Source organism: Callithrix jacchus, chromosome Y (assembly GCF_049354715.1).
Source record: "Callithrix jacchus isolate 240 chromosome Y, calJac240_pri, whole genome shotgun sequence".
Lineage (NCBI taxonomy): Eukaryota > Metazoa > Chordata > Mammalia > Primates > Cebidae > Callithrix > Callithrix jacchus.
This window is the reverse complement of record NC_133525.1, coordinates 3,315,001-3,553,860: the sequence shown is the minus strand read 5'-3', so window position 1 is coordinate 3,553,860 and position 238,860 is coordinate 3,315,001. Positions and strand designations below refer to the sequence as shown.

At 50.9% G+C, this 238,860-nt stretch overlaps 5 protein-coding genes, 3 long non-coding RNA genes and 1 pseudogene across 21 annotated transcripts; 3 read left to right on the top strand and 6 right to left on the bottom strand.

Annotated features, from left to right (window-relative positions):
• Positions 1 to 1,494: 1,494 nt before the first annotated feature.
• Positions 1,495 to 2,656, bottom strand: LOC128930728 (uncharacterized). Its single transcript, XR_008479037.2, has 3 exons — positions 2,412 to 2,656; positions 1,988 to 2,066; positions 1,495 to 1,772 (listed from the first exon to the last, which is right to left on the bottom strand). It is a non-coding gene; the product is annotated as an uncharacterized LOC128930728 (long non-coding RNA).
• Positions 2,657 to 3,950: 1,294 nt separating this feature from the next.
• IL3RA (interleukin 3 receptor subunit alpha) lies at positions 3,951 to 33,176 on the top strand. 2 transcript variants are annotated; one of them, XM_078364459.1, is made up of 12 exons: positions 3,951 to 4,111; positions 13,010 to 13,104; positions 17,084 to 17,202; positions 18,398 to 18,512; positions 19,531 to 19,663; positions 20,941 to 21,125; positions 23,558 to 23,673; positions 25,627 to 25,653; positions 25,731 to 25,845; positions 28,865 to 28,970; positions 31,526 to 31,607; positions 32,906 to 33,176. In XM_078364459.1, exons 1-12 carry the CDS (start codon positions 4,035 to 4,037, stop codon positions 32,978 to 32,980), a joined length of 1,245 nt encoding a protein of 414 aa, XP_078220585.1. In that variant the 5' UTR covers positions 3,951 to 4,034; the 3' UTR covers positions 32,981 to 33,176. The 2 variants fall into 2 exon arrangements, with proteins under 2 accessions (XP_078220585.1, XP_078220586.1); XM_078364460.1 differs by having other exon boundaries at positions 23,558 to 23,710.
• LOC128930733 (uncharacterized) lies at positions 9,485 to 22,109 on the bottom strand. 2 transcript variants are annotated; one of them, XR_008479040.2, is made up of 4 exons: positions 22,041 to 22,109; positions 20,996 to 21,090; positions 13,014 to 13,088; positions 9,485 to 10,438 (listed from the first exon to the last, which is right to left on the bottom strand). It is a non-coding gene; the product is annotated as an uncharacterized LOC128930733 (long non-coding RNA). The 2 variants fall into 2 exon arrangements; XR_008479039.2 differs by lacking the exon at positions 22,041 to 22,109 and adding an exon at positions 21,200 to 21,661.
• Positions 33,177 to 37,903: 4,727 nt separating the features above from the next.
• Positions 37,904 to 43,335, bottom strand: SLC25A6 (solute carrier family 25 member 6). Its single transcript, XM_078364461.1, has 4 exons — positions 43,121 to 43,335; positions 39,887 to 40,373; positions 38,906 to 39,046; positions 37,904 to 38,415 (listed from the first exon to the last, which is right to left on the bottom strand). Exons 1-4 carry the CDS (start codon positions 43,229 to 43,231, stop codon positions 38,258 to 38,260), a joined length of 897 nt encoding a protein of 298 aa, XP_078220587.1. The 5' UTR covers positions 43,232 to 43,335; the 3' UTR covers positions 37,904 to 38,257.
• Positions 43,336 to 49,077: 5,742 nt separating this feature from the next.
• Positions 49,078 to 75,604, bottom strand: LOC128930732 (putative bifunctional dTTP/UTP pyrophosphatase/methyltransferase protein). Of its 2 annotated transcripts, none has more exons than XR_008479038.2 (2): positions 75,433 to 75,604; positions 49,078 to 49,425 (listed from the first exon to the last, which is right to left on the bottom strand). XR_008479038.2 is itself a non-coding variant. In XM_054251641.2 (2 exons), exons 1-2 carry the CDS (start codon positions 74,020 to 74,022, stop codon positions 49,205 to 49,207), a joined length of 567 nt encoding a protein of 188 aa, XP_054107616.1. In that variant the 5' UTR covers positions 74,023 to 75,405; the 3' UTR covers positions 49,078 to 49,204. The 2 variants fall into 2 exon arrangements, 1 of the variants encoding a protein (XP_054107616.1); XM_054251641.2 differs by lacking the exon at positions 75,433 to 75,604 and adding an exon at positions 73,677 to 75,405.
• Positions 75,605 to 75,979: 375 nt separating this feature from the next.
• Positions 75,980 to 89,407, top strand: LOC144581274 (uncharacterized). Of its 2 annotated transcripts, none has more exons than XR_013531885.1 (4): positions 75,980 to 76,085; positions 77,246 to 77,351; positions 82,889 to 84,288; positions 88,362 to 89,407. It is a non-coding gene; the product is annotated as an uncharacterized LOC144581274 (long non-coding RNA). The 2 variants fall into 2 exon arrangements; XR_013531884.1 differs by having other exon boundaries at positions 75,980 to 76,308.
• LOC100387365 (acetylserotonin O-methyltransferase like) lies at positions 83,904 to 128,902 on the bottom strand. Of its 10 annotated transcripts, none has more exons than XM_078364449.1 (13): positions 128,763 to 128,902; positions 121,251 to 121,382; positions 117,075 to 117,122; positions 115,276 to 115,439; positions 112,279 to 112,340; positions 108,018 to 108,126; positions 106,523 to 106,889; positions 104,297 to 104,459; positions 99,168 to 99,352; positions 96,803 to 96,935; positions 95,898 to 96,041; positions 90,756 to 90,878; positions 83,904 to 84,249 (listed from the first exon to the last, which is right to left on the bottom strand). In XM_078364449.1, exons 1-13 carry the CDS (start codon positions 128,853 to 128,855, stop codon positions 84,029 to 84,031), a joined length of 1,944 nt encoding a protein of 647 aa, XP_078220575.1. In that variant the 5' UTR covers positions 128,856 to 128,902; the 3' UTR covers positions 83,904 to 84,028. The 10 variants fall into 10 exon arrangements, with proteins under 10 accessions (XP_078220575.1, XP_078220579.1, XP_078220580.1 ...); XM_078364453.1 differs by having other exon boundaries at positions 115,276 to 115,340; XM_078364454.1 differs by lacking the exon at positions 90,756 to 90,878.
• A 4,611-nt stretch (positions 128,903 to 133,513) lies between these two features.
• LOC144581342 (small nucleolar RNA U3) lies at positions 133,514 to 133,593 on the bottom strand (annotated as a pseudogene).
• A 34,838-nt stretch (positions 133,594 to 168,431) lies between these two features.
• LOC144581271 (cytokine receptor-like factor 2) lies at positions 168,432 to 199,103 on the top strand. Its single transcript, XM_078364422.1, has 8 exons — positions 168,432 to 168,532; positions 171,455 to 171,557; positions 176,567 to 176,733; positions 181,212 to 181,345; positions 191,239 to 191,401; positions 193,357 to 193,477; positions 195,669 to 195,753; positions 198,752 to 199,103. Exons 1-8 carry the CDS (start codon positions 168,454 to 168,456, stop codon positions 199,013 to 199,015), a joined length of 1,116 nt encoding a protein of 371 aa, XP_078220548.1. The 5' UTR covers positions 168,432 to 168,453; the 3' UTR covers positions 199,016 to 199,103.
• The last annotated feature ends 39,757 nt before the right edge of the window (positions 199,104 to 238,860 follow it).

The window sequence follows — 238,860 nt, the reverse complement described above, 5'->3', positions numbered from 1 at the left end:
GAGTTCAAGACCAGCCTGAGCAACATGGAGAAACCCCGTCTGTACTGAAAATACAAAAATTAGCCGGGCGTGGTGGCAGGCACCTGTAATCCCAGCTACTCAGAAACCTGAGGCAGGAGAATCACTTGAACCCAGGAGGTGGAGGTTGCAGTGAGCCAAGATCATGCCACTGCACTCCAGCCTGGGTGACAAGTAGAGGAACAATATCTTTTAAAAAAAAAAAAAAAAAAAAGGAAGGCAGGCTGATTACGTGAGGTCAGGAGTTCAAGACCAGCCTGGCCAACATGGTGAAACCCCTTCTCTACTAAAAACACAAAAATTAGCCGGGTGTGGTGGGGTGCGCCTGTAATCCCAGCTACTCGGGAGCCCTCCACCCTAATGACTCAGGTTTCCATGAGAGAAGAGAGGGCGCCCAGCCGGGGTCTCAGAGCTGTCTTCTGATTGCTGAAAATCACTGGAGTCGGGCGTGGGGGAGCCCTTGACTCTGGGATTCACTGAATGAGGCAGGAGGGATGCCAGGGGTGGGGAGTGGGTGTGCTGGGCAGCTCCCGCGATGGCGTGGACTGAGCAGACTATCCAGGACAGAAGAAAAGCTTTGAAAGCTGTCTGGCCCCACGGGGACTTTGGGAGCTGGGTCTCACTTCCTGCTTTTTCTCCGGAGGAAAACTGTCACAGTGAAATATTACAGAGTCCCCCCACCTCCCCCACCGCCCGCTCCCCCCGCTCCTTGAGGCCACCGTTGCCCCCCAGAGCCTCCGAAGCTCCAAGCCAGGGGGGTGGCCCTGGTTTAACACACAGGCCCCTGAAGTGGGGCCTCACACCCCCTCTGGATGGGGTACAGCCTCCCCTGCACCCCCTCACGGGCTCACAGGGGCCACAGCAGGTGCAGGAAGTTAAACTTGGCATAGAGGGGACCCTGGAAGGGCCCCCAAGGCCGGGTTCTCTCTCTTTGCCACCTGGGAAACTCTCGCCACAAAACAGCCCCCGGTGGGCTGACAGTTTCAACATCGAGACCAATGGAAAAGCAGCAGTTCAGGCGGCCTGATGGGAGGTTTTAGGCAAGTTTCTTCCCTCCCTCCCTCCGTCTCTTCCTCCCTCCTTCCTTCCTTTCTTTCTCTCTGCTTTCCTCTCTCTTCTGCCCTCTCTCCCTCTCTCCTTCCCTCCTCCCTCCATTCCCTTCTTCTTTTCTTTTGTTCTGTTTTAAGACAAGTCTCACTCTGTCCCCCAGGCTGGAGTGCAATGGCGTGATCTCGGCTCACTGCAACCTCCGCCTCCCAGGTTCAAGTGATTCTCCTGCCTCAGACTCCTGAGTAGCTGTGACTGCAGGTGCTGCCACCACAGCTGGCTAATTTTTGTAATTTTAGTAGAGATGGGGTTTCACCATGTTGGCCAGGCTGGTCTCGAACTCCTGACTTCAAGTGATCCACCCGCCTCGGCCTCCCAAAGTGCCGGGATGACAGACCTGAGCCACCGCGTCTGGCCACCATCCTCCCCTTCTAGATACAGTGAAACTGCAGGATGTAGGCCCAGCTGCATCCGGCCTCCTCATCGCCCCCATCCCAGACACAGCCCGTTACTTACCCACAAAGCTCAATACGGGCGCCGGGGCCCGGGGCATCTGCGCTTGATCCTTTCCGAATCCAGAACGCCCTGCGTTTCCCAGACACCGTGGGTCACGCGTGTCATCCCATCACTTTGGGAGGCTGAGGCAGGTGGATCACCTGAGGTCAGGCGTTCGAGACCAGCCTGGGCAACATAGCAAGACCCCATCTCTGCAAAATAATAATAATAATTTTAAAACTAGAATACAGTCCTCAGATTGTCAGGGCTCCTGTGCCCACTCCTGGCACATCTGACATCTTCGTGAAATGGAACGCGTGTCCCTGCCCTCCCCAAAGCGTTGTGTCTAGAAGGGGAAGTTGGGGCCGGGTGCGGTGGCTCAGGCCTGTCACCCCCGCAGCCAGTGTCCAACTTACACCCGCCATACCTGGGGTGGTGCTTTCATTCGCTTGGATCTTGCGTGTCTCCAAGGAGGATTGTGATGGGGGCTGTGGCGACTGCTAATCCTGAGACGGAGAAAGAAGGAAGGAAGGAAGGGAGGAAGGGAGGGAGGGAGGGAGGGAGGGAGGGAGGGAGGGAGGGAGGGAAGAGAAAGGAAAGTGAGAGAGAGAGAAAGAAAGAAAGAAAGAAAGGAAGGAAGGAAGGAAGGAAGGGAGGGAGGGAGGGAGGGAGGGAGGGAGGGAGGGAAGACCAAGGAAAGTGAGAGAGAAAGAAAGAAAGAAAGAAAGAAAGAAAGAAAGAAAGAAAGAAAGAAAGAGAAAGAAAGAAAGGAAGGAAGGAAGGAAGGAAGAAAGAAAGGGAGGGAGGGAGGAAAGAAATAGAGAAAAGGCCGGGCCCAGTGGCTCACACACCTGTAATTCCAGCACTCTGGCAGGCGGAGGCAAGTGGATCTCTTGAAGTCAGGAGTTCGACACCAGCCTGGCCAACATGGTGAAACCCCGTCTCTACAAAAATTACAAAAATTAGCCAGCTGTGGTGGCAGCACCTGTAGTTCCAGCTACTCAGGAGGCTGAGGCAGGAGAATCACTTGAACCCGGGAGGCAGAGGTTGCCGTGAGCCAAGATCGTGCCACTGCAGTCCAGACTGAACTCCATCTGAAAAAAAAAAAAAAAAGGAGGGGGCCTCTCTGCAAGGCGGAGGCTGCAAGGGCTGAGGTTAGGCTGGAATCCGGAACTGTGCCAAGGAGAGAAGAGTTGATAAATTCAGAGGGAGGGGGAGGGGTGTCTGGGAGAGCGTTTACCAAGTAAACAGAAATAGCAGATTGCAGCGCTGGAAACAGAAGTTGGGGACAGGTTGGAGGGGGCCCCATTGAGGGCTGGACTTTCCTAACGGATTTTCATTTCTTAGACAGAGGTTTGTTCTTGTCACCCAGGCTGGAGTGCAGTGGTGTGATCTTGGCTCACTGCAAACTCCGCCTCCTGGGTTCAAGCGATTCTCCTCCCTCAGCCTCCCAAGTAGCTGGGATTACGGTGCCCACCACCATGCCCAGCTAATTTTTGTATTTTCTTTTTTTAAGTAGAGACGAGGTTTCACCCTGTTGACCAGGCTGGTCTCGAACTCCTGACCTCAAGTGATCCACCTGCGTCAGCCTCCCAAAGTGCTGGGAAGACAGGCGTAAGCCACAGCGCACGGCCACTAAGATACCTTTTTTCTGTTTGTTTTGTTTTTTGAGGCAGAGTGTCACTATGTCACCCAGGCTGGACTGCAGTGACAGAATCTCAGCTCACTGCAAACTCCACCTTCTGGGTTCAAGAAATTCTCCTGCCTCAGCCTCCTGTGTAGCTGGGAGTAGAGGCACCCGCCACCACGCCTGGCTAACTTTTCTATTTTTGGTAGAGACAGGGTTTCACCATGTTGGCCAGGCTGGTCTTGAACTCCTGACCTCAGGTGATCCACCTGCCTCAGCCTCCAAAAGTGCTGGGATGACAGGCGTAAGCCACCCCGCCTGGCCTCGATAACTGTATAAGATACATCATGTGAGACTGGGGGTCACCTCCCCATCTCAAGGGGTGTCTTTCCCATTGGATGGGGAGGAAACGCAGCCACGAACCCCAGGGCACGGGCACTCACCCCTCCAGGGCTGCCTTTACTTAGTCAGGAAGCCTCCCCATCCTGTCTGAATGCCAGGCACCAAGTATAATTGTAACGAAGGGGAACACGCGCTGGAAAATGAGAACGTGGTTGGGGGCGGGAGGCATGACCATTTTCAAAGAGAGTTTCTCTTTCAAGGAAATCCGGCCGCAGTTACCAAAAGCCACTGACCCCGGAATGCTGGCCCCAGGGAGAGAGGGTGTCAGGAAGGCCCCCTCCCTGCCAGATGGGCCTTGGGTCTGACTCCCAGGGGTGGGGCTGCGCTGGAGGTTATAAAACGGCTGCAGGGGGGACTAGAAGCTTCGCTTTCTCTTTGGAGAAGCTTCCTTCAGCACAAACAGGAAAATAACAGAAACGTCCAGAGCTGGGGACGCAGTCCTGGGATGGGGACACTTCAGGTCTCCTGCACTGGAGCTAGGAAGGCCGCTTCTCCCACAGGGAACTTCAATCTGCATTTAAGGTAAAGTCCTCTCTCTCCGGGGGCATGAGGGCAAGAGGGCAGCCGGGGTGGCCGTGGCGAGTGTGCTCCTAAATCCATGCTGGCAGAGACAGGCGGCAGGTACGGGTGTTGGCATGTAACGGGTTTCTGCTCATGCCTCCTGTCTGTGAACAACGCTCACCCCACTGAACAACCTGACAACCCACCGAACAACCTGACACACACCCCACTGAGCAACCTGACACACACCCCACTGGACAACCTGACACACACCCCACTGGACAACCTGACACACACCCCACTGGACAACCTGACACACACCCCACTGGACAACCTGACAACCCACCGAACAACCTGACACACACCCCACTGAGCAACCTGACACACACCCCACTGGACAACCTGACACACACCCCACTGGACAACCTGACACACACCCCACTGGACAACCTGACACACACCCCACTGGACAACCTGACACACACCCCACTGGACAACCTGACACACACCCCACTGGACAACCTGACAACCCACCGAACAACCTGACACACACCCCACTGAGCAACCTGACACACACCCCACTGGACAACCTGACACACACCCCACTGGACAACCTGACACACACCCCACTGGACAACCTGACACACACCCCACTGGACAACCTGACAACCCACCGAACAACCTGACACACACCCCACTGAGCAACCTGACACACACCCCACTGGACAACCTGACACACACCCCACTGGACAACCTGACACACACCCCACTGGACAACCTGACACACACCCCACTGGACAACCTGACACACACCCCACTGGACAACCTGACACACACCCCACTGGACAACCTGACACACACCCCACTGGACAACCTGACACACACCCCACTGGACAACCTGATACACACCCCACTGAGCAACCTGACACACACCCCACCGGACAACCTGATACACACCCCACCGGACAACCTGACACACACCCCACCGGACAACCTGACACACACCCCACCGGACAACCTGACACACACCCCACCGAGCAACCTGACAACCCACCGAACAACCTGACACACACCCCACTGAACAACCTGACACACACCCCACTGAACAACCTGACAACCCACCGAACAACCTGACACACACCCCACTGAGCAACCTGACACACACCCCACTGAGCAACCTGACACACACCCCACTGGACAACCTGACACACACCCCACTGAGCAGCCTGACACACACCCCACTGGACAACCTGACACACACCTTACCGGACAACCTGACACACACCCCACTGGACAACCTGACACACACCCCACTGGACAACCTGACACACACCTTACCGGACAACCTGACACACACCCCACTGGACAACCTGACACACACCCCACTGGACAACCTGACACACACCTTACCGGACAACCTGACACAAACCCCACTGGACAACCTGACACACACCCCACTGGACAACCTGACACACACCCCACTGGACAACCTGACAACCCACCGAACAACCTGACACACACCCCACTGAACAACCTGACACACACCCCACTGAACAACCTGACACACACCCCACTGAACAACCTGACAACCCACCGAACAACCTGACACACACCCCACTGAACAACCTGACACACACCCCACTGAGCAACCTGACACACACCCCACTGGACAACCTGACACACACCCCACTGAGCAGCCTGACACACACCCCACTGGACAACCTGACACACACCCCACTGGACAACCTGACACACACCCCACTGGACAACCTGACACACACCTTACCAGACAACCTGACACACACCCCACTGGACAACCTGACACACACCCCACTGGACAACCTGACACACACCTTACCGGACAACCTGACACACACCCCACTGGACAACCTGACACACACCCCACTGGACAACCTGACACACACCTTACCGGACAACCTGACACACACCCCACTGGACAACCTGACACACACCCCACTGGACAACCTGACACACACCCCACTGGACAACCTGACACACACCCCACTGGACAACCTGACACACACCTTACCGGACAACCTGATACACACCCCACTGGACAACCTGACACACACCCCACTGGACAACCTGACACACACCTTACCGGACAACCTGATACACACCCCACTGGACAACCTGACACACACCCCACTGAGCAACCCGACACACACCCTTCTGAACAACCTGCTACCAAGAAGGACGTTTTCCATCTCATTAATGATTTGTATGTGGCTCACACACTTGAGCTGTAGTATCATCTCAGACGCCTTGAGTGCATAAAGGTGAGAGCAGTGGAGGTAATTTTACACTGTTTTCTGATCCTCCAATGTGCTTGCTAGAAAATGGAAACACGGGCCCGTGGGTAGAGTTGCACGTCTGTCAGATGGCTAGTCCGGCTGGTCAAAGAGCTGTGCCCACAGCTGACGGCCGGGCATAGAGATGCTTTAGGGATGGGTACCCCCAGCCTGCTCTTAGTGTTTCTCCCTGGTTTTCAAAGTCTGGTGAGAGTCAGAATACCCCAGACTGCTGGGGAAAGCTCAGGTCCCGGCCGGGCATGGGTGTCACATACCTGTCATCCCAGCGCTTTCATCCCTGCATCGGGAGGCCGATGCAAGAGATCATGCAGTCAGGAGTTCAAGACCAGCCCAACCAACTCAGTGAAACCCCCATCTCTACTAAAAATACAAAAAATTAGCCAGGTGTGGTGGCTTGCACCTATAATCCCAGCTACTAAGGAGGCTGACGCACGAGAATCACTTGAACCCGGGAAATGGAGCTTGTAGTGAGCCAGGATCATGCCACGGCACTCCAGCCTGGGTAACAGAGTGAGACTTTGTGTCAAAAATAAATACATAAATACATAAATAAAGCTCAACTCCCAGCAGATTCATTCACAGTAGCCAAGAGGTGACGACACCCCTAAAACCCATCTCTAGACAAATGGAGAAATAGAGCGTGTTCTACCCACACAGTGGAATATTACGCAGCCATGAAAAGGAACAAGTCTCTGCCATAGGCTGCAATGTGGATGAACCATGAGCACGCCACGCTTCCCAACACAAACCACACACACAAATCATATGTACATACATCGTACACATAGGAGTCCATTTATTTGCTGTGCTCAGATACAGGCAAATCCACAGACAGGACGTGGGTGCCTGGTTGCCAGGGGCTGTGGAGGGGGACCGAGGGGTCTTTAATGAGTCTGGGGTGTCTTTTTTGGGTAACCACATGTTCTGGAAGATGGAAGTGGTGGTTTTATAACGTGGTGTATGCCTCTGAATTGCACATTTCACATTGGTAAATTGTGTAGAAGGTGAATCTCATATCGATGAAAAAACCTTTTTTTTTTTTTTTTAAGATAGGGTCTTGCTCTGTTGTTCAGGCTGGAGTGTAGTGATGCGGTCATAGCTGACTGCAGCCTTGAACTCCCAGACTCAGGTGACCCTCCTGCCTCAGCCTCCCGTGTAGCTAGGGCCACAGGCACACACCACCACACCCAGGTAACTTTTTGTATTTTTAGTGGAGATGGGGTCTTGATTTGTTGTCCAGGCTGGTCTCAAACTCCTGGGCTCAAGCTATCCACCCCCTTCCGCCTCCCAAAGTGCTGGGATGACATGGGTGAGCCACCGTGCCTGGCCAATAAATTTTTTTTTTTGGCCTCCTACCCTTTGTTTTTTTGAGATGGAGTCTCCCACTGTTGCCCAGGCTGGAGTGCAGTGATAGGATCTCAGCTCACTGCAACCACCGCCTCCCAGGTTCAAGCGATTCTCCTGCCTCAATTTCCTGAGTAGCTGGGACCACAGGCGCCCACCACCACACCCAGGTAACTTTTTGTATTTTTAGTGGAGATGGGGTTTCACCATGTTGGTCAGGCTTGTCTTGAACTCCTGACCTCAAGCAATCCACCTGCTTCGCCTCCAAAAGTGCTGGAATGACAGGCGTGAGCCACCTCAACCAGCCAATTGAAAATATTAGCCAGTCAGGCACAGTGGCTCAAGCCTGTAATCCCAGCACTGAGGAGGGTGAATCACCTGAGGTCGGGAGTTCGAGACCAGCCTGACCAACATGGAGAAATGCCGACTCTACTGAAAAATAGAAAATTAGCTGCCTGTGGTGGGGCGTGTCTGTAGTCCCAGCTACTCGGGAGGCTGAGGCAGGAGAATCACTTGAACCCGGAAGGCAGAGCTTGCTGTGAGCTGAGATTGTGACACTGCACTCCAGCCAGGGCGACAAGAGTGAAACTCCATCTCAAAAAATAAAATAAAATAAAATAATATATATATCCCAATAAATTTTAATAGCTGGGCACAGTAGCTCATGCCTGTCATCCCAGCACTTTGGGAGGCCAAGACAGGCAGATCACCTGAGGTCAAGAGATCGAGACCAGCCTGGCCAACATGGAGAAACCCCATCTCTACTAAAAATAGAAAAATTAGCCGGGCATGTTGGTGCCCGCCTGTAGTCCCAGCTACTCAGGAGAATCACTTGAACCCCGAAGGCGGAGGTTGCGGTGAGCCCAGATTGCGTCACTGCGCTCCAGCCTGGGTGATAAGACTGAACTCTGTCTCAAGCAAAAACACACAAAAAACACAGTATTCATGGTGATGATGGGTTTGAGGACAGCCCATTAAATTTGTCGCTTGAAGGGCAGGCACCGTGACTCATGTGTATGGTGCCAGCACTGTGGGGAGTTTGAGACCAGCCTGGACCTCATTGTGAGACCTTGCCTCTACCACAGGATAAAAAAGTTAGCTGGGCATGGTGGGGCGTCACTAAAGCCCCAGCTCCTCAGGAGGCTGAGCTGGGAGGATCATTTCTGGACAGTAGTTTGAGGTTGTAACGAGCTGTGATTGGACCTCTGCACTCCAGCCTGAGCAACAGACCAAGACCCCCATGTCTAGAAATAAAAGAAAAAGGCCGGGTGTGATGGCTCATGCCTGTAGTCCCAGCACTTTGGGAGGCTGAGCTGGATAGATATGAGGTCACGAGTTCAAGACCAGCCTGGCCAACATGGTGAAACCCCGTCTTTACTAAAAACACAAGAATTAGCAGGGCGAGCTAGTGCGCGCCTGTAATCCTCACTGCTCGGAAGGCAGAGGAGAAAGAGTTGTTGGGCCCGGGAGGTGGAGGTTGCAGTGAGCTGGGATTGTGCCATGTACTTCAGCCTGGGTAACAGAGCAAGACTCCATCTCAGAAAAAAAAAAAGAGAGAGAGAGAAGAAAAAAAAGAAAAGAAAAAAATGCATCTAAGTGCCTCCCTGCCTCGCCGCAGTTCCCACCTGATTCCCAAACTTCAGCCAAGTGGGTGCCTGCAGCTGATAAGCAACACGGGACCCTCCCCAAACCCCTCTCCCTCCTACCCCTTCTGCAGTTAGAGCCACTTTGTTTTTGTTTATTTTTATTTTTACTTTATTTATTTCTTTTTTGAGATGGAGTCTTGCTGTGTCGCCCAGGCTGGAATGCAGTGATGTGACCTCGGCTCACTGCAACCTCTGCCCCCTGGGTTCAAGCGATTCTCCTGCCTCAGCCTCATGAGTATCTGGGACTACAGGCACCTGCCACCATGCCCGGCTAATTTTTGTGTTTTTAGCAGAGACAGGATTTCACCACGTTGGCCAGGCTGGTCTCTAACTCCTGACCTCAGGTGATCTGTCCATGTCAGCCTCCCAAAGTGCTGGGATGACAGACATCACTGTGTCCGACTTTTTTTTTTTTTTTTGAGATGGAATCTTGCTCTGTAGCCCAGGCTGGAGTGCAGTGGTGCCATCTGGGCTCACTGCAACCTCCGCACCGCCCCCTCGGCCGGGTTCAAGCAATTGTCGTGCCTCCACCTCCCGAGTAGCTGAGACAACAGGTGCTGTCCAACATGCCTGGATAATTTTTGCATTTTTAGTAGCGAGGGAGTTTCACTATGTTGCTTATGCTGGTCTCTAACTCCTGACCTCACACTGTCCGCCCGCTTCGGCCTCCCAAAGTGCTGGGATGAGAGGCCGGAGCCACCTCGAAGCACTTTCACTGCTGGTGTGTCACATTGTGTTTGCATAAAAGTTGCTACTTTCGGACCTTGGAACTTCCATTGTGGAGATGCTGAGGTTTCCGGGAGCCCCGAGGCTCTTGGCAATGGCTGGGGACACTCAGCACCCGTGGCGGAGACCCTGGAACGACAGGCTGGAAACACGACTCAACCGGTAGATTCGAAGCCTTGATCCCAGCATTTTAGCCAAGATGCTCCAGGTGACACCTCCTGAGGGGCACAGGGAGAGTTTGCCTTTGGGGAAGGGGTGGTCTCCGAGGCAGGTGAGGCTCTCAGGCACCCTGTGCCAAGCTGGAGAAGAGGAAGAGTCTGCATTGTTTTTTTTTTTTTGAGGAGTCTCACTCTGTCACCCAAGCTGTAGTGCAGTGGCACAGTCTCAGTCTCATCTCACCGCAACCTCCACCTCCCGGGTTCAAGCAACTCTCCTGCCTCAGCCTCATGAATATCTGGGACTACAGGCACCCGCCACCAGGCCCGGCTAATTTTTGGGTTTTTAGTAGAGGCTGGGTTTCACCATGTCGGCCAGGATGGTCTCAAACTCCCGACCTCATGATCCACCAGCCTCGGCTCCCAAAGTGCTGGCATTATGGATGCCAGCCACCGCACCCAGTTTCTGGATTCTTTTTACTGTGGCTAACAGAGGTGTTAAGGGTTTTTGACAAGCCAGGAACAGTGGCTCACATCTGTCATCGCAGCACTTTGGGAGGCCAAGGCAGGTGGATCACGTGAGGTCAGGAGTTTGAGACCAGCCTGACCAACGTGAAGAAACCCCATGTCTACTAAAATAAATAAATAAACACAAAAATTAGAAACACCATCTCTACTAAAAAAAAAATAGGCAAATTAGCTGGGCATGGTAGTCGGCACCTGTAGTCCCAGCTACTCCAGAGGCTGAGGCAGGGAGAATTGCTTGAACCCGGGAGGCGGAGGTTGCTGTGAGCCGAGATCATGCCACTGCACTCCAACCTGGGCAACAAGAATGAAACTCTGTGACAAAAAATAAAATAAAATAAAAGGGTGCTTGAGAAAGATGAATGGGGGCCTGGGGAGAGTTCGCAGCTGCCTTCCCGAGGGGGCAATAACAGCCACCTCCCAGAGCCGGGTCCTGGAGAGCCCGCCTGAAGACAGGATTTACAGGGACATGGGGGAAAGCTCCACCCCAGGAGGCTGAGCTCCACTCACTTAGGAATTTCTGTCTGCGCTGATTTTGTAATTGCGATTACACTTCCTTCCTCTGGAGCATTTCCTGGAGTTCCACAGGGAATGTGCTTTCCTGCTTTCTGGAGAGAGGTGCAGCCGCGAATGGGCTAAACCTTTAGGGCGGGAGCTGTTTCAAAACGGAAAGGCTGCCGCACGCACAGACAGAGACACACACCATGCACACGTACACACTCGTGCAAACATGGTTCTCTATGTGCATTCACACATGCATGCATACACTTTTATGCACACACAGACACATACTCACACCATGCACACACACATGCACATGTACAAACTCGCGCAAACATGCTTCTATATGTGCATTCCTACATGTATGCATACACTTTTATGCACACACAGGCGCGCACACACCCAGACTGTTGTGAACGTATATTTACATATTCACATGTGTGCATGCATGGAATGGACACACAGATAGAAATGTATCATGCAAACACACCTCTGTGTGCATCTGCCTGCAGAAAACACAAACACGTGGCCAGGTATGGAGGCTCACACCTGTCATCCCAGCACTTTGGGAGGCCGAGGCACGTGGATCACCTGAGGTCGGGAGTTTGAGACCAGCCTGGCCAACATGGCAAAACCTCGTCTCTAGTAAAAATAGAAAAATTAGCTGGGTGTGGTGGCGGGCATCTGTAACCCCAGCTACTCAGGAGGCTCAGGCAGGAGCATTGCTTGAACCCGGGAAGCAGAGGTTGCAGTGAGCCGAGATCATGCCGCTGCACTCCAGCCTAGGCCACAGAGTGAGACTCCATTCCCCCCCCAAAAAAAGAAAACACACAAACTCATATGTATGCACACAGCTAAGCACAGGCACACAAATGTACACACCACAGGTACAAGCACGTATGCACCTGCTGATAGACACATGTGCACCGTGCACGTGTGTGCACATACACGCAGTCAGGTGCAAACATGCAAACATGCATTTCTACACACAGGTATGCACACATATAGTACACATACACGGATATTCGTGCACACGCATGCACACACATTCACACACACTGAACACCCACACACATTCACTCAGACACATAGTCACACACACTCACACCCAACACACACACACTCAAGAAACACATTCACAGTCATACACACACATTCACACATGCACACACTCAACAAACACACATTCACACAGACACAGTCACACACACACACTGAACACAAGAAATACACACATTCACACACAGACACACACACTCACACGCACACACTCAACACACTCTCAACAAATACATTCACAGACACATGCTCACATTCACACACACACACTCCCACACTAAACACACATTCACACACACAGACACACACAACACACACTGAACACACACACATTCACACACACTCATACACACTGACACACACACGCAGATGCTCACACACTCCAACACACTCACTGTCACACACACATTCAACACACAGACACAGGGTCCCAGACTCACAGACACTGACACACACACACCCTGCACACACACACGCATACACACACTCACACTCACAGCAGCCCTCTCTCCAGAAGCAGCATCTTGTGCTGTGAGCACCAGGCTCCGGAGGGGTCCAGCGCCCTTCACCACCCGCAGCCCCGTCCCACAGCCACTCCCCGCTGCCTGACTCCGCCTTGTCCCCCGGCAGGCACCTGTGTCCTGAGAGAGCCGCGTTCCACATGGTCCTCCTACGGCTCACGCTGCTGCTGATGCCCGTGCCCTGCCTCCTGCAAACGAACCAAAGTAAGAGCTGGAGAAAAAAAACACACACACATTCTGGACAGGCGCGGTGGCTCACCTCTGTCATCCCAGCACTTTGGGAGGCTGAGGCGGGTGGATCACGAGGTCAAGAGATCGAGACCATCCTGGTCTACATGGTGAAACCCCCTCTCTACTAAAAATAGAAAAATAGGCCGGGCGCGGTGGCTCAAGCCTGTAATCCCAGCACTTTGGGAGGCCGAGGCGGGTGGATCACGAGGTCAAGAGATCGAGACCATCCTGGTCTACATGGTGAAACCACGTCGCTACTAAAAAAAAATACAAAAAATTAGCTGGGCATGGTGGCGCGTGCCTGTAATCCCAGCTACTCAGGAGGCTGAGGCAGGAGAATTGCCTGAACCCAGGAGGCGGAGGTTGTGGTGAGCCCAGATCGCGCCATTGCACTCCAGCCTGGGTAACGAGAGTGAAACTGCTTCTCAAAATAAATAAATAAATAAATAATTTTTAAAAATTTTTAAAAAAATTTAAAAAAAATAGAAAAATAAGCCGGGCATGGTGGCATATGCCTGTAGTCCCAGCTACTTGGGAGGCTGTCAGGAGAATTGCTTGAACCCGGGAGGCGGAGGTTGCAGTGAGCTGAGATCTAACCACTGCACTGCAGCCTGGGCGACAGAGCAAGACTCCTTCTTTAAGAAAAGCAGCAAGAAAGAAAAGAAAAGAAAAGAAAGAAAGAGAGAGAGAGAGAAAGAAAGAAAGAAAGAAAGAAAGAAAGAAAGAAAGAAAGAAAGGAAGGAAGGAAGGAAGGAAGGAAGACAAAGAAAGAAAGAAAGAAATGGCTGGGCGTGCTGGTTCCCACCCGTCACCCCAGCACTTTGGGAGGCCGAGGTGGGCAGATCACAAGGTCAGGAGTTCAAGACCAGCCTAACCAACATGGTGAAACCCCATCTCTACTAAAAATACCAAAATTAGCTGGTCGCGGTGGTGGCCTCCTGTAATCCCAGCTGCTCAGGAGACTGAGGCATAATTGCTTGAACCCGGGGAGATGGGACGGACGTTGCAGTGATGTGAGATCGTGCCACTGCACTCCAGCCTGGGTGACAGAGGAAGACTCCATCTCAAGAAAAAAAAAAGCCAGGCACGGTGCCTCACGCGTGTAATTCCAGCCCTTTGGGAGGCCGAGGTGGGCAGATCACGAGGTCAAGACACCGAGACCAGCCTGGCCAAAGTGGTGAAACCCTGTCTCTATGAAAAAAAAAAAAAGAAAAAAGTCACAGGCAGGGTCTGATCATGACACAGACGCCATGTGAGGTGTGTGGATGAAACCAGGAGCTGGGGTCAATAGCACTGATTACTGTTTCCCATTTCCTGCATTGTATGTCTTCTTTCTTTCTCTCTTTCTTTCTCTTTCCTTCTTTCTTTCCTTCCTTTCTCCCTCCCTCTCTCCTTCCCATATTTATTTCTTTATTTCCTTCCTTCCTTCTTTCTTTTTCTTCCTTTCTTCCTCTCTCCCACTCCCTTCTTTATTTATTTATCTATCTATTTATTTATTTATTTATTTTTAAGGCGGGGTTTCACCATGTTGGTCAGGCTGGTTTGAATACCCGACCTCGGGGGTCAAGCCACCTTGGCCTCCAAAGTGCTTGGATTACAGGTGTGACCCACCATGCCCGGACTCTTTCTTCTTTCTTTCTTTCCTTCTTTCTTTCTTTCTTTCTTTCTTTCTTTCTTTCTTTCTTTCTTTCTTTCTTTCTCTCTCTCTCTCTTTCTTTCTTTTCCTTCCTTCCTTCCTTCCTTCCTTCCTTCCTTCCTTCCTTCCTTTCTTTCGTTCTTTCTCTTTCCCTCCTTCCCTCTTTCCCTGTTTCTTTCTCTCTTGAGATCTTGAGATGAAGTCTCACTCTGTCACCCAGGCTGGAGTGCAGTGGCGCAATCTCAGCTCACCATAACCTCCACCTCCCGGGTTCAAGTGATTCTCCTGCCTCAGCCTCCCGAGTAGCTGGGATTACAGGCACCTGCCACCACACCCAGTTAATTTTTGTATTTTTAGTAGAGACGGGGTTTCACCATCTTGGTCAGGCTGCTCTTGAACTCGTGACCTCATGATCCACCCGCCTTGGCTTCCCAAAGTGCTGGGATTGCAGGCATGAGCCGCTGTGCGGTGCTGAGAGTGTGTTTTAAGGAATCAATTATCCTTCTAAGTTAGAAGATCATGATAGAAATGTAGATGTTTTTATGCTTTAATCTTGCTTATCAAACGAAGGTTGTTGACCTTGATAACTACTCATGATTCTTAGAGTTTATAAACAGTCATTTCCTCCGAGTTGTCTAAGTGGTCGATGAGAGATAAACCCTTGAGAAGTATCTGATGTTTCTAGCTTTGGGTGACTAGACAAGTGTAAAAGAATATTGCCTTTTCCATCTTTCTATGAGTCATTTATGAAATATAATGAGCACTGTGATGGCTGAAAGAGACCTCCTTCGGCCAGGCGTGGTGGCTCATGCCTGTAATCCCAGCACTTTGGGAGGCCGAGGTGGACGGATCATGAGGTCAGGCGTTCGAGACTGGCCTGGACAACATGGTGAAACCCCATCGCTACTAAAAATACAAAAATTGGCCAGGTGTGGTGGCAGGTGCCTGTAGTCTCAGGCACTCAGGCGGCTGAGGCAGGAGAATCACTTGAACCCGGGAGGCGGAGGTTGCAGTGAGCTGAGATCGCGGCACTGCACTCCAGCCTGGGGTACAGAGCAAGACTCCGTCTCAGAAAGAAAAATGAGGCTGGGCGCGGTGGCTGAGGCCTGTAATCCCAGCACTTTGGGAGGCTGAGGCGGGTGGATCACGAGGTCAAGAGATCAAAACCATCCTGGTCAACATGGTGAAGCCCCGTCTCTACTAAAAATACAAAAAAATCCGCTGGGCACGGTGGCGCGTGCCTGTAATCCCAGCTACTCGGGAGGCTGAGGCAGGAGAATTGCCTGAACCCAGGGGGCGGAGGTTGCGGTGAGCTGAGATCGCGCCATTGCACTCCAGCCTGGGTAACAAGAGCAAAACTCCGTCTCAAAAAAAAAAAAAAATGAAAAATGAGAGAGAGAAAAACCTCCTTCTCCTGTGACACTGTGGCGTTAATAAGTTCATATTTCATTACACTGCACTGTGTATTTGAATGTACGTTTGCTGATTTTCCAGCAATACCAGAATTGCTCAGTCTGTGAGCTCCGTAAGGAAATGAATGCCACAGAAGGATAGTCGTGCCTCTTACTGAAAACTACATTCTCTGGCCGGGCACACTGGCTCATCAGGTACTGGGTAACTGCACGGGCAAAAAGAAAGTACCCATTACAATGCTTTTTTGTTGTGTTTTGTTTTGTTTTTTGAGATGGAGTTTCGCTCTTGTTACCCAGGCTGGAGTGCAATGGCGCGATCTCGGCTCACCGCAACCTCCGCCTCCTGGGTTCAGACAATTCTCCTGCCTCAGTCTCCCGAGTAGCTGGGATTACAGGCACGCGCCACCATGCCCAGCTAATTTTTATATTTTTAGTAGAGATGGGATTTCACCATATTGACCGGGATGGTCTCGATCTCTTGACCTCGTGATCCACCAGCCTTGGCCTCCCAAAGTGCTGGGATTACAGGCTTGAGCCACCGCGCCTGGCTATTTTGTTTTGTTTTTGAGAAGGAGTCTTATTCTGTCGCCCAGGCTGAGGTGCAGTGGCACAGTCTGAGCTCACTGCAACTTCCACCACCCGGGTTCAAGGGATTCTCCTGCCTCAGCATCTCTAGTAGCTGAGATTACAGGTACCTGCTACCACGCCCGGCTAATTTTTGTATTTTTAGTAGACACTGGGTCTCACCGTGTTGGCCAGGCTGGTCTTGAACTCCTGACGTGGTGATCTGCCCATTTCGGCCTCCCAAAGTTCTGGGATTCCAGGCCTGAGCCACCGCCCTGCATACAGTGCTGCTTTCATATTCCTGTGGATTGTGTATCTCTTGTAACTGAAAACCTTTTAGTTTCAAATCCACCCATCAAGAACTTAAGGATGGAACCCAAGACTCAGATGTTGACCTGGGACGTCGATGGGAATGTTACCGGTATCCAGTGCGTGAAAGGTGCAGACTATGAAATAGAGGTGAATTGTATTCTTTTAAGTTTTCTACCAACTTTATTTTTGGGTTTTTTACTACACTTAGCAATTTCATTTAGTGCAATGTCTGACGTTTGAGAGACAGGTATTTCTTGTTTTTTCTTTTCTTTTTTTTTTTTTTTTTTTTTGGAGATGGAGTTTCGCTCTTGTTACCCAGGCTGGAGTGCAATGGCGCGATCTCGGCTCACCGCAACCTCCGCCTCCTGGGTTCAGGCAATTCTCCTGCCTCAGCCTCCCGAGTAGCTGGGATTACAGGCACGTGCCACCATGCCCAGCTAGTTTTTTTGTATATTTAGTAGAGACGAGGTTTCACCATGTAGACCAGGATGGTCTCGATCTGTTGACCTCGTGACCCACCCGCCTCGGCCTCCCAAAGTACTGGGATTACAGGCGTGAGCCACCGCACCCAGCCTGAGGTGAATTGTATTCTCTCTCTCTCTTTTTTTTTTTTTTTTTTTTTTGAGATGGGGGTCTCGCTATGTTGTCCCGGCTGGAGTGCAGTGGCTATTAACAGACATGATCCCAGTACTGCTCAGCACGGGAGTTTTGACCTGCTCCGTTTCCTCCCTCCCTTCCTTCTTTCCTTCCTCCCTCCCTCCCTCCCTCCCTCCCTCCCTCCCTCCCTCCTTCCTTCCTTCCTTCCTTCCTTCCTTCCTTCCTTCCTGACCCAGCACAGTGAGACCCCATCTCACCCAAAAACAAAGAATCAGGCCATGCACCGTGGCTCACGCCTGTAACCCCAGCACTTCAGCAGCTGGATCACGAGGCCAGGAGTTCAAGACTCGGCCCGGCCGAGATGGTGAAACCGCGTCTCCACTAAAAATACAGAAATTAGTCTGGTGTGCTGGCTCACGCCTATCATCCCAGCACTTTGTGAGGCGGAGGCAGGTGGATCACCTGAGGCCAGGAGTTCGAGACAAGCCTGGCAAATGTGATAAAACCCAGCCTCTACCAAAAACTATTTTAAAGATTAGCCAGGCGTGGCGGCAGGTGCCTGTAATATCAGTTATTCCGGAGAATCGCTTGAACCTGGGAGGCGGAGGTTGCGGTGAACGGACATCGCACCGCCGCACTCCAGCCTGGGCAACAAGAGCGAGACTGCCTAAAAAACAAACTAAAGACCTTAGCATCCAATTAAGCCTCGTCTGTCAGCAACCGTCTAATCCTATGTGGTTTTCAGGCAATGAATAATCGCTACTGCCAGTTTGCAGCCATTTCCCTATGTGAGGTGACCAACTACACCGTCGTGGTGGCCAGCCCGCCGTTCTCAGCCTCGATCCTGTTCCCGGAGGACGGTGAGGGAAAATGCACAGGGTTTATTTCTTCTTTCTCCTTCCTTCTGTCCCTCTTTCCTTCCTCCCTCCCCTTTTCCCTCCTCCCTGCCCTCCATCCCTTCCCTCCTTCTCTCCCTTCCCTTCCTTCCTTCCTGCCTCTCTCCCCGCCTCCTTGCCTCCCTTCCTTCCTCCTTTCTTTCCTTTCTCTCTCTGTCTCTCTCTCTCTCTCTCTTTTTTCCCTCTTTCTCTGTTTCTTTGTTTAAAGACAAGGTCTCCGTCTGTCGCCCAGGCTGGACTGCAGCCGCACAATCACAGCTCAGTGCCGGCTTGACCCCTTGGGGTTAAACGATCCTTTTGCATCAGCTTCCCATGAAGGTGGGACCACAGGCACGTGCCACCATGCCCACTTAATTATTATTATTATTATTATTAAGACAGAGTTGTGCTCTTGTTTCCCAGGCTGGAGTGCAATGGTGCGATCTCGGCTCACTGCAACCTCCGCCTCCTGGGTTCAAGCGATTCTCCTGCCTCAGCCTCCCGAGTAGCTGGGATTACAGGCACGCGCCACCATGCCCAGCTAATTTTTGTATTTTTAGTAGAGACGGGGTTTTACCATGTTGGCCAGGCTGGTCTTGAACTCCTAACCTCGTGATCCACCTGCCTCGGCCTCCCAAAGTGCTAGGATTACAGGCGGGAGCCACGGAGCCCAGTCTGTTTTGTTTTGAGACCAAGTCTCACGGTCACCCAGGCTGGAGTGCAGTGGTGTGACCTCAGCTCACAGCAGCCTCTGCCTCCCGGGTTCAAGTGATTCTCCCGCCTCAGCCTCCCGAGTAGCTGGGACTACAGGCGCCCGCCATCAACGCTGGCTAATATTTTATGTTTTTGGTCGAGACGGGCTTTCTCCATGCTGGCCAGGCTGGTCTCGAACTCCCGACCTCAGGTGATCCGCCCGCCTCGGCCTCCTGATGCGCTGGGATTACAGGCAGGAGCCACCTCGGGCGGCCACGACTCCTGTTTTCTTTCTGGTTTGCGAACGCAGGTGGGAATTCGCAGGCAGCCGCGCAAAACCTGACCTGCTGGGTTCACGAGGTGGACCTCATGAGCTGCAGCTGGGCCGTGGGTCCGGAGGCCCCCGGCGACACCCAGTACCACCTGTCGGTCAACCATCCCGAGTAGGTTTGGCCTTGGGCTTCCGAGGAGGAGACGGGGAGAAGGCAGAGGAGGATGGGTGGGGAGGATGGAAGGGAGGATGAGAGGAAGAACCTGAGCAGAGGGGGCAGGAGGGGGACATGGGGGAGAAGGGGAGGGAACGAGGGGAAGAAGAAAATGGAGAAAAAGCGCTGGCTCACGCCTCTAATCACAGCACTTTGGGAGGTCGAGGTGGGAGGATCACCTGAGGTCAGGAGTTCAAGACCAGCCTGGCCATCCTGATGAAATCCCATCTTAGTTTTTTTATTAAAAAAAAAAAAGAAAGAAAATGGAGAAAAAGAAGGAGAGGAGGTGAAGATGGGGAGGGGAGGAGAAACAGAAGGAAGAAGAGGAAGGAAGGAGGAGGAGGAGGAGGAGGACAGGCTGAAGGAGAAAGGAGAAGGAGAGAGGGAAGAGAAGAAAGGAGAGGAGGAAGGAGGAAGGGAATGGGGAGGAGGAATGAGGAGGAGGGGGAGGAGGAGGGGGAGGAGGAGGAGAAAGGAGAGGAGGAGGAAGGAGGAAGAGAAAGGGGAGGAGGACAGGGAGGAGGAGGAGAGAGAGGATGGACGAGCGAGAAGAGGGAAGACAGAAGAAGGGAGGAGGGCGGATGGAGGAGCGGTGTGGGAGGGGGAGGAAGGAGGAGGGGCAGGAAGAGAAGGAGGGGGAGGAGGACAGGGAGGAGGAGGAGAGGGAGGATGGACGAGCCAGAAAAGGGAGGACAGGACAAGGGAAGAGGGTGGATGGAGGAGGGCTGTGGGAGGGGGAGGAAGGAGGAGGAGGAGAAAGGAGAGGAGGAGGAGGGAGAAGAAGAGAAGGAGGGGGAGGAGGATGGGGAGGAGGAGGAGAGGGTGGATGGATGAGCCGGAAGAGGGAACACAGAAGAAGGGAGGAGGGGAGTATGGAGGAGGGGGGAGGAGGAGGAGAAAGGAGAGGAGGAGGAGGGGCAGGAAGAGAAGGAGGGGGGAGGAGGACGGGGAGGAGGAGGAGAGGGAGGATGGATGAGTTGGAAGAGGGAGGATAGGACAAGGGAGGAGGGGAGGATGGAGGACGAGGGGGAGAAGAAAATGGAGAAAAAGACGGGGAGGAGGTAAAGATGGGGAACGGAGGAGGAAGAGGAGGAAGACAAGGAAGAAAGAAGGAGGAGGAGAGGGTGAAGGAGAAAGGAGGAGGAGGAGGAGGAAGAGCTGGGCAGGCCAAGGTGTACCCGGCGCAGGGGGTCGTCAGCCCTGGCTCGTCCCCCAACTTGGTGTGTTTCCCGCAGGAGCCAGGAGCAGCACCCCTGTGTCCACTACAACACGAATGAGCGAGGAACTCACATTGGCTGCGTCTTCAGTGACGTCTCTGCCATCTCCAGCGGGTCTCCAACAGCCTTCATCCTGGTGAGGGGCTCGAGCGAAGCCTTCCGTGTCCCCTGCGTAGACCAGCATGTCGTGTTTTCAGAGATCGGTGAGTGGCCCAGGCCCCCCAGGCTGCTCACAGCCTCACGCCAGCTCCCACGGTCCAGCTGGCCCCCAACATACATGCTGGTCACTCCCATTTCCAGAGGCTGGGCGTTGGAGGGCAGGGGCTGGGCGGGCCGGCCCCTGGGGAGGTCTCTTCCTGGCTGGTACAGGGTTGTCTTCTCATGGTGTTTTCCATGTGGAGACAGAGACATACAGGAAGTTCTGGTGTCTCCTTACAAGGGCACTGATGCCAACATGGGACACCCCCCATCATGGGTTCCATTATGGGTCATGGGACACCCCCCATCATGGGTTCCATTATGGGTCATGGGACACCCCCCATCATGAGTTCCATTATGGGTCATGAGACCCCCATCATGGGTTCCCCCTGCGTCACTGAGGATGGGCCCCCTGAGACTCCCACTCTCCGACCTGCACCCAGCCTGCTGGAGCTTCCACCTCCCGCCTCTGCCTGGCTTCTCACCTTCCCCTAAGCCCCTCAGGATGGCCTGTCGCTCCCTGCGGCCCAGGGCAGCCTCCACCTCCCGGGGATCGTGGGCTGTTACTTCCACATTCTCAGATCTGACCCGACCACCCAGTCCTGAGTTTCCAGCCGTCTGTCTGCAGGTCCCCTGGGCCCCAGAAAGGAAGTCCAGACCTGGTCCCCCTCCACCTTCCCCCTCCTCCTTCCCCTGTCCTGCTTCTCCCTCCTCCTTCCCCATCCTTCTTCCCCCTCCTCCTTCTCCCCCTCCTCCTTCCCCATCCTCCTCCCCCCTCCTTCTTCCCCTCTACTCCTTCTCCCCCTCCTCTTTCCCCACTGCCTTCTCCCCCTCCCCTTCTCCCCGTCTTCCGCCCTAATCCTCCCTCTCCTCCGTGTCCCCCTCCTCCCTCTCAACCACCCTTTTGTTCCCTCAGGTACCATTGACCCAGCTTTCCAAGTCTCTCTCCCTGCCCCGTCCGTTTCTCTGCTCAGCCCCCTGGGCAGCCTGGACTTCCTTTCTGGGGCCCAGGGGACCTGCAGACAGACGGCCGGAAACTCAGGACTGGGCTGCTGGTCGGGTCAGATCTGAGAATGTGGAAGTAACAGCACACGGTCCCCGGGAGGTGGAGGCCACCGTGGGCCGTAGGGAGAGACAGGCCATCCTGAGGGGGTTAGGGGAGGGTGAGAAGCCAGGCAGAGGGGGGAGGTGGAAGCTCCAGCAGGCTGGGTGCAGGTCGGAGAGTGGGAGTCTTAGGGGGCCCATCTTCAGTGATGCAGAGGGAACCCCAAGTCACCAGTGGGCTGTGGGTGTGGGGCAGGCCCTGGGCACAGGTGGGCAGTGAGCCAGGCCGCCCAGAGGGCTCAGCAGACAGACGGAGGGGGCAGGGAGAGAGACTTGTAGCTGCCCGGGAAAGCTGGGTCAATGGTACCTCAGGGAACAAAAGGGTGGTTGTAAAGGCGGCTGCCGGGACAGCCAGGCTGCAAACAGCCAGCCCCAAGGCTCACTTCTCCCTGGGCCCCAACACATCTCAGCCCTGAGTCTCAGCCTCAGAGATTCTTTCTTTACTCTTCCTCCCTGGAAGGGCAGTTTTTCTCTGTCCCTTGGCAAATGCCTACGAGATCTACACTGAAGTATCTACAGAAAAGAAAAGAAAAAGCAGGGGGCCCCGGATGTGGTGGCTCACCCCTGTAATCCCAGCACTTTGGGAAGCCAAGGCGGGCGGATCATGAGGTCAGGAGTTCGAGACCAGCCTGGCCAATGTGATGAAACCCCGTCTCTACTAAAAATACAAAAAATAATAACCAGCATTCTCAGCAAACTGACACAAGAACAGAAAACCAAACACCGCATGTTCTCACTCATAAGTGGGTGTTGAACAATGAGAACACACGGACACAGGGAGGGGAGCATCACACACTGGGGCCTGTTGGGGGCTGGGGAGGGAGAGCAGGCGATGGGGGGGTTAGGGGAGGGATAGCAGGGGGTGGGGGCCAGGGGAGGGAGAGCAGGGGGTAGGGGACTAGGGGAGGGATAGCAGGGGGTGGGGGGCTGGGGGAGGGATAGCAGGGAGTGGGGGGATTGGGGGAGGGAAAACATTAAGTGACATATCTAATGCAGATGACGGGGTGATGGATGCCGCAAACCACCACACGGCATGTGTCTACCTGTGTAACAAACCTGCATGCTCTGCACATGGACCCCAGAACTTAAAGTATAATAAAAATAAATAAATAAAAAGATACAAAAAAAATGGTCTGGGCATGGTGGTGGGCACCTGTAATCCCAGCTACTCGGGAGGCTGAGGCAGGAGAATCGCTTGAACCCCGGAGGCGGAGGTTGCAGTGAGCTGAGATAGTGCCATTGCACTCCAGCCTGGGCAACAGGGCGAGATTCTGTCTCAAAAAAAAAAAAATTTATTTCTTTTACTCATAAAAGTGTCTTTTCCCATTGCCAGAGATACTAACTCCACCCAACTTGACTGCAAAGTGTAATAAAACACATTCTTTCATGGACTGGGAAATGAGAAGTCATTTTAATCCCAATTTTCACTATGAGCTTCAGATACAAAAGGTAAACTCTCACCCCGCGTGGACCTCCCTTATTTCTGGTAAGTCACACTCTGGGGCGTGGGAATGGGCGAAAAGCTCCTCGGAGAGTGCCACAGAGGTATACATCATTTAAAAAAGAAAGTGTGAGGCCGGGCGTGGTGGTCAGGCCTGTAACCCCAGCACTTTGGGCGGCCGAGGTAGCTGGATCACCTGAGGGCAGGAGTTCAAGACCAGCCTGACCAATATGGTGAAACCTGTCTCTAAAAAATAAATAAATAAATAAATAAAACACTACAAATAAAAATGCAGGCCAGATACAGTGGTCCATGCCTGCTTGTCATGCCAGCACTTTGGGAGACCAGGGCGGGCGGATCACGAGGTCAGGAGTTCAAGTCCAGCCTGACCAACATAATGAAACCCTGTCTCAACTAAAAATACAAAATTAGCTGGGCATGGTGGCAGGCGCCTGAAATCCCAGCTACTCAGGGGACTAAGGCACGAGAATCGATTAAACCTGGGAGGTAGAGGTTTCAGTGAGTCGAGATTGTGCACTCCAGTCTGGTGACAGAGTGAGACTCCATCTCAAACAAACAAACAAAAATTAAAAATTAAGGTGGGTGCAGTGGCTCACACCTGTAATTCCAGCACTTTGGGAGGCCAAGGTGGGTGGATCACAAGGTCAGGAGTTCAAGACCAGCCTGACCAACATAATGAAACCCTGTCTCAACTAAAAATACAAAAAATTAGCCGGGCGTGGTGGTATGCGCCTGTAATCCCTACTACTCGGGAGGCTGAGGCAGGACAATTGCGTAAACCTGGGAGATGGAGGTTGCAGTGAGCCGAGATTGAACCATTGCACACCAGCCTGGGCAACAGTGTGAGACTCTGTCTCAAAAAAAAACAAAATGTTTTTTTAATTCAAAAATTAGCCAAGCATGGTGGTGGGTGCCTGTAGTCTTAGCTGCTCAGGAGGCTGAGATGGGAGGATCGTTTGATCCCAGGGGTTCAAGGCTGAAGTGAGCTGAGCTTGCACCACAGCCCTCCAGTTTGGTCAACAGAGCAAGACCCTGTCTCAAAAACTAAAATAAACATAATAGGTATTTTTTTTTTTTTTTTTTTGAGACAGAGTCTGACTCTGTCACCCAAGCTGGAGTGCAATGCTGTGGTCTCAGCTTACTGCAACCTACACTTTCCGAGTTCAAGAAATTCTCCTGTCTCAGTCTTCCAAGTAGCTGGGAATTCAGGTGTGTGCCACCAGGCCCTTCTAATATTTGTATTTTTAGTAGAGACAGGGTTTCAATCTCTACTAAAAATACAAACTCTTGACCTTGTGATCCACCTGCCTCAGCCTCCCAAAGGGCTGGGATTACAGGCGTGAGCCACCAGGCCTGGCCTATGTGTTATATTTGTTATTTATCCTCAAATACTAATTATTTCATATGCATTTTATCTGTAAATCTAAATCTGCTCAAAAAAGTTAGGTCCATTAATTTCTTTTATGTTACTAAGTATTTTTGAGCCAATGTGTTTGGGTTTTTTTAAAAATAAGTTAGTACAGCACACCAGCTTCTTTCTTTTGCTGATTTGAGGGAGTAGGCATAGCTGCAGTCAGAGGTGGAGTCATAGCCTGGCTTTACATCTGGTGCTGCACCCACCTAGTTTGCTGGCCTGATATAGGCTGCGTGTGGCTCCCCCTGGATGTATGTGGAAGGAATCTGGGAGGACACTGGGTCTTGTTTGTCCACAGGCCCCACAAAGCCCCCTCCCACCAAGTTCTTGCCACAGCGGCCCATAGGAAAACTTCTGGTCACATGCTATTTATGCCTAAGCTCATTGTTTTGCCCCAACTGCTCACCCAAGGCCTTCCCAGAGCCCCCCTGTTTTGCTGGTTTTCCTGGAGGGAGAAATATGAGTTTGCGGGGAGGAGGGTGTCAGGGAGGGTCCAGACACTGAAATGTTTGCTTTTGTCTTGCAGAGCAAGCAGCCTGTAATCACAGAACAGGTGAGGGTTCCTGACCCCCCCATCCCTTGTACTTGACATTGCAAAGGGCGAGTTGTTTACTTTCTTTTAAACCACAGGTCAAAGGCATGACCTCATTCCAGCTGCTCAATCCTGGAACATACACAGTGAAAATAAGAGCCCAGGAGATCTACGATCAATTCTGGACTGCCTGGAGCAGCCCCCAGCGCTTCGGTGAGTGGAGTGAGTGGGGTTTGTGGGGCGCCTCTCCCGTCTCCCTCACAGGTGAGTGGAAGCTGCATGCGCCCACCTGGGTCACCTGCCCCAGCGCCCCCACCGTCTGGGGGTCGCCAGGTTTTCATTGTTTCTTGGACCCTGAACCTGACCCTAATAATAGTTATTATATAATAATATACATTATAACATATAATGTATATGATATAATAATAGATATTATAATATTTAATGTATATTATATAATATACAATTATGGCATAATTATATATAATGTTATATATCATATATTATATATATATTATGACATATTGTCTATTATGTGATATATTATTATATATTATACATTATAAGATATAGTGTTATTATAGATATATAATTATTTAATTATTTAATTTAATAATTATATATATATTTTTAGTCTTGATCTCACTGAGTCTTAATCCAGCCCAGGTGACAGAGTAAGACTCTGCCTCAAAAAAAAATTTAATATATAATGATATTTAATATATAATAAATCATATATTATTATACAATACATTATTATATATTCTTATTTTTTGTATATATGTGAAAAGTTTATTAAAGATATAAATCAACATAATATAATATTATATTCTATATCATTATAACACTTTATTATATTATATAATCATTAAAATTGTATGTTATTAATCTATAATTTAATAATATATATTATTAAAATAATAATTATTATTATATCATATATAATAATCATTATTTTTTGAGTCTTGCTGTCACTCAGGAGAGGAGACATGCAGGGGAAACCAGGGGAAGTTTACAGACAGCACGTGGGCCTTGTGATGCAAGCGCTATCGGAGGGCAAGGGGGTGCTACCTTCTATTCAGACCGGCCGTGCCTAAGGGCTCTGCACCCAGATTCAGAGGAGGATTGCCTCCAGAGTAAGAGCGGCTGCCTGGGCGCGGTGGTTCATGACTGTCATTGCAGCACTTTGTGAGGCCGAGGCGGGTGGATCACCTGAGGTCAGAAGTTCAAGACCAGCCTGACCAACATGGTGAAACCCCGTCTCTACTAAAAATACAGAAATTAGCCAGGTATAGTGGTGGATGCCTGTGATCCCAGCCACTTGGGAGGCTGAGGCAGGAGAATTGCTTAAACCCGGGAGGCAGAGGTTGCAGTGAGCCGAGATCGCGCCATTGCACTCCAGCCTAGGTGATAGAGTGAGACTCCATCTCAAAAAAAAAAAAAAAGCTTAATGCACACACACGGACATATTATTTATTACATAATAATGCATATAATATATTAAACAGCAATTATTTATCTTACCTTATATGATAAGATATATAATTATATATGATATATGTATAATTATTAATATATCTAATATAATAAAATATGTGATTTATTAGACAATATATTATATTATGTTAAATATTAATGTATTAATATAATAATATATTCTGTTATAACATTGTTATATATAATTTTAAATTTTTTGTTATTAAATATATAATGTAGTACTATATTATTAAAAATAATAATTATTTTTAATTATTATTTAATTATGAGCAATGGCGTGGTCCATGATAAAGACTAAATCAAATTGAAAGCCCTCATCCCTCTGTGGGCAGCAGCGGTTCCTCGCCAACGCGGCCTCTGCTTCTCGCCCTCCATGCCCCCTGCACCCAAAACCCCTGCCAGTCTGCCAAGCGTAGTGGAAGTCCCCAGCACTCCCCCGTACCGAGCACCTGTGAGATAGGGAGGCAGAGTCCTGGTGGCCTTTCAGCTCCGTCTGGCCTCCAGGCTGGGGCTGGGAGGTCCGGGTGTCACTCGGGTGCTGGTCCGCAGGTGCCTGCAGGTGATCAGGGTCCCCGTGTAGCTGTCGGTGGTTACAGACCGCTGCCCAGGTGCCCAGGACACTGAAGGCAGTAGGTGTCTCAGTATAATAAATAGCTGATTACTCAGTGTTGGCAGTGATACCAAATATATTTAGAAACCCTCACATGGCCGGGCGCGGTGGCTCACTCCTATAATCCCAGCACTTTGGGAGGCCGAGGTGGGTGGATCACAAGGTCAAGAGATCGAGACCATCCTGGTCAACATGGTGACAGCCCATCTCTACTAAAAATACAAAAAAACTAGCTGGGCATGGTGGCGCGCACCTGTAGTCCCAGCTACTCGGGATGCTGAGGCAGGAGAATTGCCTGAACCCAGGAGGCGGAGGTTGCGGTGAGCCGAGATCGCGCCATTACACTCCAGCCTGGATAACAAGAGTGAAAGTTCATCTCAAAAAAAAAAAAAAAAAAAGCAAAAATTAGCCAGGCTTGGTGGCAGGCGCCTGTAGTCCCAGCTACTCAGGAGACTGAGGCAGGAGAATCGCTTGAACCTGGGAGGTGGAGGTTGCAGTGAGCCAAGATCGCGCCACTGCACTCCAGCCTGGGCGTCAGAGCGAGACTCCGTGTCAAAAAAATATATAAAAATAAAAAACAGACGAATCCTAAAGGCCTTTGATGTTTGTGCTAAGTACGTAGAAGGATGCTGACGTGGGCCTGTAGTGGAATCACGTGATTTGCTGGACCCCGTGAATCAGGTCAGAGGTTCACTCTGCTGACCCTGCGCCCCTCGCTGTATCCAGTAAATATCAGAACACCCAGGCATTCGGGGCCACTACTGGACTGTGCACCTTGGTAGTACTGGTCCCCAGGGCCCAGCTGGACTGTTGTCTTATCTCTGTGTCTTCTGTCTGTCTTTCCTTCCATCTATGTCTCCATGCAAAATGACACCCGTAGACCCTGAGGGGCTGTACCCTGCGGCTGTCACTTCCGGGGTGTAAGTGCTCAGTCTAGGTCCCTGGAACCAGTGGACAGTCATCTGTGTGGTGAAGAGAAACGCACGTGTCAGGAGGAGGTTCCCGCTGGATGCCACCCCGTCTGGCCGCCGCGTCTCTGCTTCCCAGTGCCCAGGGGAGAGCATACGGCACCTGGTCCCCCCAGGGCGGCCCCTGGTCCCTGACCCTGTCATGGTTTTCCCCTAGAGTGCGATCAGGAGGAGGGCCCGCACACCCGAGCCTGGCGGACGTCACTGCTCATCGCGCTGGGGACGCTGCTGGCCTTGATCTGTGTTGTCCTGCTCTGCAAAAGGTGAGCCCTTATGGGGAACAGGTTGATAATGTCGTGAAAATCCACATCAAGGCCAGGTGCAGTGGCTCACGCCTGTAATCCCAGCGCTTTGCGAGGCTGCGATGCTTGGATCACCTGAGGTCAGGAGTTCAAGACCAGCCTGGTCATCTTGGTGAAACCCTATCTTTAAAAAAGAAAAAAGCCACACGGAGACAGTGGATCGCTCAGCAAGCGTGCACCTTGCGGGCAGTCTTGGCAGAAGAGCACCCCTGAACAAAGGACACAGGGACATTTATAACTTTGTTGTTTTTTTGAGATGGAGTCTCACTTTGTAGCCCAGGCTGCAGTGCAGTGGCGCAATCTTGGCTCACCACAACCTCCGCCTCCCAGGTTCAAGTGATTCTCCTGCCTCAGCCTCCCAAGTATCTGGGACTACGGTGTCTGCCAACACGCCCGGCTAATTTTTGTATTTTTAGTAGAGACGGGGTTTCACCATGTTGGCCGGGCTGGTCTTGATCTCCTGGATGGAGGTGATCCACCAGCCTCAGCCTCCCAACATGCTGGGATTACAGGCGTGAGACACCACGCCTGGCCACTATTATTACTTTATTCACTTATATATTTATTTTTTGAGTCTCTCTGTCACTAGGCTGGAGTGAAGTGGCGCAATCTCAGCTCACGGCAACCTCCGCCTCCCGGGTTCAAGTGATTCTCCTGCCTCAGCCTCCCAAGTATCTGGGACTACAGGTGTCTGCCAACACGCCCAGCTAATTTTCATATTTTTAGTAGAGATGGGGTTTCGCCACATTGGCCAGGCTGGTCTCCAACTCCTCACCTCAAGTAATCCGCCAACCTCTGCCTCCCAGAGTGCTGGGGTGACAGTCGTGAGCCACCATTTATACGTTTTATAACCTCATGCAGTCGTCCACCTGAGTCCCTGCGTGAGCCACACCTAGACAGTGTTATTATTATTTTATTCATTTATATATTTATTTTTTGAGTCTCTCTGTCGCCCGGGCTGGAGTGCAGCGGCGCGACCTCGGCTCACCACAACCTCTGCCTCCCAGGTTCAAGCGATTCTCCTGCCTCAGCCTCCCAGGTAGCTGGAAGTACAGGCACCCACCACCACAACTGGCTAATTTTTATATTTTTAGTAGAGACGGGGTTTCACTATTTTGGTGAGGATGGTCTCGAACCCCTGGTCTCAACTGATCCTCCTGCCTCGGCCTCCCACACTGCTGGGATTACAGGCCTGAGCCGGCAGGCCTGGACACTTGAGAATTATTCACAGAAGATCCCCGGCCAGTTTTCGTCCCCTAGCCGTCCGCTGCCAGGACGTCTGCCGAGCTGAAGCGGAGGGCTCTGGTAGGACTGGGGTGCCCCCAGGGTGGAGGAGGCAGGGCTGGTCCTCCCCGGCCCTGCCCTGTGAGCCTGACATAGTGAAGCAGAGGGCTCTGGTGGGCCCAGGTAAGGTCAACACTATCCATTTGGATGGGGAATAGCATCCCTCTTGCAGGCCAACTCCAGGTTTTCGATCACCAGCTGGGTCCCCCCAGGTCCTGTGTCCTCCTTGCTGGCTGTCAAATGGGGGCCGGGCGCAGAGGCTCACGCCTGTAATCCCAGCACTTTGGGAGGCCGAGGCAGGCGGATCACCTGAGGTGGGGAGTTCGAGACCAGCCTGGCCAACATGGAGAAACCTTGTCTTTATTAAAAATACAGAAAAAAAAAAAAATTAGCTGGTCGTGGTGTGGGCGCCTGTAATCCCAGCTACTTGGGAGGCTGAGGCAGGAGAATGGCTCGAACCCGGGAGGCGGAGGTCGCAGTGAGCCAAGATCAGGCCACCGCACTCCAGCCTTGGTGACAGAATGAGACTTTATCTCCAAAAAGAAGAAAAATCCGTAAGGCCGGACGTAGTGGCTGAAGCCTGTGATCCCAGCACTTTGGGAGGCCGAGGCGGGAGGATCACCTGAGGTCGGGAGTTTGAGACCAGCCTGGCCAATACCGTGAAACCCTGTCTCTACTAAAAATACAGAAATTAGCCGGGGATGGTAGCAGGTGCCTGTAATCCCAGCTACTCAGGAGGCTGAGGCAGAAGAATTGCTTGAACCCGCGAGGCGGAGGTTGCTGTGAGCTGAGGTCACACCACCGCACTCCAGCCCGGACGACAGAGCGAGACTCTGTCTCTAAAAAAAAAAAAAAAAAAAATCTGTGAAATGGGTTTCAGGTGACTTCTGTCTCCCAGAGGGTGGAGGAGGAGGAGAGGGAGGCACTTGCTGCCAGCTGCGGGCTAAGGTCACAACCTCAGTGATCTGAGGGAGGGGGCTGTTGTGAGAGCTGCCTTAGTGGGAGGGGGGGTACCAGCACCCTATTCCTTACACTCCAGTACCTGCCTGTGATGGTGGCTGGGGGTGTCTTGGCCTCGGGGCCGGGGAACATACAGGCCCCCTGAGCAGGTGACTTGAGTCTTTTGCTTGAACTTGGTGCCCCTACAGCCTGTTCTGGACAGGCTGAGTCCCCCCGGCTGTTGAGGTGTTCGGTGCTGGATTCAGAGCTGGGCGGTTTCTCTTCCCTCCCAGGTACCTTGTGATGGAGAGACTGTTTCCCCGCATCCCTCACATGAAAGACCCCATGGGTGACGGCTTCCGAAACGACAAGCTGGTATGATGTGTTTTGTGCCAAGGGAGGGAGCTGGGGGTGTGGCGGGCACTTTGGGAGGCCGAGGCAGGCGGATGGCTTCAGGCCAGGGAGTTGAGACCAGCCTGGCCAACGTGGTGAATAAAACCCCATCTCTACTAAAAATAGAAAAATTGCCAGGCATGGTGGCGGGCACCTGTCACCCCAGCTACTCAGGAGGCTGAGACAGGAGAATCACTTGAACCTAAGAGGTGGAGGCTGCAGTGAGCCGAGATCGCACCACTGCAATCCAGTCTGGGCAAAAGAGCAAGACTCTGTCTCAAAAACCAAAACAAAATTGCTGGGCGCGGTGGCTCAGGCCTGTAATCCCAGCACTTTGGAAGGCTGAGGTGGGCGGATCACGGGGTCAGGAGTTCGAGACCAGCCTGGCCAACATGGTGAAACCTCGTCTCTACTAAAAATACAGAAATTAGCCGGGCGTGGTGTCAGGCACCTGTAATCCCAGCTACTCAGGAGGCTGAGGCAGGAGGACTGCTTGAACCCGGGAGGCGGAGGCTGCAGTGAGCTGAGATCACACCACTGCACTCCAGCCTGGGCCACAGAGCAAGACTCTGTCTCAAAAAACAAAACAAAATTGCTGGGCGTGGTGGCTCAGGCCTGTGATCCCAGCTACTTGGGAGGCTGAGGCAGGAGGACTGCTTGAACCCAGGAGGTGGAGGCTGCAGTGAATGAAGACCACTCCGCTGGACAAGGAGTGAGAAGAGCTGGTACGGGAGGCGGGATGCTTATCCAGCGGCATAGGTGGGCGGCTGGGAGAAGCTGCAGAATGAAGGGAGCGGGGGACGCTGGCCTCCCAGCCCACCATGATCACGGGCAGTCACAGCACCCTGCACCCCAGGGCAGAGCAGGTTTGAGACTACACAGTCCCCGAGAATTGGGACATTGCTTGTCTTGTGTGGGTGTGCGACTCACCCGGCCTTACCGTTTATTTTATTTTATTTTTTTGAGACAGCACCTCCTCTGTTGCCCAGGCTGGAGTGCGATGGCGCGATCTCAGCTCACTGTAACCTCCGCCTCCCAGGTTCAAGCCATACTCCTGCCTTAGCCCCGAGTGGCTGGGATTACAAGCATGTGCCACCACACCCGGCTAATTTCCGTATTTTTAGTAGAGGTGGGGTTAAGCCATGTAGGCCAGGCTGGTCTTGAACTCCTGACCTCAGGCGGTCAGCTGCCTTGGCCTCCCAAAGTGCTGGGATGACAGGCTTGAGCCACCATGCCCGCCTGGCCAACATGGCTTAACCCCACCTCTCCCATCTCTGCAGGTGGTCTGGGAGGTGGGCAGAGCCGGCCTGGAGGAGTGCCCAGTGACGGAGATACAGGTCGTGGAGAAAACCTGAGACCCGGCTCAGGGCCCGTCAGTGCTGCCTGCTTCTCCCTGGCCGGTCCAGGTGCCCGCACAGACTGGGTGCTGGACGCACGTTCCTGACCTTGGTGGACACAGGAGAGGCCCCTGCTGTTCAGTCCCAAGCTGCTGGGAAGAGGAAAGAACAGAACTGTGTGTGTTTATTTCACAATAAACTGGTTTTTTACCCACTCACTGGTCCCTGTCTCGGATTCAGCCACATCCCTCCAACACCAGAGAGCCTGTTTCAAGTGCTTGGTTTTTGATTCAGAGTGTGGCTGTGGTCCAGGCTGGAGTGCACTGGTGCGATCTCGGCTCACTGCAGTCTCTGCCTCTCGGGTTCAAGCATCTCCTGCCTCAGCCTCCCAAGTAGCTGGGATTACAGGAATGCACCGACACACTTGCCTAAATTTTGTTTTTCGGAGACGAAGTCTCCCTCTGTCGCCCAGGCTGGAGTGCAGTGGTGTGGTCTTGGCTCACTGCAACCTCTGCCTCCTGGGTTCAAGTGATTGTTCTGCCTCAGCCTCCCAAGTAGCTGGGATTACAGGTGCCCACCACTAGTTCCGGCTATTTTTTTTTTTTTTGTATTTTTAGTAGAGACGGGTTTTCACTATGTTGGCCAGGCTGGTTTCGAACACCTAACCTCGTGATCCACCCGCCTCGGCCTCCCGAAGTGCTGGGTTTACAGGCATGAGCCACTGCTCCCAGCTAAGTTTTGTATTTTTGGATACAGACGGGGTTTTGCCATGTTGGCCAGGCTGGTCTCGAACTCCCGGCCTCAGGTGATTTGCCCCCCTCGGCCTGTCCAAGTGCTGGGATTACTGATGTGAGCCACCGTGCCCGGCCTCCAGCATTTTATAACAAGGTCTTCCAGTCCTTCTGTATTTTTTTTTTTTTTAAAGACGGGGTTTCACCGTGTTGGTCAGGGCTGGTCTTGAACTCACAACCTCGGGTGATCTGACCGCCTTGGTCTCCAAAGTGCTTGGATTACAGGCGTGAGCCACCGCGACCAGCCACTTCTGAGAGGCATATTTGTTTTGCTGCTTTCTGAGTGTGTGAGACGCCAGGCCCGGCCTTTCAGTCCTCTCCAGCCCTGGGTTGTACACAGGACCCTGGATGCTGGCATCGCCCTCTGTTGCCCAGGCTGGGGTGCAATGGCAATCTTGGCTCACTGCAATCTCCGTCTCCCCAGTCCAATTTTCTTGCCTCAGTCTCCTGAGTAGCCGGGATTACAGGCGTGCGTCACTGTGCCCAGCTAATTTTTTTTTTTTTAGTAGAGACAGGATCTCACCATGTTGGTCAGCCTGGTCTTGAACTTCTGACCTCAGGCGATCTGCCTGCCTCGGCCTCTCAAGTGCTGGGCTGACAGGCGTGAGTCACTGCGCCTGGCTGCGCTGGTGGTGTCTTTCAAAGCCACCTTACAGCCCTAAACAAGCTGCGTACGCGCACCTTTCTACCCGCAGGTGACAGGAGCTGCCCGTATCCGGTGGGGGTTGTGCCCTGGCAGGTTGTCATGCTGACAGCCTGAGGCCACCCTGGGCTCTTCTGTGCCCAGACCTGTGTCCCTGCCCTTGTGCCCCAGAGCTGGACGCTGGCTTCACTTCCCATCCCCTCCCCAGGCCCCGTCTCCCAGATATGGGGTCTTCCTGACTTGGCCTCTGCTGAGTGTGAGGCCTTGGGCTGCACCCAGTACCCCAGTGAGGGTCAAACTGAAAACGGGCGCATGGAGCCACAGGACATGTCAGGGGAGGTCAGACGGCCAGGCTGGGGCATCCTGGTAAAGGGAGAGAGAATCCAGACACCGTGATGCTGGCAAGGAGGGTGCCTGGCAGCCCCCTGCAGCCCCGGGGGATGATCCCAATCAATGCCTGCAGATCTAACACCAAAAACAGGGAACCCACCCAGGGAGCCAGTGGAAGGAAGGAACCATGACTTTTTCTCAGACCTTTTTTTCTTTTTGAGACAGAGTTTCTCTCATTACCCAGGCTGGAGTGCAATGGCGCGATCTCGGCTCACCGGAACCTCCACCTCCTGAGTTCAGACAATTCTCCTGCCTCAGCCTCCCAAGTAGTTGGGACTACAGGCACACGCCACCGTGCCCAGCTAATTTTTCTATTTTTAGTAGACACGGGGTTTCACCATGTTACCAGGATGGTCTCCATCTCAACCTCATTATCCACCCGCCTCGGCCTCAGAAAGTGCTGGGATTACAGGCTTCAGCCACCATGCCTGGCCTCTGAGATTTTTTTTAAAGGAGGGGTTTCACTCTTGTTGCCCAGGCTGGAGTACAATGGCATGACCTTGGCTCAATGTAACCTCCACTTCTGAGGTTCAAGTGATTCTCCTGCCTCAGCCTCCCAGTAGCTGGGATTACAGGCATGGGCCACCATGCCCAGCTAGTTTTGTGTTTTTAGTAGAGGCGGGGGTCTCACCATCTTGGCCAGGCTGGTCTTGAACTCCCGACCCCAGGTGATCTAGCTGCTTCAGGCTCCCAAAGTGCTGGGATGACAGGCTGAGCCACTGCTCCTAAGAACTGTGACTTGCGTAGTTCTCGACTCACTCCCCGAGCTGTGCCATCATGTGCTATTTCCTACGAAGTTACCTCCACCACGCGGCTTGCTGAGAGACAGCATTTCCAGACTGTGCAGGACTGGCCGTTTGAATCACTTGAGGTCGGGAGTTCAACACCAGCCTGAACAACACGGAGAAACCCCATGTCTACTAAAAACACCGAATTAGCCGGGCATGGTGGGGGGGGGCGGGGGTGCCTCTAATCCCACCTACTCGGGAGGCTGGGGTTGCAGTGAGCTGAGACTGCACCATTGCGCTGCAGCCTGACCAAGAGTAAAACTCAGAAAACAAACCCGACACCCCCTGAGGAGCCAGTGGAAGCTGCCCCGTTAATTCCACAGGAAGGAACTGTGAACTTTTTTTTTTTTTGAGACGGAGTTTCGCTTGTCACCCAGGCTGGAGTGCAATGGCACAATCTCGGCTCACCGCAACCTCTGCCTCCTGGGTTCAGGCAATTCTCCCGCCTCAGCCTCCCGAGTAGCTGGGATTACAGGCACGCGCCACCATGCCCAGCTAATTTTTTTGTATTTTTAGTAGAGACGGGGTTTCACCACGCTGACCAGGATGGTCTCGATGTCTTGACCTCGTGATCCACCCACCTCGGCCTCCCAAAGCGCTGGGATTACAGGCATGAGCCACTGTGCCCAGCCCCATGGATTTTTTTTGTCAGTCTCGCTTTTCCCCCCAGGCTGCAGTGCAGTGGTGGGGGGTCTCAGCTCACAGCAACCTCCACCTACCTCCCAGGTTCAAGCGATTCTCCTGCCTCGGCCTCCCAATTAGCTGGGATTACTGGCAGGTGCCACCATGCGAGCTAGTTTTGTGTTCTTAATAGGGATGGGGCTGCACCATGTCGGCCAGGCTGGGAGTCATTACAGCACTCTGGGAGTCTGACGAGGTCAGGAGGTTGAGAACATCTTGGCCGACACAGTGAAATGTTGCCTCTACCAAAAATACAGAATTAGCCGGGTATGACGTCAGGCGCTTGTAATCCCAGCCACTTGGGAGGCCGAGGCCGCAGTGATACGGGATCGCACCACTGCTCTCCAGGAAGGGTGAGAGTGACTTGCCCACACCTTTTGCAACCCAGCTTTCCGGACAGCCCACTGCTCTCCTGGAACACCGTGGCTGCAGTCTGTCCCAGCCATGGGCTGACACCATGAAGGTCCCATGTTGAGGCTGATGGAGACTCAACACGGGCATTTCTTCCCCTGCAATGACTGTTTAGTGCAAGAGCTGGGACGCAGCTGCCGCGCTTGGTGGTTAGTACCCTTCCTGGTGCACAGGGAAGGCAGCTTCCACGGTGGGGACCCTCACTCCACTCAAGGCTGGAATGGAGGCTCCATGGTCCTGAGATGGCAGCAGATGGACAGGGAATTCGGGGGGAGGGGGGGCAGGCCTGCCTCAGTTTACCCAGATTCAGGTTGGAAACTTCTGTCCAAAGCGATGATGTTGGAAGTGGGGGGGTCTCTGGGAAGAGATGAGGCAGGGACCCCTCATGGATGATTAGTACCCTTGTAAAAGGGACTCCAGGACAGGAGTGGTGGCTCACGCCTGAAATCCCATCAGTTTGACAGGACAAGGTGGGCGGGCCACTTGAAGTGAGTTCAGAGCAGCCTAATGTGAAACCCCATCCCAACTAACAATACGAACATGACACCAGGCGCTGTGGCTCACGCCTGTAATCCCTGCACTTTGAGAGGCTGAAGCGGGTGGACCACTGAGGTCAGTTCAAGATCGGCCTAATACGGTGAAACCGCATCTCTACTAAAAACGCAAAAATTAGGTGGCCGTAGTCCCAGCTACCGAGGAGACGGAGGCAGGAGAATGGTTTGAACCTGGGAGGTGGAGGCTGTGGTGAGCCGAGATCATGCCACTGCACTCCCAGCCTGGGTGACAGAATGAGACTGCCTCCAGAAAAAAAAAAAAAAAAAAAAAAAAGTAGGGAGAGGGCACCTCTATTCCTGGACTTCAGCCTCCGGAGCTGTGAGGCGTGCAATTTGTAAGCAACCCAAGGTGTTAGGGCCGTACAAACGGTTTCACAAAAGGCAGTCAGGACAGCCGTCGTGGGGGTCTCGCCATCTACTGGGGAGCCCGCCTCCTCAGCCTTGTTTCAACACCACCCCTTCCCAGCTGGGACACCGGCCTCTGTCCCCGGCGTGCTGGGAGGCAGCACCCAGGCCAGGGAAATGGGGGGAGAGTGCACGGCCCCGCCGTGTCCCTGGACCCAGTGCCCAGTTCTGGAGCCCAGGCGGGTGCCCTGCTCTGCGCTGTACTGTTTTGCAGTGAAACTGCCACACGTGGAAGCTATGTACAAGTACCCTGCTGTGCAAAGGAGGGGCAACGCTTACGTACAAACAGAAGACATGGTTCTCTTGTTTTAAATAAATAGTTAAACACGACTTGGGTCCTACAAGCATCTGGACTGCAGGTCTGAGCACTGGAGTGTCTCACCCGGGGCCCGAGAGGAAGCCATGGTTCCCTCCCCCCGTGATCAAGACATGGAATCGGGCATGGATGGCTGGATCACAGTGTGCCCCCTTTTCTAGAACCTTCCCTGGCTGTCTGCACGCAGGATCCGGCTGGGAAAGAGACTGGAATTTCTGGAAGGTTGATGGTCCGCTCGGTTGAGGATTCTACGTGGTTGTGTTGGGGTGTGTGTATGTGTGTGTGCGTGTGTATGTGTGCGTGTGACGCCGCACCCTTAGATGACCTTCTTCAGCTCGTCGTACAGGACCAGCACGAAGGCGCCCCCCATGCCGCGGAGGACGTTGGACCAGGCACCCTTGAAGAAGGCCTTGCCCCCCTCGTCTCTGAAGATCTTCCGCCAACAGTCGACGGTGCCCGTGTACATGATGTCAGCTGCAACGAGAGGCAGAGTCAGGGCATCGCCGCACGTCCCTCGGGACGCGGACGCCACCTGGACCCCCGCAGATGCTTCATAGAAGGGACATCCCAGACGCCTGAACTACAGTTCTGATTATGGGGCGGAAACTGAGGCCCTGGTCACCGAGTGCCCCCAGCTCAAGCCGTCCTCCTAAGCCACTGTCTCCTCGATGACTTGACAGTGGACTTGAGGCCCCACCCGGGGAGCCCCCAGCTCCCCCTGCATCCAGGCAGAGAGGGCAGGATCAAGGGTGCGTATGTAACCAGTGGTCCTGGGAGGTGGGATTTTGAGATTACTGCCTGGACCATGAAATCTCAAAAAGATCCGAAGCTGATCATGCAGGAAAACGCTTCCACATCGCAGGGTTACTGTGTGACACGCCACTGCTAACAGGCCCCGGCCTCCCACGGGCCCATGCCCAGGAGCCCCTGGCTCCCCTTACGGCCACCTCAGCCCGCGCGGTACCTCCTTTGCGGCCTGACTGCATCATCATGCGCCGGCGCACCGTGTCGAAGGGGTAGGAGACCACGCCGGCCACAGCCGTCACCGTCTGCGCGATCATCCAGCTCACCACGATGTGTGTGTTCTTGGGGTCGGGCAGCATGCCTGTGGGGAAACGGCATGTCACCTGACGGCGCCTGCAGTGCCACCCGAGCTCTGCCAGGACCCCCAGAGCTGGAGCAGGGCCAGGAGGGGGAAATGCCACCTGCCGCCTGCCGGAGTCCGGTAAGACAGCCCCAGAGGCCGGGTGAGGCCTGTGTGAGGAAGAGCACAGGGCCACGTGCAGGTGTTTCTGCCATGTCAGGGCAGGTGACCTACCCGAGGTGTTTCTGCCACATTGTGGGAGCCTTTATTTCCGCAGGCCTGGGCCTGACCTTCTGAACGGTCACGGTTACTATGAGACTTACACCGTGTCCTTGAAATCCACAAACTGAAGTCCCAGCCCCCACCCCCAGACCTCAGAATGCAGCTGTCCTTGCATATAAGATCTTTAAGTCTAAAGGAGGTCAGTAGGGCAGGCCGCGATCCTATGGGCCTAGTTCTCTTCTAAAGAGAGATGAGGACAGACACACACACAGAGGGACGACCCTGTGAGGACACGGGGAGAAGACAGCGTCTCCAAGCCCAGGAGAGAGGCCTCAGGAGGAGCCGGCCCTGCCCGCACCTGGATCTCAGACCTCCCGCCTCCAGGACTGTCGGAGAATCAACGTCTGCTGTTTCTAAGCCACCCAGTCTATGGTGTTCTGTGACAGCAGCCTGAAATGGACTCGGAGATATCAACAGAAGAGGTGAGGGCACAGACACAGAGGGACGACCGCTTGAGGACACGGGGAGAAGACGGCCTCTGCAGGCCCAGGAGCGAGGCCTCAGGAGGAGCCGGCCCTGCAGCAATGTGCGTGTGAAGCCCCAGCCTCAGGCCGCCGCGCGGCAGCCTCAGTCACGTACCCTTGGCCGTGTCGTAGACGCCGAAGTAGGCGGCGCGGTAGATGATGATGCCCTGCACGGAGACGCTGAAGCCCTGGTACAGGCCGCGGACGCCGTCGGACTTGGTGATCTTCACCAGGCAGTCTCCCAGGCCGCGGAACTCGCGCTCCGTGCCCGACTTGCCCACGTCGGCGGCCAGGCGGGTTCTGGCGAAATCCAGGGGGTACACGAAGCAGAGGGAGGTGGCGCCGGCCGCCCCGCCAGAGGCCAGGTTGCCCGCAAAGTACCGCCAGAACTGCGTGTGCTTGTCCACGCCCCCCAGGAAGATCTGCTTGTACTTATCCTTGAAGGCGAAGTTGAGGGCTTGCGTGGGGAAGTAGCGGATGACGTTGGCCAGGTTGCCCCTCCAGAAGGACAGCACGCCCTGCTCCTTGGGGATGCGGACGATGCAGTCCACGATGCCCTTGTACTGCTTGTCCGCGGCGATCTGCTTGCTGGCGTGCTGGACCTGGGGGCGCACAGGGCGTTCGTGCATTCAGACCACTCCTGTGCCCAACCACCCAGAAACAGCCCCACTAGACACGGCACTCCCCTTTTGTTTTTGAGACAAATTTTTGCTCTCGTTGCCCAGGCTGCAGTGCAATGGTGCAATGTCGGCTCACTGCGTCCTCCACCTCCCGGGTTCAAGCAATTCTCCTGCCTCAGCCTCCCCAGTAGCTGGGATTAAAGGCACTCACCACCACACTCGACTAATTTTGTATTTTAGTAGAGACAGGGTTTCTCCATGTTGGCAAGGCTGGTCTGGAACCCCTGACCTCAGGTGATCCGACCACCTCGGCCTCTCAAAATGCTGGGATTACAGGCGTAAACCACCATGCCCGCCTTTTTGAGACAGTTTCACTCTTGCTGCCCAAGCAAAAGTGCAATGGCACGTTCTTGACTCACTGCAACCTCCACCTCCCGGGTTCAAGCGATTTTCCTGCCTCAGCCTCCTGAGTAGCTGGGGAAGTGCAGGGATTACAGGTGTGAGCCAGGCACCGAGCCAGGGTGCATCCTGTTTAGAAAATTACCTTGTGTTACCTGGAATACTCTCAGGGAAAAAAACAAAACAAATCAAAAAATTAGCCTGGGTCACTGAGTGTGGTGCCTCACGCCTGTACTCACAGCACTCCGGGAGGCCGAGGCGGCCGCATCACCCGAGGTTGGGAGACAGAACTCCCATGCGGGCATTAATGGTAAGTTGTCCTTGTGCCTTTCACCTGGACAAGCCCCTTTCTTTCTCTCCTTTTTTTTTTGAGACAGAGTCTCACTCAGTTGCCAGGCTGGAGTGCAGTGACGTGATCTCGGCTCACTGCAATCTCTGCCTCTCAGTTCAACAAGAGATTCTCCTGCCTCGCCTCCCCAGTAGCTGGGACTACAGGTGCCCACCACCATTCCCAGCTAATTTTTGGTATTTTTAGTAGAGACGGGGTTCACCATGTTGGTCAGGCTGGCCTCAGTCTCCTGACCGCAGGTGTTCCTCAGCCTCCTAAAGTGTTGGGATTACAGTTGTGAGTCACTGAACCGTTTTCTGTTTGTTTTTTAAAGAGACATGGTCTCACGTACTTCACTGCCACAGCCTCCAAATGCTGCATTCTGTCATCCTCCTACCTCAGTCTCCTGAGTACCTGGGCCTACAGGGGCGCAGCCATGAAACCTCACTAACTCAAAAAATTATTTCTAGAGATGGAGTGTTGCTATATTGCCCAAGCTAGTCTCAAGCTACCGAGGCTCAGATGATCCTCCCTGGGCCTCTCAAAGGGCTGGGACACCCCACGCTGCTACGCTTAAAAAATTTTCCTGGCTGGCTGCAGTGGCTCCCACCTGTAATCCCAGCACTTTAGGAGGCTGAGGTGGGCGGATCACCTGGAGGTCAGGAGTTAAGAGACCAGCCTGGCCAGACCCCGTCTCTACTAAAAATACAAAAATTAGCTGGGTATAGTGGTGTAGGCCTGTAATCCCAGCCTCTCGGGAGGCTGAGCCAGGAGAATCGCTTGAACCTGGGCTACAAACCCAAGAAACTCCCATCTCAAAAAAAAGTAATTCGTTTTTAGAAGTGGGGGTCTTGCTATGTTGTCCTGGCTATTTGCAAACTCCTGGGCTCAAGCGATCCTCCCCCCAGGGCCTCTCTGCTTTGTTAAATGACAAAAAAACTTTTTTTTGAGGTGGGGTCTTTCTCTGTCGCCGTGGCTGGCCTCAAGCCATCTTCTGCAGGCCTCTCAAAGCGCTGAGATGGCAGGCGGGAGCCACCAGGCTCAGACCACACCTGTCCCTAGAACCAAGCCTGTTAGTCCGATTCCCAGTATCACCGGGAGTGCAGCTACCAATGACATCCTCATCAGCAATGTCCCTAACCATGATGCCAGTTTATTGTTTTTTTGAGACGTGGCCTGACCCTGTTGCCAGGCTGGAGTGCAGTGGCGTGACCTCTGCCCACGGCAACCCCCCCCCCCGCGTCCCGGGTTCAAGTCATTCTCCTGCCTCAGCCTCCCGAGTAGCTGGGACTACAGGCAACGGCCACCACACCCGGCTAATATTTTTAAAATCCGTGATAGATACGCGCTTTCACCATGTTGGCCAGGGTGGCCTTGAACTCCTGACCTCGTGATCCACCTGCCTTGGCCTCCCAAAGTGCTGGGATTACAGGTGTGAGCCACCACGCCCGGCCCCATCATGCCACTTTTAATAACACTTCAAAGTGTTATTGACACTTGGATGCAAGAGATAAAAACAAGCATTGCTCTGCATGAAAATGGCGCAAATGGGCTACGAAGGGGTTAAGAACCAGCAGAACCACACGCTGGCTATTCCAGGACACCTGCCGGCAGGCTCGCCGCCCCGTTGGCCTTAGAGTCGCCATTCTCGGAGGAGGGTGCAGAGCAGACACTGGCCAGCAGGGGTGGTCTGAGTCCCGCGAATCTGCAGGATGACGAGTTCAAGGTCAAGACCCGCTCGCCGCAGGTTCACGTTCATGCGCCGTGCGGCCCGCACCTCATTTCCCCCTCCCGCCGGGCCCAGTGCGCACGCGTGAGGTCCCCACCCCTGCGGCAACAATCACGTGACGCAGGCCCCGGAAGCCGGCGGCGCGTGGACAAAGCGCCCGCGGCCTTCCACTTCCGGTGCCTGCCTGCAGGGCCGGCTGACCTCGACCCGCCCGGCCAGGCCACCCGGTTCCCATCCCCTCGCCGCGGGGCGGCCGCGCCCGCGTCTCCCCACCTGCAGCAGCAGTTTGACCCGCTCAATCGGGGCCACGGCCGTCTTGGAGATGGCGGCGGCGATGCCTCCGGCGAGGAAGTCCTTGGCGAAGGAGATGGCCTGTTCCGTCATGGTGGCGGGGCGGGCAGCGGGGCGGGTGGACAGCCGGAGAGCGGGCGAGGAGAGTCAAGGGAAGGTGTCTCTGGATCAGCCCTGCCGCCGCCGGGACCGAAAGGATGGGGCTACCAGCACGCAGCCGCTAAGACGCCGACGCCACACCCACTCCCCGCCCCGCGCCCCCGCGCGCTGCGTTCATTGGCTGCGTCGCCCGGCCACGCCCCTCCCTCAGCCTGCGTACCTCGCCCTCGAGGGCTGCCGGGTACCGCGCCGCGGCCCGCCCGGCGCACCAGCGTACGGCGCCCATTGGCTGCGCTCCCGGGCGACGCCGCGCCCCGCACCGTGAGGTATGCCGGGAGCCCGACCCCGCCCATGCGCAGTAGGGGCTGGGGGGGGATGTGTAGAGGCGTCCGCAGCAAACTTGACCTTGTGAAGGTCACGGCGTTGCCGGTGCTCGAGTGGGCGGCCGGGCGTCTGCGGAGTCAGGAGTCCATCCCGTTGGAGGTGACTTCCGAGAGCGCCGTCCGCTTTCTCCCGGAGGCCGCGGCGATCTCGCCGGGACGCACTACACGTGGTTCCCCTATCCCCGACCTTTGACCCTTGACCTTCAAGCTGGTGGGACTCCCCCCTCCCCCAACTCCTCCGTCTCCAGGGTGGCGCGTCGGGAGACCCTGGCCCCTGCCCGCGTGAGGCCTGCGGCGGTTCGGTCCCGCCTCGGAACTGGGACCCCGCGCCCGGCCTGTGCGAGGCGCGGGGGTGGGTCCCTGGGCCTCTGACCTTTGACCCCGCGGTGCCTTCCGCGGCCTGCCTGGGGGGTCCCTGGCCGCGCCCACCTGCCCGGGGCACCCGCCGTCTCCCTGTGTCTGCCCGGCTGGGGCTCGCCGTCCATCCTCCTCTCTCTTCCCGGCCTCCTCCCTCCCTCCTTCCTCCCGCCTTTTCAGCCTCCTCCTACTGCGTTTTCTCCTTTCTGGCTCCCTCCTTCCCTCCCTGCCTTTGCTCTTTTCCTCTTTTCCCCTTCCTCCTTTTTCTGCCTCTTTCCGTGTCTCGCTCCCTGCTTTCCCTCCCTCCCCCCTTTCCCTCCCTTTCCTTCCTTCCCTCCCTCTTCCTTTCTTTCATTTCCCATCTCCCTTCCTCTTCTCTTTCTCCCCTTTTTCTCTATTCTGCTCCCTCTTTTTATTTCCTTCCTCCGTCCTTTCCTTTTTTTTTCCTTATTTTCTTCCTCCGTCTTTCCTTTTTTTTTCTTTCTTTTTTTTAAAAAATATGTTTTTATTCTTAAAGACGGGGTTTCACCATATTGGTCAGGCTGGTCTGGAACTTCTGACCTCAGGTGATCCGCCCGCCTCAGCCTCCCAAAGCGCTGGGATTACAGGCGTGAGCCAGCACGGCTGGCTGTTTCCTGTATTTTTTTCCTCCCTCCCTCCTTTTTCTCCCTCTGTCTCTCTCTCTCTCTCTCTCTCTTTTTCCTCCCTCCCTCTTACTCTTTCCTTCCTTCCCTCCCTTTTCCTTTCATTTCCCATCTCCCTCCCTCCTTTCTCTGTCTCCCCTTTTTCTCTTCTCCCTCGTTCTCCTTTCCTCCCTCCTTCCTCTCTCCCTCTTTCCATCTTTCTGTCCCTGCTTTTCCTCTCTTTTCTTCCTTCCGTCTCCTTTTCTTCTTTCATTTCCCATCTCCTCTTCCTTTGTCTTTCTCTCGCCTTTTTTTTTTTGTTTTTAGGAGAAGGGATTTCACCATCTTGGTCAGGCTGGTCTCGATCTCCTGACCTCTTGATCTGCCGGCCTTGGCCTCCGAAAGTGCAGCGATGACAAGTGTGAGCCACCGCGTAGAGCCTTTCCTCCATCTGTCCTGCCCTGTTTTTCTTTCCTGTCTCCCTCCATCCCTCCTTACTTTCTTTTCTCCCCTCCTTTCTGTTTTTTTCTTCCTCTCTCCCTCCTTTGTTTTTCTCCTTCCCCTTTCCTCTTTATTTCCATTTCCCTGTTCCCTTTCTCTCTGATTTTCCCCGTCTCCCCCATTTTTCTTTTCTTTTTTATTCTCCCTTTTTTAATTTATTTATTTGGAGACAGAGTTTCGCTCTTGTCACCCAGGCTGGAGTGCAATGACGCGATCTCGGCTCACGGCAGCCTCCGCCTCCTGGGTTCAGGCAATTCTCCTGCCTCAGCCTCCCGAGGAGCTGGGACTACAGGCACGCGCCACCATCCCCAGCTAATTTTTGTATTTTTAGTAAAGACGGGGTTTCACCTTGACCAGGATGGTCTCGATCTCTTGACCTTGTGATCCACCCGCCTCGGCCTCCCAAAGTGCTGGGATTACAGGCTTGAGTCACCGCGGGATTTTTTAAGAAGGAGTCTGGGTCCGTGGCCCAGGCTGGAGTGCAGTGGCTCAATCTCGGCTCACTGCAACCTCCACCTCCCGGGGTCAAGCGACTGTCCTGTCTCAGCCGCCTGAGTAGCTGAGATTACAGTTGTGTGTCACCACGCCCGGCTAATTTTTGTCATTTTTAGTAGAGACGGGGCTTCACCATGTTGGCCAGGCTGGTCTGTAACTTCTGACCTCAGGGGATGCGCCCTCCTCAGCCTCCCAAAGTGCTGGATAACAGGCTGAGCCCCCGCGCCCGGCCTTCCTTCCCTTTTCCTTTAGTCCCTCCCGCCCTGCCTCCGTCTTTCGTCCCTCCTCCTCCTTTTTTCTTTTTTTTCTTCTCTCCCTCCGTCCTTTCTCCACTTTTCCCTCTTGCCCCTTTTTTTCTCCCTTCTCTCTTTTTCTTCCTTTCCCCGTTTCTCCCTCCATCCCCTTTTTTTCTCTTTCCTATCTCCCTGCCTCCTCCTCTTCTCTCTTCCTCCGTTTCTCCCGCCCCTCCCTTCCTTCTTCCCTCCCCTTCCTTTCATTTGCTGCCTTTCCCCGTCTCTCCCTCTTTCCCTTTTTCCTCCCCGTCTCCTTCCTTCTTCCATTTTCGTCCCTCCCTCCTCTTCTTTCCCTGTGTCTTTTTTCTTTCCTTCTGCTTCCTTGTCCCCTCCTTTCTTTTCTCTCCATGTCTGTCTTTCTCGCTCTTGCTTTTCCTGTCCCTTGTGTACTGGGAAGGCGGTGGTCCCTGACTTGGGTGAACCCTTAGTGCAGTGTCGCTGTGAGCCCTGCCTGAGGCCATTCCTGACCTCTGGGGAGGGCGGTTGGAACGGGCTCTGGGTGCTGGGGTGGCTGCTGGATGGGGAGACGGTGGCTCAGAAGTCACTGAGCCGTGGAAAGGTCTGACCTCGGGAGATTGCTGTGGGGAGGGCTGTGGAGACCAAGCGCATTCCTGACGCTCTCCCGCTAGGACCCAGACTGAGCCAGGTTCCCTGCATGGGCCCTGGAGTAGGGGACAGAGGCTGGGCGGGGGTGGGGAGTTTGCTGAGGCCCAAGTTCATTTCCCAGCATCAGCCGGTTCTCAGCGCCCAGGGAGCCGGAGCTGCTGTTTCCAGATGAGGTTGGTTTGCAGGTGCTCCGGCCGGGGCTGCAGGCCTGGTGTTCCAAGTCCGCAAATCCTGTCTTACAGGAGAAGAAGGTCCCTTCCATGCGGGCGGGGACTGCTAACAGTGTCCAGACGCTGAGACGGCCCTCTGTGTGCTGAGCCCTCAGCTGACCCGGGCTTGCTGACTGTGACAGGCAGGGCAGTGCTGTCTGCCGGCTTTGAACGATGCCTGGGTGCCTGGGTCTCGCACCCAGGATGCGCTCAGCAAATGCTTCTGGAATGTATGAATGAATTGCTGAGTAGGGTGAGTGAATGCATGAATTGCTCCCTGGGATGAAAATGAATCACTAACTGGGATGAATGAATGAATGCCTAAATGGGGTGAATGAATGAATTGCTAACTGGGGTGACTGAATGAATGCCTAAATGGGGTGAATGAATGAATTGCTAACTGGGGTGACTGAATGAATGCCTAAATGGGGTGAATGAATGAATTGCTAACTGGGATGGATGAATGAATGAATTGCTAACTGGGATTGGGATGAATGAATGAATTAGTCGCTAATCAGGGCTGCACGTGGACTTAGCCTTGGACACTCATGCGTTTTCCTTTCCTATCTGGGAGGTAACAACACACTCCCTGGGCCTGAATAGCACCTGACCTGGGAGGTCTCGGGGGCCACCTGCTCCCGAACGCGGAGACACGGCCTTCCTAGAAGAGGAGGGTCCAGGTGGGCCTCGCACCCGGGAACTGGGAATGGGAGACACAACATCTGCTGTGGAGTGGGGGCAGAGCTGTGTGTCTCACCACCCGCCCCCTCCAAGAACCGAGGACAGAGGAATGAGGCACTCCCCTGCCACCTGCCAGTCACCCTTCTCTGCCAGCCTCTTATGAAATGACCAGTGGGCATTAGAGATCACAGCTGCCTGATAAGCAGATGCCCTCGTGGAATCTGCATCCTGAAAGGCCCTGGCGGGGCAGAGCTGCTTTGTATTTTTTTTAAAATTTTTTTGAGATGGAGTCTCACCCTGTTGCCCAGGCTGGAGTGCAGTGGCGTGATCTCGGCTCGCTGCAACCTCTGCTTCTGGGTTCAAGCCTCCCCTGAAGAACTGAAATTACAGGTTTCTGCCACCACGCCTGGCTGATTTTTGTATTTTTAGGAGAGATGGGTTTTGCCATGTTGGCCAGAGTGGTCTCAAACTCCTGACCTCAGAACATCTGACGACCTCAGGCTCCCAGATTGCTGGGATTACAGGCGTGAGCCACCGTTCCCGGCCAGAATTTCTCTGTGCTTATGTATTTGATAAGTTACGTGGGTGTCTAAACCCCTGCGGCTGTTTTCTACAGGAACGCGAAGCCTGCGGGAAATGTGTAAGCGCAGGGAGCCTGTTTGAAAGTGCTAGATGGACAGGTGGGTGTGGTTTTCTTCAGAGGTCACACACGTCTCAGTAACCCCCAAATCAAGCCGCTCCAACCTTCCAATTGCCTGACATCAGGAAAGAATCTCTAGGTGGTTTGGTGCTTGTTTTTTTTATAAAGACGGGGTTTCACCATGTTGGTCAGGCTGGTCTTGAACTCCTGACGTCAGGTGATCCACCTGCGTTGGCCTCCGAAGTGCTTGGATTACAGGCGTGAGCCACCACACCCGGCCGTTTTGTGCTTAAGAAAACAGATAAACTAGGCCTGGCGAGGTGGCTCCCAGCACTTTGGGAGGCTGGGGCGGGTGAATCAGCTGAGGTCAGGAGTTTGAGACCCGCGTGGCCAACGCGGTGAAACCTAGTTTGTACTAAAAATACAAAAAATAGCGGGTGTGTTAGCAGACGCCTGTAATCGCAGCTACTCGGGAGGCTGAGGCAGGAGAATCGCTTAAACCCGGGAGGCAGAGGTTGTGGTGAGCCGAGATTGCGCCATTGCTCTCTGGCCTTGGCAATGAGAGCAAAACAGTCTGAAAAAACACATCAGGCTGGAGTTCAGTGTGTGGTAATTTTTCCTCCCCAGATGCACCCTCCTTCCCTTCCTCCCCAGATGCACCCTCCTTCCCTTCCTCCCCAGATGCACCCTCCTTCCCTTCCTCCCCAGATGCACCCACCTTCCCTTCCTCCCCAGATGCACCCTCCTTCCCTTCCTCCCCAGATGCAGCCTCCTTCCGTTACTCCCCAAATGCAGCCTCCTTCACCTCCTCCCCAGATGCACCCACCTTCCCTTCCTCCCCAGATGCACCCTCCTTCCCTTCCTCCCCAGATGCACCCTCCTTCCCTTCCTCCCCAAATGCAGCTTCCTTCCCTTCCTCCCCAAATGCAGCCTCCTTCACCTCCTCCCCAAATGCACTGTCCTTTCCCTCCTTCCCCTCCTCCGCAGATGCAGCCTCCGTCCCAGATGCAGCCTCTTCCCTCATCAAACCCCCCACAGAGGAGCCAGACACAGGCTTTCGCTTTCTTTATTCACCCACGACTGCATGTTCCTGTGTGACTGTCCTGTGGCAGCTGGGGATGGGGCGGCCCCCTGCAGCCTGCGGGAGGGTGTCCCTATCATGAGCACGCTGCCTGGGTTTCAGGGACCCACTCTGGTGGCCAGCATGGCATCCAGGATACCCCCCAAGTGTGCCACCTGCACCTGGCAGAAGCCGTGTTGCTCTAGCAAGCGCTGGTACTCGCCCGGGCTCCGCTCCCTGCCCCCCACCTGCACCAGCATGTTCAGCGACTGCAGCAGGGCGACCCGGGCCTCCCTCTTCTCTTCGTCCAGCAGTGTCTCCACCAGCAGCAGGCCGGCCCCTGAGGGGAGAGCAGAGCTGGAGTCTTGGCCAGCCAGGCAGGGATCCTTCAGGGGCCAGCAGAGCACACAGCGGGCAACTGGAGCTCAGAACAGTGAACAGAGGCTGCCGAGAAGCCCTGCCCAGGAGACCCACGCAAGTAGGGGAGGGGAGAGAGACAGGGAGATTAGATTGAGAGATGGCTGGCTGGCTGGCTGCATGGCCTGGGCCTGTTCCCGTTCTCCTGGATGGATGGATGAACAGATGGTAGAAAGATGCATGGATGATGGATGGCAGATGGATGGATGGATGCATGCATGGACGAGAAGGATGGATGGATAAATGGGACATGATGGGTGGGTAGGTAGACAGATGGACGGATGGATACATGGATGCAAGGATGAGAAGGATGGATGGATGAATAGATGCTGGGTGATACATAGGCGGATGGATGGATAGATTGATGGATGGATGAATAGATAGATAATGCACACCGAGATAAATGGATGGATAGATGGAGGCATGGATGAGAAGGATGGATGAGTGAATACATGGTGGGTGATGGATAGGTGGATGGATGGATGGGTGCATGGGTGAGAAGGATGGATGGGTGAATAGATGGTAAATGATGGGTAGATGGATGGATGGGTGAGAAGGATGGATGGGTGAATAGATGGTAAATGACGGATGGGTAGATGGATGGATGCATGGGTGAGAAGGATGGATGGATGAATAGATGATAGATGATGAATGGATGAGATGGATGGATGGATGGGTAGGTAGGTGGATGGATGGATGCATGGGTGAGAAGGATGGATGGGTGAATAGATGGTAGATGATGGGTAGATAGATGGATGGATGGATGCAGGGTGAGAAGGATACATGGGTGAATAGATGATGGATGATGGGTGGATGGATGGGTAGGTGGATGGATGGATGGATGCATGGGTGAGAAAGATGGATGAATTGATGGGTAGATGGACGGATGGATAGATAATAAATGATGGACAGAAGAAGGATAGGTGACAGATGATTGTTACAAGGCCAGACACTGTGGCTCACGCCTGCCATGCTAGCACTTTGGGAGGGTAAGGTGGGGGGATGGTTTGAGCCCAGGAGTTTGAAACCAACCTGAGCAACATAGTGTAGTTAGTCCCAGCTACTCAGGAGGCTAAGGTGGGGGGATGGCTTCAGCCCCGAAGGCAAGGCTGCCGGGAGCTGTGACTGCGCCACTGCATACCAGCCTGGGTCTCCGGGTGAGACCTTGTCTCAAAAACATAAGTGAGCAGATACATATGGCTGGGCGCAGTGGCTCAGGCCTGTAATCCAAGCACTTTGGGAGGCTGAGGTGGGTAGATCACGAGGTCAGGAGTTCTAGACCAGCCTAACCAATATGGTGAAACCCCATCTCTACTAAAAATACAAAAATTAGTAGAAACCCCGTCTCTACTAAAAATATAAAAAGTATGAGCATATGAGCGATGCCCTCAAAGCCTTTCTTTAATATCTAGGTGCTTTTATAGGAAGAACAACTCTCCTATCAATTGCAGTTGGTAAGATAACCTTTCTGAGGTTTCTTACGTGATAATGATGCTCAATTTCTATTAAGTGCATGAACTTGGTTTGTAACATCTAAATTCTTTAGAAAGTAGCTGTCATTTCCGTTGGGTGGGGTTGTTCTGGATCTGATCGGCTCCCCTTCATTATTTAAAACAGAGATTGTGGTCGAGCGCGGAGACTCAGGCCTGTCATCCCAGCACTTTGGGAGGCCGAAAGGGGAGGATCGCCTGAGGTCGGGAGTTCGAGACCAGCCTGGCCAACACGGAGAAACACCGTCTCTACTAAAAATACAAAATTAGCCGGGCGTGGTTACCGGTGCCTGTAATCCCAGGTACTCGGGAGGCTGAGGCAGGAGAATCACTTGAACCCGGGAGGCGGAGGTTGCAGTGAGCTGAGATGGCGCCATTGCACTCCAGCCTGGGTGAGACAGCGAGACTCTGCCTCAAAAAATAAATAAATGACACCGAGATTCTTCTGAGCCCGAATATCAGCCCCAAAGTGAGGTCTGGAATGACAGGCAGGCGGCCCTCCACCAATACGGTAGGAGGAAGGGCTGTTGCTGTTGCCTTTGGCGAGCAGGAATACCTGACAAGCAGGTCACGTGCCCGGGTCCCGCGTCGCACATTCCCGGGGCTCCCCGTCCCACATTCCCGGGTTCCGCGTCGCACATGCCCCTGGTTCTGCGTCCCACATGCCCCGGGTTCCCCTTCCCACATTCCCGGGGTTCCCCTTCCCGGGTTCCCCGTCCCACATGCCCCGGGTTTCTCATCCCATATTTCCGGGGTTCCGCATTTCACATTCCCCGGGTTCCGCGTCCCGCATTCACTGGGTCACCATCCCGCATTCCCCGGCTTTCCGTCCCACATGCCACGGGTTCCCCGTGTTCCCCGTCCCACATTCTCGGGGTTCCGCATCCCACGTTTCCTGGGTTCCCCTTCCTACATGCCCCCGGTTCCCCGTCCCACATTCCCAGGGTTCCGTGTCCCAAATGCCCCGGGTTCCCCTTCCCACGTTCCGCGGGTTCTCCATCCCACATTCCCGGGGGTCCCCGTCTCTCATTTCCTGGGTTCCCCTTCCCACATTCCCGGGTTCTCCATCCCACATTCCCGGGATTCCGCGTCGCACACGCCCCTGGTTCTACGTCCCACATGCCCCGGGTTCCCCGTCCCAGATTCCCCGAGTTCCCTGTCCCGGATTTCCGGGGCTTCCGTCCCACATGCTCCGGGTTTCTCATCCCACATTTCCGGGGTTCCGCATTCCACATGCCCAGGGTTCAGAGTTCCACGTTCCCTGAGGTCCCCGTCTCACATGCCGCGGGTTCCGCGTCCGAAATTTCTGGGGTTCCCCTTCCCACATTATCCGGGTTCCCTGCCCCACATTCCCCGGGTTCCGTATCCCACATTCCCTGGATTCCCCTTCCCGCATTCCCCAGGTACCATGTCCCACATTCCCTGGGTTCCGCGTCCCGCATTCCCCGGGTTCCACGTGCCACATTCCCAGGGTTGCGCGTCCCACATTCCCGGGGTTCTCCTTCCCACATTCCCCGGGTTCCACGTCCCGCATTCACCGGGTTCCCCTTCCCGCATTCCCTGGGTTTCCGTCCCACATGCCACGGGTTCCCCGTGTTCCCCGTCCCACATTCCCGGGGTTCCGCATCCCACATTTCCTGGGTTCCCCTTCCTACATGCCCCCGGTTCCCCGTCCCACATTCCCAGGGTTCCGTGTCCCAAATGCCCGGGGTACCCCTTCCCGCGTTCCGCGGGTTCTCCATCCCACATTCCCGGGGCTCCCCGTCTCTCATTTCCCGGGTTCCCCTTCCCACATTCCCCGGGTTTCCGTCTTACATGCTCCGGGTTCCCCGTCCCACATTTCCCGGGTTCCCGTCCCACATTCCCCGGGTTCCCGTCCCACATTCCCTGGGTTTCCGTCCCACATGCCCCGGGTTTCTCATCCCACATTTCCCGGGTTCCCCGTCCCACATTCCCCGGGTTCCCCGTCCCACATTTCCGGGGTTCCGCATCCCACATGCCCCGGGGTTCCCCGTCCCACATTCCCCGGGTTCCGCATCCCACATGCCCCCGGTTCCACGTCCCGCATTCCTGTCGTTCCGCTTTCCACATTTTCTTGGCACGTGGCTAGTGAGGGCCCCCTTCCTGCAGTCCGGGAAGTAAAAACTGCGTGGCTGAAAGATCCTCTGTCTCAGGGCTGATTTTCTTTGCAGCACTGAGTATCTATTTCCAACACCGTCATCTCTGAAATTCATGGGTTAAAGCCTGAACCCCGAGGACCTCAGAGTGTTAGGATGTTTAAAGAGGTAATTCGGGTAAAATGAGGTCATCAATATGGGCTCTAATCTGATATGAATGTTGCTGCACCAGGAGAGGGATTAAGACCCAGACATGCTTCCTGCCTCCCAGATCCTCTAGGGATGGACGGACTTCTCCTTCAGCGTCTGTGTCTCCTCGTCTGTCTCTTAAAAGGACACGTGTCATTGCCTGTAGGGGCCTTCTTATACTGAGAACGACGTTGGAAGAGTTCATATTATGTGTTCACTTGACTGGAGCATGGGGTGCCTAGGTGTTCGATTGAACATTACTCTGGGGTATCTGTAAGGGTGGAAGGGAGGATCCTTCTGGCCTCCCCGAGGTCTGGGGGCTCCAGCATCCCTGGGCTTGTGGCCGCAGCACTCCACTCTGTGCCTCTGTCCCCACGTGGCCTTCTCAAGGGTCTGCTATAATGACCTCCTCTTGACTTAATTCCATCTGCAAAGATCCTATTTCTAAATTAGGTCCCAGTCAGAGGTATTTGGAGTTAGGACACTAGAAATAGAAATTCCATTTGACCCAGGAATCCCATTACTTGGTATATACCCAAAGGACTATAAATCGTTCTAGTATAAGGACACATGCACGCGAATGTTCACTGCAGCACAGTTTACAATAGCAAAGACCTGGAACCAACCCAAATGCCCATTGATGGTAGACTGGACAGGGAAAATGTAGCACATATACACCATGGAATACTACGCAGCCATCAAAAAAGAGTTTGTATCCTTTGTAGGGACATGGACTAAGCTGGAAACCATCATCCTCAGCAAACTGACAAAAGAACAGAAAATCAAACACCACATGTTCTCACTCATAGGTGGGTGTTGAACAATGAGAACACATGGACACAGGGAGGGGAGCATCACACACTGGGGTATGTTGGGGGAAATAGGGGAGGGACAGTGGGGGGTGGGGACTTGGAAAGAGATAGCATGGGGAGAAATGCCAGATACAAGTAATGTGGAGGAAGGCAGCAAATCACACTGCTACGTGTGTACCTATGCAACTATCCTACATGTTCTTCACATGTACCCCCAAACCTAAAATGCAATAAAATTATATATATAATACATAATAAAAATTTTAGTATATATTATGTATTATATAATAATTAAATAATATATAATTATATATAACATATATATATATAAAACATTTATATATATAATTAATGGTGGCCGGGGGCAGTGGCTCAAACCTGTAATCCCAGCACTTTGGGAAGCTGAGGCAGGTAGATTATTTGAGGTCAGGAGTTTGAGATCAGCCTGGTCCACATAACGAAGCCCCGTCTCTTCTAAAAACACAAAAATTCGCCAGGCATCATGGTGGGTGTCTAATCCCAGCTACTTGGGAGGCTGAGGTGAGAGAATTCCTGGAACCCGGGAGGCGGAGGCTGCAGTGAGCCGAGATGGCATCACTGCACTCCAGCCTGGCCTAGAGAGCAAAACTTCACCTCAAAAAGGAAAGAAGAGTGAATGGCATATGAATGAAGCCCTCAAAGCCTTTCTTTAATACTAGGTGCTTTTATAGGAAGAACAACTCTCTTATCAATTGCAGTTGGTAAGATAACCTTCCTGAGGTTTCTTACGTGATAATGATGCTCGATTTCTATTAAGTGCACGAATCTGCTTCGTAACATCTAAATGCTTTAGAAAGTAGCTGTCATTTCCGTTGGGTGGGGTTGTTCTGGATCTGATCGGCTCCCCTTCATTATTTAAAACAGAGATTGTGGTCGAGCGCGGAGACTCAGGCCTGTCATCCCAGCACTTTGGGAGGCCGAAAGGGGAGGATCGCCTGAGGTCGGGAGTTCGAGACCAGCCTGGCCAACACGGAGAGACCCCATCTCTACTAAAAATACAAAATTAGCCGGGCGTGGTGACGGGTGCCTGTAATCCCAGGTACTCGGGAGGCTGAGGCAGGAGAATCACTTGAACCCGGGAGGCGGAGGTTGCAGTGAGCTGAGATGGCGCCATTGCACTCCAGCCTGGGCGAGACAGCGAGACTCTGCCTCAAAAAATAAATACATGACACCGAGATTCTTCTGAGCCCGAATATCAGCCCCAAAGTGAGGTCTGGAATGACAGGCAGGCGGCCCTCCACCAATACGGTAGGAGGAAGGGCTGTTGCTGTTGCCTTTGGCGAGCAGGAATACCTGACAAGCAGGTCACGTGCCCGGGTCCCGCGTCGCACATTCCCGGGGTTCCCCTTCCCGTATTCCCCGGGTTCCCCGTCCCACATTCCCGGGTTCCGCGTCGCACATGCCCCTGGTTCTGCGTCCCACATGCCCCGGGTTTCCCTTCCCACATTTCCCAGGTTCCCCGTCCCGCATTCCCCGGGTTCCACGTGCCACATTCCCAGGGTTCGGCGTCCCACATTCCTCGGGTTCCGCGTCCCGCATTCACTGGGTCACCATCCCGCATTCCCCGGGTTCCCCTTCCCACATTCCCCGGCTTTCCGTCCCACATGCCACGGGTTCCCCGTGTTCCCCGTCCCACATTCTCGGGGTTCCGCATCCCACATTTCCTGGGTTCCCCGTCCCACATTCCCAGGGTTCCGTGTCCCAAATGCCCGGGGTTCCCCTTCCCGCGTTCCGCGGGTTCTCCATCCCACATTCCCGGGGCTCCCCGTCTCTCATTTCCCGGGTTCCCATTCCCCGGGTTTCCGTCTTACATGCTCCGGGTTCCCCGTGTACCCCGTCCCACATTCCCCGGGGCTCACCGTCCCACATTCCCCGGGTTCCCATCCCGCATTCCCGTGGCTCCCCGTCCCACATTCCCCGGGTTCCCCGTCCCACATTTCCCAGGTTCCGCATCCCACATGCCCCGGGTTCCCCGTCCCGCATTTCCCGGGTTCCCCGTCACACATTCCCGGGGCTCCCCTTCCCACATTCCCCGGGTTCCCATCCCACATTTCCGGGGTTCCCCGTCCCACATGCCCCAGGTTTCGCATCCAACATTTCCGGGCTTCTGCATTACACATGCCCCGGGTTCGGAGTCCCACATTCCGTGGAGTCCCCGTCTCACATGCCGCGGGTTCCGCGTCCGAAATTTCTGCGGTTCCCCTTCCCACATTCCCTGGGTTCCACATCCCACATTCCCGGGATTCCCCTTCCTGCATTCCCCGGGTTCTCCGTCCCGCATTTCTCCGGTTCCTGGTCCCACATTCCCCAGGGTTCCCCTTCGCACATGCGCCGGGTTCCCCATCCCAAATTCCCGGAGTTTCGCGTCCCACATGCCCCGGGTTCCCCTTCCCACATTCCCCAAGTTACCCGACCCACATTCCCAGTATTCCCCCGTTCCACATTCTCCGGGATTCCCCTTCCCACGTGCCCCGGGTTCCCTGTGTTCCCCTTCCCACATTCCCCGGGTTCCCGATCCCACATTCCCGGTGTTCCCCGTCCCACATTCCCGGTGTTTCCCGTCCCACATGCCCCAGGTTCCCCATCAGGTATTCTCCAGGGTTCCCCTTCCCACATGCCCCTGGTTCCGCGTCACACATACCCGGGGTTCCCCTTCCCGCATTCCCCGGGTTCCCCTTTCCACATGCCCCGGGTTCCCCGTCCCGCATTCCCCGTGTTCCGTTTCCCGCATTTCCCGGGCTCCCCTTCCCACATTCCCTGGGTTCCCGTCCCAGATTTCCAGGGTTCCTGGTCCCACATTTCCGGGGTTTCCCGTCCCACATGCCCCAGGTTTCGCATCCAACATTTCCGGGCTTCTGCATTACACATGCCCCGGGTTCGGAGTCCCACATTCCGTGGAGTCCCCGTCTCACATGCCGCGGGTTCCACGTCCGAAATTTCCGCGGTTCTCCTTCCCACATTCCCTGGGTTCCACATCCCACATTCCCGGGATTCCCCTTCCTGCATTCCCCGAGTTCTCCGTCCCGCATTTCCGGGGTTCCCCTTCCCGCATTTCTCCGGTTCCCCGTCCCACATTCCCCAGGGTTCCCCTTCGCACATGCGCCGGGTTCCCCATCCCAAATTCCCGGGGTTCCGCGTCCCACATGCCCCGGGTTCCCTGTCCCACATCCCCCGGTGTTCCCCTTCCCACATTCCCCAAGTTACCCGACCCACATTCCCGGTATTCCCCCGTTCCACATTCTCCGGGATTCCCCTTCCCACGTGCCCCGGGTTCCGCGTTCCACATTCCCCGGGTTCCCGATCACACATTCCCGGTGTTCCCCGTCCCACATTCCCGGTGTTCCCCGTCCCACATTCCCGGTGTTTCCCGTCCCACATTCCCGGTGTTCCCTGTCCCACATTCCCGGTGTTGGCCGTCCCACATTCACGGTGTTTCCCGTCCCACATGCCCCGGGTTCCTGTTCCCACATGCCCCAGGTTCCCCATCAGGTATTCTCCGGGGTTCCCCTTCCCGCATTCCCCGGGTTCCCCTTTCCACATGCCCCGGGTTCCCCGTCCCGCATTCCCCGTGTTCCCTTTCCCGCATTTCCCGGGCTCCCCTTCCCACATTCCCTGGGTTCCCGTCCCAGATTTCCAGGGTTCCTGGTCCCACATTTCCGGGGTTTCCCGTCCCACATGCCCAGGTTCCGCATCCAACATTTCCGGGCTTCTGCATTACAGATGCCCCGGATTCGGAGTCCCACGTTCCGTGGAGTCCCCGTCTCACATGCCGCGGGTTCCACGTCCGAAATTTCCGCGGTTCCCCTTCCCACATTCCCGGGATTCCCCTTCCTGCATTCCCCGAGTTCTCCGTCCCGCATTTCCGGGGTTCCGCATCTCACATTTCCGGGGTTCCCCGTCCCACATTCCCCAGGGTTCCCCTTCTCACATGCGCCGGGTTCCCCCCGTCCCACATTCCCCAGGGTTCCCCTTCTCACATGCGCCGGGTTCCCCCCGTCCCACATTCCCGGGGTTCCGCGTCCCACATCCCCCAGGTTACCTGACACACATTCCCGGTGTTCCCCCGTTCCACATTCTCCGGGATTCACCTTCCCACGTGTCCCGGGTTCCCTGTGTTCCCCTTCCCACATTCCCGGTGTTTCCCGTCCCACATTCACGGTGTTTCCCGTCCGACATGCCCCGGGTTCCAGGTCCCACATGCCCCAGGTTCCCCATCACGCATTCTCCGGCTTTCCGTGTCCCACATGCCTCGGGTTCCGCGTCCCACATTCTCCGGCTTTCCGTGTCCCACATGCCTCGGGTTCCGCGTCCCACATGCCTCGGGTTCCGCGTCCCACATGCCCTAGGTTCCCCATCACGCATTCTCCGGGGTTCCCCGTCCGGCATTCCCCGGGTTCCGCGTCCCACATGCCTCGGGTTCCGCGTCCCACATGCCTCGGGTTCCCCGTCCCACAGGTATATTTAGTAGAGATGGGGTTTCACCATCTTGGTCAGGATGATCTCTGTCTCTTGACCCCATGATCTGCCCGCCTCGGCCTCCCAAAGTGCTGGGAGTACAGGCACGAGCCACCGTACAGTCCCTTTAGAATTGAATGCTAGGAATAGGCCACTGGCCGTAGAATTGGCCACGCCGTTCTTCTCAATAAGACAAGGAGAAGTATCAGAGCAATGACATTTCCCTCTGGCTCCGGAGAGGCCCAGAGGCAGTCCACTTGCTACACAATTTCCTTAACAACACTTCAAGGTGGCTGAACGCTCGTAGCTCTTGCTTCTTTCACATATATATAAATACATTTTAATTCTGTGAATAAAGCACACGGTCTACGTATCGTAACGGAGGCGGTGAAAGGGAAGTATCCTCGGTCCCCAAAATCAAAAGCTAAAAAAACAAAGTCAAGCTGGGACGTGCTCAAGGGCAACCGGCTTCCATTCTGCGCACTCAGCCCTGCGGTCACTGGGGTAGACGGATGTCTCACGGCCGCCTTGGGAAACACTTGGCTGGGCATGCTGGCTGTCATCCCAGGACTTTGCGAGGCTGAGGCAGGCGGATCATGAGGTCAGGAGATCGAGACCACCCTGGCCAACATGGTGAAACCCCGTCTCTACTAAAAATACAAAAAATTGGCCATGCCTGTACTCCCAGCTACTTGGGAGGCTGAGGCAGGAGAATCACTTGAACCTGGGAGGCAGAGGTGCGGTGAGCCGAGATTCTGCTACTGCACTCCAACCTGGGCAACACAGCAAGACTCCATCTCAAAAAAAGAAATAAGAATGCACCATTTCTATCTCACCCACCTGTGAACCGGAAGCCCCCTCCCTGCCCCAGTTGTCCGTGCCTCTCAATGACTGTATTTCCTTTTTTTTTTTTTGCTCTTGTAGCACAGGCTGGAGTGCAAGGCACAGTCTCAGCTCTCTGCAACCTCCAACTTCTAGGTTCTAGTGATTCTCCTGCCTCAGCCTCCCCAGTAGCTGGGAGGATAGGTGCCCACCACCACGCCTGGCAAATTTTTTGTATTTTTAGTGGAAATGGGGTTTCACTATGTTGGCCAGACTGGTCTCGAACTCCTGACCTCAGGTGATACACCCAGCTCAGCCTCCCAAAGTGCTGGGATTACAGGTGTGAGCCACCGAGCCCGCCCCAATGTACTTCATACATATATTAATTGATGTCTCACATGTCCCTACAGTAATAAAACCATGCTCTGCCCTGACCACCAGGAACATGTATCATCAGGATCTCCTGAGGCTATGTCACGGGCATGCGTCCTTAAGTTTGGCAAAATAAACTTTCTACATTAACTGAGTCCTGTCTCAAATTGTCGGGGTTCAGCAAACCATCTCAGATGCAGTTTGAATATCTGCATGCTATTTATGCTAAATAAAGACTAAAAGCATAAAAGAACGTTTAACACATTCAAAAGGGTAAAAGAAACACACAGTCATCATATGCATTTCAGAAAAACGCATCAGTGAAGAGCCAGTGCATCTTACCTACAAAGGCCTTTCCTAAGTAAGAATAGAAAACGGAAATAAACGAACGACACTTTGACCTGAGGCTTTGGAAAAGAAGAATCACAACGCTTTCCCATGGAAAACGCGCAAAAGAAAACCAAAAAGATCACAGCAAATGAGAAACAGAGATGAAAACGGTCTACACATACGCGAAATCACGGGGGAACACAGCCTGGCGCTGCTTTCTTTTCCCTGACCTTGTTGTTTTTACTTCACAGAGTCTCACGCTGTTGCCCAGGCTGGAGTGCAGAGGTTCGATCTCGGCTCACCGCAACCTCCGCCTCCAGGGTTCCAGCGATTCTCCTGCCTCAGCCTCCTGAGTAGCTGGGACTACAGCCGCTCGCAACCACACCCAGATGATTTTTAAGTTCATAGTAGACACGGGGCTTTATCAGGAGAGCCAGGCTGGTCTCGAACTCCTGACGTTAGGTGATATGCCCGCCTCGGCTTCCCAAAGTGCTGGGATGACAGACATGAACGGCTGGCCCTGGTGTTGCTTTGTCCTCTTCCTGTTATAAAATGTTCAATAGACACCATATTTCCCAGATGAAAAGCAGAACTTCACAACTACAGAGCAGACAGGAAACTATATAAAACAATTAGATACCCGCTATATTAATGTATTTATTTTTTCATAAAGTAAATGAACAAAACCAACAATTATGCCTCTGTTGGGTCTCAGAAAAGGACACCCTAAAATGAAGAGCTTATAAGCAGCCTCAGAAGCAAACCTTTCTCTCCGACCTTCTCCCACCCACCTGTCTCTCAGACCGATTTTGCCCCAAGGAAGCCATAGAAACTAGAATCCGTCTTTCCCAACGTGGGTCCTAGAAACCGAAACACCTGTACCTCAATGCCAGCCATAAACCCTAAAAACAGAACTCTAACTTTCCCTCCACCCTGAGGATATAAAAGCTGGCCATAAAGAAATTCCCTGGCCTGGCACGGTAGCTCACGTGTGTAATCGAAGCACTTTGGGAGGCTGAGGTGGGTGGATCACTTGAGGTCAGGAGTTCGAGACCAGCCTGGCAGACATGGAGAAATCCTGTCTCTACTAAAAATACAAAATTAGCCAGGCGTGGTGGCAGGTGCCTCTCATACCAGCTACTTGGGAGGCTGAGGCAGGAGAATCGCTTGAACCCGGGAGGCGAAGGTTACAGTGACCTGAGATGGCGCCACTGCACTCCAGTCTGGGTGACAGAGTGAGACTCTGGGGAAAAAAAATTAAGAGACTGCAAGAATTAAGACAAGGAAATTGAGCTGTTCAGAGCTCAAGTCCCCTCTCTGATCCAAGATAAACCGCAAACCCCCAATTACTGTCGAGATATCTTTTTAGGCAAACTTCTCTGATCTCCTCACCTCGGAAAATGGGGGAACAGGGAGTCATTAAGAGCAGGGAGGCACAGACTGGCTTTCCTGCTGCGTCTTTTAACTGTCACGTACCAGCATTTGCTTCTCAATCTGCGGGGTTGATTGATGGGTAAGACGAATGGTTACTTTAAAAAGCAGAGCATGTACCATCCAAAGGCGGATTTCTCCAGGGTAAATGGATGGTCTGTGTCGGCTTTATGCCGTCGCGTGGAGAAGAGAGAACTAACATTGTTTAAATGTACCTTGTTTTTGCTTAGAGAAGAAAAAACAAGTAGAGTGGAAGTGTCTGAAGAGAAACTGAATACATATGGGGAAATGTGATGATGGTTATTGATAGGTTATTCAATAAATTGTGTTTTGGAAGAAAAAAATATTACAAAAACTGCAAAAAAAAAAAAATACACTGTGGGGGCGGGGGAAAGTCAACAAATGTCTCTACAGGAGGTGTAGAAATGAGTTGAACAGGGCACGTAGTTTCAGCAGAGATTCCCTGGGGTGGAAGTTAGGGATAAAGCCGTATCCACACCATAAATGGGAAAGAATGGGCCGGGCGCGGTGGCTCGCACCTGTAATCCTAGCACTTTGGGAGGCCAAGGTGGGCGGATCACCTGAGGTTGGGAGTTAGAGACCAGCCTGACAACCTCAATGGAGAAAGCCTATCTTTACTAAAAATACAACATTAGCCAGGAGTGGTGGCACATGCCCGTAATCCCCGCTACTCAGGAGGCTGAGGCAGGAGAATCGCTTGAACCCGGGAGGCGGAGGTTGTGGTGAGCGGACATGGTGCCATTGCACTCCAGCCTGGGCAACAAGAGTGAAACTCCATCTCAAGAAAAAAAAAGAATAAATAAATAAAAAGAAATGGGGAAGAATGAAAGCAAATACACAGGAAGCCACAGTTGCCCATGAAGGTTTCTAAATGAAACCCTCAAGACGGACAAAACTCATTGGTATTAGGCGGGGCGTGGTGGCTCACACCTGGAATCCCAGCACTTTGGGAGGCTGAGGCAGGCGGATCACGAGGTCAGGAGTTCGAGACCAGCCTGGACAACGTGGTGAAACGCTGTCTCTACTAAAAATACAAAAATCAGCTGAGCGTGCTGCTGAGTGCCTGTAATCCCAGCTACCAGGGAGGCTGAGGCAGGAGAATCGCTTGAACCCAGGAGGTGGAGGGTGCAGTGAGCCGATATCGCGCCACCGCACTGCAGCCTGGTGACACGGCGAGACTCTGTCTCAAAAATAAAAGTAAAAGAAAGAAATCATGAAGACTGAGCCGACTTTGAGTGCTGATGATAGGAAAGGGGCTGTTTCTATGTTACCGTGTAAGTACTGTAGAGTGTACACATGTAATATCTTGGTACCCCACCAGCCAGCCTCTGTAAACAGTGTCCTTTTATATGGATCAACAGGCAGTATTTTATGCACTCTGAGACGCAGTGGTGTAGAAGCAGAGACAACGGAATGGTCTTATGTTCACTTCCTGTGAACACGTTGCATTGCAGTGCATTTCCGTTGCAGGAGAGGAGTGGGTAATCACGTGGCAAATGCAATTATGGAAACTCAATCTGCTACTCATGACGTAGTTGAACGTACGTATTTTTCCAGTGCTCGTTAAACCTGATGACAATCACTGTTTCAACGAGTAACTATGGCTGGCATCTAATACACTGATAACAATTCTTCGTGTCTACATTGAATTTTCCCTTTGAGAGGACAAATAACTCTGGTATATTCTTTCTAGGATACCTACATTTAACATACTTGATAGCTACAATCTACATGTAACATTCTCAACAACTGTCACCTACATGGAACTTTCCCGACAACTATCACCTACATGGAACGTTCCCGACAACTATCACCTACATGGAACGTTCCCGACAACTATCACCTACATGGAACTTTCCCGAAAACTGTCACCTACATGAAACGTTCTCGGCGACAACTATCACCTACATGGAAGTTTCCCGACAACTGTCACCTACATGGAACTTTCCTGACAACTGTCACCTACATGAAACGTTCTCGGCGACAACTGTCACCTACATGGAACTTTCCCGACAACTATCACCTACATGGAACGTTCCCGACAACTATCACCTACATGGAACTTTCCCGACAACTATCACCTACATGGAACGTTCCCGACAACTATCACCTACATGGAACGTTACCGACAACTGTCACCTACATGGAACGTTCCCGACAACTGTCGCCTACATGGAACGTTCCCGACAACTATCACCTACATGGAACGTTCCCGACAACTGTCACCTACATGGAACGTTCCCGACAACTGTCACCTACATGGAACTTTCCCGACAACTATCACCTACATGGAACGTTCCTGACAACTGTCACCTACATGAAACGTTCTCGGCGACAACTATCACCTACATGAAACATTCCCGACAACTGTCGCCTACATGAAACGTTCCCGACAACTATCGCCTACATGAAACGTTCCCGACAACTGTCGCCTACATGAAACGTTCCCGACAACTATCACCTACATGGAACGTTCCCGACAACTATCACCTACATGGAACGTTCCCGACAACTGTCGCCTACATGAAACGTTCCCGACAACTATCACCTACATGGAACTTTCCCGACAACTATCACCTACATGAAACATTCCCGACAACTATCACCTACATGAAACGTTCCCGACAACTGTCACCTACATGAAACGTTCCCGACAACTGTCACCTACATGAAACATTCCCGACAACTATCGCCTACATGAAACGTTCCCGACAACTGTCGCCTACATGAAACGTTCCCGACAACTATCACCTACATGGAACTTTCCCGACAACTATCACCTACATGAAACATTCCCGACAACTATCACCTACATGAAACGTTCCCGACAACTGTCACCTACATGAAACGTTCCCGACAACTGTCACCTACATGAAACATTCCCGACAACTATCGCCTACATGAAACATTCCCGACAAGTATCGCCTACATGAAACGTTCCCGACAACTGTCACCTACATGGAACTTTCCCGACAACTATCACCTACATGAAACATTCCCGACAACTATCACCTACATGAAACGTTCCCGACAACTATCACCTACATGAAACGTTCCCGACAACTATCACCTACATGGAACGTTCCCGACAACTATCACCTACATGGAACTTTCCCGAAAACTGTCACCTACATGAAACGTTCTCGGCGACAACTATCACCTACATGGAAGTTTCCCGACAACTGTCACCTACATGGAACTTTCCTGACAACTGTCACCTACATGAAACGTTCTCGGCGACAACTGTCACCTACATGGAACTTTCCCGACAACTATCACCTACATGGAACGTTCCCGACAACTATCACCTACATGGAACTTTCCCGACAACTATCACCTACATGAAACGTTCCCGACAACTATCACCTACATGGAACGTTACCGACAACTGTCACCTACATGGAACGTTCCCGACAACTGTCGCCTACATGGAACGTTCCCGACAACTATCACCTACATGGAACGTTCCCGACAACTATCACCTACATGGAACGTTCCCGACAACTGTCACCTACATGGAACGTTACCGACAACTGTCACCTACATGGAACGTTCCCGACAACTGTCGCCTACATGGAACGTTCCCGACAACTATCGCCTACATGGAACTTTCCCGACAACTGTCACCTACATGGAACGTTCCCGACAACTATCACCTACATGGAACGTTACCGACAACTGTCACCTACATGGAACGTTCCCGACAACTGTCGCCTACATGGAACGTTCCCGACAACTATCACCTACATGGAACGTTCCCGACAACTGTCGCCTACATGGAACGTTCCCGACAACTGTCGCCTACATGGAACTTTCCCGACAACTATCACCTACATGGAACGTTCCCGACAACTGTCACCTACATGAAACATTCCCGACAACTGTCACCTACATGAAACGTTCTCGGCGACAACTATCACCTACATGAAACATTCCCGACAACTGTCGCCTACATGAAACGTTCCCGACAACTATCGCCTACATGAAACGTTCCCGACAACTGTCGCCTACATGAAACGTTCCCGACAACTATCACCTACATGGAACGTTCCCGACAACTATCACCTACATGGAACTTTCCCGACAACTATCACCTACATGAAACATTCCCGACAACTATCACCTACATGAAACGTTCCCGACAACTATCACCTACATGAAACGTTCCCGACAACTATCACCTACATGGAACGTTCCCGACAACTATCACCTACATGGAACTTTCCCGAAAACTGTCACCTACATGAAACGTTCTCGGCGACAACTATCACCTACATGGAAGTTTCCCGACAACTGTCACCTACATGGAACTTTCCTGACAACTGTCACCTACATGAAACGTTCTCGGCGACAACTGTCACCTACATGGAACTTTCCCGACAACTATCACCTACATGGAACGTTCCCGACAACTATCACCTACATGGAACTTTCCCGACAACTATCACCTACATGAAACGTTCCCGACAACTATCACCTACATGGAACGTTACCGACAACTGTCGCCTACATGGAACGTTCCCGACAACTGTCGCCTACATGGAACGTTCCCGACAACTATCGCCTACATGGAACGTTCCCGACAACTATCACCTACATGGAACGTTCCCGACAACTGTCACCTACATGGAACGTTACCGACAACTGTCACCTACATGGAACGTTCCCGACAACTGTCGCCTACATGGAACGTTCCCGACAACTATCGCCTACATGGAACTTTCCCGACAACTGTCACCTACATGGAACGTTCCCGACAACTATCACCTACATGGAACGTTACCGACAACTGTCACCTACATGGAACGTTCCCGACAACTGTCGCCTACATGGAACGTTCCCGACAACTATCACCTACATGGAACGTTCCCGACAACTGTCGCCTACATGGAACGTTCCCGACAACTGTCACCTACATGGAACTTTCCCGACAACTATCACCTACATGGAACGTTCCCGACAACTGTCACCTACATGAAACATTCCCGACAACTGTCACCTACATGAAACGTTCTCGGCGACAACTATCACCTACATGAAACATTCCCGACAACTGTCGCCTACATGAAACGTTCCCGACAACTATCGCCTACATGAAACGTTCCCGACAACTGTCGCCTACATGAAACGTTCCCGACAACTATCACCTACATGGAACTTTCCCGACAACTATCACCTACATGAAACATTCCCGACAACTATCACCTACATGAAACATTCCCGACAACTATCACCTACATGAAACGTTCCCGACAACTGTCACCTACATGAAACGTTCCCGACAACTGTCGCCTATATGAAACGTTCCCGACAACTATCGCCTACATGAAACGTTCCCGACAACTATCACCTACATGAAACATTCCCGACAACTATCGCCTACATAAAACATTCCCGACAAGTATCGCCTACATGGAACGTTCCCGACAGCTATCGCCTACATGAAACGTTCTCGACAAGTATCGCCTACATGAAACGTTCCCGACAACTATCGCCTACATGAAACGTTCCCGACAACTATCGCCTACATGGAACGTTCCCGACAACTATCGCGTACATGAAACGTTCTCGACAGGTATCGCCTGCATGGAACATTCTCGACAGCTGTCGCCTGCATGGAACATTCTCGACAGCTGTCATCTACATGTAACATTCTTGATAACTGTCATGTACATGTAACATTCTTGATAACTGTCATCTACATGTAACATTCTTGATAAGTATCATCTACATGTAACATTCTTGATAACTATCATCTACATTTAACATTCTTGATAACTATCATCTACATGTAACATTCTTGATAACTATCATCTACATTTAACATTCTTGATAACTATCATCTATATTTAATATTCTTAATAACTATCATCTACATTTAACATTCTTGATATCTATCATCTACATGTAACATTCTTGATAACTATCATCTACATTTAACATTCTTGATATCTATCATCTACATGTAACATTCTTGATAACTAACATCTACATTTAACATCCTTGATATCTATCGTCTACATGTAACATCCTTGATATCTATCGTCTACATGTAACATCCTTGATATCTATCATCTACATTTAACATTCTTGATAACTATCATCTACATTTAACATTCTTCATAACTATCATCTACATTTAACATTCTTGATAACTATCATCTACATTTAACATTCTTGATATCTATCATCTACATGTAACATTCTTGATAACTAACATCTACATTTAACATCCTTGATATCTATCATCTACATTTAACATTCTTGATAACTATATCTACATTTAACATTCTAGATAACTATCATCTACATGTAACGTTCTTCATAAGTATCATCTACGTTTAACATTCTTCATAAGTATCATCTACATGTAACATTCTTGAAAACTATCATGTACATGTAACATTCTTGATAACTATCAACCCAACTCAGAACATACTGTGAACGAAGAGACTTCTTTGAGTTTTTCCGCTAAGAGAAAAAAGACAAAACAACCCGGACATGGCATGTATCTTGTAACCGGTAGCCTCATCCAAACACCCTGATACTTTGGCTAATAGACACACAGTGAGTGTAGCAGTTGCCTGATGTGTATCTCTCAACACAGGAGGAACGTGTTAAACCTTTACTGAAATCCGAATCGCTACTGGATAGCATACTCAAAACACGTTTCACAGCTCACAGTCTATACACGATAGTTTCACCGGATGTGAAGACATGTTTAGAAACAAAATAATAAAGAAGTGACCCGAAGTTACCTAACTTGAGAAACTCAAACCAAACCAGCCACGTTCACAGAGAGGCACTCCCATACCTACAACACCTCCATCACTGCGTCTTTAAAGGGACATCAGAGGGAAATAAAGAATTTCTTATATAAAGAATCTACGATGGCTGGATGCGGTGACTCATGCCTGTAATCCCACCATTTTGGAAAGCTGAGGTGGGTGGATCATTTGAGGTCAGGAGTTCAAGACCAGCCTGACCAACATGGTGAAAACACATCTCTACAAAAAAAATACAAAAATTAGCCAGGCATGGTGGTGGTGCCTATAATTCCAAGCACTCGGGAGGCTGATACAGGAGAGTTGCTTCAATCCAGGAGGCGGAGGTTGCAGTGAGCTGAGATCACGCCACTGCACTCCAGCATGGCTGCCTGATGGATCCCAAGAGCAAAACTCCATCTCAAATAAAATAAAACATAACAAATTTAAGGGTCTCACAGGAAAGGAATCTTAAGGATTAGAAGATATGTTGGGAGATATGTGTCCCTTTTTTTTTTTGAGAGGTTGTCTTGTGCTGTCACTCAGGCTGGGCTGGAGTGCAGTGGCTCGATCTTGGCTCACTGTAACCTCCCCTCCCTGGTTCAAGCGATTCTCCTGCCTCAGCCTCCCAAGTAGCTGGGGTTGCAGGCGTCTGCCACCAAGCCTGGTTGATTTTTTTGTAGAGATGGGATTTTGCCATGTTGGCCAGGCTGTTCTCGAACTCCTGACCTCAAGGGATCTCTCTCTTCTTCTGGAACTTTGTTTTCAATAGCTCATGCCTGGGAGGAAATACAGACACTGTCTACAGACACTCTTCATCCATGATTTAATGACTGTAGCAGAAGGGACTGAGTCAAATGTCAGCAGGTGCACTGCACAGAGATCAAACACAGAGCTGAGGTTCCTGAACTGTGAGTGTGAGACCCAATCTAGATGCTGAAGTAAAGCATAGTATCCCAGTGACTAGAGAAGCTAGGCGGGAGGATCGCTTGAGGCCAGGAGTTCAAGACCAGCCTGGGCAACACGGCGAGATCCTGTCTCTACAAAGTATTTAATAATTAGCTGGGTGTGGTGGTGCACATCTGAACCCTCAGGTACTGGGAGGTGAAGCAGGAGGATCACTTGAGGCCAGCAGTTCAAGACCAGCCTGGGCAACATAGCCAGACCCTGTCTCTACTAATAAAATTATAAAAACCAGGTGGGCATGGTGGCACACACCTGTTGCACCAGCTACATGGGAAACCGAGGTAGGAGGATCATTTGAGGGGGGGAGGTCGAGGCTGCAGTGAGCAAATGATGCCACTGCACTCCAGCTTGGGTGACGGAGCAAGACCGTTTATAAAAAAACAAACAAACAAAAAAAAACAAAAAAGCAATTCCTCGTCTACTCATCAATAAATTAAATAATGAACAGTTGATATGTTGAAGTTTTTTTCTGCGTGTAATTGGAGCTACTGTAAAAACTGGAGTGTTTGTTTCCTGGCAACAGGACTTCCCGGCACGTCGTGCAATTGACGGACCTTGTGCAGAGATACTCTCTACTGTCATTTCTTAACAGGAACATGCATCGGGTGGTGGACAAACTAGAAATAACGGTAACGGAAATAATCCACGAATGTTTATCCCCGACCACTAAAGATTTTTTTTTTTTTCCCGAGATGGAGTCTTACTCAGGCGCCCAGGCTGCACATGCCCCGGGTTCGGAGTCCCACATTCCCTGGGGTCCCGTCTCACAAGCCATGGGTTCCGCGTCCGAAATTTCTGGGGTTCCCCTTCCCATATTCCCGGGATTCCCTTTCCCGCATTCCCCGGGTTCCGCATTCCCCACGTTCCCCTTCCCACATTCCACGAGTTCCCCGTCCCACATTCCCCGGGTTCCGCATCCCACATTTCCGGGGTTCCCTTCCCACATTCCCCCGGGTTCCCCGTCTCACATTTCCGGGGTTCCGCATTCCACATGCCCTGGTTCGGAGTCCCACATTCCCTGGGGTCCCGTCTCACATGCCGTGGGTTCCCCGTCCGAAATTTCTGGGGTTCCCCTTCCCACATGCCCCGGGTTCCCCGTGTTTCCTGTCCCGCATTCCCGGGGTTCCCCTTCCCACATGCCCCGGGTTCCCTGCCCCACATGCTCTGGGTTCCCCGTGTTTCCCGTCCCACATTCCCGGTGTTCCCAGTCCTACACCCCCCCGGGTTCCCCGTCCCGCATTCCCGGGGTTCCCCTTCCCACATGCCCCGGGTTCCCTGCCCCACATGCTCTGGGGTCCCCGTGTTCCCGTCCCACATTCCCGGTGTTCCCAGTCCTACATCCCCCCGGGTTCCCCGTCCCGCATTCCCAGTCCTACATCCCCCCGGGTTCCCCGTCCCACATTCCCGGTGTTCCCAGTCCTACATCCCCCCGGGTTCCCCGTCCCACATTCCCGGTGTTCCCAGTCCTACACCCCCCTGGGTTCCCCGTCCCGCATTCCCAGTCCTACATCCCCCCGGGTTCCCCGTCCCACATTCCCTAGGTTCCGCATCCCACATGCCCCGGGTTCCCCATCCCACTCCGTGCGTTGCTCAGTGACTGTTGTCTGCAGCACGAGCTGCTGGCTGTGCCGAGACCCCTCCTAACTCCTGCCTCCTCCCTCCTCCCTCCCGCCAGGCCCTCCTGCACAGCAGGCACCACACACACTCCTGGAGCCCCGAGTGGCTGTCACAGCAGGCTTGCCCCCCCATGCACCCAGCCCTGCCTCCGGCCTGGGGTTAGGAAAACCAGGCATGGCAGGGCTGTTCTTGCTAGGGCGTCCCAGGTAAATCCTTCAGCATGGAGCCAGAGGCGGGAGGTCTACGCGGTCCTGCAGGGAGAGCTGATGGGAAGGATGCATGGAGCATCACACCCTGAGCACCTCTGTCCTGCAGACACAGGGAGCACCGTCCCCAGAGCAGCGGTGTCCAGCAGATGCAGGGAGCACCACTGCCCAGCAGACACAGGGAGTACTGTCCTCAGAGCACTGGTGTCCAGCAGACACGGGGAACACCGTCCCCAGAGCACGGCTGCCCAGCAGACACAGGGAGTACCGTCCTCAGAGCACTGGTGTTCAGCAGACATGGGGAACACCATCCCCAGAGCACGGCTGCCCAGCAGACACAGGGAGCACTGTCCATAGAGCACCGATGTCCAGCAGATGCACGGAGCACCACTGTCCAGCAGACACAGGGAGCACTGTCCATAGAGCACCGATGTCCAACGGATGCAGGGAGCACCACTGCCCAGCAGACAAAAGGAGCCCCGTCCCCAGAGCACCTGTGCCCAGCACATTCAGGGAGCACCGTTCCCAGAGCCACTATCCCCTACATGGAACATTCTTGACAACTATCATCTACACTGCACTCCAGCCTTGGTGCCTGATGTATCCTAAAAGCAAAACTCCATCTCAAATAAAATAAAACAAATTTAACGGTCTCACAGGAAAGGAATCTTAAAGATTAGAAGATATGTTGGGAGATACGTGTCCCCCCACCCTTTTTTTTTGACAAGTTGTCTTGCGCTGTCACTCAGGCTGGGCTGCGGTGGAGTGGCTCGATCTTGGCTCACTGCAACCTCCCCTCCCTGGTTCAAGCGATTCTCCTGACTCAGCCTCCCGAATAGCTGGGATTACAGGCACCTGCCACCACATCCAGCTAATACTTTTATTTTTGGTAGAGACAGGGTTTCACTGTCTTGGCAAGGCTGGTCTCAAACTCCTGATCTCAGGTGATCCTCCTGCCTCAGCCTCCCAAAGTGCTGGGATTAGTGAGCCACGGTGCCCAGCCAATTGTGTTTCTTTAAAAACTAGAAAGGTACCCAGAAACCTTGGGGGGAAGAGGGGCATGGAGGTGCCCAGCACCTCTGCCCGCAGGCCTGGCTGACGTTGGATGCTGCCGAGTTATGGCTCGGGAGGTGTCTCCTCTCAATCCGTGCGGGCACCTGCGGCCGCGACCTGGAAGTTCTCCCCTCACTCTAACCTGGGGCTGCCCTGTTGCAGCTCTTGTGTGGTTTCCTTCTGTGGCCTCGGTGCCGTGGACGCCCGTGGTCACGGAGGTCAGCCGTTACCCTTCCCCCCACACCCCACCTGGCCCAGTACCTACACCCAGGATAGCTTCACACAGCCGCCCACCTGGTGGTTCTTTTGTATTTATTATTATTATTATGTTCTTGTTTATTTGAGGTGGAGTTTTGCTCATATCCCAGGCTGGAGTGCACTGGTCTGATCTCGGCTCACTGCGACCTCCGCCTCCCTCCTGGGTTCAAGTGATTCTTCTGCTTCAGTCTCCCGAGTCGCTGGGATTACAGGTGCCCACCACCACACCCAGCTAAGTTTTTTGTATTTTTTTTTTTTAAGATGCGGTTTCACCATGTTGGTCAGGCTGGTCTTGAACTCCCGACCTCAGGTGATCCACCTGCCATGGCCTCCAAAGTGCTGGGATTACAGGCGTCAGCCACCGCGCCCGGCCGAGTTTTTTGTATTTTTACTAGAGATGGGGTTTCTCCATGTTGGTCAGGTTGGTTTTGAACTCTCGACCTCAGGTGATCCGCCCACCTCGGCCTCCCAATGTGCTGGGATTACAGGTGTGAGCCACCGTGCCCGGTCACGTCTACCTGTTTAGAGATGCCTTCGTGTCTCTGTGTACCCACACACACACATCCACAGGCATACCCACGGACGCAGACAGACACACATGCATCACATGCCACAAACAGGCACCCACAGACACGCACGGACACGCAGAGATACACCCGCAGACAGGGACATGCAGACGGAGACAAAATGCAGAGATGGGCACCCACAGACGTGGACATGCAGAGACTCACTGACAGGTACCCACACGCAGACAGATGCAGGCACACACACACACACACATGTACAGAGATGCAGAAACACACACAGACACACAAACGCGGATGCAGCAGTCACATATGCACACCCACAGCCACACACCATGCACACAGATGCAGACACACACACAGGCACACACATACACGCAGCAGTCACATATGCACAGACACCTATGACACACACCACACAGCACAGACATGCCATGCACACACACATGTGCAGACGCAGACACAGAGACAGAGTATCACGCACAGACACACAAGGTCATACCACACAGAGACACACATACACACACACCACACATACAAGGACATAGCACACAGAGACACACAAGCACAGCACAGTCAGCTATGCACACAGACACCCAGAGACACACAGCGTGGAAACGCACACGCAGAAACACGCATGCACGCACGCCGCCCCGCGTGCTCTCTGGAAGGCGGTGAGGCAGCAGGGCAAACGCTGGGAAGCCTCACCGGCAGCGAATCGGACCTGAGCCGCCTGCGGCCCGGCGGGTTGGAAGTGTGCGGCCAGCTCGATGGTTTCGGGGAGGTCGAACACGGTCACCTGCAGATGCGGGTTCTCCCGGACCAGCTCTTGGGCCAGCGCGCCGCGGAAGCAAATGCCTGCTGTGCGGCCGGGTCGTCCCGGCGCCGATGGAACCCTGACCACCCTCCAAAGCTCTATCGAGCAGAAGTAACGTTCACGCAATGGCCGGTGCCACAGCAGCCATTCTGGGCCACGTGTGGGGACACAGACTTGGAGGGAAATCCTTCCAGCCCGGGGTGGGGGTCTGTACTCCTCCCTTCTCCTTCCTGCCATGGGGATGCAGACACCATGGCCGGGGACGGTGGCTCACGCCTGTCATCCCAGCACTTTGGGAGGCCGAGGCGGGTGGATCACCAGGTCAAGACATCGAGACCAGCCTGCCCAAAAATTAGCCGGTTGTGGTGGCAGGTGCCTGTAATCCCAGCTACTCGGGAGGCTGAGGAGGAGAACTGCTTGAACCCTGGAGGTGGAGGTTGCAGTGAGCCGAGATTGCACCACTGCACTCCAGTCCGGGCAACCAGAGCGAAACTCCGTGTCTAAATAAATAAATAAATAAAATAAAATAAAATAAAAATAAAGCAAAGCAGTCTTACCATAATTATTCTTTCAATAAAACTGGAAAGAGAAAAATTATGTTTCAAAGCCTGTCGTCACACCTGCTGTTACATTCTGGTCTTGTCTAGCGGTTTTTGGTTTTTATTATTTTCTCCAGTTTGTATTCAATTCTAATTCTTCTGGCTACAAGCCTTCAAAGTAATGTTTTCAGGTTTTTTTCCTTTTTCTTTTTGCCATTTGTTCTAACTGAAAACCACTGAAACCTAAGCTGTGCTTTCTCATAGCTCTATGAATGAAAAACTAGATGTTTCAACGGGGGATGGCTGGAAGCCCTCCAAAATAAAGACCGGGAACAAACCAGTCTTCTCCCCTCCAGTGCTCTCCGCCATGTGATTAGGCTTCCAGAAGAAGCAGACACCCACTGCCTAGGCGCCTAGCACCCACAATCAAATCTCCCCCACCCAGGGTTCCAAAAAACACTTCCCACAGGCCACCTGCAAAGCCAACTTTCAGCCACTAGGACCCACTCCATCCCTAGAAGACTGAAGTCCCTCTTTTCTCCCACATCACTAGGAGTCCTGGGTCACTCTGCCCCCTCCCCTCATCCCTAGGGGTCCCGGGTCACTCCCCTGCCCCTTCGCTATGGGTCCTGGGTCACTCTCACCCCCTATCCCTAGGGGTTCCAAGTCAGTCTCCCGTCCCCCACTCATACAGGTCCAGGTCGCTCTCCCCTCCCTCATCCCTAGGGGTCTCTCTCCTCCTCCATCCCTAGGGGTCCCGGGTCACTCTCCCCTCCCCTATCCGTAGGGGTCCCGGGTCACTCTCCCCGCCCCCATCCCTAGGGGTCCCGGGTCACTCTCCCCTCCCCCATCCCTAGGGGTCCCGGGTCACTCTCCCCTCCCCTATCCCTAGGGGTCCCGGTAACTCTCCCCTCCCCCATCCCTAGGAGTCCCGGGTCGCTCTCCCCTCCTCCATCCTTGGGGGTCCCGGGTCGCTCTCCCCTCCCCCATCCCTAGGGGTCCCGGGTCACTCTCCCCTCCCCCATCCCTAGAGGTCCTGAGTCGCTGGGCCCGGCTGGTTCGGCCCCTCCGTCCCCGTCCCCCCGCCCCGCCCAGGCCCAGGCCGCACCGCGTTGCTGAGGATCTCCTGGCGGCGTGGAGAGGCGCTGGCCAGCACCACGCGTTTGTGCAGCAGCTTCCCGATAACCGGGAACAGCACCATGGCGTCCACGCCGGGAACCGAGAGGCCGCAGACTTCAGCCCGGAGCCGCCGGCGTGAGCGGCGCGGATCCGGAAATACCGCGGCCGGAGATACGCCTCCGCGAGTCCACGCCTAGACCACGCCTCCATCGACCTCCCGCGAGGTCACGCTAAGCCCCACCGCTCTTGATCTCGCCACTAGGCCACGCCCAGACCACGCCTCCATCGACCTCCCGCGAGGTCACGCCCAAGCCCCGTAGCCATTGACCTCCAGTGAGGCCACGCCCATACCACGCCTCCATCGACCTCCCGCGAGGTATCGCCCAAGCACGCCTCCATTACCTCCCTCGAGGCCACGCCCATCCCACGCCTCCATCGACCTCCTGCGAGGTCACGCCCAAGCCACGCCCCTATGCCCTTGCCTCTAGGCCACGCCCAGGGCACACACCTCCGGGCTCCCGTCAGGCTCCGCCCCCGCTGCTGGCGAAACTCCGCCCTTATCCTGGCCTCCCGGGCTCTGTCCGCGCCCCTGGCGCTAGCCCCGCCCGCCCGCGGAGGCTGACATTCCCGCTGGACCCGCAGGTTGGGGGCGTCCCTTGGGAGGAAAGGCGGGAGTGGATGTTTGGGGTTCCTTGCGGGCGCCACGTGGATCATGGAAATGCTGGTGTTCCCTTGGCTGTTGTACTGGGCAGCTGTGGGGCTGGAGGTTTCTTATCCGCACAGGAGGGCCGGGCTTTGACATGGGGGTCTTGTGGGCACCACGTCTGAGAATGTGGAGGAGACGGGGGTTCCCCGAGGGCCAGGGGTGAGTGTCTTGGAGTTGGGGGCTCCCTCTAGGCCAGGTGCGGGTGGCGTGGAGTTGGAGTCCCGGGTTACTCTCCCCTCCCCAGTCCTTAGGGGGCTCCGGTTACTCTCCCACCCCTAACCCTCGGGGGTCTCGGGTTACTCTCCGCTGCCCCATCCAGGTTGGAGGGGCGCGGATATGGGGGTCCCCGAGGGCACGGTGGGAGGGGCGTGGGGGTTGGGGGTTCTGTCGTGCCAGGTGGGAGGGGCGTGGATATGGGGGTCCCCGCGGGCATGGTGGGAGGGGCGTGGAGAAGGGGGTCCCCTCGGGCCAGGTGGGAGGGGTGTGGAGATGGGGGTCCCCTCGGGCCAGGTGGGAGGGGTGTGGAGATGGGGGTTCCCTCAGGCCAGGTGGGAGGGGCGTGGGGGTGGGGGTACCCGTCGTGCCAGATGGGAGGGGCGTGGGGGTGGGGGTCCCTGCGGCCATGGTGGGAGGGGTGTGGAGAAGGGGGTCCCCTCGGAGCGTGGTGATGGGCGCGGCGTGGGGACTCTCTGTGGGCGCAGGGTGGGCGCTGTGAGGTCTGGGGCACCTTGGTGTCGGCTGTGCCTTCACCCCCTAAACGGACCCCACCTCCAGGTCGCCGGGTCCCTGGCGCGCCGCAGGCTGCAGGGGGCGCCCGTGAGCTGTGCGAGGAGTTTTTTTCTTAAACCCCAGGAAGTTTCACACCCACCTGCTGGGTGCACACCCAGTGTGCTGTGGAGACTCGGGTACCGTTTCCCAGCCTCTGTGACGCAAAAGATTGTGAAATAAAATGTTAGAAATAATCATGTGGGCATTATGGTCCAAGGTAATAGTAATAATAATAATAATGTACCCAGATCATATTGCAGTCATGTCTATGCACAGAAAATAATTACACAGTTAATTTTGTTAACTGCGAAAATCCCACCATGTCCAGCACATTCTGGGGAAAACGAAGAACCGTATTGACAGAAGTCACAGAAGAGTCGGATCAATGGGAGGAAAAAAACATGGAAACCGTGTGATGTCTCTTTTTAAATATGGTAAGTTTTTGAGAAACAATTTTTTTTAAAGAGCGGCAAATAGATTGTGATTTCAGATTTTTGCAGGAGTAAGTGTCTCCATTTTGAAGCAATAGAAGGAACCACAGCTTCACAGACCGTGGTGCATATAAGATAAACGTCGTGTAGGCGAGTTTTGTTTCTTTCCTTGTTTTCTAATTATTTATTTTATTATGTGTTTATTTTGAGATGGAGTCTCCCTGTGTTGCAGTGGCCTGATCTCAGCTCAGTGCAACCTCTGCCTCCCGGGTTCAAGCGAGTCTCCTGCCTCAGCTTCCCTGAGTAGCTGGGAGCATGGTGGTGCATACCTCATATCCCAGCTACTCGGGAGGCTGAGGCAGGAGACTCGCTTGAACCCGGGAGGTGCAGGTCGCAGTGAGCCGAGATCGTTCCCCTGCACTGGAGCCTGGGAGACACAGCGAGAGTCCGTCAAAAAAAAAAAAATTCACCATTTCAATCTTCCATCATACAGGGCGTATTAGCGATGGTTCTCTAGGGGGACAGAACTCATATATATGTATATTCCATTATATATATATACATTCTATTGTATATATATGTGATAAATACACCTTATATATATTTCATTATATGTTATATATATTCCATTATAAATATGCATTTATATTCCATTATGCTGTACACACATTATAAATATATGTTATATATATTCCATTATCTATACACCTTATCTATATATTCTGTTATACATATACATTATATATATTCTATTACAAATATGTATTATATATCCATTATATAAACATATGCTATATATATTTCATTATATATACATTTTGTATATATTCCATTATATATACAATTATATATATTTCATTATAAATATGCATTATATATTCTATTTATATATATGTTATATATATTCCACTATATATACCTTCTATATATTCCATTATATATGTACATTATGTATATTCCATTATAAATATGCATTATATATATTCCATTATATGTGTTATATATATTCCATTATGTATACACCTTGTCTATATTCCATTATATATAAATTATGTATATTCCATTATAAATATGCATTATATATATTTCATTATATGTGTTATATATATTCCATTATATATACACCTTGTCTATATTCCATTATATATAAATTATGTATATTCCATTATAAATATGCATTATATATATTCCATTATATGTGTTATATATATTCCATTATATATACACCTTGTCTATATTCCATTATATATAAATTATGTATATTCCATTATAAATATGCATTATATATATTCCATTATATGTGTTATATATATTCCATTATATATACACCTTGTCTATATTCCATCATATATAAATTATGTATATTCCATTATAAATATGCATTATATATATTCCATTATATGTGTTATATATATTCCATTATATATACACCTTATCTATATTCCATTATATATAAATTATGTATATTCCATTATAAATATGCATTATATATTCTATTATATATATAAATATATGTTATGTATATTCCTGTATATATACACCTTATACATATTCCATTATATGTATACATTATATATAGTATTACAAATACGCATTGTATAGTCCATTATGTATATAAACATATATGTTATATATATTTCATTATATAAACATCTTATATAGATTTCATTATATATACATTATATATATTCCATTATAAATATGCATTATATATTCTATTATATATATAAATGTATATGTTATGTATATTCCTGTATATATACACCTTATATATATTCCTATATATATTATATATTTATATTCCATTATAAATATGCATCATATATATTCCATTATGTGTTATATATATTCTATTATATGTACACCTTATATATAGTCCATTATATATACATTATGTATATCCATTATAAATATGCATTATATATTCCATATGTTATATTTATTCCATTATAGATACAGCATATATATATTTCAATATATATACATTATATGTATTCAGTTATATATACCTTATATATTCCATTATGTTTATATATTATATGTTCCATTATAAATATGCCTTATGTGTTCCATTATATGTTATATATATTCCATTAAATATACACCTTATAATATATTCCATTATATATATACATTATGTATATTCCATTATAAATATGCATTATATATTCCATTATATATGTTATATATATTCTATTATATATACACTTTATATATATTTTAACATATATATACATTATATTCAATTATATATACCTTATATATTCCATTGTTTATATAATATATATTCCATTATAAATATGCATTATATATTTCATTACATATAAATATATGTAATGTATATATATTCATTATGTATATACCTTATATATATTCCATTATACATTATATATATTCCATCATAAATATGCATTATATATTCTCATGTATATGCATTATATATACCATTTTTAATATACACATATACATAAATACATATCTAATATATAAATATATAATGTATACATATAAATATATATAACTTCCATATGTATATATAGTAGCTAATTAGTAATTATATATAGATACATTTAAAAAGGAAGTATATACATATATAAAGAAGTTTTATTTATATATATTTATGTATCTATATATAAAGGACTTAATGACTAACTGACACAGTCACAAGGTCCCACCATAGGCCATCTGCAGGCTGAGGGGCAAGGAGAGCCAGTCCGCGTCCCCACAGTGAAGAACTTGCAGTTCAGTATTTAAGAGCAGGAAGCGTCCAGCACGGGAGAAAGGTGGAGGCTGCGAGGAGAGGCCAGGCCCTGTTTTACATTTCTCTGCCTGCTTTATACTCCAGCCGTGCCCCCGCGCCCAGCCAGAACTGGAGCATTTGGAAGGTGTAAGTGGACGTGGTGTCTGCCCTCAGGCCCCCTTCTCCCATTAGACGCAGGTCTCGCAGCCTCAGCACTGCTGATGTTTGGGGCTGGAGGCTTCTTTGCTGTGGGCCACCCTGGGTGCTAGAGGGTACTGAGCATCATTTGTGGGCTCCACCCACCAGGTGCCAGGAGTACCCCCCACCCCCATAGGGACACCAAAGATGAACGCAGACACTGAACAGTGTTCCCCAACGGGGGATGGGGTGGGGGGACCTGCTCTTGGTTGAGATCCAATGCCATATGCACAAAGGTATATATAGAGAGATAGATGGGTAGATGAATACATAGATAATAGATGGATAGGTGATGGATAAAGATATATGGATAGATAGATGATGGATATATAGATGATAGATGGATAGATAGATGATAGATGGACAGATGATGGATAGATGATAGATGGATAGATGATGGATAGATAGGTGATAGATGGATAGATGATGGATACATCGATGATAGATGGATAGATAGATGATGGATACATAGATGATAGATCGATAGATGGATAGATAGATGATAGATGGTTAGATGATGGATAGATAGATGATAGATGGATAGATGATGGATAGATAATAGATGATGGATAGATGATAGAGAGATGATAGATGATAGATACATGTACACATAGATGAATGATAGATAATGGATAGATAATAGATGATGGATAGATGATAGATGGATAGATGATGGTGGATAGATAATAGTAGATGATGGATAGATGATAGATGGATAGATAGATGATAGATACATGTACACACAGACAAATGATAATGGATAGATAATAGATGATGGATAGATAGATGATAGAGAGATGATAGATGGATAGATGATAGATGCACACATAGACGAATGATAGATAATAAATAGATGATAGATGGATAGATAGATGATGGATATATACATGATAGATGGATAGATGATAGAGAGATGATAGATGATAGATACATGTACACATAGATGAATGATAGATAATGGATAGATAATAGATGATGGATAGATGATAGATGGATAGATGATGGTGGATAGATGATGGATAGATGATAGATAGATGATGGATAGATAGATGATAGATGGATAGATGATGGATACATCGATGATAGATGGATAGATAGATGATGGATACATAGATGATAGATCGATAGATGGATAGATAGATGATAGATGGTTAGATGATGGATAGATAGATGATAGATGGATAGATGATGGATAGATAATAGATGATGGATAGATGATAGAGAGATGATAGATAGATGATAGATACATGTACACATAGATGAATGATAGATAATGGATAGATAATAGATGATGGATAGATGATGGATAGATGATAGATGGATAGATGATGGTGGATAGATTATAGATGGATAGATGATAGATGGATAGATAGATGATAGATACATGTACACAGAGACAAATGATAATGGATAGATAATAGATGATGGATAGATAGATGATAGATGGATAGATGATAGATGTACACATAGACGAATGATAAATAGATGATAGATGGATAGATAGATGATGGATATATACATGATAGATGGATAGATGATGGATATATACATGATGGATAGATGATAGGTAGATGTACACATAGATGAATGATAGATAGATGATGGATAGATGATAGATGGATAGATAGATGATGGATACATGGATGGATAGATGATAGATGGATAGATAGATGATAGATGGATAGATAGATGATGGATGGATGGATAGATGATGCATAAATACATGATAGATGGACAGGTATGGCTTTCTTCAGTGGGGACACACAGTCTCAGTAACCCCCAAATCAAGCCGCTCCACCCTTCCAATTGCCTGACATCACGAAAGAATGTGTAGGTGGTTTGGTGCTTTTTTTTTTTATAAAGACGGGGTTTCACCATGTTGGTCAGGCTGGTCTTGAACTCCTGACGTCAGGTGATCCACCCGCCTTGGCCTCCAAAGTGCTTGGATTACAGGCGTGAGCCACCACGCCCTGCCGTTTTGTGCTTAAGAAAACAGATAAAATAGGCCTGGAGAGGTGGCTCCCAGCACTTTGGGAGGCTGGGGCGGGCGAATCAGCTGAGGTCAGGAGTTTGAGACCAGCCTGGCCAACGCGGTGAAACTCCGTTTGTACTAAAAATACAAAAAATAGCGGGTGTGGTGGCACACGCCTGGAATCCCAGCTACTCGGGAGGCTGAGGCAGGAGAATAGCTTAAACCCGGGAGGCAGAGGTTGCTGTGAGCCGAGATTGCGCCATTGCTCTCTGGCCTTGGCAACAAGAGCAAAACAGTCTGAAAAAAAAAAAAAGCCAGACGAGGTGGCTCATGCCTGTAATCCCAGCACTTTCAGAGGCCGAGGCAGGTGGATCACCTGAGGTCCAGCGTTCAAGACCAGCCTTGCCAGTGTGGCGAAACCCCGTGTCTACTAAAAACACAGAAAAGCTGAGGCACAAGGATTGCTTGAACCCACGTGGCGGAGGTTGCGGTGAGCTGAGACAGGCCACTGCACTCCAGCCTGGGTGACAGTCAGACTCCTTTTTTTTCCCCCCTACTCTTAGGATATGCTTAAGTTAGAGACTCCATCTCAATTAAAAGAAAAATGTGTGGGTTGCTTTGTGCTTTCAGAAAACAGCTGAAGTAGGCCAGGCGCGGTGGCTCACGCCTGTAATCCCTGCCCTTTGGGAGGCCGAGGTGGGCAGATCCCCTGAGGTTAGGAGTTCAAGACCAGCCTGGCCAACACGAAGCCCTGTCTCTCCTAAAAATACAAAAATTAGCCCAGCATGGTGGTGCACACCTGAATTCCTAGCTACTCAAGAGGCTGAGGCAGGACAATCACTTGAACCCGGGACGTGAAGGTTGCGAGGAGCTGAGATCCTGTCACTGCACTCCAGCCCAGGTGATAAGAGTGAAACTCCATCTCAAAAAAAAAAAAAAAGATGCATTTCAGTCCCGCGGCAGGGGCTAGAGGGAGTCCCGCTCATGGGAGTTGCTGCACCAAGTCAGGAGACATGGAAGCTGCCTGGAGAACTGTCGCCCCACGGCCTGTGGGCATTCAGGGGTGAGCAGCAGTGATGCGATGGTGTCCCACGCAGGAAATGCCCTGGAAATCGTGCGGAAGAGGGGAAGATGCAGGCAGGACTGAGACCCTGACAGGCAGACACGGGCACCGTCACAGCGGCCGTCAGACCGTGAGGAAGCATGAGAAAGCCCTGTGTCCACCACCTGCCCCGGGAGTCCACACCGGCTACTCTGCAAGGCTCCTGGCTCCCAGGATGTCTCCTGGGCTGAAGTGTCATCCCTGGCTGTCCCTCTGTTCCCTCCTCCACAAACTCAGCCTCTGTCTTCTCCTCCCCAAATGCAGCCTCCACCGCTCCTCCCCAAACTCAGGCTCCTTTCCCCACTCCCTAAATCGAGCCTCCATCCCCTCTGCAAATGCACCTCCTTCCCTTCCTCCCCAGATGCACCCTCCTTCCCTTCCTCCCCAAATGCAGCCTCCTTCCCTTCCTCCCCAAATGCAGCCTCCTTCACCTCCTCCCCAAATGCAGTGTCCTTTCCCTCCTTCCCCTCCTCCGCAGATGCAGCCTCCGTCCCAGATGCAGCCTCTTCCCTCATCAAACCCCCCACAGAGGATCCAGACACAGGCTTTTGCTTTCTTTATTCACCCACGACTGCATGTTTCTGTGACTGTCCTGTGGCAGCTGGGGATGGGGCGGCCCCCTGCAGCCTGCGGGAGGGTGTCCCTATCACGAGCATGCTGCCTGGGTTTCAGGGACCCACTCTGGTGGCCAGCATGGCATCCAGGATACCCCCCAAGTGTGCCACCTGCACCTGGCAGAAGCCGTGTTGCTCTAGCAAGCACTGGTACTCGCCCGGGCTCCGCTCCCTGCCCCCCAACTGCACCAGCATGTTCAGCGACTGCAGCAGGGCGACCCGGGCCTCCCTCTTCTCTTCGTCCAGCAGTGTCTCCACCAGCAGCAGGCCGGCCCCTGAGGGGAGAGCAGAGAGCTGGAGTCTTGGCCAGCCAGGTAGGGATCCTTCAGGGGCCAGCAGGGCACACAGCGGGCAACTGGAGCTCAGAACAGTGAACAGAGGCTGCCGAGAAGCCCTGCCCAGGAGACCCACGCAAGTAGGGGAGGGGAGAGAGATGGAGACTCCATGCAGGGCGGAGAGACAGGGAGAAGATTAGATTGAGAGATGGCTGGCTGGCTGGCTGCATGGCCTGGGCCTGTTCCCGTTCTCCTGGATGGATGGATGAACAGATGGTAGAAAGATGCATGGATGATGGATGGCAGATGGATGGATGGATGCATGCATGGACGAGAAGGATGGATGGATAAATGGGACATGATGGGTGGGTAGGTTGACAGATGGATGGATGGATACATGGATGCAAGGATGAGAAGGATGGATGGATGAATAGATGCTGGGTGTGCATAGGCAGATGGATGGATGGATATATGGATGCATGGAAGAAGAAGGATGGATGGATGGATGAATAGATAGATAATGCACGCCGAGATAAATGGATGGATACATGGAAGCATGGATGAGAAGGATGGATGAGTGAATACAAGGTGGGTGATGGACAGGTGGATGGATGGATGGATGGATGGATGAGGACAGATGGGTGAGTGAACAGATGGCAGATAATATATAGGTAGATGGATGGATGGATGGATGGGTGCATGGGTGAGAAGGATGGATGGGTGAATAGATGTTAGATGATGGGTAGACGGATGGATGAGATAGATGGACGGATGGGTAGTTAGATGGATGTATGGGTGAGAAGGATGGATGGGTAAATAGATGGTAGATGATGGATGGGTAGATGGATGAATGGATGGGTAGGTGGATGGATGGATGCATGGGTGAGAAGGATGGATGGGTAAATAGATGGTAGATGATGGGTAGATGGATGGCTGGATGGATGGGTAGTTAGATGGATGTATGCGTGAGAAGGATGTGTGGGTAAATAGATGGTAGATGATGGGTAGATGGATGGATGGATGCATGGGTGAGAAGGATGGATGGGTGAATAGATGGTAGATGATGGGTAGATGGATGGATGGATGCAAGGGAGAGAAGGATGGATGGGTAGATGGATGGATGGATGCATTGGGTGAGAAGGATGGGTTGATGGGTGGATGGATGGGTGAGATGGATGGATGGGTGAATAGATGATGGATGGGTAGATGGATGGATGATGGGTGGATGGATGGATGGATGGATGGGTAGGTGGGTGGATGGATGGATGCATGGGTGAGAAGGATGCATGGGTGAATAGATGGTAGGTGATGGATGGGTAGATGGATGGATGGATGCATGGGTGAGAAGGATGGATGGATGGATGCATGGGTGAGAAGGATGGATGGGTGAATAGATGGTAGATGGTGGATGGGTAGATGGATGGATGGATGCATGGGTGAGAAGGATGGATGGGTGAGAAGGATGGATGGGTGAATAGATGGTAGATGGTGGATGGGTAGGTGGATGGATGGATGCATGGGTGAGAAGGACGGATGGTGAATAGATGGTAGGTGATGGATGGGTAGATGGATGGATGGATGCATGGGTGAGAAGGATGGATGGGTGAATAGATGGTAGATGGTGGATGGGTAGGTGGATGGATGGATGCATGGGTGAGAAGGATGGATGGGTGAATAGATGGTAGATGATGGGTAGATGGATGGATGGGTGTATAGATGATAGATGATGGATGATGGGTGGATGGATGGATGAGATGGATAGATGGATGGGTAGGTAGATTGATGGATGGATGCATGGGTGAGAAGGATGCATGGGTGAATAGATGGTAGATGATGGGTAGATGGATGGATGGGTGTATAGATGATAGATGATGGATGATGGGTGGATGGATGGATGAGATGGATAGATGGATGGGTAGGTAGATGGATGGACGGATGGATGCATGGGTGAGAAGGATGCATGGGTGAATAGATGGTAGATGGTGGATGGGTAGGTGGATGGATGGATGCATGGGTGAGAAGGATGGATGGGTGAATAGATGGTAGATGATGGGTAGATGGATGGATGGATGCATGGGTGAGAAGGATGGATGGGTGTATAGATGATAGATGATGGATGGATGATGGGTGGATAGATGGATAGATGGATGGGTAGGTAGATGGATGGATGGATGCATGGGTGAGAAGGATGCATGGGTGAATAGACGGTAGATGGTAGATCGTGGATGGGTAGGTGGATGGATGGATGCATGGGTGAGAAGGATGGATGGGTGAATAGATGGTAGGTGATGGGTAGATGGATGGATGGATGGACGGATGGATAGATAATAAATGATGGACAGAAGACAGATAGGTGACAGATGATTGTTACAAGCCCAGACACAGTGGCTCACGCCTGCCATGCTAGCATTTTGGGAGGGTAAGGCGGGGGGATGGTTTGAGCCCAGGAGTTTGAAACCAACCTGAGCAACACAGTGAGAGAGACCCTGTCTCTATTGTATTTTTTTAAAGGAGGATGACAGATGATAGATGTATAAAGAGAGACACAGACGGGGTGGGGAGAGGGAGGAAGAGACAGAGAGACATAAGGCAGGAGCGGAGAAGGAGGAAAGAGGAGAAACAGAAAGATATTGATGATAGATGAGACACATAAAAAGACAGAGGAGGAGAGAGAGGAAGAGGAAGAAAGACAGAAAGACAGGGTGCAGTGGGTCACATCTTTAACCCCGGCGCTTTGGGAGGCTGAGGCGGGAGGATCGCTTGAGCCCAGGAGTTTGAGAGCAGCCTGGGCAACATAGCAAGACCCCATCTCTACAAAAAAACAAAACATTTTTAAACTATCAGGGCATGGTGACATGTATGTGAACTCTCAGCTACTCGGGAGGCCGAGGTGGGAGGATTGCTTGAACTCCGGAGGTCAAGGCTGCAGTGACTTATGATGACAGATGGTCCTCCAGCCTGAGTGACAGAGTGAGACTCCAATCACCATAAAAAAAAATTTTTTTTTTTTTTTGAGACAGAGTCTCGCTGTGTCGCCCAGGCTGGTGTACAGTGGCGAGATCTCAGCTCACTGCGACCTCTGCTTCCGGGTTCAAGCCATTCTCCTGCCTCAGTCTCCATGGTATTACAGGCGGCCACCACCACACCCAGCTAATTTTTTATATTTTTAGTGAAGATGGGGTTTTACCGTGTTAGCTGGGATGGTGTCGATCTCCTGACCTCGCGATCCACCCGCCTCGGCCTCCCAAAGTGCTTGGATTACAGGCGTGAGCCACTGCGCCCGGCCACAAAAAACTTTTTTTTTTGAGACCAAGTCTTGCTCTTGTCATCCAGGCTGGGGTGCAGTGGTGTGACCTCGGCTCACTGCAACCTCCGTCTCCCGGGTTCAAGTGATTCTCGTGCCTCAGCCTCTTGAGTAGCTGGGACTACAGGCACCCACCACCATGTACAGCTACTTTTTTTTTTTTTTTTTGTATTTTTAGTAGAGACAGGATTTCACCATGTTGGCCAGGCTGGTCTCAAACTCCTGACCACAGGTGACTCACCCCACTTTGTCCTCCCAAAGTGCTGGGATTACTGGTGTGAACCACCATGCCAAGCCACAAAAAAAAGTTTTAAAAAATTAGCTGGGCATGGTGACGCATGTGTGTAGTTAGTCCCAGCTACTCAGGAGGCTAAGGTGGGGGGATGGCTTCAGCCCCGAGGGCAAGGCTGCCGTGAGCTGTGACTGTGCCACTGCATACCAGCCTGGGTCTCCGAGTAAGAACTTGTCTCAAAAAAATACGTGAGTAGGTAGATATGGCTGGGCGCAGTGGCTCATGCCTGTAATCCAAGCACTTTAGGAGGCTGAGGTGGCTGGATCACCCGACGTCGGGAGTTTGAGACCGGCCTGACCAACATGGTGAAAACCTCTCTACTAGAAGAAATAAAAAATTGCAAATATTAGCCGGGTGTGGCGGCTCACGCCTGTAATCCCAGCCCTTTGGGAAGCTGAGGCAGGCAGATCACGGGGTCAGCAGTTCGAGATCAGCCTGGCTAACACGGTGAAACCTTATCTATACTAAAAACACAAAAAATTAGTTGGGTGTGATGGTACATGTGTGTCGTCCCAGCCATTCAGGAGGCTGAGGCGGGAGAATTGCTGGAACCCGGGAGGCAGAGGCTGCAGTGAGCCGAGATCGCACCACTGCCCTCCAGCCTGGATGACAAGAGCAAGACTCCATCTCAAGAAGAACAAAGAGAGAAATGGATACGCACACACACAGAGAGAGAGAGAGGGAGAGAGAAATGAGTGGAGGCCCCTTGAGCAGCTGAGCCTGTGGGGAGTCCCGTTTCAACCCACAGGAAGTGAGGCTCCTGGCCCTGGCTCTGTTAAGCTCATCAAGCGTTTTCTCTGCAAATATTCGAGGAATTTTCACTGCGGCTGCAACGTTCAACTCTTGAGTCCGGGAACAGAGCCTGAGCACCTGCGAGACTGCCTCAGGGCCAGCTCCTGTCACTGGAAATCTGGTGCGTGGCCCTTGCTGGACCCCTGGAGCTTGGGGTTCCTGCAGCCCCACCTGCTCCAGGAGCAGCCTGGGTACTCGGGGAGACACGTGGTGTGAAGACTTTGAGCTGAGATGCTGTGTGCTGTGTGTGTGCACAGGCACGGGTGCCTGTGTAGAAACATACATTAGTCACAGCTGACCCTTGAGTAACATGGATTTAAACCGCAGGGTCCACGGCTGTGTGCATTTTCCTACGTCTCGGCCACCCCTGACATGGCAGGAGCTACTCATGCTTCCTCCTCCTCTGCAGCCTCCTCAAAGATAAAGATGTTTGAGGCCGGGCTCGGTGGCTCACAGCACTTAGGGAGGCTGAGGTGGGCAGATCACGAGGTCAGGAGTTCGAGACCAGCCTGGCCAACATGCTGAAACCCCGTCTCTACTAAAAATAGAAAAATTGCCTGGATGTGGTGGTGCGTGCCTGAAATCCCAGCTACTCGGGAGGCTGAGGCTGGAGAACCGGTGAACCTAGGAGGCGGCGGGTGCGGTGAGCCGAGATGGCGCCACTGTATTCCAGCCTCGGAGACAAAGCGAGACTCCACCTCAAAAATAAATAAATAAAAGATGACCCACTTGAATACTAAATAAACTTTACTATTTGAATGAACACTAAATACTTTCTCTTCCTTAGGATTTTTATTTTTTTGGATTCGGAGTCTCACTGTGTTGCCCAGGCTGGGCAGTCTTCATCTCGGCCTCCCGGGTTCAGCTCCTCCTGCCTCAGCCTCCCGAGTAACTGGGAATAGAGGCGCTTGCCATCACGCCTGGCTAATTTTTTTTTAGCAGAGATGGCATTTTGCCACGTCGGCCAGGCTGGTGTTGAACTCCTGACCTCGGCTGATGTACCCAGCTTGACCTCCCAAAGGGATGTGAGTCTGCGCCTGGCTGGCTGAGATGAACATTTCACTCAGCAGACTTTGGGGTGTTTTTATTGAGACAGACGCTCACTCCTTCGCCGAGGCTGCATTGTATGGGCCGGGTCACAGGTCTCTGCAGCCTCAAACTCCCGGGCTGAAGCCATTCTCCCACCGTGGCCCCCTGCCTGTGGGGATGAGAGGTGTCTATTGGCCTACTTTACTTTTAAACTTTTTTAATTTTCAATTTTTGAGATGGTGTTTCGCTCTTGTCGCCCAAGCTGGAGTGCAGTGGCGCGATCTCTGCCTCCTGGGTTCAAGCGATTCTCCTGCCTCAGCCTCCTGACTGTCTATGTGTGTGTATCTGTGTCTGTGTCTCTGTGTATATGTGTATGTGTGTGTGTGTGTGCGTGCGTATGTGTGTGTGCCTGTATATGTGTATGTGTGTGTCTGTGTATATGTGTATGTGTATGTGTGTGTCTGTGTATATGTGTCTCTGTGTGTGTGTACATCTGTGTGTCTGTATGTGTATGTGTATCCCTCTTGTTGCCCAGGCTGGAGTGCAATGGCGTCATCTCGGCTCACCGCAGCCTCTGCCTCCTGGGTTCAAGCGATTCTCCTGCCTCAGCCTCCTGACTGTGTGTATCTGTGTCTGTGTCTATGTGTGTGTGTATGTGTATATGTGTATGTGTGTGTATGTATATGTGTATATGTGTCTCCGTGTGTGTCTGTGTGTGTGTATATCTGTGTGTCTGTATGTGTATGTGTATCCCTCTTATTGCCCAGGCTGGAGTGCAATGGCACGATCTCAGCTCACCGCAGCCTCTGCCTCCTGGGTGCAAGCGATTCTCCTGCCTCTGCCTCCTGAGTAGCTGGGATTACAGGCACCCACCCGCACGTCTGGCTAATTTTGTATTTTTAGTAGAGACGGGGTTTCACCATGTTGGCCAGGTTGGTCTCGAACTCCTGACCTCAGGTGATCCTCCTGCCTTGGCCTCCCAAAGTGCTGGGACTACAGGCGTGAGCCACCGTGTCCGGCCACCTGTGGAAACTTGAACCAAAGACACAACGTGCGAACGAAAACGTGAACCTGACGAGTGTTGCTCACCTGGCTTGCAGCTCTGGGCGACCCTGCTGAGTATCTCGTGAACTCTGTCATCCGGCCAGTCATGGATGATCTGGCATAGGATGTACAGGTCTGCGGGGGGGAGGCGGTCCCGGAAAAAGTCACCTGGTTTAAAGGCAAAAGGTGACGCGTCCGTCAGGTATGGGAGAAGTGGTCCTCCATTTTTTTTTTAGACAGAGTCTCACTCTGTCGCAGAGGCTGGAGTGCAGGCCACAATCTCAGCTCACTGCAACCTCCGCCTCCCAGGTTCAAGTGATTCTCCTGCCTCAGCCTCCCGAGTAGCTGTGATTACAGCCGTGCAGCAGCACACCCGGCTAACGTTTTTATTTTTAGTAGAGACGGGGTTTCACCATGTTGACCAGGCTGGTCTCGAACTCTGGACCTCGTGATCACCAGCCTTGGCCTCACAAAGTGCTGAGATGACAGGTGTGACCCACGAAGCCATCCTGCCATGACAGATGCTGGGACGGCCACCCGCGTCCTAAATCAGGCAGGGAGAAGAGATGGGCGTGGGTGGGAATGGGTGTGCCCGAGGTATATCCCCGTGGGGACTTGAACGCAGCACCGTGAAGAGCTGGTTAGTGATGTCCCACCCGTGTGATTTGATTCCGGCAGGGAAAGGATCAGCCGCGGTGGCTCACCCCTGTAACCTCGGCACTTTGGGAGCCTGAGGTGGGTGGACAGTCTGAGGTCGGGTGTTCCAGACCAGCCTGGGCAACATGGCGAAACCCCACATCTAATCGCTACTAAAAATACAAGTTAGCCGGGCGTGCTGGCGGGTACCTGTAATTCTAGCTGCTTGGGCAGCTGAGGCCGAACAGTCGCTCGAACCTGGGAGGGGGAGGTTGAAGGGAGCCGAGATTGCACCACTGCCCTCCAGCCTGGCTGACCAAAAAAAATTTTAAAAAAAGGCAGGAAATTCAGGGGTGTGATCCGGGCAAGGCAGGCAGAGTCAGCATGAAGCGGAGTCTCCGTCTGCCAGGGGGGAGTCAGGTCTTCGCTGGCAATTCCCCGATTCAGGCGCCCGGGGAGGGTTGGGTGCAGGGGGTGTACGTAGCTACACACCGCTCGGTAATTGTGGAAATAAGATGGTCTGCTGTAGGGCAGTGAACGGTCTCCCCTTAAAACATACATTCAAGGCTGGGCGCGGTGGCTCATGCCTGTAATCCTGGCACTTTGGGAGGCCGAGGCGGGTGGATCACATGTGCTGAGGAGTTCGACATCAGCCTGGCCAACGCGGTGAAACCCCGTCTCTACTAAAAAAGCAAAACTTTGCTGGGTGTGGTGGCGTGTGCTGTCATCCCAGGTACTCGGCAGGCTGAGGCAGGAGGACCACGTGCACCCGGGAAGTGGAGGTTGCCCTGAGCTGAGACAGTGGCACCGCACTCCAGCCTGGGCGACTGAGGGAGACACCGTCTCAAACTCAAAAAGGAAACAAAACAAAATAGCTGGGTGCAGTGGATCATGCCTGTCATCCCCGTACATTCAGAGGCCGAGCTGAGCGGATCACCTGAGGTCAGGAGTTTGAGACCAGCCTGGCCAACATGGTGAAACCCCGACTACCTACTAAAAATACAAAAATCCCATCTATCTACTAAAAATACAAAAATTACCCGGGTGTGGTGTGGGCGCCTGTAATCCCAGCTACTCGGGAGGCTGAGGCAGGAGAATCGCTCAAACCCGGGAGGTGGAGGCTGCAGTGAGCTGAGATCACACCACTTTACTTAAGCATGGCTGACAGAGCAAGACTCAAAAAGTAAAATAAACTTTAGCATTTCTGTTTCTCCTGCAGACGAGCTGTAGGGCGACTGTGGCGTGTGTGTGTATGTTTTGAGATGGAGTCTCTCTGTGTCACTGGGCTGCAGTGGCTCGATTATCGGCTCACTGCAACCTCCACCTCAGCGATTCTCCTGCATCAGCCTCCTGAGTAGCTGGGATTACAGGCACCTGCCACTACATCTGGCTAATTTTTGTATTTTTAGTAGAGACGGGGTTTCACCATGTTGACCAGGACAGTCTCGATCTCTTGACCTTGTGATCCTCTTGCCTCAGTCTCCCAAAGTGCTGGGTTTAGTGATGTGAGCCACGGTGCCCGGCCAATTGTGTTTCTTTAAAAACTAGAAAGGTACCCAGAAACCTTGGGGGGAAGAGGGGCATGGAGGTGCCCAGCGCCTCTGCCCGCAGGCCTGGCCGACGTCGGATGCCGCCGAGTCACGGCTCGGGAGGCGTCTCCTCTCAATCCATGCAGGCACCTGCGGCTGCCACCTCTCTCAGTCTAACCTGGGGCCGCCCTGTTGCAGCTCTTGAGTGGTCTCCTTCTGTGGCCTCGGTGCCGTGGACACCCGTGGTCACGGAGGTCAGCCGTTCCCCATCTCCACTCCCCACTGACTACCTGCACCCAGGACAGCTTCACACAGCCGCCCACCTGGTGGTTCTTTTGTATTTATTATTATTTTCTTCTTTATTTGAGATGGAGTTTTGCTCTTGTTGCCCAGGCTGGAGTGCACTGGTCTGATCTCGGCTGACTGCTACCTCCGCCTCCCTCCTGGGTTCAAGTGATTCTCTGCCTCAGCCTCCTGAGTAGCTGGGATTTCAGGCACCAGCCGCTAAGCCTGGCTGATTTCTTTCTATTTTTTTTTTTTTTTTTTTGAGACGGAGTTTCGCTCTTGTTACCCAGGCTGGAGTGCAATGGCACGATCTCGGCTCACCGCAACCTCCGCCTCCTGGGTTCAGGCAATTCTCCTGGCTCAGCCTCCCGAGTAGCTGGGATTACAGGCACGTGCCACCATGTCCAGCTAATTTTTGTATTTTTAGTAGAGACGGGGTTTCACCATGTTGACCAGGACGGTCTCGATCTCTTGACCTTGTGATCCTCCTGCCTCAGTCAACCAAAGTGCTGGGATTATAGGTGTGAGCCACTGCACCCGGCCAAGATTACTTTTTTTTTTTTTGAGACGGAGTTTCGCTCTTGTCACCCAGGCTGGAGTGCAATGGCGCGATCTTGGCTCACCGCAACCTCCGCCTCCTGGGTTCAGGCAATTCTCCTGCCTCAGCCTCCCGAGTAGCTGGGACTACAGTCAGGTGCCACCATGCCCAGCTAATTTTTTGTATTTTTAGTAGAGACGGGGTTTCACCTTGTTGACCAGGATGGTCTCGATCTCTAGACCTCCTGGTCCACCCGCCTCGGCCTCCCAAAGTGCTGGGATGACAGGTGTGAGCCACCGCGTCCGGCGTATTTACCATTACTATTATTGTTTTATTTATTTATTTTTTCCGAGGTGGAGTTTCGCTCATTGCCCAGGCTGGAGTGCACTGGTCTGATCTCGGCTCACTGAGACCTCCACCTACCTCCTGGGTTCAAGTGATTCTTCTGCCTGAGTCTCCCGAATAGCTGGGATTACAGGCATCAGCTACCACACCAGGCTAAGTTTTTTGTATTTTTTTTTTTAAGATGGGGTTTCACCATGTTGGTCAGGCTGGTCTCGAACACCCGACCTCAGGTGATCTGCCCACCTTGGCCTCCAAAGTGCTGGGATTACAGGCATCAGCCACTGTGCCCAGCCGAGTTTTTGTATTTTTACTAGAGATGGGGTTTCTCCATGTTGGTCGGGTTGGATTCGATCTCTCCACCTCTGGTGATCCACCCACCTTGGCCTCCCAAAGTGCTGGGATTACAGGCGTAAGCCACCGCGCCTGGCCACGTCTACCTGGTTAGAGATGCCCTCGTGTCTCTGTGTACCCACACACACACACACACACACACAGGCATACCCAGGGACGCAGACACACGGGCATCGCACATATAGCCACACAGATGCACCGACGCACATACAGTCACAGACACACATGCATCACACGCCACAAACAGGCACCCACAGACATGCCCGGACACGCAGAGACGCACCCACACACAGGTACACACACACACACGCGCAGCAGTCACATACACACAGACACCCACAGCCACACACCATGCACGCAGAGGGAGACACACAGACATGCACTCATACACCCGCAGAGACACACACACACACACACACTCTCAGAAACATACACAACCACACACCACAGAGAACTACACACACACACACGCGCACACACACACACACAGACGGTCTCATGCACAGACACACATGGAAGAACATAACAGACACACATGCATACACAAACACCCACACGGCCATACACAAACACAGAAAGCCACACAGACACACACACGCAACAGTCACATACGCACAGACATCCACAGCCACACACCATGCACACAGAGGCAGACCCACAGACATGCACATATATACCCGCAGAGACACACGCAGACATACACATACACACATACCCTCAGATACATACACAACCACACACCACACAGAACTGCACACACACACACACACACACACACACACGGTCTCATGCACAGACACGCATGGAAGAACATACCAGACACACATGCACACACAAACACCCACATGGACATACACAAACACAGAAACCCACACAGACACACAGACACACACACACCCGCAGCAGTCACATATGCACAGACACCCACGACACACACCATGCACATCGATGCAGACACACACACACACAGAGACGGTCTCATGCACAGACACGCATGGAAGAACATACCAGACACACATGCACACACAAACACCCACACAGACATACACAAACACAGAAACCCACACAGACACACAAACAGGCACACACACACCTGCAGCAGTCACAAATGCAGAGACCCACGACACACACCATGCACACAGATGCAGACACACACACAGACACACACACACCCGCAGAGACGCACGCACCTATACACCCTCACAGACACATACACAACCACCACACACCACAGAGACATGCCATGCACAGACACGTGTGCAGACGCAGACACAGAGTCTCACGCACAGACACACAAGGTCACACCACACAGAGACACATATACACCACACACAAGGACATAGCACACAGAGACACACAAGCACAGCACAGTCAGCTATGCACACAGACACCCAGAGACACATACTGTGGAAAAGCACACACAGAAACACGCATGCACGCACGCCGCCCCGCGTGCTCTCTGGAAGGCGGTGAGGCAGCAGGGCAAACGCGAGGAAGCCTCACCGGCAGCGAATTGGACCTGAGCCGCCTGCGGCCCGGCGGGTTGGAAGTGTGCGGCCAGCTCGATGGTTTCGGGGAGGTCGAACACGGTCACCTGCAGATGCGGGTTCTCCCGGACCAGCTCTTGGGCCAGCGCGCCCGTGCAGCCTGCGGGGAAGCAAATGCCGGCTGTGCGGCCGGGTCGTCCCGGTGCCGTCGGAACCCTGACCACCCTCCAAAGCTCAACCGAGTAGAAGTAACGTTCACGCGATGGCCGGTGCCACAGCAGCCATTCGGGGCCACGTGTGGGGACACAGACTTGGAGGGAAATCCTTCCAGCCCGGGGTGGGGGTCTGTACTCCTCCCTTCTCCTTCCTGCCATGGGGATGCAGACACCACGGCCGGGGACGGTGGCTCACGCCTGTCATCCCAGCACTTTGGGAGGCCGAGGCGGGTGGATCACCAGGTCAAGACATCGAGACCAGCCTGCCCAAAAATTAGCCAGTTGTGGTGGCAGGTGCCTGTAATCCCAGCTACTTGGGAGGCTGACGCAGGAGAATCGCTTGAACCCGGGAGGTGGAGGTTGCAGTGAGCTGAGATCAGACCATCACACTCCAGCTTGGGCGACAGAGCAAGACTCAACCTCTGCCTCCTGGGTTCAGGCCATTCTCCTGCCTCAGCCTCCTGAGTTGCTGAGACTGTAGGCGCACGCCACCATGCCCGGCTAATTTTTGTATTTTTAGTAGAGACAGGGTTTCTCCATGTTGACCAGGCTGGTCTCGAACTCCTGACCTCAGATGATCCGCCCGCCTTGGCCTCCCAAAGTGCTGGGATTACAGGCGTGAGCCACTGCGCCCGGTTAATGCCTGCAGCTTAATACAGACAAAGTCACGGGAGGAGTGGTGGCAGGGCAGGGGGGTTGTACCCACCTCCCACGTCGCAGGCGGAGGAGAAGCCAGACAGGTCGAAGGCGGTGGCTATGTACCGCGCATTCAGCTTGGACAGGCCATGCATGGTTTGCATGAACCACAGCCGCGTCTCGGGGCTCTGGTAGAGCACGTCCTGGAACACAGCGGGGGCTCAGGGGCGCACGGGCCGGGGGCTCGCTCGGCCTGTCCCCAGGCAGAAAACACACAGGCCCTGGCGCCTGCGCTGCAGAGGGGGCTTCATGGCACAGCTGCGTGGGGCACCCATGTCTGTGCCAAGGCTGGGGACAGAGGACCCCCAAATTGGAGGTGATCTCCTTGGAATCACTGGGTCCACACACGGCGTGACCTGCAAGCATCCGAGTTTCCCAGACAAGGAGGCTTTTCACCCTGGAAGCTCCGGGTCACCCACGGACATCTCAACGTGGAAAACCGGGGAGAGGGAAGCAGAGGGGGATCCTCCCGGACAGAGAATATGGTCCTCTTAGCTGCCCCAGGTCTCATGGTGGTACCCACCCCGGCCACAGAGGAACCCAGGTCAGTCCTGGTCAGGGCTGCGCTCACCACTCCCACCCTGGATGTGCCTTGTCCCCCCTGGGCAAGGAAGCCCTGCCCAGCCTGCTCCTGAGCCTGGCTCCCAGGGGACAGACCCTCCACCCTGGCTCCCCAAATCCCTCGTGGCCTCCCCGGCTCTCCCCTTGGCAGGCAGCAGCGACAGAGTCAGGGCATCCTCCTCGAGGCCCAGGCTGGCTGCTCACTCCGGCTCGGGGCCCCTGTCTGCGCCTCTCGGCTTCTCTCTCCACTGCTGGCTTCTGTCTCTGTGTCACTCTGTCTCCCTTCGTCTCTGTTCTCCTTCTATCTCACCATCTCCTTCTGTCTCTTTCTGCCTCTATCTCTGTCCCTCCAAGCCTCCTTGTCTATCTCCCTATCTCTGTCTCCCTCTGTGTCTCTGTCTCGCTGTCTCTGTTCTCTATCGCACCATCTCCTTCTGTCTCTTCCTGCCTCTATCTCTGTCTCCCTCTGTTTGTCTCTGTCTCGCTGTCTCTGTTCTCTATCGCACCATCTCCTTCTGTCTCTTCCTGCGTCTATCTCTGTCCCTCCAAGCCTCCTTGCCTGTCTCCCTATCTCTGTCTCCCTCTGTGTGTCTCTGTCTCGCTGTCTCTGTTCTCTATCTCTCTGTCTCCTTCTGTCTCTCTCTGCCTCTATCTCTGTCCCTCCAAGCCTCCATGTCTCTGTCTCCCTCTGTGAGTCTGTGTGTCCCTCTGTGCGTCTGTCTCCCTCTCTGTTCTCTTTCTATCTCTCCATCTCCTTCTGTCTCTCTCTCTGCCTCTATCTCTGTCTCTCCAAGCCTCCCTGTCTCTGCCTCCCTGTCTCAGTCTCTCTGTGTTCTTGACAGAAACACAGAAACAGAGAGACAAGAGTATCTCCAGCCTGTGTGGAGATGAATGGGATCTTGGCTCACTGCAGCCTCCGCCTCCCGGGTTCAAACGATTCTCCCACCTCAGCCTCCCGAGTAGGTGGAATCACAGGCCCGCCACCAAGCCCGGCTAATTTTGTGCATTTTTGGTAGAGATGGGGTTTCCCCATGTTGGCCAGGCTGGTCTCGAACTCCTGACCTCAGGTGATCATCCCACCTTGGCCTCCCAAGCTGGCTGGGATGACCGGCTCATGCCACCAAGCCCGTCCTCATCTTTCATTGTTTTTATAGAGATGGGGTCTCACTGTGTTGGCCAGGCTGGTCTCAAACTCCTGGGCTGAAACCATCCTCCCAACTTCGACTCAAAAAGTGCAGGGATTCCAGGTGTGAGTTCCGACGTACGGCCTCCAAACCCCTTTCTGGGAGGAAATTCTGGTTTCTTATTTTTTTTTTTCAGATGAAGTTTTGCTGTTGTGTCCCAGACTGAAGTACAATGTCGCAATCTCAGCTCACTACGACCTCCGCCTCCCGGGTTCAAGCGATTCTCCTGCCTCGGCCTCCTGAGTTGCTGGAATTACAGGCGCCCACCACCACGCCCGGCTGATTTTTTGTATTTTTATCAGACAGGGTTTCACTATGTTGGTCAGGCTGGTCTTGAACTCCCGACCTCGTGATCCACCCACCTCGGCCCCTCCCCAAGTGCTGGGACGACAGGCGTGAGCCACCGCGCCCGGCCACTGGCAGTTCTGTTTGCAGCTGCTGCGGGGTAACAGTGGACGATAGCTACGGTGGGCCTTTCCAGAGGTGACTGAAGACACAGCCACAGCACCAAGGCTTTGGGATGTGCCGGCCTGGAGACCGACTGATCCAGGCGCCCACGCTGCCCTGTGCGCCAACGTGCCTTAGCAGGACGCACGCCAGGCGGAAAGGCTCCGCGGCGGCTCCCCCTACCTGGAACACATCTTCCGCCTTCTTCCCCTGCACCCGGTGGTGCTGGTTTCTTCCCTCTCGGACGGCGAACTCCAGGTGCGTAAAGAGGTTCCAGGTGACCTCACTGCTGTACATGATGAAGCCATGAAGAGACCAGTCACCATCCGACGTCAGGTAGAGGTTTGCCGCCTCTGTGTTACTGTAACCTGAAGAAACAGGATGCTCATGTGACCTCAGAACAAGGAAACCCAAGGAGGCCGGCTGCGGTGGTTCATGCGGTCACCCAGCACTTCGGGAGGCCGAGGCAGGCGGATCACGAGGTCAGGAGTTCGAGACCAGCCTGACCAACATGGAGAAACCCCATGTCCACCAAAAGTAACAAAAATTAGCCAGGCGTGGTGGTGGGCGCCTGACATACCAGCTACTCAGGAGGCTGAGGCAGGAGAATCACTTGAACCCGGGAGGTAGAGGTTGCAGAGAGTGGAGGTCCTGCCACTGCACTCCAGGCTGGGTGACAGACCAAGACTCTATCTAAAGAGGCCAGGCGCAGTGGCTCATGCCTGTCAACCCAGCACACTGGGAGGTCGACGTGGGCAGATCACGAGGTCGGGAGTTCGAGACCAGCCTGACCAACATGGGGAAACCCTGTCTCTACTAAAAATAGAGGCGTCGTGGTGGGCGCCTGTAATCCCAGCTACTCGGGAGGCTGAGGCAGGAGAATCGCTCGAACCCGGGAGGGGGAGGTTGCAGTGAGCCTAGATCGTGCCACTGCACTCTAGCCTGGGGGACAGAGCCAGACTCCTTTTAAAAAAAATAGGCCAGGCATGGTGGCTCATACCTGTAGTCCCAGCACTTTGGGAGGCCGACGTGGGTGGAACATGAGGTCAGGAGTTTGACAGCAGCCTGGCCAAGATGTTTTCCCATCTCTACTAAAAATAACAAAAATTAGGCAGCTGGGGCGGCGCACACCTGTAGCCCCAGCTACTTGGGAGGCTGAGGCAGGAGAATTGCTTGGATGCAGGAGGTGAAGGTTGCAGTGAGCCGAGGTCTTCCCAGTGCACTCCAGCCTGGGCGACAGAGTGAGACTCCATCTAAACAATAAATAAATAAATCTTCTAGGTTACATCCTAGGGGTTCTGTTGCCCTGGATAGCCCCGAGTGATACAGGGAAGTTCTTCCTTCCACCCACTTCATGCCCAGGTCAGCTGTCCGCAGACGCAGGCCGCAAGCTCCCTGCCAGGACGCCCCCTCCCACAGAACGAGAGGCTGGAAGGCGGAGGACCTGTCAGTGGACACCCATACGTGTAAACAGATGGCCTGGCACCTCTCTGGTTCTGCTGTGTCAGAAGCGGCCCTGGGTTCAAGTTGGTCATGAAAGGTGACCGTTCCTGACACCTACTGTGGAGCAGGCAGCCCGTGCAGACGACAGCTGCTCCTAGACGTCAAGTGCACAAACCCCTTCTCCATATTCATCATGATTTCCTTCCCTCCTTCCTTTCTTCCCTCCCTCCCTTCCTTCTCTCCTTCCCTCCTTCCCTCCCTCCCTTCCTCCCTTCACTCTCTCTTTTCTGACAGTGTTTCGCTCTTGTTGCCCAGGCTGGAGTGCAGTGGCACAATCTCGGCTCACTGCAACCTTCCCCTCCTGCATTCAGGTGATTCTCCTGCCTCAGCCTCCCAAGTACCTGGGACTACAGGCACGCGCCACCACACCTGGGTAATTTCGTATTTTTAGTAGAGACAGAGTTTCACCACGTTGCTCAGGCTGGTCTCAATCTCCTGATCTCAGGTGATCCACCCACCTTGGCCTCTGAAAGTGCTGGGATTACAGGCATGAGCCACCATGATTTTTAGTACAGGAGAATGGCACTGAACTCCTCTAGCTGGGAAGACGTTCTGCCTCCTATGCTCCGAACTCTTAATGATATAGTCACGTGTCTCTGTGGCAAGGGCGCAGCCTCTGGGGCCTCGACTTCAGCATGCTTTGTCTCCTAATCTGCTCAGGCGTCGTCTGTCCTCCTGCCCTTCCCAAGCTACTCAAGGACTTGGCCATGTGCTCTCTGTTCTAGCATCGTGCTGAAGAGTTCTGTTTGATTCACAAAACACATCATCCATCCACCCATCCATCCACTTATCCATCCATTCCCCACCCATCCATCTGTTCACCCACCCTCCCGATCACCCACCTACTCATTCACTCATCCATCCACTCACCCACCCATCCATCCAGCCATCCACCCACTCACCCACTCATCCCCCACCATCCCAATCAGCCACCAGGTCATTCACTCATTCATCCACTCACCCACCCATACATCTACCCATCCACTCACTCATCCATACATTCCCCCACCTAACTACCCATCCACCAATCCACTGATATGTGTATTCATCCACCCTCTCATCCATCCACCCTCTCATCCATCCATCCATCCATCCATCCATCCATCCATCCATCCATCCATCTATCCATCCATTCACCCACCCTCCCAATCATGCACCTAGTCATTCACTCATCCATCCATTCACCCACCCATCTATCCACCCATCTACATACCCACTCATCCATCCATCCAACTACCCACCCATTCATCCAACCATCTACCCACTCACCCACTCATCCATACATTCCCCCACCCAACTACCCATCCACCGACCCACTGATACATGTATTCATCCAGCTTCTCATCCATCCATCCATCTATCCATCCATCCATCCATCCATCCATCCATCCAGCCATTCACCCACCCTCCCAGTCACACAGCTAGTCATTGACTCATCCATCCATTCACATACCCATCCATCCACCCATCTACACGCCCACTCATCCATCCATCCAACCGCCCACCCATTCATCCATCCATCCACTCACCTAACTCATCCATCTATCCATCCACCCATCCTTCCAACCATCCATCCATCCATTCACCCACCTTCCCAATCACGCACCTAGTCATTCACTCATGCATCCATTCACCCAGCCACCCACCCACCCACCCACCTACATGCCCACTCATCCACCCATCCAACCGCTCACCCATTCATCCATCCATCAACACACCTAACTCATCCATCCACCCATTCATTGATTCACTGATCCACCCATCCACCCACTCATCCATCCATTCCCTCACCCAACTATCCATCCACTGACCCACTGATACATGTTCATCAACCCTACCATCTATCCATCCATCCATCCAATTATGCACCCTCCCACCCATCCACCCATCCATCCACCCATCCAATAATCCACCCATCCATCCTCACATCCACCCCATCCATCATCCACCCAATCACCCACCTACTCATCCATCCACCCAACCACTGATTCACTGATCCATCCATCCATGTATCATCCACCCGTCCACACCCATCCATCCACCCACTTATTCATCCATTCCCTCATGCAACTACCCATCCACCGATCCACTGATACATCCATCCATCCACCCACCCATCCATCCATTCACCCACCCTCCCAATCACCCATCCATCCATCCACACATCCATGCATTCATTCATCCAATCCCCTCACCCAACAACCCATCCACCGATCTGCTGATACATCTATTCATACACCCTCCCATCCATCCATCCATCCATCCATCTGTCCATCCATCCACCCATCCAATTTTGCACCCTCTCATCCATCCATCCACCCATCCACCCACTCATCCATCCATTACCTCACGCAACTACCCATCCACCCTCCCATCCATCCATCCACCCACCCACTCATCCATCCATTCCCTCACGCAACTACCCATCCACTGATCTGCTGATACATCCACTCATCCACCCTCCCATCCATCCATCCACCCACCCTCCCAATCACCCATCCATCCATCCACCCATCCACCTACTCATTGATCCATTCCCTCACGCAACTACCCACCCACTGATCCACGAATACATATATTCATCCACCCTCCCATCCATCCATCCATCCATCCATCCACCCACCCATGCAATTATGCACCCTCCCACCTATCCATCCATCAATCCATCCACCCATCCACGCACACACTCATCCATCCATTCCCTCATGCAACTAGCTATCCACCAATCCACTGATATATGTATTCATCCACCCTCCCATCCATCCATCTACCCACCCATCCAATTATGCATCCTCCCACCCACCCATTCATCCATCCATCCATCCACCCACCCACTCATCCATCCATTCCCTTACCCAACTACTCATCTACCGATCCAGTGATACATCTATTCATCCATCTTCTCATCTACCATCCATCCATCCATCCATCCATCCATCCATCTATTCACCCACCCTCCCAATCACCAATCCATCCATCTACTCATCCATCCATTCCCTCACCCAACAACCCATCCACCGATCCAATGATACATCTGTTCATCCACACTCTCATCCATCCATCCAAGCATCCACCCATCCATCCATCCATTCATCCATCCACCCATCCACCCATCCAACCATCCACCCATCCATCGATCTAGCCACCCATCCATGCACCCATCCACCGATTCACCAATCCATCCATTCGCTACCCACCCTCCCATTTACCCATTCATCCACCCACCCACCCACCCACCCATCTGTTCACCCATTCACTGATCTACCAACCCATCCACCTTCCCATCCATCCATCTATCCAGTTACTATTATCTATCCATCCATTCATCAATGCATCCATCCATCTATCTATCCATTTACATATCAGCTCTACTTATCATCTATGTCTATCCGTCTCCATCATCCATCTATATCGAGGTATCTATACATTTATCGTCTATCCATGTATCTGTCTACCCACCCATCCAGGTTATCTGTCTATAAACATAAATAAACAAGTAAAGACATGTCTGTGTCCCCGTGTTGGGTTTTTTTCTCAGGAGAACACTGACTAGATACGCCCACTTTGAGACCAGACCTCATAAGGAGCCTGCATTTCTCCCGCCTACTCGCAGCCACCGCTGTTCCCTCTCTCATCCACCGTCTGCTTCTAATCCTTTTGGGAACAGCAGCGACCCTGAGGGCAGAGAGGGTACAGAAGGTCTGGCCCTCCTTCCTCACCCTGCCTGGGCTCCAGGTCACCATCCCTCAGTGACTTACTTCCCCCTGCCAAGATTCTCAGGGCCAAAGCCGAAGTTAGAGTCTCATTACCTTGCTCTGACTTCTCCAGGAACCCCAGGCATGCGCAGAAGTCCAGAAGCCTCTCCGTGCCGCACACAGAGGCGTCCACTTTGCTGGCAATGCCCGCGGCCTTCTGGGGAGCTTCGTCTTTTAACAGATCAAACACCTTCAGCTTGCAGGCGGTGAATAGGGCCTGCCCGTTAAAAACAGGTGCGGGGGGACTCAGTGAGTCACTTGCCAAGCCCTTTTTCCTCCCACAGACCCTCCACGAGATCCTGGAGGCCAAGGGTGTCGAAACTGTTTCACGTGGCCGCTGAGCTTTCTCTTAGAGCGAGCAGTGGGGATTACAGGATCAAGTCCCCAGCTACGAGGCATAAAAGCACATCTAGGAATGTCATGTAGGAAAACCAGCCCACGGGGGGAAAATCAACATGCTACAGATATGGGTCAAGCCCAAAACCCGCACGTTCAATCCCTAATCCCCCCAGTATCTCAGGATGTGACTCTATTTGTAGGCAGGTTTTTTTTCCCTAATTAAATTTTTTTTTAAATTTATTGAGATGGACTCTTGCTCTGTTGCCCATGCTGGAGTGCAACGGCACGATCTCGGCTCACTGCAACCTCTGCCTCCCAGGTTCAAGCGATTCTCCTGACTCAGCCTCCAGAGTAGCTGGGACTATAGGTGTGCACCACCACACCCGGCTAATTTGTGTGTTTTTAGCAGAGACAGGGTTTCACCGTGTTGGCCAGGACAGTCTCGAACTCCTGACCTTAGGTGATCTGCCCACCTAGGCCTCCCAAAGTGCTGGGATGACAGGTGTGAGCCACTGTGCCCGGCCTGTAGGCGTGGTTTTAAAGAGATGATAAAGGTAAAATGAGGTCATTTGGGTGGACCAGATCCAATGGCACTCCGGGGTGCTTATAGGAAGAGGAGGTGAGGACACAGGCACGCACAGAGGGACGACCCCGTGAGGACACAGGGACAAGATGGCGTCTCCAAGCCCATGAGAGAGGCCTCAGGAGGAGCCGGCCCTGCCCACACCTGGATCTCAGACCTCCAGCCTCCAGGACTCTGTTGTTTATAAACCTCCCAGTGGCTAATAAATTATATAAATTATGTAATTTATATATCTCTTCTTCTTACAAGGACCCCAGTCCTATTGGATTTGGTCCTCCCAAATGACCTCACTTTACCTTAACTATAATTACACGATTATATATAAATATGTAATCACAGAATTATATATTTAACTAACATATATTCTAATATAAATATATTAGTTAAATAATTACATAATTATAAGTTATATAATTACATATTTATAAATTACATAAATGTACATAATTATATTATATAATGGTATACTTATATAATTATAATTATATAAATTATGTGAATTATATGCCTTATTTATATAATTATTAAATTATGTAAATCATATAGCTTGTATAAATTATACAAGTCAAATTATATACACAAGTTATATAATCATATAACTCATATAATTTATGTAATTATATAATTTATATTTATATAATTTATGTTATTTATGTAATTATGTTTATATAATTATGTGATTATAAGCAACTATATAATTATAAATAAATTATAACTATAAATTAAATTTTAAATTATAATCATAATTTATCAATTCTTATTAAATAAGGATCTCTAATTTAACAATGGTGCCATCTCAGCTCACCACAACCTCCACCTCCCGGCTTCAAGCGATTCTCCTGCCTCAGCCTCCCGAGTAGCTGGGACTACAGGCATGCACCGTGCCCAGCTAATTTTTGTATTTGTAGCAGAGATGGGGTTTCCCTGTTGGTCAGGATGGTCTCCATCTCTTGACCTTCTGAACTGGCTACCTGAGCCTCCCAAAGGGCTGGGATGACAGCTGTGAGCCACCACGCCTGGCCGGGATCTTATTTGAAAATAAAAGGGTCTTTGTGAGCTAGGGGAGTTGAGATGAGTCGGGGTCAGTGGATGAGGGAGATGCAGGCACACAGGAGGAGGCCACGTGGAGACACAGGCAGAGACTGCAGTGATGGGGCCACAAGCCCAGGGATGCTGGAGGTGCCAGGAGCTGGGAAAGGCAGGAAGGACCCTCGCTAGAACCGCCAGAGAAGGCGTGCCCCTGAGACACCTTCATCTCAGCCTGCCACCCTCCAGGACTGTGACGACAAGACTCCTGTGGATTTAAGCCCTGCGTGTGGTCATTTGGGACAGTGGCCCGAGGATGCAGACACAGGTACCTTCGATGTTTTGAAGCCATTGATGAGTTCCAGGAGGCGTGTGGGGAACGGGGGCAGGGTCTCACAGGTCCTGTTCCCCTCAGCCTCTGCTGTGGCGTCTCTGGCCACTCCAGCCTCAGCCTTGTCCCTCCGAGTGGGCGCCGGGCCGCCTTCGTCCACGTCACTGAGGTCTTCGAAGGTGTCCACGGCCGGGATGGAGCCGTGCTTGACACGCTGCAGGTCCTCCGGCCGGGGCGGGTCGTACAGCTGCAACAGCTGCTTGCAGAAGTGGTTGAGCGGGAAGCCGACGACATTGAGGAAGTCCCCGTGCACCGACTCCACCAGCATCCCGCCGAGAGCCTGGATCCCGTAGCCGCCTGCCTTGTCCCTGGCGGGGGCAGTGGAAGGGAAGAGGTCACAACCAGGAGAAACATCTCCCCTGGTTAGATATGCCACAGCCACCAGGGCCGGGCGCGGTGGCTCACACCTGTCATCCCAGCACTGTGAGAGGCCGAGGCCGGAGGGACACCTGAACTTGTGAGTTCGAGACCAGCCTGGCCAACATGGAGAAACCCCGTATGTATTGAAAACGCAAAGATCAGCTGGGCATAGTAGCTCACGCCTGTCATCCCAGCACTGTGAGAGGCCGAGGTGGACGAACTCCTGAGGTCGCGAGTTCTAGACCAGCCTGGCCAACATGGAGAAACCCCGTCTGTACTAAAAATGCAAAAATCAGCCAGGCATGATGCTGGGTACCTGTGATCCCAGCTACTCAGGAGGCTGGCGCAGAAGAACTGCTTGAACCCGGGAGGTGGAGGTTGCAGTGAGCCGAGATTGCACCACTGCCCTCCAGCTTCAGAAACAAGCACAAGATTCCGCCTCAAAAAAAAAAAACCCATGGCCAGGGCTGCCCTCCACTTTGGGCAGTCAGGCCAGAGGGTACAAGAGCCAGACGCATCTTCTCTGGGTAGCTTCCTATTAAGGAGAGTTCAGTGCTGGGCCGAGGCTCTTTTCTCTCTTTAAAAAAACACTTTTATTTATTTTTCACTTTTATTTTTTGAGATGGAATCATCATATTACTATTAGTTGATATAAATTAAAATTAATCATTTAACAATAAGCATTAATCAAAATTATATTTATGTATATTACAGTATAACCTATTATATATAAACATATACACATTCATATGATGTATATTGTCATATATATCCATATATAGTAATATCTAATAACCGTTAACATGTATGTAATTAACGTATTACATACAATCAACATGTAATATATAAATTATGTGTGAATACAGTTCCATGTTACATTATGTCATGTATAATTACAGACACACTATATGTTGTATGCTATAGATAACTGTGGTACACGTCCCTCTGCCACACAGCCTCAGGCTCAGCCCTGTGGGGGCAGGTACCGGGCCTCCTTTCCCAAGGCTGGCTGGGACCCCACGTGTGAGGGTGGGCAGGCCTTCGTGTCTCCCCGCCCCCAGCGCCCCGAGACTCACATGGGCTCCCCACTGTGGATGTATTCCCAGAGCAGGTCCTCCGACAGCTCCGAGAACTTCACCATCGTTTCCTCGTAGAATTCCGAGACCCTGGTGTCCAGCTTATTGTCTGCAAGCACAGGGCCATGGTGTGAGCGAGGATGCCAGCTTGTCCCCTGCAGGGCCTGACACCTGCAGGGCTGTGGTGCGCTGTTTACCTGAGTGTAGCGCACAGTTCAGACACGGAGGTTCGCGGTGGAAAAGGTTTTATTTCAGACAAGTAAAGAGTGGGAAGTAGAAAAGTGCCCTTTTAAAGTTTCCTTTCTTGTTAAAGAATAAGTGTGCTAATAACTCTCTGTGAAGCCCCATCCTACGTAGCTGTTAGACATGCTGAGCTCACAGGCACATAGGACATTCTACGTCCTTGTCCTTTCACCGAGATATCAGAGCTGGACGTGCTCACAGGCGGGTCCCAGCTCTCCGTGGCTGTCATCTGTTTAGAAAAGTTTTAAGTTGTCAGCCAGTCGGGTTTTAGTTTAGATGCTGAGATCTGGCTCCGGCCCATGGGGCTCAGACACGGCAGGAAGGACGACCCCACATGCGTCAGGGATACATGTGTGTGTTTTCCTTGGTTCATTGTACTCTCGTGGCAAGATGGCTACTGAGGGTCCCCTCCCTGCAGCCCAGGAGGTAAAAACTGTGTTGCTGAGATCCGCTGTCTCAGGGCTGATTTTGCTTTGCGCCACTGAGCATGTTTCCAACAAAAAGAGGGAAAGGACAGAACAAAAAAGAAGCCAATAAAATCACGGGGCGTAGGAGGAGGCCGAGAGCGCGACCCACGCTCCAGCAGGAAGAGCACCGGTCTTCTGTGAAGCCTTGGCGTGAAAGTTTTGGGGTCAACACGAGGACTTCAGCAGCGGGTGGAAAAGCCACAAGCATAGCATGAGGGCAGCTTGGGGGACCTGCAGGAGAGCTCCCCGATCAACTGGCCTGGGTCCAAGGGGCTCCCCCAAAATCCATGTCCACCTGGAACCTGGGAATGGGATCTTATTTTGAAATAGGAACTTTGCGGATGAAATTAGGGAAAGGGTGTCAAAATGAAATTATCTTGGGTTCAGGGTCGGTCCTAAAGCCAATGACAAGTGTCTGTAAGAGAGGCAAAAGAGGAGACACTGACACAGAGGAGGAGGCCTCGTAGAGACGGAGGAGGTGGAGGCTGGAGTGATGGGGCCAGAAGCCCATGGATGCTGGAGCCCAAGGAGCTGCGAGAGGCAGGAGGGAGCCTCCCCTAGTGGCTCCAGAGGGAACTACACACAATTGTACTGGATGGAATATTAGTTACCACAAAGGTTTTCGTGTTTTTTAAACTTCGAATTCCTAACAAACTATCCAACATCAAATGATAATTATTTTTCCTGGTCTGATTAATCCTTTAAAATACTATTAATAGGTTCCCTAAAGTTGAAAAATAACCTATGTGGCTTATTTAGTATAAAAATTACACAGGAGGCTGGGCGTGGTGGCTCACGCCTGTAATCCCAGCACTTTGGGAGGCCGAGGTGGGTGGACCACGAGGTCAATAGATCGAGACCAGCCTGGTCAACATGGTGAAACCCTGTCTCCAGTAAAACACAAAAATTAGCCGGGCGTGGTGGCGGGCACCTGTAATCCCAGCTACTGGGGAGGCTGAGGTAGGAGAAGGGCTTGAACCCGGGAGGCGGAGGTTGCACTGAGCCGAGATTGCGCCACAGCACTCCAGCCTGGCGTCTGGCAACAGAACAAGACTCTGTCTCCAAAAAAAAATAATAATAATACACAGAAAACATGGTCAAATATAGAATTGTGTATTTTATATTTTTAATATAAATGTTTTTATTATATAAAACATATAAAATAAATATTATGTATTTTTCATAGAAATATAAAATGGTGCATCTGTATCTTAGGGCTGGATTCTATACCTATGTTATTAGCACGTGTTCCAAAATCATTAAAAAAAACTCCTGTAATTCTAATATGAGTTAGTGTACACCATCAGTAATAATTACAATTGTTACGGTGTATGACACAGAGGTAACCAATGTCCTTATGTTTCACTACCGCGGCCCTAAAACTTTCTGTCATCCACAGACAGTCGGTGTCTCGTTTTGCTTCTCTTTATAAAATGGTTCTATAATCAACTATAGACCTCTAATGGGAGGCCGCGCACGGAGGCTCACTTTGGGAGGCCGAGGTGGGTGGATCACAACGTCGGGAGTTTGAGAGGTAGGGTTTCACCTACATGGTGAAACCCCGCCTCTACTGAAAATACAAAAGTTAGCTGCTTGTGGTAGCGGGCGCCTGTGATCCCAGATATTCAGGAGGCTGAGGCAGAAGTGCTTGAACCCGGGAGGAGGTTAGAGTGACCTCACATCACGCCACTGCACTTCAGCCTGGGCGACAGAGCAAGACTCTGTCTTGGGGCGGGGGGACGGGAAACAAGTACATTTACATACAGGTTTCTAACGACTTTCATTTTTTCTTGTTTTTTTGAGACAGAGTCTTGCTCTGTCACCCAGGCTGGAGTGCAGTGGTGAGATCTTGGCTCGCGGCAACCTCCGCCTCCCTGATTCAAGGGATTTTCCTGCCTCGGCCTCCCGAGTAGCTGGGATTACAGGCGCCCGCCACTACGCCCCGCAATGTTTTGTATTTTTAGTAGAGATGGGGTGTCACCGTGTTGCCCAGGCTGGTCTCGAACTGCCAGCATCCAGTGATACACCCGCCTCGACCTCTCGAAGTGCTAGGATTATGGGCGTGTCACTGCACCTGCTCCGGTTTCTGATAACTTTAAAGATTGTGACATCAAAAATAAACACGAAAAAAGTTAAGACCCCCGGAAAACTGAAATGTTCGTAAATATCAAAGAAAACCAAACTTAACCGCATGGAGGAAACGAGTAAAAGTCTGAAGCAACGCTGTTAACTTTTTACTTAAAACGTTACTGGCCCTTTGTCTGGTTTTCAAGAAAACTGTTTTTTTTTGGACAGAGTTTTGCTGGTTGCCCAGGCTGGAGTGCCACTGTGGGGCGATCTCAGCTCACTGCAACCTCCGCCTCCCAGGTTGAAGCGATTCTCCTGCCTCAGCCTCGCCAGTAGCTGGGATCACAGGCATGGACCACCACGTCCAGCTAATCTTTCTATTTTCAGTAGAGAGGGGGTTTCATCATGTTGGTCAGGCTGGTCTCGAACTCCTGACCTGAGGTGATCCACCCACCTTGGCCTCCCAAAGTGCTGAGACTACAGGTGTCAGTCATTGTGCCTGACCTAAAACTTTTCTTTTAAGCTATTAAAATCCCAGCTACTCAGGAGGGTGAGGCGGGAGAATGTCTTGAACCCAGGAGTCGGAGGCTGCTGTGAGCCGAGATCGCACCACTGCACTCCAGCCTGGGCAACAAGAGGAGACTCTGTCTCCCCCTCCCCCTCCCGAAACCAAAGAAAGAAATACCAAAAGGAGTTATGCCATGAGTCCCATGATGGGGAGCAGGCTGGGCAGGGGTGTTTGTACCCCTCCTTTTTGAGCTGAGAAACAGCTGAGCTGCATTAAGGTTAAAGCTCAGATCATGAGATGGAGAGAAGGGTCTCTCTGTGGTCATAAGACACCACATGCCGACAGGACTCTGCCGTGGCATCACAGACATGCCAGACCCTGACGCAATCACAGTATTTTACACCACGTGCTTGGAAATCATCCTGCAAAGCCCTCTCCTGGCGTAGAAACGATTCTGTAGACACATTCCTTCCACTTCTAGGTCTTTTCTTTCTGTTTTTGAGATGGAGTCTTGTTCTTGTTGCCCAGGCTGGAGTGCAGTGGCGCGATCTCAGCTCACTGCAGCCTCCGCCTCCCAGGTTCAAACGACTCTCCTGCCTCGGCCTCCCTAACTGCTGGGATTACAGGTGCCCACCACGATGCCTGGCTAGTTCTTGTATTTTTAGTAGAGACAGGGTTTCACCATGTTGCCCAGGATGATCTCAAAGTCTTGACCTTGTGATCCACCTGCCTCAGCCTCCCTAAGTGCTGGGATTACAGGCCTGAGCCACCGCGCCCGACCTCTTCTGCATGTTTATAAGACAAATGGCACATTGTCCTTTCCCCTGCACTCTTCCAAATCAGCAAACAACTTTCGCAAGCACGCCATAAGCCCAGGTCCCCACGGGGGCGTGGGCAGCCGCCATCCTCCCTCAAGGCCATGGTCCCTCCAGTGTCCCGGCCCACGTGGACACCCCAATCCCCGGGCCACGGTTACCTTGGCTGGAGCACTGGACAATCGCCACACCTGTGCACACACTGTGTTCTCTGCCACTCAACCTGTCAGACAGAAGCGGTGCCCTCACTGTGAAACGTGGCAGTCACAGAACGGGTTTCCCAAAACCAGAGAGGCAGCCAGGTGGCCTCCGCCCCGGTCCCTCCCCAGCCTCTTCTCCCGGATCGGCCCGCCGTGGCATCACCAGGGAAACTACTGAAAAACGCTGGGAGTATGTAAAAAATACACTGAATGATAAGAGGAATGATGGCAAGGAAAACCCGGCCACCCCCCACCCACAAGCGGAAAACGGCTTGGCACATTCTCAAGCAGCAAAACGATCTAGTTTATCAGTCACTCAGCTTCTCCCAACAGCAAACCTTTACGGACAGGCTGGGGAAGGGGGCACAAATCCCACGGGCAGCGGCCCTAACCGGAGGTCCCAGGCCGGGCACCTCTCAGCTGGGCCTGCTGTCCCAGGGTGTTTTCCATGTCCTGAGATGGGAGTGGAGGACAGGCTGTGGGCTCAGGTCCAGGACGCCCTGTGGAAAGAACAGGGCACGGCCCACTTCTCCCGAGGGTAACAGCCTGCGGTGGGCCCCACACCCTCTGTGATCAGCGCTAAGAATCCCAGACAATGAACAGCATGGAGGGACGGGGACTGCCTCACTGCACAGCTCACACGGCACAGCACACACGGCACAGCTCACACGGCACAGCACACACGGCACAGCTCACACGGCACAGCTCACACGGCACAGCACACACGGCACAGCTCACACAGAACAGATCACACGGCACAGCTCACACGGCACAGCTCACACGGCACAGCACACACGGCACAGCTCACACGGCACAGCTCACACGGCTCAGCACACACGGCACAGCACACACGGCACAGCTCACACGGCACAGCTCACACGGCACAGCACACACGGCACAGCTCACACAGAACAGATCACACGGCACAGCTCACACGGCACAGCTCACACGGCACAGCTCACACGGCACAGCACACACGGCACAGCTCACACGGCACAGCTCACACGGCTCAGCACACACGGCACAGCACACACGGCACAGCTCACACGGCACAGCTCACACGGCTCAGCACACACGGCACAGCACACACGGCACAGCTCACACGGCACAGCTCACACGGCTCAGCACACACGGCACAGCACACACGGCACAGCACACACGGCACAGCTCACACGGCACAGCACACACGGCACAGCTCACACGGCTCAGCACACACGGCACAGCACACACGGCACAGCTCACACGGCTCAGCACACACGGCACAGCTCACACGGCACAGCACACACGGCACAGCTCACACGGCACAGCACACAAGGCACAGCACACACGGTACAGCTCACACGGCTCAGCACACACGGCACAGCACACACGGCACAGCTCACACGGCACAGCTCACACGGCTCAGCACACACGGCACAGCACACACGGCACAGCTCACACGGCTCAGCACACACGGCACAGCTCACACGGCACAGCACACACGGCACAGCTCACACGGCACAGCACACAAGGCACAGCACACACGGTACAGCTCACACAGAACAGATCACACGGCACAGCTCACACGGCACAGCTCACACGGCTCAGCACACACGGCACAGCACACACGGCACAGCTCACACGGCACAGCACACACGGCACAGCTCACACGGCTCAGCACACACGGCACAGCTCACACGGCACAGCACACACGGCACAGCTCACACGGCACAGCTCACACGGCACAGCACACACGGCACAGCTCACACGGCTCAGCACACACGGCACAGCTCACACGGCACAGCACACACGGCACAGCTCACACGGCACAGCTCACACGGCTCAGCACACACGGCACAGCTCACACGGCACAGCACACACGGCACAGCTCACACGGCTCAGCACACACGGCACAGCTCACACGGCACAGCACACACGGCACAGCTCACACGGCACAGCACACACGGCACAGCTCACACGGCACAGCACACACGGCACAGCTCACACGGCTCAGCACACACGGCACAGCACACACGGCACAGCACACACGGCACAGCTCACACGGCTCAGCACACACGGCACAGCTCACACGGCACAGCACACACGGCACAGCACACACGGCACAGCTCACACGGCACAGCACACACGGCACAGCTCACACGGCTCAGCACACACGGCACAGCACACACGGCACAGCTCACACGGCACAGCTCACATGGCTCAGCACACACGGCTCAGCACACACGGCACAGCTCACACGGCACAGCACACACGGCACAGCTCACACGGCATAGCTCACATGGCTCAGCACACACGGCTCAGCACACACGGCACAGCTCACACGGCACAGCACACACGGCACAGCTCACACGGCATAGCTCACATGGCTCAGCACACACGGCACAGCACACACGGCACAGCTCACACGGCACAGCTCACACGGCACAGCACACACGGCACAGCTCACACGGCACAGCACACACGGCACAGCTCACATGGCACAGCACACAAGGCACAGCACACATGGCACAGCTCACACAGAACAGATCACACGGCACAGCTCACACGGCACAGCACACATGGCACAGCTCACACGGCACAGCTCACACGGCTCAGCACACACGGCACAGCTCACACGGCACAGCACACACGGCTCAGCACACACGGCACAGCTCACACGGCACAGCACACACGGCACAGCTCACACGGCTCAGCACACACGGAATAGCTCACACGGCACAGCTCACACGCCACAGCACACATGGTACAGCACACACGGCACAGCTCACATGGCACAGCTCACACGGCACAGATCACACGGCACAGCACACACGGCACAGCTCACAAGGCACAGCAACACGGCACAGCTCACACAGAACAGCACACATGTAACAGATCACACGGCACAGCTCAGACAGCACAGACGGCTACTCTGCGGCCCGGAACCCGAGACTGCCCGGCGGCCAGCACGGCGCTTACTGTGACAGCATTCTGTAGGCGTCCTGCTTGTCCACCGGCTTCTCCAGAATGAGCCGCCCCACGGTCTGCGAGAGGAAAGGAGGGAGTTGGTTCCCGCCGTGTGAGTCAGGTCTGCTAACCTCACTGAACCATTCACAGAAGTCAGCTGTTTTCCGGAAATGAAACTGACACAGCCTGAGAGTCACCATTTTAAACAAGTAACTGCGCTTACCACGTCCTGCCTGGTTCCAGAATGTTCTCATCACTCCGAAAAGGGACCCTGTGCCCCTGAAGCTGTCCCCCCGCCCTCTCCCCCGGCCCCTGGTAACCACCAATCCTCTTTCTTTCACTGTGCATTTCCCCGTTGTGGACACTGCAGAGAGACTGAATCCCACAGCCGGCTGCGGTGGCTCGAGCCTGTAATCCCAGCACTTTGCGACGCTGAGGCAGGAGTTCGAGACCAGCCTGGCCAACACGGTGAAACCCCGTCTCTACTAAAAACTACAAAAATTACCCAGGCATGGGGCGGGTGCCTGTAATCCCACCTACTCGGGAGGCTAAGGCAGGAGAATCGCTTGAACCCGGGAGGCGGAGGTTGCAGTGAGCTCAGATCGCGCCACTGCACTCCAGCCTGGGAGACAGAGCGAGACTCCATCTCAAAATAAATAAATAAATAAAACAAAGAAAGAAATGGAATCCTGTAACGTATGGTCCTCTTTGACGTCCTCAAAGTTCATCTATGTGGCAGCCTTTTTAGAGTCGCTCCCCTCCTGCCTCCTCCCCCCTCCCCCCTCCCCTTTCCTTTCCTATGCTGCAGCCTTTTTAGAGCCCCTTCCCTCTCCTCCCCTTTCCTTGTTTTTGAGATGGACTCTCGCTCTGTCGCCCAGCCTGGAGTGCCGTGGCGGGATCTCGGCTCCCTGCAACCTCAGCCTCCTGTGTTCAAGCGATTCTCATGCCTCAGCCTCCAAAGTAGCCGGGATTACATTACAGGTGCACACCATCACGCCCAGCTAATTTTTTGTATTTTTTGCAGAGATGGGGTTTCATCGTGTTGGCCACACTGGTCTCGAACAGCTGACCTCAGGTGAGCTGCCCGCTTCGGCCTCCCAAAGCACTAGGATGGATGACAGGCGTGAGTCACCGCAGCTGACCAACTTTGTTCCTTTTCATAGCTGTGTAGTATTCCACCGTGTGTGGATGGTCCATGATGTAATTACTTTTACCCACTCACGGACACTTGGGCCGTTTGGACCTTTTAGCTGCTGTGAAGATTCACGTATAAGTTTTTGGGTGAACACCTGTTTGGGTTTTTTTTGGAGACAGAGTCTTGCTTTGTTGCTGTCAGCTCAATGCAACCTCCGCCTCCCGGTTCAAGAGATTCTTCTGCCTCAGCCTCCTAAGTAGCTGGGATGACAGGTGTGATTATTATCACGCACAGCTGTTTTTTCTTTTTTTGTATTTTTAGTAGAGACAAGGTTTCACTATTTTGGTCTCGAACTTCTGACCTTGTGATCCGCCCACCTCGGCCTCCCAAAGTGCGGGTATTACAGGCGTGAGCTGTCGCTCCTGGCCCTTCCTGTGCCTTCAGGCCTCTCATTTGGTGGTACTTTCCGGATGGAAAGTGATGGTAGTTTCCGGAACTGAGTCCAGCCCTTCCCTCTGCCTCCGAGGTTTATTCTGGGAGTGGCTCATCACCAGCAGGCATTGCCGGCGACCCTCAAAGGACCTGCTGTCTTCACAGGGACCCAGAACAGGCCGAGCCCCCAGGCACGTGAATAGCAAATGGAACGTTAGAGAAGAGACACCCTGAAGGCACTCACCACAATCGTGTCTGCTCCGATGACCATGTCCGGGGCTCGCAGGTCCTTCTGTAAGAAAGCCAGACTTCGAGTTATTTATTTATCCGTCCATCCCCAGGTCCTTCTGTAAGAAAGCGAGACATCTATCTATCTATCTATCTATCTATCTATCTATCTATCTATCTGGGACAGAGTCTTACTCTGTCACCCAGGCTGGAGTGCAGTGGCGTGATCTCGGCTCACTGCAACCTCCGCCTCCTGGTTTCAGGCAATTCTCCTGCCTCAGCCTCCTGAGGAGCTGGGATCACAGGCGTGTACCACCACGCCCAGCTAATTTTTTCTGTTTTTAGTAGAGATGGGCTTTCACCATGTTGGCCACGCTGGTCTCGATCTCTTGACCTCGTGATCCGCCGTCCTCAGCCTCCCAAAGTCCTGGGATCATTACAGGCGTGAGCCGCCTGGCCAGGTGTCTCGCAGAGAGGCTTACCTGACAGTATGACTACGAAACAGCACCACAGGGGCAAAGCCAGGCTGACTTCGGAAGGTGAGGCCGGGAGGCCTCAGGGCCAAGAGCAAGGACACGAGTGGGTCCACCAGGGGTCCCCTGGCAGGCGCTGGAACATGGGTGAGGCTGGAGCCCGCAGGGGCTGTGCAATCAGGGCTGAGAGAGTCACGGAGAATCTCACAGGTGCCACGGAAAACATAAGAGCTGTTCTATAAGCTTTTCTTCTTTGAGGGGGGCAGGTAAGCTTCCACGTGGGGTCGATTTGGGGGCCCCACCTCTCCCTGAGTTACCCTGCATTAAGGCCAAAGGTTTTTGTTGTTGTTTTGAGACAAAGTCTCCCTCTTGTCCCCGAGGCTGGAGTGCAGTGGCACAATCTCGGCTCACTGTGACCTCCGCCTCCCGGGTTCAGGCCATTCTCCTGCCTCAAGCTCCCAAGGAGCAGGAACTACAGGTGCCCACCACCTCGCCCAGCTCATTTTTGTATATTTAGTAGAGATGGGGTTTCATCACATTGGTCAGGCTGGTCTGGAAGCCTGACCTGACGTGATCCACCCGCCTCGGCCTCCCAAAGCCCTGGGATGACAGACCTGAACGCCACACCCGGTCAAGGCCAAAAACTTTTTGATCGGTTCAACGTAATTTCAGAAAAAGGTCCTTAGGGCCGGGCGCGGTGGCTCAGCCCTGGCGGATCACCTGATGTGAGTTCCAGACCAACTGGCCAACATGATGAAATCCTGTCTCTACCAAACCCACACAAAATGAGTCAGGCGCCTGTCATCTCAGCTAGTCGGGAGGCTGAGGCACAAGAAGCTCTTGAACCCAGGAGGTGGAGGTTGCAGTGAGCCGAGACGGCGACAGAGCGAGACAAATCCAGGTTGACCATTCGGCCTCGGAGCTGCATGTGCTCACGGGATATCCGCATGTCACCGTGACCTTAGCTGCCTGAGCACTGGTTCCCCTAAGCTCTGCTCTGCCAAAACCCACAATGGAGATTCTTGTTATTCAGAGCAGTGCTCGCCACAGCATTACCTCCAATGCATTTCCTTCTCTTTTCTTTTTTTTTTTTTGAGATGCAGTCTCGCTCTGTCGCCCAGGCTGGAGTGCAGTGGCGTGATCTCGGCTCACTGCGACCTCCGCCTCCCAGGTTCAAGTGACTCTCCTGCCTCAGCCTCCCGAGTAGCTGGGATGACAGGCGTGTGCCTGCATGCCCCGCTAATTTTTGTATTTTTAGTAGAGACGGAGTTTGACTACGTTGGCCAGGCTGGTCTTGAACTCCTGACCTCGTGATCCACCCACCTCGGCCTCCCAATGTGCTGGGATGACAGGCGTGAGCCACTGTGCCCAGCCTGCTATGGTAATTGTATATATTATAACCGATAGCATAGTGAATGCAGTAGTGCATCACGTAACACATAATAATCGATAAGCCACATTATTTCTATGTCGTAAATGATACCCAAGTTCATTGCAACAGTGTGTTATGATGTTAATTATATGAACTATGTTAATATATTGTAACTGATATTAGTGTTCTTGTTGTTAATTTTTTTTTCCTTTGAGACGGAGTCCGGGCTGGAGTGCAATGGTGCGATCTCAGGTCACCGCAATCTCCGCCTCCCGGGTTCAAGTGATTCTCCTGCCTCAGCCTCCAGAGCTGGGATTACAGGTGCGCCACCACGCCCGACCGATTTTTGTACTTTTAGTAGAGATGGGTTTCACCATGTTGGCCAGGCTGGTCTCGAACTCCTGACCTGGTGATCCGCCCGCCTCGGCCTCCCAAACTGCTGGCATTACAGGTGTGAGCCACCGTGCCTGGCCTGTATTTCTCATATTTTCTGCAACGGTGTACTGTATGGTAACCCACAGCCATGGCTAAGCTACAGTAACTCTCTGCCCTCAAGGACACCGTGAGGTTCATTGTGACAGCGCGTTACGACACAGTGACAGCTATGGTAATTGTACATACTGTGGACGATAATACATTAATTGCAGTTGTCTGTTACACAACATATAGTAATCCATAAGCTACAATAATTCTATATCCTAAATGATACTAATGGCTTCCTTGTCAGTGTGTTAGAACACACAGTAATAGCTATGTTCATATGATATATTGTAACTGATATTATTATTATTTTTTAATTTTTTAGATGGACTCCAAGCTGGAGTGCAATGGCTCAATTTCAGCTCACTGCAATCTCTGCCTCAGGGTTCAAGGTGTTCTTATGCCTCAGTCTCCCGAGTAACTGGGATTACAGGTGCGCCACCACGCCCGACTGATTTTTCTATCTTTAGTAGAGACGGGGTTTCACCATGTTGGCCAGGCTGGTCTTGAACTCCTGACCTCAGGTATCTGCCCACCTCAGTCTCCAAAAGTGCTGGGATTACAGGTGTGAGCCACGGCACTTGGCGGCAAGTGAATATTATAACACGGAGTCATAGATAAGGTCCAGAAATTCTATACCATAAATGATGCTGTTACATCAGTTGCGAGAGAATATTATAACACATAGTCAAACATAAGCTCCATTCATTCTACAACATAAATAATACTGCTGGGCACAGTGGCTCACGCCTGTAATCCTGGCACTTTGGGAGGCCGAGGCAGGCAGATCACGAGGTTAGGAGTTCGAGACCAGCCTGGCCAACATGCTGAAACCCATCTCTACTAAAAGTACAAAAATCGGTCGGGCGTGGTGGCGCACCTGTAATCCCAGTTACTCGGGAGGCTGAGGCAAGAGAATCGCTTGAACGTGGGAGGCGGAGGTTGCAGTCAGCTGAGATCGTGCCATTGCACTCCAGCCTGGGCAACAAAGTGAGACTCCACCTCAAAAAAAAAAAAGATACTATTATGTCAATTGCAAGAGAATATTATAACACATCGCAATAGATAAGCTCCGTTAACTCTACATCACAAATGATGCTATTTTATATCAATTCAAGAGAATATTATAACATATAGTCACATAAGCTTCATCAATTCTATATGATAAATTATGCTATTCTATCAATTGCGAGAGATTCTTATAACACATCGCAATAGATAAGCTCCGTTAATCCTGTACCATAAATGATGCTATTCGTCACTTGTCATAGTACATGACATTATAACATAGTAACAGCGAGGCTGTGCCACCAATTGCATCTTGTAAATGACATTTATTTGTATCATATATATTTAAGACCTGCAAATCCCCTTGTTATAGCAAAGAAACTTTCTTTTATTGTTTTTTTATTGAGATAGTCTCACTCTGTGGCCCAGGCTAGAGTGCAGAGGCATGATCTCTGCTCTCTGCAATATTCGCCTCCCGGGTTCAAGCAATTCTCCTGCCTCAGCCTCCTGACTACCTCGGATTACAGGTGCACCCGCTACCACACCTGGCTAAGTTTTGTATTTTTAGTAGAGACAGGGTTTCACCATGTTGGCCAGGCTGGTCTCGAACTCCTGACCCTGTCATCCACCCCATCAGCCTCCCAAAGTGCTGGGACTACAGGCGTGCACCACCAAACCTGGCTAATTTTTGTATTTGTAGTGGACACGGGGTTTCACCATCTTGGCCCAGCTGGTCTTGAACTCTAACCTTGCGATGCACCTGCCTCGGCCTCCCAAAGTGCTGGGATTACAGGCCTCAGCCTGCGCGCCCAGCCTATCAATGGAATGGTCATGAGGGCGAAAGGAAGGGCCCCCTTGCCTGGTACATGCGGTTGGCCACTTCCAGAGCCTTCTGCTTGGCGGTCTCCATGGCGTACCCATACGGCGTGGCGAAGGAGGCTTTGTCCAGCTTCTCTTTGAACCTGGAGGGGACCACCTCAAACCGGAGACCCTGCAACAGAAGAAAGGGGTCAGGAGGGTTGACGACAGACCCCGAGAAGACGGAACGTAACGCGCAAGATGAGCAGGACGCGTGGCGTTGGCTACACTCCCCGGTCCTCTCCTGGGTGACCTCATCCATCTGCTGAGCTTTCCCTAAGTGTGGCTAGGGGGCCTTCGGGGGTCCGGCCAGGGGACTTTAGGGACTGACAAGGGGTCTTTCTGGCTCTCGAGGGAAAAGGCTGGCAAAGGAAAAAGCCAGAACAGAGAGGCTGGCAGGGAATGCCGACTCGGGCCATGAACCCACAAGCCAGCCTCGTCAGAGGGTTCCTGGAGCCCGGAAGTTTGGGACAGACAAGAACATCCATCCATAGAGAATTCCGGAAAAATGCCAGCAATGGCGGCTGCATGAGGGGCATGAAAGCTGGCTCTAAGTCAATCCCAGACCACACCATCTGCTGGGAGACCTGGCCTGGAGGCAGTGACCCCCGCAGAGGCTGTGGAGTCAGGAATGATGGTGGTCACTGCCCCCAGTGTGGGTGGCCATGGCTGCCACACCTGCCAAGACCCAGGGAACTCCACATCTCGCCTCTGACTGAGCAGGAGCATGGCCATCTTGGACACACGCCTCCATCTTGGACACATAGCGCCATGTTGGACACACGCCGCCATCTTGGACACACACAGCCATGTAGGACACACACAGCCATGTAGGACACACGCCAACATGTTGGACACACACAGCCATGTAGGACACATGCCAACATGTTGGACACATGCCTCCATCTTGGACACACACAGCCATGTAGGACACATGCCAACATGTTGGACACATGCCGCCATCTTGGACACACAGCGCCATGTTGGACACACGCTGACATGTTGGACACATGCCGCCATCTTGGACACACAGCGCCATGTTGGACACACGCTGACATGTTGGACACATGCCGCCATCTTGGACACACGCCTCCATCTTGGACATACAGTGCCATGTTGGACACACGCTGACATGTTGGACACATGCCACCATCTTGGACACACGCCACCATGTTGGACACACGCCGCCATCTTGGACACACGCCTCCATCTTGGACACACAGCCCCATCTTGGACACATGCCACATTCTTGAACACACAGCACCATCTTGGATACATACACTGCTGTCTTGAATACACTCAGTGCCATCTTGGACACACGCTACCATCTTGGCCAGACAGTGCCATCTTGGACACACAGCACTATTTTGCACACAGAGTACCATCTTGGATATACACACTGCCATCTTGGACACACACTGTGTTGGACACACTGCACCATCTTGGACGCAATCCACCAACTGGGACACACGGCACCATCTTGGACACATGGCGCCATCTTGGACACAGACTGCCATTTGAAGTTCCCTTGATTAAAAACCACCTAAATCCAGCAGAAAAACATCAGCCTAATGGCTGATATCAGCATGATCAGAAAGATTCCAGCTCTGGAATAAACGCCCTGCGACCAGAAACACGCCAACCCCAAGATAACCTCCCTTCCAACCAGAGACACGTCAACCCCGCGATAAACTTTCCCTCACACAGAGACATTCCGAGCCTGCAATATGCTCCCCCTTCCTAAACCCTTAAGCGCCCTGAGTCTGTAGGAGAGAACGCTCCTGACCTAACTCTACCGGAAGCCCCGCTCAGGTTTATCCTCCAAAATAAACCTGTCGTTCACAGTTGAGCCACTTTTCTTGTTTCCTTCCTCTTTCTTTAACTTACATTTGGTGCCAAAACCTGGGATGGGTGTTGGGGGCAGAGGCTCTCTTGCAACCCAGAAGCAGTGGGTAGCAGCAGACTTAGGTAGAAGAAATCTTGGGGATGCCGAGTTTCTTCTTAGGTTGACCATCCTCTTTTAATTTTTTTTTTTCTTTTTGAGATGGAGTTTCATTCTGTGGCCAGGCTGGAGTACAGTGGCACGATCTCGGTTCACTGTAACCTCCACCTCCCAGGTTCAAGCGATTCTCCTGCCTCAGCTTCCTGAGTAGCTGGAATTACTGGTGCCCGCCACCATATCTGGCTAATATTTTCAGATTTTTAGTAAAGACGGGGTTTCACCACGTTGGCCAGGCTAGATTCGAACTCCTGACCTCGTGATCCACCTGCCTTGGCCTCCCAAAGTGCTGAGATTACAGGTTTGAGCCACCGCGCCCGGCCCCATCCTTTTTCTTAATGAAAACGGTCCACAGGTCTCTCCTTCCTTGGAAACCTCTTCCTCCCAAACCCCTTTTGATCCTGCAGATAAACTCTCTGTACTCTCAAACCCTGCATCCGTTCCTCACCCATCCTCACTCTCCGTCCCTCCTGCCCGCAAGCCTTTAGCCCCAAGCCTGGCCTCTCCCGTTTTCCATCCTAAAATGGTTCAAGCAGTCCAAGCTAGGCTGCCCTTCTCCCGATCTGGGAGGTGCCTCGGGCTGAAGGCAATGCTTGCTTCCTGCACTTCTCCAGGTCTGATTTATCACAGATCGAACAGCTCCTGAGATGGTCCTCTGAAAGTCCCTCTCATTATCACATGTAATTCCTGTACATAACCCAATCATTTAATGTAACTTGGCACAACATGTATGTCATTCTAACCTCCACCCTCAGCCATGCTTTAAAAAACAAACAAAAGAGCTCAGCTTCATTAAAATAGATATCCAAGCTGTAAATATACTCAAAAGGCCTTTATGGTTTTCTGTTCCTAAATATTTTTTTTGGCAGGACACGGTGGCTCAGGTTTGTAATCCCAGGACTTTGGGAGGCCGAGATGGGTGGATCACGAGGTCAGGAGTTCCCGAGCAGCCTGACCGATATGGTGAAACCTTGATCCTACCAAAATTACAAAAATGAGCAGGGCGTGCTGGCATGCGCCTGTAGTCCCAGCTACTCGGGACGCTGACACAGGAGAATTGCTGGAACCTGGAACCCGGGAGGCGGAGGTTGCGGTGAGCCGAGATTGCACCACTGCGCTCCAGCCTGAGTGACAACGTGACGCGTCATCTAATAAATAAATAAAGGAAAAATAAATCTTGTTTTCCTGGAAAGGTTTTTTGCTCATTCGACTTGATTTCTTTTCTCCACTCTGTCCTGTCTCCCATGCTGCATGTATAAGAGACCCTAAGACAAGTTCTGGTGGCCTGGGACTCCTTGAGAAAACAGAAAAGGCACCACAAATCCCATTTGGGGAAAAATCTGTTTTCCTTATGGAACCCCTGGAATTAAAAATGAATAGGAGGCCGTGCGCGGTGGCTCACGCCTGTAATCCCAGCACTTTCGGAGGCCGAGGTGGGTGAATCACCGGAGGTCAGGAGATCAAGACCAGCCTGGGTAACGTGGTGATACCCCATCTGTACTAAAAAGACAAAAATTAGCTGGGTGTGGTAGTGGGTGCCTGTAGTCCCAGCTACTCGGGAGGCTGGGGCAGGAGAATCCCTTGAACCCGGGAGGCGGAGGCTGCAGTGAGCCGAGGTCACGCCACTGCACTCCGGCCTGGTGACAGAGCAAAACTCCGTCTCTACAAAAAAAAAAAGAAAAAAGAAATCTTATAATTAGTGAATCTTCTTCTGATTTCCTATGTGACTATCTGTGCCGTATGTGTGCCATGTCTATTAAAAGAGCTCCATGTAACTGGCCTATAAAAAAATAAGCACTTAAGACAAATACTTTTTTTTGAGACGGAGTCTTGCTCTGTCACCCAGGCTGGAGTGCAGTGGCGTGATCCCAGATCACTGCAACCTCCAGGGTTCAAGCGATTCTCCTGCCTCAGCCTCCTGAGCAGCTGGGACTATAGGTGCGTGCCACCACACCTGGCTAATTTTTGTGTTTTTCGTAGAGACGGAGTTTCACTATGTCGGCCAGGCTGGTCTCAAACTCCTGACCTCGTGATCCTTCTGACTCGGCCTCCCGCAGTGCTGGGATTACAGGCATGAGCCACCTTGCCCGGCCTTAAGTCAAATATTTTTGGGGAAAAAGCAAAAGCTCTGAGATCAGTCAGTTCATGTAACTTGAATGTTTAAAAATTATGGGTACAGCAGCATTAAAAGTGCCTTAAAGGCTGCCGGCCTACATATTTCTGTGTGTTTATCAATCAAATGGTTTCTTACTTACCTCTGCCAAATACTACAAGGTGTCACAACTTGGCATAAAGGCTACACAAGTATAACTCAGCCCAAACAGAATCATCTTTGCTTGTGCATTTTTTTAGTAAATAAAACACCGATACTGGACCTTGAACTACTTAGGAGAACACCTTAACTTCTGATCTTGTGGCCTCAGGCAGTTCAGCCCAGAGATGTGAAGGAAGCTGGTTCTGGGAAAGGGCTGTTAGCGTCTCTGCCTCAAAGCTAAACATAAACTAAGTCAATAAATAAAACTAGGTCAGGCCTGCAGACATTTGAACTGAGCCATCCAACTTAGTAAGTTTGGAATTTTTTTTTTTTTTTTTTTTGAGATGGAGTCTCGCTCTGTCGCCCAGACTGGAATGCAGTGGTGTGATCTCGGCTCACTGCAACCTCCGCCTCCCGGGTTCAAGCGATTCTCCTGCCTCAGCCTCCCAAGGAGCTGGGAATACAGGTGCCCGCCACCACACTCAGCTAATTTTTGTGTTTTTAGTAGAGATGGGGTTTCGCTGTTGGACAAGCTGGTCTTGAATTCCTGAACTCAGGAGATCCACCTGCCTCCACCTCCCAAAATGCTGGGATGGGGAGCCCCAGTGCCCGGCCTGATCCTGCTTAAAAGGTGCTTTTATAATCAGCTGCAAAGCTCTAACAGATGCTCGTGAATGCAGGTTTCTGACAACTTTGGAGATTGTCACATCAGAATAGAAAGGAAAGAAGTTTGGGATTTTTGAAAAGCCAGAATATTCATTAATATCAAGTAGGACGGAAATGAACGGAATGGACTCAACCAATAGGAGACTGGGGTGATCTTTTTCACATTTTAATTCTTCTTAATTTATGGCAATAAAGTTATTTGCGTAAGTGCAGTAACAATCTGCTTTCTGGCCAGGCTGGGTGGCTCACGCCTGTGATCTCAGCACTTTGGGAGGCCCAGGCGGGTGGACTGCCTGAGGTCAGCTGTTCGAGACCAGCCTGGCCGAGATGTTGAAACCCCGTCTCTACCAAAAATACAAGAACTAAGCTGGTCATGGTGGCGTGTGTCTGTAATCCCAGCTACTCGGGAGGCAGGAGAATCACTTGAACCTGGGAGGTAGAGGTTGCACTGAGCCAAGATGATGACATTTCACTCCAGCCTGGACAGAAATGTGACACTCCGTCTCAAAAAGAAAAACAAAAAAAAAATCTGTTTTCTTTAGTAAGAGGACACAACGGGAAAAACTGGTTATTTTGTGAAGGCTTTGGCTGGAATGGTGTGCACCCCTCTACAAAATCAAACTTGAGGCCGGGCCCAGTGGCTCACGCCTGTAATCCCAGCACTTTGGGAGGCCGAGGCGGGCGGATCACGAGGTCAAGAGATCGAGACCATCCTGGCCAAAATGGTGAAACCCCGTCTCTACTAAAAATACAAAAAAATTAGCTGGGCCTGGTGGTGCACACCTATAGTCCCAGCTACTGGGGAGGGTGAGGCAGGAGAATCGCTTGAACCCGGGATGCGGAGGTTGCAGTGAGCTGACTGTGCCACTGTGCTCCAGCCTGGGCGACAGAGCAAGACTCCGTCTCCCAAAAAAAAAAAAAAAAAAAATCCCACTTGACTTATGGAGCCAATAAAACCGTTGGAAACTGGCCTCATCTTCTGTGTACACAGTCACCGTACAAAGTCCCTAATCCGCGCTAAGACTGTCCCTTTCTCACAGGCCAGGAACCCCAAATTACCTTGAAACCTCAAGAGGAAAGGAATTCGCCCAACTCATAGGTATTTAATGGTGCAAACCCATGGTGGGCTCAGCTTTAAAGAGGTCCTATCTGGGGCCAGGGGTGGTGGCTGACGCCTGTAATCCCAGCACTCTGGGAGGCGGAGGTGGGTGGATCACGAGGTCAGGAGTTCAAGACCAGCCTGGCCAAGATGTTGAAACCCCGTCTCTACTAAAAATACAAAACTTGGCTGGGTGCAGTAGCAAGCACCTGTAATCCCAGCTACTCGGGAGGCTGAGGCAGAGAATCACTTGAACCCGGGCGGGGGGGGGGGCGGAGATTGCAGTGAGCTGAGATTGTGCCAGGGCACTCCAGCCTGGGTGACAGAGTGAGACTCCGTCTCAAATAAAAAAAGGTCCTTCCTTAGATTCCTTGTGCGGAACAAAGTTCCATCAAAGCCAATTTAAAGGGCCTATGTAAAAATGAATTTATTCTTGGCCGGGTGTGGTGGCTCAGACCTGTAATCCCAGCACTTTGGGAGGCCGAGGCAGAAGAAGCAGACACCCACTGCCTAGGCACCTACCACCCACAATCAAATCTCCCCCACCCAGGGTTCTAGAAAACACATCCCACAGGCCACCTGCAAAGCCAACCTTCAGCCACTTGGAACCACTCCATCCATAGAAGACTTAGGTCCCTCTTGTTTCCCACATCCCTAGGAGTCCTGGGTCATTCTGCCCCCTCCCCTCATTCCTAGGGGTCCTGGGTCACTCCCCTGCCCCAACCCTATGGGTCCTGGGTCACTCTCACCCCCCATCCCTAAGGGTTCCGTCAGTTTCTCCTCACCCACCCCTACAGGTCCAGGGTCACTCTCCCCTCCCTCATCCCTAGGGGTCCCTGGTCTCTCTCCTCCCCCATCCCTAAGGGTCCCTGGTCACTCTCACCTCCTATCCCTAGGGGTCCCTGGTCAGTCTCCCCTCCCCCATCTGTAAGGATCCCGGGTCACTCTCCTCCCTAATCTCTAGGGCTACAGGGTCACTCTCCCCTCCCCATCCCTAGGCGTCCCAGATCACTCTCCCTTCCCCATCCCTAGGGGTCCCAGGTCACTCTCCCTTTCCCATCCCTAGGGGTCCCGGGTCACTCTCCCCTCCCCCATCCCTAGGGGTCCCTGGTCACTCTCCCCCCCCCCCCCGCCATCCCTGGGGTTCCCGGGTCACTCTCCCCTCCCCCATCCCTGGGGTTCCCGGGTCACTCTCCCCTCCCCCATCCCTAGGGTTCCCGGGTCTCTCTACTACCCATCCCTGGGGGTCCCAGGTCACTCTCCCCTCCTCCATATCTAGGGGTCCCGGGTCACTCTCCAGCTCACCATCCTTGGGGGTCCCGGGTCGCTCTCCCCTTCCCCATCCCTGGGGGTCCCGGTCACTCTCCCCTCCTCCATCCTTGGGGGTCCCGGGTCACTCTCCCCTCCCCCATCCCTAGGGGTCCTGAGTCGCTGGGCCCAGCTGGTTCGGCCCCTCCGTCCCGGGTCCCCCGCCCAGCCCAGGCCCAGGTCGCACCGCGTTGCTGAGGATCTCCTGGCGGCGTGGAGAGGCGCTGGCCAGCACCACGCGTTTGTGCAGCAGCTTCCCGATAACCGGGAACAGCACCATGGCGTCCACGCCGGGAGCCGGGAGGCCGCAGACTTGAGCCCGAAGCCAGCTGCGTGAGCAGCGCGGCTCCGGAAATACCGCGGCCGGAGTTCCGCCTCCGCGAGGCCACGCCCAGACCACGCCTCCATCGACCTCCCGCAAGGTCACGCCCAAACCACTACGCCAGCGACCCCGCCTCTAGGCCACGCCCAGAGCACGCCTCCATCGACCTCCCGCGATGTCTCGCCCAAGCCACGCCTCCATTGACCTCCCGCGAGGCCACGCCCAGGCCACGCCTCCATGGCAATAGAAAGTGTGTGCTGCACGGGGTAGGAACAGGGAGTGTGTCCCGCTAAAAGGAGACACAGGAAGTATGTCTCACACAGGGTAGGAACAAAAATTGTGTCCTGCATAGAGGATAAACGGGAGATGTGTCCTGTACAGGGGAGACAAGAAGTGTGTTCTGCACAGAAAAGAAACAGGAAGTGTGTCCTGCACAGATGGGAAATAGAAAGTGTGTGCTGCATAGGAGAGGCACACAAAGTGTGTCATTAACAGAGCTGAAAGAAGAGGAGTGTCCTTCACAGAACAAAAGCAGAAACTGTGTCTTGCACAAGGAAGGAATAGAAAATATGTCTGTTTTGCACAGGGTAGGAATATGTCTGTCTTAGGAGAGTGACAGGAAGTGTGTCTAGCACAGGAGAAACAGAAGAAGTGTGTCCTGCACAGAGAAAGAAAAGGAAGTAGGTCTGACTCTGGACAGCAACAGGAAGCGTGTCCTGCACAGGAGAAACAAGGAAGTGAGTCCTGCACAGAGAAAAAACAGGAACTACATCTGTCAGGAGAGCAACAGGAAGCGTGTCCTGCACAAGAAAAACACAGGAAGTGTGTCATGCACAGGGGAAGAACAGAAAGGACGTCAGTCTCAGGGAAGCAACAGGAAGTGAGTCCTGCACAGAGGAAAAAGAGAAAGTACATCTGTCTCAGGAGGGCAACAGGAAGTGTGTCCTGCACAGGAGAAACAAAGAAAGTGTTTCCTGCGCAGAGGAAGAACAGGAGGTACATCGGTCTCAGGAGAGCAAAAGGAACTGTGTCCTGCACGGGAGAAAGACAGGAAGTGTGTCCTGCGCAGAGGAAAAACAGAAAGTATGTCTGTCTCAGGAGAAACACAGGAAGTGTGTCCTGCACAAAGGAAAAACAGGAAGTACGTCTGTCTCAGGAGAGCAACAGAAAGTGTGTCCTGCACAGGAAAAACACAGGAAGTGTGTCCTTCAAACAGGAAGAACATGAAGTAGGTCCATCTCAAGAGAGCAACAGGAAGTGTGTGCTGCCCAGGAGAAACACAGGAAGTGTGTCCTGCATAAAGGAAGAAAAGGAAGTACATTAGTCTCGGGCGAGTGACAGGAAGTGTGTCCTGCGCAGAGGAAAAACAGGAAGTACGTCTGTCTCTGGAGAGCAACAGGAAGTGTGTCCTGTACAGAGGAAGAACATGAAGTGTGTATGGGCCTGGCATGGAGCCTCACGCCTGTAATCTGAACACTTTGGGAGTCTAAATCAGGCAGATCATGGGCTTTGGAGTTCGAGACTAGCCTAACCAAATGGTGAAACACCATCTCGACTAAAATAGAAAAATCAGTTATGCTTGGTGGTACACGCCTGTAATCCCAGCTAATCAGGAGGCTGATGTAGGAGAATCTCTTGAATACAGAAAGTGGAGCTTCCAGTGAGCCAAGATTGTACCACTGTACTCCAGCCTGAGTGACAGAGAAACCTAAAAACAACAACCAAAATAAAAAGAAGTGTGTCTGTCTCAGAACAGTTACAAGAAGTCTGTCCCACACAGGACAGGAACAGAAAGTGTGTGCTTCACAGAGTATGCACAGAAAGTGTGTCCTTCACAGGGGAGGAACAGGAAGCGTGTCCTTCACAGGGGAGGAACAGGAAGTGTACCCTGCACAGGCAAGAAACAGGAAGTGTGTCATGCACAGGAGAGACACAAAAAGTGTCTCATTCACAGGGGAAGAACAGGAAGTTTGTCTTTCTCAGGAGAGTAGCAAGAAGTGGTCTTGCACAGGACAGATACAGAAACCATGTGCTGCACAGGGTAGGAATATGACGTGTGTCCTTCACAGGGGAGAAACATTAAGTCTGTCTTGCACTGGCAAGAAACAGGAAGTATGTCATGCACAGGGAAGAACAGGAAGTGTGTCTGTCTCAGGAGAGTAACAAGAAGTATGTTCAGCACAGGGGAGACACGGGAAGTGTGTCATGCACAGAGAAAGAACAGGAAGTTTGTCTGTCTCAGGAGAGTAACAAGAAGTGTGACTTGCACAAGACAGAAACAGAAAGTGTGTGCTGGGCAGGATAAGAACAGGAAGTGTGTCCTGAACAAGGCAGGAACGATAATTGTGTCTCTCTCAGGAGAGTAACAGGAAACATGTCCTTCACAGGTAAGACACAGGAAATGTGTCCTGCACCAGGGCGAAACAGGAAGTGTGTCTGTTTCAGGAGAGTAACAAGAAGTCTGAACTGCAGAGGGAAAGAACAGAAAGTGTATACCCCTCAGAGGAGGAACAGATAGTGTGTGACACAAGGGGAGACACAGGGAGTGTGTCTTCCGCAGGGAAGGAACAGGAAGTATGTCTCTCAGGAGAATAACAGGAAGTGTGCTATGCACAGGGGGGACACCAGTAGTGTGTCCTGCAATAGGTAGACATAGGATATGTTTCCTGCACGGGGAGGGTCAGGAAGTGTGTCCTGCACAAAGGATAAACAGAAAGTGTGTCCTTCACAGGGGAGAAATAGGAAGTGTGTCCTGCACAGGAGAGACACAAGAAGTGTTTCTAAGGAGAGTAACAGGAAGTGTGTCCTGCACAGAGAAGAAACAGGAAGTGTGTCCTTCACAGAAGAGAAATAAAAATGAGTTCTACACAGAGGAGGAACAGGAAGTGTATCTCTCTTAGGAGAATGACAGGAAGTGTGTCCGTCACAGGGGAGACACAGGAAGTGTATCTCTCTTAGGAGAATGACAGGAAGTGTGTCCGTCACAGGGGAGACACAGGAAGTGTGTTCTGCACTGGGGAGGAACAGAAAGTTTTACATGGAAGAAACAGGAAGTGTCCCATGTTGGTCTCCAACTTGTGGACTCAAGGGATCCTCCTACCCCAGCCTCCCAAAGTGCAGGAATTACAGGTGTAAGCCACTGTGCCTGGCCCTCAGATCACTTCTTTTTTTTTTTTTTCTTTTTTTTTTTTTCTTTTTATTTTTTTAATTTTTTATTGGATTATAGGTTTTGGGGTACATGAGCAGAGCATGCAAGACAGTTGTGTAGGTACACACATGGCAGTGTGCTTTGCTTTTCTTCTCCCCTTCACCCACATTTGGCATTTCTCCCCAGGCTATCCCTCCCCACCTCCCCCTCCCACTGACCCTCCCCTTTTCCCCCCAATAGACCCCAGTGTTTAGTACTCCCCTCCCTGTGTCCATGTGTTCTCATTTTTCATCACCCACCTATGAGTGAGAATATGCGGTGTTTCATTTTCTGTTCTTGTGTCAGTTTGCTGAGGATGATGTTTTCCAGATTCATCCATGTCCCTACAAACGACACGAACTCATCATTTCTGATTGCTGCATAATATTCCATGGTGTATATGTGCCACATTTTTCCAATCCAGTCTATTATCAATGGGCATTTGGGTTGATTCCAGGTCTTTGCTATTGTAAACAGTGCTGCAATGAACATTCGTGTACATGTGTCCTTATAGTAGAACGATTTATAGTCTTTTGGATATATACCCAGTAATGGGATTGCTGGGTCAAATGGAATTTCTATTTCTAAGGCCTTGAGGAATCGCCACACTGTCTTCCACAATGGTTGAACTAATTTACACTCCCACCAACAGTGTAAAAGTGTTCCTTTTTCTCCACATCCTCTCCAGCATCTGTTGTCTCCAGATTTTTTAATGATTGCCATTCTAACTGGCGTGAGATGGTATCTCAATGTGGTTTTGATTTGCAACTCTCTGATGACCAGTGACGATGAGCATTTTTTCATATGATTGTTGGCCTCATATATGTCTTCTTTCGTAAAGTATCTGTTCATATCCTTTGCCCACTTTTGAATGGGCTTGTTTGTTTTTTTCCTGTAAATCTGCTTGAGTTGTTTGTAAATTCTGGATATCAGCCCTTTGTCAGATGGGTAGACTGCGAAAATTTTTTCCCATTCTGTTGGTTGCCGATCCACTCTAGTGACTGTTTCTTTTGTCGTGCAGAAGCTGTGGAGTTTCATTAGGTCCCATTTGTCTATTTTGGCTTTTGTTGCCAATGCTTTTGGTGTTTTGTTCATAAAGTCCTTGCCTACTCCTATGTCCTGGATAGTTTTGCCTAGATTTCCTTCTAGGGTTTTGATGGTGCCAGGTCTTATGTTTAAGTCTTTAATCCATCTGGAGTTAATTTTAGTGTAAGGTGTCAGGAAGGGGTCCAGTTTCTGCTTTCTGCACATGGCTAGCCAGTTTTCCCAACACCATTTGTTAAACATGGAATCCTTGCCCCATTCCTTGTTTTTGTCAGGTTTATCAAAGATTGTATAGTTGTATGTATGTTGTGTTGCCTCTGGTGCCTCTGTTTTGTTCCATTGGTCTATATCTCTGTTTTGGTACCAGTACCATGCTGTTTTGATTACTGTAGCCCGGTGCTCTACACATTCAGAGAAACTTCTCTAGTAACATACTATAGAAATGATCCCTGAAAGTATAGTCTTAGATCATTTCTTTATGGCCAGTTTTTACAAGGAAAGGCGGGTGGAGGGAATTTGAGTCATATTTTTAGGTTTTATGCCTGGCTTTGGGGAAAAGGTGGTCTTGTTTCTAGGACCCATCTTGGGGAGGAGAGATTCTAGTTTCTATGGTGCCTTGGGGGTGAATGGGACTGACATACTCAAGATGGTGAGTAGAGTGATGTCTGATCGTCCTCCCTGCTACACTCCCACCTGCGCCATGACACTTTGCAAATGCCTTGGCAACATCAGTTAATTACCTACCGTATATGGTCTAAAAAGAGGAGATTGAAATAATCAACCCCTTGTTTAGCATTTGAATAAGAAATAACATAAAAATGGTCAACCAGCAGCCCTCGGGGCTGCTCTGTCTACGGAGTAGCTGTTCTTTTGTTCCTTTACTATCCTAATAAACTTGCTTTCACTTTACTCTGTAGACTTGCCCTGAATTATTTCTTGCGACAGATCTAAGAATCCTTATTTGGGGTCTGTTTCCTGGACCCCTTTCCTGTAATATTTGTTCAAAATAAATCTCTTCAAATATTTTACAGAGTTTGACTCTTCTCATTAAAATTCCTATGAGTCGGGGTGAAAAAATTCATAATGTTTTAGGGAAGAGAAAAATATGTGAAACTAATAGAGTACAGGGATTTGTTTTCTGCCTTTAGTCCTGGGCCTGTTGGCTTTTTAAGTATAGCTACCCCAGGTGGTTGTGTGAGCTCTCTCTCTCTCTCTCTCTCTCTCTCTCTCTCTCTCTCTCTCTCTCTCTCTCTCTCTCTCTGTCTCTCTCCTTCCTACCCTCTCTGTTCTCGCTCTGTTTCACACTGCATTTCTCATATTCTCTTCTCTCTCTACACTCTCTCCTTTCTATATTTCTTACTCTTTCTTTCTCCTATCTCTCTCCTCCTTTTCTTCCCCATCTCCTCCTCTTCCTCCTTTCTTCTCCTTCTCTTTCTCTCTTCTCTTCCTCTCTCTCCCTCCTGTTTTCCCTCTTTTCTGTCTCTAATTTTTCTTATTGTCTCTCTCTCTCTCTGTCCCTCTGTATCTCTCCCTCCTGCCCACCTCTCCGTTTACATTGAAGTTTGCAGAGAGTTCCCATGTCTTGTAGACACTGAGATTTGTAGACATCACCAGGGTAGCTCACATGTACCCTAGGATATGATTTCCTATTTGGTCTGCTGAAGGAGTGAAGGACGTGCCTTCCCAAAATATGCCGGATTGGTATCTTGCATATTTTGAGTCAGAAACACTGGAGAAATTGTAGTTTCGGAAAGGGCTAGCCAACCTGTCTCTTCCTGCAGGCAGCACGGTCCATGTTTTCCTTTGTTAATCTGCCCGGTACCAACTTGGTTTCTGTTTGCAGCTACAGAGCTCACCAAGAGCTGAAGGGGGTTGAAGGGGACATCTGGCTCCCCTGCCCCACACCATGCACACAGGGGAGCTGACCCGCTGACCCCCTGGACACCTCATGGACGGCTCAGTGGGACAGGAGCCCCAGGGGTTATAGGGGTGTTTCTGCAGACCCCAGTGGCTTCCTGGGAGGAACAGGATTCAGCAGATCAAAGTCTCCCCGCATCTGTGATAGTCTGAGGCTCTGAGGAGTGAAGGAAAATACTCTCAACCCAGCCCCAGGTGTCACGAGCATTCAGAGGGGAGGAAAGGAGCAGAGAGGCTTGAGTCTCTGAAGAGGGCACAGCGGAAAGCAGCTCCAAGCAGACACTGCTGGCGTCTTCACTTCACTTCTGTGCCTTTTCCCTCTGCTGTCTCTTGAATTACATTTGTTTTTCCACAAAAGCAAAAAATAAAAAAATAAAAAAAAAAATGACAAGGATTCTTCTGCCTTTGGTCACCATGCATTGAAATGTCCACATTTCTTCTTCTCTCCTCCTCCCTCTCCTCCTCCTTCTCCTCCTCCCTCTCCTCCTCCTTCTCCTCCTCCCTCTCCTCCTCCTTCTCCTCCTCCCTCTCCTCCTCCTTCTCCTTCTCCCTCTCCTCCTCACTCTCCTCCTCCTTCCTTTCCTCCCTCTTTTCCTCCTTCTTCATCTCCCTCTCCTCCTCCCTCTCCTCCTCCTTCTCCTCCTCCCTCTCCTCCTCCTTCTCCTCCTCCCTCTCCTCCTCCCTCTCCTTCTCCCTCTCCTCCTCCCTGTCCTCCTCCTTCTACTCCTCCCTCTCCTCCTCCTTCTTCCTCTTCCTCCTCGTCCTCCTTGTTCTTCTTCTTCTTAAGACAGGGTCTCACTGTGTCACCCAGGCTGGACAATCATAGGTCACTACAGCTTCGCCCTCCTGGGCTCAAGCAATCCTCCCACGTCAGCCTCGCAAGTAGCTGGGACTTTAGGTATACGCCCCCACACCCAGCTACTTTTTGTATTTTTTTTGTATTGATCTTGCTGTGTTGCCCAGGCTGGTCTTGAACTCCTGGCCTTAAGTGATCCTCCTTCCTCAGCCTCCCAAAGTGCTGGGATTACAGGCATGAGCCACCACACCTGGCAAGGATGTCTAGCATCCTAAGAGCCGGTGGACAGGCTCTAAAAAGAAACCTCCTTTCTTCTCTGGCACAAATTGCCACAGGTCCCTTTTCCCAGGACTGACATTTGTGTCCTCAGCATTAATGGTCTCCACTTTGTGAGGGGTGAGGCTCATTTCCTCCCAACCATATGGGAATATGCACGCTAAGACTTTTCGTGGTGTAAGCGCTAATGGGACTTTCCCAGTAAGAAAAAGTGTGTTAATCTCAGGATTTTAGTTTTGTTGTTAACCCTTTCCAGGTTTCTGTGGGGTGGTGACGTAGGAGGGATGTCTCTTTTTCCCCTTTAATTTCTGAAACAATCTTTTCCTCATTTTAAGGATGAGCACTCACAGATTGCAAAAGCTTCCATGCAGCATGAGCGAGGGGAGTCATGGCCTCGTGAGTGCCTATAGTCGCCAGCATTGCCTGAAGTGACTGGAGGCGGAGTCAGAGCACCCATCTTCATCCATTACCGCTCCATTCTGGAAGCGCCGTGTTATCTTCCACAAATATACTCCATACTTCATTGCTCCCTTCTCTGCTGGAGTCTTGCAGCATCAAAACATAATTCAATATTTTTGTCAGTGCAGTATGAAAAAAAGATCACGCACGTCTGTGAGTTTGCAAGGACACTGGGCGTCTTACTCTTTCCAGTGCAACTCGGAGACTGTCATCGGCATTAGGATGTGGGAGAAATTTCGTTTTCATCTCTCACAGCGGTTACAAAACGTGGGATCCTGGTAAACACACACACACAGAGTCACATACACACACACTCGTGCACACACAGCCACACACATACAACAAACAACGTTTTTTCCGCAAGAGACATTTTTCTGATTTATTTTCCTTCTATTTTCCCACCAGAAATAGTGGCTTCAAAGCCACAAGTTTCACACTCAAAAAAAAAAAATAAACAAAAAAAAAAAACAAAAAATCAAGCAAACAGAGCAGTGCAAATTTGATTTATTTCTTTCTCTTACAATCTTCCAAAGTGCATGTAGAATGGTATAAAGTAAAAGTGGAAGAAGCAAAGTTTTTGTCAGAACCTGTGATGTTACGGCGTAGCCTTTTACTTTATTTTTCTGAGAACAGTTAAAGGAAGTCGTCTTTTTGGGGAAGCATGAAGTTTCTGTGAGTGTTTTGTGGGGTTGGAGACTGAATAAATCAGGAAAGGAACAGATGTTTGGTGCGATTAGCACGTTTGATTGACTGCAACCAGCTTTGAAGTCTAATCGAACACATTTGACATGAATACACTGAGATTATTTTGGTGCTGAGCAAAATAAAATTTAAAATGAGAGCCAGCAAAGGAAAAATATAGAATATGACACATTTGTTGGCCAGGTGAGAGACTATGCTGATGACATTATCATTGGCATCTGAAGACTCCCACTTCGATTGAAATTTATTTAAATTTCCCATTCTACTCAGCGGCGTTTTGCTGAATACAGAATAAAACTTGTGGAACATGAAAACTAAGCTTAAGTATCTTTTGCAAAATCAATAGATGTAACTAGAATAGTTTAACACAAGATATACAATTAACAACTATTTGGAGAAGGAAGATGAAGAGGGAGATGAATGGGAAATGAATGTCTTATATCTCAGATCTGGAAGTCAAAACATCCTGCTTAAAAATAGATTGGCAAAGAAATACAGATATCTTGTGTAGAATTTCGGAGATTATCATTCAAGGATTAAAAACTGCCCGGGGCGCGGTGGCTCGTGCCTGTAATGCCAGCACTTTGGGACACCGAGGCAGGCGACTCACCTGAGGTCAGGAGTTCGACCGGTAATGCCTGGTCAACATGGTGAAGCCCTGACTCTACTAAAAATCTAGCTGTGTGTGGCGGTGACTGCCTGTAATCCCAACTACTCAGGAGGCTGAGGCAGGAGAATTGCCTGAACCCCGTGTTGACCAGGTTGGTCTCGAACTCCTGACCTCAGATGATCCACCCACCTCGGCCTCCCAAAGTGCTGGGATTACAGGCATGAGCCACCGCACCTGGCCTTTTTTGTTTCTTTGTTCTGGGATGGAGTCTCTGTCACCCAGGCTGAAGTAAACCGGTGCCATCTCAGCTCACTGTAACCTCCGCCTCCCAGGTTAAAGCGATTCTCCCGTTTCAGCCACCACGCCCAGCTAATTTTTTTTTTTTTTTTTTTTTTTTTTACGGAGTCTAGCTCCGTCACCCAGGCTGGAGTGCAATGGCGCAATCTCTGCTCACTGCAACTTCTGCCTCCTCAGTTCAAGCGATTCTCCTGCCTCAGCTTCCTGAGTAGCTGGGGAGATGCAGGAACCCACCACCACGCCCAGCTAACTTTGTATTTCTAGTAGACATGGGGTTTCACCATGTTGGCCAGGCTGGTCTCGAACTCCTGACCTCAGGTGATCCGTCCAGCTCGGCCTCCCAAACTGCCGAGGCTTGGGAAGCCGAGGTGGGTGGATCATCTGAGGTCAGGAGTTCGAGACCAGGCATGAGCCACCGCGCCCGACTCAAATTATTCTACGTCATTTTTTCTGCATTGGGAGGCCCTAAAGTGGGCTGTAAAGAGAAGCTGTTTTTAATTTTTCTTCTCTGAGACCATTCCCGGCTGATTTTTGTATTTTTAGTAGATGCAGGGGTTCACCGTGTTGGCCAGGCTGGTCTCGAACTCCCGACCTCATGATTCGCCCACCTTGGCCTCCCAAAATCCTGGGATTCCCGGGATGAGCCACCATCCCCAGCAGAGAAGCTGGTTTTTATCACCGTATTTACCCAAATCCCGCAACCTTAAAGCCAGTCACGCGGTTTTCCACCCATGGACTCGACTGCCCCCTGCTGGCCCATTCCTGTGATTGCAGGCGTGCGGTGCTGGGAGAATCGGGCTTTGAGTTGTCATTTGCTGGGTGGGTACTTTTCGGGGGCAGATGGAGCAAAAGGGCCTTAAAACGACTGGAATAGACCGGGCACGGTGGCTCAAGCCTGTAATCCCAGCACTTTGGGAGGCCAAGGTGGGTGGATCACGAGGTCAGGAGTTCAAGACCAGCCTGGCCAACCTGGTGAAACCCCGTCTCTACTAAAAATATAAAACTTACCTGGGCGTGGTGGCGGGTGCCTGTAATCCCAGCTACTCAGGAGGCTGAGGCAGGAGAATCGCTTGAACCCGGGAGGCGGAGGTTGCATTGAGCCGAGATCACACCACTGCAGTCCAGCCTAAGCTACAAGAGCAAAATTCTGTTTCAAAAAATAAATAAAAAATAACCATTTATGCCTAGTGTTCCATTACTGGAATGCTAAGCTTGTGGGAGTTATTTATATCTTACTGCTCAAGGTCATCATCCAGGTCTCATTTTTCTTTTCTTTTCTTTTTTTTTTTTTTGAGACTGAGTCTCGCTCTGTCCCCCAGGCTGCTGTGCAGTGTTGAGATCTCGGCTCATGGCAACCTCTGCCTCCGGGTTCAAGCGATTCTCCTGCCTCAGCCTCCTGAGTAGCTGGGATCACAGGCACGCACCACCACGCCCAGCTAATTTTTTGTATTTTTAGTAGAGACAGAGTTTCACCATGTTGGCCAGGCTGGTCTCGAACTCCTGACCTCAGGTGATCCACCTGCCTCGGCCTCCCAAAGTGCTGAGATGGCAGCCGTGAGCCGCCGCACCTGGCCAGGTCTGATTTTTCCCAAAACGATTTGCAACCTCTGGCATAAATGACTTTATTTTAATTTTATTTTCATTTTTTAAGAGTCTCAGCTGGACTGCAGAAGTAAGATCTCAGTTCACTGCAACCTCCCCTCCCGGGTTCAAGCAATTCTCCTGCCTCAGCCTCCTGAGTAGCTGGGATTACAGGTGCCTCTCACCACATCCGGCTAATTTTTGTATTTTTCATGGAGACGGGATTTTGCCATGTTGGCCACGGTGGTCTCGAACTCCTAACCTGGGGTGATCCACCCGCCTCAGCCTCCCAAAGTGCTGTGATTTCAGGCATGAGCCACCGTGTCTGGCACAATATCGGTTTATTTTTCTTTAATTTATTATTATTATTGTTGTTTTTGAAACAGAGTGTCTGTCGCCCAGGCTGGAGTGCAGTGACGCAATCTCGGCTCACTGCAACCTCCCCCTCCTGGATTCAAGCAGTTTTCCTGCCTCAGCCTCCCGAGTAGCTGGGATTACAGTTGCTGGAATAATTTTTGTATTTTTAGGCCAGGCGCGGTGGCTCACGCCTATAATCCCAGCACTTTGGGAGGCCGAGGCGGGTGGATCACGAGGTCAAGAGATCGAGACCATCCTGGTCAACATGGTGAAACCCCGTGTCTACTAAAAATACAAAAATTAGCTGGGCATGGTGGTGCGTGCCTGTAATCCCAGCTACTCAGGAGGCTGAGGCGGGAGAATTGCTTGAACCCAGGAGGCGGAGGCTGCGGTGAGCCGAGATCACGCCATTGCACTCCAGCCTGGGTAACAAGAGTGAAACTCCGTCTCAAAAAAAAAATAATAATAATAATAATAATTTTTGTATTTTTAGTAGAGACGGGGTTTTTCCACGGCGGTCAGGCTGGTCTCGAACTCCTGACCTCAGGTGATCCACCCGCCCCCCTCGGCCTCCCAAAGTGCTGGGGCGACAGGCGGGAGCCACGTCGCCCGGCCACGCATGGGTTAAAGTGTCCCTGCTGAAGTCATTGACCTGCAAGACCCTGTCACCCCCCACGCCCCCCACCCTGCACCCCGCCCACCCCTCCCTCCGGGAATCACACCTTTAATTTGGAAGTTTCAGACACTAGGGGGCAAAAGCGTCCTCTGCAAATTCAGCCCAGGCAGGCTCAGCCCCCTCGGCAGTGAAGGGGTTACAGGAGGAACTGAAGAACCTGGTCTAGGGGGGTTTGGGGTTGGGGCTGGGGCCCGGCTGCCTCTGCAGCCTGAAAGGCGCCCAGCAGGTTGGCTGAACCCCTCCTGTGGGAGGCGCCAAGCGGTGGGAGAAATTTGGGGTGAGGGTACCTGGGGATGCCGGCGTCCCCTTCTGCAAGAGCTGCCCCTGAGACAGAACCTGTCATCAAGGAAGTCCCTTTCTGGGACCTCCCTCCGTGTGGACCGAAGCCCAGGAGAGTCTGTCTTTGGCATTTCTGGGTTTTATTCACTTTGAGATGCCCAGGCGGGTGGATCACCTGAGGTTGGGAGTTCGAGACCAGCCTGGCCAACGTGGAGAAACCCCGTCTCAGGCCAGACGTGGTAGCTCACGCCTGTAATCCCTGCACCTTGGGAGGCCGAGGAAGGCGGATCACCTGAGGTCGGGAGTTCGAGACCAGCCTGGCCAACGTGGTGAAACCCCGTCTCACTAAAAATACAAAAATTAGCCGGGCCTGGTGGCAGGTACCCGTAATCCCAGCTACTCGGGAGACTGAGGCAGGAAAATATCTTAAATCTGGAAGGCGGGAGTCCAGGTACTGAAACTTAACCCACAGCTGCTTGGGAGGAGGCTGTGGTTACAGAAATTCAGTGTGAACTGACAAGCTGGACAGGGAACGCCTGGCCCCCTCAAACCCCGACAAGACCCCCTCTTGACTCACAGGCCCTGGGGGTATCTGAAGCAGGTGTAAAAATCTAGGTAGGTTATTTTTACTTTTTTTTTTTTTTTTTGAGAGTGTTTCACTCTTGTCACCCAGGCTGGAGTGCAAATGACGCGATCTCAGCTCACTTCGACCTCTGGCATAAATGAGTTTATTTTAATTTAATTTTTTTTTTTTTTTTTGAGACGGAGTTTCGCTCTTGTTACCCAGGCTGGAGTGCAATGGCGCAATCTCGGCTCACCGCAACCTCTGCCTCCTGGGTTCAGGCAATTCTCCTGCCTCAGCCTCCCGAGTAGCTGGGATCACAGGCACGCGCCACCAGGCCCAGTTAATTTTTTGTATTTTTAGTAGAGACGGGGTTTCACCATGTTGACCAGGATGGTCTCGATCTCTTGACCTCGTGATCCATCCGCGTCGGCCTCCCAAAGTGCTGGGATTACAGGCTTGAGCCACCGCGCCCGGCCTTAATTTTCATTTTCATTTTTTTGAGATGGAGTCTCAGTCTGTCACCCAGGCTGGAGTGCAATGGCGGGATCTCGGCTCACCGCAACCTCTGCCTCCCGGGTTCAAGCAATTCTCCTGCCTCAGCCTCCTGAGTAGCTGGGACTACAGGCACCTGCTATGACGCCCAGCTAATTTTTGTACTTTTAGTAGAGATGGGGTTTCTCCATGTTGGCCAGGCTGGTCTCGAACTCCTGACCTCAGGAGATCCACCCAGCTCGGCCTCCCGAAGTGCTGGGGTGACAGGCCTGAGCCAGGTAGGGACCTTGCTTTATTTCTTTTTACATCTCTTTCTTGCCGGCTGCAGGGTGCAGAACCGGCTCTTCAAGTTAAAACTCTCTGAAACCTTATCTGCTGGGGTTATCACCTCTGTGGGTGCCCCGGAAACCCCCCTTCCCGCCTCCAGGGGTGGCCTTGAAACAAATCTTCACAAGAAAAGAGAAATCCGATGCCTTCTAGAACAGGCCACAGCGGGTGGGGAGGATCTCTGGTTTGCTAAGTTTTAAGTAAACTTCCCGGGCTGGAAGACAGGAAAACGGGGCTGGGGGCAAGTCCCAAGCGCCGGGGTCCTTCCTGGGTGGGGGAATCTCCCAGTATCTTTGCTGGCAATCCCGCCCCCCTTGGCCCCCCGCTGTTTTCTCCAGTGGGGCTCTGCCCCGGCCCTCAGGACAGAGTCCCACACCCTGAAACCAAGGACTGAGTGTGGGATGAGTCAGCTGGGAATGGGAGGGGCTGCAGCGGTTGTTAAACTTTATTTTTTTGAGACAGAGTTTCCCTGTGTCCCCCAGGCTGGAGTGCAATGGCGCGATCTCGGCTCACTGCAGCCTCGACCTCCCGGGTTCAAGCGATTCATCCTTCCTCAGCCTCCTGAGTAGCTGGGATCACAGGCTCTCGCCAGCACGCCCGGCTAATTTTGTATTTTTAGTAAGAGACGAGGTTTCTCTGTGTTGGCCAGGCTGGTCTCGAACTCTTGACCTTGTGATCCACCTGCCTCAACCTCCCAAAGTGCTGGGGTGACAGGCGTGAGCCACTGCGCCTGGCAAACTTTTTTTTCTTTTGAGATGGAGTGTGGGTAACACCCCCCGCCATGGGCACGGAGGAAGGACAATTGTCCAGACCCCAGGCACCATGAGGGCCTGAAGAATCTTAGTTTACAGTGTCATTGCTCGGCTATTTCCTTTATATAATCCTTCTATATATAATCATATATTAGTTGATACAGTCAGTGCCTGAACTATGACTTCCTGCTTACATGTATGTATCTTATATAATCAAAGTTAATAGTTACATCTACTTATTTGTATATCTTTCTATATAATCATGTAATAACTTACTGCTGACTATACTAGGTTATATATATCTAGGATGCTTAGTCCCATATAATCCTTCTATAAAATCATGTAATAACATACTGCTGACTATACTAGGTTATATATATCTAGCACACTTAGTCCCATATAATCCTTCTATATAGTCATGTAATAACTTACTGCTGACTATACTAGGTTATATATATCTAGGGTGCTTAGTCCCATATAATCCTTCTATATAATCATATAATAACTTACTGCTGACTATACTAGGTTATATATATCTAGGGTGCTTAGTCCCATATAATCCTTCTATATAATCATATAATAACTTCCTGCTGACTATACTAGCTTATATATATCTAGGATGCTTAGTCCCATATAATCCTTCTATATAATCATATAATAACTTACTGCTGACTATACTAGGTTATATATATCTAGGACGCTTAGTCCCATATAATCCTTCTATATAATCATATAATAACTTACTGCTGACTATACTAGGTTATATATATCTAGGATGCTTAGTCCCATATAATCCTTCTATAAAATCATGTAATAACATACTGCTGACTATACTAGGTTATATATATCTAGGATACTTAGTCCCATATAATCCTTCTATATAATCATGTAATAACTTACTGCTGACTATACTAGGTTATATATATCTAGGATGCTTAGTCCCATATAATCCTTCTATATAATCATATAATAACTTACTGCTGACTATACTAGGTTATATATATCTAGGATGCTTAGTCCCATATAATCTTTCTATATAATCATGTAATAACTTACTGCTGACTATACTAGGTTATATATATCTAGGATGCTTAGTCCCATATAATCCTTCTATAAAATCATGTAATAACTTACTGCTGACTATACTAGGTTATATATATCTAGCACACTTAGTCCCATATAATCCTTCTATATAATCATGTAATAACTTACTGCTGACTATACTAGGTTATCTATATCTAGGATACTTAGTCCCATATAATCCTTCTATATAGTCATGTAATAACTTACTGCTGACTATACTAGGTTATATATATCTAGCACACTTAGTCCCATATAATCCTTCTATATAATCATATAATAACTTACTGCTGACTATACTAGGTTATATATATCTAGCACACTTAGTCCCATATAATCCTTCTATATAGTCATGTAATAACTTACTGCTGACTATACTAGGTTATATATATCTAGCACACTTAGTCCCATATAATCCTTCTATATAATCATATAATAACTTACTGCTGACTATACTAGCTTATATATATCTAGGATGCTTAGTCCCATATAATCCTTCTATATAATCATATAATAACTTACTGCTGACTATACTAGGTTATATATATCTAGCACACTTAGTCCCATATAATCCTTCTATAAAATCATGTAATAACATACTGCTGACTATACTAGGTTATATATATCTAGGATACTTAGTCCCATATAATCCTTCTATATAATTATGTAATAACTTACTGCTGACTATACTAGGTTATATATATCTAGCACACTTAGTCCCATATAATCCTTCTATATAGTCATGTAATAACTTACTGCTGACTATACTAGGTTATATATATCTAGCACACTTAGTCCCATATAATCCTTCTATATAATCATATAATAACTTACTGCTGACTATACTAGGTTATATATATCTAGCACACTTAGTCCCATATAATCCTTCTATATAATCATGTAATAACTTACTGCTGACTATACTAGGTTATATATATCTAGGATACTTAGTCCCATATAATCCTTCTATATAATCATGTAATAACTTACTACTGACTATACTAGGTTATATATATCTAGGACGCTTAGTCCCATATAATCCTTCTATATAATCATATAGTAACTTACTGCTGACTATACTAGGTTATATATATCTAGGATACTTAGTCCCATATAATCCTTCTATATAATCATGTAATAACTTACTGCTGACTATACTAGGTTATATATATCTAGGGTGCTTAGTCCCATATAATCCTATATAATCATATAATAACTTACTGCTGACTATACTAGGTTATATATATCTAGGATGCTTAGTCCCATATAATCCTTCTATATGGTCATGTAATAACTTACTGCTGACTATACTAGGTTATATATATCTAGGATGCTTAGTCCCATATAATCCTTCTATATAATCATATAATAACTTACTGCTGACTATACTAGGTTATATATATCTAGGACGCTTAGTCCCATATAATCCTATATAATCATATAATAACTTACTGCTGACTATACTAGCTTATCTATATCTAGCACACTTAGTCCCATATAATCCTTCTATATAATCATATAATAACTTACTGCTGACTATACTAGGTTATATATATCTAGGGTGCTTAGTCCCATATAATCCTTCTATATAATCATGTTATAACTTACTGCTGACTATACTAGGTTATCTATATCTAGGGTGCTTAGTCCCATATAATCCTTCTATATAATCATATAATAACTTACTGCTGACTATACTAGCTTATATATATCTAAGGTGCTTAGTCCCATATAATCCTTCTATATAATCATATAATAACTTACTGCTGACTATACTAGGTTATCTATATCTAGCACACTTAGTCCCATATAATCCTTCTGTATAATCATATAGTAGTTTGTAGTAGGAGGAATGCCCAGAGCAGACACAGAACAGAAGCAGCACATGGGAAAACAGCCAGACCAGGACGAGAACCAGAGACCCCGGCGGTGGCGTCCCTGCCTGAAAGGGCAAACGCTGTGTGGCAGGTTTGGAGCAGGAGCTTCTCCTCCTGATAGAGGAGCTGTAGCACCTGCATCCAGTTCCTGTGGAAAGTCGGCCTGAGGCCTGAGATCCTGGAAGTCACCGAGGGAGAAGAACCCCCCTGGTGTGACCAGTCATGGCAGCTGTCCACCCTGTCAGTCCCTTCTCACTTCTGTGCTGGCTGAAAGCAGCCTCCCGTAAATATCTTAAGAGAAGAGCACACGTCTGTCAGCTCCCAGGGCACTGGCTTACAGTATCCTTCTATTAGAAACTCTTTCAATTCTCCAGCCCCCATGTAAGAAGTGTTGCCCAGGACACCTGCTGCGCACAGCCCACCTCCGTGCCTCGGTGACCTAATGGGGGTGGACCCCTTTCCTGCACACGACCCTCTACTGATGCACACAGCAGGGCCCCCTGCTGCACACTTGGGGGCCCTTGCCAATCTCCACTCATAGGTGCTGTGACCCCCGTCCCCGGGTCCAAATGCTCTTCACCAGCTCTTCAGTGTCCTGTGTCTTCAGTTCTCGGACCCTGCAGGTCAGCACAGCATCAGGGACACCCCATGACCCTGTGGGGCCCAACAGCACTGCAATGGAGTCTTGCTCTGTCGCCCAGGCTGGAGCGGGTGGTGCAATCTCCCCTCCCCTCCCCTCCCTTCCCCTCCCCTCCCCAGCTAATTCTTTCCCTCCCCTCCCCTGCCCTCCCCTTCCCTCCCCTCCCCTGCCCTCCCCTTCCCTCCCCTCCCCTGCCCTCCCCTTCCCTCCCGTCCCCTGCCCTCCCCTTCCCTCCCCTCCTCTCCCCTCCACTCCCTTCCCCTCTCCTCCCCTTCCCAGTTAATTCTTTCCCTCCTCTCCTCTCCCCTCCCCTTCCCTCCCCTTCCATCCCCTCCCCTCCACGGTTAATTCCTTCCCTCCGCTCCCCTCCCCTCCCGCCCCAGTTAATTCTTTCCCTTCCCTTCCCAGCTTCTCTTGAGGCTGAGGCAGGAGAATGCCCTGAACCTGGGATGTGGAGGTTGCAGTGAGCCGAGATGGTGCCTCTGACCTCCAGCCTGGGCGACGAGGGTGAAACACCATCTCAAAAAACAAACAACCAAAAAATAAAATAATATAAAGATAAATGACGCATTTATGCCTAGTGTTCCATTATCGGAACGCTAAGCTTGTGGGAGTTATTTATATCTTACTGCTCAAGGTCGTTGTCATTTTATTTTGTTTTTTGAGACCGAGTCTTGCTCTGTTGCCGAGGCTGGAGTGCAGTGGTGCGATCTCAGCTCACTGCAGCCTCCGAATCCCGGGTTCAAGTGATCCTGCTGCCTCAGCCTCCCGAGTAGCTGGGATTACAGGTGCCCGCCACGACGCCCAGCTAAGTTTCGTATTTTTAATAGAGACAGGGTTTAACCGTGTTGGCCAGGCTGGTCTCGAACTCCTGACCTCAGGCGATCCCCCCCACTTCAGCCTCCCAAAGTGCTGGGGTGACAGGCGTGAGTCACTGTGTCCGGCCAGAGTTTGACTCTTTTTCTGGACAAGGCCCATCGGCGTGTCGGAGGTTGGTGGGTGTTTGGGAATATTCCCACCTGATCCTCACGCCGCCTTGGAAGGCCAGAGAGCCGCGAGCCAGGCCTGCCTGTGACGTGGATCTGCCTGGACACAGCCTTGAAACGTGGCTCACCAGGTGACCCCAGGCCGAGTTCCCCGTCTCCGAGTCCCCAGAAGCCCAGCCCTGCCCAGAGCCGCCCCACACGTGGGGAAGTGGAACAGGGAAGTGGACAGAAACCGCAGCTTCCTGGGGCTGAAATATCTCATTCTGGACGTCTGACAAAGTCCTTCCCCCCGGCACATACGGCCCCGGCCTCCTCAGGCTGTGTCTGAAGCCAACTCTCTCTGCATCCTGAAAGATTCTGGGTCAGAACCAAATCTTCACTCACACAGATGAAATCACAACAGGCTCCTCACGTGATTCTGCACTGAAAATAAACACACCGGTCATCCCAGCACTTTGGGAGGCCGAAGGGAGTGGATCACAAGGTGGGGAGTTCGAGACCAGTCTGGACGGCGTGGTGAAACCCCGTCTCTTCTAAAAATACAAAAGTGAGCGGGGCCTGGTGGCCGGCACCTGTAACATCAGCTACTCGGGAGGCTGAGGCAGGAGGATCGCTTGAACTCAGTAGGCGGAGGTTGCAACGAGCCGAGATCTCCTCATTGCACTCCAGCCTGTGCAGCAGAGCAAGACTCTGTCTCAAAATAAATAAACAAATAAATACAAAAATAAAAGTAAGCCGGGAGCGGTGGCTCAAACCTGTCATACCCACACTTTGCAAGGCCGAGGAGGGTGGATCATGAGGTCAGGGTAGGGGATTGGGGGAGGGAGAGCATGGGATGGGGGACTAGGGGAGGAAGAGCAGGGGTGGGGGTCAGGGGAGGGAGAGCAGGGGGTGGGGGGCTAGAGCAGTGAGAGCAGGGGGTGGGTGGCTAGGCGAGGGATAGCAGGCAGTGGGGGGCTAGGGGAGGGAAATCAGGGGTTGGGGTCCAGGGGAGGGAGAGCAGGGGTGGGGAGCTAGGGGAGGGAGACCAGGGGATGGGGGCATGGGGGGGAGAGCAGGGTGTGCAGGGCTAAGGCAGGGAGAGCAGGGGGTGGGGGACTAGGGGAGGGAGAGCTGGGGGTGGGGGACTAGGGGAGGGAGAGCTGGGGGTGGGGGACTAGGGGAGGGAGAGTTGGGAGTGGGGGGCTAGGGGAGGGAGAGCAGGGGGTGGGGGCCAGGAGGGAGAGCAGGGGATGGGGGGCTAGGGGAGGGAGAGCAGGGGATGGGGGACTAGGGAAGGAGAGCAGGGGGTGGGGGCCAGGAGGGAGAGCATGGGGTGGGGGACTAGGGGAGGGAGAGCCGGGGTGGAGGACTAGGGAGGGAGAGCAGGGGGTGGGGGCCAGGAGGGAGACCAGGGGATGGGTGCATGGTGGGGGAGAGCAGGGTGTGCAGGGCTAAGGCAGGGAGAGCAGGGGGTGGGGGGCTAGGGGAGGGAGAGCAGGGGGTGGGGGACTAGGGGAGGGAGAGCTGGGGGTGGGGGACTAGGGGAGGGAGAGCCGGGGGTGGGGGGCTAGGGGAGGGAGAGCTGGGGGTGGGGGACTAGGGGAGGGAGAGCAGGGGGTGGGGGGCTAGGGGAGGGAGAGCTGGGGGTGGGGGACTAGGGGAGGGAGAGCCGGGGTGGAGGACTAGGGAGGGAGAGCAGGGGGTGGGGGCCAGGAGGGAGAGCATGGGGTGGGGGGCTAGGGGAGGGAGAGCAGGGGATGGGGGACTAGGGAGGGAGAGCAGGGGGTGGGGGCCAGGAGGGAGAGCATGGGGTGGGGGGCTAGGGGAGGGAGAGCCGGAGTGGGGCCTAGGGCAGTAGAGGCAGGAGAATCCCTTGAACCCGGGAGGCGGAGGCTGCAGTGAGCTGAGATTGCAGCACTGCACTCCAGCCTGGGCGACAGGGCAAGACTCTGTCTCATAATAAATAGATAGAAATAAAGGTAACTAAAACAATAAGACACCCTTCCGCTGCACACATAGCATCCTCTGCCGGGGCGGGGAAGGGCTGTCTTGGTTATGTGGGCTTCATCTGGTTTCCATATGAAGTTTTGTCTCCCTTTTGACAATAACAAACACTAGGAACCAACCAACTGCCCATCAGTGATAATCTGGATAAAGAAAATGTGGCTCATACACACCAGGGAATACTATGCAGCCATGAAAAAGGATGAGTTCATGTCCTTTGTAGAGACATGGATGAAGCTGGAAACCATCATTCTCAGCAAACTGACACAAGAACAGAAAATCAAACACCGCATGTTCTCACCGATAAGTGGGTGTTGAACAATGAGATCATATGGACACAGGGAGGGGAGTATCACACACTGTGGCCTGTTTGGGGGTGGTGGGTTAGGGGAGAGATAGCAGGGTGTGGGGGGCTAGGGAGGGAGAGCAGGGGGTGGGGGCTAGGGTAGGGAGAGCAGGGGTGGGGAGCTAGGGGAGAGAGAGCAGGAGTGGGGGCCAGGGCAGGGAGAGCATGGGGTGGGTGGCTAGGGGAGGGAAGCAGGGGGTGGGGGACTAGGGGAGGGAGAGCAGGGAGTAGGGGCCAGGAGGGAGAGCATGGGGTGGGGTACTAGGGGAGGGAGAGCCAGGGGTGGGGGGTTTTGGTAGGGAGAGCATGGGGTGGGGTACTAGGGGAGGGAGAGCCGGGGGTGGGGGGTTTTGGTAGGGAGAGCATGGGGTGGGGTACTAGGGGAGGGAGAGCAGGGGGTGGGGGACTAGGGGAGGGAGAGCAGGGGGTGGAGGACTAGGGGAGGGAGAGCAGTGGGTGGGGGCCAGGGGAGGAAGACCAGCGGATGGGGGGCTAGGGGAGGGAGAGCAGGGGATGGGGGGCTAGGGGAGGGAGATCAGGGGGTGGGGGGCTAGGGGAGGGAGAGCAGGGGGTGGGGGGCTAGGGGAGGGAGAGCAGGGGGTGGGGGGCTAGGGGAGGGAGAGCCTGGGGTGGGGGGCTACGGGAGGGAGAGCCGGGGGTGGAGGACTAGGGGAGGGAGAGCAGTGGGTGGGGGCCAGGAGGGAGAGCATGGGGTGGGGGACTAGGGGAGGGAGAGCAGTGGGTGGGGGCCAGGAGGGAGAGCATGGGGTGGGGGACTAGGGGAGGGAGAGCAGGGGGTGGAGGACTAGGGGAGGGAGAGCAGTGGGTGGGGGCCAGGAGGGAGAGCATGGGGTGCGGGACTAGGGGAGGGAGAGCAGTGGGTGGGGGCCAGGAGGGAGAGGCGGGGGTGGGGGGCTAGGGGAGGGAGAGCCGGGGTGGGGCCTAGGGCAGTAGAATCCCTTGAACCCGGGCGGTGGAGGCTGCAGTGAGCTGAGATCGCACCCCTGCACTCCAGCCTGGGCGACAGAGCGACACTCTGTCTGAAAATAAATAGACAAAAATGAAAGTAAGTGAAGCAGTAAGACCCCCTTGCAGTCCACACATGACATTCGCGGGCCGGGGTGGGGAAGGGCTTGCGTGAGCTGCCGGCTCCGGCCACTGAGGAGTGTCTCGCTCAGCACTCAATCTGATAGCAGACCGCACAAAGCCTTCTTTCCCTTGACGATCAGATCCCGCCGCTTTGGCAGATTTTTCAAACCGAAACGTTGACACTAGAGATAAGACATCACCCCGGCGTGTACTTGCTGCCTCAGTGAAACACAGAGGGGCCCCACATTTCGGGCTCAGGCGTTGGGCTTGCGATGGCCACACCTAGTCTTCAGTGAATGCTAGAAGCTAAGGGTTCTTTTTCTATTTGAGGTAACACTAGACTTTATTTTATTTTATTATTTTTGGGACAGAGTCTCAGTCTGTTGCCCAGGCTTGAGGCTGGAGTGCAATGGCATGCTCTAGGCTCCCGGGTTCAAGTGCTTCTCCTGCCTCAGTCTCCCCAGTCACTGGGATTACAGGGGCGCACCACCAGCCCACCTAATTTTCTTTTGTATTTCTAAGTAGAGACCGGGTTGCACCATGTTGCTCAGGCTGGTTTCGAACACCTGACCTCGTGATCCACCCGCCTCAGCCTCCCAACGTGCTGGGATGACAGGCGTGAGCCACTGCGTCTGCCTTATTTTATTTATTTTTGTTTCTTTATTTTAAACTTTTTATAAAAATGTTATTTATTTATTCCTTTGTTTGTTTTTCTGAGATTGAGTTTTGCTCTTGTGGCCCGGGCTGGAGAGCAGTGGTGCGATCTCAGCTCACTTCAACCTCCGCCTCCTGGGTTCTAGTGATTCTCCTGCCTCAGTCTCCCCCGTCGCTGGGATGAAAGGTAGGTGCGCATCACCACGCCCAGCTAATTTTCTTTTGTATTTCTAAGTAGAGACCGGGTTGCACCATGTTGGCCAGGCTGGTCTCGAACTCCTGACCTCATGATCCACCCGCCTCAGCCTCCCAACGTGCTGGGATGGCAAGTGTGAGCCAATGCGTCTGCCTTATTTTCTTTCTTTCTTTTATTTTATTATTTAAATTAAAGTGTTATTTATTTATTTATTTGTTTGTTTCCTTGTTTGTTTTTCTGAGATGGAGTTTTGCTCTTGTGGCCCAGGCTGGAGAGCAGTGGTGCGATCTCAGCTCACTGCAACCTCCGCCTCCCGTGTTCAAGTGCTTCTCCTGCCTCAGTCTCCCCAGTCACTCGGATTACAGGTGCCTGCCACCATGCCAGGCTAATATTTTTTTTCCTATTTTTAATAGAGATGGGGTTTTACCATGTTAGCCAGGCTGGTTTCAGTGTTAGCCAGGCTGGTCTCAAACGCCTGACCTCAAGTGACCCACCTGCCTCGGCTTCCCAAAGTGCTGGGATTACAGGTGAGCCACTACACCTGGCCGAATTTATTTTATTTTATTTTATTTTATTTTGAGATGGAGTCTTGCTCTGTCACTGAGGCTGGGGTGCGGTGGCGTGATGTTGGCTCACTGCAACCTCCGCCTCCCGGATTCAAGCGATGCTTTTGCCTCAGCGTCTGCAGTAGCTGATATTACAGGCGCCCGCCCCCGTGCACAGCTAATTTTTGTATTTTTAGTAGACTCTGGGTATCACTACGTGGACCAGGCTGGTTCCAAACTCCTGGCGTCCTGAGGCACCAGCCTGGGCCTCCCAAAGTGCTGGGATTACAGGCGTGAGCCGCGGTGCCTGGCTAACCCTAGACTTTATTAAAAAGAAATACGTATTGTGGAGAAATAAGAGTGGGTGTAAACGGTTCACAGAGCCCTTTCCCAGCCCCCAGGAGAGCTGAAGTTCACTTTCCCTCCCACCGAGTCTGCGGTAACCCCTGATTTGCTTTGCCCAATAGAATGTGGTAGAAATGGGCACGGCATAGTGACTCACACCTGTCATCTCAGCACTTTCGGAGGCCGAGGCAGGTGGATCATGAGGTCAGGAGTTCGAGACCAGCCTGGCTAACACGGTGAAACCCCGTGTCTACTAAAAATACAAAAATTAGCCAGGTGTGGTGACAGCTACCTGTAATCCCAGCTACTCAGGAGGCAGAGGCAGGAGAATCCCTTGAACCCAGGAGGCGGAGGTTGCAGTGAGCCAAGATCATAACACGGCACTCCGGCCTGGGCAGCAGAGGAGACTTCGTTTCAAAAAAAAAAAACAGAAAACTTTGTCAGGTACAGAGGCTCATGGCTGCAATCACAGCACTTTGGGAGGCTGAGGCAGGTGGATAACCTGACGTCAGGAGTTCGAGACCGGCCTGGCCAACGTAGTGAAACCCCGTCTCAACTAAAAATACAAAACATTAGCCAGGTGTGGTGACAGGTGCGTGTGATCCCAGCCACTCAGGAGGCTGAGACAGCAGAATCCCTTGAACCCAGGAGGCGGAGGTTGCAGTGAGCAGAGATCGCGCCATTGCACTCCAGCCTGGGCAGCAATAGTGAAACTCCATCTCAAAAAAAAAAAAAACGTGGTAGAAACGAAAGTCATGTCAGTGTGAAATCTAGAATGTTCCGGTTCTATCAGCCTTCCAGATGGCCACATTTAATTAATTAATAAATTTATTTATTTATTCTTTTGAGATGGAGTCTCACTCTGTCACCAGGCTGGAGTGAAATGGCGTGATCTTGACTCACTGCAACCTCCGCCTCCCGGGTTCAAGCCATTCTCCTGCCTCAGCCTCCCAAGTAGTTGGGATTACAGGCACCCACCATCCCTGGCTGATTTTTGTATTTTTAGTAGAGACGGGGTTTCACCGTGTTGGCCAGGATGCTCTCGAACTCCTAACCTTGTGAGGGACCTATCTAGAATGTTCTGGATACATTAAGCCAGCAGATAGACACAACCCAAGTCACCTGACATCCAGCCCAGCTTCCAGGCATGTGACTGAGCCAACTAGAATGTTCTAAATCTACTAAGCCAGCAGATAGACACATCCCAGGTCGAGCTCTCAGTTGAACTTCAGCCCGGCTTCAAGACATGTGATCGAAGCACCTGAAACAGCAGTGCCCAGTCCACCCTCCAGTTCCCTCCAGTTCCCTCCAGCCCCAGCCAACACCATGTGGAGCAGAAGAACCACCCAGCTGAGCCCTGTCAGCCCTCACAGTCACACAGTTGCAGTTCATCAGCGTCTCTACGTCTACAGGGTAATCTATCTATCTATCTATCTATCTATCTATCTATCTATCTATCTATCTATCTATGTATCTGTCTATCTATGTATGTATCTATCTCTGTGTCTATCTATCCATCCATCTATGTATCTATGTATATATCTATGTGTCTATCTATCTCTGTATCTATCTATCCATGTATCTATGTATGTATATATCTATGTGTTTATCATCTATCTATGTGTCTGTCTATCATCTATGTGTCTATCTATCTAATCTATGTATCTATGTATCTACCTATCTATCATCTATCTATCTATCTATGTATGTATCTATCTTCTGTATCCATGTATCGATGTATCTGTGTATGTATCTATCAATTTATGTATCTATCTATGTATCTATGTGTCTATCTATCTACATGTCTATCTATGTGTCTATCCATCTATCTATCTATGTATCTATCAATCCATCTATGTGTTTATGTATGTATGTATGTATGTATGTATCTATCTGTGTATATATCTATGTGCCTATTGATCTATCCATGTATCTATGTGTCTATCTATGTATCTATGTATGTGTCTATCTATCCATGTATCTATCTATGTATGTATGTATCTATGTGTTTATCTATCATCTATCTATGTGTCTGTCTATCATCTATCTATGTGTCTATCTAATCTATGTATCTATCTATGTATCTATGTATCTATCTATCTACCTACCTATCTATCTACCTACCTACGTATCATCTATCTATCTATCTATCATCTGTGTATCTATGTATCTGTGTATCTATCTATTGATCTATGTATCTATGTATCTATCTATGTATGTATCTGTCTACTTATGTATCTATGTATCTATCTATGTGACTATCTATTCATCTATGTATCTATGTATCTATCTATCCATCTATCTATGTGTTTGTGTATGTATGTATCTATGTATGTATATATCTATGTGTCTATCTATCAGTGTATCTATGTGTCTATCTATGTATGTGTCTATCTATCCATATATCTATGTATGTATATATCTATGTGTCTATCTATGTGTCTATCGATCTATCTATATGTCTATCTATCTATCATCTATGTGTCTATCTATCCATGTATCTATCTATGTATCTATGTGTCTATTTATCTATGTGTCTATTTATCTATTTTAATGTTTCTATTCAACTATGTATTTATTCAACCATTCTTCTATCATTCTATGTATGTATTAGTATCATCTATCTATCCATTTATCTGTCTATTCATCCATTCTTTCACCTTTCTATGTATCTATCTAACCACTCATCCACCTATTCATCTATCATCATATCTATCTGTCTATCTGCCCATTCATCTATCTATTTATCTGCCTATGTATCTATCTATCTTGTATCTATTTGTCAATTGATCGTCAAAACAATCCACTCACTCAGGATTAGTGAAAAGCAATCTATGGAGGAAACAGAAGAAATAAGAAAGGCCTTGCTTAGAGGAGAGGTTCCATGTCCATTTTCCTTCCAGCTGACTCATCGTCAGAGCCTGCAGATGCTGAAGAAAGGGAAGTGGGAGACGCGGGAGGGTGTCGTCGGCACGACAGGCAGGGTGACCTTCAGAGCACACGCAGAGGCAGTTCCCACTCTGGGTGCCAGAAGGGACGACGTGCTTCGCCTGCCCCATTCAGAGCTCAGTGATGACACTGACATCCTGCCCCACCTCCACCTGCACACAGTGTAGACAGCACAGCCTGCCCACCTCCACCTGCACACAGTGTAGACAGCACAGCCTGCCCACCTCCACCTGCACGCAGTGTAGACAGCACAGCCTGCCCACCTCCACCTGCACGCAGTGTAGACAGCATAGCCTGCCCACCTCCACCTGCACGCAGTGTAGACAGCACAGCCTGCCCACCTCCACCTGCACCCAGTGTAGACAGGAGGAGACCCGGCCCCACCTCCACCTGGACCCAGTGTAGACAGGAAAAGACTGCCCCACCACCACCTAGACCCAGTGTAGACTGGAGGAGACCCTGCCCCACCTCCACCTGCATCCAGTGCAGACAGGAGACCCTGTGCCACCTCCACCTGCACCCAGTGTAGACGGGAAGAGACCCTGCCCCACCTCCACCTGCACCCAGTATAGACAGGAGGAGACCCTGCCCCTCCTCCACCTGCACCCAGTGTAGACAGGAGGAGACCCTGCCCCACCTCCACCTGGACCCAGTGTAGACAGGAAAAGACTGCCCCACCACCACCTAGACCCAGTGTAGACAGGAGGAGACCCTGCCCCACCTCCACCTGAACCCAGTGTAGACAGGAGACCCTGCCCCACCTCCACCTGCACCCAGTGTAGACAGGAGGAGACCCTGCCCCACCTCCACCTGCATCCAGTGTAGACAGGAGAGCCTGCCCCACCTCCACCTGCACCCAGTGTAGACAGGAGGAGACCCTGCCCCACCTCCACCTGAACTGAGTATAGACAGGAGGAGACCCTGCCCCACCTTCACCTGCACCCAGTGTAGACAGGAAAAGACCCTGCCCCACCTCCACCTGCATGCAGTGTAGACAGGAGGAGACCCTGCCCCACCTCCACCTGGGCCCAGTGTAGACGGGAGGATACCCTGCCCCACCTCCACCTGGACCCAGTGTAGACAGGAAAAGACTGCCCCACCACCACCTAGACCCAGTGTAGACGGGAGGAGACCCTGCCCCACCTCCACCTGAACCCAGTGTAGACAGGAAAAGACTGCCCCACCACCACCTAGACCCAGTGTAGACTGGAGGAGACCCTGCCCGACCTCCACCTGCATCCAGTGCAGGCAGGAGACCCTGTGCCACCTCTACCTGCACCCAGTGTAGACGGGAAGAGACCCTGCCCCACCTCCACCTGCACCCAGTATAGACAGGAGGAGACCCTGCCCCTCCTCCACCTGCACCCAGTGTAGACAGGAGACCCTCCCCCACCTCCACCTGCACCCAGTGTAGACAGGAGGAGACCCTGCCCCACCTCCACCTGAACTGAGTATAGACAGGAGGAGACCCTGCCCCACCTTCACCTGCACCCAGTGTAGACAGGGGACCCTGCCCCACCTCCACCTGCACCCAGTGTAGACAGCATAGCCTGCCCCACCTCCACCTGCACCCAGTGTAGACAGCACATCCTGCCCCACCTGCACCTGCTCCCAACGTAGACAGGAAGAGACCTTTCAGTGGATGGATCTATGAAGTGTGGAGGATACAGATTCTGTGGTTTAGACGGAGAGGGAAAAGAACATGGGATGTGTGAGTTTCCCATGAGGCAGAGGGGAGACCCCATTGCTTCCTTCTGTTTCCACCTCCTCCTTCCCCTCCCCTCCAGATGGGAAGGGGGGTGAAAAAGAAAAAAAATGGAATTTCTATTTCTAGGTCCTTGAGGAATCGACACACTGTCTTCCACAATGGTTGAACTAATTGACACTCCCACCAGCAGGGTAAAAGTGCTCCTATTTCTCCACATCCTCTCCAGCATCTGCTGTCTCCAGATTGTTTAATGATCGCCCTTCTAACTGGCGTGAGATGGTATCTCAATGTGGTTTTGATGGGCATTTCTCTGATGACCAGTGAAGACACATGTACACGTATGTTCATTACGGTGCTGTTTACCATAGCAAAGAGCTGGAACTATCACAAATGCCCATCAGTGATAATCTGGATAAAGAAAATGTGGCTCATAAACACCAGGGAATACTATGCAGCCATGAAAAAGGATGAGTTTATGTCCTTCGCAGGGACATGGATGAAGATGGAAACCATCATTCTCAGCAAAGAGACAGAAGAACAGAAAACCAAACACCGCATGTTCTTATGCATAAGCGGGGGTTGAACAATGAGAGGACTTGGGCACAGGGAGAGGAAGAAGACTCACAGGACTAGGTGAGGGGGTGGAGGGGAGGGAAGGGGAGGAACAGGGATGGGGGGGAGGGGAGGATGCAGGACGTGCCCATGGACCCCAGAGCCCAAAGTACAATTAAAAAAATAACGCCGGGCTCGGTGTCTCACGCCTGTAATCCCAGCAGTTTGGGAGGCCGGGGTGGGTGGATCACCTGAGGTCAGGAGTTCAAGACCAGCCTGGCCATCATGGAGAGACCCCCATCTTTATAAAAAGAAAAATAAAGGGAGCTGGAAAGATGACTCCCTTTGTGGTTCCTGGTGTCTCTGCGATCTGTAAGCCTCGAAATGGCTACAAAGGAATGTCCCCCCTGCCGGCTGGAACCCTGCGGCTCTGGGTCAGGCCCCCACGTCTGCACGGCCCAGGGTTCCTCCTGGAAACGCGTCTGCCAGCTAATCATTCACGGCCTCCGTCCTGTCTCTGCAAGCCCCCTCCCCTGCGGGTACCCGCTCACACTGCATAGGAACTAGCAAATCAATGAACCCAAAGGATTGTGAGGTCGGACGTCCAGCCAATGGACAGTGACGTGGTTCCGCCTCAGTTTCCCCTTCGGCGCCGTAAGCCTATAAAAAGGGAGAGAAGCTGCTTCCCGGGGAGCTCGGTGAATGAGGCTGTAGCCCTTGCAGCTCCCGGCGGAATAAAAAGCCCCTTCCTTCCTCCGCTCGGTGTTGGAGAGGTTCGTGTCTCACCCCTCCTGCTTCAACATCACAGGTGCCCCCAATTTAATCGACCTGAGTAGCTCTAAGAACCCACTTTCCGGAAACACACGCTTCTGATTCCATAGAAGACCCGTGTCTCCAGATGACCATTCCTGAGTCTCAGAAGAGCCAGGGGAAGCCGGCTTGTCCGCTTCAACTTCAGATGGGCCTCCTTGGCCCAGCACGTCTACCCCGGCCATCAGCCTGCCATTCTCTCCCCTTCGGGTGTCACGTTCCTGAAATGACAGCTGTTAGAAGGGAACTGGAGGACAGCTGGGAGCCCCATTACCCTGAGGCCCTGGGGACAGCTGGGAGCCCCAGTTACCCTGAGGCCCTGGGGACAGCTGGGAGCCCCATTACCCTGAGGCCCTGGGGACAGCTGGGAGCCCCCGTTACCCTGAGACTCTGGGTACAGCTGGGAGCTCCAGTTTCCCTTAGGCTCTGGGGACAGCTGGGAGCCCCAGTTACCTTGAGGCCCTGGGGACAGCTGGGAGCCCCAGTTACCCTGAGACTCTGGGGACAGCTGGGAGCTCCAGTTTCCCTTAGGCTCTGGGCACAGCTGGGAGCCCCATTACCCTGAGGCCCTGGGGACAGCTGGGAGCCCCCGTTACCCTGAGACTCTGGGTACAGCTGGGAGCTCCAGTTTCCCTTAGGCTCTGGGGACAGCTGGGAGCCCCAGTTACCTTGAGGCCCTGGGGACAGCTGGGAGCCCCAGTTACCCTGAGACTCTGGGGACAGCTGGGAGCTCCAGTTTCCCTTAGGCTCTGGGCACAGCTGGGAGCCCCATTACCCTGAGGCCCTGGGGACAGCTGGGAGCCCCCGTTACCCTGAGACTCTGGGTACAGCTGGGAGCTCCAGTTTCCCTTAGGCTCTGGGGACAGCTGGGAGCCCCAGTTACCTTGAGGCCCTGGGGACAGCTGGGAGCCCCAGTTACCCTGAGACTCTGGGGACAGCTGGGAGCTCCAGTTTCCCTTAGGCTCTGGGCACAGCTGGGAGCCCCATTACCCTGAGGCCCTGGGGACAGCTGGGAGCCCCCGTTACCCTGAGACTCTGGGTACAGCTGGGAGCTCCAGTTTCCCTTAGGCTCTGGGGACAGCTGGGAGCCCCAGTTACCTTGAGGCCCTGGGGACAGCTGGGAGCCCCAGTTACCCTGAGGCCCTGGGCACAGCTGGGAGTCCCAGTTACCCTGAGGCCCGGGGGAAAGCTGGGAGCCCCAGTTACCCAGAGGCCCTGGGGACAGCTGGGAGCCCCAGTTACCCTGAGGCACTGGGGACAGCTGGGAGCCCCCATTACCCTGAGGCCCTGGTGACAGCTGGGAGCTCCAGCTACCCTGAGGCCCTGGGGACAGCCGGGAGCCCCAGTTACCTTGAGGCCCTGCGGACAGCTGGGAGCTCCAGTTACCCTGAGGCCCTGGGCACAGCTGGGAGTCCCAGTTACCCTGAGGCCCTGGGGACAGCTGAGAGCCCCAGTTACCCAGAGGCCCTGGGGACAGCTGGGAGCCCCCATTACCCTGAGGCGCTGGGGACAGCTGGGAGCCCCAGTTACCCTGAGGCCCTGGGCACAGCTGGGAGCCCATTTACCCTGAGGCCCTGGGGACAGCTGGGAGCCCCAGTTACCCTAAGGCCCTGGGGACAGCCGGGAGCCCCCGTTACCCTGAGGCCCTGGAGACAGCTGAGAGCTCCAGTTGCCCTGAGGCCCTGGGGAGACCTGGGAGCCCATTTACCCTGAGGCCCTGGGGACAGCTGGGAGCCACAGTTACCCTGAGGCCCTGGGGACAAGTGGGAGACCCCGTTACCCTAAGGGACAGGTGGGAGCCCCCATTACTCTGAGGGCCTGGGGACACTGGGGGCTTGGGAGGGGAGAGGAAGGGAGGTCTCTCTCTCTCTCTCAACTATCAGGGGACATTTGGAAAAGGATGGAGACATTTCTGCTTGTCATGACTTGCATGTGTGTGTGTGTATGTATGTGTGTGTGTATGTATGTATGTGTGTATGTATGCATGCATGCATGTATGTATGTGTATGTATGTATGCATGCATGTAGGTATGCATGTATGTATGTGTATGCATGCATGTATGTGTATGTATGCATGTGTGTATGCATGTATGTATGTATGTGTATGCATGCATGCATGCATGTGTGTATGCGTGTATGTATGTATGCATGTGTGTATGTGTGTGTATGTATGCATGTATTTATGCATGTGTATATGTGTGTGTGTGTCTTTCAATGTATCCATTCAACTATTTATCCAACCATTCTTCTAACTTTCTATGTATCTATTACTATCATCTATCCATTTATCTATTCGTCAGTTCTTCTACGTTTCTTTCTATCTATGTATCTATCATCTATCTAACCACTTATCTGTCTGTTCATCTATCATTTTATCTATCTATGTATTCATCTATCATCTATCTGCACATTCATCTATATATTTATGTATCTACCATCTAACCACTTATCCATCTATTCATCTATCATCCTATCTATGTATCTATCTATGTGTTTATCTATGTATCTATCTATCGTCTATCTACACATTCATCTATATATTTATGTATCTATCATCTAACCACTTATCCATCTATTCATGTATCATTCTATGCAATTTATCTATCCATCATTTATCTATTCATCTGTTATCTATCTATCCATTCATTTGTCCATGTATGTATGTATCTATCCATCACCTATCTATTCATCTATCTATCCATCTATCTATGTATCTATCTAATCTATCTATTATCTATCTGTCCATTCATTTATGAATGTATCTAACCATCATCTGTCTATTAATCTATCCATCTATCTAATCTATCCATAATCTATCTATCGATCCACCTATCTGACCTATCTTCATTTATCTATCATCTATCCATCTATCTATCCATCCATCATCTATCTATCCATCTACTATCTATCCATTCATTTATCCATGTATCTATACATCATCTATCTATCCATCATCTATCAATCCATGTATTTAATCTATCTATCCATCATCTATCATCTATCCATCCATCTATCCGTCTATCTATCCATCTATTATCTATCCATTCATTTGTCCATGTATCTATGTATCTATCCATCATCTATCTATCTATTATCTATCTATCCATTCATTTGTCCACGTATCTATGTATCTGTCCATCATCTATCTGTCCATCATCTATGTATGCATCTATCTATCCGTCATCTATCCATCTATTATTTATCTATCCATTCATTTATCCATGTATCTATCCATCATCTATCAATCCATCTATTTAATCTATCTATCCATCATCTATCATCTATCTATCCATCTATCTATCCATCATCTATCCATCTATTATCTGTCCATTCATTTGTCCATGTATCTATGTATTTATCCATCATCTATCCATCTATTATCTATCCATTCATTTGTCCATGTATCTATGTATTTATCCATCATCTATCCATCTATTATCTATCCATTCATTTGTCCATGTATCTATGTATTTATCCATCATCTATGTATCCATCTATTATCTATGTATCCATTCATTTGTCCACGTATTTATGTATCTGTCCATCATCTATGTATCCATCTATCTATCTATCTATCCGTCATCTATCCATCTATTATTTATCTATCCATGTATCTATGTATGTATCCATCATCTATCATCTATCTATCCATCTATCTGTCTATCTATCCATTATCTATCATGTATTACCTATCTATCCATTCATTTGTCCACCTATCTATATATCTGTCCATCATCTATCTGTCCATCATCTATGTATCCATCTATCTATCCATCATGTATCTATCTATCTATCCGTCATTTATCCATCTATTATTTATCTATCCATTCATTTATCCATGTATCTATGTATGTATCCATCATCTATCATCTATCTATCATCTATCTGTCTATCTATCCATTATCTATCATCTATTACCTATCTATCCATTCATTTGTCCACCTATCTATGTATCTGTCCATCAATCTGTCCATCATCTATGTATCCATCTATCTATCCATCATGTATCTATCTGTCTATCTATCTATCTATCTATCTATCTATCTATCTATCTATCTATCTATCTAGGCAAGGCAGCGGTGAACAATCAGGGGTGATTCCACCCCCCCAGGGAACTCTTGGCAACGTCAATGGAATTTTTGGTCGTCACAGCTGAGAGGGAGGAGGTTGCAGCTGACATTTAGCGGGTGGAGGTCACGAATTCCGCCCAACACCCTGTGATACGCAGCACAGCTCAAAAACCACTAGGGCAGAAGCCACGGCGTCTTCCTTTGTGTCCGAAGCTCCCCAATCCAGAAACTTCCTGACCACAGACATCAGCACTTCTGCCTCTGCCCTCCCTCCCCCTCCACTTCCCTTTTCCCCAGCGCTCCCCATGACCATGCGCAGGGCATCCGTGTTTATGTGTGATTCGTTTCCTCCTACAGAACATGTTTTTTTATTTTTTTATTTTTTCAGATGGAGTTTCACTCTTGTCACCCAGGCCGGAGCGCAGTGGCGTGACCTCGGCTCACAGCAACCTCTGCCTTCAGGGTTCAAGCGATTCTGCCTCAGCCTCCTGACTAGCTGGGGCTACAGGCACCTGCCACCACATCTGCCTAATTTTGTATTTTATTTATTTATCTTTTTTAGATGGAGTTTCAGTCTTATCGCCCAGGTCGGAGTGCAGTGCTGTGATCTCGACTCACGGCAACCTCCGCCTTCAGGGTTCAAGCGATTCTCCTGCCTCAGTCTCCCGAGTAGCTGGGATTATAGGTGCCCACCACCACGCCTGGCTAATTTTTTGTATTTTTGGTGGAGACGGAGTTTCTCCACATTGGTCAGGCTGGGCTTGAACTCCCGACCTCAGGTGATCCACCTGCCCCAGCCTCCCAGAGTCCTGGGATTACAGACGTGAGTCACCACGTCCAGCTAACTTTTGTATTTTTAGTAGAGACGGGGTTTTGCCATGTTGGTCAGGCTGGTCTCGAACTCCTGACCTCAGGTGATGCACCTGCCTCAGCCTCGTAGACTGCTGGTTTACAGGTGTAAACCAACGTGTCCAGCTAACTTCTGTATTTTTAGTAGAGATGGGGTTTCGCCATGTTGGTCAGGCTGGGCTTGAACTCCCGACCTCAGGTGATCCACCTCCCAGAGTGCTAGGATTACAGGTGTGAGCAAACGTATCCGGCCCTCTATAGTCTTTTTTTTTTTTTTTAAGATGGGGTTTCACCATATTGGTCAGCCTGGTCTCGAACTCCCGACCTCAGGTGATCCCGGCCCTTACACTCTTAAACTGGGATGCCATCTATCCAGCTTGTTACCATCGAAGTGTTTGTGGGGTCACGGGGAGAATGCCCACCAGCTGGGTCGCCTGGTCTGGGAACCCGGTCCTGGGTGAAGGCGCACTCTGCGTGTGGCTGGAGATAGATGAGCTCTCAAGTGTCTGGATGTCCAGCCCAGCTTGAGTGCAGAGACCACACAATCGCACGCTGGTGCGAGATTCTCGTAGTTTAGCAGAGAACGTGATGCCCAGGCTTAGAAAGTTAGCCCGTGGGCCGGGCGCGGTGGCTCACGTCTGACATTCCAGGACTTTGGGAGGCCGAGGTGTGCGGATCACAAGGTCAGGAGTTCGAGACCATCCTGGTCAACATGGTGAAACCGCGTCTCTACTAAAAATACAAAAAAAAAAAAAAAATTAGCTGTGCATGGTGGTGCGCGCCTGTAGTCCCAGCTACTCGGGAGGCTGAGGCAGGACAATCTCTTGAACCCGGGAGGCGGAGGCTGCAGTGAGCCGAGATCGCACCATTGCACCCCGGCCTGGGAGACAGGAGTGAAACTCTGTCTCAAAGAAAAAAAAAGTTAGCATGCGACATGTTTTTTTTTCTTTTCTCTTTTGAGAAAGAGTCTCGCTCTGTCGCCCAGGCTGGAGTGCAGTGGCGTGATCTGGGCTCACTGCAGCCTCCGCCTCCCGGGTTCCAGCGCTTCTCCTGCCTCAGCCTCCCAAGTAGCTGGGATGACAGGCGCGCTCCCCAGGGCCCGGCTATTTCTTGTATTTTATTTATTATTATTTTTAAGTACAGATGGGGTTTCACCGTGTTGGCCAGGCTGGTGTGTGATATGCTTTCAAGAAAAGCTCAGGTCGCGTGCAGAGACCCAAGCCTGTCATCCCACTACTTTGAGAGGCTGAGGCAGGAGGATCGCTTGAGTCCAGGAGTTCGAGACCAGCCTGGCCGACATGGTAAAACCCTGCCTCTCCTAAAAATCCTAAAATTAGCTGAGCGTGATGGCGGGCAGCTGCCACCACAGAGTGAGACTCTGTCTCAAAAAAGGAAAAATGGGGAAGAGAAAGAAGAAGGGAGCGGACGGGAGGGGAGGGGAGGAGAGGGGAGGGGGGAGTGGAGAGGAGGGGAGGGGAGGGGAGGGGAGGGGGGAGTGGAGAGGAGGGGTGGGGAGGGGAGGGGAGGGGGGAGTGGAGACAAGGGGAGTGCAGGGGAAGGGAGGGGGTAGTGGAGAGGAGGGCAGGGGAAAGGAGGGAAGGGGAGGGTAGGGGAGTGGAGAGGAGGGGAGGGGAGGGGAGGGGGGAGTGGAGAGGAGGGGAGGGGAAAGGAGGGAAGGGGAGTGGAGAGGAGGAGAGGGGAGGGGAGGGGAGGGGGGAGTGGAGAGGAGGGGAGGGGAGGGGAGGGGGGAGTGGAGAGGAGGGGAGGGGAGGGGAGGGGAGGGGGGAGTGGAGAGGAGGGGAGGGGAAAGGAGGGAAGGGGAGTGGAGAGGAGGAGAGGGGAGGGGAGGGGAGGGGGGAGTGGAGAGGAGGGGAGGGGAGGGGAGGGGGGAGTGGAGAGGAGGGGAGGGGAAAGGAGGGGAGGGGGGAGTGGAGAGGAGGGGAGGGGAGGGGAGGGGAGGGGGGAGTGGAGAGGCGTGGAGGGGAGGGGAGGGGAGGGGAGTGGAGAGGAGGGGAGGGAGGGGAGGGGAGTGCAGGGAAGGACAGGGAGGGGAGTGGAGGAGTGGAGAGGGAAAGGAAGAGGAGAAAAGGGGGGGGAGGGGAGGGAAGCGGAAAGGAATGGTGGGGAGGGGAAGAGAGGAGAAGGGCAGGAAAGGACAGGGAGGGGGAGAGGTGGGGAGAGGAGAAAGGAGGGGCATGGAGGGGACTTAGGGAGGGAAGGGAGGGGAAGGGAGGGGAAGGGAGAGGAGGGGAGAGCAAGGGAAGGGTGCAGAGGGGAGGGAAGGGCAGGAAAAGGCAAGGAGGGGAGGAGAAGAGGGGAAGGGAGGGGAGGGGAAAGGAGAGGAATGGAGGGGAGGGGATGGAAGGGAAGGGCAGGGAGGTGAGGGGAGTGGAGGAGTGGAGAGGAGGAGAGGGGAGGGAAGGGGATGGGAGGGGTGGGGAGGGGAAGAGAGGGGAAGGGAGGGGAGGGGAGGGGAGGGAAGGGAAGGGAAGGGCTCAGTGGCACATGTGTAAATCCTGATCGTGGATTGTGTGTGTGTCTGTCTGTGTGTGTCTGTGTGTGTGTCTGTGTGACTGTGTGTGTGTCTCTGTGTGTGTCTGTGTGTCTGTGTCTGTGTGTCTCTGTGTGTGTCTGTGTGTATCTCTGTGTGTGTCTGTGTGTATGTCTGTCTCTGTGTGTGTGTCTGTGTGTCTGTGTGTGTGTATCTCTGTGTGTGTCTCTGTGTGTGTCTGTGTGTCGGTCTGTGTCTATGTGTGTGTGTCTGTATGTGTGTCTATGTGTGTGTGTCTGTGTGTCTGTTTGTGTCGGTGTGTCTGTGTGTGTGTCTGTGTGTCTCTGTGTGTGTCTGTGTCTGTGTGTGTCTGTGTCTATGTGTATGTATGTGTGTCTATGTTTGTGTGTCTGTGTGTCTGTGTGTCTATGTGTTTGTGTGTGTCTGTGTGTGTGTCTATGTGTGTGTCTGTGTTTGTTTGTGTCGGTGTGTTCTGTGTGTGTCTGTGTGTGTATGTGTGTGTGTCTATGTGTGTCTGTGTGTGTGTCTGTGTTTGTTTGTGTCGGTGTGTCTCTGTGTGTGTCTGTGTGTGTATGTGTGTGTGTCTATGTGTGTCTGTGTGTGTCTGTGTTTGTTTGTGTCGGTGTGTCTCTGTGTGTGTCTGTGTGTGTATGTGTGTGTCTGTGTCTGTGTGTCTATGTGTGCGTATCTGTGTATCTATGTTTGTGTGTCTGTGTGTCTATGTGTTTGTGTGTGTCTGTGTGTGTCTGTTTGTCTATGTGTGTGTGTCTGTGTGTGTTTATGTGTGTCTGTGTGTCTATGTGTGTGTCTGTGTGTATGTGTGTCTGTGTGTGCGTCTGTGTGTCTATGTGTGTATGTGTGTGTCTGTGTGTGTCTATGTGTGTGTCTGTGTGTCTATGTGTGTCTGTGTGTGTGTCTGTGTGTGTGTCTATGTGTGTGTCTGTATGTGTGTCTGTGTGTCTATGTGTGTGTGACTGTGGGTCTGTGTGTCTGTGTGTGTCTACGTGTGTGTCTGTGTGTGTCTATGTGTGTCTATGTGTGTCTGTGTGTGTCTGTGTGTCTATGTGTGTGTCTGTGTGTGTCTGTGTGTCTATGTGTGTGTCTGTGTGTGTCTGTGTGTGTCTATGTGTGTGTCTGTGTGTCTATGTGTGTGTGTCTGTGTGTGTGTCTGTGTGTGTCTGTGTGTGTCTGTGTGTGTCTATGTGTGTGTCTGTGTGTGTGTCTGTGTGTCTATGTGTGTGTGACTGTGGGTCTGTGTGTCTGTGTGTGTCTACGTGTGTGTCTGTGTGTGTCTATGTGTGTCTATGTGTGTCTGTGTGTGTCTGTGTGTCTATGTGTGTGTCTGTGTGTGTTTGTGTGTCTGTGTGTGTCTGTGTGTGTCTGTGTGTGTCTCTGTGTGTCTATGTGTGTGTCTGTGTGTGTGTCTGTGTGTCTGTGTGTGTGTGTCTATGTGTGTGTCTGTGTGTGTCTGTGTGTGTCTATGTGTGTGTCTGTGTGTCTATGTGTGTGTCTGTGTGTCTGTCTGTGTGTGTGTGTCTGTGTGTGTCTATGTGTGTGTCTGTGTGTGTGTCTATGTGTGTGTGTCTATGTGTGTGTCTGTGTGTGTCTATGTGTGTGTGTCTGTGTGTCTATGTGTGTGTGACTGTGGGTCTGTGTGTCTGTGTGTGTCTACGTGTGTGTCTGTGTGTGTCTATGTGTGTGTCTGTGTGTGTTTGTGTGTCTGTGTGTGTCTATGTGTGTGTCTGTGTGTGTCTGTGTGTGTCTGTCTGTGTGTGTCTGTGTGTGTCTATGTGTGTGTCTGTGTGTGTGTGTCTCTGTGTGTCTATGTGTGTGTCTGTGTGTGTGTCTGTGTGTCTGTGTGTGTGTGTGTGTGTTCTCGACAAGCGTATCTTTCAAAACCAAGCGTCAGTGTGTTTCCTGCGTCTTATCGTTTCCCTGGCTTCCTTTCTGCCTTTTTAAAAAGGGAGTGACCTCTGCCTGTGAGTCACGCGCCACCTCCTCCCCGTAGGTGCCCCAGGGGCTCACTTCTCGCTCCTGTGTCAGGCATGAGGACGTTCCTTCTGCTGTGGGGAGCTGCAGTCTCTCTGCGGGGAGGCCGGGTGACTTCGGGGCAAGTGGACACAGGTAGGACACAACCACTCCCGGCGTAAAATGTCCTTCATTCCAACACCCTCTTCTTGTATTTTGCTTTGGGGATTCCTTGCAGGTTTCATTCATTCATTTCTTTTTTTGAGACGGAGTCTCGCTCTGTTGCCCAGGCTGGAGGGTACTGGTGTGATCTTGTCTCACTGCAACCTCCCCCTCCGGGGTTCAATCAATTTTCCTGCCTCAACTTCCCAAGTAGCTGGGATGAGACACATGCCCTCTTGGTAGCCAGAACTACACAAGGAATTGTGTCTGTGTGTGTCTGTTTATCTATTGATGGATTGATTGGTAGATGTGTGTATCTGTGTGTCTGAGTGTTTATTGATGGATTGATTGGTAGATATTCTAATTTTTAATCTATCCATCAACTTATCTCATCTGTCTTTTCCCATTCCTCATCCATCCAACCATCCACCATTCATTCATCTATTATCCATCCATCCATCCACCACCCACTCATCAAAGCATCCATGTACCCATGCATTTACCCACCCATAAACCCACCCACCCATCCACCCATCCATCCATCCACTCACCCTTTCACACACATATACATCTATCCACTTGTCCATCTATCCAACCATCCACCCACCATCCACCCAGCTATTATCCATCCATCCATCCACCAATACCTCCATGCACCCACCCATTCTTTTATCCACTTATCCATCCACCAATCCACTCATCAATCCATCATCCACCCATCTACTCTGCATGCTTCTTTACATCCACCCACCCACCCATCCACCCACCCATCCATCCATCCATCAATCCACCAATACATCCCTCTGCTCACCCATTCTTTCATCCACATATCCATCCATCCATCCATCCATCCAACCATCCATCCATCAATCCACCAATAAATCCCTCTACCCATCCATTCTTTCATCCACTTATCCATCCATCCATCCATCCATCCATGAATCCGTCATCCACCCATCCACCATCCATCCATCCTTCCACCAATACATCCATCTACCCACCCATTCTTTCATCCACTTATCTATCCATCCATCCACCCATCCACCTATCTATCTGTTCATCCAGCCATCCATCCATCCATCCATCCATCCATCCATCCAATACATCCATGCACCAATCCATTCTGTCATCCACTTATCCATCCATCCATCCATCCATCCACCCATCAATCCGTCATCCACCCATCTACCATGCATCCATCCATCCATCCAATACATGCATGCACCCACCCATTCTGTCATCCACTTATCCATCCATCCATCCATCCATCCATCCATCCATCCATCCATCCACGCATCAATCCGTCATCCACCCATCTACCATGCATCCATCCATCCATCCAATACATCCATGCACCCATCCATTCTGTCATCCACTTATCCATCCATCCATCCATCCACCCATCAATCCGTCATCCACCCATCTACCATCCATCCATCTATCCAATACATCCATGCACCCACCCATTCTGTCATCCACTTATCCATCCATCCATCCATCCATCCATCCATCCACGCATCAATCCGTCATCCACCCATCTACCATGCATCCATCCATCCATCCAATACATGCATGCACCCACCCATTCTGTCATCCACTTATCCATCCATCCATCCATCCATCCATCCATCCATCCACGCATCAATCCGTCATCCACCCATCTACCATGCATCCATCCATCCATCCAATACATCCATGCACCCATCCATTCTGTCATCCACTTATCCATCCATCCATCCATCCATCCATCCATCCATCCACCCATCAATCCGTCATCCACCCATCTACCATGCATCCATCCATCCATCCAATACATGCATGCACCCACCCATTCTGTCATCCACTTATCCACCCATCCAGCCATCCACCATCCACCTATCTATCTGTTCATCCACGCACGCACCCACCCATGTACACATCTACATATCCATCCATCCACTCACCTGCCCATCCACCCATCCACCTACCTGTTCATGCATTTATCCATGCACCCACTCACCCATCCGCCCATCCACCCACTTGCCTTCCGTGTACACACCCACCTGTCCATCTAGTCATCCATCCACCCAGCCATCCCTATCTATCTGCCTCTGTCCATTGCCATGATTATCTATATAACTCTATCTATCTACCGTTACGGTCTATCTATCCACCCTGCAGATACCTCCGTGTAGACTACAGCACGGCGAGTTTCAATCTACCTGTATTCTAAACCTGTAACTCACTTCTCTGCCACTGACAGACGTGGCTCCCCTCATCCAAGATATCGTGACATATTTCCCGTGTCTTGAAATGTACCCATTTGCCGCTTTCAGAATCGCAAACCGGGACATCTTGACACCTCAAACCCACTGAAGCCTCAGTAACCTTTCAAGCAAAGATGGAAGTTCTTATTTCTTTTTCTTTTCTTTGAAAAACATCAAGATGTTAAAAATTCAATCACTTCCCTTATTTTTGTTGGTTTTTGATATAGAGTCTCGCCCTGTCGCCCAGGCTGGAGTGCAATGGTGCGATCTCAGCTCACCGCAACCTCCGCCTCCCGGGTTCAAGGGATTCTCCCGCCTCAGCCTCCCGAGTACCTGTGACTACAGGAGTGCACAAGGACGTCCGGCTAATTTCTGTATTTTTAGTAGAGACAGAAATTGTCACTACTAAATGATGATGTCACTACTAAATGGATGATGAATTGATGGGTGAAATGGTCACCGTGTTGGCCAGGCTGGTCTCGAACTCCTGACCTCAGGTGATCCTCCCGCCTCAACCTCCCAACGTGCTGGGACGATCATAGGCCTGGCCAGTCCTCTGTGGTTTTCAAATCAGCGTCTCAGGGTTAGGGTGCAAGGACGGGCTTCCTTTCGTGGGTTTCTGGCTTTAGAGCGGCCGCACAGCCACCTTCACGTGTCTGTCTGTGTCCAGGGGAAGCGATACACGTTCAGATAATGTACTTCAATCTGGAAGTCGTGCACATCACGTGGAATTCCAGTGAGTACGCCGGGACCAGCCTGACTTTCTTTTACAGGTAAGTGCTGTGACCAAGCCACGGGGGCTCACGTGGCTCTTCTGGCCCGTCTGCAACGTGGGAAGGACAGAAATCTAACCCGTGACGCGTCAGACTCTCTGAGAGTTCTCCATGTCTGTTCTGTGTAACCCTCAGCCCTCCCCAAAACCACAAGCCCGTTTCCCCAACCTTCTGGCTGAGGCGTAGCTGAGTCATGCTCAAAATCACCTACATTATAAATTTTCTTTTCTTTTCTTTTTTTTTTGAGATGGAGTCTCTCTGTGTCCCAAGGCTGGAGCGCAGTGGCGTGATCTCGGCGCACCGCAACCTCCGCCTCCCGGGTTCAAGCGATTCTCCTGCCTCACCCTCCCGTGTGGCTGGGATTATAGTCCCCTGTCACCACGCCCAGCTAATATTCTGGATTTTCCGTAGAGACGGGGTTTCACTTTCTTGGCCAGGCTGCTTTCAAACTCCTGACCTCAGGTGATCCACCTGCCTCAGCCTTCGAAAGTGCTGGGATTAGAACTTTGGGAGACCGAGGCAGGTGGATCACAAGGTCAGGAGTTCAAGACCAGCCTGGCCAACATGATGAAACCCAGTCCTTACTAAAAATACCAAAAAAACAAAAAAAAAAACCAAAAACAGCTGGGCCTGAGCGCCTATAATCAATCTCAGCTACTTGGGAGGCTGAGGTAGGAGAATGTCTTGAACCCCGCAGGTAGACTGCACTCCAGCCTGGGCAACACAGCGAGACTCCATCTCAAAAAACACTTTGGGAGGCCGAGGCGGGTGGATCACGATGTCAGGAGTTCTAGACCAGCCTGATCAACACGGTGAAACCTTGTCTCTACCAAAAATACCAAAATTAGCCGGGCGTGGTGGCAGGTGCCTGTAGTCCCAGCTACTTGGGAGGCTGAGGCAGGAGAATTGCCTGAACCCGGGAGGAGGAGGTTGCGGTGAGCTGAGATCGCGCCATTGCACTCCAGCCTGGGTGACACAGAAGACCGCGCCCGGTCTTCTTTTTTTTTTTAAGATGGGGTGTCACCATGTTGCTCAGGCTGGTCTTGAACTCCCGACCTCAGGTGATCCCCCCCCCCCCACCACCATGGCTTCCAAAGTGTTTGGATTACAGGCGTGAGCTCCGAGCCCAGCCGTGAACTTGAAATCTTATCTGCTGGGCGGCTCAGGAGGTGAAGACTCAGTCTCTGAAATCTTCCACACCAGGTAATCTCGGCCCGGACCCCTTAAGGCATGTGGCTGAGCGTGTGTCAGGAAGGGTTTTTCCAATACATTTAGTCAGAATTCAGGGAAGGGGAGGTGTGTCATGGCTGGCTCAGTCTTCAGTTTGATGGCAAAACAGATAAACCGGAAAGCATACGGATCAGAGAAATTTTCAGATGAAGTTATTTGTGAAATAAGACTCACACTTGGGAGGCTGAGACGCACAGATCACCTGAGGTCGGGAGTTCGAGACCAGCCTGTCCAAGATGGCGAAACCCCGTCTCTACTAAAAATACAAAAATTAGCTGGGTGTGGTGGCGGCACCTGTAATCCCAGCTGATTGGGAGGCTGAGGCAGGAGGATCGCTTGAACCCGGGAGGCGGAGGTTGCAGTGAGCCAGGATCGCGCCCCCGCACTCCAGCCTGGGCGACAGAACCAGACTCTGTCTCAAAAAACAAAATGAAATTAAAAAAACCACATACACACATTTGTGTGGTTACAGGTCTGGGAACCATACCCTGAAATGCATGTCGTGGACTAAAATCAGCTGTGAGCAGCGCCGTGTCCTCTGGGGCATTGAGGGAAGAGTCTGCTTCCTGGCATTTGAACCTAGAAGAAACGAGACTAGTGGCCGCCTTACTCTAGACAGAAAAAAAGGGGTGACCGGGTGGGGGGGGGGTTCACGCCTGAATCCAAGCACTTTGGAGGCCAAGGCGGGCTGATCACAAGGTCAGGAGTTCGAGACCGGCCTGGCCAACATGGTGAAACCCCGTCTCTATTAAAAATACAAAAATGAGCCGTGCATGGTGGCGGGCACCTGTAGTCCCAGCTACTGTGGAGGCTGAGGCGGGAGGATCGCTTGAACCCGGGAGGCGGAGGCTGCAGTGAGCTGAGATTGCACCACTGCGCTCCACCCTGAGGGACAGAGCGAGACTCCATCTCAAAAATAATAATAATTATAACGAAAAGACTCACAGAAACAAAAAAAAAAGTGCTGGGTTTTCCCTGTGCTGTGACACAGATGACTCACGTTAGCTCAGTTCCCTTCTCTGTAAAGGGGTCCCTTTTGGAGCCACGAGCTGCCGGGACATTGGACATGAAGAATAAGCCGGTTGGTCTCCCGCTGGCTTCTAATTATGGCTGCGGGACGACCGCAGAGTGACACATAATCCTGGCACGTTCCCGTACCTCAAAGACCCTCGGGAAAGTGGAGGCTTGGTGACCCTGACAGTTAAAGCATAGAGGTTTCTTCGGGTACATTTATAAACTATCACATGCTGGGCAGCTGAGATCAACAGATAGTCCCTCTCCTATTCACGGAGGGCAGACGTCCTAAAGCGAGCACTGGGCAGGGGTTTCCTCAGTCCATCCTCCCAGGAGGATCTTCCCTGCATCTCCCAGCTCCCGGGGCTCCAGCATCCCTGGGCTTGTGGCCCCATCACCCCGGCCTCTGTCTTCATCTGCACGTGCCTTCTCCTCTATGTTCTTTGCTACGTCTTATAAGAAATATTCTTTTTTTTTTTTTTTTTGAGACAGAGTCTTACTCTCACCCAGACTGGAGTGCAGTGGCTCGATCTCGGCTCACTGCAACCTCTGCCTCCCGGGTTCAAGAGATTGTCCCGCCTCAGCCTCCCGAGTACCTGGGATTACAGGTGCCTGTCACCACACACGGCTTATTTTGGTGTTTTTAGTAGAGATGGGGGTGGGAGGGTTTCAGTACGTTGGCCAGGGTGGTCTCAAACTCCTGACCTCGTGATCCGCCCGCCTCGGCCTCCCCCAGTGCTGGGATTCCAGGCGTGAGCGACTGTGCCCGGCCATAAAAATATTGTAATTGGATCGTGGGCTCCCATTCACCCAGGATGCTTTTATTTCAGTTGTGACCCAATCATATCTGCAATGACCCTGTTTGCAGGTAAGATTCCGGTCACAGGTTCTGGGAGTGGGGACATCAGAGGCACCGCCACGCCCAGCTCATTTTTGTATTTTTAGTAGAGATGAGGTTTCACCGTGTTGGCCAGGCCGGTCTCGAACTCCTGACCTTGTGACCCACCCGCCTCGGCCTCCCAAAGTGCTGGGATGACAGGCATGGGCCACCGCGCCTGGCTCAAGGGGTTTGAGCATTTGTGAGAGGTCGGTTTTCTCTTTGGACAGGTCTGGCTGTAGTTAGCTGTTAGGAAGGGGCACTGAAGGCAGCGACGAGAGATCCTAGCTGGGGACCACCGTCACCATGTGAAGGGAGAAACGGCCATGACGTGTGTTACAGGCTATTTTAAAAATCACTTGAATCTGGACGGCGCAGGTTGCAGTTAGCCGAGATCGCAGCACTGCACTGGAGCCTGGGCCACACAGCGAGACTCCGTCTCAAATAAGGACACGGGAAGGAATCGGAGATGCCCTCTGCTGCCCTTGCCCACACACACACATAAAGACACACACAGAGACACACACATACACAGACACACACACAGACACACACACACAAAGACACACACGGACACCACAGACACACACATGCACACACAAAGACACACACGGACACCACAGACACACACATGCACACACAAAGACACACACATACACAGACACACACACAGACACACACACACAAAGACACACACGGACACCACAGACACACACATGCACACACAAAGACACACACGGACACCACAGACACACACATGCACACACAAAGACACACACGGACACCACAGACACACACATGCACACACAAAGACACACACATACACAGACACACACACAGACACACACACAGACACACAGACACATACACACAAAGACACACACGGACACCACAGACACACACAAACACACATGCAGACACACACAGACACAGACACACATGTGCACACACAAAGACACACAGATACACAGACACACACACACAGCCACACACAGACAGACACCCACACACACAAAGACACACGGACACCACAGACACACACGCAGACACACACAGACACAGACACACACAGACACACACACATAGACACAGGCACACACACACAGAGACACAGACACATACAGACACACACACAGAGACACAGACACAGACACACGGAGACACACATGCACACACAAAGACACAGACACACACACAGACACGCACACAGAAAGACACAGAGACACACAGACACATACACCACGACACAAACACACAGACACACACAGACGCATAGATACAGAGACACACAGACACATACAGACACACACACAGAGACACAGACACAGACACATAGAGGCACACATGCACACACAAAGACACACACAGACACAGACACACACAGAGACACACACAGACACACATGCACACAGAAAGACAGACACACGTACACACATGACACAAACACACAGACACACACAGACGCATAGATAGAGACACACAGACACATACAGACACACACAGAGACACAGACACAGACACATAGAGGCACACATGCACACACAAAGACACACAGAGACACAGACACACAGACACACACGCACACAGAAAGACACACACAGACACACACGTACACACACGACACAAACACACAGACACATACAGACGCATAGATACAGAGACACACAGACACAGATACACACATACATACACATAGACACAGATACACAAACACACACAGAGACACACGCACACACAGACACACACACGCGTGCACACACACACACAGGGAGCGGTGGCTCAGGCCTGTAATCCCAGCACTTTTGGAGGCTGAGGCGGGTGGATCACCTGGAGTCAGGAGTTCAAGACCAGCCTGAGCAACACGGTAAAACCTCATTTTAAACCACAGATTCCATTCGGATGAGGCCTATCGCCAGTGCCCCAAGTACATTGTGCACCAAGGTCACACTTCGGGGTGCCTCCTAGACGCGGAGCAGAGAGACGACATTCTCAGTTTCTCCATCAGGAACGGAACGCACCCCGTTTTCAGCGCGAGTCGCTGGATCTATGAGTACCGTAAGTGTCCTAAAGCGAGCTCACCATGCTTTTCAGTATTTCCTTCAGCTCATTCCCGTAAGTTTCGGAAAGCCAGCTCATTCTACTCCCCCGATAAATGATTACCATAACTATTGTAAAGCAAGCCCACCATACTTTTCAGTATTTTCTTCAGCTCATTCCCGTAAGTACTGGAAAGCCAGCTCATGCTAGTCCCCCGATAAATGATTACCATAACTATTGTAAAGCAAGCCCACCATACTTTTCAGTATTTTCTTCAGCTCATTCCCGTAAGTACTGGAAAGCCAGCTCATGCTAGTCCCCCGATAAATGATTACCATAACTATTGTAAAGCAAGCCCATCATACTTTTCAGTATTTTCTTCAGCTCATTCCCGTAAGTACTGGAAAGCCAGTTTATGCTAGTCGCCTTGATGAATGATTACCATAACTATTGTAAAGCAAGCCCACCGTGCTTTTCGGTATTTCCTTCAGCTCATTCCCGTAAGTTTCAGAAAGCCAGCTCATTCTACTCCCCCATAAATGATTACCATAACTATTGTAAAGCAAGCCCATCATACTTTTCAGTATTTTCTTCAGCTCATTCCCGTAAGTACTGGAAAGCCAGCTCATGCTAGTCCCCTTGATGAATGATTACCATAACTATTGTAAAGCAAGCCCATCATACTTTTCAGTATTTTCTTCAGCTCAGTCCCGTAAGTACTGGAAAGCCAGCTCATGCTAGTCGCCTTGATGAATGATTACCATAACTATTGTAAAGCAAGCCCACCATAGTTTTCAGTATTTTCTTCAGCTCAGTCCCGTAAGTACTGGAAAGCAAGCTTATGCCTGTCCCCGATCAATGATTATACCATAACGAATGTAAAGCAAGCCCACTATACTTTTCAGTACTTTTTTCAGCTCATTCCCCTAAGTACTGAAAAGCAAGCTCATACCAGTCGCTGGATCAATGGATTCGTGCAGCGATTGAAAATCAAGTTCACCCCCCGCCTCTCTGCTAAAAAATACAAAAAATTAGCTGGGTGTGGTGGTTGCACTCCTGTGTAATCCCATCTCGTGGGGAGGCTGAGGCAGGAGAGTCTCTTGAACCCGGAAGGCAGAGATTGCAGTGAGCCGAGATCACACCACTCAGACTCCTTCTCAAATAAATAGGGGAATGAATCAGAGGTGCCCTCTGGTGTCCTTGCCTACACACACATAGACACACAGACACACACACAGACACAGACACACAGACACAGAAACACACATAGACACACAGACACACACACAGACACAGACACACAGATACACACAGACACAAAAAGACATATATACACACAGACACACACATAGACACACAGACACACACACAGACACAGACACACAGATACACATAGACACAAAAACACAGACATATATACACACAGACACACACATAGCCACACAGACACACACACAGACACAGACACACAGATACAGACACAGAAACGCAGACATATATACACACAGACACACACACATAGACACACAAACACACACAGACACAGACACACAGATACACACAGACACAGAAACGCAGACATATATACACACAGACACAGACACAGACACACAGATACACACAGACACACAGAGACACATACACAGACACACATATACACACACAGAGACAGACACACACATACACACATGCACACAGACACAATATACACAGACACACAGACACACACACAGAGACACAGACACACATACAGACACACACATACACACATATACACAGACACACACACATACAAACACACAGACACATATGCACCCAGACACACACAGACATACACACAGACACACATATACACACACAGACACATATACAGACACACACAGACACACATACACACATATACACAGACACACACACATACAGACACACAGACACATATGCACCCAGACACACACAGACATACACACAGACACACATATACACACACACAGACACACATACAGACATACACAGACACACATACACACAGAGACACACACAGACACATACACACAGAGACACACACAGACACACACACAGACACATATACACACAGACACACAGAGACACACACAGACACACATACAGACATACACACAGAGACACACACACAGACACATACACACAGAGACACACACAGACACACACACAGAAACATATACACACAGACACACATACAGACACACACAGACACACATACACACAGACACACAGACACACACAGACACATATACACCCAGACACAAATGCACCCAGACACACACAGGCACACACACAGACACATATACACACAGACACACACACAGACACACATACACACATATACACAGACACACATACATACAGACACACAGACACATATGCACCCAGACACACACAGACATACACACAGACACACATATACACACACAGACACACATACAGACACACACAGACACACATACACACAGAGACACACACACACAGACACACACACAGACACATATACACACAGAGACACACACAGACACACAGAGACACACACAGACACACAGACACACATACAGACATACACACAGAGACACACACACAGACACATATACAGACACATACACACAGAGACACACACAGACACACACACAGAAACATATACACACAGACACACATACAGACACACACAGACACACATACACACATACACACAGACACACACAGACACATATACACACAGACACATACACACAGAGACACACACAGACACATATACACACAGACACACAGACACACATACAGACACACACAGACACACATACACACATACACACAGAGACACACACAGACACATATACACACAGACACACATACACACATACACAGAGACACACACACAGACACATATACACACAGACATATACACACAGAGACACACACACAGACACATATACACACAGACACAGAGACACACACACAGAGACACACATACAGACACACACAGACACACATACACACAGAGACACACACAGACACATATACACACAGACACATACACACAGAGGCACACACAGACAGACACACAGACACATATACACACAGACACACACACAGAGACACACATACAGACACACACAGACACACATACACAGAGACACACACAGACACATATACACACAGACACACAGACACACACACAGACACACAGAGACACACACAGACACATATACACACAGACACACACAGACACATATACACACAGACACACACACAGAGACACACATACAGACACACACAGACACACACATACACACAGACACACACAGACACATATACACACACATACACACAGAGACACACACAGACACACACACAGAGACACACATACAGACACACACAGACACACATACACACATACACACAGAGACACACACAGACACATATACACACAGACACACAGACACACACAGACACACAGAGACACACACAGACACACACACAGACATATACACACACATACACACAGAGACACACACAGACACACACACTGACACATACACACAGACACACAGAGACACACACAGACACATAGACACACACACACAGACACACATACACAGACACACACAGACACACATACACACAGAGACACACACAGACACACACACTGACACATACACACAGACACACAGAGACACAGACAGACACATAGACACACACACATACACAGACACACACATACACACAGACACACAGAGACACACACACACAGACACACATACACAGACACACATACACAGACACATACACACAGACACACAGAGACACACACAGACACATAGACACACACACAGACACACATACACAGACACACACAGACACACATACACACAGAGACAGACACACACAGACACACATACACACAGAGACACACACAGACACACAGACACACACAGACACACAGACACACAGAAAGAGCAGGAAATACTCCCTCAACCTCATCTCACCCGCTGGGTTTTCTTTCTCTCTGTCTCTGTCTCTTTCTTTCTCTTTTTCTCTTTCTCTCTCTCTGTCTTTTTCTTTTTCTTTCTCTTTCTCTCTCTCTCTTTCTTTCTTCTTTCTTTCTCTCTCTTTCTTTTTCTTTCCTTTCTTGTGTCAGCCTGTTGCCCAGGCTAGAGTGCAATTGCGGTGTCTGTCTTCACTCACAGCAACCTCCATCCACTGGGTTCAAGTGATTCTCCTGCCTCAGCCTCCCAAGGAGCTGGGACGACAGGCGCCCGCCACCACGCGCGGCTAATTTTTGTATTTTTAGTAGAGATGGGGTTTCACCATGTTGGCCAGGCTGGTCTCGAACTGCGGACCTCAGGTGATCCGCCCGCCTCGGCCTCCCAAAGTGCTGGGATGACAGGCCCGAGGCACTCAGCTCAGAAGGGAGGGATGTGGGGTCGTCCCTGTGAGGTGATGGGTCTCTTATTTCTTCTTCTCAGTGAAACCCGCGTCCCCGAAGGCCGTGAGCTTCGAGTGGCATCAGGACTCAGTCACGGTGACGTGTCCTGACCTGGGGTACAACGATCTCCTCTATGAGGTCCAGCACCAGAGCATCTTTGACTCCAAGTGGCAGGTGAGGCGGGCGGCCGCGACGCAGGGCAGCGGTGGCTGAGCGTCCCCCGGATACGGGCTGTGGGACTCGCTGTTTATGAGAACCCAGGTCCCCTCGGGCTCCACCTCCCTGAATTCCACTCCGCTGTTTCTTCCCGAGACAGCTCTAGTCCAGCTTGACTTCTGCATGGCTCTCTCTGTGTCTCCGAGGGGGCTCCAGAGAAAGAGAACCGACAACATGGCTGTCAGTCCATCAGTCTGTTTCTCTATCTATCTATGCATCTATCTATCTATCTATCTACCTATCTATCTATCATCTATCTATCTATCTATCTATCTATGCATCTATCTATCTATCTATCTATCATCTATCTATCTACCTATCTATCATCTATCTATCTATCTATCTATCATCTATCTATCTATCTATCTATCATCTATCTATCATCTATCTATCTATCTATCTATGCATCTATCTATCTATCTATCATCTATCTATCTATCTATCTATCTATCATCTATCTATCTATCTATCTATCATCTATCTATCTATCTATCATCTATCTATCTATCTACCATCTATCTATCTATCTATCTATCATCTATCTATCTATCTATCATCTATCTATCTATCACCTATCTATCTATCATCTATCTATCTATCTATCTATCATCTATCTATCTATGCATCTATCTATCTATCATCTATCTATCTATCTATCATCTATCTATCTATCTATGCATCTATCTATCTATCATCTATCTATCTATCATCTATCTATCATCTATCCATCTATCTATCATCTATCTATCATCTATCTATCTATCATCTATCTATCTATCATCTATCTATCTATCTATCTATCATCTATCTATCTATCATCTATCTATCATCTATCTATCTATCTATCATCTATCTATCTATCTATGCATCTATCTATCTATCTATCATCTATCTATGTATCTATGCATCTATCTATCTATCTATCTATCATCTATCTATCTATCTATCATCTATCTATCTATCTATCTATCATCTATCTATCTATCTATCTATCTACCATCTATCTATCTATCATCTATCTATCTATCTATCTATCATCTATCTATCATCTATCTATCTACCTATCATCTATCTATCTATCTACCATCTATCTATCTATCTATCTATCTATCATCTATCTATCTATCTATCATCTATCTATCATCTATCTATCTATCTATCTATCATCTATCTACCTATCTATCTATCTATCTATCTATGCATCTATCTATCTATCTATCTATCATCTATCTATCTATCATCTATCTATCTACCTATCTATCATCTATCTATCTATCTATCTATCATCTATCTATCTATCTATGCATCTATCTATCTATCTATCATCTATCTATCTATCATCTATCTATCTATCTATCTATCATCTATCTATCTATGCATCTATCTATCTATCATCTATCTATCTATCTATCTATCATCTATCTATCTATCTATCTATCATCTATCTATCTATCATCTATCTATCTATCATCTATCTATCTATCTATCTATCTATCATCTATCTATCTATCTATCATCTATCTATCTATCATCTATCTATCTATCATCTATCTATCTATCATCTATCTATCTATCTATCTATCATCTATCTATCTATCATCTATCTATCTATCTATCATCTATCTATCTATCATCTATCTATCTATCATCTATCTATCTATCTATCATCTATCTATCTATCTATCTATCTATCTATCTATCTATCAATCTATCATCTATCTATCTATCTACCATCTATCTATCTATCTATCTATCATCTATCTATCTATCTACCATCTATCTATCTATCTATCTATCATCTATCTATCTATCATCTATCTATCTATCTATCTATCTATCATCTATCTATCTATCTATGCATCTATCTATCATCTATCTATCTATCATCTATCTATCTATCTATCATCTATCTGTCTGTCTATGTGTCTATCTATCCATGTATCCATCCGTCTGTCTGTTCATTTATCTGTATGTGGATCTATCATCTCTTTATCTATATGTCTATCCATCTATCCATCTCTCTGTCTATCATCATCTATGTCTATTTATCTATCTACGTGTCTATCCATCTATCCGCCTGTCTCTGTTCATCTGTTTATCCATCTGCTGTTCATCTATCTATCTATATATGCATCTATCTATCATCTATTTATCTGTATGTCTATCTATCTTTCCATCTGTCTATCATCGTCTGTGTTTTTCTATTTATCTATGTGTCTATCTATCCATCTATCTCTCTATCATCATCTATGTCTATTTATCTATCTACCTGTCTATCCATCTATCCATCTGTCTCTCTGTTCATCTGTTTATCTATCTATCCATCTGCTGTTCATCTATCTATCTATATATGGATCTATCATCTAGTTATCTATATGTCTATCTATCTTTCCATCTATCATCATCTATGTTTTTCTATTTATCTGTTTATGTGTCTATCTATCCATCTATCTGTCTGTTCAACTGTTTATCTGTCCATCTGTCTGTCTGTTCATCTATCTATCTAACCGTCTGTCTATGTACCAATTGATCTATATATGTATGTATCTATCTATCATCTATCTATCTATCCATTTGTCTATCTCTGGATCTATCTATCAATTGATCTATATGTGTGTGTATTTATCATCTATCTCTCTATCTATGTATCTATCCATCTATCTATCTATGTGTCTATCTATCTATCTATCATGTTTCTGTCTATCATCTATCTATCTATGTATCTATCCATCTATCTATGTATGTGTCTATCTATGTATCTATCTATCATGTTTCTATCTATCTATCTATCTATGTATCTATCCATCTGTCTATCTATGTGTCTATCTATGTATCTATCTATCATGTTTCTATCTATCTATCGATCTATCCATCTATGTATCTATCCATCTGTCTGTCTATCTATGTGTCTATCTATGTATCTATTTATCATGTTTCTATCTATCTATCTATCATCTATGTATCTATCCATCTGTCTATCCATGTGTCTATCTAAGTATCTATCTGTCTATCTATGTGTCTATCTATGTATCTATCTATCTATCTATCTATCATGTATCTATCCATCTGTCTATCTATGTGTCTATCGATCTATCATGTTTCTATCTATCTATGTATCTATCCATCTGTCTAGCTATGTGTGTATCTATGTATCTATGTATCTATCCATCTGTCTATCCATGTGTCTATCTATGTGTCTATCTATCTATCTATCATGTTTCTGTCTATCATCTATCTATCATCTATGTATCTATCCATCTGTCTGTCTATCCATGTGTCTATCTATGAATCTATCTATCATGTTTCTATCATCTATGTATCTATCCATCTGTCTATCTCTGTCTGGATCTATGCACTGATGCACATATGTATGTACATATCTATGTATCTGTCATCTATTTGTATCTATTATCCCTATCTATGTGTCCTTCAATCTATCATGTATCTATTTGTTGTACCGACTGCCTTTGTTCCGTCCCTCCATTGCTCTGTCTGTGTCTGTTTTATCTACCTATGTCTATCGATCACCTGTGTCATAATCTCTACCTCATCTATCATCTCTATCTACCTGGCCATCTGTTATTTCTCTCTATTCTATCACCTACTGTCCTATCAATCTATGTATTTATCTATCACCATATGTATGTACCTGTCATCTCTCTATCTACTATTTACCTATCATCTATCTATGAAATCTATCATCTCTGTTTTCTCTACTTATCATCTGTTTATTTCTCTCTATTCCTATATCTCTACTATCTCTATTTCTACCTATGTACATGCAGAGACACACAGAGACACACAGACACACTGACACACACACTCAGAGACACAGACACACACATATACACACAGACACACTCAGATACAGACAGACACACACAGACATAGACACACACAGCCAAAGACACACACAGACACACTGACACACACACTCAGAGACACAGACACACACATATACACACAGAGACACTCATATACAGACAGACACACACAGCCACAGACACACACAGACACACATGCACATACACACAGATACATATACAGATACAGACACACACAGACATAGACACACACAGCCACATACACACACAGAGACACACACAGACACACATGCACATACACACAGATGCACATACAGATACAGACACACACATATACATAGACACACACACAGCCACACATACAGACACACAGACACACACACTGAGACACACACACAGTCACACACGCAGATACACACAGACACACACTGAGACACACAGACAGTCACACACGCAGATACACACAGACACACACAGGCATAGACACACACAGCCACAGACACACACAGACACACATGCACATACACACAGATACACATACAGATACATAGACACACACAGCCACACATACACACACACAGAGACACACAGACACACACTGAGACACACACACAGTCACACACGCAGATACACAGAGACACACATAGACACACACACAGAGCCACACATACACACAGAGACCCACAGACACACACACTGACACATACACTCGGACACACAGACACACACACACTGAGACACACACACAGTCACACACGCAGATACACACAGACACACACAGATACATAGACACACACACAGCCACACATACACACACAGAGACAGACACACACAGACGCACACACATAGTCACGTGCTGCCTAAGGATGTGTTGGTCTTCAGCTGGACCAATTATATGCACACCTTATATGTACACACACATATACATACATATATACATATACACCTTATACACACAGCTTAGATATACACATATATATGCACACCTGTACATACACAGCTTATATACGCAGTTAGATATACACATACACATCTTATGTACACAGCTCAGATACACATATATACACACAGCTTAGATATACACATATATATGCACACCTTATATATACACACCTAATATACACAGATATACACATACACACCTTATGTACACAGCTTAGATACACATATATACACACAGCTTATATATACACACATATATACATACACATATACATACACACCTTATATACAAAGCTTACACACATATATATTTATATACACACATAGACACCTTATATATACAGCTTACATACACACATATATATACACACATATATATACACACCTAATATACACAGATATACACATACACACCTTATGTACACAGCTTAGATACAGATATATACACACAGCTTATATATACACACATATATACATACACATATACATACACACCTTATATACAAAGCTTACACACATATATATTTATATACACACATAGACACCTTATATATACAGCTTACATACACACATATATATACACACATATATATACACACCTAATATACACAGATATACACATACACACCTTATGTACACAGCTTAGATACACATATATACACACAGCTTATATATACACACATATATACATACACATATACATACACACCTTATATACAAAGCTTACACACATATATATTTATACACACACATAGACACCTTATATATACAGCTTACATACACACATATATATACACACATATATATACACACCTAATATACACAGATATACACATACACACCTTATGTACACAGCTTAGATACACATATATACACACAGCTTATATATACACACATATATACATACACATATACATACACACCTTATATACAAAGCTTACACACATATATATTTATATACACATATAGACACCTTATATATACAGCTTACATACACACATATATATACACACCTAATATACACAGATATACACATACACACCTTATGTACACAGCTTACACATATATACACACAGCTTATATATACACACATATATACATACACATATACATACACACCTTATATACAAAGCTTACACACATATATATTTATACACACACATAGATACCTTATATATACAGCTTACATACACACATATATATACACACCTTATATACACAGCTTAGATACACACATATATACACACATATATATACACAGCTTAGATACACACACATATATACACACATATATATACACACCTTATATACAGAGCTTAGATACACACATATATATACACACACATGTATACACACCTTATCTACACAGCTTACATATATATGCACACATAGGTACACACATATATACACACATTATATATGCAGCTTAGATGTACGCATATATATATACACACACCTTATATACACAGCTTACACACCCACACATATGTACACACACATATACATACCTTATATATACAGCTTAGATACACACATAATATGCACACACCTTATAAATACAGCTTACATACACACAAATATATACAGACACACATATACACACCTTGTATACACAGCTTAGATACACACATACATATACACACACATATACATAGCTTATATATACAGTTTAGATACACACATACATATACACACAAACTCACACATATACACACCTTGTATACACAGCTTAGATACACACATATATGTACACACACATACACACCTTATATATACAGTTTAGATACACACATACATATACACACAAACACACACATATACACACCTTGTATACACAGCTTAGATACACACATATGTACACACACACATACACACCTTATATACACAGTTTAGGTGCACACATACATATACACACATATATACACCTTACATACACAGCTTAGAAACACATATATGTACACACACATATATACATAACCTTATATACACAGAGTAGATACACACATGTACATACACATATATACATAGCTTATATATGTGCATAGATGCACATACACACACGTTATACATAGCTTATATATACAGTTTAGATACACACATACATATACACACAAACTCACACATATACACACCTTGTATACACAGCTTAGATACACACATATGTACACACACATATACATACCTTATATATACAGCTTAGATACACACATGATATACACACACCTTATAAATACAGCTTACATACACACAAATATATACAGACACACATATACACACCTTGTATACACAGCTTAGATACACACATATGTACACACACACATACACACCTTATATACACAGTTTAGATACACACATACATATACACACAAACACACACATATACACACCTTGTATACACAGCTTAGATACACACATATATGTACACGCACATATACACACCTTATATACACAGCTTAGGTGCACACATACATATACACACATATATACACCTTATATACACAGCTTAGAAACACATATATGTACACACACATATATACATAACCTTATATACACAGAGTAGATACACACATGTACATACATACATATACATAGCTTATATATGTGCATAGATGCACATACACACACGTTATATACACAGCTTATATATGTGCATATATACACACAAACACATAGACACATACACACATATATGTACACGCACATAGACACACCTTATATACACAGCTTAGGTGCACACATACATATACACACATATATACACCTTACATACACAGCTTAGAAACACATATATGTACACACACATATATACATAACCTTATATACACAGTAGATACACACATGTACATACACACATATACATACCTTATATATACAGCTTAGATACACACATAATATGCACACACCTTATAAATACAGCTTACATACACACAAATATATACAGACACACAAATACACACCTTGTATACACAGCTTAGATACACACATACATATACACACACATATACATAGCTTATATATACAGTTTAGATACACACATACATATACACACAAACTCACACATATACACACCTTGTATACACAGCTTAGATACACACATATGTACACACACACATACACACCTTATATACACAGTTTAGATACACACATACATATACACACAAACTCACACATATACACACCTTGTATACACAGCTTAGATACACACATATGTACACACACATACACACCTTATATACACAGTTTAGATACACACATACATATACACACAAACACACACATATACACACCTTGTATACACAGCTTAGATACACACATATATGTACATGCACACGCACATAGACACACTTTGTATACACAGCTTAGGTGCACACATACATATACACACATATATACACCTTACATACACAGCTTAGAAACACATATATGTACACACACATATATACATAACCTTATATACACAGTAGATACACACATGTACATACACACATATACATAGCTTATATATGTGCATAGATGCACATACACACACGTTATACACACAGCTTATATATGTGCATATATACACACTAACACATAGACACGTACACACATATATGTACACGCACATATACACACCTTGTATACACAGCTTAGGTGCACACATACATATACACACATATATACACCTTACATACACAGCTTAGAAACATATATGTACACACACATATATACATAACCTTATATACACAGTAGATACACACATGTACATACACACATATACATAGCTTATATATGTGCATAGATGCACATACACACACGTTATACACACAGCTTATATATGTGCATAGATACACACAAACACATAGACACGTACACACAGAGCTATCTTACTAGTACATCGACATATCTTCACGCATACATACACATATGTATCAATGGATACATAGAAGAGAACGTGTATCTGTATCTTTTTTTTTGATTTTTGTAGAGATGGAGTTTCACCGTCTTTCCCAGGCTGGTCTTGAACTCCCGAGCTCAGGCAATGCACCTGCCTTGGACTCCCAAAGTGTTAGGGTAGCAGACCTGGGCCACCACACCTGGCCTGTGTATCTGTATCTGTACATGCATTTATATCTGTAAAGATACATAGTCATAGGCCGGGCACAGTGGCTCACGCCTGTCATCCCAGCACTTTGGGAGGCCGAGGCGGGTGGATCACGAGGTCAGGAGTTCGAGGCCAGCCTGAACAACATGGCGAAACCCCGTCTCTAGTAAAAATACAAAAATTAGCCGGGAATGGTGGCAGGTGCCAGGAATCCAGCTACCTGGGAGTCTGAGTCAGGGGAATCACTCGAACCCGGGAGGCGGAGGCTGCGGCGAGCCCAGGTTGCGGCCATGGTACTCCAGCCTGGGCGACAAGAGTGAGACTCAGTCGCACACCGGCCCCTCCCGATAACCGTCTGCAGACAAAAGAACAGCAGAATGAAAGCGGCCGAGAGGGGAATGAAAACGTGTAGGTGTTTGGGGGCCTAAAATGACAGGGCCAGGGTTATGTCACTCATCATTCCGTGTGTGTGTGTGTGTGTGTGTGTGTGTGTGTCTGTGTCTGTGTGTGTCTGTGTGTGTCTGTGTGTGTGTCTGTGTGTCTGTGTATGTGTCTGTGTGTGTTTGTGTCTGTGTGTGTGTCTGTCTGTGTGTGTGTTTGTGTGTCTGTGTGTATTTGTGTGTGTCTGTGTGTGTGCCTGTGTGTGTGTCTGTGTGTGTGTTTGTGTGTGTTTGTGTGTGTCTGTGTGTGTCTGTGTGTCTGTGTGTGTGTCTGTCTGTGTGTCTGTGTGTCTGTGTGTGTGTCTGTGTGTGTGTCTGTGTGTGTGTTTGTGTGTCTGTGTGTGTATCTGCGTGTGTGTGTCTGTGTGTGTGTCTGCGTGTGTGTCTGTGTGTGTGTGTCTGTGTGTGTCTGTGTGTGTGTCTGTGTCTGTGTGTGTGTGTCTGTGTCTGTGTGTGTGTGTCTGTGTGTGTGTCTGCGTGTGTGTCTGTGTGTGTGTGTCTGTGTGTGTGTGTGTGTGTGTCTGTGTGTGTGTGTGTGTCTGTGTGTGTGTGTTTCTCCAGTCCAAAGAAAGAGACACCTGCAACGTCACCATCGAAGACCTGGACCCCGAGAACTGCTACTCTCTGCGGGTCAGGGTGAAGGCCACACAAGTCGCCTACGGGTCAGACACGTACCCCAGCGACTGGTCGGAGGCGACGCACTGGCGAAGAGGAGAGCGGACGGGTAATGCTTGTTACGCGGCAGGGCCGCGCGCACACCGCTACATGGAACGGAACACGTGCATGGATCTTTACATCCGTGTCTATCTACATGCATGGTCACAGCGCACGCCTGTCATCCTGGCGCTGTGGAAACTGGGACCGAGAAGAACAGAGACCAAAAGACACAAGAAAAAGAAAATTTCTTCCCTCCTTCCTTCCTTCCTTCCTTCCTTCGTCTCTCTCTCTCTCTCTCTCTCTCTTCCTTTCTTTCCCTCCCTCCCTCCCTCCCTCCCTCCTTCCTTCCTTCCTTCCTTCCTTCGTCTCTCTCTCTCTGTCTCTCTCTCTCTTTCTTTCTTTCCTCTCTGTGTTTCTTTTCTTTTGAGATGGAGTCTCGCTCTGCTGCCCAGGCTGGGGTACAATAGCGAAGTCGCCCACCGCAGCCTCCGCCTCCCGGGTTCAAGCCATCCTCCCGCCTCAGCCTCCCGAGTAGCTGGGATCACAGGCGCCCCCCACCAGGCCCGGCTGATTTATGCATTTTCAGTAGAGATGGGGTTTCGCCATGTTGACCAGGCCGGTCTCAAACTCCTGACTGCGAGATCCGCCGTCCTCGGCCTCCCAAAGTGCTGGGATGACGGAAGGAGGGAAGGAAGGAAGGAAGGATGGAGGGAAGGAGGGAGAGAGGGAGCGAAGGAAGGAGGGAGGGAAGGAAGGAGGGAGGGAAGGAAGGAAGAAAAGAAAAACATAAAGGAAGGAAGGAAAGAAAAAGACAGAATGAAAGAAGGAAAGAAATAAAGAAGGGAAGGAAGGAAAGAAAAAGAAAAGAAAGAAAGAGGAAGAAAGAGAAATTCTCCCGCCTCAGCCTCCCGAGTAGCTGGGACTCCAGGCACCCGCCACCAGGCCTGGCTAATTTTTGCATTTTTAGTAGAGATGGGGTTTCACCATGTTGACCAGGCCGGTCTCGAACTCCCGACCTCGTGATCCGCCCGCCTCGGCCTCCCGAAGTGCTGGGATGACAGGCGACCTCCATCATGCCCGGCTAATTTTTGCATTTTTAGTAGAGACGTGGTGTTACCATTTTTAGTAGAGATGGGGTTTCACCACGTTGACCAGGCCGGTCTCGAACTCCCGACCTCGTGATCCGTCCGCCTCGGCCTCCCGAAGTGCTGGGATGACAGGCGTGAGCCACCGTGTATGTTTTCAGGGGCCCCGTTTAAGGCACAGACCCAGCAATAGCCCAGTGCAAGGTCTCCTGTGCCGTGAACACCCCCAGACACCCCCGGCCTCCGAGGCGGGTGGATCACGAGGTCAGGAGTTCGAGACCATCCCGGTCAACATGGTGAATCCCCGTCTCTCCTAAAAATACAATAATTACCCGGGCACGGTGGCGCGTGCCTGTAGACCCAGCTACTGGGGAGACTGAGGCAGGAGAATCGCTTGAACCCGGGAGGCGGAGGTTGCGTTGAGCTGAGATTCTGTCTCAAAAATAAATAAATAAATAAAATAAATAAAACATTTGCTGACACTGATATATTAAAAAAAAATTAAAAAAAAAAAAAGGCCAGGTCCAGTGGTTCACACCTGTAATCCCAGCACTTTGGGAGGCCGAGGCGGGTGGATCACCTGAGGTCGGGAGTTCGAGACCAGCCTGGTCAACATGGTGAAACCCTGTCTCTACTAAAAATACAAAAATTAGCCAGGCGTGGTGGGGGGGCACCTGTTATCCCAGCTACTCGGGAGGCTGAGGCAGGAGGATGGCTTGAACCCGGGAGGCGGAGGCCGCACTGAGCCGAGATCGTGCCAACACACTCCAGCCTGGGCGACACAGCGAGACTCGGTCTCAAGAAAACCCCCCAAAACGCAAAACACACACCCAAAAAACTGAACAAAAACACCATGAGGATGGCGGTGAGGGATGAGAACTAGTTAAGAGGTCACAGCGGGTTCAAAACTCACGGACGCCTTTTCCTTGTGTCTTAGATTCCTGCTCGGAGACGCAAAGGGCCCCCAAAGCCAAGCCCCCCAGATTCACCCTGATTTCCGGCCTCCTTCTCCTGGTGATGCTGCCCCTTCTCCTCCTGGGTTTATGGAGGACACGCAGGTAAGAACCACTCCTGCCGACCCCCTTACACACGTGGCCGGAGGGTCCCGCTTCCAAAGCGCCCGTGGAATGGGAAGATCGATCACCCGAGACTCTCACGTCCCTGAGCCTCAGTTTCCATCCAATGCCCACTTTTCTCACGGTGCATGACGAGAAATGTGGGAGCAGCGCCGTCCCGCAGGTGCAGGGACATGTGGAATATTCACTGAGAAATATTCTGTTTTTGTTTGTTTGTTTGTTTGTTTGAGATGGAGTCTTGCTGTGTTGCCCAGGCTGGAGAGCAATGGTGTGATCTCAGCTCACCGCAGCCTCCCCCTCCCGGGTTCAAGCGATCCTCCTGCCTCAGCCTCCCGAGTAGCTGGGATTACAGGCACCTGCCACCACGCCCGGCTAATTTTGTATTTTTACTAGAGACGGGGTTTCATCATGTCGGTCAGGCTGGTCTTGAACTCCCGACCTCAACTCATCCACCCGCCTCAGCTTCTCACAGTGCAGGGACTACAGGGCTGAGTCACCGCGCCTGGCCACTTTTTTCCTCCTTCCCTCCCTCCCTCCTTCCTTCCTTCCCTTCCTGCCTCCATCCCTCTCTCCCTCTCTCCCTTCCGCCCTATGTCCCTTCCTCCCTCCCTTCCTCCCTCTGTCCCTCCTTCCCTCCCTCCCTTCCTTCCCTCCCTCTCTCCCTCCCTCCCTCTTTCCTTCCCTCCCTCTCTCTCCCTCCCTCCTTTCCTTCCCTCCCTCTCTCCCTCCCTTCCTTCCCTCCCTCTCTCCCTCCCTCCCTCCCTCCCTCCCTCCCTTCCTTCCCTCCCTCTCTCCCTCCCTCCCTCCTTCCTTCCCTCCCTCCCTCGTTCCTTCCCTCCCTCCTTCTTTCCCTCCCTCCCTCCCCTCCTTCCTCTCTCTTTCTCTCTTTTGCCTTCCTTCCCCGCCTTCCTTCCTTCCTTTCTTTTCTCTTCTTTTCACAGAGTCTCCCTCTGTCCCCCAGGCTGGAGTGCAATGGGCCAGTCTCAGCTCAGTGCAACCTCCGCCTCCCGGGTTCAACCGATCCTCCTGCCTCAGTCTCCCGAGCAGCTGGGACGACAGGCACCCACCGCCAGGCCTGGCTAATTCTGTATTTTAGTAGAGACGGGGTTTCACCGTGTTGGTCAGGCTGGTCTCGAACTCCCGACCTCAGGTGTTCCTCCTGCCTCAGCCTCCCGAAGTGCAGGGAGGACAGGCCTGAGCCACGTCTCCGGCCCTGGTGGGATCTATATGAGGACTCAGAGTCGGGGTCTCTGGTGAGGAGGTGGACGGTCCCGTGTGTTTGGTTCACGTGGAAGGCCCCCCTCTGCCTGGGTCCTGGTCTCCAAGGGGCAGCCACAGCCGTCCTCGGCCTCTCCCCGGGGTCCCTGCCAGTGCCAGGCGCAGCCACAGCCGTCCTCGGCCTCTCCCCGGGGTCCCTGCCAGTGCTGGGGCAGCCACGTCCATCCTCGGCCTCTCCCCGGGGTCCCTGGCAGTGCTGGGGCAGCCACCTCCATCCTCGGCCTCTCCCCGGGGTCCCTGCCAGTGCCGGGGCAGCCACGTCCATCCTCGGCCTCTCCCCGGGGTCCCTGGCAGTGCCGGGGCACCCACGTCCATCATCGGCCTCTCCCCGGGGTCCCTGGCAGTGCCGGGGCAGCCACGTCCATCCTCGGCCTCTCCCCGGGGTCCCTGGCAGTGCCGGGGCAGCCACGTCCATCCTCGGCCTCTCCCCGGGGTCCCTGGCAGTGCCGGGGCACCCACGTCCATCATCGGCCTCTCCCCGGGGTCCCTGGCAGTGCCGGGGCAGCCACGTCCATCCTCGGCCTCTCCCCGGGGTCCCTGCCAGTGCCGGGGCAGCCACGTCCATCCTCGGCCTCTCCCCGGGGTCCCTGTCAGTGCTGGGGCAGCCACGTCCATGCTCGGCCTCTCCCCTGTGTCCCTGTCAGTGCTGGGGCAGCCACGTCCATCCTCGGCCTCTCCCCGGGGTCCCTGCCAGTGCCGGGGCAGCCACGTCCATCCTCGGCCTCTCCCCGGGGTCCCTGCCAGTGCCGGGGCAGCCACGTCCATCCTCGGCCTCTCCCTGGGGTCCCTGGCAGTGCTGGGGCAGCCACGTCCATCCTCGGCCTCTCCCCGGGGTCCCTCCAGTGCCACTTGGGGGGTGCAGTGCAGGTGACCCCGCCCTCCGTCTGTGTTTCAGGCTGAAGAAATGTGTCATGCCCACCGTGCCAGACCCCAAGGCCACCTTCCCTGGGCTCTTTGAGAAGCACGAAGGGAACTTCCAGGTACCCGCCCTGTCCCCGCCGCCCCCTTCTCTGTCGGGGCCACAGGCTCACGTCTCCCTCAGTGGCCCTTTCGGAGAATGACTTCAGGGCCGGGCGAGGAGGCTCAGGCCTGACAACCCGGCAGGTAGGGAGGCCCAGGTGGGTGGGTCCGGTGAGGTCAGGAGTTCGAGACCAGTGTGGGCAGATGGCGAAACCCTGCTCTTTAAAGGAAGAAAATAAGAAAATCACGTTAGGTCGCTGCTCCGTGGAAACACTGAGTACTGCATAGGTGGAGGAAAAAAGACAGAGAGAGACAAAAAGTAAGGAAGGAAGGAAGGAAGGAAGGAAGGAAGGAAGGAAGGAAGGGAGGGAGGGAGGGAGGGAGGGAGGGAGAGACAGAGGGAAAGGAGGGAGGGACGGAGAGAGGGAGGAAGGAGGGAGGGAGAGAAGGAGGGAAGGGAGGGAGGGAGAGAGGGAGGGAAGGGAGGGAGGAAAGGAGGGAAGGAACGAAGGGAGGGAGGGCAGGAGGGAGAGGGGGTAGTGAGGGAGGGAAATAAGGAAGGAGGGAGGAAAGGAAGGAGAGATGGAGGGAAGGTAGGGAGGGAGGAAGGGAAGGAAGGAGGGACAGAGGGAGGGAGGGAGTGAGGGACGGAGGGGGGAGGGAGGGAGGGAAGGAAGGAAAGAGGGAGAGGGAGGGAGAGAGGGAGGGAAGGAAGGAGGGACAGACAGAGGAAGGGAGGGAGGAAGGGAAGGAAGGAGGGACAGAGGGAGGGAGGCAGTGAGGGACGGAGGGGGGAGGGAGGGAGGGAAGGAAGGAGGGACAGACAGAGGAAGGGAGGGAAGGAAGGAGGGAGGGACACAGGGAGGAAGGGAGTGAGGGAGGGAAGGGGGAGGGACAGATGGAGGGAAGTGAGGGAGGGAGGGAGGGAAGGAAGGAAAGAGGGAGAGGGAGGGAGGGAGAGAGGGAGGGAAGGAAGGAGGGACAGACAGAGGAAGGGAGGGAAGGAAGGAAGGAGGGACAGAGGGAGGGAAGTGAGGGAGGGAAGGGGGAGGGACAGATGGAGGGAAGTGAGGGAAGGAGTGAGGAAGGGAGGGAAAAGAAAGGAAGGATGGATGGAGGGAGGGAGGGACAAGAAAAGTCCAGTTCTGGTGACTCACGTGTGTGAACCCAGCACTTCGGGAGGCTGCGGCGGGAGGATCACCTGAGGTCGGGAGTTTGAGACCAGCCTGACCAAGATGGTGAAACCCCGTGTCTGATAAAAATAGAAAAAAATCACCGCGGCCTGGTGGCCGGTGCCTGTCACCGCAGCTCCTATGGAGGCTGAGGCAGGAGAATCGCTTGAACCCGGGAGGTGGAGGCTGTGGTGAGCCGCGATGGCGCCGCCGCACTCCGGCCTGGGGGACAGAGCAAGGCTGTGTCTCAAAAACACACAGAAAATCAAAACAAACAAACAAACAAATAAAACCAGAAATGCTCAGGCCACAGTCCGTGGTGTTTCCACTGTGTTTGATGTAGAACGTTCCCTCCCTCCTCCCTCCCTCCCTCCCTCCTCCCTCCATCCTCCCTCCTCCCTCTCTCCACCCTTCCTCCTCCCTCTCTCCTCCCTCCATCCTCCCTCCCTCCTTTCCTTGCCTCCCTCCTCCCTCCCTCGCTCCTTCCCTCCCTCCCTCCATCCCTCCTTCCCTCCTCCCTCCCTCCTCCCTCCCTCCTTCCCTCCTCCCTTCCCTCTCTCCTCCCTTCCCCCTCCTCCCGTCCTCCTCCCTTCCCTCCCTCATCCCTTTCTCCCTCCTCCCTACCTCCTCCCTTCCCTCCCTTCTCCCTCCCTCCTTCCCTCCTTTCTCCTTCCTCCCTCCCTCCTCCCTCCCTCCCTCCTCCCTCCCTCACTCATTCCCTCCCTCCTCACTCCCTGCCTCCTCCCCACCTCCCTCCTCCCTCCCTTCTCTCCCTCCTCCCTTCCCTCTCTCCTCCCTTTCTCCCTCCTCCCTCCCTCCTCCATCCTCCCTCTCTCCTCCCTCCATCCTCCCTCCCTCCTTTCCTTGCCTCCCTCCTCCCTCCCTCGCTCCTTCCCTCCCTCCCTCCGTCCCTCCTTCCCTCCTCCCTCCCTCCTCCCTCCCTCCTTCCCTCCTCCCTTCCCTCTCTCCTCCCTTCCCCCTCCTCCCGTTCTCCTCCCTTCCCTCCCTCATCCCTTTCTCCCTCCTCCCTACCTCCTCCCTTCCCTCCCTTCTCCCTCCCTCCTTCCCTCCTTTCTCCTTCCTCCCTCCCTCCTCCCTCCCTCCCTCCTCCCTCCCTCACTCATTCCCTCCCTCCTCACTCCCTGCCTCCTCCCCACCTCCCTCCTCCCTCCCTTCTCTCCCTCCTCCCTTCCCTCTCTCCTCCCTTTCACCCTCCTCCCTCCCTCCTCCATCCTCCCTCTCTCCTCCCTCCATCCTCCCTCCCTCCTTTCCTTGCCTCCCTCCTCCCTCCCTCGCTCCTTCCCTCCCTCCCTCTCTCCCTCCTTCCCTCCTCCCTCCCTCCTCCCTCCCTCCTTCCCTCCTCCCTTCCCTCCCTCCTCCCTTCCCCCTCCTCCCTTCCTCCTCCCTTCCCTCCCTCATCCCTTTCTCCCTCCTCCCTACCTCCTCCCTCCCTCCTTCCCTCCTCCCTTCCCTCCCTCCTCCCTTCCCCCTCCTCCCTTCCTCCTCCCTTCCCTCCCTCATCCCTTTCTCCCTCCTCCCTACCTCCTCCCTCCCTCCTCCCTCCCTCCCTCATTCCCTCCCTCCTCACTCCCTGCCTCCTCCCCACCTCCCTCCTCCCTCCCTTCTCTCCCTCCTCCCTTCCCTCCCTCCTCCCTCCCTCCTTCCCTCCTTTCTCCTTCCTCCCTCCCTCCTCCCTCCCTTCCTCATTCCCTCCCTCCTCACTGCCTCCCTCCTACCTCCCTTCTCTCCCTCCTCCCACCCCTCCCTCCCCCCTCCCCCCTCCCCCCTCCTTCCCTCCCTCCCTCCTCCCTCCTCCCTCCCTCCCTCGGTTTCTTCCTCCCGGCAGGAATGGATCAGAGAAACCCAGAACTTGTCCCCCTCGAGCAGCCCGGCAGACGGGGAGCCAGACGCTGGCCAGGAGGAGCCCGCGGTGCTGCAGGTGACCAGCCCAGAGCCCGAGCCAGCCAGGACCAGCGGGCGACACACCGGGGACACCAAGGCCTCTGGGGGGCCCCCGCAGGTTCCCCAGCAGCCCCTCCGAGGCGGTGACGTGGTCACTCTCGCCGGCTTCACCTTCGTGACGAAAGACGCCTCCTACGTGGCGTTGTGACAGACACACATACTCCTGAGGTCAGGAGTTCGAGACCAGCCTGGCCAACTTGGTGAAACCCCGTCTCTAATAAAAATACAAAAAAAATCAGCCAGGCATGGTGGTGGGTGCCTGTAATCCCTGCATTTTGGGAGGCTGAGGTGGGAGGATCACCTGAGGTCGGGAGTTCGAGACCAGCCTGGCCAAGATAGTGAAACCCCATCTCTACCAAAAATACAAAAAAATCACCCAGCCGTGGAGGTGGGTGCCTGTAATTGCTGCACTTTGGGAGGCTGAGGCGGGAGGATCACCTGAGGTCGGGAGTTCGAGACCAGCCTGGCCAAGATAGTGAAACCCCGTCTCTAATAAAAATACAAAAATAGCAGCCGGATGTGGTGGCTCAGGCCTGTCACCCCTGCACTTTGGGAGGCTGAGGCAGCAGAATCACCTGAGGTCAGGAGTTCGAGACCAGCCTGGCCAAGATGGTCAAACCCCGTGTCTAATAAAAATACAAAAACTAGCTGGGCTTGGTGGCAGGTGCCTGTAGTCCCAGCTACTGGGGAGGCTGAGGCAGGAGAATTACCTGGACCCAGGAGGTGGAGGCTGAGCCGACATGGCGCCATTACACTCCCGCCTGGGCGACAGAGCAAGACTCTGTCTCAAACCAAAGAAAGAACAGCCACAGCCTCATTCAGAAGCACCGTCTATTCCCTTCCACGGACTGAGGGGTGTCAGATGCTTTCGGTGGACGCCGAAATCCCCCAGAAGAAACAATGAGGTTTTCAATCGTCGCAGAACAAATTTTCCAGACACTTTCTGGGTGTCGCAGGATTCGTCTTATTCCCGTGGAAAAACAGATCGTAACACCGTCTGTTTGGCCAGTACAACCTTGTTCTGTGTGGGACACATGCGAGGGGACAGGAAAATAAACACATACGACACTTTTTTTTTTTTTTTGGGACGGAGTCTCGCTCAGTCTCCCAGGCTGGAGTGCAATGGCGCAATCTCAGCTCACCGCAACCTCCGCCTCCCCGGGTTCAAGCGATTCTCCTGCCTCAGCCTCCAGAGTAGCTGGTACTACAGGCACCTGCCACCACGCCCGGCTAGTTTTTGTATTTTTAGTAGAGACGGGGTTTCACCATGTTGACCAGGCTGGTCTCGAACTCCCGACCTCAGGGGATCCGCCCTCCTCGGCCTCACAAAGTGCTGGGATGACTTTTGACGTTTTAGTTCACAAAGTGGACGCGTTGTTTCTCGACCCGCCACTAGGTGGCAGCAGATACATACAGCTTCCTGCATTGCTTTTTTTTTTTTTTTTTTTTTTTTTGAGAATGTGTTTTGCTCTTGTCACCCAGGCTGTGGCCATCTGGGCTCACTGCAACCTCCACCTCCCGGGTTCAAGCGATCCTCCCGCCTCAGCCTCCAGAGTAACTCACATTACAGGCGGCCACCACCACGTCCCGCTCATTTTTGTATTTTTAGTAGGGACGGGGTTTCACCACGTTGGCCAGGCTGGTCTCGAACTTGTGACCTTAGGTGATCCGCCCGCCTCAGCCTCCCAAAGTGCTGGGGTCACAGGTATGAGCCATTGCTCCTCTTTGAAACCCAGCACTTTGGGAGGCCGAAGCGGGCAGATCTCTGCAGCTCGGGAGTTCGAGACCAGCCCGACCCACAAGGAGAAACCCCATCTCTACTGAAAATATAACAATTAGCTGGACATGGTGGTGGGCGCCTGTCATCCCAGCTACTCGGGAGGCTGAGGCGGGAGAATCTCTTGAACCCGGGAGGCGGAGGTTGCAGTGAGCTGAGATCACACCACTGCACTCCAGCCTGGGTGACGAGGGCGAAACTCCGACCCCACCCACCCGCCCCCAAAAAACGCAGTAGAAACAAGGCCACAGAGCATGTTCCAGGGCCCCTGTTCCTCTCCCTTGAGACAATCACTCCTTGTGATCAGTGGCAGAAGCGAGTATCTCAGGCCGCAGCTGAACCCCGGGACTGGCAGGCCCTGAGCATGACTTAAAAAGGCAGATGATGCAGAGACAGCAGATGCTGGAGAGGATGTGGGGACATAGGGACACTTTTACGCTGTTGGTGGGAGTGTAAATTAGTCCAACCATCGTGGAAGACAGTGTGGCGATTCCTCAAGGCCTTAGAAATAATAATTCCATCTGACTCAGCAATCCCATGACTGGGTATATATCCAAAGGACTATAAGTCGTTCTACTATAAGGACACATGCACACGAACGTTCATTGCAGCACTGTTTACAATAGCAAAGACCTGGAACCAACCCAAATGCTCAATGATGATAGACTGGATTGGGAAAATGTGGCACATATACACCATGGAGTACTATGAAGCCATGAAAAAGGATGAGGTCGCGTCCTTTGTAGGGACATGGATGAACCTGGAAACCATCATGAGTCTGTCACTGTGTCCTGGGAACTGGGGCCCTCCTGCCTCTGAGTCTGTCCCTGTGTCCTGGGACCTGGGGCCCTTCTGCCTCTGAGTCTAAGCCCGTGTCCTGGGAACTGGGGTCCTCCTGCCCCTGAGTCTGTCCCTGTGTCCTGGGACCTGGGGCCCTCCTGCCTCTGAGTCTGAGCCTGTGTCCTGGGACCTGGGGCCCTCCTGCCTCTGAGTCTGTCCCTGTGTCCTGGGACCTGGGGCCCTCCTGCCTCTGAGTCTGTCCCTGTGTCCTGGGACCTGGGGCCCTCCTGCCTCTGAGTCTGAGCCTGTGTCCTGGGACCTGGGGCCCTCCTGCCTCTGAGTCTGTCACTGTGTCCTGGGACCTGGGGCCCTCCTGCCTCTGAGTCTGAGCCTGTGTCCTGGGACCTGGGGCCCTCCTGCCTCTGAGTCTGTCCCTGTGTCCTGGGACCTGGGGCCCTCCTGCCTCTGAGTCTGTCCCTGTGTCCTGGGACCTGGGGCCCTTCTGCCTCTGAGTCTGAGCCTGTGTCCTGGGACCTGGGGCCCTCCTGCCTCTGAGTCTGTCACTGTGTCCTGGGACCTGGGGCCCTCCTGCCTCTGAGTCTGTCCCTGTGTCCTGGGACCTGGGGCCCTTCTGCCTCTGAGTCTAAGCCCGTGTCCTGGGAACTGGGGTCCTCCTGCCCCTGAGTCTGTCACTGTGTCCTGGGACCTGGGGCCCTCCTGCCTCTGAGTCTGTCACTGTGTCCTGGGACCTGGGGCCCTCCTGCCTCTGAGTCTGTCCCTGTGTCCTGGGACCTGGGGCCCTCCTGCCTCTGAGTCTGTCCCTGTGTCCTGGGACCTGGGGCCCTCCTGCCTCTGAGTCTGAGCCTGTGTCCTGGGACCTGGGGCCCTCCTGCCTCTGAGTCTGTCACTGTGTCCTGGGACCTGGGGCCCTCCTGCCTCTGAGTCTGAGCCTGTGTCCTGGGACCTGGGGCCCTCCTGCCTCTGAGTCTGTCCCTGTGTCCTGGGACCTGGGGCCCTCCTGCCTCTGAGTCTGTCCCTGTGTCCTGGGACCTGGGGCCCTTCTGCCTCTGAGTCTGAGCCTGTGTCCTGGGACCTGGGGCCCTCCTGCCTCTGAGTCTGTCACTGTGTCCTGGGACCTGGGGCCCTCCTGCCTCTGAGTCTGTCCCTGTGTCCTGGGACCTGGGGCCCTTCTGCCTCTGAGTCTAAGCCCGTGTCCTGGGAACTGGGGTCCTCCTGCCCCTGAGTCTGTCACTGTGTCCTGGGACCTGGGGCCCTCCTGCCTCTGAGTCTGTCACTGTGTCCTGGGACCTGGGGCCCTCCTGCCTCTGAGTCTGTCACTGTGTCCTGGGACCTGGGGCCCTCCTGCCTCTGAGTCTGTCACTGTGTCCTGGGACCTGGGGCCCTCCTGCCTCTGAGTCTGTCACTGTGTCCTGGGACCTGGGGTCCTCCTGGCTGTGACTCTGTCACTGTGTCCTGGGACCTGGGGTCCTCCTGCCTCTGAGTCTGTCACTGTGTCCTGGGACCTGGGGCCCTCCTGCCTCTGAGTCTGTCCCTGTGTCCTGGGACCTGGGGCCCTCCTGCCTCTGAGTCTGTCCCTGTGTCCTGGGACCTGGGGCCCTCCTGCCTCTGAGTCTGTCCCTGTGTCCTGGGACCTGGGGCCCTTCTGCCTCTGAGTCTAAGCCCGTGTCCTGGGAACTGGGGTCCTCCTGCCCCTGAGTCTGTCACTGTGTCCTGGGACCTGGGGCCCTCCTGCCTCTGAGTCTGTCACTGTGTCCTGGGACCTGGGGCCCTCCTGCCTCTGAGTCTAAGCCCGTGTCCTGGGACCTGGGGTCCTCCTGCCCCTGAGTCTGTCACTGTGTCCTGGGACCTGGGGCCCTCCTGCCTCTCAGTCTGTCACTGTGTCCTGGGACCTGGGGTCCTCCTGGCTGTGACTGTCACTGTGTCCTGGGACCTGGGGTCCTCCTGGCTGTGACTCTGTCACTGTGTCCTGGGACCTGGGGCCCTCCTGCCTCTGAGTCTGTCCCTGTGTCCTGGGACCTGGGGTCCTCCTGCCTCTGAGTCTGTCCCTCTGTCCTGGGACCTGGGGCCCTCGTGCCTCTGAGTCTGTCCCTCTGTCCTGGGACCTGGGGCCCTCCTGCCTCTGAGTCTGTCCCTGTGTCCTGGGACCTGGGGCCCTCCTGCCTCTGAGTCTGTCCCTGTGTCCTGGGACCTGGGGCCCTCCTGCCTCTGAGTCTGTCCCTGTGTCCTGGGACCTGGGGCCCTTCTGCCTCTGAGTCTAAGCCCGTGTCCTGGGAACTGGGGCCCTCCTGCCCCTGAGTCTGTCACTGTGTCCTGGGACCTGGGGCCCTCCTGCCTCTGAGTCTGTCACTGTGTCCTGGGACCTGGGGCCCTCCTGCCTGTGACTCTGTCACTGTGTCCTGGGACCTGGGGCCCTCCTGCCTCTGAGTCTGTCACTGTGTCCTGGGACCTGGGGCCCTCCTGCCTCTGAGTCTGAGCCTGTGTCCTGGGACCTGGGGCCCTCCTGCCTCTGAGTCTGTCACTGTGTCCTGGGACCTGGGGTCCTCCTGGCTGTGACTGTCACTGTGTCCTGGGACCTGGGGTCCTCCTGGCTGTGACTCTGTCACTGTGTCCTGGGACCTGGGGTCCTCCTGCCTCTGAGTCTGTCCCTGTGTCCTGGGACCTGGGGTCCTCCTGCCTCTGAGTCTGTCCCTGTGTCCTGGGACCTGGGGTCCTCCTGCCTCTGACTCTGTCCCTGTGTCCTGGGACCTGGGGCCCTCCTGCCTCTGAGTCTGAGCCTGTGTCCTGGGACCTGGGGTCCTCCTGGCTGTGACTGTCACTGTGTCCTGGGACCTGGGGCCCTCCTGCCTCTGAGTCTGAGCCTGTGTCCTGGGACCTGGGGTCCTCCTGCCTCTGAGTCTGTCCCTGTGTCCTGGGACCTGGGGTCCTCCTGCCTCTGATTCTGTCCCTGTGTCCTGGGACCTGGGGTCCTCCTGCCTCTGACTCTGTCCCTGTGTCCTGGGACCTGGGGTCCTCCTGCCTCTGAGTCTGTCCCTGTGTCCTGGGACCTGGGGCCCTCCTGCCTCTGAGTCTGTCCCTGTGTCCTGGGACCTGGGGCCCTCCTGCCTCTGAGTCTGTCCCTGTGTCCTGGGACCTGGGGCCCTCCTGCCTCTGAGTCTGTCCCTGTGTCCTGGGACCTGGGGCCCTCCTGCCTCTGAGTCTGAGCCTGTGTCCTGGGACCTGGGGTCCTCCTGGCTGTGACTGTCACTGTGTCCTGGGAACTGGGGCCCTCCTGCCTCTGAGTCTGAGCCCGTGTCCTGGGACCTGGGGCCCTCCTGCCTCTGAGTCTGAGCCTGTGTCCTGGGACCTGGGGTCCTCCTGGCTGTGACTGTCACTGTGTCCTGGGACCTGGGGCCCTCCTGCCTCTGAGTCTGAGCCTGTGTCCTGGGACCTGGGGTCCTCCTGCCTCTGAGTCTGTCCGTGTGTCCTGGGACCTGGGGCCCTCCTGCCTCTGAGTCTGTCCCTGTGTCCTGGGAACTGGGTCCCTCCTGTCTGTGACTCTGTCACTGTGTCCTGGGACCTGGCTCCCTCCTGCCTCCTCTGCACGGGTCTCAATATAATCATGATTTTCTTGTAGGGAGAACACTTAGTTTCTTCTGTCACAAAAGAGCTGCCTTTGTGCAGGGGGTCGAGGTGTCCTCTGTGGAGCCCTGTGACCTTTGCACTTAGGAATCCTCCTGACCTCCGCCTGCCACCTGCACCTCTTCTTCTGCTGGGCCGGGTGCCGGGAGGGACCTTCCAGCCTCCGCCCCACAACCGGCCTCCCCTCCGTCTGCCACGCTCTGTCCTCGGAAGGAAACTAAACTCTAAGCTGAACACGTCGGATGAGAAATGAGGCCCTGTAGGGCTTGACTCCCCAGACCCCTCAGAATTTGGGTAACAAGAATAAATCAGAGCTTCCTGCTCAGAACATGGATATACAAATGTTTATTTATTTATTAATTTTTTGAGACAGAGTCTGGCTCTTGTCTCCCAGGCTGGAGTGCAATGGCGCGATCTCGGCTCACGGCAACCTCCGCCTCCCGGGTTCAAGAGATTCTCCTGCCTCAGTCTCCCCAGTAGCTGGGATTACAGGCACGCGCCACCATGCCCAGCTAATTTTTATATTTTTAGTAGAGACGGGGATTCACCATGTTGACTAGGCTGGTCTCGATCTCTTGACCTCGTGATCCACCCGCCTCGGCCTCCCAACGTGCTGGGATTACAGGCATGAGCCATTGTACCTGGCCTGATTTTTCTATTTTTAGTAGAGATGAGGTTTCACCACGTTGACCAGGCTGGTCTCGAACTCCCGACCTCAGGTGATCCGCCCGCCTCGGCCTCCCAAAGTGCTGGGATGACAGGCGTGAGCCACCGTGCCCGGCTAATTTCCTAGTCTTTTGGGGGACACTTCTTGATGGCTTGAAAGTGATACGGGGGGGCACAATGGCTTACACCCCGTCTTCCAGGTCGGAGGTCAACGCAGGTGCATCAGCCGAGGTCAGGAGTTCGAGACCAGCCTGGGCAACGTGCTGAAAGCCCGTCTCCACCAAAAATAGAAGAAAAAAGAAAAATAGCTGGGTGTGGTGGGGGCGCCTGTCATTCTAGCTACTCAGGGGGCGGAGGCCGGGGCAGAAGGTTCGCTTGAACCCGAGAAGCGGAGGCTGCGGTGGGCTGAGATCCTGCCCGGGCACTGCGGCCTGGACACAGAGCGAGGCGGGGTCTCAAAACACATGACAAGGAGAAACAGGAGGACAGAAGGGAAGAAAAGAGAATAAGAGAAAAGACAGGACAGGGAGGGGAGGGGAGGGAGGGGAGGGAGGGGAGGGAGGGGAGGGAATGGGGAGGGGAGGGAGGGGAGGGGAGGGGAGGGCAGGGGAGGGCAGAGAAGGGGAGGAAACAGGGAGGGGAGCAAACGGTAGGAGAGTGCAGGGGAATGGGAGGAGAGGGGAGATGGAGGGGAGGGGAGTGGAAGGGTAGGGCAGGGGAGGGCAGGGGAGAGGAGGGGAGGGGAGGGGAAGGGAAGGGGAGGGGAAGAGAGGGAATGGGACGGGAGTGCAGGGGAAGTGGAGGGGAGGGGAGATGGAGGGGAGGGCAGGGGAGGGGAGAAGAAGGGAAGGGAAGGGGAGGGGAGGAAAGATGGAGGGAAGGGGAGGGGATGGGAAGGGAAGGGAAGGGCCGGGGAGAGGAGAAGAAGGGAAGGGACGGGGACGGGAGGAAAGATGGAGGGAAGGGGAGGGGAGGGGAAGGGAAGGGGACGGGAGGAAAGATGGAGGGAAGGGGAGGGGAGGAGAAGAGAAGAGGAGGAGAGGGCAGAGGAAGGGGAGGGGAGGGGAGGGGAGAAAGGAAGGAAAGGGGAGGGGAGGAAAGATGGAGGGAAGGGGAGGGGAGGGGAAGGGAAGGGAAGGGCAGGGGAGGGGAGAAGAAGGGAAGGGAAGGGGACGGGAGGAAAGATGGAGGGAAGGGGAGGGAAGGAGAAGGGAAGGGGAGGGGAGGGAGGGGAGGAGAAGAGAAGAGGAGGAGAGGGCAGAGGAAGGGGAGGGAAGGGGAGGCGAGAGGAGAGGAGGGGAGGGGAGGGGAGGGGAGGGGAGAGGAGGGGAGGGGAGGGGAGCAGAGGGGAGAGGAGGGCAGGTCAGGGCGGAAGGAAGGGAGCGGAGGTCAGGGGAGGGAGAAGAGCAGAGCACAATCAGCATCTGAGCCCCGAGTGCTGTGACAGGCCCAGGTGTGAGACCCCAGCAGGATCCCCACTGCTGCCATGTCCAGGGCGACCCCAGACGCAAACGTGCCAGGATTTCTCTGCGGACACGACATGTCTGTGAAGACCCCAGAACAGAATCGGCCACAGGTTTTCAACAGGAGGCTCCAGCCCGGTCCCCACGAAGGGCCCCCAAAGCTCCCAGAGCTGGTTTCAATGATTCTCACTAAGACTTATGATGATGATGATGATGATTATTTGTTAATTTAATTTAATATTATTATGATTATTATTTGTTAATTTAATTTAATATGATGATGATTATTATTATTTGTTAATTTAATTTAATGTTATTATGATGATGATTATTATTTGTTAATTTAATTTAATATTATTATGATGATTTGTTAATTTAATTTAATATGATGATGATTATTATTATTTGTTAATTTAATTTAATATTATTATGATGATGATTATTTGTTAATTTAATTTAATATTATGATGATGATGATTATTATTTGTTAATTTAATTTAATATGATGATGATGATTATTTGTTAATTTAATTTAATATTATGATGATGATGATTATTATTTGTTAATTTAATTTAATATTATTATTATGATGATTATTATTTGTTAATTTAATTTAATATTATTATGATGATGATTTGTTAATTTAATTTAATATGATGATGATTATTATTATTTGTTAATTTAATTTAATATTATTATGATGATTATTTGTTAATTTAATTTAATATTATGATGATGATGATTATTATTTGTTAATTTAATTTAATATGATGATTATTATTTGTTAATTTAATTTAATGTTATTATGATGATGATGATTATTTGTTAATTTAATTTAATATTATTATGATGATTATTTGTTAATTTAATATTATTATGATGATTACTATTTGTTAATTTAATTTAATATTATGATGATGATGATTATTTGTTAATTTAATTTAATTTTTATTGCATTTTAGGCTTTGGGGTCCACGTGCAGAGCATGCAGGACAGTTGATGACGTCCCCGGGGCGGACGCAGAGGAGGCTGATTCTATAGCAACAGGAAACACAGTGAAAGTCCCTGAGAAATGAAACAAGCCGTGAACTTTGCCTCTAACGTTTATTTTTACTACACTGGAAGTTCTGGGGCAAATGTGCAGACGGGGAGGTTTGTTACACGGGGACACACGTGCCGTCCACACCCCCACTCATCTGCATTACATATGTCTCCCAATGCTCTCCCTCCCCTAACCCCCACCCCTGCTATCTCTCCCCAGCCCCCACCTCTGCTGTGCTCCCCAATCCCCCCACCCCCTGCTATCTCTCCCCACCCCCCACCCCCTGCATCCCTCCCCAGCCCCCACCACCGCTGTCCCTCCCCAATCCCCCCACCCCTTGCTTTCCCTCCCCTACCTCCACCCCCTGCTATCCCTCCCCTGGATACCCACTCCCTGCTATACCTCTACTATCCCCCCAATCCTGCTACCACTCCCCTAGCCTCCACCCCCTGCTATCCCTCCCTTAACCCCCCACCCCTGCTATCCCTTCCCACGCCCCACCCCCGCTGTCCCTCCCCAATCCCCCCACCCCCTGCTATCCCTCCCCAATACCCCCACCCTCTGCTATCCCTCCCCAATACCCCCACCCTCTGCTATCCCTCCCCAATCCCCCCACCCCCTGCTATCCCTCCCCAATACCCCCACCCTCTGCTATCCCTCCCCAATCCCCACACCCCCTGCTATCCCTCCCCAATCCCCCCACCCCCTGCTATCCCTCCCCAATACCCCCACCCTCTGCTATCCCTCCCCAATCCCCCCACACCCTGCTATCCCTCCCCAATACCCCCACCCTCTGCTATCCCTCCCCAATCCCCCCACCCCCTGCTATCCCTCCCCAATCCCCCCACCCCCTGCTATCCCTCCCCTAGCCCCCCACCCCCTGCTATCCCTCCCCAATCCCCCCACCCCTGCTATCCCTCCCTAATCCCTCCACTCCCTGTGATCTCTCCCCAATCCTCCCACCCACTGCTATACCTCCACTATCTCCCCAACCCTGCTATCACTCCCCTAGCCTCCACCCCCTGCTATCCCTCCCTTAACCCCCCCACCCCTGCTATCCCTCCCCACGCCCCACCCCCGCTGTCCCTCCCCAATCCCCCCACCCCCTGTGATCTCTCCTTAATCCTCCCACCCCCTACTATCCCTCCCCAATTCCCCCACCCCGTGCTGTCCCTCCCCTAAGGCCCCCACTCACTATCCCTCCCCTACCTCCACCCCCTGCTATTCCTCCCCTGACCCCCACCCCCTTTTATCCCTCCCCAATCCCCCCCTGATGTCCCTCCCCTAACGCCCCCACCCACTATCCCTCCCCTACCTCCACCCCCTGCAATCTCTCCCCTGGACCCCCACCCCCTGCTCTTCCTCCCCAATTGCCCCATAGCCTCTTATCCCTCCCCTAGCACCCCACCCCTTGCTACCCCTCCCCATCCCCCATTCCTGCTCTCCCTCCCCAGCCCCCCACCCCTGCTATTCCTCCCCTAACACCCCACCACCCGCCATCACTCCCCCAGCCCCTCACCCCTGCTATTCCTCCCCTAACACGCCACCCCCGTTCTTTCTCCCCTAGCCCCCCACACCCTGCTATCCCTCCCCTAGACCCCCATCCCCTGCTATCCCTCTCCAATGCCCCCACCCCCTGCTATCCCTCCCCTAGCCCCCCACCCCTGCTATTCCTCCCCTAACACCCCACCCCCGTTCTTCCTCCCCTAGCACCCCACACCCTGCTATCCCTTCCCTAGACCCCCATCCCCTGCTATCCCTCTCCAATGCCCCCACCCCCTGCTATCCCTCCCCTAGCCCCCCACCCCCTGCTATCTCTCCCCAATTCCCCCACCCCCTGCTATACCTTCGCTGCCCCCCACCCTCAGGCCCTGGTGTGTGATGTTCCCCTCCTTGTGTCCATGTGTTCTCATTGATCAACCCCCACTTACGAGGGAGAACAGGTGGTGTTTGGTTTTCTGTTCTTGTGTCCGTTTGCCGAGAATGATGGTTTCCAGCTTCATCCACGTCCCTGCAAGGGACATGAACTCATCCTTTTTCATGGCTGCATAGTATTCCACGGTGTCCATGTGCCACATTTTCTTTATCCAGTCTATCATGGATGGCTGTTTAGGTTGGTTCCCAGTCTTTGCTATTGTGAACGGGGCCACAGTGAACATACCAGTCCTTTGGGTATACATTTCTTTTAAAAAATTATGGCAACAGATCCATGACACAAACGTTCCCACGTTACCCACTTTGAAGTGTGTAGCTTGTGGCGCTAAAGGATTTCAGTTTGGTTCAAGTCCCTCGGCCCCGTTCAACTCCATAAGGTTTCATTATCCCAAATGGAAACTCTGTAACTGTTTTAAGAAAACAATAAACCTAAGAAAATTCATCCAGATTGGACAATGTCGGCGGAATCGTACAGCCTCGGGAGGGATTCATCTTTCTTGTTTCCCTGGTTGGGTTTTGAGAAAGCGTCTCACTCTGTGCCCCAGGCTGGAGGGATCTCGGTTCACTGCAACCTCCGCCTCCCGGGTTCAAGCTGTTCTCCTGCCTCAGCCTCCCCAGCAGCTGGGGTTACAGGCACCCACCACCACGCCTGGCTAATTTTCATATTTTTAGCAAAGACGGGGTGTCGCCATGTTGTCGAGGCTGGTCTTGAACTCCTGACCTAAGATGACCCACTTGCCTTGACCTTCCAGAGTGCTGGGATTACAGGCATGAGCCGCCGTGCCGGCCATTATTATATTTTTAGAGGAAGTGTCACTCTGTGACCCAGGCTGGAGTGAGGTGGCACGATCTCAGCTCACCACAACCTCCGCCTCCTGGGTTCAAGCGCTTCTCCTGCCTCAGCCTCCTAAGCAGCTGGGATTACAGGTACCTGCCATCATACCTGGTAATTTTCGTATTTTTGGTAGAGAGAAGGTTTCACTATGTTGGTCAGGCTGGTCTCGAACTCCTGACCTCAGGCGATCCACCTGCCTTGGCCTCCACATGCTGGGATTACAGGCAATGCGGCTTCATTCGCCCCTTCCAGCACCTGGAGATGTTTGCTGAGAACTACAGGTGTGTCTGCGCCGCTGGGCTGAACCCCATTTCCCGGAGGTGCAGGACAGCCAGCCTTGTGCAGGGAGCTGGCTGGGGCCGTTCTCTGCTGTGGACTGAGATTCCGGCGGGATTGGGCCCTCGGGTGGGGGACAGGGACATGTACCTTCCATTGTCACAGGGGGAAGAAAAGGAGGAAGACGGACTGTGGAGGAGACTTCGAACGTTGAGCTGCAGGAATTTTTTTTTTTTTTTTTGAGATGGAGTCTCGTTCTGTCGCCCAGGCTGGAGTGCGGTGGTGAGTTCTGGGCTCACTGTGTCCTCCGCCTCCCGGGTTCAAGCGATTCTCCTGCCTCAGCCTCCAGAGTAGCTGGTACTACAGGCACCTGCCACCACGCCCGGCTAGTTTTTGTATTTTTAGTAGAGACGGGGGTTTCACCATGTTGACCAGGCTGGTCTCGAACTCCCGACCTCAGGCCATCCGCCCTCCTCGGCCTCACAAAGTGCTGGGATGACTTTTGACGTTTTAGTTCACAAAGTGGACGCGTTGTTTCTCGACCCGCCACTAGGTGGCAGCAGATACATACAGCTTCCTGCATTGCTTTTTTTTTTTTTTTTTTTTTTTTTTTTTGAGAATGTGTTTTGCTCTTGTCACCCAGGCTATGGCCATCTGGGCTCACTGTAACCTCCACCTCCCGGGTTCAAGCGATCCTCCTGCCTCAGCCTCCAGAGTAAGTCACATTACAGGCGGCCACCACCACGCCCCGCTCATTTTTGTATTTTTAGTAGGGACGGGGTTTCACCACGTTGGCCAGGCTGGTCTCGAACTCCTGACGTCGGGGGATCCTCCAGCCTCGGCCTCCCACCATGCTGGGATGACAGGCGTGAGGCACCGCGCCCGGCCTGGAGGAATCCCTTCATCCGGGCTGCACAGAGATCCAGAGGGAGACGTTGAAGACACACCAGGCACTTCGGGAGGCCGAGGCGGGAGGCTCAGGAGGTCGGGAGTTCGAGACCAGCCTGGCCAACATGGAGAAAGCCCGTCTCTACAAAAATAACAAAAAAATCCGCCGGGAGTGGTGGCGGGTGCCTGACATCCCAGCTACTCAGGACGCTGAGGCCGGAGAATCGCTTGAACCCCGGGAGGCGGAGGCTGCAGTGAGCCGAGATCGCACCAGTGCCCTCCATCCTGGGAGACAGACGGAGACTATGTGTCAATCAATCAATCAATCAATAAATGGAGAGAGACAAAAAAGAAAGTCAATGTGACATTGGAGGGTGGGGCAGAGATTGCTGTTCACAGAGGAATCCGAGCTCTCTGTCTCTCTCTCTCTTCTCTCTGTCTCTCTCTGTCTCTGTCTCTGTGTCTCTCTCTTTATGTCTCTGTGTCTCTTTCTGTCTCTCTCTGTCTCTGTGTCTCTCTCTTTATGTCTCTGTGTCTCTTTCTGTCTCTGTGTCTGTCTGTGTCTCTCTCTCTTTCTGTCTCTCGGTCCTCTCGCTCTCTGTGTCTCTCTGCTTCTGTCTATCTCTGTGTCTCTCTCTCTTTCTGTCTCTCGGTCCTCTCGCTCTCTGTGTCTCTCTGTCTCTGTCTATCTCTGTCTGGTCTCTCTCTCTTTCTGTCTCTCTCTCTGTGTCTCTGTCTCTCTCTTTCTGTCTCTCTTTGTCTTTGTCTCTCTCTGTGTGTCTCTCTTTCTGTCTCTTTCTCTCTCTCTGTCTCTCCTGTCTCTCTCTCGGTCTCTCTCCTATCTCTCTCCATCTCTCCTGTCTCTCTCTATCTCTCGCCCTGTCTCGGTCTCTCCTGTCTCTGTGTGTCTCTCTCCTATCTCAGCCTCTGTCTCTCCTGTCTCTGTCTCTCCTGTCTCTTTCTCTCTCGGTCTCTCTCCTATCTCTCTCCATCTCTCCTGTCTCTCTCTGTCTCTCGCCCTGTCTCTGTCTCTCCTGTCTCTCTGTGTCTCTCTCCTATCTCAGCCTCTGTCTCTCCTGTCTCTGTCTCTGTGTGTCTCTCTCCTATCTCTGTCTCTGTCTCTCCTGTCTCTGTCTCTGTGTGTCTCTCTCCTATCTCAGCCTCTGTCTCTCCTGTCTCTGTCTCTGTGTGTCTCTCTCTTATCTCAGCCTCTGTCTCTCCTGTCTCTGTCTCTGTGTGTCTCTCTCTTATCTCAGCCTCTGTCTCTCCTGTCTCTGTCTCTGTGTGTCTCTCTCCTATCTCTGTCTCTCCTGTCTCTGTCTCTGTGTGTCTCTCTCCTATCTCTGTCTCTCCTGTCTCTGTCTCTGTGTGTCTCTCTCCTATCTCTGTCTCTCCTGTCTCTGTCTCTGTGTGTCTCTCTCCTATCTCTGTCTCTCCTGTCTCTGTCTCTGTGTGTCTCTCTCCTATCTCTGTCTCTGTCTCTCCTGTCTCTGTCTCTGTGTGTCTCTCTCCTATCTCTGTCTCTCCTGTCTCTGTCTCTGTGTGTCTCTCTCCTATCTCTGTCTCTGTCTCTCCTGTCTCTGTCTCTGTGTGTCTCTCTCCTATCTCTGTCTCTGTCTCTCCTGTCTCTGTCTCTCTGTCTCTCCTGTCTGTTTCTGTCTCTCTCTCTCTCTGTGTCTCTCCTATCTCTGTCTCTCTCTGTCTCTCCTGTCTGTCTCTGTCTCTGTCTCTCTCCTATCTCTCTCTGTCTCTCCTGTCTCTGTCTCTCTTCCTGTCTCCCTCTTGTCTCTGTCTCTGTCTCTCTCTCTGTCTCTGTCTCTCTCTCTCTCTGTCTCTGTCTCTGTCTCTCTCTCTGTCTCTGTCTCTGTCTCTGTCTCTCTCTCTCTCCTCTCTTCTCGCTCTCTCCCCACTCTCTAACCTTAGGTCGGGAGTTCAAGACCAGCCTGGCCAACATGGTGAATCCCTGTCTCTACTAAAAACACAAAAATTAGCCAAGCACAGTGGCCGGCGCCTGCAACCCCAGCTACTCGGGAGGCTGAGGCAGGAGAATCTCTTGAACCCGGGAGGCGGAGGCTGCAGTGAGCTGAGATCCCGCCACGGCACTCCGGCCTGGGCGACAGAGCGAGACTCCTGTTATTTGTGTATTTATTTATTTTTAAAAGGATAAATCAGCTGGTCACGAACACGGCGGCCGCCGCCGTGATGGACAGAACACATTAGACTCCACGGAGGAATAAAGCCAGGCCCCCCATTTCCTCCTAAAGCTCAAGATGAAGGCGGAGACTCCCCGGCCCCAGAGACCCGGTGAACGGAGTCATTCAGAGGTGACCCCTCCGCTGAAATCTCTCCTGAAAACAGCAGCTGCGTTGACGAGGAAGAGAAACGGGGGGGAGTCGGGGCTGGGACCCCCCGCGCTCTTGGCAGCGGACCAGGGTTTGCATCAGCCAGGCTCAGAGGGAAGTGAACAGACGGGAGGATGGAATCGAACCTGGGACAGAGGAAAAAGTGGGGGTGCGGGAAGACATGGTATAACTCTAATGATGCCCACGTCCTAATCCCGTGTGGGAGACAGAATAACGACCCCAAAGACATCCACATCCTGATCCCCATGTGGGAGACAGAATAATGGCCCCAAAGATGTCCACATCCTGATCCCCGTGTGGGAGACACAATAATGGCCCCAAAGATGTCCACGTCCTAATCCCCATGTGGGAGACAGAATAATGGCCCCAAAGATGTCCACGTCCTAATCCCATGTGGGAGACAGAATAATGGCCCCAAAGATGCCCACATCCTGATCCCAATGTGGGAGACAGAATAATGACCCCAAAGATGCCCACATCCTGATCCCAATGTGGGAGACAGAATAATGACCCCAAAGATGCCCACGTCCTAATCCCGTGTGGGAGACAGAATAATGGCCCCAAAGATGCCCACATCCTGATCCCCATGTGGGAGACACAATAATGACCCAAAGACGTCCACGTCCTGATCCCCATGTGGGAGACAAAATAATGGCCCCAAAGATGCCCACATCCTGATCCCCATGTGGGAGACAGAATAATGGCCCCAAAGATGCCCACATCCTGATCCCCATGTGGGAGACACAATAATGACCCAAAGACGTCCACGTCCTGATCCCCATGTGGGAGACAAAATAATGGCCCCAAAGATGCCCACATCCTGATCCCCATGTGGGAGACAGAATAATGGCCCCAAAGATGCCCACATCCTGATCCCCATGTGGGAGACAGAATAATGGCCCCAAAGATGCCCACATACTGATCCCCATGTGGGAGACAGAATAATGGCCCCAAAGATGCCCACATCCTGATCCCCATGTGGGAGACAGAATAATGGCCCCAAAGATGCCCACATCCTGATCCCCATGTGGGAGACAGAATAATGGCCCCAAAGATGCCCACATACTGATCCCCATGTGGGAGACAGAATAATGGCCCCAAAGATGTCCACATCCTGATCCCCATGTGGGAGACAGAATAATGGCCCCAAAGACGCCCACATCCTGATCCCCATGTGGGAGAGAGAATAATGGCCCCAAAGACGTCCACATCCTGATCCCCATGTGGGAGACACAATAATGGCCCCAAAGACGTCCACATCCTGATCCCCATGTGGGAGACACAATAATGGCCCCAAAGACGTCCACATCCTGATCCCCATGTGGGAGACACAATAATGGCCCCAAAGACGTCCACATCCTGATCCCCATGTGGGAGACACAATAATGACCCCAAAGACGTCCACGTCCTGATCCCCATGTGGGAGATAGAATAATGGCCCCAAAGACGTCCACGTCCTGATCCCCATGTGGGAGACACAATAATGGCCCCAAAGATGTCCACATCCTGATCCCCATGTGGGAGACAGAATAATGGCCCCAAATATGTCCACGTCCTAATCCAATGTGGGAGACAGAATAATGGCCCCAAAAATGTCCATGTCCTGATCCCCATGTGGGAGACAGAATAATGGCCCCAAAGATGACCATGTCCTGATCCCCATGTGGGAGACACAATAATGGCCCCAAAGACGTCCACATCCTGATCCCCATGTGGGAGACGGAATAATGGCCCCCAAGATGCCCAGATCTGACATTAGCCAGGTTCCAGCGATTCTCCTGCCTCAGCCTCCCGAGTAGCTGGGACTACAGGTGCCTACCACACCCGGATAATTTTTGTGCTTTTAGTAGAGACGGGGTTTCACCATATTGTCCAGGCTGGTCTTGAACTCCCGACCTCAGGTGATGCGCCGGCCTCGGCTTCCCACAGTGCTGGGGTGACAGGCGTTAGCCACCGCGCCCGGCCCCACAAAGACACTCTCAACAGGCAGAACATTCCACGGGCTGCCAGAATAATGTCTGTATTTGCCCGATTGCCTCGGGCCGTGCCGGGGGGGGGGTGGTCTGGGCCCCAGCAGATTATTTAAGCTGTGATGTCATGCATGGTGACAGTTTGGGGAACATGGCTTTACCCTGACCTCCTGTCTAGGAGACCACCCCAAATAAAGAGCCTGCATTTCCAGACACAGATGAATGTGTCTGCTCAGCAACGAGCTGGCGTGACCCGTCACACCTCACGACCACGGGAAGTTGGGGTTACCGACGGGTCCCCTGGAAACAGACAATGAGAAGCTCAGGGCTGCGCTCTGCTGCACGTTTGTCTCTTCTCTTCAAAAAAAAAAAAAAAAAAAAAATTCAACTCTTTAAAAACAGAGTCTCACTCTGTCCCCCAGGCTGGAGTGCAGTGGCGCAATCTCGGCTCATTACAACCTCCGCCTGTAATCCCAGCACTTTGGGAGGCCGAGGCGGGTGGATCACGAGGTCAAGAGATCGAGACCATCCCGGTCAACACGGCGAAACCCCGTCTCTACTAAAAATACAAAAAATTACCTGGGCAGGGTTGCACGTACCTGTGATCCCAGCTACTGGGGAGACTGAGGCAGGAGAATTGCCTGAACCCAGGAGGCGGAGGTTGCGGTGAGCCGAGATCGCGCCATTGCACTCCAGCCTGGGCGACAAGAGTGAAACTCTGTCTCAAAAAAAAAAAAAAAAAGAAAAGAATAATAAAAAAAAAGAAAACCCACTCACGTATGATTGGTAAATGCCGTGGCGTGGGGATCATGGCTGTTTCTTGTAAAAACGCATGGTGGCTGGGGGCGGTGGCTCACACGTGTCATCCCAGCACTTTGGGAGGCCCAGGTGGGTGGATCACCTGAGGTCGGGGGTTCGAGACCAGCCTGGCCAACATGGTAAAACCCCGTCTCTACTAAAAACACAAAAATCAGTGTGGTCACGGGAGCTCCCGCCTGTCACCCCAGGACTTTGGGAGGCTGAGGCGGGCGGATCACCTGAGCTCAAGGGTTCGAGACCAGCCCGGCCAACATGGTGAAATCCCGTCTCTACTAAAAATTCAAACATTAGCCGGGCGTGGTGGGTGACACCTGTAAACCCAGCTACTCAAAAGGCGGAGGACGGAGAATGGCTTGAACCCGGGAGGCGGAGATTGCAGTGAGCTGAGATCACACCAGTGCCCTGCAGCCTGGACAGCAAGTGAGACTCCATCTCAAAAAATAAAAATAAATAAAAACAAAAGTACAAAAATTAGCCTGGCACGGTGGCGCGTGCCTGTGGTCCCAGCTACTCGGGAAACTGAGGCAGGAGAATCGCCTGAACCCGGGAGGCGGAGGTTGCGGTGAGCCGAGATCGCGCCATTGCACTCCAGCCTGGGTAACAAGAGCGAAACTCCGTCTCAAAAAAAAAAAAATTAATAATAATAATAAGAATTCAATACCATCCCTCCCCTTCTCATTCTCTCGGGAAAATCTGCACGTCTCTTGTCTTGATATACTTTTCAATTACAAGTGTTTTATTACCAAGACACCACAAGGCTGTAAATCGTGTCTCAAGCAGGTATAATCCGGCCCCCGTCCCCCTTAGAAAGACGGGGAGGACAGTGAACAGATTCTGTGATATTGTATTTCAATAACTTGACTAATCTAATTATCTGCTGCTCTGGACCTAAACGCAGAGAAAAATTCCTGTGGCTTCAATCAAAAGCTCCTCTGGGCTCACCGCAGCCTCCGCCTCCCGGGTTCAAACGATTCTCCTGCCTCAGCCTCCCGAGTAGCTGGGATTACAGGCACCCAGCGCCACGCCGGGCTGATTTTTGTGTTTTTAGTGGAGACGGGGTTTCACCATGTCGGCCAGGATGGTCTCGATCTCCTGACCTCGTGATCCGCCCGCCTCGGCCTCCCAAAGTGCTGGGATGTCAGGCGTGAGCCACCGTTCCCGCCGTAGCAATCAAGTATTTCTTTTCTTTTTTTCCTTCCAGGAGGTATGGTTGAAAGTCTTTCTTAATTAATGTTCATGTCTGTTCATTGTTTTTTTAAAAAAATAATGCTTTGAAGATATATATATATATATATATATTTTTTTTTTTTTTTGACATGGAGTCTCACTGTGTTGCCCAGGCTGGACTGCAATGGCGCGACGTCGGCTCACGCAGCCTCCCGGGTTCAAGCGATTGTCCTTCCTCAGCCTCCCGAGTAGCTGGGATTACAGGCGCCGGCCACCGCGCCCGGCTAACTTTTGTATTTTTAGTAGAGATGTGTTTTCAACATCTTGCCCAGGCTGGTCTCGAACTCCCGACCTCAAGTGATCCACCCACCTCGGCCTCCCCGAGTATGAACAAGTTTTATATGCAGTGGGAAACGGGCCTCACTGGGGAATGATCCTTATCGCAGATAAATTTGCGCCACGTCCAAGGTACGGCTGGTTGGGATGGGAGCCGCGTGTGAGTCCTTATGATCAGGGACTGGGATGCACCCTGGTGATTTCCTCCTCCACGCTCTGCCGGGCTCACAGACGCAGGACAGCTAAGTAGCAGGTGACTCTCATCGACGGTAACGTCATCCCTTCTTTCATATTTATCTATTTTTTTTATTGCATTTTAGGTTTTGGGGTCCATGTGAAGAACATGCAGGACTGTTGCATAGGTGCACACGTGGCCGTGTGATTTGCTGCCTTCCTCCCCTTCACCTATATCTGGCATTTCTCCCCATGCTGTCCCTCCCCAACTCCCCACCCCCCCACTGTTCCTCCCCTATTTCCCCTCAACAGACCCCAGTGTGTAGTGCTCCCCTCCCTGTGTCCGTGTGTTCTTATTGTTCAACAGCCACCTATGAGTGACAAAATGCGATGTATGATTTTCTGTTCTTGTGTCAGTTTGCTGAGAGTGATGGTTTCCTGGTTCGTCCGTGTCTCTCTGAAAGACACGAAGTCATCCTTTTTCAGGGATGCATAGTGTTCCATGGTGTCTACCAGACACATTTCCTTCATCTAGTCTATCATTGATGGGCATTGGGGTTGGTTCCAGGTCTTTGCTATTGTGAACAGGGCTGCAATGCACATACGTGTGTGTGTGGTGCACACGTGGCAGTGTGATTTGCTGCCTGCCTCCCCTTCACCTATATCTGGCATTTCTCCCCATGCTATGTCTCCCCAACTCCCCACCCCGCACTGTCCCTCCCCTATTCACACCCCAGTGCGTGATGCTCCCCTCCCTGTGTCCATGTGTTCTCATTGCTCATCACCCGCCTATGAGTGAGAACATGCGGTGTTTGATTTTCTCTTTTTCTGTCAGTTTGGTGAGAACCACCTTTACTAAAAATACAAAAATTAGCTGGGCGTGGATGGCGGGTGCCTGTAAGCCCAGCTGCTCAGGAGGCTGAGGCAGGAGAAGTTCTTGAACCCGGGAGGCGGAGGTTGCGGTGACACGAGATCGTGCCCCTGCACCCCAGCCCGGGCGACAGAGGACCCCAGAGAAAGCTTCAGACCTTACGCAGCCTTTTCCGACTCTGCAGAGAAGGCGACACTCACCGCATATGGTCCCAGGCCCCAGACACATCAAAGAAACGCATTTAACTTATTCAACAAGGCGTTTCCATGACAGACGCTCAAATTCAAAAGCCAGATCCCGGTTAATAACCGGGAGAATTAAAACGTAATTCTGCATTTATGAGACACAGATAATTGTGGGTTTTACCTTCAAAGGGAGACTGCAGAAAGCCGCCAGGTGCTTTTAGGTAAAAAAAAAAAAAAAAATCCACTTTAATGTAAAATGCTGTTGATTTTGAAAGCCCGGGACCCGTCTTATTTGTACGTACACGTGGTTCGACAGACCCAGGTTCATGGAATGCCGTGAAATAAATTAAAGCCATTTATGGATCTCACTGAAATTTCCCCCCCCAGAAAAATGCAGCCACAGAAGGGATACTACGGTGTGGCATTGTATGAAAGAGAGAGGGTGAGGCCGGGCGCGGTGGCTCACGCCTGTCATCCCAGCACTTTGGGAGGTCGAGGCAGGCGGATCACCTGAGGTCAGGAGTTCGACACCATCCCGGCCAACATGGTGAAACCCCGTCTCTACGAAAAATACAAAAACTTAGCTGGCCACGGTGGCGCGTGCCTGTAATCGCAGCTACTCGGGAAACTGAGGCAGGAGAATCGCCTGAACCTAGGAGGCGGAGGTTGCGGTGAGCCGAGATCGCGCCACTGCGCTCCAGCCTGGGCAACAAGAGCGAAACTCCATCTCAAAAAAAAAAAAAAAAAAATTAAATAAATAAGTAAATATCTATCATTGATTAATCTTTCTATATCTATCCTATGTCTAACATCTATCTATCTGGTTATCATCTATCATTTATCTATCTATGTAACCATATCTACTTATCATCTCTACTATCTATGTGTCTATCTATTATGTATCTATGTATCCATAACTATCTAGCTACCCATCAATATCTATCATTTTATATCTATGTGTCTCTGTGTCAATCATCTATCTACCTATCTTTATTATCTATGTATCTATCTATCATCTATCTATGTATCTGACTATCCATGTGTCTACCTATCATCTGTCTATGTATCTATGTATAATCTATGTATCCATAACTATCTACCTGTACATCAATCTTTTTTTATATCTATCTATCTATGCATCTGTCTCTATTATCTATCTATGTAACGATCATCTATCTATGTATCTACTGATGTATCTATCATCTATCTATCTGTCATCTATCTGTCTATGTATCCATCTATCATCTATCTCTCTATCTAAGCATATCTGTCTATCATCTCTGTGTCTGTACCATATCTATCTATCTGTGTCTATTATCTATCTCTGTATCTATCTATCATCTATCTGTCTATGTATCCATCTATAATCTATCTATCTAGCTAAGCATGTCTGTCTATCATCTCTGTGTCTGTACCATATCTATCTGTGTCTATTATCTATCTCTGTATGTATCTATCTATCATCTATGTATCTATCTATCATCTATCTGTCTATGTATCCATCTATCATCTATCTCTCTATCTAAGCATGTCTGTCTATCATCTCTGTGTCTGTACCATATCTATCTATCTGTGTCTATTATCTATCTCTGTATCTATCTATCATCTATCTATGTATCCATCTATAATCTATCTATCTATCTAAGCATATCTGTCTATCATCTCTGTGTCTGTACCATATCTATCTATCTGTGTCTATTATCTATCTCTGTATGTATCTATCTATCATCTATGTATCTATCTATCATCTATCTGTCTATGTATCCATCTATAATCTATCTCTCTATCTAAGCATGTCTGTCTATCATCTCTGTGTCTGTACCATATCTATCTATCTGTGTCTATTATCTATCTCTGTATCTATCTATCATCTATCTATCTATCTAAGCATGTCTGTCTATCATCTCTGTGTCTGTACCATATCTATCTGTCTGTCTCTATTATCTATCTCTGTATCTATCTATCATCTATCTGTCTATGTATCCATCTATCATCTATCTATCTATCTAAGCATGTCTGTCTATCATCTCTGTGTCTGTACCATATCTATCTATCTGTGTCTATTATCTATCTCTGTATCTATCTATCTATCATCTGTCTATGTATCCATCTATAATCTATCTCTCTATCTAAGCATGTCTATCATCTCTGTGTCTGTACCATATCTATCTGTCTGTGTCTATTATCTATCTCTGTATCTATCTATCATCTGTCTATGTATCCATCTATAATCTATCTCTCTCTCTAAGCATATCTGTCTATCATCTCTGTGTCTGTACCATATCTATCTATCTGTGTCTATTATCTATCTCTGTATCTATCATCTGTCTATGTATCCATCTATCATCTATCTCTCTATCTAAGCATATCTGTCTATCATCTCTGTGTCTGTAGCATATCTATCTATCTGTGTCTATTATCTATCTCTGTATCTATCTATCTATCATCTGTCTATGTATCCATCTATCATCTATCTCTCTATCTAAGCATATCTGTGTATCATCTCTGTGTCTGTACCATATCTATCTGTCTGTGTCTATTATCTATCTCTGTATCTATCTATCTATCTATCATCTATGTATCCATCTATAATCTATCTCTCTATCTAAGCATATCTATCATCTCTGTGTCTGTACCATATCTATCTATCTGTGTCTATTATCTATCTCTGTATCTATCATCTGTCTATGTATCCATCTATCATCTATCTCTCTATCTAAGCATATCTGTCTATCATCTCTGTGTCTGTAGCATATCTATCTATCTGTGTCTATTATCTATATCTGTATCTATCTATCTATCATCTGTCTATGTATCCATCTATCATCTATCTCTCTATCTAAGCATATCTGTGTATCATCTCTGTGTCTGTACCATATCTATCTATGTGTCTATTATCTATCTCTGTATCTATCATCTGTCTATGTATCCATCTATAATCTATCTCTCTATCTAAGCATATCTGTCTATCATCTCTGTGTCTGTACCATATCTATCTATCTGTGTCTATTATCTATCTCTGTATCTATCTATCTATCATCTGTCTATGTATCCATCTATAATCTATCTATCTATCTAAGCATATCTGTCTATCATCTCTGTGTCTGTACCATATCTATCTATCTGTGTCTATTATCTATCTCTGTATCTATCTATCATCTATCTGTCTATGTATCCATCTATCATCTATCTCTCTATCTAAGCATATCTGTCTATCATCTCTGTGTCTGTACCATATCTATCTATCTGTGTCTATTATCTATCTCTGTATCTATCTATCATCTATCTGTCTATGTATCCATCTATAATCTATCTATCTATCTAAGCATGTCTGTCTATCATCTCTGTGTCTGTACCATATCTATCTATCTGTGTCTATTATCTATCTCTGTATCTATCTATCATCTATCTGTCTATGTATCCATCTATAATCTATCTCTCTATCTAAGCATATCTGTCTATCATCTCTGTGTCTGTACCATATCTATCTATCTGTGTCTATTATCTATCTCTGTATCTATCTATCTATCATCTGTCTATGTATCCATCTATCATCTATCTCTCTATCTAAGCATATCTGTGTATCATCTCTGTGTCTGTACCATATCTATCTATCTGTGTCTATTATCTATCTCTGTATCTATCATCTGTCTATGTATCCATCTATAATCTATCTCTCTATCTAAGCATATCTGTGTATCATCTCTGTGTCTGTACCATATCTATCTATCTGTGTCTATTATCTATCTCTGTATCTATCATCTGTCTATGTATCCATCTATAATCTATCTCTCTATCTAAGCATATCTGTCATCTCTGTGTCTGTACCATATCTATCTATCTGTGTCTATTATCTATCTCTGTATCTATCTATCATCTATCTGTCTATGTATCCATCTATCATCTATCTCTCTATCTAAGCATGTCTGTCTATCATCTCTGTGTCTGTACCATATCTATCTATCTGTGTCTATTATCTATCTCTGTATCTATCTATCATCTATCTATCTATGTATCCATCTATCATCTATCTCTCTATCTAAGCATATCTGTCTATCATCTCTGTGTCTGTACCATATCGATCTGTCTGTGTCTATTATCTATCTCTGTATCTATCTATCATCTATCTGTCTATGTATCCATCTATAATCTATCTCTCTATCTAAGCATATCTGTCTATCATCTCTGTGTCTGTACCATATCTATCTATCTGTGTCTATTATCTATCTCTGTATCTATCTATCTATCATCTGTCTATGTATCCATCTATCATCTATCTCTCTATCTAAGCATATCTGTGTATCATCTCTGTGTCTGTACCATATCTATCTATCTGTGTCTATTATCTATCTCTGTATCTATCATCTGTCTATGTATCCATCTATCATCTATCTCTCTATCTAAGCATATCTGTCTATCATCTCTGTGTCTGTACCATATCTATCTATCTGTGTCTATTATCTATCTCTGTATCTATCTATCTATCATCTATCTGTCTATGTATCCATCTATCATCTATCTCTCTATCTAAGCATGTCTGTCTATCATCTCTGTGTCTGTAGCATATCTATCTATCTGTGTCTATTATCTATCTCTGTATCTATCTATCATCTATCTATCTATGTATCCATCTATCATCTATCTCTCTATCTAAGCATATCTGTCTATCATCTCTGTGTCTGTACCATATCGATCTGTCTGTGTCTATTATCTATCTCTGTATCTATCATCTATCTGTCTATGTATCCATCTATAATCTATCTCTCTATCTAAGCATATCTGTCTATCATCTCTGTGTCTGTACCATATCAATCTGTCTGTGTCTATTATCTATCTCTGTATCTATCTATCATCTATCTGTCTATGTATCCATCTATAATCTATCTCTCTATCTAAGCATATCTGTCTATCATCTCTGTGTCTGTACCATATCGATCTGTCTGTGTCTATTATCTATCTCTGTATCTATCTATCATCTATCTGTCTATGTATCCATCTATAATCTATCTCTCTATCTAAGCATATCTGTCTATCATCTCTGTGTCTGTACCATATCTATCTGTCTGTGTCTGTTATCTATCTCTGTATCTATCTATCATCTATGTATCTATCGATCGATGTATCTATCATCTATCTGTCTACGTCTCTATCTGTCTATCCTGTCTACCTATCTCTCCACTTCGAAAGATGTAAACAGCCTTCACCACGAGAGACTCCCGGTGAATGCAGAGTCACGCCAACAGTCTCGGGTGTGCGTCGGCGCCACGGCGTGTCAGCAGCTCTCCGGAGGGCTTGGCCCGGCCTGTCCGTCCTCCGTGTTTGCTGCCATCATGAGAACTGGAATGTGGCACCCGTGTCTGGTGTCTGCATGCGATAGTTTGAACATCGCCGGAGCCTTGTAGACGTGAGAGGATGGGGACATTCTCCGTGGGCCTGGCGTGTCTAATAGAACTTTTAAAATGGGAAGAGCCACACGGGGTGGGAATCTGAGGTCAGAACTCTGTGTGTGTGTGTGTCTGTGTGTGTGTCTCTGTGTGTGTGTGTGTGTGTGTGTCTGAGTGTGTGTGTGTCTATGTGTGTGTCTGTGTCTGTGTGTGTGTCTGTGTCTGTCTGTGTGTGTGTCTGTGTCTGTGTGTGTGTCTGTGTGTGTGTGTGTGTCTGTCTGTGTGTGTGTGTCTGTGTGTCTCTGTGTGTGTCTGTCTGTGTGTGTCTGTGTGTGTGTGTCTGTGGGTCTGTCTGGGTGTGTGTCTGTGTGTGTGTGTCTGTGTGTGCGTCCATGTGTCTCTGTGTGTCTGTGTCTGTCTGTGTGTCTCTGTGTGTGTCTGTGTGTGTGTCTGTCTGTGTGTGTGTGTGTCTGTGTGTCTCTGTGTGTGTGTGTGTCTGTGTGTGTGTGTCTGTGTGTGTCTCTGTGTGTGTGTGTCTCTGTGGGTCTGTCTGGGTGTGTGTCTGTGTGTGTGTCTCTGTGTGTGCGTCCATGTGTCTGTGTGTGTCTGTGTCTGTGTGTGTGTCTGTGTGTGTGTCTGTGTGTGTGTGTCTGTGTGTGTCTCTGTGTGTATGTCTGTGTGTGTTTGTCTGTGTCTGTGTGTGTATGTCTGTGTGTCTGTGTATGTGTCTCTGTATCTGTGTCTGTGTGTGTCTGTCTGTGTATCTCTGTGTGTGTGTCTGTGTCTCTGTGTGTGTCTGTGTGTGTCTCTCTGTGTATCTGTGTGTGTGCCTCTGTGCCTGTGTGTGTGTCTCTGTGTGTGTGTGTGTGTGTCTGTGTGTCTGTCTCTGTGTGTGTCTGAGTGTGTGTCTGTGTCTCTGTGTGTCTGTATGTGTGTCTGTGTGTCTGTGTCTGTGTGTCTGAGTCTGTGTCTGTGTGTGTGTCTGTGTGTATCTGTGTGTGTGCCTGTGTGTGTGCCTGTGTGTGTCTGTGTGCGTGTGTCTGTGTGTGTGTCTGTGTGTCTGTGTGTGTGTCTGTGTCTGTCTGTGTGTCTGTGTGTGTGTGTGTATTTTCTGCACCGGTTAAGTTTTTAAATTGATGGAGATCATACATCGGAGAGAAAGATGAAACTGTAAGAGCAAGACCCCTGTTTGACACTGTGTCTGGCGTGTGCTCACCATGTGTGTCTCTGTCTCTGTGTGTGTGTCTGTGTGTTTGTCTGAGTGTGTGTCTGTGTGTGTGTCTGTGTGTCTCTGTGTGTGTGTCTGTGTGTGTGTCCATGTGTCTGTCTCTGTGTGTGTGTCTGTGTGTCTGGCATGTGCTCACCATGTGTGTCTCTGTCTCTGTGTGTGTGTCTGTGTGTGTGTCTGAGTGTGTGTCTGTGTGTGTCTGTGTGTCTCTGTGTGTGCGTCCATGTGTCTGTCTCTGTGTGTGTGTCTGTGTGTGTGCGTGTGTGTCTGTGTGTGTGTCTGTGTGTCTCTGTGTGTGTCTGTGTGTGTCTGTGTGTCTCTGTGTGTGTGTCTGAGTGTGTGTCTCTGTGTGTGTGTCTGTGTGTCTCAGTGTGTGTGTCTGTGTGTGTGTCCATGTGTGTGTCTGTGTGTCTGGCGTGTGCTCACCATGTGTGTCTCTGTCTCTGTGTGTGTGTCTGTGTGTGTGTCTGAGTGTGTGTCTGTGTGTGTGTCTCTGTGTGTGTGTCTGTGTGTCTCTGTGTGTGTGACTGTGTGTGTGTCCATGTGTCTGTCTCTGTGTGTATGTCTGTGTGTCTGGCATGTGCTCACCATGTGTGTCTCTGTCTCTGTGTGTGTCTCTGTGTGTGTGTCTGTGTGTCTCTGTGTGTGTGTCTGTGTGTGTCTGTGTGTGTGTCCATGTGTCTGTCTCTGTGTGTGTGTCTGTGTGTCTGGCGTGTGCTCGCCATGTGTGTCTGTGTCTCTGTGTGTGTGTGTGTCTGTGTGTCTCTGTGTGTGTGTCCATGTGTCTGTCTCTGTGTGTGTGTCTGTGTGTGTCTGTGTGTGTCTGTGTGTGTGTCCATGTGTGTGTCTCTGTGTGTGTGTCTGTGTGTCTGGCGTGTGCTCACCATGTGTGTGTACAGGATGGCAGGGCCCCCCTGCATTTGCAGACAAGATGGGGTCCTCTGCGATATTCGCTAACTGCTGATATCACTTAACTTGACACATCCCAGAAAAACAAAAAAAAGAATAAAGAAAAAATAAAACAACCACGTCACCTTCCTCTGGAGTTATTTCAAGCCAAGACGATATTAGATTTCTTTCCCTTGTCCTTTTGCAAACTCTGGATTTTTATTTACAAATGCACAGAAGAAAAGGAAATTAAACCATAACCCACTCCCCACCCCCAGCTCCCACCCAGAACATTAAATCGACTAAAACTCATAAAAGTGATGGAAATCAGAGCAAAGGCTTTACTTGCCTCCGGCTCCTGCAGCTCAAGCCTGACCCCCTGTCCCTGAAAACTGAGTTTCCTGCCCCGGCTGTAGTCCCGGGTTTCAGGGGTGGGATTTTGATGCTATTTCTGGCAATTCAGCTGATTTTCTTTCTTGGTAGAGTCTGGGTGACCTGTTTGGAGGATGAGAGCCTCACAACCCTGCTGTCCCAAGAATCAGCCTTACTTGCTAATTTATATTCTTTTCTTTTTTTTTATTTGATTTTTCCTTTTTTAATGGCGTTTTAGCTTTTGGGGTACATGTGAAGAACGTGCAGGGTAGTTGCATAGGGACACACGTAGCAGTGTGATTTGCTGCCTTCCTCCCCATCACCGATATCTGCCATTTCTCCCCATGCTCTCTCTCCCCAACTCCCCACCCCCCGCTGTCCCTCCCCTATTCCCCCAACAGACCCCAGTGTGTAGTGCTCCCCTCCCTGTGTCCATGTGTCCTCATTGTTCAACACCCGCCTGAGTGAGAACATGCGGCATTTGATTTTCTGTTCTTGTTTCAGTTTGCTGAGAATGATGTTCTCCGGGTTCATCCATGTCCCTACAAATGACACGAACTCATCCTTTTTCATGCATGCATAGTATTCCATGGTGTATATGTGCCACAGCTTCCCAATCCAGTCTATCATCGATGGGCAGTTGGGTTGGTTCCAGGTCTTTGCTATTGTAAACAGTGCTGCAATGAACATTCGTGTGCATGTGTCCTTATAGTAGAAGTATTTATAGTCCTTTGGATATATACCCAGTAATGGGATTGCCGGGTCAAATGGAATTTTTATTTCTAGGTCCTCGAGGAATCGCCACACTGTCTTCCACGATGGTTGAACTAATTTACACTCCCACCAACAGTGTAAAAGTGTTCCTATTTCTCCACATCCTCTCCAGCATCTGTTGTCTCCAGATTTTTTAATGATCGCCATTCTAACTGGCGTGAGGTGGTATCTCAGTGTGGTCTTGATTTGCGTTTCTCTAATGACCAGTGATTTTTTTTTGAGACAGAGTCTTGCTCTATTGTCCCGGCTGGAGTGCAATGACGTGATCTCGGCTCACTGCAACCTCCGCCTCCCAGATTCAAGCACGCACCATGACATTCAGCTATTTTTTTTTTTTTTTAAGTAGAGCTGGTGTTTCACTGTGTTGGCCGGGCTGGTCTCGAACTCCTGACCTCATAACTCCTCCACCTCGGCCTCCCAAAGTGGTGGGACGGCCGCAGAGAGCCACCACACGCACGCTGCTTGTTGACACTCTTTAAATTTCAGGGTGATTTGTGGTAACTTGCTCAGCCTCCCAAAGACCAAGCAGGTGGCTCAGACCAGTCACCCCAGCACTGTGGGAGGCTGAGGCAGGTGGATCACCTGAGGTGGGGAGTTCGAGACCAGGCTGACCGACGTGGAGAAACCCTGTCTCTACTAAAAATACAATTAAATAAATTAGCCGGGTGTGACGGCGGAAGTCTGTAGTCCCAGCCACTCTGGAGGCTCGGGCAGGAGAATCACTTGAACCCGGGAAGCGGAGGTGGCGGTGAGCCGGGATTGCACCATTGCACTCCAGCCTGAGCAACAAGAGCAAAACTTTGAAGAATTAAAAAAAACAAAAAAAAGTTCATGGAACAGTTGGAGAGGGGTTGGGGGAAGACAGGGGAACAAAAGGGAAGGCAGAAAGCTGTGGGAACCTCACTGTGGTTATCCATGTATCTCTGTATCTATCTATCTGTCTGTCTGCCCATCAATCATCTATCTATCTACACTCTATCTATCACGTATCTATCTTTTATCTATCCATCTATCATCTCTATCTATCTACCTACCTGTCTATCTCTATCATCTATCTATCATGTATCTATGTATCTATCTATCGTGTATCTATTGATCGATCTATCTATCCATCATCTATCTGTCTACTGATCGATCTATCTACCTACCTATCTGTCTATCTATCTATCTATAAATTCTCCTATCTATCATTTATATATCCATCTATTATATCTATCTATCTGTCTATCTAATCTATCTATAAATTCTCCTATCTATCTATCATTTATATATCCATCTATTATATCTATCTATCTGTCTATCTAATCTATCTATAAATTGTCCTATCTATCTATCATTTATATATCCATCTATTATATCTATCTATCTATCATCTAATATATCTATCTGTCTGTCTATCTATCTCTCTATCTATCTAGCTACAAATTCTCCTATTTATCTATGTATCTATGTATATATCTATGCATCTATGTATCTATGTATCTATGTATCTATCTGTCTATCTATCTATCTATCTATCTATCTATCTATCTATCTATGTATCTATCTATCTATCTATGTATCTATCTATCTATCTATGTATCTATCTATCTACCTGTCTATCTATCTACCTACAAATTCTCCTATCTATGTATCTACCTACCTACCTACCTGTCTGTCTATCTCTATCATCTATCTATCTATGTGTCTATCTATGTATCTATGTATCTATCTATCATCTATCTATTGATCGATTTATCTATCCATCATCTATCTATCTCTCTATCGATCTATCTATCTACCTACTTATCTATCTAATCTATCTATCTATAAATTCTCCTATTATTTATATATCCATATATCATATCTATCACATCTCTCTCTCTCTCTATCTGTTTGTCTATCATCTAATATATCTGTCTTTCTATCTCTCTCTCTCTATCTACCTACAAATTCTCCTATTTATCTATCTATATATCTATGTATGTGTCTATGCATCTATCTATGTATGTATGCATCTATGTATCTATCTATCTATCTATCTATCTACAAATTCTCCTATCTATGTATCTATGTATCTATCTATGTATCTATGTATCTATGTATCTATCTATCTATCTATCTATCTATCTATCTATCTATCTATCTACCTACCTGTCTGTCTATCTCTATCATCTATCTATCTAGGTGTCTATGTATGTATGTATGTATCTATCTATCTATCATCTATCTATTGATCGATCTATCTATCCATCATCTATTTATTGATCGATCTATCTATCTACCTACCTGTCTATCTAATCTATCTATAAATTCTCCTATCATTTATATATCCATCTATCATATCTATCATCTATCTATCACCTAATATATCTATCTGTCTATCTATCTACCTACAAATTCTCCTATGTATCTATCTATGTATCTGTCTATGTATGTATGTATGTATGTATGTATGTATGTATGTATGTATGTATCTATCTATCTATCTATCTATCTATCTATCTATCTATCTGCCTGTCTGTCTAACTAATCTATCTATCTATCTATCTATCTATCTATCTATCTATCTATCTACAAATTCTCCTTTCTATGTATCTATCTATGTATCTATCTATGTGTCTATCTATCTATCTATCTGTCTATCTATGTATGTATGTGTCTATCTATCCATCTATCTATCCATCTATCTATATGTCTATCTATCTCTAGCTATAATGAGAGTCATGAGCCAAAAGGAAACTGGTTGAAAACGGCCATGCACACCCTCTTCCCAACCCTCCTCCGACCACCTTTTTTTTTTTTTTTGAGACAGATTCTTGCTCTGTCGCCCTGCCTGGGGTGCAGTGGTGCGATCTCAGCTCATGGCAACCTCCACCTCCCTGGTTGAGGCCATCCTCCTGCCTCAGTCTCCCGAGTAGCTGGGATTACAGGTACCTGCCACCACATCTGGCTGATTTTTTGTGGTTTTTACTAGAGACGAGATTCTCCTATGTTGGCCAGGCTGGTCTCGAACTCCTGACCTCAGGTGATCTGCCCACCTCAGCCTCTCAAAGTGCCACATCTCTCCTGTGTCCACCTACAGCACCTGCTATCGTGAGGACCCCTGAGGGTAAGTCCTGGGACATAGAACAATAATGGCAGGTCACTAACAGCAACGCCAAGCCACATCCCAAAGATGTCCATGTCCTAATCCCCATGTGGGCCACAGAATAATGGCCCCAGAGATGTCCACGTCCTAATTCCCATGTGGGAGACAGAATAATGGCCCCACAGATGTCCACATCCTGATCCCATGTGGGAGACAGAATAATGGCCCCAGAGATGTCCATGTCCTAATTCCCATGTGGGAGACAGAATAATGGCCCCAAAGATGCCCACATCCTAATCCCCATGTGGGAGACAGAATAATGGCCCCAAAGATGTCCACGTCCTAATCCCTTGTGGGAGACAGAATAATGATCCCAAAGATGCCTACATCCTAATCCCCATGTGGGAGACAGAATCATGGCCCCAAAGAGGCCCACGTCCTAATTCCCATGTGGGAGACAGAATAATGGCCCCACAGATGCCCACATCCTGATCCCATGTGGGAGACAGAATAATGGCCCCACAGATGCCCACGTCCTAATCCCCATGTGGGAGACAGAATAATGGCCCCAGAGATGCCCACGTCCTAATCCCCATGTGGGAGACAGAATAATGGCCCCAGAGATGTCCACGTCCTAATTCCCATGTGGGAGACAGAATAATGGCCCCACAGATGTCCACATCCTAATCCCCATGTGGGAGACAGAATAATGGCCCCAGAGGTGTCCACATCCTAATCCCCATGTGGGAGACAGAATAATGGCCCCAGAGATGTCCACGTCCTAATCCCCATGTGGGAGACAGAATAATGGCCCCAGAGATGCCCACGTCCTAATTCCCATGTGGGAGACAGAATAATGGCCCCAAAGATGTCCACATCCTAATCCCCATGTGGGTTACAGAATAATGGCCCCAAAGAGGCCCACGTCCTAATTCCCATGTGGGAGACAGAATAATGGCCCCAAAGATGTCCACATCCTAATCCCATGTGGGAGACAGAATAATGACCCCAAAGATGTCCACATCCTAATCCCCATGTGGGAGACAGAATAATGACCCCAAAGACATCCACATCCTGATCCCCATGTGGGAGACAGAATAATGGCCCCAAAGATGTCCACATCCTAATCCCATGTGGGAGACAGAATAATGGCCCCAAAGATGTCCACATCCTAATCCCATGTGGGAGACAGAATAAGGACCCCACAGATGCCCACGTCCTGATCCCCATGTGGGAGACAGAATAATGGCCCCACAGATGCCCACACGTGACTCCCAAGAGCGTGTGCATATGTAATCCTGTCTGCCAAGGGGACTTTCAGTTGTGATTAAGAGTCTTTCAGTGGGGAGAGAATCCGAGGTCCCCTGGGCCGGCCCTACCGGTCATCACGGGGTCTGTTTCACGCGGATGCAGGAGAGTGGGGGCCGTGACTGACGGACGTGTTTGCTCTTCAGAGCGGGAATCACCACATGGGAAAACTTCCCAGATGCTCGAAGCAGGTCTCAGTGGCCACCTTCATGTTATCCCAGTTATAAGACTCTCGCCTAAAACTGTACCATGATATGTGAGTTTTTGTGTTTGTTTGTTTTTTGAGACGGAGTTTCGCTCTTGTTTCCCAGGCTGGAGTGCAATGGCGCGATCTCGGCTCACTGCAACCTGCACCTCCTGGGTTCAGGCAATTCTCCTGCCTCAGCCTCCCGAGTAGCTGGGATTACAGGCACGCGCCACCGTGCCCGGCTAATTTTTTGTATTTTTAGTAGAGATGGGGTTTCAGTATGTTACCCAGGCTGGTCTCGAACCCCCAACCTCAGGTGATCCTCCTGCCTCAGCCTCCCAAAGTGCTGGGATTACAGGTGCTCACCACCAAGCCCAGCTAATTTTTTTTTTTTTTTTTTTTTTTTTAGTAGAGACGGGGTTTCACTATGTTACCCAGGCTGGTCTCGAACCCCCGACCTCAGGTGATCCTCCTGCCTCAGCCTCCCAAAGTGCTTGGATTGCTGGCACGAACCACCATGCCTGGCCCATTAGCGTTTTTTAAGCCACTAAGCTCATAGCTGAAATAGTCCCAGCGCTGTGGCTCACGCCCGTCATCCCAGCACTTTGGGAGGCTGAGGAGGGTGGATCACAAAGTCAGGAGTTCAAGACCGTCCTGGCCAACGTGGTGAAACCCCATCTCTACTAAAAATACAAAAATCACCTGGGTGTAGTGGCAGGTGCCTGTAGTCCCAACTACTAGGGAGGCTGAGGCAGGAGAATCGCTCGAACCCGGAGGCTGACGTTGCGGTGAGCCGAGATCACGCCCCTGTACTCCAGCCTGGGTCACAGAGCAAGACTCTGTCTCAAAAAAACAGACAAAAAAAACCCTAAATAGTGTCCATTGGTTGATGGATGAGGATTGGGAAGAGGGGGTGAGGGATTTGCCGGCTTAAAAATGTGGGGGGTGCTTGACCGACCTCTTCTTTTTAAATTAATTTTCTATTTCATTATGATTATTTTTTTGAGACGGAGTTTCGCTCTTGTTACCCAGGCTGGAGTGCAATGGCGCGATCTCGGCTCACCGCAGCCTCCGCCTCCTGGGTTCAGGCAATTCTCCCGCCTCAGTCTCCCCAGTAGCTGGGATTACAGGCACGCGCCACCACGCCCAGCTAACTTTTTGTATTTTTAGTAGAGATGGGATTTCATCATGTTGACCAGGCCGGTCTTGAACTCCCGACCTCGTGATCCACCCTCCTCGTCCTCCCAAAGCGCTGGGATTACAGGCACGCGCCACCACGCCCCGCTAATTTTTTGTATATTTAGTAGAGACGGGGTTTCACCATGTTGACCAGGATGGTCTCGATCTCTTGACCTCGTGATCCACCAGCCTCGTCCTCCCAAAGCGCTGGGATTACAGGCTTGAGCCACCGCGCCCGGCCCCTCTTGTGTCTTTTATGCCAAGCACTTTATATTTCTGCCACCCGCGTGTCCGACACATGTCCTGTTTTATTGTCACCAGACCGTCAGTGCAGGTGGAATTTCAGCAAATATCAGCTCCGAACAGAACCCCACTGCATTCTTTGAAACCATCTTTTCCAAGGAGGTCATGAGTTCGAGACCAGCCTGGCCAACATGGTGAAACCCCGTCTCCACTAAAAATACAAGAATTAGCCGGGTGTGGGGGCTCACGCCTGTCACCCCAGCACTTTGGGAGGCTGAAGCGGGCTTATCGCCTGTAGTCAGGAGTTCGAGACCAGCGTGGCCAACACGTAGAAACCCTATCTCTACTAAAAATATAAAAATTACCCTGGCAGCCTGGGACACACATTTCATCCCAGCACTTTGAGAGGCTGAGGTGGGCGGATCACCTGAGGTCGGGAGTTTGAGACCAGCCTGGTCCACATGGGTAAACCCCATCTACTAAAAATACAAAATTAGCTGGGCATGGTTTTAGGTGCCTGTAATCCCAGCTACTCAGGAGGCTGAGGCAGGAGAATCGCTTGAACCCGGGAGGCGGAGGTTGCAGGGAGCTGAGATCGCACCACTGCACTCCAGCCTGGGCGACAGAGCAGGACTCTGTGTCAAAAAAAAGAAAAAAAAAAGAGAGAGAAGGAAGAAAAAAGATGCTGAAACTCTCTCTGAAAGCAAGAAGCAGAGGGTACGGATTCTCCCAGCAGAGGGCATTCATGGGATGCAGATCCAGCTTCTCCGGTATTCCAAGCCCATCGACTTCCTACAGCTCCGAGAGTCATTCAAAACGTCGAAACGTACCAAAAAACCCCTTCAAAGCCACTGGTGTAACAGTGTAGAAAAGAGATACACTTTAAGGCCGAGGTGGGCGGATCCCCTGAGGTGAGCAGTTCGAGACCAGCCTGGCCAACGTGGTGTAAACCTGTGTCCACCGAAATACAAAAAAAGTTACCCAGGCACGGTTGGTGGCACCTACGGTCCCAGCTACTCGGGAGGCTGAGGCAGGAGAATCGCTTGAAGTCGGGAGGTGGAGGTGGCAGTGAGCTAAGATTGTGCCTCTGCTAAGATTTTTTTTTTTTTTGAGACTCCAGCCTGGGCGACAGAGCGAGATGGCGTCTCAAAAAATAAATAAATAAAAAATAAATAGAGTTAAAAAAAAAAACCATCACGTGCAGCCATATTGATCTATAATTTGTATCTTCCTCCTTTTTTCCCTTGAAGCTGACGACACTGATTTCCATTCAGCTGTCTGTCCTTTATTTTCACCATCCCTTGTCACCCACCACCCAGCCCTGCTCTTCAGAGGAAAAACCAACTTCCAAGAAGTCCCTGTGGATAAATTTACCTGTGCAAAGAAATAAACAAAGCAGTGTATTATTATTGGTTTTAAGCGGCTAACGAAAATGTCTCGGCACGTAGGAAATAAGGAGTGTAACCCTGTGTCCACTGAAATACAAAAAAGTTACCCAGGCACGGTTGGTGGCACCTACGGTCCCAGCTACTCGGGAGGCTGAGGCAGGAGGATCGCTTGAACCCAGGAGGTGGAGGTTGCGGTGAGCCGAGATCGTGCCATTGCACTCCAGCCTGGGTGACAAGAGCGAAACTCCGTCTCAAAAACAAACAATCACAAAAAACTCATGTATCACGGTACAGTTTTAGGCGAGAGTCTTATAACGGGGATAACATGAAGGTGGCCACTGAGACCTGCTTCGAGCCTCTGGGAAGTTTTCCCACGTGGTGATTCCTGCTCTGAAGAGCAAACACGTCTTTCCTGTTTTTCTATGCTTTCTTTTTCCCTTCTTTCATTCCTTCTTTTTTCCTTTCTTTATCATCCTTTTTCTTTCACTTCCTTTCTTTCCTTCTTCCTTCCTTCCTTTCTTTTTCCTTTGTTTCTTTATATCCCTGTTTCTTTCTTTCTCTTTCTTCCTTTTTTTTCTAGTTTGGTCTTGATTTCCTCTTCACTCCTTATTTCCTACATGCTTTCTTTCTTTCTTTCTTTCTTTCTTTCTTTCTTTCTTTCTTTCTTTCTTTCTTTCTTTCTTTCTTTCTTTTTCTTTCTTTCTTTTCTTTTTTTTTTTTTTGAGACAGACTATCACTTCGTCACCAGGCGCCAGGCTGGAGTGCAATGGCGTGATCTCGGCTCACCGCAGCCTCCTCCTCCCGGGTTCAAGCGATCCTCCTGCCTCGGCCTCCCGAGTAGCTGGGATTACAGGCACCCGCCGCCACGCCCGGCTAATGTTTTGTATTTTTAGTGGAGACGGGGTTTCACCATGTTGGCCAGGCTGGTCTCGATCTCTCGACCTCGTGATCCGCCCGCCTCAGCCTCCCAAAGTGCTGGGATGACACGCGTGAGCCGCCGCGCCCGGCCTATTACTATTATTTCTAAGGCCATAGAAATAGACAGCCCGCTTTTCTGTATCTATCATGCAAATGGAGACATCCATGATTATTACAATTATTCTTCTGCAGAGGGAAACAGGTTTTCCGTGCCCTGTAACTCTCTCTAATGTGGGAAACTTTAAGTTAACCCGATTGCTATTCAGGTGACACCGAGACAAAGGTTTCCATGTCATGTTAATTAGAGCTGTGTCGCCTTCCGTGCTAACGAGATTCAGTGGCCTCAGCCTTTCTGCAAAACCCTATTTTTAGGGGCGTATAAGTCAGCCTGGGAGCAAAAGACAAATTTTAAACAAGAATCCACGTGGGAGAAGAAGACACAGTCGGTCCCTTAATCATAGTGAGTTTTGTTGCTTTTTCTTTTTCTTTTTTTCTGAGTCAGAGTCTCGCTCTGTCCCCCAGGCTGCAGGGCAGTGGTGTGATCTCGGCTCACTGCAGCCTCCGCGTCCTGGGTTCAAGCGATCCTCATGCCTCAGCCTCCTGAGTATTTGGGATTACAGGCACGCGCCACCACGGACGGCTAGTTTCTGTATTTTTAGTACAGAGGAGGTTTCGCCATCTTGCTCAGGCTGGTCTCGAACTCGTGACCTTGAATCACAGTGGTTTTCAATTTTTTTTTTTTTTTTTTGAAACAGAGTCTTACTGTGTCGCCCAGCCTGGAGTGCAGTGCTGTGATCTCGGCTCTGCAGCCTCCGCCTCCCGGGTTCAAGTGATTCTCTTGCCTCAGCCTCCCAGGTGGCTGGGATTGCAGGCAAGTAATTTTGTGTTTTTGGTAGAGACGGGGTTTCTCCATGTTGGTCAGGCTGGTCTCGAACTCCCGACCTCAGGTGATACACCCGCCTCGGCTTCCCAAAGTGCTGGGTTGACAATCTAATGTTTGTATTTTTTAGTAGAGACGGGTTTTCACCATGTTGGTCAGGCTGGTCTCGAACTCCCGACCTCAGGTGATCCACCCGCCTCGACCTCCCAAAGTGCTGGGATCACAGGCGTGAGCCACCGCGCCCGGCAGACCTGGCACAAGCTCTTCTGTGGCCAAGAGTCACCTGGGGAAGTCACAGATCACTACAAGAAAACTCAAAATTGTTCATTACGTTTCTCCCAGCCAAAGGGACAGTTGACATAATTGGAGGGGGGAAAAAAAGCCAAAAAGAAAAAGAAAAAGAAAAGAAAAGCGGCATATTCCATGCTTGAGAAATGCAGAGAAGCTCTGTTTATGGGTATGAGGGACCAGCAATCAGGATTATATTCACTGAGGAATCCACCAATCAATCAATCTGTGTACATTCAGGTAACACGCGGGGGCTCACGCCTGTAACTCCGGCACTTTGGGTGGGCGACGCGGGAGGGTCACTTGAAGTCGGGAGTTCAGGACCAGCCTGGCCGACATGGAGAAACCCTGTCTCTACCAAAAATACAAAAATTAGCCAGGGGTGGTGTCCATTTCAAAAAAACAAACAAACAAACAATATATATATATATATACACACACAGAAAAATTAAAAATGAGCCGGCCATGGTGACAGACACCTGTAGTCCCAGCTACTCGGGAGGCTGAGGCAGGAGAATCACTTGAACCCGGGAGGCAGAGGTTACAGTGTATACACGCACACACACACACACACAGACACACAGACACACACACACACACACACATATATACACACGTGTACACAAAAATTAAAAATAGCCGGCCATGGTGACAGACACCTGTAGTCCCAGCTACTCAGGAGGCTGAGGCAGGAGAATC

Bases quoted from the DNA above. Each gene is read 5' to 3' on its own strand.
- IL3RA (XM_078364459.1), top strand. From the start codon at position 4,035: ATGGGGACACTTCAGGTCTCCTGCACTGGAGCTAGGAAGGCCGCTTCT. The intron at 25,654-25,730 runs GTGAGGGTTCCT...TTTAAACCACAG, and splicing joins AGCCTGTAATCACAGAACAG to GTCAAAGGCATGACCTCATT. The intron at 25,846-28,864 runs GTGAGTGGAGTG...GTTTTCCCCTAG, and splicing joins GAGCAGCCCCCAGCGCTTCG to AGTGCGATCAGGAGGAGGGC.
- LOC100387365 (XM_078364448.1), bottom strand. From the start codon at position 121,511: ATGGATGAGGTCACCCAGGAGAGGACCGGGGAGTGTAGCCAACGCCAC. The intron at 115,440-117,074 runs GTGAGTGCCTTC...AGGCTGTGTCAG, and splicing joins TCGGAGCAGACACGATTGTG to TTTCATTTCCGGAAAACAGC. The intron at 104,460-106,522 runs GTACCTGTGTCT...TTTAACGGGCAG, and splicing joins ATGGCTTCAAAACATCGAAG to GCCCTATTCACCGCCTGCAA.
- LOC144581271 (XM_078364422.1), top strand. From the start codon at position 168,454: ATGAGGACGTTCCTTCTGCTGTGGGGAGCTGCAGTCTCTCTGCGGGGA. The intron at 171,558-176,566 runs GTAAGTGCTGTG...TTTAAACCACAG, and splicing joins AGCCTGACTTTCTTTTACAG to ATTCCATTCGGATGAGGCCT. The intron at 191,402-193,356 runs GTAATGCTTGTT...CTTGTGTCTTAG, and splicing joins GCGAAGAGGAGAGCGGACGG to ATTCCTGCTCGGAGACGCAA.
- LOC128930732 (XM_054251641.2), bottom strand. From the start codon at position 74,022: ATGGCAGGAAGGAGAAGGGAGGAGTACAGACCCCCACCCCGGGCTGGA. The intron at 49,426-73,676 runs GTGAGGCTTCCC...CTCTCCCCTCAG, and splicing joins TCAGGTCCGATTCGCTGCCG to GGGCCGGCCTGCTGCTGGTG.
- SLC25A6 (XM_078364461.1), bottom strand. From the start codon at position 43,231: ATGACGGAACAGGCCATCTCCTTCGCCAAGGACTTCCTCGCCGGAGGC. The intron at 40,374-43,120 runs GTGGGGAGACGC...GTGCGCCCCCAG, and splicing joins GGGTCAAACTGCTGCTGCAG to GTCCAGCACGCCAGCAAGCA. The intron at 39,047-39,886 runs GTACGTGACTGA...GTTTCCCCACAG, and splicing joins CGTCTACGACACGGCCAAGG to GCATGCTGCCCGACCCCAAG.